Source organism: Mustela nigripes, chromosome 2 (genome assembly GCF_022355385.1).
Source record: "Mustela nigripes isolate SB6536 chromosome 2, MUSNIG.SB6536, whole genome shotgun sequence".
In the NCBI taxonomy this organism is placed as follows: domain Eukaryota; kingdom Metazoa; phylum Chordata; class Mammalia; order Carnivora; family Mustelidae; genus Mustela; species Mustela nigripes.
In genome coordinates this window covers 212687873-212912572 of record NC_081558.1, presented here as the reverse complement: position 1 = coordinate 212912572, position 224700 = coordinate 212687873, and the positions used below count along the sequence as shown (strand labels likewise).

Here is a 224700-nt window from a genome sequence, read left to right as displayed (position 1 = left end):
TTTTTTTTTTTTTTTTTTTTTTTTTTTTTTTTTTTTTTTGGTCCCTAAATGAGGGAACTTGCTTGTTCTTATCCACCTTATAGTTATGTAGATTTAAAAAGTCACCAAATAAGCCTCTTTCTTTTGGGGCTGAAGAATGTCTGTTAGTTTCAATCTGATCTCTGTTGCCTGTGTTACTTTTTCATCGTCAGTTGCAGTTTTAAGGGACATGCATGGTTCTACCAGGGCATGATTCTGATGTTTGGTGCCTCCGTCCCTACCTTCTCCTGAATGCATCTGTTTCTTCACAGATCATCTTTCTGCCCTGCTGTTGCAAAGGCTGAAAGATAACTTCCACCACTCAAAGACCCCAACGGGGGAGTGTCTTACTTCCAGCTTCTGGTTGGAGCTGGGCTATTGCAGTGGATTCTGCTCATCTCCGCCATGTGGCTTTGCTTTGATTTTCTGTGTTCTTTCCCATTCTAGTCCAACTAGTGGTTTTCTAGAACCCTCTATCCCTGTCCTCTCGTACTGACAAGTAAGTGAAGGTTGTAAGTGGCATTCGGACCCTCAGTCCCTCTTCCCTTTACTTTTCTAGCCATGGATCCCGCTGACTCATTGCCGCCAGCTGCCCCTCCCCTCTGCCTGCAGCTAGCTGGGAGGGTGTCCACACAGGGTACAGGAAGGGCCTGCCTTTCTTGCCATCGCCACCCTGCTGAGGACAGGGGTTTCTCCTGGGACTGCCTCAGCAGTGGACTCTCAGCAAACTCTAGGAAGCCACAACAACAAACGGTCTCAGGTTGAATCTGAACACAGGATTCTGCATCTTTACAATGAACTGGGAATAATGCTGAGCTGTCGGAAATCTCCACATCACCTACGTGAAATACAAGATTTCCCGGTGACTCAAGTCGTTATGTGCAATAGAGATAGATACAGGGACGCCTGGGGGGCTCCGTCGGTGAAGCATCTGCCTTTGGCTCAGGTCAAGATTTCAGGGTCCTGGGATCGAGCCCCACGTTGGGCTCCCTGTTCAGTGGAGAGTCTGCTTCTCCTTCTGTCTGTGCTCCTCCAGCTTGTGTTCTCTCTGTTGAATAAGTAAATAGTATCTTAAAAAAAAAAAAAAGAAAAAGAAATGTGTGAAGGGCACCTGGCTGGCTGTCAGTGGAACATGTAACTCTTAATATTGGGGTCATGAGTTCGAGCCCCACCTTGAGTGTAGAGATTCCTTATATTTATAAATATTATTTATAAGGAATAATTATTTATATTTATATATAAGCTTATATATAAATATATAAGGAATATTGTTTATAAGGAATATATTTATTTATAAATAAATATATAATTTTATAAATTCCTTTAAAATAAATAAATATATAATTTAAATAAATTATTTAGAATAATTTTTAAATTTAAATTAAATTTAAAATAAATAAGTATATAATTGTATAATTCCTTTAAAAAAATGAGTGCAGGATTTGCACCATCTCTGTTTCTTGTTCTGTGAACATTGTCAGGAGGGGAACTGGTGTGGAAGGAGTGAAATCATGTGCCTGCTGCATTTATTTGTTCTTTTATTAAAAATCTGTCAGGAGGGGCACCCGGGCAGCTCTTTTGGTTGAGCATCAGCTTCAGCTCAGGCCGTGATCCCACAGTCCTGGGATTGTGTCCGCATTAGGTTCCCTGCTCCAGCGGAGCCTGCTTCTCCCTCTACCTCTGCCTATCTCTCACTCTGTCTCTTGCGAATGAATAAACAAAATCTTAAAAAAAAATCTGTCAGGAACATTGAAAATGAAGGCTGGGTATTTTTTTTTTTTCAAAGGAAGATCTAAACTTATCAAACAAAATGTTCCCCTGAATGTCAGCCACGGGCGATTGTGTGTGAGGATTCTCCAGCGTGGGATGGTCATCTGTCCTTCCCCTTCCGTCTGGGGTCTGAGGGGAGGCTGAGTGTGGGCCAGTTTGTGGAACCCTCCTTGAACATCTGTGCCAGTTTGGCTGTGGCTGGAGGAAGGGCTGGAAAACGAAGTGGGTTCCGTGCCAGTGGCATGGTGCCCCATGTTTTCCCAGGAGCAACTCTTTCCAGAGGGATTTCTCACGAAACCTCTGTGTTTCAGACATGTTTATGGGACCACTGAATCTTAGAATTGGAAGAACTTGAGGTCATGTCTGCCATAAATTCATGAATTTACCACTACCCAGCAGCGTTGTTAATGTGAATGCATCATCCCAGGTTGGAATCAGTCACTCATTGGTGGGGTTTGGAGAAGCAGAATGCGACCTGGTGCCTTAGGTCTTTTTGCTGGAAGTTGAGGTAGCTGGGTTCATGGAGTGCCGTCTCTCTCAATATATCTTGATGCACATTTGCTGAGAGAAACCTCTCATGCCTTCCTTTGGAGATCTTCAGGGAGATTCCTGGTGCTCTGAGTTGTGGCATTTTTAGAATCCTTTGGTGACAAGGAAGTTTCAGAAATCAAAGGCGAACTATATTTGAAATGAGAGTCACTTCTGTTAACTGAGCAGCATGTTGGGCTGTGTTTCCTCAAGGGGGCCCTTACTGTATTAATGAGGGCAGGGGGACAGGCTCCTGGGACTACTGTGATGGCTGATTGTATGTAGCAACTTGACTGGGTCACAGGGTGTCCAGATACATGGTCAGACATGACTTTGGGTCTGTGAGGGTTCCTAAATGAAAGGAACATTTGAGTCGGTAGATTGAGTAAAGTGTGCTGCTCTCATAATGAGGGTGGGCCTCATCCTATCAGTGGAAGGCCTGAATAGAACAACAAGCTCGACCCTTCAGTGAGTAAGAGGAAACTTCTCCGTCTTGACTGCCATAAGCTCGGACGTGAATCTTTCTTGGCCTTCAGACTTTAATTGAGACATCAACTTCTTTTGGGTTTCGAGGTTGTCAACTTTTAGGCTGGAACTTTGTGCTGCTGGCTCTCCTGGTTTGCCAGGTTGCTGACTGCAGATCTTAGGACTTCTTGGTCTCCATAACTGTGTGAGCCCATTTCTTATTACCCGCATGCATGTGCACTCAGCCTGGGTCTCTGGAAGAGCCTGACGAACACATCTCTTCAAGGCTGGACGTTTCCTGAGCAGACTTAAGCTCACATCTTTCTGGACTCTCCTCCACTGCCATCCAATTCAGCAGACATTGATTGACCACCTCAGACATTGATGGTCCCACCTCAGTTTGTTTTCATCACAAACCTTTGCTTTCTAAGTCCCAGTTCAAATTTATGCCCAACTGTTATTAGATGGAAATAGCTCAGTGCCTTCATAACCAATCATTCATCCATTCACTGAATACCGTTGGTGCCCACTATGTGCCAGGCGTCATGCCACACACAGGAGCCGTGTGCGTGTGGCCATGATGCTCAAGCCAGTGGTGAGCTGTTGCTAGCTCTTTCCAGCTCATGAGAGCTGGCTGCAGGTACATCTTTGTAGGTACAAATCCCCTTGCTCGGCAGAGATGTAATCTCTGCCTTAGTAAATACACAAATATGCTTGATGATATATCTGTCACTTCTGACATGTGTTTATTCATCAATGGCAGAAGGGCTGGACCACCTCAGTGCTTCCCACCAGAGAGAAAGCCTGTCCAATGACATCTCAGTGGTGGCTGGAGGCTGGCCACGGTGAGATCCCTTGCACTATGGAAACTGGGAGTCGCTACAAACTGGGGCTTTTTTTTCAAAGAAAGAACGCTTTCCCAGAACAGCGCTGCCTTAATCTTCCATCCTAATAATCAGCCATCGTTTGGCACAGGAGTTATTATTTCATATTGTATTTAATATATATATATATATATATATATATATATATATATATATATATTTCCTTATCTGGCTTTCTACATGCTGGGTGCTTTACAGACCTTGCCTTGGTGTTTCTGCAGTGACCTCCGAGGTGGTTGCTGTTCACAAGGAAACCCAGGCTTGGGGACGTCATGAGCATCACCGAGGTCGATGAGCAGTATCTATTGGAGCCAGAGTTGGAACCTGTTGTGCCTTCAGGGCCCAGAACCTGTCTTTTGAACAGGGGCCTTCCCCACACATGGTGCCTTCACCTAAGGCAACAGGAACCAGGACACTCGGAGGCTCTGTGACAAGTCCATTGGGATGTTTTGCTCAGATCATCCTTATATTCAGCCAGATAGTCTAGCACCTCTCGATTTTATCTGCATGACTGGCATTTTGTCCATTGATGAGGTGGTGGCAGGTGTGTGGGGAGTACTGATGCTGCCAGCTAAACTCTATGAGTTGCTTTAGTGATAAAATTGAGTGCATACACACGGTTTCTTGGGTCTCTCAGCTTCTGGTTGTGCTGGGGAATTCCAGGTGTGGAAATCCCCTTGCTGGGCAGAGATGTAATCTCTGCCTTAGTAAATACACAAATATGCTTGCTGATATGTCTGCTTATTCATCAATGGCAGAAGGGCTGGACCACCTCAGTGCCCCCCACCAGAGAGAAAGCCTGTCCCGGAAATCTTAGCAACCTGGAGGACCAGATGAGTGCCTTTGGCTAGGCTGATTCCCCAAACCAAGAGACCCTCTGTTGATGACAAGCTGAGCATACTCTGTGTTTTCTCTCCAACTTTCTGGTTGGCCTTTCTTCCCCAGAGTGCATGTCTTACATAAGGAGCGACATGGAAGGGAACAATCCTGGGCTAGGGCTCAACGATGTCGTTCCTCATGGACCCAGAACCCTTCCTAGCTGCCGCTATGCCACCTTCGTAGGTGGTTTCATCCATGTGACTCCAAGATGGCTGCCCACCTGCAGCCTCTCATCTGATTTTGATGCAAGAAGGAGGATGTCCCCAAGGACAAGCAAAGCTTCTTTTGGAGGCTGACACTTTCCCAGAAATCCAGAGTAGATGCCTGCCTACATCTTCTTGGCCAATACTCCCATGTTTATATGCCACGTCTCTCTGTGGACCCAGAGAATGGGTCAGATTTGCTTCTTCTACATACAAGTTGTGCTGTATTACTTTGGGGAGAAGGGAAGGTGCTAGAAAGGAAGCTGGGACTTGGGCTCTGAGTGTAGGCATTTCTAACTGCTCCTCTTCCACTGCTTCTAAAACCAGAGGGAAGAAAAAGCCTCAGGGATTTTCTGAGGGAGAGTTCACTCCGTTTCCTCATCTCTCTGATGAGCAGACTGGGATGATCTCCAAAGTCCCGAGCGCCTCTGAAGCCCATGGTTCTGTGTTTCTAAAACAGCTTGACTCAGAGGGCGGAACACCAGTGATGAAGATACCAGGGTTCGGAGTTGACCTTGTGTCCTGAGGAAGATTGCTCCGCGGGGCTGAGCGAGGGCTGGCCATGTCGGTGAACCCAAGCCTGTTGCTTGGGGTCCCCAAGATGGGGTGCCCATCTTGGTATAACTTTCCTCTGCTTTTGGGGAGCCAACTGCACATATAGAGTCCTTTCTTTGCCATTTTGATGAGCAGGGAGGTAGCAGCTTCAGGGTGCTTTCTCCCTCTCACTGGTTCAGCCAGGACAGCTGTCTGTCCGCTCTTGTGGCTGTTGACAGGACTGGACTGGAGAAGGAGAACAAAGTGATCCTCGCGTGCTGCTCTGCACAGTGAACAGGAGGAGAACCGGTCTACGGGTGTACTACCTGCTGGCGTTTGCTGATGTCAAAGCTTTGGGGACAGTGCTCCTTGGGGGAGGATTCTGTCATTCTCAGGAAAGCAACAAGGAAGCCACAGCAAATTGGGAAGGAAGGAAGGAGACTTGTGCTTTTCATTGTTGTGGAATGTGGCCACGTGGCATGCTTTGCTGAGTGGCTCCCAAGCGATGAATTAATGCAGCAGCTCTGATGAGAGCAAGACCATCGGATTTCCTATTCTAGTCACTGCATCAGCAAGAGACAGAAAAGCAGTTGCTTACACTAATTTTTATTTTGGAAACTAAATCTGACCAAAGGCCAGTGCCTTTTTCTTAAACCCATGGCAGTTAGATGACTTGGTTTCATTTGAGTTTACTAAACAGTCTTAGGTAAGGTGATTGGTGTCCAGGGCTCTCCTGGACGGACACATCCAGACAGGGTTCCTGTGACACCAGTCTTACCGTGTGCTTGAAGGGCTGTTGATGAGACAGAGGTGGTGTTTATGCGGCTAAGAGCCAGCAAACAAAGGAGGATGAATTAGGACTTCCAGGGCTGACCAATCAGCATGTTCTTAAAGGTTACCTGCTGCCTAGAAATGTCCCCAAAATTAACTATCAATAGATGCTATGTTTCCTTTCCTCATCTGTTTATTCATGAGGATTTAAATAATTCGATTAAAATGGAAGATGAAAAAAGGCAAAGACCATTTTCACAAGGGACAAACAGGGCTTAGTAAGTGCAGATGCTCTTAGTGAAAATGGAATCTTCCCATTACACATCATTTTAGCCTTTAAAAAAAAGCAGACATATCACATGGGGCACCTGGGTGGCTCGGTTGGTTAAGCGTCTGTCTTTGGCTCAGTTCATGATCTCAGGGTCCTGGGATTGGTCCTGGGATGGAGCCCTGCATCAGGCTCCCTGCTTGATCAGGACTCTACTTCTCCCTCTGCCTCTCCCCTCCCCACGCTTGTGGTCTCTCTCTTTCTCAAATAAAGAAAATTTTTAATTAAAAAATAAAAAATAGGCATATTACAGAGAAGCCATCATATATAATGATGTAAACTAGAAAATATTTTTAAACCAAATAAAATATCAAATTTTTACTAATATGCTTTAATCAGAAAGCTACTGCTATTATTTTATTTCTAAAAAAAGAAAAGGAATCCAGATCGATCACATTTGCATAAAACTATTTTTGAGGAAGCTTTTCAGATCCTATTTAAATAGTATTTTAAACTTTTCCAAGCATTTTATGACTATAATTTTGTAAAATGGGATTCTTGGTGTGCAAGACATCGCTGGGGCTTCAGGACATCTCGTATGTTCTTTCCTTGGCTGGCTTTTGCTAAAGTGCTGGAAATGTCACCCACATTCTTCCTCCTATTTATGAACTAGAGTACATATAACTTCCTTGAGAAAAATGATTTAAAATGTCTCTGACTAAATTTAGTTTATTTAAAAATCAAAGCCATTAACATTTTGACTCAGGAAAAGAGGAACAGCATAGAATCTGTTTTTTTTTTTTTTTTTTTTTTCCCTGCCTAGCACGGTTTCATACACCTGGAAATAAAAGCGCCCCCTCCCCCTTCTGTTTTGTCTTAAACTTTCATCATCCAGTTGACAGACATCTGTTACTTGCTTGTCACGTGCTGGACCCTGTCCTGGGTGCTGGGGATGTAGCAGTGAGCAAAGCAGACTGAGGTTCCTACCCTTGGCAGCTCCCATTCCCCTCTGGGGAGTAGAGGAGAAAGTCAAACAATAGAAAAAACTGGAAATGCCCCACCGAGGGGGAAGCAAGTGCTAAGGAGAAGAATAAAGCCAGGTCAGTGGATGGAGAATGTTGGGGATGAGATTCTTATGGCGTAAGTGAGATTCTTATGGCGTCTTATGATAGGGGTGCCCTTTTTGAGGAAGTCTGTGGAAGGTGAGGGAAGGTACCAGCTATCTGGGGGAAGAAGATTCCAGACGGAGGGAGCAACCTGTGCCTCTCAAATTTGCAGAGCAGTGAGGAGCCAGTGCGGGCAGAGGGGAGATGAGGTCGGGGAACTGGGGGGCCCATCCCAAAGGCACAAAGGGGGCTGATGGGCCACTGGGGGAACAGGGTCAAATCTGGTTGTTAATCGATGTGAGGTGGGAGACCGGGAGCGAGGGCTTTGAGCGGCCGCAGGGACGTGAGAGCCTGGATGTTTTCACGAGGTCAGGGTGCTTGCAGCGGGGACAGTGCGGTCCAGGGCTAGGGCAGGGCTGCAGGACGCCATGAGGGGGTGGTCCTGTGAGATGGGATTGTGGCCTGGAGCGGGGAGGCTGCCCTCGGAGTGCGGGGTGGCAGGGTACCCAGTGTTCTGGATGGGTGTGCAATCCAAGGATGAAGCCGGTGCTTTGGGGGTGAGTACCGTCCCTGACCTTGGGGGGGGGAGACCAGGGAGGAGGAGGCGCTGCAGTGGGGGACAGTGATGAAGAATCTCTTTCACTTGAGTGCCCTTGTCCTGGAGCTCCCCTCCTTCCTGTGAAAGAAGCACTTTACTGCCTCATCACCTGCATCTCCTTGGCATCCTCCAGGCTGTGGGCTCGCCACCGAAGAGCAGAGGCCGGGGGTCGCCATGTACCCTCTTGTGTGGTCCCTGGAAGGCAGTGTCATTCTTGGGGTTTCCTTTCTCACCCCACAGAACAGGACGACTGCTCTGATCTTGTGTTTATTGTCCCCAAGCGCTGGTAGAGTTGTGGTTCCGTGCCCGTGGCTTTGGCACGCACTGTGTTTTCAGGGAAACTTGGAGGAACACAGCCCCCCGTTCCACAAGTGCTGGCTGCCCACACCAGGTGTGCAGAGGGACAAGCTAGGGGCAGGGGGCTGGGTGCACCTGGGCGGGGGCGGGTGCTGAGGGCTGCCACCGCACAGACGCAAGTGTGGCCGTGAGCTGACAATAGCTGCCAAGATGTGCCCTTGACCGCTTTATGGTCCGAGCTGGGGTATGACTTTCAGGAATCCCGGAGCACCTCCCTTCCTGTTCCTTCCTGGGAAGCACTGCCTTTGGGGGTGGAGGAAACCCATCTTAGCTTCTCCCATGTCCGTCGTAAAAGCACCATGAACTGACTCACCCTTGGTCCCCTCTTTGTGGCCGCCCTTCTGTCCCCACATGGGACAGTTCCTAGAAGAGCGGCAGGTGCGCCAAAATAACTTTGAGTTTTCGAGTGGCTTTTTGTTCCTTTAATTCTGTGTATTTGACATACACGGAAGCCCCATCCCCCAAAAAACAAGAGCAATCGATGTGCTCACCAGCCTGATTTAAGAGATGGTGATGCTGAGCTATGTATTTTTTCAGGTTCTTTTGAAAGAAATACAACTCACAAATGGAGTGGATGATTCATTTGTAACCCTTTCCAGACCTATCGCTTGTTCTTCCCACTCAGTCTCCAGAAACGGGTGTCTTCTTCCTCCTCACGTGTCTGGGCTTTCTGCATACATGTGTCGCACACAGCACACACCTCCGTGTGTGCACTGCAGAGATGCTGTGAGATGTTTTTACACAAGTACGCCTGTGATACCACACATATCCTTCTGCCGTTTGCTTTCCCCTGGACGTGATGTTTTGAGAGTTAGCCATATGGATACATGCAGACCTGTTCATATACTGACTTTTATGATGATTCAGTTCCATTTCATAATTTTTTTTGACTCATAATCTTTTTGATGACTTTTTGCCTAAAGTCTTTTTTTGAGATGTCTTCTTGTTACTTCTAATTCTGTTCTGCTATGGTGGAGAAGGTGCTGGGTGTATTTGAATATCCATTCTTTGGCTTTTATGGGCTATTTCTTTGGGACCTACATAGTCAGTTTTTAGAAATCTTCCAGGTGGGCATGAAAAGCGCATATTTTTTTTCTGTTTGGTGCAGGATTCTTTGAATGCCTGTTAGATCTAGTTGGGTCAGTGTATCTTCTCTAATCTGTATGTAATGGACCCATTCAATACGTTTTTTTGGTTGGTTTATTTGTGTTTTCTTTTCTTTCTTTCTTTTTTTTCAAGTTCTGTCTTTATCATTATGTAGATGTGTCTCTCTTGACTACCCTCACTGATATCTTGGGTGGATTCAGAAGCTTTCCAGTCTCCTGCAAAGTTGAAAGGTTGGGTCTAGTCTAATTAAAAACTCTTACATGATTTCACCCTCCCTCCCTCCCTGTGGGACTTGGAGGGAAGGAGAGATTGGTTCCATTATTCGTTCCCCCCTTCATTCCAGCCATCTTGCAAGTGTTGGGTGAAATCCCCAAATGAGAATATTTACGTTTGATTAGTGAGTTTTGTCTGGATAAAATATATTTATAATACAATTCCAGGATTTATTTGTATTTACTATTGTTCATTTATTCTGTGCTTTTCTGTTTTTACTTCTAAAGACTGCGTATACTTCTAAACGATGTTGTCAGGTCCTTTATCCTGCCACCACCCCCCACTTATAGGTTTTGGAAGACACACATCCTACTTTTAGTCATTTTGGGCTCCTGCTACCATGCTGGGGCTCTTCTTCACCCTTCGAAGTGGAGAGTCAAGGCCTCTGTCTCTCTTCTTTCCACACAGTCCCAGACTCTTGACTCCCAGCCCTGCTTCCGTCAGCCCCCTCCCTGCCACCGCACGCTGTTACTCCTGCTTTGTTTTAAAATCCTCCCCCAGGGGCACCTGGGTGGCTCAGTAGGTTAAGTGTCTGTGTTCAGGTCAGGTCATGATCTCAGCGTCCTGGGGTTGAGCCCCGCCTCGAGCAGGGAGCCAGCTTCTGTCTCTCCCTCTGCTGCTCCTCCTGCTTGCCCTCTCCCTCTCCATCTCTCTCTCTCTCTCTCTGACAAATAGATAAACAAAATCTTAGAAAAAAACAAATAAAATCATCCAACTATCAATCACCGTGATCATCATTTTAATTATATCAACGTTTCTCTGGATCTCTCAACCGCTAACTGAGTTTCTTTGTTGATCTTTGGTTCTTGGAATATATATTTTTTTCTTTTTTCTTCCGGGCTTAATTTCCATATTACTGCAGACCTATGTTGGTAGTTCCTTAATTAAAGATCTGTGAGCGGTAAAATCTGTCTTTGGTCTTCACCTCCGCATTTCTTCCATTTACCCTCCCTCTTGAATGATCATTTTGCGGGACCGAACTCTAGGTGTCTGGTTCTCACCCTTCCGTGCTTTGAAGGAGTTACTGTATTGCCTTCTGGCATCTCTCGTTGCTGCAGAGAAACTTGTACCCTTTACACCAGCTCCTTTGTAGCTTTTCTATACTTTGGCCACTCTTTTTTTTTTTTAAGATTTATTTACTTATTTTATATATAGAGTGCAACAAAGAGAGAAAGTGCCTGCAGAAGTTGAGGGAGGGCAGAGGGAGAGAATCTCAAACAGACTTCCCACTGATCGTAGACTCCATCCCACTCTCGTGAGATCATGACCTGAGCTGAAATGAGTTGGATGCTTAACTGATCGAGCGACCCAGGCCCCCCATGTCCTCTGGCCACTTTTAATGCTTGATCTTTCATGTTTTGTTACAATAGGGCCAAATGGGGATGGATTTGATTATATTTATTTTACCCATGACTCTTTAAAAAATTTTAAAATTTATTCTGCAGTCACATTTCTTTCTTCTAATTTGGTTATGAATTCTCCCTAAGTATCTCTTTTGAATATTTTTTAATCCCCTGTTTTCATTACTTATTCACCATGGAAATCCTAACAGGCTTGACAACAATTTCAAGCTTCCATGCCCCTTAACATATGTCTCACTCTCTGTACTTCTTTCTTTCTAGGAAGTTCACTGATTCTTCTCATCATTTGTGAATAATTAATTCTTAAAGTTGTCTAATACATTTTTTATTTCTGGAAATGTCTTTGTGTCTTCAATTATTTCAATTCTTATTCAATTATTTTGGTTATATTGTCTTCAGTCATTATTTCTCTGCCTATTACTCATTTATACTGTGCTGTTTTTCATCAAAAAGTAATTCTTGAAAAAGTCATTTTAAACTTATTTTATGGACTTTTTTAGTTTGATTTTTTATCCACAGTGTTTGGGGGACCTTGTCCTTTTTGCATCTGTCACATCTACTACTATTCTATTCATTTTAGTTTCTACATCTACTCATTTTAGTTTCTTCTTTGTGTCCTGTGTAGTCTTTGCTTGTGATCTCATCTTCAGTGGGGGTTAGTTTTTCTTTGTAATTTCACTGTACCCTAAAATGTGAAAATGTGAAAATGTCCCTACAAAGTAGGTTTTTTATTTACTCCTGCCAGAGCCCTAGGAGTTTTGATCATTATGGGTCAGTCTATCTGTCTGCCGTTCTGTCTTTCTGTCTCTATCTATCTATTCATCTATCCATCCATCATCATCTTTGTTGGTATGTACTATACAGATAACAGAAATGAGTTCTCACAGATAACTTTTTTTCTTCCTGCATCTGGCATTAGGCACACAATAAACTTTTTTCCTAGGGAGGGTTCTAATTCCTGCTCTACTGCTTCCTCTGGGTCTTAGCTGTGTCCTTTGTTCCTACTTGGGCCAAAGAACCCCACCCAAAGTCCTGAAGATCTATATTTGTCACCCAAATTCCTATGCATTACTGTGACTTCAGCAAACACTTAACCACTCTTGGTTTAATTTCTGTCTGATTCTGGATCTTGAGAATTTCTTTCTCTTTTAGCTATTATATATATTCTTTTTCTGGTTGATGGGTGTTGGTGGTTATCTTTTCCATAACATTTCAATGTGTTTATTATGGAAATAGGGCTTAACAGTCTCAGGTGAGTCTGCCATGTGATGGCCTATGGTTACTTTTCAGGAAGAGTATTTATTATACTTCAGTTAAGTCCAGGGACAGAAGAGACATTCAGTAAGAAAAATCAATTTTAAAAATCTTGCTGAGGTTGCCTGGGTGGCTCAGTGGGTTAAGCCTTTGCCTTCAGCTTAGGTCATGATCTCAGGGTCCTGGGATCGAGCCCCACATCAGGCTTCCTGCTCAGCAGGGAGCCTGCTTCCCCCTCTCTCTCCCTGCTGCTCTGCCTACTTGTGAATTCTCTCTCTGTCAAATAAATAAAATCTTTAAAAAAAAATCTTGTTGGATCATGGGGAGGCATACTGTACCACTCAAAGATGACTTTCTTTTCTTTTATTTTTTTCTGAGAGAGAGAGAGAGAGCACACACACGAGAGAGTGAGTTTGAGTCCAGGTGCAGGGCAGAGGGAGAGGGAGAGAAAGAATTTCAAGCAGAACTGTGCTGAGCATGGAGCCTGATGCAAGACTTTCTCTCACACTCTGAGATCATGACCTGGTCGGAATCCAGAGTCAGGTGCTTGGCTGACTGGGCTACACAGGTGCCACAAAGATGATTTTTTAAAATATAATTTGTTGCTGGTGTTGAAAGCATTGGGATTGTATAGATAGTTTTTGATGGCTTAAAAAGTTGACAGAAGTGGGGAGGAAGACAATAAAAATCACGTCATTCATTTGGTGGGGAAAACTGAGGATTCAGCAAGAGATTAAACTTGCCACTATGTGCAGAAGGAAATTGGAAGGGAGGACAGATGGAGGAAATGATTTCATGGAGTAAGCATTAAATGTTTATTTACTACTACTACTACTACTATTATTGTAAGAACAGTTAATATAAGATCTATCCTCTTAAAAATTTCTCACTAGTTAACTGTAGGTACAATGGGAAGATTGTTTTAAGGGGAACCAAAGCAAAATCTTTAGTGAGATTTGGGGAAGAAGAGGTAAGATCTTCTGTAATAAGTACACTCTCCCAGTTAACATTTCAGACTCGCAATAAGAGAGCAAATTGTTTGTGAATCTTGTAGTGGCACGAGGCTAATAGAAATTGCATGAGCATTTTAAAATCACTCCCATTCAAGCTTACTCTATCAGGGAATGGTCTTTGAATGTTGGCTGGACTGTTCTTCAGAACTCAATATGAATTGGATTATGCGGATTGGATTATACTTAGGATACAATACATAATACTCAATGCAGAAATGATGAAAGTGATAAGAGAGCTAATGTTTATTTGTATATTTTTGTAAAGACATTCTCTAGGGGCATGTGTGTGCTTTGATAGGGAATGTGTGTGCTTTGATAGGGAATTTTTATTTTTTTGTCTCTGAATCTGCTCATTATAGTAAAATATATTTACTTAAAACTTCTTTTAACTTAAAAGATTATTAAGTAGGAATATTAAAAAGAAATTAAAAAAATTTTGCATGGGACTTTTATACCACCTGTATACAGCTCCTTCCATTTTGCATTTCATATCATCTTTGTGTATTGTCCTTGCTGTAATCCTGTTGTATATAATATTTTGCATTTCCTCTTATTTATTTTATAACAAATATTTGCAGGTATCTGATGAAATGTGCATAGTTTTGCAGATATTTTAGAAAGGATGCATGAGAGTAGTAAAATTATAAAAGGGAAGAAACGGGATTGTTAATTAGTTCTGTTACTTTGGACATTAAATAAGACATTAAATAAGGACAGTAAATAATAAGACATTAAAAAGGAAAATAAAAACACCTACTCTGTAATTTTATAGCATTTTAGCAAATGAAAGATTTTGACACCAACCACCCCCCCAAAAAAAAAAACAAAAACAAAGGGTATAAAGTTGATCTTTGAACAACACAGGTTTGAACTGAACCACTTGGATGTGGATTTTTTTGGATACAGTACAGGACTGTAAATGCATTTTTTTCTTCCTTACAATTTTCTTAATAACATTTTCTTTTCTCTAGCTTCCTTTACTGTGAGAAGACAGTACATACTACATATCATGTGCAGAATGTGTGCTGATCAGCTGTTCATGTTAGTGTTAAGGCCGACAATAGGCTATTATTATCAGTTAAGTTTTGGGGAGTCAGCCGGTATGCATGGGCCTTGACAGTGCCAAGAATGGGTGCCCCAATCCCTGTGTTGTTCAAGGGTCCACTGTAATCTCAGAAGAAAGGAAAAGACTTTGAATCACTTTAATTTAGCTTCAAGAATAAAACGACTGTTTCTTCACTTTTCCCTTCACTTCTCCAAGGATGACCAAAAACTTTATCAAAGACACTTTGTCTTTCTCCATGTGCATTTTTGTCGAAGGAGGATTTGATCTGGACTTGTTTCAGATCTCCTCTGGCCCAGAGACCCTCTCAAAGAAAAGTTCGTTAGGAGAATAATAACGTGGGTTGAAGGTGGAACATTTCTGAGCTAGCTGAGTTCGATGTCAGCAAGCATTCTTAGTGCCGACATTACACAAGATCATGCTGGCCTGTGCTGTGCTTCTATCTGCTATAGGTCTGAATGCACCCTGCCCTGATGGACGGACGGATAGATGGATGACAGATGCTGGGGTTATGCTGTCATCCCCACCATGGCTAGGGGAGCCTGTTCTTAGGAAAGGCAGGAAGCTTTTTCGTGACTTTTTGATGTGGTTTACCTTTCACTTCTCAGGAGAAAATTTGTAACAATGGGCATCATACTTTTATTGAGGACTTTCCCCAGATCCTAGAGTTCAGAAGTAAAAGCCTCCTGGGTTTCATTCAGGAAACTTCCAGCTGCTTAAAGGAGAGGCACATGAAGCATTGGACATGGTTAGGTTTTCAGAGTTGTTCTCCGAAAGGGCTTGAGTAACAGAAGGAAAAACCACCAAGCCCACACGTGACTGTGTGACAGAGCATGACTTTCATGAGGTTGCTGCTCTGGGCTGCTGTTTACAGAACGTGGGAATGTTTGTACAGATAAGGGTGGGTTTCATGATGATAAATACGTCAGGGGCTGCTTTTCCTGTCCTCACCACCTCCTCCTCATTTAAATCAATATTTATCAAGAAACATTTGATTTTCCAATATCTTATGTTTGCACAGATGTTTTGGTTTCTTTATTAAAAGTTCCTTCACATTTGCAAGGGAAGTGTCAAAAGTTAAAAATGTAAATTAAATCAAGAAGCGGGAGGTTGATGCCAAGTGCAAAGAACAGGATAAAAAGCGTTCAGGAAGACAATGGAAGTGGCTCAGAGGTCCTTCAAAGCCTTCACAAGTTCCAAACGTTCTTCATAAAATAACTTCCTGTCTACAAAGTGCTTGTTAAGCTTTGACTTGTGTGCATTTCGATTTATGTCTATGAATTTATTTTAAACTTGCTTCTCTTATGACTCTGGGCACAAACTGTAATCCCGCTCCTTAAAAGTGGTGACAGAACGTTTGCACACAGCCGTGTGAAGGTCATGTTCACAGCAGAGTGCATGCGGAACACGTCAAGGGAATGAGAAGTGTGGGAGTTAAGTTATCCGAGAATTAAAGTGAGGGAAATTTCTTTTATATGAGAATAACGTTTACTTGTGATTCTAATCCCCACCCTGTACCTACCCTGATTTCTCTTGTTAGTTTGTAGAAATCAAGGCTCAGATATCTATCTATCTATCTATCTACCCATCCATCCACCCATCCACCCATATATCTGTCCATCTATCCATTCATCTGTCTCCTTCCTTCCTTCCTTCTTTCCTTCCTTCCTTCCTTTCCTCCTATCTATCCATCCATCCAACCATCTATCTACCCGTCCATGCATCCATCCATCCATCCATCTGTGTATATCTGTGCATCTGTCTATTTTTTTTTTCCTATTGAGCATGGCTGTTACAATCATATGGCATTGGATTGCTTCACAGGGTAGCTTAGTACATTGTCCCTGTACTTTAAGGGCTTTGCCTTGATTTTCTTTAGGTTTGACAGAAGTGTAGCCATTTCTAGAACACAGTGTTTCACAGCTGAGCCTTCAGTTGGGACCCCCGTCATTGGTGATAGTTGAATATTAGGTTGGGTCCTTACCTGGTATGATTATTGTGTTTTGGGCTCTGTCATCTGAGTTGGTAGGAGTTGCGGGGGTGGGGTGGGGGTCCTTCTGACTAGTCCAGTGGTTCTCTGAGTCCTGTGACATCTGTCAGTCCCAAGAGTGAAAGCTGGTGGGCCCTCTGTCCAGTGGGCGAAGTGATGGTCTGGCTGGCACTGTTTCCCTGTAAACTCAATCACAATAACTACAGAGGAACAAACAAACAAACAAAAACCCAGCTAATTATGACAACTGTGAAAATCTTGGAGCCAGAGATTCTCAAGTGGGGTTAGATACATGGACAGATTGAAACGCTGGGCCTGCCTTTACTTTGCAATGAGCAACATCAGAGTTTAGAAATGGCCAGAAGTCTCAAATTGATAATCTTGGCTCAGCTCTAGAGCACACTCTGTATTAGTTAGTGGTTGTCAAAAAAAAAAAAAAAAAAATCAAAACATAAAGAAACAAAACAAGGAAAAACCAAAAACCTCTTGGCATATTTCAGCCAGAAATATCCCTTAGTTGTTTAAATTCTACTTCACCTGGTTCAATGATTTTATCCTATTTAAGATTTCTTCTTATTGAATTTCTTGGACAAACACAAGGAGCCACCTGTTTACCCTTCACTCATGTTGAGGAGGAGAGGTGGTTGATATGACTGAGGAAATCCTGCAGGCCTGGCAGGAGAGGGGCAGCCACGTATGGTGGGGGTCCCACTGTGCCCCTTCATTGCACTTTGGGGGGCTGCTACTTATGACATAGGTGGGGTCCCTGGGACACCACACTGGAGCTGAGTCTTGTCCTTCAGGAAACACTTTCTGTCTCACTTACCCTACCCTGTAAGAAAATGAGAATCCAGCTACGAATTTCAAATGTCTATACAGCTGAACATTTCTTCCAGTCCCTGGTCACAGGTAAGCCCTTCCGACTCGGATGTTCTCAGAACTGCCTTGATACCTGGCCATTCTCCCTGCCAGGTCTTCTTGCTAATTACCTTGGCAGTCCCAGGATCTTTGAGCCAAAGCCTGGGCAGTGTGGGGTGGGAGTGGAGGAGTAGGTTTGGTGCCATCCCAGTCACTGGCTGTTCTTTGTCTTCAAGTTCATCCATCTGATCCTTCTCACTCTTGCAGATGTCTTTGTTCTCTCTTTGAGGTGGGACCCTCTTCTCAGTGCTTTGGCCTTTTCTTGCTTTCCCATCTCTTGTGAGAGATCAGGCACTCTCTTGCTAACTCTTGGTGGTCCAGACACTTGGCTATTTCTGCTCGGCTTTGTTGGCTAGCCCTCTACCGTGTGTATTAGAAACTGGTGTCCCTATTGGTTGAATGAATGGGACCCAGTTGGGTGCAGTGAAGCATGCAGCTTTGTTTCCCACACTTACTGCTCAAGTCTGAGACTCTTTCCCACCCCAGATCCAAGTCTTGTCAGGCGCCAGACTTTCTCCATCACTTCCAGATACTCATTAACAGTCCAATTTTTAAGTACTGAGAAGTTCAGACAAATCTACCAAATAAAAGTCCCTTTCTCATTCATTTTCCAGTTCGTGAAAAGATCCTCTGCATCTTGAGCTTGTCTCAGACCTGGAAGAGGCCCATGGCTCCCTGGCTCCCAGCTGGTTCCAGTTCTTCCTCCATTCCCTCTTCTGCTTCTCCTTCCCCACAAACCTTTGCCTCTGGCTTCCCAGGGTGGGAGCAGGATGAGAGAGGACAGTGAGGGGGACTGCTTAAAGACTGATTGCAGTTGAGGTCCCAGCCTTGGCTCTCTTTCATGCGATGTTGGTGTTGGGACGTCAGGGCTCCTGAAGGAACCTCTCACTCCATCTCTCTGTGGCAGTATGGTGCCCTCTGTGTTTATCACTCTGTCCCCAGATTCTTCACCCATGGTACACATCCAGCCTCTTCTCTCAAGGTTCCCTTGCCCTCAGAAGCCCATCAGCCTTCCATGGGCCCCATGGCATGAGAGGACACGCAGGGCATCTTGCCTCACCATGGGTGGTAGCTCTGCACACTCCCAGCATGGTCCTTCCTACTTACCTGCTCTCAGGGAGCTCCAGGCCACCTGTCTGAGAGGTTCTTCCCCTGGGGATCAGCCACCAGTCCCTGTGTCCCAGCAGCTTGCCTTGAATGGTTCTTCTGAAGCTCCTTCACTGGTTTGAGCTCAGCGTGTGTCCATGCTCATGCATTTCCCCATCCGAGCCCCCATCCCCCTCCCCTGACAATGCTCTTCCTGGAGAAGTGCCAGGTCCCTGATCTCTTCCATGGTCCCCTTTGTGTTCCCTTCCAGAGTCACACGGGGATCTGTGAGATCTGTGTGCCCTTCTCTTCCCCACCCTTCCTGTTAGTAGATGGTGTCAGGGGAGTATTTCCAGCACACAGAGACCAGCAAATCCAATAAACCAGCCCCCTCCCTGCCCTGAGTCCAGGTTTTAGGAAGGCCCCCCCTCCCTCCTATGCATAGGGGAGCATCAGTCTCCCATCCTAGCTGTTCATGAAGGCTCTGGATCCCCTGGATACAAGAGGTCACTGTAACTTCATGTCAAGGGAGCCTGATGACCCCGGTCTGCTGGGATGGACCTCAACATCGTGAGGATCGCATGCCTGTCCATTCTTACTCATTATGTCATACTGAGAACAATGGCTAGATTCCTTCTAACTCTAAATTAGTCGGTTTTATTATTCTGAGTTTTACCTTACAGTTTTAGTAATTTACTCTGTCTCTATAGAGTTTGCCCCATTGGCTCGGGTTCCCCTCAAGAATGGAGGCCTGTGTTCTCTCTGAGGCTGAGAGTGTCGCTGGAAGATGCCTCTGTTGTCAGCACTTTTTGGTGTCCGCTGATGATGCCACCTGCCCAAGGCCATGCCTCTTTCCCCGGGGCAGCCCATGATTAAGTCATCATAGGAATATCAGCTTCGCAGGGAGAACCAGGTCTGATAGGTTAGATTTGAATGTATGTCAGTAGATCTGTATCATCTGTATCAATGTATCTCTAGTTTAATGAGGTTTACTTAGAAGAATTGGCCCACAGAACTGTGGGGCTGACACATATGAAATCGGTGGGATGGGCCAGCAGGCTGAGTACTTAAGCAAGAGAAAATATTCCAGTCTTGAGTCTGACATCTGCTAGGCAGACTGGCAGACCGGACACTCAGGATTTTTATGTTGCAGCCTGGGGGTAAGATTCTTTCCTTCTTGAGAAACCTCAGTCTGTTCTCTTAAGGGTTTCAAGTGATTGGATGAGGCCCACCAATAGGGAAAGTGACCTGCTTCACTTAGAAGTCAATCAATTGTAGATGAGAACCACGCCTACAAAAATGTCATCACAACGGGGTGCCTGGGTGGCTCAGTCACTTAGATCATGATCCCAGGGAGTCACTTAGGTCATGATCCCAGAGTCTAGCTCAGGGGGAAGTCTCTTTCTCCCTCTCCCCCTGCTCTTGTCCTGGTCTCTCTCTCTTTCTAAGGAATAAGTAAGATCTTAAAAAAGATAAAGTCACAACAACACCTAGACTAGTGTTGGACATCGGAGCCTCACATAGAACTCATCACACAGCAGGAGTTAGAGTCCTGGCCCCTTGGCCTTATATCCCAGCTCTGAGTGGTCAGCCCAGCTCCAGTGGGCACCCTGGGGTCATCTGAGGCTGTTCTGAGGGCTTGGTCTTGGTTCACCTCTCCCCATGCCCAGCCCTGCTGACTCTGCCTGCGTCCATGCTTGTTGATTGCCCTGCCTGCTTCTCTCCAGCTCAGGTTCCACTTCCCTGGGAACCCATCGCACAATGCCAGCTAATTTGCAAACTCCGGCCACGGCAGTGGACCGTTGTTTCCTGAGCTGCCTTTGCTACCATGGGTGTGTAATTCACCCTCATTGTAATTCACACTCACCTTTGAATGACCTTTAATAGCAAGGAGTGTGATGCCAGTGGACCAAGTATTTAAATTGCACAAATAATCCCCCCCAAACTTGTATTAAGTTCTTTTCCATAAACCATTTGACAACTAAAATTAGTTAATGTTAACTGTACTTGCTATGTTCCAAGAACCCCTCAAAGCTCTTAATTATTTATTCATTATAACTTTTATTATTTTTTATTAATTTTTTAAAAAAGATTTTAATTATTTATTTGCCAGAGAGAGATCACAAGTAGGCAGAGAGGCAGACGGGGGGGCGGGGGGGAAGCAGGCTCCCCACTGAGCAGAGACCCTGGGATCATGACCTGAGCCAAAGGCAGAGGCTTTAACCCACTGAGCCACCCAGGCACCCCTAATTTTTTATTTTTTTTAAATTAACATATCATGTATTATTAGCCCCAGGGGTACAGGTATGTGAACTGCCAGGTTTACACACTTTACAGCACTCACCATAGACATACCTTCCCCAGTGTCCATAACTCAACCACCTTCAAAGCTCTTTAAATGGCTTATTTAGTCCTCACAGCAGACTTGGAAGGTAGATATTGCTGTTGTATCTGTTTTATAGATGTGCAGCTGGAGGCACAGAGAGGTTAGCTAACTTGCCCAGGGTCAAACAGCTTGTCTTCTCATGAAGATGGTATGAGTGTGAGGGGGGAGGTATAGAAATAGGGCAGCTGAGCTCGCCTCCCATATCTGAGAATTGGCATCTGCTCAAATTCCCCGTGGAAGTGTCTCGAGGCTTTTTGCTTTGGGAGAATGCCTTTTGTGTGTGGAGATGCAGCCTGGCATGATAGGATTTCTGGGTTTGCCCACGCCGCGTCTGAAACTCCAGTGTGGGGGACACCTGCTGGGAGGGTGCCTGAAGTCCACATTCCTGAACTTTCAGGAAGGCCGTGTGGGCAGGACGAGATTTTTGGAAGTTAAACCAGAGAAGGGATTCCTGAAACTTAGCAGTTCAGAGGTAGCTGGTGAACTAAGTCATTCTTGGGAGAAACTAGGAGACATTAAAGGAAAGACTAGCTTGTGTACCCCTCGGAGTAGATTTTTGGCCTCGGGACTGAAAAATTCGATTTACTGGGTAATCAGTCCAACGGTAATGTTGTTCGGCTCTTTTAGGGAAACCCTTCCTACTTTTCTGGGTTTTGACCGTCAAAGAAGATTATGGAGCTTGAGAGAAGGTCTGCAGTGGAAATGATGCACAGAAAGTTTTGGGGAGGTTTGGCTCCTGCCCGTCTTCTCTGGGGGTGACCAGGGTGTGACATACCCCGCCCCCCGCACCTCCCACCCAGGAGACAGCACGGCTCATGGTGTAACAGAGCTGGGTTTGAATCCTTGGTGATGGGTCTCTCACCAGCTCTGGGATCTTTGCCACCAAGTGTCCCCCTGTGCACCCTTTATCCACGAGGACGGTGTTAATTCGTTCTATCAGGATTATGCCCTCTCTCATGTCTGTAAGAAGTCTGTCTCCCTTTAGACTCTCCGGGAGTGAGACACACTCCATGGAACATTTTCATCCTACAAAACCCCAAGAACCAGTTTTTGCATGGGGTGATCAGTTAATTCCTACTGAACAACCCATTAATAGTGGAATGCATGGAAAATCCCATATGGACGGCATGCCCATCAGCAAAGCAGGAAGTATGTTCTAAACCCTGTGCCAGCGAAGGGCATTTGTGGCAAGGCTCAGGACTTCTTTTTTAAAATACGTAGGAGGATTAAAAAAATTACTTCCAAATTGGGTCCAGTACAAATAAGGTGATCTTTATGCAATGCTCTTAAACTCGTTGGAAGTCGGGGGGATGGAAAAACTGGGTTCAGAACTCCTGCTGGTGAGACACCCATCACCAGTGTGCCAAATTGTTTGAACAAAGCCGGTGGGCACAAAACTACTTTCATGGTGAGTTCAAGGCTCTTTGGAATTCCTCATCTCTTACTCTATTAATGTACTTGGTTGTCATTTTGGTTCTCTTATGGGTTGCCTTGCCACTCAGGAATTTAGCATTTTTTTTTTGTTGTTGTTGTTTATAACATTGGGATGTTAATATAATATCAATAAATTTAACTGAGAATTAGTGATTTTCATATACACCCTCAAAACAATTAGGTATTATTAACAGTGTTTTGATTTTTCTGCCCAGTGCTATTAATTTAAAAATATGCAATGGATCTCACTGTTTGCAAAGATAATATCAATGCATTTGTCGTCTTTAAGATTTGATCTTGTGATTGCATTAAGACAAAATTCACTGTGAGAGTCAGGTTTGTTTCTCAAACAGACTTTGGGATTCTGTTCCCCTCGATGCATGTTGTTAGATGAACTTTCTTAGAAATACATGGTGTTCCTTTAACCTGTGGCCTGCTTGTCAGTTGTCTGCTTTATGAAATGACCAAATATTTATGTTTTTCCAGTTGAACTTGGGGAAAAAAAAAAAAAAAACCTCTGGCAAATGTGTTTCCTTTAACAGAAGGCTCAGTGTAAAGGGGGAGAGAAGAGGTATTTATAGCTGTTTTCTCTCTCTTGATGTCACCCGCCTTTCAAATGGAGCCTGTTTTCCTTCAAATGTTGCATTTTTACGGGGACCTCAAGGCAGATCATGGTCCCCAGACCTAGAGGCCATGGTGCTGTTTTGCTGCTGTGTGTTTGGTTTTGGTGGAAACTGGCAGCTGTACCTTCCACTCTGAGGTCAGCTCGATGCTTTCCTGTGCGAAGGGCCAGGCGGAGAACGGGAGAAGCGTCCTTCCCTCGAGAGCAGCAGGGGCTTTGCAGGGTCCGGTGTGTATGGGCACACTGATGTGTCCATTCATTCTGTTCTCCCCAAGACGACAGAATGGGAAAGTAACACTGTGGCCGGAGGACGATTTAGGGTCGCCAAGGACAAAAGACTGACCCTAAAGCACAAAATGAAATGAAAGCAAGCAACAGCCAAACCAGACGCAAGCAATCTTATAAGAAGCATACAGTTGTGGCCATTGTGAGGCTCAGACACAGTTCATGGAGACCCTTGCTATTTTTTTCCCAGCAAAACTGCTCCTGTTTATCTTGGCAACATTTCTTTATGATGGAGAGCAAAAGGAGACCCTTCTGGGGATTCTCTAAGATCCCAAGAACAGCCTTCCTGAGTTCTAAGTCCAGGCAGAAAACATCCTGGGGATTCCCCAGTGGAAGCATACACCTGCGCGTGTTCACAGTGTCAGCCTGAAGGGAGCCAACAATAAACAGCATGCATTCTGGGCTCCTCACAGGCTTCTGGAAGCAGAGAGCCGATGTGGAAGCAATTCAGAGCACCCAGACCTCTCCTTTTTTTCTGGGTTTTGAATTCCATCTCCCTAGTGTTTGCACCTCCCATAAGCAACTCTTTCGTTGCAGAAACTCAGTTGCTGGGAGAGCAGCCTGGACAGCTTGCCTCTGCCTTCACCCCTGCTTTCTCTAAAGTAGCCTCAGGCTCCTTTGCCTCCTGGCTCCTGGGGCACAGGTGGGCAAGGGTCAGCCTCTGCGGGCTTGCTAGAGGGATCGTGCCTATCTCTGTCCGGCTCTGCGTGTAGGGACGGCTGTTGGATCCTTGAGGGGGGCGTGGTGGTAACACTTGCTCCACAGAAATTTCCACATGCTTCCTATCAGTTTCCCTGGGAGCCGGTGGTCACCCAGGTAACAGTACGCCACTCCTTTTGTGGCAGTGGAGTTCCGCCCACCCGCCAGAGCTGGCCTCACTGATGTGCTGTTGGATCCGGCCTTTCCTCTGTCTCTCCCAGTGTGGACCGTCCTTGGTTCTTCTGTCTCTAGAATCTCTATGTCACCTACTCCACCAACCAGTTCCCTCCATCCTACATTGCTCACCAAATACCATCTTTGCTATCATTAGCAGATGAGAACAGCAAGCAAAGTGGATTGTAGATTTCTTGAGGGCAATACTTGTGCCCCATTACATCCCTAACTGCTAGCAATTTTGGAAGCACAGTAGATCCACAAGTGTTGAGTGGGTGAGTGCACCACTGCTTTTTCTTCAAACTTCTCTCCCTTTCTCTCTCTGGGCTGCTCAACAGCTCTTAAGAATAACTTGCGTTGGGGGTATCTGGTTGGCTCAGTCAGTTAAGTGTACAGCTCTTGATTTTGGCTCAGGTCGTGATCTCAGGGTCTTGGAATTGAGCCCCACATTGGGCTCTGCTCAGTGCGGAGTCAGCTTGGGATTCTCTGTTCTTCTGCTCACACTCTCTCTTTAAAAACAAACAAAAAAAAGGCTGCCTTGACGTCCACGCACCCTCTCAACCGTCCTTTGGAGATGGGTTTTCTTGACCATTCAGCTGCAGCGCTGTTAGAGGTCCCCAAGAGTTTCTGACTTGCAGGATCCCATGCCTGTTCTCCATGCTTGTGGTTGGCTGAATGAGCTTTTCATGCTTATTCATCCCTCTGCCGATCAGATGCTGCGAACTATTCCTGTCTTACTGGATATCCTTCTTTAGATTCCATGCTATGGGTCGTTTCTAGATTTCTAATTCTCTTGTTTCCCCGCTGTGCTCTTGGCTGTTTCATTTTCTCCTTCAGTGTCCCCCCGTAATCGTATTCTGTAGCGGCGGGGGTCAGACAGGCAGTGGACCCTTGACATGTATCACTGTTCTCTTCCAGCTCCACTTCTCCCTCTGGACTCTGAACGCAGGGGCAGAGCCCAGCCCTAGTCATTGCCAAGCTCAGCGGATGGCGCATGCCGGGGGCTTGGTCCGTGGCATGCTGGGCAGGCGGATGAATGACGGATGCACAGTTGAATGAACACATGGGTTTGAAGGGCAGATCGAGGTTAGATCACAGAGGGAGACAAATACCCGTGGAACTTCTGAATTATAGAGACCAGTCAGACATTTCTGAGCTCACACTCTGTGCCGTAAGTGGACACAGAGACGAAAACACACTCTCCCTACTACACCTGTTCACCTTCGTACCTTTGCTCACCTGTCTCCTCCACCTTGCCTGCTCTTTGCCCCATTCCTACCTATTGAATGCTAAGCACCCATCCCATACTAACTCCCCCAGAAATACATTGCTATTCCATGGCGCCAGATAGAAGGGCCTTCCTTTTGCCCTCCCTGAGGACTCTCCCCCCATTCTGCTTCCAATCAGTCATTTAACTAAAAGTATTGTCCCTCCATCAAACGCTCTGTTTGAGAGCGTGCCCCACCCCATCTCCAGTGCTAGACACTCAATACATGTACAGATTGTGGTGGGTCACTCATCTTGATAATAGTTATTTATTCTCTAAGTCTTACAAATAGTGTTTACATAGAGGGATTTATGGGTTGTGCTAATTTCCAGTGATCATTTTATTTTATTTATTATTATTATTTTTCAAACATTTTTCTTGCTTTGTTTTTAAAGATTTTATTTATTTTTTAAAGGTTTTATTTATTTATTTGACAGAGAGATCACAAGTAGGCAGAGAGACAGGCAGAGAGAAAGGGGGAAGCAGGCTCCCTGCTGAGCAGAGAGCCCGATGCGGGGCTCAATCCCAGGACCCTGAGATCATGACCTGAGCTGAAGGCAGATGTTTAACCACCTGAGCCCCACCCCCCACCAGTGCCCTGGATCATGTTATTTTAAAGTTAGACCTGTGGAGCATATTCAGCATGCCTGCTTGAGCTGGATGCAGATGGTAAGAGAGCTGAAAGTGACTCTTTGATTCATAGGTATTGTAGTTTTCTGCCTCCAGGGTTGGGTAATTGCACTTTCCTCACCCCATGGTAGAAACCCAGAAGATCTCCTTCATTTACTCCTAGACATCCACAGTGTTTCAGTTTTGTGCTCAGCCTACCTCCCTTGGTGGACCTGAGATGTCTGTCCCAGCTCTAACTGTCACACAGAGAGACCAATATCCTATGACCTTTCACCAGCAACCAAGAGACTTCTCCCGCAAGTCCTTGAGCTCATTTCTCCCTGTGTCGAATTGCCCATCCCTAAACCAACCAGCCAGTGGCAAGAGGAAGGAGTCCACAGTGACAGAGTTTATCCTCAAAATGGTCATGATGGAATAGAGGCTGTACACCCAAATGAAGTTGGGGTTCCTTCTGTAGAGGACAAAGGGCCCCAAGTGTGCGGGTTACGAATGAACAAACTGTCTCCTCCATGGCCGTGCTCACCAGGACCACGGAGATGACTGCAGCCCTTCTGTCCCTGGCATCTGTCCCTCCATTTCTTCTCATGCAAGGCTGCTGTCCACCCATTATCCAGGCTCTTTTTGGTCATGGGGGCAGCTCTTCTGGGCTTTGAGTGGTGCCTCTTCCCAGGAACCCACCTCCTCTATGAAGCACATACTGTTGCAAACACAAGGTGGCCAAGAAAATCTATGTGTGGGGAGTGTCTCCTTGTTCAGTGCTTTTGGGAAACAAGAAGATCACACTGCTCAGAACATAGCATCTGTCCACCTGGCACAGCCTTACGCACCGCCTTCCGCCTCTTACGCACCGCCTTCCGCCTCTTACGCACGGCTTGCGGATGAGCAAACTGAGGCTGCTGGCTCAGCGCTAGCTGGAAGCCCCCAGCCCAGGGGCCTTTCTGCTGCTCCAGGGCTGCTTTGGCAAATGAAGCTTGCTGTTCGGGTGCTCAGCCAAGTTTGGCTTTACTCATTGCCAGTGGCCACTTTCTAACCACCACAGAGAGTCTCGTTCCCTGACTGGGAAGGACACGGAGCCTCACTGAATCTGAGGGTGGCATGAACTAGGGTCCTTGACCGTGGTAGGCTTTGGGGGAGGGCGGGTCCTTATGTGGCTCTTGTGGCTCTTTGATCTCTGCTTTTCGGCAGGACCAGGGGCTCTTGGGCAGGGGTAAGCAGTATGCTCTCAAACCAGAGTTCTCAAATGCCTGTATTTTTTGAGTTCTTAAAGTCTGGTTTGCATAATTTTCTGACTTTCTTGCTTTGATCGGGCCAGCTGTTACCTCACGCGGCTGGTAGCGTGCCGTTCCCTGGCAAAGCTGCTCTCCCCGAACTTCGTGACATTTTTTTGGATCCTTTGTGGCTTCTCAGCTGTGTTATGGATAATTTATGTTGTCAGATAAGTGCCCTCTGGATAAATGAAATATTAATAACGCCATAATGCTAATTTAAAAATACCCATTGCACATATTTAATAGAATCTTCTCTGGGCTTTACTCTTGTCTTTAAATCAGGTCCAGCAATATTCGGCCATAAATCAAGTTATTCTTTCGGCATGTAGAAATTTTGGCACCCCAGTATATTCCAGGATGACATAGGATAGTAAATCTTAGCCCATGCTTTTAAAACTCATACCCTTTTCAGCAACTGGAAACTAAATATGATTTTAACCACTTGCCCATGGAGAGCATTTAACCAAGTGATTATCAATATTACCTTTTGGATTTTGAGAAAAGGAAATTTGGGAGTACCTTTATTAACTCAAGGTCTGTGAAGCCAGGACAAGTGTAATCGAATTCATTGTTACCTGCCAACAATCCCGTCCCTGAATTAAGGAGGCAAGCGCTGCTCCATAAGGGTTGGGCGGGGAGGTGGGCAGAAATCACACATTGCTGTCCGGGAAATGCTTTGAAATATGTCCAGGGATAGAAAACCATCATTGCTGAGTTCAAGATGAATTTTCTTCGTTCTGAAAATTAGGAAAATACCCAGAAGAAAATAATAGAGAAAAGTAAGAGTCCCTTGGAATTCACATTGGAAACTCAAAGTCTGCTTCTTTTAGCGATTTCACACGCTTCCCGAGAGCTTCCCCCTTCTCTTTCTACCATCCTGCTGTCTTTCAGCCATCTAGCTTTTTTTTTTTCTTTTTTTAAACAACATCAACATCGTATTATATATGTGGTTTTGGATCTTCATATTTTCGCAAGAGTTTATATTTTCCATATCACAACAAACACTTGGTGGGGATGTTGGGCCACTGGATGAACTGTCCCAAATCACAGGCCCAAAGACTTGGCTGGTGTCCTGAGCGGAGTGGGGGCGTCAGCGGGACTGCGGAAACGTTTAGAAATAATACTGCCCGTGGCAAATATTGATTTTTGATGCAATACTTAAGACGTTTTCTAGTTTGAAAATATTTTCAACCGAAACAGTTGCCATTTGCAATTTGTCATTTTGTGAGGATTCTGTTAGATGTAATATTTTGGGATTGGATACTTTACTTGGAAAGTTGCATCAGCACAGAAATTCCCGTTATCTCCAAAAAGAGATCAGATTTTAGAGCTGTGGTGACAAGCATATTCTAAGGAAGACTTTTTTCTCTTTGCCCTCTGTCTTTTATTTCAGTTTTCTCGTGTTCTAACGTTTTTAAAAATATGGGTCCTCCTCAGCATCTACAAATGAAAAGGGTGTTTCTTTCCTGGAACTAAAATAACTGTTTAATTACAGTTCTCAGGATGTTTAATAAACCCTGTGACTTTTTGTTCTGAGCAGACAAAAGTGCTGAAAGAATGATCTGGGGAAGCCATCATTACGAAGGCTGGGGTCTGTAAGGAAAGGAAAACATTTTCAAAATATTTTCTTTGCAAAAGTATATGTCTGCTTCGCTATTGCCAGCTCAGGATTGGCCTTTGTTTCTCTCCTCATTTTTGCTTCAAGACACTTAGCTTCCCTGGAGGAATGTTGCCACTCCCATCTCCCCACCTCACCCCTGTTCTTAAGGGGAGGATTTTAAGTTCATTCTCATTTTATTTTTTTTTTTAAAGATTTTATTTATTTATATTTGACAGAGAGAAATCACAAGTAGATGGAGAGGCAGGCAGAGAGAGAGAGAGGGAAGCAGGCTCCCTGCTGAGCAGAGAGCCCGATGCGGGACTCGATCCCAGGACCCTGAGATCATGACCTGAGCCGAAGGCAGCGGCTTAACCCACTGAGCCACCCAGGCACCCTCATTCTCATTTTAGAATAGTGTTGAAGGAATAGGTTTTGTCACTAAACCTACTGTTGATCCTTGGTGTTAATTTTTTTGGATAAAAACCCCAAGGTTTAATCTATTGAAAAATTTTTTCAGGTTGTTCCAAGATCTTTGAAGACCCAAGAAAAGCAGTGTTGACTGAAAGCAAGACCAATGACTCGCAGAGAAAAAAGATGGTGGGGCCAAGGGCAATTAAAGGTAAAACAAAATCCCAGATAACCCTACCTCTCCTGGTCAAAAATTAAAAAAAAAAAAAAAAGAAAGAAAGAAAAAAGAAAAACAAATATATAAGTATTTGGTATCTTGGATATGGCATTATTTGTGTTCCAAACCTCTAAGACCTTTGGTGGGAGATGGGTTGGGGATGGGTGAAATAGGTGGTGAGGATTCAAGAGTACACTTACTGTGGTGAAAAAACAAAACCAGAAACCAAACAAAAACCAAAGGCCTTTCCTTGGACCATTTGGTATATGTTGAGGGATTGTGTTGGTTCCACTGATTATCTTCATTAAGTAAGATGCCTCACGTCCGGCTCTGCCTGCCAGCCCCTGACACTGACATAGGGGAGTGGTGATTATGTCACTGCTTTACAAGTTTTGACCTTATCACCCCTCTTTCTCTGCTGTCTCCTAATCTTGCCTGCTTCTTCCAGAAGGACGGGAGGCCAAGGGCAGTGTCTACAGAGACCTATCCTTTATGATATTTACATTTTCTTGTCATATTACTAAGTTCGGTTTGCATTGTTTTATAGTTATTTCACCTGAATTTAGTAGAAGCTTCTTCTCAAAAGGCAGACACAGGGAATGTGTCTCTGCATTCATTAATTTTGAAAAAAAAAAAAAAGAAAAGGTGGAATATTTTAGCCTTTTATCTAAAAATATGCCCCTTAGCTGTTGGGAACTATCAGGCTTCTCTCAGAAAAACGTTTTAGGAGTTGGGAGAGGTTATGGTGGGGCCTATATCACACTCACTGAGGCCATAGAACTTAAAACAAATATCTCCTTTGCCAAAATGAAGCCAGGAATGGTTAGTAGATGGGACAGCAATACTGGGACATTCCTTGAATAAAGTTAGTGTCTGGTAGGAAAAAGTGCAAATAAATTGGGTGTGACTCCTAAGACACACCTTTCCCCCATCCCACCCTACAAATCAGGGCTAATAATCTTTGTCAGTTGAAATACTATGCACAACCTTTCAATAAATGTGTATTAGTTTTCCAGGGTGGCTATAACAAAGTTCTGCAGACTGGGTGCTCAGATGTCACAAACAGATTCACAGTTCTGGAAGCTGGATGTCTGAGGGCAAGGTGTGGACAGAGTTGGTTCAAGGCCATGAGAGAGAGGCTGTCCCAGGCCTCTCTCCTTGAGTTCCGATGGCCATCTTCTTCCTGTGTCTTTGTGTCTTCTGTCCTCTAAGTGAAGAAGAGCTCCATTCATTAGATTAATGTCCACCCTGTGACCTTACTGTAATTCAATAACTTCTCTAAAGACCCTGTGCCCTGTAAGGAATGTTTTCTGAGCTACTGGGGGTTAGGACCCCCAATCCATGAAGGGTTGGGGGATCGATGCACTTCAACCCTTTGTAATAAGTATTTGTAGTTATTTGGAGAGATAAGCCATATCCTTTTGAGGAAGCTCTCTTTCATCTCTGTAGATAAATGTGAAGGTGCATTTGGTTGACTCTTCCTCTTTCTACTGATCTCTCTTGCTTACTTCTGGTATGTAGGCACCAGGGCTAGAATGAGGGTCAGCCTGAGAGAGAGTGCTTCCTTAAATCATGGGCCCTGGGTGGGTGTCTCAATTGCTTTCCCCTCCTCCCATTCCCTTTAGGGGGAAGGGTGCTCATGCTCTTGGCAGGAATTAGACCTGTTACCTTCTTATGGTAAGCTGAGGCTTTGCTGGTAGAAGGCTGTTTTGCTTCGTCTGTATTCACCAGGAGCAAATATGCCTGATGACCACCAGCTCGTGTGATGAATGGATTTGTTATCGTGGGTTTGCTTAGAGCCATTTTGCCTGAAATGTTTCTACTTACTAAAAACTAGTTAGCTTAAAATTAAAAATCCAGTTTTTCCAGTGTGTCAGCTGTGCACCTACCTTGGGCTTTGGTCACATTCCCATGCTGCTTGAGATATGGAAACTGGGTTCCCAGAGACGAAAGAGGAATCCTCTGGATCTCAAGACGTGGGCTCAGGACTTCCAGAACATTCCTTCTGCTGCCTTGCTGGGAGGGTACAAGCTTCAGCTCTTGGTTTGAGCAGCAGCATGTGAAGGAAGCAGGGAAGGAGGGATTGTGTGGGATGAGCTGCCCTATGGGGACACAAAAACATTTAGAATGAACAGTCTGCTCTTAGCATGAGGTCTTACAGTGGGGATCTTGAGGATGGGCCTCTGTCAGGCTGAATGGCTGTTGGAACAGAGCGTTTTCCTGGGGTGACTCCTGCTGTCCTGAGGAGATGGTCTTGGGGGAGTCAGAGGTTCCTGGGTCAGAGGAGCAAGGCACCTTTGGCCAGACTCCCATTCTCTTCCAGCCTCTGTTCTCACCAGTATAACAAGACTGTGGGTCCCCTTCAATGGAGGCCCAATTCAATTCTAAGGCTGTACTTTATTCCTTTTGCATCTTTAGCAACTACTATCCCAAAAAGGACTTGCCTTAGGCTTAGATAGAAACACTGGATACATTCTAAGATCGTGAAAATTGGCTGAAGTAAAGAGTATCGCCTAAATTTCCATGTTTGTTGTCTCTTTGTCCAGCCAAGCTCCCCCAGATCTGGAGAGAAGTCCATGGAGCCCTTTTGGGAGACAGACCATAAGCATGCAGACCTGGAGGTGGGGGCTTCCTGGGAGAAGCCCATCTGTGCTGGGAGTGGATGTGTTTGTGCCTGGAGAGGGTTGGAAAGGCAGAACACAGATGCCTTCAGGTTGCCATGACTGCTTTATTTATTCCCTGGAATAACGTGGTCAGCTGTAGACTTGAGAGCTTTCATGAGTATCATCTTAGCGGACTGTCGATTTTTATTTCACAGTTCATTCCTGCTAAGAGTCGTAGGCCAGTTTTACAAGGAAGAAAATAAAGCCAAACAAAAATGGCAGTTGGGAACCAATAGTGATGGCACCTGAAAACATACATTGAAAGGCAGGTTTTCAGTGCCAGGAAGCAATGTCTGGCTAAGATGTACAGAGAACCAAAGCCTGGGCAGAAAATGGTTCCTGGAGCTGGGAGCCCTGGGTGAGGGTCCCCAGGATGGGTGAGGTCCCCATAGGCCAGAAGGGTGGCCAAAAAGGGAGGGAGTGTGAAGCGGGTGGTGGAAAAGTGTGGGGAAGAAATACTCCAGCCCTTTCTCCTCCTGCACCCTGATCTGCAGATGGTGTCACACTGACTGAACGTGATGGGGGCCAGAGGGCAAGGGAGCCCTGCCAAGGTAGCCCATGGGGGTCAGCTCCAGGGGTATGGGACAGGGAAGGGGGCTGTGGAGAGTGGCCCTGGGGATGAGGAGGGGCAGACAGACAGTAGCCAAAACACTGGTTTATAATCCAAGTAAAGGAATGTATTGATCCCTAGAGTATTAAATTCGTTTAAATTTAAAATAATTTTTAAAATGAACTAACATGACATGCCTGGGTGGCTCGGTGGGTTGAGCATCTGCCTTCGGCTCAGTTCATGATCCCAGGGTCCTGGATCGAGTCCCGTCTCGGGCTCCCTGCTTGTCCCTTTCTCTCACTCAGCTGCTCCACCTGCTTGTGTTCTCTCTCTCTCAAAATAAATAAATAAAATCTTAAAAAAATACAATGAACTAATGTATCTTCAAAATACAGGGTGAACGGGTGCTTGGGTGGCTCAGTGGATTAAACTTCTATCTTCAGCTCAGGTCATGATCTCAGGGTCCTGGGATCTCTGCTTGGCGGGGAGCCTGCTTCCTTCTCTCTCTCTCTCTGCCTGCCTCTCTGCCTACTTGTGATCTCTGTCTGTGAAATAAATAAAATCTTAAAAAAAAAATACAGGGTGAAACCTGTTCATTACATCAACTTGAAGTGTCTTAGGAGCCTTGGAGTCAGGCCAGTCGGACCTGAATCCTGGCTCTGTTGCTTATTAACCAGGTGATCCTGAAAGACCAGCCCCAGGTCTCCCTGTCCCTGGCTGGATCTGGGTGCTGACTCCCAGTGGTGGTCAGGAGTAAAGGAGGACTTGCCTGTGAGCCTTGGTCCAGGGACAGCACTTGGGTGCGTCACGAACAGCGGTGGTTTATAGTAAGAGCTCCATCGTGAAGCTTAAAACATGTGTGGATGGCATGAGTTTTGGTGGGACTCCAAGCCTAGTTCTCTCAAGAACCTAGAAAAGGTCTCATTTTCAGTTTTATTTCTTCCTTGACACAATCACTCACAGACGCTGCCCACAGGAAATGACGTGTATGAGCTGCCCGTGATGTGGGTTTGTTTGGGTTTGTCCGGCCGGTGTTTGATGGGGGCTCTAAGTAAGTGACATTCCCGACAGAAGACACGGGTCTTCTAGCAGCTCCATTTGCACGCCTGAAAGGTGCTTGTGGGCAAACACGTCGAGATCTGTGCAAAGCTGGGGTTCTTTTCCCCTTGGCATATTGTGTGGGGTCCTCAGGGAAAACAAAACTCAGAAATGTGGTTGTTGATTGTCCCCTTTTGTCTCCCAGCTGTCTCTGGTTCTGAGCGGACGGTGACTGAGCTGATCTGCTGAAGGACATGGTTCAGACTGTCCCAGACCCAGCAGCTCATATCAAGGTAGGTCTCCCCATGGTGGGGCAGCCGCCCTAGCCTCCTGCTCATCTGCCTGCCCTCAGATCAGTGACTGCGGGGGGGGCGGGGAGGTGGCAGCCACCCTCCGCCATGGGCTACATTCGGCCTGCCACCTTTTTTATACCCCCATAAGCTAAGGTGACTGGTTTCACAATATGACATGGTCAAAAAAATTGGAAGAATAATATTTCATAAACGTGTAACTGGTATGAAATTTGGATTTCATTGTCCACAAAGAAAGTTGTGCTGGGACACAGCCATACTCCCTCATTTCCACACCATCTATGGCTGCTTTCGTGTTCTGATGTGACCAAGACCCTGTGGCCCACAAACCTGATGATATCTACTGTCTGGCCTGTCACTCAGGACTCCTGACTGACTCCTGACCTAACGTGCAAGCCACATTCAGGGATGTATGTGGCTTGCACGTTAAGGATTCCTCCAGGTTCTGCCTGAGTTCCACCCCCTTTGTGCTTGCTTGGGGTTACCTTGGGTTACCTGGGAAGGTGCTGAGGCCGAGTACTCGTGGTTTCCCCGGACATGCCTGCATCTCAGCAGCTGTCCCGCATACCCGTACCAGCTGCTCTCCCGGGGCAGCTCCTGGGACCTCTGGAGGTGTGGCAATGGGGAAGTAAGACTTGAGCCACCAAGAGTCCCCAAGAGGAGGCTGACCCGTTTGCACCCACACTATAATACCTGCGAGTATAGCCAAGGAGGGAAGTGAAATGGTACTTTCAATAACTTGACCCAGATCAAAGTTACAGGAAACATTGGGGTTTGAGCCACATTACCCAGAGAGGCTGTCTACACCACTGCTAGTTAGTTCAGCTGTCTACACGTGCCCAAAACATTCACTACTTCACCAGTTCTACACATTCCCTATATAAATTCATTTTCCCTAAGTGACCTGGTTGGTTTTACTAATCTCTATTCTTGACCTAAAACATTTATTGAAAACAGACAATGGCTTATAATCGAAAAGCTAAATACAATTTTATAAAAATGATACGATTTTTTTTGGCTAAAATGTAGAATGCCCTCCCAGATCACACACACTCACATGCATACATGCACCCACATGCATTTTAAAAGCAGTACATTGGGGAGTGTTCTGTACTATGTGGAATTCACATTCATACACAAAAATGGGTTCAGAGGTGATGAGTTCAGCGCATTCCTTAAGCTTTGTGGGTGTTTCCAAAGTGTCAGAAAGATGGGAGACCCATAGAGTGTTGAGGGCTCTGGATGTCTTGGTCAGGGACACTACAGTGGGATTCCTGTGTGATGTTTCACTGGGGTTGCGGCGGTTCTGTCTACAAACTGCCAAGTGGGAAATCTCTTGAGGATGTGATAAGGTTTCTCTCCCTGGAGCATGTTTGGCAAGTGTGTCCATGCTACACAGGGGTGAGAGTGGGGAAGACTTTTTGCTGCAGAATGTAAATAACATCTCGCAGAGAAGGTGATAGAATAAGTTATCTCCTATACTTGGTGGTATGAAGATCAACAACCGAAATTCATTTTGACTGGCATTTTATTTGTAGCCAACCAGGAGGAAAAGATGAAGTCAGCAAGGAATCATTACAGATCTTTAAAAGTGAATTTATCAAGGGCCAACAGTCTTCCGTAAACCTGAGAAACACGATCTCTGAGAATGTGTTCAGTGGCAATGTCCCGATTTGATCTCAGGACGGAGCTGTATTTTCAGCTCTGATGTATCTTGTTATCCTCGTGGTGGTTAAGTGTAAATGAATGATAATGAGAAATGGTAACCCAGAAAGCTTTTTAAAAAACAAATTTCAACTCAAATGGCTTCTGTGTCTTTGGAAGATGAACTGGCCATTTGGAGGTGTAGTTACGAACAACGGGTGTTGACTCCGAGGTGGAGAAGATGATATTAGAGATGTTTGTGTCCTTTGTAAATATATCCAATTCCACCTGCTGGAATTTGAATAAATACTCTTGGACTTTTTTTTTTTTTTTTTTGATAAATGAAATTCAAGTCCTTGACAACAAAGTTAGAAAAATAGATGGCCTTCCACCTTTTCCTTAAAATACCTGATTTGGGAAATTTACACAGTAAAATTTTGTGTATTGAGAAGATTCTGGTTCGGGGTTGAGTGCAGCTTTTCTTTCTGGGAGGGGGAGTTCTTATAAATGGTGTCTGGCCGGTTCCACTGGATGTGCTGATGTAAGTATTGGAAGATTTTGTCTTTGGCGCATTGCTACCGAACATTTTTTTTCACCTGAAAAGGACATGAATTCTTCACAGGAGTCACTTCACGTGGCAGGTGGTAGGGAGACAGATTTTTATGTGTGCTTCACACGCGTGTCCAGAGGCTTATCTGGAGGGAAGCACTGTTCCTTTGGTATTTAAGAAATTTATTCTGCGTGATTTACTGTAGTTCTCTTCTGCCAGAACAAATTGCTTTTACCCTTTTATATGTTTAAGGAGCTAGAAATAATAATAAAGGGAAAGGATGGTAAGTAACTGTGAAATATAAACCATTCTTGATTTAAATAGTGTAACTGTGGGGGCGATTCATTTGTGAAGAAAATGAGCAGGACTTTAAAAGAACTTAACTTATTCTCTCTTGGTGATAATACTAAGTCACTCAGCACATTTTAATTTGGCTTTCTTGACTGGCCCTTGGCTGGTCCTTTCTTATAATAAAAATTATACTTACACGTTCCAGAAGCATGATCCTAGCATTTTAGGTGCATGTGGCCATGCTTCTGTTCTGCGGAGGGAGGGCGCCCATCTCGGCCAAAGATGGACCCTTGCTATCGTCCCCAGTAGGGAAAAGGACTTGTGGATTCATTTTCTTAGGATTCAAACTTTTGGTCATTAATTCTCATTCTGATAAAGAAATTTCTAACTTCCATTATTGCAGGTCCTCTCAAGAGTTCCATCTTCTTGGTATTTTCCTTTACTAACATTTGATGAAGAGGGTTAATGTATTAGTCAAATTTATAGCTTTAAAGAGACTCCTGATCAGCACATTTTTCAGTAGTTCTTTTCGCCATTCACCAGCCATTTGCACAGAGGCTGTATGTTTGGGAACTGACTGAGCAAAGACTGGACCGAGGGCAACAGTGGGAATGTGAGTTTCACTCATGGGTTCACCGGCTGTGTAATCTGGAGATGCGGGTCACAAAAACCTTCCGGGTCATACGTCCTAGTTCATGCTGTGGATCAGAGCAAGGGCTCTGAGGTCTTAAGTCTTCATTCAAATCCTGTTTCATCACTAACTGACTTTGGGCAGGTTCCTCAATCTCTGTGCCTGGTTTTTCTCTTGTCTGAAATGCAGGCATCTACTTTGTGGGGTCAGTGCAAATATTCAGTGAGGTACTACTACACAGTGGGTGCTGGATTGTCCTGAGCTAGTCCTCTGGTATTCTGTAAAGTGAGGGTAGCATCCACCTTAAAGATACAGTGTTGCAGTGCTGCTAATACAATGAAGCAGCCTGCGCACATCTGGCAAAATACTGAGTTGAGCAAAAAAATAAAAAATGACAACATGCACTCTTTGGCACCATGCTTTTCACGTATGCACTTCCTAAACAACGTCATATAATTTTCATGCATATGCACATACTTAAAACTCAGTGACCACAGCAGCGCAGATGGTTGCATGTGTGGGACATGTGGGCTAGTTGCTTTGAGAAGGGGCTGAGGGATAAGGGAAGACATAATAATATACAGATAAAACAGGTTTCTAGCACAGAGATTTGGATGTGGCACCCAGGGCCCTCTCCCACTCTGGTGTGAGTGTAGATCAGTATAACCACTTTGGTATCCATGGAGTGTTACCTCGTGAAGCTCAAGATGGCCCCAGCTGTGCTCCAGCCGCCCCACCCCTGGGCACACCCCCTGTTGCCCTTGGATCCCCGGAGATGGACCTTAGCAAAACTGAACAGTCCAGATGCCCACCAGGAGAATGGATAAATAAACAGCATTCCCGACCTATAACGGGAGTCTGCCCAGCAATGAAAATCAGCAAGTGTCCACCTCTGTCTGTGTATTAATGTGGGTGATTCTCAGGGTCAGGTGGAAAAACAAGTCACAGGAGAAAGAACACAACACATTTGCGCATATAAAGATCAAAAAGGGGCAGAACTGAAAGAAACATTATGTTTTCAGAGAAACATATATGCGTTGAAAAGGAAAAAAGCTGTATCGAGTCCATACCTGAGGAGAGGACCTACCTTGTCGGGGAGGGGAAAGCTTCTGGAAGGGGCTTCTGAGGTCCTGGTCTTGCCTGTTGTGAGCTGAGGAGTGCATAGAAAGGTTTGCAAGAGTGATACTTAAAATTAAAAAAAAAAAAATTAGGATGTAAAGAAGGGTAAAAGAAAAGGAAAGGAAGGTGGAGCTGGGTAGCTCGAGGTGAAATCATGCTTCGGAAGATACTTTCTAATTGTAAACCACTCTGCACTCCAGCAAATCGTTTCATTGGAGATCACTTGGTCCAGTGCTGCTCTAAGACAGAAGGCGGGAGCCTGCGCTGGTCAAGGGACATCTGGGTGGCGGGTGGTGATGAGAGCTGAGTCTGCGCTGGGGCTGAGCATGAGCTTCTCAGGGAGGCTCTGGCCACTTCTGAGTTGAGTGAGTCCCCTTGCCTTCAGCACTGAGAGGGACTCACCCCATTTACCCAAGCCTTCCATGTGCCCCTAGCTGGGTTAGGGGTGGGTGGAGGAATAGGAGACTACAAAGATGTAACACCTGCCATCCAGGTGCAAGTCACACGTCGCCAGACACCTGGGATACAGCACTGCACGCCGCTGGGAGGGACCCAGGGCTAGGGGCTGGGCAGGTATCTAAGGGAAACTGCCTGACCTGCTCCCCTGGCTCACCCGTCGTCCTCAGGCATCCCGCCTTGTCCCACTCACAACACCTGTGCCTGCTTGTGCTCACCTGTCCCACTGTTTCTGCCCACGGACTGCCTGGTGGCCTCGGGTCCTCCTGGGGATCACACTTTCTTGTAGAGGAAGCATGTGGGTGATTCTGAGCATGTTCCAGGGTTTGCTGGGTCACAGGGGGCAGCTCTGGGGCCATGATGCCTGGAAATGTCTGGAATCTGTCGCTCCACTGCCACACAGACCCTCTGTCCTCCAGAGGATGATGGACAGGCTCAGTTCTGTGGTCCACTTCTAGCTAGTCTAGCTTCTATCCCCCACCCCAAGGCTTTGTGTGAAGATCAGTCATGGGCAGCGGAGCGTGGACTAAACAAGGTCTCTGCCCAGGTTTCCTGTTGCTTCTGCCTGTGAAGGACTGAAAAGTTGGCAAACTTGGGGTTTGTTTCTAATTGTGTTTCTTCCCCCTTCTTTTACTTTCAGCCTTTGTAAGTTTTGCTTATTTTTAAAGTGCATTTGGGTCGGATAGTCTGGGTGGAAAACTTGGCTTTACTTATTGATTGCTTCAGTTTCCTCAACTGTAAAGGGAGCTGAATAAAGTACCTGCCTTGTAGATTCCTGAGGATTAAATCAGTGGACGTTAGTATATTTAAACCATTCAGAGTGGTACCTGGCACTTGCTACGCACTTATTATTTCTCTTACACATTATTATTAATATATTTGATGTTATTAGTACCCCATTAGTTAAAATATTAATATTAACATGTTATATATTATAAATATATTAATATATGTTATATGTTGTGTTTTGTTACATTTATATATTATAGTAGTTACAGAATGCTTTACCATATTAATAAGATACTATTACTAATATATTATTAACATTAATAGTAATATATTGATGTAAGATATCAATATGTTAATATATTATTAGTATTATTAATGTAACAATATATTCTTATATTAATTATGGCAGTTGTATAACATACTGTTATAGTATTAATATATAAAATTCTATATTTGCATACTATTGCATAATAGCAGTAGAAGGGAAGAAGGAAGGAGAGAGAATATTCAGGAGAGAAATGGAGAGATGTAAGGTCAGGACTTGCCAAAAAGCGAATTGTTGAACTGACTTCGTTCGCATGTGATTTTGTGGATGTGACGTTAAATGCTTCTACACATAAGCTCTGTTTGTGTGTCATGGAAGATCTTAGAAGAGTTTTAGGAAGTAGCTAGCGTTGTGTGTGGTGGGCCACTGGGAAGCTGGAGAACCAGCATGTGAGTGGGATTCTTAAAGGAACACAGAGCAGGTGCATGAATGTCCCACCCTGCCTCCCGAGTGGGGTATTGGTAGATTTCTCTGGCTGGTGGGGATGTATTCCATCCCCGGGGAGAAGCGTGGAGCTCATTACTTAACCCCCACCTGGATGTCAAAAGACCCATTGAGTCGCAAACATTTCATACCTATTTGCAAACCTGATTTATAGTAACTGCTTTGTAGGAGGGTAGGAAGTTTATTCTTTTGAAGGCATACTAAGCAGAGACCTTGTTCTCCCTTAGAGTCTGTTATTGTGAAGATGATGTAAGCCTTTGATACATTGTTTTTCCTCCCTCTCAATAAATCAGCTTTGATCAGATTCCAGTGGTGTTCACACATCCCTTCAAGCCTGATGACTTGGTGGCTGTTTATAGCCATACTTCTCTTTCTGTGGGATAGTGGCACTTAATTAAACATACAAGAGCAGATCTGCCAAAATTTCTCTAATGCATGTGTACTATTTTGAAAGAAAATAATAATGCTTAAAGATATCCAGACATCTGATATGGCAAAAACAGTGGAGACTTCTGCCTGCAGATACCTTTTTTTTTTTTTTTTTTTTTTTTTCTGCTTGCAGATTCCTTATGTGGGCTTTTCTGTCTCTTCAGTGGGTTCCTGTGCCCCTCAGGGTGGATTTCCATCACCCACTTCTGGGGGCTGTGCTTAGGAGAGTGCACTGGGGTTCAGTGGTGTGCTCCCCTGGGCATGCTGCACGGTGCCCTGGAAACTGATGTCTCGCCGTTGTGAGATTCAGAGCCAACCTTCAGGGAGGACACCAGCTTTCAGGAGGTGTAGGCAGGGTTGGAGGAGAGTCAGGTCACTTTCCGGGAGTAAGGTTAGAGGCTGTATGCAGTTGGCCTCGAGTCCTTCTGGGGCAGCTAGAGAGTACTGGGTGAGCAGGCAGGTTCTGAAGCCAGACTTGATGATCTCAGGCATAACCTTTGCTGACTGACCTTGGGCAACCTCCTGAGCTCCTGGGAGCTGCAGTTCTCTGTCAGTGAAGCAAGGACAATGGCATCACTTCCTAGGCTTGTAGGAGGACCAGGGAGGTGATTCATGGGAGGGCCTAAGGACGGTGTCTAGTAAGTAGCAGTCGTTACTGTTGTTATCATCATGGAAGCATTTTTGTGAATTTCATCCTCTTCCCCTTTTTTTCGTGGTGGCTGCTTCTTCCAGGGCTCCAGCCTTAAAATTTAAGGCATCTCTTTAAGTTTTCTCTTTCTTTTACTTTTCTGACCAGAGTGTCCTGGTCAGAAAGAACTATGTGTGCAAAGTCGTTAGGAAAGAACTTGCCTGGCGTGTTGAAGGAACAGCAAGGAGACTGGGGGCTGGTGTGGAGTGAGAGTAGAGCTGTTGGCTGTGGGCCTGGGGAGGCTGTGGCAAAGCCATATGTGTCAGCTCTGGTATGCAAAGGGAAAGACTCTTAAATGTCCTGCACTTGGGGGCTGGGGATCACTGGAGGGTTTGAAGCAAAATGGGTGATACAATCTGATTGAATCATACATTCTGAGTTAAAGAATTGCATTTAAGATTGGGTCACTAGATGAGGTCACCCTGGGACCCAGATCCAGAAGAGCCTTAGAGATGGGCTTTGAGTCCCTCCAACATGCAGAGGTTGGGGTGAGGAGGAGGAATCTATGCCAGGCTGAGAGCCAGGCTGAGAGCCCGAGCCAGTGGGTAGAAGGTAAAGGTGAGGACCATCAGCTTTGAGAGCTTGGGAGTTATGGGCAGCCTTGGCAACAGTGATCTGCCAGGAGGGTCCAAATGTCCCCTCAGAGTGGGGCAAACGTAAAAGGGAAGAAACCTGCAATAGATTCTTGTGGGCTGCTCTTCTCACAGTTAGGATTTAGAAGGTATCGTGCTCTTCTCACCAAATTGTATAGGTTATATTTTAGTGAGATTAACTCTGAGCTATGCTGTATTTGTCATACAGATTGTTTCTACATTTATTCTGATTTTTGATATTTGTGATCACACCCATGAGATAAACATTTTTACTTGCTTTCACCTACTGATACTTTTCTTAACTATCTGTCCCTTAGCTTTCAAATGTAGGCTGTTCTTGTTTGATTTTTTCTTTCTTTCTTTTCTTGAGATAGAAAAAGTGCAACTGGCAGATGGTAGGGAGAGAGAGAGAAACATAAGCAGCTCCACACTCAGTGTCATGCAGGGCCCTGAGATCATGACCTGAGCCAAAATCGGGAGTTGGACACTCAACCGACTGAGCCACCCAGGTGCCCCGTGATGTTTTTCTTTTGTTTACTCCTGTGTATTTCCCAGTTTTCCATATGACTCATTTAATAAGAAGAGAAGGAAATCTATTTCCTTTTAAGAGTCACCAGCAAAGGAGTTCAGTGTTCACAGAAGACACGCAGCACTGGATTTCAGCATCAAAGCTGGGTTCTTCCATCTGGAGTTCTTCATTCCGTGCAGAATGAACCCAGCATTGCTTTGCAGGAGCTTTTCCCTCCTAGTACTCCCTGAAGGGACCCTGAAGGGTAAATCATCCAAATATTTGACAAGGAACATGGGCACGCCAATCAGGATGTGGCACAGACCAACCAGAAGAGGCCAAGTTTGGAAACGCCTGGCGTCTCTGTCCAAGAGCTTATAGGTGTCTGCCCAGCGCCCACTTAGCTGTGAACTGAATTGTTTGCCCTATGCTCTTCTGGCCTCTTGTTTTTGTCTTTCTACCCTCCAAATCTCAACATCTGGTTCCTTGCCATTTGGGGAGAGGTGGGGATAGTTATCATATAATGATAGCTATGTGCTCTTTATCTCTGCTTGCTGGATTATATATGACTCAAGTGTTCACCTGGCTCTTGTGCTTAGTAGATACTTAGCATGTCTGTGTTGATCAGATTAAGTAGCCATGGTCCCAATGAAATGAGAATGATCCAGGGATTGTGTTCGATTCTGGGACAGAGCGCCCCCTTTGGGACTCACCTACTCTTAACACTTCTCTACCCTTTGTAGGTATGATTGTAACCACAGCACTCATGCAGCTGAGACAATGTGTTCTCAAGGGCAGTGTGTCCTAACTCTTATGTATGTATAGTTTTAGAGGAGTTTTAGGTTCCCAGGAAAACTGAGCAGAAAGTGCAGATCTCCGCTCTGCCCACTGTCCCCCAGACCCACAGCTTCTCCATTATCAGTATCTTATACCGGAGTAGTACGTTTGTTAACAGTGGATGAGCTCACATTGACACACCGTTGTCACCTGAAGTCCTCAGTTTATATTAGGGTTCACTCTTTGTGTTGCATGTTCTATGGGTTTAGGTTAATGGACAATGGTAGGTATCATGTCATAAGATACTGAAGTATCATAGCGAATAGTTTCATCGTCCTAAAAATCCTTGTACTCTGTCTGTTCATTGCTCCCTGCCACTGCCTAGCCCCACCTGAGCCCCTGACCACCACTGATCTTTCAACTGTTCCCATAGTTCTGTAGTTTTCAGGATGTCATAAAGTTGGAATTATACAGTATGTAGTGTTTTCAGATGGGCTTCTTTCACATAATAATAGACATTTAAGGTTCCTCCAGGTCTTTTCATAGCTTGATAGTTCATCTTAATTTTTTTGTGAATCATGGAACTCTAAGAATTTGTTAAATGTTACATATTTTCTCCCCAGCATAAGTGCATGTGCACATGTGTTCCTGCACACACACACACACACACACACACACACACACACACACTCTTCCACGCTCCCAGGCCTCCTGCGGCGGTCAGCAGCCCTGCACACCTGTCCCCAGAGTCCCAGGGATCCCAGATCAGGAATGCTGTACTAGCAATGGAAACCCCTGGAGGCAGTTCATGAAGTTGAAAATAAATCTTTATTTGCACTTATTTATTCTGCCAGAAAAGTTTGGCATCTTAAAGTCAGAGGATGATAGAGCTTCTTTGAACAAAAGTTGTTCTGAAACACATTCTTGGTCTAATTTCAGTTCAGATGACAGATCTTCGTTCCGCAGTTTTGTGTTCTAGAGCAGGGTTTCTCAGGCTTCCCTGGGCAGATGTGTCACCTGGGGCCCCGGCTGGGCCTTGACATGAAGAGCATGAAGAGGTCCCAGGTGCTGCGGGGACTGCTGGCCTGAGGACCTACCATTTTACAGGGAAGGCTCTGAAGCCCTGGTTTTTCAGATCATAGGTCACGACCTGCTTGTGGAAGTGAGTCAAGGCCAGGATTAACAAAAGGAAATGGAATGGAATAACATGGAAACTCTTAGCATGTGGTGCCTGCAGAAAGCAATGTGTTATTTGAGAAAGCTTACAATCTAGTTCTACAGGTGCGTGTGTATAGAGTGGGTTGTGATCTATCATATATGATTTCTTACTCTGGATACATTTGGAAGACACCCCTCAGGTTTTCTGTGAAGTAAGAAATGAGGGGGGAAGCACCATAGTGGTTTCACCCTAAAAAATAGTGTGTTTGCATGCATAAAATTGCACATGTGTCTCCATGGATTTTTGCTGCTCTGATTCTGGTATCCAGATGTTGGGCTTTATCCCAAAGCAGGAACTGTAAATAGCAAAGAAAGGTTTTTTTTGTTATTTTGTTTTGTTTTTAATTTTAAAGATCAAATTCCAAGGTTGAATTAAAATTCTTGCTGTGTATTGCTTAATGGAGAGTACATGTTAATTCTGAGAATGTACTTTAAAAAAGTAAACAAATTTAATTGCAGTGTGGCTATTAATTTTTTACTGATTCTTTGTGGACTTTCTGGAAAGTACTGTTCATTTGCATTACGCATTCACTGCTAATATGCCACTAGTATCAATATCCAAAAATAAACAATAACACCAATTTATAAGGACCTCCAAATTAGTCTCATAAAATTTTACAGTAGTGGTAGTAGTGAGCCAACTGAATTTGAGGCTGACAAAAATATAAAACTCTAACCATGTGATTCTTATGTCCTTTGTTTTAAACCTCAAGTTTAAAATGCTTTTATGCTTAAGTTTAATCATCCCTAATCAAAAGTGTATGCCTAAAGGTACAGTCAAAAACAAGTCACATTTTTCATGACTTATGTTGTTTGAAAAAACTCCATTCAAATACTTGCTTTCTGTTATTGTTCGGGAGAAAAAAAAAAGTTATGTAAATTGACCTCATGCCTTGCACATTGCAAAACGGAACTGGAGCCTTCAGGTTAGCCTACCTGGGTGGGTTTCCTATTTGGCTGTCAGGAGAGGTTGTCTCGGAAGAATTACACATAAATAGACAATATTAGCAATGAACAAAGACATCGGGAAAGAAAGCAGACCGAAAGAGAGAAGATACTTTTATCTTATGAATAATTTAAACGGTATGCTGCTGCTCGTATACTTAGTCTGTAGGAATGGAAATTTCATATATATCCAATTATCTAATAAAAATAGGACCTATTACTTGATTTCTCAGAACTGAATTTAAAAAACAACAGCAACAACAAAAACTCACAAAATCAGGTGCTGTAACACAGCTGGTAGAGAAATGTGGCTGTGGATAAGGAAAAATAACAGGAGGGGTTTTTTTGGTTTGGCTTTTTATTAAGATATAATTGACATTTAATGTTGTATAAGTTTAAGGTTTGCAACATGAAAATGATTAACAGGATAGAGTTAGTTAATATGGCCCTCCTTTTTTTTTTTTTTTTTTTTTTTTTTTTTTTTAGAGATAGAGAGAGAGTTCAGGCAGAGGAAGAGAGAGAGAGAGAGAATCTTAAGCAGTCTCCATGCCCAGCATGAAGCCAGAGTGGAGCTCAATCTCAGAACCCTGAGATCATGATCTGAGCCAAAATCAAGAATCAGAAGCTTAACCGACTGAGCCACACAAGTGACCCTAATTATTTTATTTATTTTTTATGGGAAGACCTTTTATGTCCTACTCACTTAGCAACTTTCAAGTATTTCAACATATTTCAAGATATAGTATTGGTGACTATAATCACTGTGCTGTGCATTATATCCCAGAATTACTCATCTTCTAACTGGAAGTTTGTACCCTTTGATCAGGATCTCCGTATTTTCCCACCCCAGCCCCTAGTGAAAGCCATGCTGCTCTCTGTCTATGAGTTTGGTTTCTTAAGATTCACTTGTGGTGAGATCACACAATATTTATCTTCCTCTGACTGATTTTTTCAATTAGCATAATGCCTTCACAGGTTTTTATTTTAAACACATTTTATAATATTAAAAAGTATATGTCTTAGAAAACCTTTTGATTGATATTAATACATGATATCAATCAATCAAAGGATTTAAGTACTATTATTTTTGCATCAAGTAAAACTACTCAGATTTGCCTGAAAATCGAAAAGTAACATGTTATATACAACCCTAATTATTTTTTGTCATAATGACAATAATGTTTCAACCATAAGTTCACTCAGTGAGGATTAAAATGTGTGATCCTTCCAACAGTGTAGGAGGGTTAATGCAAGCTGGTGCAGCCACTCTGGAAAACAGCATGGAGGTTCCTCAAAATGTTGAAAATAGAACTGCCCTATGACCCAGCAATTGCACTATTGGGTATTTACCCTAAAGATACAAATGTAGTGATCCAAAGGGGCACATGCACCCGAATGTTTATAGCAGCAATGTCCACAATAGCCAAACTATGGAAAGAACCTAGATGTCCATCAACAGATGAATGGATCAAGAAGATGTGGTATATATACACAATGGAATACTATGCAGCCATCAAAAGAAATGAAATCTTGCCATTTGCAACAACGTGGATGGAACTAGAGTGTATCATGCTTCGCGAAATAAGTCAAGCAGAGAAAGACAACTATCATATGATCTCCCTGATATGAGGAAGTGGTGATACAACATGGAGGCTTAAGTGGGTAGAAGAAGAATAAATGAAACAAGATGGGATTGGGAGGGAGACAAACCATAAGTGACTCTTAATCTCACAAAACAAACTGAGGGTTGCCGGGGGCAGGGGTTTTGGGAGAAGGGGGTGGGATTATGGACATTGGGGAGGGTATGTGATTTGGTGAGTGCTGTGAAGTGTGTAAACCTGGTGATTCACAGACCTGTACCCCTGGGGATAAAAATATATGTTTATCAAAAATAAAAAATTTAAAAAAAATGTGTGATCCTTGCTTATGGCCTTTAAAATGGCCAAATGACATCATGGATAAAAGGAATAATAGGAAACTTTATTTTCTGGAAAGCCGATTTTTGGGGGGCATGGAAATGCACTTCCCCCAGTATCAGTTTTAGGCGCACTGTGTTAGTTGAGCTCGCTGGGAAGCAGATGTTGAGACAGAATCAAGAATGCAAGAAGTTTATTAGAGGGTACGGGGTGGGGGTATGCCTGTGAACAATAAAATGAGGATGGAGTAGGTTTGGACAAGGAGAGCCTCAGCCCAGACACAGATTGGACAGTTTGACCAATGCCGCAGGGACCCCTGGAACAGAGGTTGCCTTTGGAGGGGTCCTGCACTGGGCAGAAATGGCCAGGCTCTCAGCCCCCTACTGTGTTCAGTTATTGGCTCAGGGCTGTCTGGGATGGGGCAGAGCAGGAGCTGAGGACAGCTGCAGGCTGCTCAGGTGAATACTGGGTTCTTTGTTGAGGGGAGAACTAAGAGGCATCACTCCATGACTGCTCCGGGCATCTGCAGAAGAATGGGATGTAGCTAGCACCTCTGAAAAGTCTGCACAGTTATCATTTGCTTGACATTGTTACTCCATCGTTACCATCTGCAGGATTATCTGCTGGTCAGTAATAGATGCATATTGTTCACAATATCTATGTGATCATCCCAACACAGAACAGCCTCTTGTCCCTAGCACTTGGACTGGGGCACTTGGGTGTCACAGAGTTCCACCATTACCCAGTGCCACCATGATGGAAAGCTAGAATGCTTCAAAAAAAAAAAAAAAATCAATGATTACTTTAAAAAATACTTTCAGAGAGTACTAACTCTATTGTTTGAATGTTTCTTGGCCTTAAACCTCCAGACAAAGCATTTTTTTACTCCATTTATGATATCTTCTGCCTCTTCTGTTATTCAGGGTTGACATTAAATTTCTCTAAGGCCTTTGGTTAATTCTGTTATTGGTTATTCAGATTCCGAGTTTAAACACCCAAATCATGTTGGGCACGGCATCAACCTTGCCCCACCCGCACGCCACTAGCATCTGAGTCCAGTATGTGTGCTTTATTCTTGTCTGCCTTCGGCCTAGGTTGTGCCATTGTCTTAAGCACTTGAAAGAAAGGGGATCCAAGGGGAGGCAATCTATTTCCTACCAAGTACTGTGCTAGAAAGCAGGAAGGTCCCTGGACGTGTCACCAGAAGGCAGCTCTTCTTCCCACCGTGTTCCTGCTTTAACCTCCTAGTTCTACCAGATTAGGGAAATTTTTTTGACCAGAAAAAACAACTGGGGGAGGGTGCTCACATGGGTTTTCTTGTTCTACACGTGCTGTTTCCACACCAAGCCACCTTCCAGGCTTCCCAAATCAGCAGGGGGTGTGGCTTCGGTGCTGTGTGGAGTTTTCTGTCCCTTGTGGGCACTGACAGATGGCCTTCATACTGTAGTGTTTCTTCTGTTTGCCTTGTGGACCCAAAAGAGACTGAATCTCGATCTTTCTTCTCTCTCCCGGGTCTCTGATATTTTCTTTATGTTCTGATTATACAGTTGATAACATTAACATTATTTTATGTGTTTCCCTCCATCTTGAGGAAAGACTGTACATTTCTAACTTTTTTCTGTGTTGATGATTAAACTGTTTACAAATATTGCCCTCATAACTTCCTTTCTTTTAAAAGTACCTTGAGGAGCGCCTGGGTGGCTCAGTGGGTTAAAACCTCTGCCTTTGGCTCAGGTCATGATCCCAGAGTCCTGGGATTGAGCCCCGCATCCGGGGGGGGGGGGTCTCTGCTCAGCAGGGAGCCTGCTTCCTCCTCTCTCTCTGCCTGCTTCTCTGCCTACTTGTGATCTCCATCTCTCAAATAAATAAATAAAATCTAAAAAAAAAAAAAAAAAAGTACCATGAAGCCTTTGTCTTATAGCTTTACCCCTCATCTTGCGCTGTAATCTTAGTTACCTCTGTGTGTGGTAAGTGTATCTGTGAGGCTTCTCTTGTTAATGTTTGGCTCACTAAAAAGCCGCTTCCTTTACTGACATATCATTGAAAATAAAGTAATTCTTAAGAATGATTTATCCCAGACTGTAGGAATGCTGTGGTGACGTTAAACACTGTTCTATCTTGTATTTCCATGCTGTTTGAGGATTTGGAGACTGGTGGAAAACTATCCCTTGTTTGAGGCACACTTACAGCAATTTTTGCCTTTGGACAAGAAGTTTTGGAATGCCTTTGGAGAAATAGAATGCCTAATAGGACCTCAGTAGAAGCGATTAAGACTTATTCCATCTTGAAGATTGAAATTTAAAAGTGTTACCAGTATGGTTTTTACAAATCATTGTGCTCATTGATTACAGTGTCAACATATACAAATGTAGCAATTTTTTTTTTTTTTTTTTTAATGAGCTGGACCAGCAAGTGCATACCTGTTTAGAGGAAATATTCCTCTTTAGAGGAAATACTCTCTCTCTCTTTATTAGAGATTTTGTTTATTTATTTGAGAGAAAGAGTGTGGGGCAGGCAGTGGGGCAGAAAGAGAGGGAGAAGCAGACTCCCCACTGATCAGGAAGCCTGATGTGGGACTGGAGCCCAGGACCCTGAGTTCATGCCCTGAGCCAAAGGCAGATGCTTAACCCACTGAGTCACCGAGATACCCCTCTTCCACTCTCAAATGATATCTCAGGTCATCCATAGTGTTATGTTCCTTATAATGGTTAGTTAATACACAATTTTATTTTTGGATATCGAGAAGTTCATTTAATTTTTAAACTTCAATCTTCCAGACAATTTAAGGTTTCTTGCCTCCATTGATTCTGACCTGTTTTGTCTTGAGAAACCCTGTGTGGAAGAAGGGTGTGGACTGTGCCCCCTCTCCCACCTTACTTGTCCACTCCTGCTTGACTCCTCCTGTACCCTTGAGACGCGTGGTGACCTGAGTTCTGCAGTCCAACTTTGGGACAACTCTAACCATGTTCTCCTTCAGTGGTCTGGTACCTCTCTTTAGAATGATGGTCCCTGCTGAACATCTGACACCAGAACCTTAAGTCCCACCAGGAACGTAATACCCTGCTATAATTAAAAGGGGGAAAAATCATTAAATGAAATATAAAATGCCAGTTGCCAACAGTGCATGTCAAATAAAATAGTTCCAAATCATATATAGTTTTTAGAAATGTTGTTGGCTTGCTGACACATAAGGAAAAACTTTGTATTTCTCCCCATTCTCAGTTAATTCTTTATCTTTAGGAACAAAGAAGAAAGGTTAAATATGCAGGTGGTGCTAGGGTACAGATCCTTATGGGACAAGCCCTTCAAAAGACATACCTTGAGGGGCACCTGGGTGGCTCAGTGGGTTAAAGCCTCTGCTTTCGGCTCAAGTCATGATCTCAGGGTCCTGGGATCGAGTCCCGCATCAGGCTCTCTCCTCAGCAGGGAGCCTGCTTCCTCCTCTCTCTGCCTCCCTCTCTGCCTGCTTGGAATCTCTGTCTGTCAAATAAATTAAAAAAAAAATACCTAGAATATTCTAAGAGTCTTCTGAAGAATCTAGGGGAATTGTCCACAACACATGGTCTTCCCCAGGGGGTGATCATTTACTCTCCACCTTTAAGAGCTTCACATCTAAATGATCACGGTGTTGTTTTCTTTGGTTAAAGTCCCCAAACTTCTAAGTTGTTTAACATTTAACCATTTAAAAAAAATTAGCTTTTTCTCAAGCACTATATATTGGGTCATTGACCCTCACAGATCTTTAAAACCCCCAGTGAGGCCCTGTAAGTCTGGGGGATGTTCCCTAATAGTATGTGGCACAGAGCCTTGGCAATCCACTGAAAATCCCACCGTGGAGCAGCACTGTCTGCGAGACCCAGCGGTGGTTATGTAACTTTACAGATCTTTATGTACTGGATTTTAGAACTTCATTCTAAAACAGCATATTGCACTATTGAAATTCAATATGGAAATATTTCTCTTGGCTTTAAATAAAGTTTGCAGCAATGCATATGTTAGCAACTAAAAATAGAGGAAGTTCCACATTTCTCATTTTTCCATAGTTATTGGGGGTGATGTCTCCCCCACTTCAGGGAATGTGCTGCATGATATCACTGGGGCCAGAACACAGAAGCATTGAGGACTTTCTCCTGATGCGAACCTGTTGTTTTGGGTAGTTGAATCCACGTGCTTTGCGTGTGTCCAAGTGAAAAGTCTCCAAAGCACGGGAAGACATGGGAAGACCCGGTGCCTTTTATGTGATGATCACTCCACCTGGAAGATGCCACTTTTCCACTGTGTAACTTCAGATTGCTGGGCTAGGTTTGGCCAGGGGTGCCGGGCACGAGTGAGGACCGACTCAGGGTTCATCAGGGAAGGCTAACAGGTCCCACAGACCCGGCAGTTCCTGCAGCCCAGCAAGTAACAGTGTGTTTCTCACTCCGGTCATTGCGAGGGTTCCTGGTGTGTTGGGGGGAGCTCTCTTTCTTGTAAGCAGTGGTTCAGGAACACAGCCGCCTTTCCTCTCAGCCTCTTTTCTTCTCTGTGATCCCTGGAAGACTTTCCATTCAACCACTTGGTGGGAAAGAGAATGGGGGATTCCTCCTGGCTGGTGATTCACATGTCCCATTGGTCAGAATTCAATCACATGATCGCATCTGGCTGTAGAGGAGGCTGGGAAATGTAGTTTATCTGGGCACCTGGGATGAAGGGGACTTTGGCAGATGTTTAGCCAGTGTCTGTGGAACCCACAAAGTGTTGTGGAAGCGTGGTTGGATCATAGCAGAGCTGTAGGTCCATCATTTCACATTCTTTTTTTTTTTTCCTATGTTGAATATATATATATGTATATATACATATATATATACATATACTATATATAGTATATATATATAGTATAGGGATGGGCATTAGGAAGGGCATGAGATATAATGAGCACTGGGTGTTGTATATATATATATATATATATATATAGTATATGTATATATATATAGTTGCTCAGTTAGCCACTATAAAATACATCATTAGTTTTTAATGTGGTGTTCAATGATCCATTAGTTGCATAGAACATCCACTGCTCATCACAACACGTGCGCTCCTTAATACCTATCATTTCACATTCTTGCCTTCTTATGTGACTCTCTTTTCTTTTCTTCTTCTCTTTCTCTTTCTCCAACTGCAAAATAATATATATTTTTTTTTCATTTTCTCTCATGTCAGCATGCTATATGTTGTATGCCATTGTGGGGTTTATAAATATGATATACAGTCCACTACATATTGTCAGCCATAAGACCTTGCTGCGCATGAGGAACACACCCTGTTTCATCACTAACCCAATTCCAAATATCTTGGCAAGAACAAACCCATAACCACATACATGGGAAGCTGGATGCCAAATCAGAACTTCTGAGGTCAAGAAGATCGCAGAAAATCCATGTCTCTTCATTTAACCCTGTGAACTGACTCTGAAGTGATTCGGGACAGACTCAGCCAGTGGAGTTGGGAAATTCCCTGTGAGTCATTCCTTACACGCTTCCTTCTTCCAACACCCAAGCTCATACTCTGGCTCGAAGAAATTGCAGGAAGAAATTCTACAAATAGGCACACTGCCCACAGACAAGCGCAGTCACCTCTGAGGAATATTGTTCCTGGTGGTTGTCAGCTGAGTTGAAACAAGATATAAGTCATCATTGATTCATTTCCTGGGCACTAGAAATAATTGGATTAATTGACATCATTCTTACACTCAAGAAATGTCCGGGAAAGGAGGGAACTCCACAGGAGATGGACAGCCAGATGCCGTGGGAAGCTCTGCCTGGGTATTCCGTTCCCCAGATATGCACTTGTTTCTGGGAGGCTGAGCCCAGGAGCAGGTCCTTCTCATAAGACTTGCCCAAGAACTCTCTGTGGGGGCTGAGGGCTGGAGACTAGACCAGGTTGTTCCTTAGAGCCACTTCTGGCTCTTGTACTGTATTTCTTTGGATGGAGACACAGTGAGTTGGAGGAAAAATACCTTGGGCCAAAGGAGAGCCATTAAACACTATATATGAAAAATTAAAAAAAAATTAAAAATAAGGTTAAATAAAAGAGGGAGACAAACCGTAAGAGGCCCTTAGTCATAGGAAACAAACAGGGTTGCTGGAGGGGAGGTGTGGGGGATGGGAAAACTAGGTGATGGGCATTAAGGAGGGCATGTGATGTAATGAGCACTGGGGGTTGTAAGCCACTGATGAATCACTCACTTCTACCTCTGAAACTAATAATATGTTATATGTTAATTAATTGAATTTAAATTTAAAAAGGAGAAATGCATTCTCTTAGGGATGTGGTCACTGAAAAATGAGCTCAGGTCACAATATTGGGATTGTGGCAATTGTATATTTTGTAGTAAGCAATGCCTGATGTCGTGTTACAGGAGCATACACCTGTGCCAGGAAAGCTATACTAAGGCAAGACAAAAGGAAGCATGGGTCAGCCATAGTTGCACAGTGTATGGCTCTGTGGTGGACAGAAAAATAAATAGAACATGATTCCTGTCATTGGAGCACTTCTGTGTGAGTAGGGAAGGTCAGGCAGAGCATAAAAAGTTCTAATATAAGAGATACAGTAACAAAAAATAATCACAAATTTTATGGGATTTTAAGGGAGGTTGCCACTCATCTTGGGTAAAAGAAAGGCTTTAAAACAAAGGGACAGGCTGTGGGACACGGAAGATGGAGGAGGGCAATGGCACTAAAGCATTACATGCAGGAGAGAGCCACCTTGGAAACCCACTGGGTTCAAGGCACGAGAATAAGGGAGTTAAAGATTACTGAAGGCTGGGCCTAGAGGCTTGGAGGTGGGGGGTGTCCTTTCTCTGGGTAAGAAGTTTTCTGAGGAAGCGGTGGAGTTGGAGAGAAGGCAGAAGGCTGGAGAAGTTTGGAGAACTTGGTTTCTGACCTGTGGCTCGAGAGGTGAGTAATGATGTCCAGCAAGGGGGGTGGGAACTGGAGCCTGGGAGACACTGAGGAGTTGGAGGGTTTTGAAGACCATGGAGCAAGGGGAGGGTCTCACTCTTGGCAGTGAATGTGGTTCCATTATGCCACACCTTTCAGTAGCGTTCTCTAGAAGCCATCTTGGAGGGTTTTGAAGACCATGGAGCAAGGGGAGGGTCTCACTCTTGGCAGTGAATGTGGTTCCATTATGCCACACCTTTCAGTAGCGTTCTCTAGAAGCCATCTTGCCATCTGGCAAAACGGCTGAGTGTTGAGTGATCTTTTGAGAAATATGGTGGCAAAGGCTGGGACTGTATTATGCTTGCCTTGGTGTCTGAAGATTGTAGCACATGAGTGGCTCAACTAGCTTTTGTTGAAACAAGGGAAAGTGAGATATTGAATGTTCACCAAATGTGGCATCAAGAGATGGTTTAGATTATGTGTTTTAGGATAGAAGAAAGTTCTCTTGCACCTAGAACATATCCGTTGCAGAAAGAAAGATGGACAGATGGACAGAAAGAAAGATGCAGAAAGGTCAAGACAGTGGATGGAAAAACATGCTAGAAAAATGTAGTGTCTGCATCCAGGGCACCGACAGAGGGTTACATTTGGAAACGTGCAAGCAAGCTGTTTCTGTCAAGAGAAAGGGGGAAGACTATGGGTGAATCTACAGAGAAACCTCAAAAGTGAGAAGTCACTGTGAAAGAATGTACATTTTGTGGTTTCAGTCTTCTTGATGTGATCGAGAACAAGGTCGTCCTCTGTGAGTAAGGTCGGAGAATTTGGGGCGAGAAGCAAGAAAATACCAGGTCTTTAACAGGTGTTCTGGGTATTACATAGAAAGTGAATTAGAAATGAATACAAAAAAAAAAAAAAAAGTTCAGGAGTAGAAGCAGATTCCAAAGGAGCTTAAAGAATTCCAGGTTTGTGGCAGACCCGACCAGTACCATTGCATGGCATGATTTCTCCAGCAATGTTTCCTCTTGGGGTTGGGTGGGTGGAGAAAGGGGAATTGAGGGGTGGCCAGGTTTCAGGTCGGTAAGGAGATGAGAGGTTTCAGGGTACCAGGAGGAGGATAATAAGCTGCCCGTTTGGAGATCAGTGAGGATGATTTGATGAAGGATCTGGAAAAACAGAGACTAGTCCAGGAAGAGGAGCCTTCACGAGGATGCAGGGAGTTTCAGATGGAGGAGATGGGAAGGTGGAGGGAAGCTGTGGCTACTGGAGTAGTTGCCCTTAGAGAGCTTTTTACCCTCTGTAGGTCCAATCCCACATGGACTGTGTACCTTACTTAATCATTCTCAGCGTGTTGGCTGGCTCATCATGAGTGTTTCTGTGTTTTCTGGAAAAAGATACTCTGAGAAAGGAAATGTAAAACCCTGTCTCTTCTGCCTTGTCAGACCACATCAGGAGCGTCACGTTCTGTTCCAGACATTTCTTTTAACTGTTTTCTCCTGGTGGCTACATCCTGGATCCTGGGGATCCAAAATGTGGGCACTTCTCTGCCATTGGCTTTCTGGTCCAGACCCCCATTATCCCATGCACGATCCTGACTCTGTTTCCCTTACCACCCTCCCTTCTTCTGCTCTGACCTTTCTTGGGTCTGCTTTCTGCAGGCCATCAGAGTGAACTGTTAAAGCGGTAAGTGAGAGCACGCCACTCCACTGTTGCAAACCTTCTAGTGCTTTCTGCCTCACTGACAGTGTAGACTTGGGTCTTCCCAGTGGCTCATGAGGCCCTACAAAGTCTGACCCCATTACTTCTTCAATCTCATCTCCTACTGCCTAATACTTTCTTTCCTTTACTTCACCCACGTAGGCTTTCTTGGTGTTTCTCAAGCATTTCAGGCATGTTGCTACCCCAGGGCCTTTGCAGTTGTTGTTTTGTATCTGGAATGTTCTGTCCAATATTTCTGTGGCTTATTCCTTCACTTCCTTCAGGTCTTCATCGCCTTTCTAGTAAGGCCTTCCATGACCACCCTATCTAGCAAATGCCCCCTCTAACTTCACTCTTGCTTGCCTTCACAATTTTATGTCACCTTCTCACATCCTATTCATGTTACTACTACTGCTACTGCTGTTACTACTTCTCTTCCTCCTCCTCCTCTTCCTTCACAGTGTGTCTCCTCCAATGGCAAGGCAGGTTCTCAAGGACAGAACTTCTCATTTGTTGTTTGTAGCTGCCTGCTCACTTCACATGACAGTTCCTGGCACAGTGCATGCTCAATGATGGTGGAAAAAGGCATGTTGAATGGCCTGACTATCAAAGTCACATATGCCCACTGCAGAATTTTGAGAAAACCCAGAAGAGCAGAAGAAAATAGAAGTAGTCCATAATTTTATCTATAAATACTTTCCACTAATATTTTCTTATAGAATCTTTTTTTTTTTTCAACATACACATTCAGATCTGATGCGTCCATATGGATTTCGGTAATTAGAATGGGGTTGCAGGAGTGTGACCAGGAGGATAAAGATCTGAGATCACAGCATCTGGAGGATGTTTTGAGGGATGTTTGGCCCAGAGATGAGAAGGTTTTGGGGACCATGATAAATGTTTTAGGTATTATGGCATCTAAGATAAGTTATATCTATTCTGCATAGATCTAGATGAGGGCAGAACCTGCATTAATGGGGAAAGTTACAGAATGGGTGCTTTCAGCTCCATAGAAAGACCAGTTGTTTCCAACTGGCCACCCACCAGTGGAACTAAATTTTAAAAGACAGAACTTTCCATCACTGAGTGTTCAAATAGAAATTCTGTGGCCATGTTAGGTATGTTCTAGCTTTCATCTGAAGACATGCAGGTAGTAAAAACACACTTAAAAAACTTCTAACAGTTTAAAACTGGTAACAGTAAATTTGCTAGCAGTAATAAGACATTTCATATATTTCTGTGGATACTTTTAAAAAAAAATTAAATAGCCTTCTTATTTCTTATGTAGCCATGACTTGTATGGAATACTTATTTACTGTTATTGTTTTTTTTTCCCCTTTTCCTGTTTTATCATATCACTGATACTCCCAGGTTAAGTGTCACATTCTTTCGGAAGAATGTGGATTAGTCATGCATAAGATAGATCGGACTAGTAGTTCATTTTCTCTTAACAAATGATTTCTCTATTTTTAGAAGTACGATACTCCAGACACATCAGGAACACATTAAGCTACATAATAACTAAGATTTTAAAGCCATGTTTTGAAGACCCTCTAAGCCCAGTTGGTATAAACACAGTGAAGCCTGTCACGGAGATGATGTCACTTGTCCTGTAAACATCTTTAGCCTTTGGAGAATCATAGCAGATCTATCAGTGGAATTCATAAACAAGCCATTAGAAAATACATACAGAGAAAAGTCAGTAATTTGAGTAATTTATGCTGAAGAACCTCAGGGCATCTTGGTAGATATATAGATGAAGTGATAGAAATACCAGGGTGTAGTATTTTTTACTTTAAATCTATTGATATTTTCAGATGATCTATTTTTAAGAAGAGTGACATGAATTCTACTTGAATTGCACAAGTTCTGATGTTAAATACACTACAGATTATATATTTAATTCGGTCTGTGTTTTAAATTAGTTTGAAGTAAAACTTTTTTGGGGGGGGGAATAAATTTGATGGTGTTTGAACCCCAGTCATTTGCAAATAAATTTTAAAATTGCTTGAGGTTCTATTTAAGCCTGACTCACTGCCTTAAAATTCATGTTATGATTGCTTTTTCAGATCATGTCAGTGATTAGTGTTAACCCTGTAAGGCATACTTTATTCTCAAGCAAGTGGCAATATATGGCATAAAATGAGGCCTCCCGTTATTATAAATACAGTATAATTAAGTGCATTATAGTAATGTAAGGTGAAACAGGAGACAGTGCCTTTTTGTAGCCAGAGCTATGTAGGCAACCTAACTTCATGCTCTGGATTTATTTGGATTACCAAAATGATTGAGAGGATTTTTACTCAGGTCATTGTGTTTGGGTAATCTGGACTTTTCTTCAAATTCGATTTGAATGAAGCGTCTTAAACAGAAACATATGGGCATGTGAAAGCCAGCATCAGAACTCTTACAAGGCAATAAAAAGAGTAATAAGAATTTATAATTGGATGACATCTTTCATCCAGATGGTTTCAACAGCACTCGGCAACCTTGTACAGAAAGGCAAGACAGGCACACAATGCCCGCTCTCCCCTGGCCTTGTGGTCTGCTCCAGAAAGGCGAAGGAAGCTCCATAGAAAGGTTACCACGTCCAGGTAGGTGAGGCATCAAGTGTACCAACTCCACACTCCTGGTCCCCTCCAGGCAGTGCTAACTAACTCTGTGCTGTCTTCAGGAGCTCAGATGCACTGGGGATGTGGGGCTTTGGTGTGGCCCTTGGGTCCTGGCCCTTTTCAGGCACCTTCCTGAGTTTGCCATTGAGGCAGCCTCCCTTGTCTTCAGCACCGTGTCTCCTCATCAGAACTGGGAAGTCGGACAGTAAGTTGACATGAGGCCAATATTTTTGGAGGCAAAAGGAACAGTTTTACACTCAGGAGAAAACCCTACTTCCCAGGAAGGATCGGGTTTAGATAACAAGGAACCTGCCTTGGAAAGATCCGGAAGGCAGGCTCTGGTGCCTACACGTATGTTGCTGCCTGAGGGGATGATTAGTCTGACGAGGATCAAAGAGCCTGACCTCGGGCTGTTCCCCGCCCTGTGGAGGGGATGTCGTTCCTCGGTAGGGTCCTCGTCAGTGTCTTCTGTCGCATCGTAGGTGAATCAGCCCATGTTAGAATTTTGAGAGTTCTTAAATGGTCCACTCACCATGGACTTGCACTTTATTAATAATTTTATTTAAATTTTAACATAAAGTTAAAACTGGGCAACCCATAGTGCCCAAAACAGTGACTCCTTAGGGGGCACGGGGTTTTCTGTAGGGGTGATGAGAATGGATTGGAGCTCGATAGAGGTGGTGGTCGTGGTCGCGCAATGCTGCGAAGATGCTCAATGCTGCTCCTTGTTCACTTTAAAAGGATTTATTTCCATGTTTTGTGAATTTCACCTCTGTTCAAAAATGGCAATAGAAAACTATTTTTGAATGATGCTAAAAAAATCATGAGGTAGAGGTGCTGGTTTTGCACGTCAGACCTGAAGTGGAAGAGGAACAAGACGCTGATCTGACCCGGGGTTAGTGCACCTGCGGCCTCCCGGATGGGGTGTGGCCCTCCCGGCACGGGGCTGCCCTGCCCGCATGCGCCCTGGAGCGCGGGAGAGGGAACGGAGGCCGAGCCTTCAGTCGCCAGGAGTCTACTCTAAAAGACCTCTTCAAAACACATGGTCATGATTTCAAAAGTCTCAAGTTAACTTTTGGGGACCTAATCATTGATTTTTTCCATCCTTCCACGTTCAAATGTAACTCAAGGGGCCCCGCGTGGCTCATTCGGTGGGACGTCTGATTCCTGGCTTCTGTTCAGGTCCTGATCTCCCGGTGGTGGGGTCAACCCCGTTTCAGGCTCTGCGCTCAGGGTGGAGTTCGCTCCACATCTTTCTCTCTCCCTCTGTCCCTCTGCCTGTTCTCTCTCTCTCTTTCAAATAAATAAATAAAATCTTTAAAAAAAAAAAACCCTCAAAAATCCTATGCATCAGTCTAGAGCAGCATTGTCTAATAGAAACAGAAATAAAATTTGTGTTTGTATTTTCTAGCAGCCACATGAAAAAGAGTAAAAGTTAAAGAAAAAAACAGGTGAAATTAGTTCTAATCACGTGTGTATTTTAAATACTTTCTTTAAATTCTGCCTCAGTCTCTTCATGGAGAGTCCAAGAGACTCAACAAGGAATCCTTTCAACCCGTGATAAATATAAAAATTATGATGAGATACTTCAATTTTTTTTTTTTAAATCCAGTGTGTTTTTTTACACATAAGGTGTATCTCAATTTGGACTAGCTGCCTTTAAACTGCTTTGTTGTTGCAGGTAGCTAGACCATCAGGACAGGACCAGTCTCAAAGTTACCATTTTTGTTGCATTTTCTGTGGGCTCAGGAGATGCTCAGTGCCTTAAATTGTAGGTGGAGAATGAGGACCACCACACTGCACATTTGTGTAGAGTCTCTTCCTGTGGTTAAAATGTCTTTCCAAATAGGTCATCTCCTGACCTACGCTGTCATGGTACGATCAAAGAAGACTTACACCTTTGCATTTTAGAGGTGGTAGTCGTGGTGAGAAATCTGAGATCCTGAGAATGTAAGCAAGCTCATTTATTCCTGCCTAAGAAATCTTCTCTGCCATTCCAGTTGTCTAGTGGTCCTGTGTAGACTAGGCAGTCTCTGGTCTTGGGGTCATAGACCCCCAAGACCCCAAATCTTGGTCATAGATTTTGCATCTATGACAGGAGCCCAGTGTCATTTCCCAGAATAGAAGATGAATCTCTGAGAAGTCAAGTGGCTGTGTTGGTGGGCACATGTGGGTCAAGAGCAAAGCTTGAACAAGAGTCACACTGAGCTCTTTGACTTTGGTTTACAAGCAGGATTCCAGCCCACCTCCTGCCTCCCAGGGTCCCCGCCAGGATGCGTCTCTGCCAGCCATGTGGCTTAGATCAAAGGGCTGGGGCACATTGTGAAATGGCTTGAGTCCACTGAAACCAAGACCACTGACTGGGTTCACTACCTTGGCCACATAGTCCCAGGGCAAGCTCTGACCAGACACCAATTCCAGAAATCTGGATTGCCGCCTGCCAGTGCCTCTCCCACTGCAGTTCAGTGGGAAACAGGTGGTGACTGGACTTGACCCCTTGGTCACTTTGGATACTCCTTTGTCTCATGGTCTGGATGCTGTGAAGGAAGGAGGGCCAGCTACACCCAGGGATACTTGAGAACACATTTAATTCTATTTCTCTCTCACAGCACAAAATTCGGAGATTTTGTCAGCAAAAAATGTGCCTATTAAATTTATCTCTTGTTAAGACTTCACTTATAAAAAGAAATTACAAGGTTGAGATAACATCATCCAAATCAGTTCTGGGTGTTTTTTGTTTGTTTGTTTGTTTGTTTGTTTTAAGATTTTATTTATTTATTTGACAGACAGAGGTCACAAGTAGGCAGAGAGGCAGACAGAGAGAGAGAGAGGGAAGCAGGCTCCCCGCTGAGCAGAGAGCCTGATGCGGGACTCGATCCCAGGACCCTGAGATCATGACCTGAGCCGAAGGCAGCGGCTTAACCACTGAGCCACCCAGGCCCCCAGTTCTGGGTGTTTTTGAATACAGATCGGCCATGGCTGGTTGCGCATTTTTTCATGTAGCACTTCGAAAGATGAGTACTGATGAGAGCCTCATCGCCCCATCTGCTCGTACCTCCTTCCACCCACCGTGCTGGGAGTCAGGATCTGAACATCCAGAGGCCTGGCCTGTTGCATCCAAGTGCAGATCTGGAAATGGGCTCATGAGTGGTTCTTTCACAGAGACGCACAAAATCCTAGGGAGTGCAGAAGAGCAGGTGACATGGCAGGGGAAGCTTCATCTAAGAGGTGAGGCCAGGGGCGTGTACAAGGACGAAGAGGTGTTCTCCCGGTTGGTCCGAAGAAGGAAGGGTATTTTAGACCCAGGACAGAATGGCTGCTCTGGAAACCATGATTATTTCCATGTGAGCTGCTTCCCCAAATGGCACCCCTTTGCTTGCTGTTCTCTCACAGTGTTTCCAGGTCAGTCCCACTGTATGACTCTGGTGGTTCTCTGAGCCATGGCATGGAAGTTAGGGTTGTTTGGAGACAACTTCACCATCTACGTGCAGAGTCTGGTTTTAGGGCTGATTTAACAGGAGGGCATTTAACCACAACCTACCGGAAATCCCCATGGGAGCTCCATCCCCAAGGGTGTGGAGGGAGCTGATGGCTCACCACTCACGTGATGCTTGCCATCAGAGAGGGTAACCTAGCATGGGGACCTCAAGGCAGGGCAGAGAGCAAAGAGGAATGAGATGGGCTTTTGCACATCTCCAGAAAAAGATAGTTCTGATTACTTATTACTTATTACTTAGTGGTTGAAGATGTGGGTTTCATATGAAGTTCCTTCACCTCAGAAGTCCCATAACATTTTATCTGTATCTCTCTTCTGAAAAGTGTGCTGGTGCCAACATTAAGCACATTAACTTGTAAATGCAAGTGGATTTATAGGGGCAACATGGCAGAATATTTGAAAATGTGGCAGTGAACATTTTTTTCTTTAAATTACCAGTATTTCTATCCCTCCAAGGTCTTGAAGTGTGGGGTTCACCCTGATTCATCTTCTGGGTTGCCCAGCTTGTAGGTATACCCACTGTGAGGCCCTGTAAAAACCTGTTGTAGGAAGGAATGAAGGAGGAACTGGGGAAAGGTGCTTTGAAAATCATGAAATAGTCACCAGTGGAAGATAGCATTTTTTGGGGGTATCAGATACTAAAAAAACTTTGATTTTTAATTTCATTTTCATTTTTAATTATAAAATGCACACAACATAAAATTGGTCATCTTAACCATTTTATATTTTTATTTTTTTTTAAAGATTTTATTTATTTATTTGACAGACAGAGATCACAAGTAGGCAGAGAGACAGGCAGAGAGAGAGACAGAGAGAGAGAAGGAAGCAGGCTTCCTGCGGAGCAGAGAGCCCGATGCGGGGCTCGATCCCAGGACCCTGAGATCATGACCCTAGCCGAAGGCAGCAGCCCAAACCACTGAGCCACCCAGGCGCCCCAACATCTTAACCATTTTAAATGTGGAGTTCAGGGATGTTCAGTATATTTACATTGTTGCACAATCTCCAGAACTTTCTTGTCTTGTAAAGCTGACCAACAAGTTCCTGTTCCCTCCATTGCCTGCCCTTGGGGACCACCATTGTGCATTCTGTCTCTGGGAATTGGACTCTTAAGGGACCTCATAGAAGTCAAATTGTGCAGTGTTTGTCTTTTTGTGTCTGGCTTATTTTCCTCAGGATCGTGTCTTGAGAACTCACTTCCACGTCGTAACAGGTGTCAGAATTCTTCCCTTTCTAAGGCGGAATAATATTCCACCGTATTTGGTTTTCCCATGCATCTGTTGGTGGACACTTAAGTTGGTTTCATATTTCACCATTGTGAAGAGTGGTGTTATGAACTTGAGTATACAAATATCTTTTCACAGCCTGCTTCCAATTCTCTGGGGTATAGACCTTGCAGCAGAATGATCGGATCACGTTTTTAGGTTCTTGAGGAATCTTCACACTATTTTCCAAAGCAGCTGCATCATTTTGCAAATCTTACCAACAACGCATGAGGGTTCAAATTCCTCCACATCCTCCCCAGCGCTCCTGTTCTGTTTTGTTTTTATAGTAGCCTCACTTTCGGTGAGAGGCACAAGACTTTTTTTTTTTTTTTTTTTTTTATGGATTGATGAATGAAACTACTTACTGCAACTTGCTCATCTTTGATCGGTCCATGCCTTTTAGGAAATCCTTCTTCAAAGCAGACTATATTCAGACATCAGAGGCCTCTTATGTGTGACTTTTGGGAGCTGAATCAGGCATTGTTTTGCAAAACCACTTCGATGAAGCATCCAACATGACCCCTTCTCTCAAATATTAAAAGAAAAATAGTAGGCATTGTTTTTTACTTTTTAAAAAGTACAGATTGATCGCTGTCAGTGATGACTTGTGGCCCATACAGAAGTTAGGATTAGTAGGTCGATCTTTGCAGGATGGTAGGCAGACCATGATGATCAGAACGGACCTTGATGGTTTTGTCTGCGGTGGGAAATCCTTGAATGAAGGAGCTGTCCAGCAGGAGAGAGGAGTGTTATAAAGGGTTTATTTGCACAGAATGTACTATGACTCTTGGTTGTGGTACAAGTAGAAGGGACGTGTTCGGGGTGTGTGTGTGTGTGTGTATGCAGACATACATGTACATGCACATGTGTGTTTTGGGAGAACTGTTTCTCATGTAGGAAAAAATGGCTCTGTTTACTAGTGAAACTCCCCTTGCTTACTGCATGAGAAAAAAAATAAATATTTGCTGTAGGTGGGTCATTTTAAGACTGTGGATACTGTGACATCACCTAGCAGAGTTAAATATCAGTTTAGCAGCTGGTACGAAAGGGGTTTGCAATAAGTTATGAGGCTCTGAAAGTTTCTAAGTGAGCGTACGCCCTTCATGGCATGATATGAAGACTTTCGTTTAGCCTAAGTGTTTGTTTTAATGAGGTATTTCTGTGTAGCACACACAAATGAAAAACACATGATGTACCCCAGGCAAGAGAGAAGCAATAACTCTGCAGATTTTTGAAGAAGACTAGTCATACCACAGGCTACCATTATAACAGAAAAAATAACAAAAATTTTAATACGGTTGTCTGGCCAAATGTATTAATTTAAACTGAATGCCTTTTAAAAAATATTATAGCTGTGAGGCAGGACGTTCCATTGGCAAGCATCTTCAAAACCTTCATTTTAGAGGATTCACTGAAAAGGATTGAAGTGCAGCAGCCCTTGCTGGTACGTGCGTTTGGAAGAACCATTGAAAAGTCTTTGATCATTTATGGGAGGCTTCTTTGGGTCTGACACAGAAATGCTAAAATAAGAAAAAATGCATTTTTCAATGGGGTGACTCTTTTGTATTTACGTAAGAGCATGGCTGGTTTACTGATCGCAGAAATGCACTGGCAAATTCCACAGTAAGGACATCTGCTTGTGTGTTCCAGGTGCGCTGTCCTGTTACTCTGGCCACTTGGTGCCTTGGGTCCAAATTACGGAGTCAGATTTCTGTTTCTTTTGTTAGGACATGTTTTTAGAAAAAGGTGATCTGTAACCTGGTGTGGACATTAGCTTTGTGTTCTAGTAATTCTCTTCTGAAAGATGTCCATTTATATATATATATCTTTTGATGGAGGAATCGGAAGTCTCAAAGTGCTCTAATTCATGTTAATTCACCAGGCATTTTGCTGACTTCCCAGGTCAGGGAGCACAGAGACGAAAAAGAGATGATGCCCTCAGGAAGCTCCATGGCTCACTAAGGAGCTTACTTTGACCCAAAGTCTCTAAAGTCAGGTGGGAACCATTAGAGCATTGGGAGGTGTGTGGGGTCAATTGATATAATTTTATTGCTTGATTTCTTTATGTTTCTTTTGAGTCGACCTCCCCTGTAAATCACCAGTGAGGGCAGTAGGGCGGCAGGTGACTTCTGCTGTCCTTAGTGACCTTCCATTTCCACGTGTGGAGCTGGAGGTTGCTGAGAGAGTGTGTGAAAGCAATGTCATTGTCAAAGCTTTGTTCTCTTCAGAATATCCAAGGTGCCCGGGGATGGTCTGTTCTCAATGTTAAACATATCCAGGCCAGGGACTGAAATCAGAAATCTTTGCATGTAGCATTTCTTCTTATGGAAGGTCTGCTGTAGCTCCAGCCTTTCCCATAAAGCTCTCTCTCTTGAATCCTCCAGAGAGAGCCCAAACTAGAGAGTTTCCAAACTAGAAGTGCTTCCGGTAAGGGCGTGGTGTGAGGTGGGACAGGTTCTTTGAGTTTTCTGAATTAACCTTTAAAAGACACTTCAGAAATTATTTGCTAGCCATTAAAATGGAAAACCATAAATACATTTCCCCCCTAAAATAAACTCTCTATCTCTAGATATGGGTCTTTAGGATGTGAAGGAATTTTGATATTTTTGTTTTCTGTAGCTCGAAGTCAGCAATGAGCACCTTTGACTTGTATCTAGCGTGTATCTTGTCGAAACTTCCAATGTGCACTCCATTATCATGCGTTGTCCCTCTGTGCCTGTGAATAATGGAAGAAAGGCCCTCCCGCGCTGTGATTTCACACGGTCTAAACAAGAATTTATTTTTCTTTTATTCTCCAAGTGCTATTCTAAAAGCGACCAAGAAAATACAAAGTATTGGCTCTTATACCAACACAATTTAACTTTGTATTGAGAAGCAAAAGAGGAATGGCATATTATTTTTCTCCTTTCTGTAAATTTTCCTTTCTTGAACTGACCTGAATTGTCTACACGGTGGTTTCCGTTGAAAGAAAGACTTTGTGAAGCTTTTGCTGGACTGGGTTCTGTTGAACACTCTGCATTTGGGTTCTGTCTGACTGTGTCTCCCGGAGCTCGCCCAGCCGTAATGCGTAATTGGAAACATGCACATTCGCAGCAGCGCTTGACTCTGAAGAATGGTACGGACATTTTTCCCAGCTTTGTTCTTTCTTATTTTGTCCCTGTGCCATGATTTTTTAAATTGAATTCAAATTTGCAGCTTTTAAAAGAAAACCACAAGAACATGATTTTTAATCTCTTGAGATTTGTTTGCCCCTGTTCTACATAAAAAATAGCAATTGCCTTAATATATCCAAGCCAGGCTTATAAAACAATTAAAGTTTGCATTTATTTATTCATTTAGGTCTTTAAAAAATATCCTTTACCAGTTAAGGAAGAACAGGTCCTATAATAGCCAAGAAGAGTTTTTCCCTCTGGCGAGTCCAAGGGGTAAGGGTAGCTATAGACAGGGACCCTTCTTCAAAGTGTCAAGGAAGGGTCAATCCCTGTTTTAAGCAGTAATTTTAGCCTTCAGCCAGATTCCAGTCTTGTGAAAAGAAAAGAAAAAAGGTTGTGGAAAAACCATGTCACCACATGGTGAGTGATGTCACCTGATGGGGAAGTTACCTAGAGGAGATGAAGAATCTTATGGCTTATTTGATTTGTGAACTGTTTCTGATTATCCCAGTTGAGGGAAGGTCACTTTGAATAATGATGCCTTGACATCCCATCCATGGGGAGTCTACACTACTGGCCACCAGATGTGTAGGGCAGGCGCTTCAAGCTTTCCAATGGTCCCGTGTGCTGTATGTGTTCAGATCCTGCTCTCAGGGTTCATCCTTGGCCAAGAGAGGCCACCTGAAGCCCCCTCTCTGCCCACCACCCTGGTAAGGAAAGGTCTTGTGTATGATGATTTGTAATTAATATTCATGTCTGTGGGCCCAGTCTTTGTTCTTTAGCATGAATGTTGGGCGTGGGCTTCAGTTCAGCTGCTGCCCAAGTACAGATCCTTTTGAGCAAGAATTAAATATTTTGAGCATTTTATGAGAAGGGAATTTTTATGTTTAGATATAACTACAAAACCCTGGATTGTAAGGACTTGGAAGATTGTTTGCTTTTGTGGATCTTTACGTTTTCAGATTTCCTTTGGAAGCTTGCAAACAATAAAATGAATCCCATTGAAGTCAAACTCACTATTTAGAAAGAGCCTGCTTTCCTGCCTTCTGTCATTGTCATTGGAAATGGCCATTTACCAGTCGAACACGTAACTGTCCATGTATCAGAGATTCAGGGAAACGGTTTTTCCTCCTCTCCAGGAGACCAAGCATCGAGAGAAATTTAGGGCTATCCCTACCTGGACTGCACCCGACTGACAAATTTCCTCTCCAGAATCCTGACAGAAGCTGACATGGCCTTTCCTTGACTCTTTCTTTCCCTGGGGGAACTTTCTGGCCTTTCTAACATGTTCACCTCTTGATCTTATTCCCTGCAGAACTACTATAACCCAAAGGATGAGGAAATCCCTTTTCCAAATGGAAACTTTCAGATAGATAAGGACAATACCCTCATGGCCCTCCCTGCTAGTCCTCCTTATCTTTTCCAAGATGGTTCCCTGGTTTTCTCACTCTTCTTTCCCATGGTTTTATTTCCTGTACCAGCCTAGCTCTTCTCCCATGGGTGTATTCCCATCACTTTGAAAAATGCTGGCCTTTCATTCTGTGCTGGGCAGCCTACAACTAAACGTGAACAGGGTATTTCAGGTTGGAGCTCAGCAGCAGAGGGCAATGTCTGACGCTGGAGGGGCTCCCTGTGAGTCATTTGCAGTGGGGAACAGGAGCCCAGTGACCCCTATTCTGGCCTGGTGTCTTCTTACCTGTAGGAGAAGAGCCTTATTGGAGAATTCCACTACTTTTGTATGTGTGTGATCACGTTAAGTAATATTTGCTCCTATAAAAAAGTGTCAGTAAACCACAAAAAATAGACACAATGAAGTTAAAGAACAGTCTGGATTCATACCCTTGAGAAATAACAATAATGAACATGCCACTCAATATGAAAGCAGTACGTATAATACAGGACCTGTATGTGGAAAATTGCATCTATGTGGGTTTTCATGTTTAGAGAAAGGGATAAAAGGCTGCATACCAAAATGTTAATGATGATTTGACTTTTTAAAAAGTTTTTATTTATTTATTTAATTGCTACACACAACATGGGTTTCACACTCACAACCCAGTGATCCAGAGCCATGCGCCCCTTCTCCTGAACCAGCCGGGTGCTCCTGATTTGACTTTGTATAAGACGACTGTGGTACATATCTATCCTCTGCATGTCTTTGTATTTTTGCATCTGTATCTGTCTAAATCAAGATTACTAAAGGGGGCCTAATGTGGTGGTATATATCTTGACAGAAGGAATAAAGACATACATCAGTCCATTAGGTATTTGGTACTGACTTAATACTCTGTTAATCCTCATAGAGCTTCTGAGAAGACAGTTGATCACTCACCTCCCTCTCCTAAGGCTCCCCCTCCCCTAGTACTACCCGCCTTAGTAATGGGATAACTATTCACCCAGCTGTTTAGGTTTAAAATCTTGGCATCCTGGTTTCCTCCTCTTTACCTCACATCCAATCCATCCACAAGTTCTGTAGGCTCTACACTTATCCCAGAGTGTCCAATCCAGATTACTGCCACTAGCACTTAATTCACACCATCAGATCATCCTCTTGGGTACTAAAATAACTCTTCTCTCATCCCTCTCCTTCCACTCTTGGTCACCTATTGTCTCTTCTTCCAGCAGAAGTCAGAGTGTTATCCTCCACATACAAATCAAGTGATACCACTAACCAGAAAAATCATTATTGCACACTTTCCTCAGCAATCTTAATAACATCCAAGCTCCTTCTGATGTTCTCAAGTCCCTACATGATCTGGCCTGTCTCCCAGAGCCACTAACTCACTCTGCTTCAACCACACTGGCTCTTGCTGGTTCTATAATATTCCATGCTCCTTCCCACCTCAGGGCCCTTTATGCTCAGTTTCCATTGCCCAGAACATTCTCCCTCATACATCATTATGACTTACTCCTTCACATTCCTCTGCTCTCTGCTCAAGAGTCATTCTGGAGGTTGCTGCCTTGACCACACCATCCAAAAAGAGCCATCTCTCACCACTTTGGCTATTTTAAGTTTTTCCTATGGATCTTCATCTGGTATCACATTGTAAATTTACTATAGACTTTTTTATTATTGTCGTATGTTTCTCACATTGGAATTTAAGTGTCATGGGGGTAGGTTTTGTCTTACTCATGGCTGTATTTCTAGTACTTAGAACAGTCCCTGGCATGTGGTATTCATTTAATAAACAAATGGTTTTGGAGACAATGAATGAATGAATCCAGGTAGCCTTGGGATGTGGAATGTTTCAGGCAAAAATCTTAGTCCATGCTCACACATAGTCCTTTTAAGGAGAAGGGCCTCCTATGGGCCACAACTCTAGAGTTGATGACTTCACTATTACTTGAAGTATGATCAAAATAATTTGTAGTCGTGATTCCCTTCTTGTCAGTGTGAACCCTGGAGATACATTTTAGAAGAACAAGGAGGCCTTTTGATCTTCACCATTGTGCTTTCATCTATGACACTGATATTACATCTAGTGACTGTTTCTCACTTAAATCTTCTCTGGGGGCAGCATTATACACTTGGTGTCCGATTATGTACCCGAAATGCATAGTGGGTGATAAGGTCAAGGTATGTAAGAGCCACGTAAGTACCGTACGCAACTTTCCATGGTATGGTAGTTTTCCTTTGCGTTCTTGTCTTTGATGTGCATCCCTGAGCCCATGGGTTGTGGCCAAACTGTAGCCACATTCTAGCTCTGAGCACTGAAAGAAATGGCAGTCAGGTTCCTGGTTTGGTCTATCTTGCCAGGGATGCAAGAACACCATGCTAAAGTCAGTGACCCCATTAATGGAGCTGTGAGGAGGTGTGGCATCAGGGTAGATGAAATCATGCTGTGGGAGCAGATGAACTCTAAATCCTAGTGGCCTAACCTAATAAGCATTTGTTTCATGTGCTACCACATGATCCCTCAGGCACCTGCACTGATGGAAGTTCTGCCATCTTAGGATACCGTCCTGTCAGCAGCTGGCTTCTGGGGTCATCTTAGCAGGGAATGATGAGCAGATAGAACTCATATCTGTACTATATGATCCTGGGGACATCTGTGACACCCTTCACTTCTGGTTTATGAGAAGATAGGCCAGAGCTTATCATGTGGTCCCACATCACTGCAATGTTGGGAAGGTCCAATGTGTCCAGAAAATCACTGAGAAATACATTAAGTTTAAAAACTTTTTAAAAAGGTAATAGTGATAAGTAAATATATAAACACTAAGAAATTTATTAAGCTTTATTAAAGCCTTTGAAGTAACAAATAAATAGCTTTCCAAAAGTTTCCTAAGAAATTTATTAAAAATTTTAAGCAGAGTGAATTTCTTAATAATTTCCTTCAAGTAGCTCATTTTCTAAACAGACAAATACACAGAAAACACTTGGGCAACTGAAGATTTTATTGCTCCTTCCTAACTAAGATCCAAATGTCATAGATGCTGGCTTGTCTGTAGCAGAGGATGAACAAGGGAGTTTAATTGTGACTGATTCATGCCTCTGTGTAAGTGACATATGATTAATTATACTAAATCTGAGAATGACCCTGGAAATATTTTTTTTTTCAATTCAGAATTTTTAAACCATGTTCTAATTGATTAACCCCAAATCTTATAAAAATTGCTCAACTTTACCCCTAGAAATTACCTCCATAGGACAGATTGAAAACATGCTACTAAAAAGTTGGCTCCTGAGAACTAAGTTTCAAATTCATCCATCTGTTGGATCAAAACTTAACACTAGATTTTCCCTCAGTGAACTCTATACGAGGATGTCTCAGTTAAATGTCTAGCCTCAAGACTAGATAGGCTTTGGGATGAATTACTGTACCATTAGCTACTGCTAGATTACTGGGTGATTTACACATGATTGTGTATCTGAGAACAATTTATAACTTATAATTTAATTTATAATTACAATTTATAATCTGTAAGCTTGAAAATACAGCTTGAGGTACAAATTTGGCACCGGGACACTTTTAGAACATTTGTATCCTTCGAGTTAGTAGTATTTCTAGATATTTACCCCTGACTAAATAATTGGGCAAGTTTAAGCAGAACTGTGTTCTGCTTAATTATTATTGGAATATCAAACACTTTTTATTTAATACATGCACCGTCCTGAGCACTGCTCTTGGCCCAGGGCTAAAGCTGCCCAGATGGTTCAGATCCCTTTCCACTGAGAGCTGTCAGTCCCGCAGGGGAGGCAGCTCCCAGGGTAATTAAGTAGAATGCATGGAAGGTGTTGAATGAGATGAGGAGAAATTGAGCAGAGAAGAACAGGGGATGCAGGAAAGAGGGAAATGGGGTTTTTCATGAAGTGGTAGCAAGCCTGCAGAGAAGGCACCATCTGAGCAAACTCTTGTAGAAGGTGAGGGCCAACCCCAAATCTGAAAGAGTGGGAGAAGATGCATTCCCAGCACAAGGAACAAGGACAAAGGTGCAGAGGTAGCCTTGGGCCAAGCATGTGGGAGGAACCAATAAGGAATGATCCCTGACCCAGCCATTCAAGGGAGTCTTGGGCAGCCATTAAAATAACGATATAAACTTCTATCTATCCACATGGAAAGATAGCCATAATGTAATTAGCAAAAAAAAAAAAAAAAAAAAAAAAAAAGGCAGATTTTGATATGACGTACCTAGAAAATCCCATTATTTTTGGCAAAAAAAATTTTACACACCACTATTTGTCAAACGTACACTTGGAAACCTATCTGAAAGGAAATAACTCAAAAGGCTGACAATGATTTCCTTATTTCCTTTAGACCTGAAGAGCTTGCTATGAATTTTAATCAGAATGCAGACTTGGTATTCAAAGACCATTCTATTATTAATGCTAATATCCTGGTACTGTAAATGCAGCTGAATATTTTAGCCAAATCTTGCCAGGAAGGATAGTCACATATAAATTATTCTAAACAATAAACAGTCATTTTTGAAAAAGTTTGCTACAGTTTCCTAGAGTACATAATACCAAACAACCTGTTTTGGTTTGAATTACATCCCCATGAAATTCGCACATTGGAGCCTAACCCCGTCAGTGCATCAGAATGTGACCTCATTTAGAAATAGGGTCACTGCATATGTAATTAAGTTAAGATGAGGTCATACGGGAGCAGGGTGGGTCCTAGTTCAGTAGGACTGGTGTCTGTATCTAAAGGGAAAATCGTGAGACCGACGGATAGATACACGCACATAGGCATGCACAACACAAGGATCATGCCACGTGAAGGTAAAGATGGAAATCCAGGTGATGCATCTATAAACTAAGGAACACCAGAAGTTGTCAGCAACCCCCGAAGCCGGGAGAGGGGCTTGGAGCAGATTCTCCTTCCAGCCCTCTGGAGGGACCAGCCCTGCTCACTGCCTGCTCAGACTTTGGCTCTAGGACTGTGAGACATTCCTGTTGTTAGATCACCTGTCTGGGCTCCTAGGGCAGCCCCAGAAAACTAATCCATGGCCCTTCTGGAAGTGAATCACTTAGTAATCGAGAGACTACATGGGGCCTAACTCCTTGACCTGCCAAAGAAAATTCTGTAAAATCACACATTATTGCAGTCACATTAAGGTTTTATCAGGGTGCCTGTTGAGTCACCTTTGACCTCAAGGCTTTTTTGGGCAAGACCATTCACATCATATTCAGATGGTCTTTAACAGATCTGCTGTCCATGGTAGGTTCCTCCTCTCCTTGGCGCCTCTCCTAGAGAAGTGGGGGTGGGGCTCCATTCATGAGGAGTAGAAGCAGGAAAGGCCGTGGGTCCCCTTTCAGTCAGGCACATCAGAGTGCCCTCTTCAGACATTCGTTGTGATCACAGTCCTGTTTGTCATCACCGGCCGCCAACATGCTGGCTGGGAAGTTGATATTCGAAGGAATGAGTGGGGATCATTTAGCCCGTCATCCCTCAGCATTCATTGAGCATTACCCTTGTACCAAAGCAGGGAGTTACCTTTGACAAGGGTTTCCAACCAGGAGCAAACGTTAAATAAACATGGTTCCCTGGCCTGGCTCAGAAGTTCTGATTCCAGAGACCTGGGGAGGGGCCTGAGCACTTCACTTGCTGATCAAATGCTGGCCTTCCAGAACCACCCCAGACTCCTGTCCCTAGGCCAGGTGGAAATATCTTCCCATGGGTTCAGTTTAATATGGCGACCTTGACTTTCACCACATGCTAGGGTGCTATAGGCCCTGTGTCTGTAGTTACAGGGGACTTTGCTCACTGTGATGCTCCCTCTCTCTTCTGGAAAATGACTCTCAGATCTAAGCAAGGAGATCAGTTAACTCTATTACTGTAAACTGGTGGACTTCTGGTAGATGGTGAAATTTCCCTAAGTCATTGTCTAGTAAGATGCTCAGAACGAGGATTTGTCTCAATTATTACAGCGACACTCAGAATACTTCAGATAATTTTCCAATTCTTTATACATACACACACACACACACACACATATGTGTATATATATTTGCTGCTTGACTTTGTGTTTTCATGTGTCTTAATAACATTAATATACTCATGCTTTTAAAAAAAAAAGTAACATTTCTAGTACAGAGTTAATAACAATAGACCTTTTAGTAAATGCAGTTAGTAAAGAGAGACATTAAACCCTCTTTGGACCCATCACACAGGAAGTAATATCTATTGATGTTTTTAGGTGTTAGGTGCCTTTTAGTTAATATGTTGAATTATTTTAATTAAGTTATACACCTCACATGTGAAATAACAAATTTGTTTTTTTTTAAAATATTTTATTTATTTATTTGACAGAGTGAGAGAGAGATCACAAGTAGGCAGAGCAGCAGGTGGGGGGGAGAAGCAGGCTCCCTGCTGAGCAGAGAGCCCGATGCGGGGCTCAATCCCAGGACCCTGAGATCATGACCTGAGCCGAAGGCAGAGGCTTAACCCACTGAGCCACCCAGGCGCCCCAACAAATTTGTTTAAAAAATTAAAACAAAAATGATTTAAACAACTAAAATTAAAAGTGGTTCCCTTGGAATTTTATTAATTGCTCTGTTTGTCAGTATAATTATGAGCATCTTATTCTGCTGTGATGTAGTCTCTGGTGACACCGTGAAGACTACCCATATATTCTTACAATCTTGCTCTGGCTTTTTAAGGTAGTTTCCAGTTTTTTTTGCCATCCCAGACAGAATTGCAACATTATGGTAGATACATCTAATTTATTTGGCATAACATTTTACAAATGGACTTCAGTGAGGGAGAGACGTGTGGAGGTGGTTATAGTTCTTTCTTATTTGCCTCTGGCTTGGGATTCCTACTTGCAGGGAATTTGGTCCATTCATGGGTTATGCTACTTCCATGAGCCAAAGAGAACTCTTTTTCCTTGTGTTCCCCCACACTGGATGTGTAACGGGGCATATCAGTGAACCTCTCAGTCCTCTTCTTCAGGAATCTTCTTGCAATCCACCTGTCTTTGAGCTCACACCCCCACACTAGAGTTTACCATTTTCCCCACGGCAGTCAAAACAGGGTTATGTTCAAGAAATGGAGTCTGGGTGTATCTCTGTTGATTTTATGCCTTAAGGGCAAAACGAGCTAGATGTTTGGTTCAACCCTCTCTAGCTGGCTCCTCTGGTTGCTAGTGTACCTACCTTTTCATTCCCACAGACCCATATCTCAACCAAAGATGTAATCACTGGAAGGACAGGTGAAAGCTTGCTTTCTCTTCTTTTTTGCCAGTTCTTGTGAGCACATGGTGGTATGCAGGCATCCCTTTTCCCACGGATATAGTTAATGCCTCTGCTCCCCTGTGAAAAGCTGGTATGGCTGAAGTCAGTGAAGTAGCAACAGTTAAGAGTCAAAGTCAGCGGGATCTCGAGGATGGAATGCTGGGAGGGAATGGGGTCGCAAGATGGCTCACAATCGGCCCCTTTATCCTGGTCCAGGGACAGAGGGCTGCAGGGAGCATTGAGGGAAAGCACTGAGGACAGGGCTGCTCTCGTTTGGATCATATTTCAGAGAAGTGCTAGGGTTCCTCCAGCTGAGCTGTCTGGCAGGCATTTGGATGCATAGATCCAAATCAGAGGAGGGTCAGAGCTTGGACAGCCATGGAAGGCAGCAGTCTAGGAGGCAGGGACCACCAGAAGCATGAACGTGGCCTTTCCCGGAGAACCTAGGCAGAGAGCTGAGAGCATGAATGTAGGAGGCCAGGTGGTGGAACAGGTGCCGAGAAGGAGATGTGAGTGGGGTCACCTTCACTGCCCATAACCTTCACCCACATCACACCAGCAGGGATGGCTCCTGAGAGTCTTCTTGGGTCATCTTTACTCATTTTCTTGGAATATCTGAAATAAATTTCCCCTTTAGTTTTAAAAATTAAGTTCTGACCTTTTGTTATAATTACAAGTGCTACTGACTCAGCCTCAACCTCCACTCCTTCAGATGGTGTCTTCATGTGGAAAGCAGCATTCATCCTTTCTACGATGATGGATCCTTAATTTAAGAATTTTGGTCTCATTGTTTGGAGTTAGCATGAGCTCTTGTGTTTTGCACCAGTTCTGTATTTTCTTTAGGAAGGATTTTTATTCATTCATTCATTCATTCATTCATTCATTACTTGGTTCAGTTAGCCACTGTGTAGCACATTGTTAGTTTTTGATGTAGTGTTCAATGATTCATTAGTTTCAGACAGAAGAGGCTGAAGTTATTTCCAGAAGTGCTGAGGTTGACATCTCTCCTTAAGGACTTGTATTTCCAAAATAATGGACACTGTTTTTGGCTCTGGAGTTCCTTGCTTTCAGGGGCTTCCTCAGCCAAGTGGTTCCTCTCATGGAAGAAAAAGCAACCTCGTATCATCCCTCCTTACCTTGGAGTTTCTAATAACAGAACGTTTGTTATCAAGGATATTTTGCTTCTTATATTTTATTTTATTTTTAAAAATTTTTAATTTAATTTTGTTTTGTTTAAATTCAATAATTTATTGAATTTACCTAAGTTCAGTAAGTCAACATATCATCATTCGTTAGTCTCAGATGGAGTGTGCAATGATTTATCAGTTGTGTATAGCGCCCAGTACTCATCATGACGCCTCTTATATTTTAGACATGAAAGGATATTTGAGAAATGCCCCGCAGTGGAGCCGGTGGGTGCAAGGGAGCAGCAGCTCTGTTCAGGCACTGTCCGTTGGAGTGGCCGAGGCTGTGGGATTTGGGTGCAGGTAGCTCGTTCAGCTTTGCATCTGTTCTGTTTCACCCTTTGAAATGGCTGGCAAAGAGTCACATCTATGAAGACCTTGACTTTCTTCCCAGAGAGCAATGGTTGCCCTTCCTTGTCCAGGGTCAACGAGGTGCTGCCACTTTGTGACATATTTGAATTTATTCTTTGTTTATAGAAATTCAAGCCAGAAAGACTCATAGTTTTGGCAGTTGATTAAAGCCACTTAAGTTAGATTCTTGACACTGTAATTAAATGTGAGCACAAATCAAATAACGCATTCCATACTCCTTCCAGTGGGAAGGGCTCAGGAGCCGGCCGAGCGTCGCTGTCTAGTTTGGGTGAGGTCTCTGGGATTCCAGAGAAAGCTTTGACTTGTAAATGGTTGGATTGAACGGTGCCTTCCAAAATACAACTTTTAGAGGTATGAACTAACAAAATAAATGAAAGAAAATTGGATTAATTTTAATAATTCTGCTGCTTTGATTCCAAATCCTTGAACACCTACAAAAACAAAGTGCCTCTTAAAAGGGCAGCCTTGCCTTTGGATACTGGAACTCTCTGTTTCTGTTTATGAGCGGGAGGAGCCAGATGTGTATTTTTAGATGGATGAAGGCATCCAGAGGAGAGTGAAGGTACCTGAGAAGCCTTTCCAGAGTGCTGGTGGAGATCACTGGGCGTCTTAGAGCCTCCAGAGTGAATTCCTTTCAAATTATGTTTTTGAAAGCAGACTTAGGCCCCTTCTGCTATTGATTGTTTTCATATGAAATAACATTGAAATCTAGTAGCAAACGGGCTAGATGGAGATGAGTATTCCACATGGGTAGATGGGATGTTATTGAGAATTAGAGTAGTGAATGGTGAGAGGATCAGACCCAGGACAGGAACCAGGAGTGGAGGTTCAGAAGGGCAGAGGGGATGACCGCCTGTTTCCTGCTCAGAGAGAGTTTGTTGCAAATCTGCCTCTACGTTCTGCCCTCAGATAAAGGACTTAGCCTGTCTAAGCCTCAGTGGATTCGTCTGAAAGTAGGAAGAATTGTGCACAATCCGTGGAATTCTGGCAAGAGAGAACTCAGGTGAATATAAAACATCTACGGTGATTCCCGGCATATGATAAATTAGTGGCATATATCATTATTATGTGGAAAAGTGAAGGTATTTTCTTAGAAATATTTCTCCTGAGTATTTTGGGGGGAGATGTCAGTGACAGATGCTCATTAGAGTTAGAGTGTTTAGTATAGTATAGTATAGTATAGTATAGTGTTTAGTATAAATTAGAATGTTTAGTATTAACACAGACTTGGTGTCAGAGAAGACGCATCAACAATAACACTACTGTTTTGACTCTATGAAAAGGTACAGGTTCAACATAATGGACAATGTTATCTGTGATGGACAATGGAGGATTGGATCATTTACTGAAAAAGACCGAGGGCCCAGGCAGGAGCTACTTAGAAAACACAAGCAAGATAAAAACATTAGTCCATATTATTTTTAGCATCCCCCCCCCACCTCCTATGTGTGTTTTTTAAAGAACTCTATAGGCCATGTTTCAGCGCTGGAACCTCGAAGCGTGTGATCCAATGGCATTTAATGAAATGATTTTGAGTGGAAAACCGGTCTCACCAGGACACAAAGCCTCCTTTGATAAAACATTTTGCGGAGCCAAAGTTGCTCCCACGTAAGAAATAGCTCATATGGAACAACTCATTTCTTCCCCAAACATATTTTATGTCCAAGAGAAATAGTTCAGTAGAGCTTATACCTTCTTTTTCTGTTGGGTTATTTCCCTCATATCGTATCTGAACAGACTGTCAGGAGGAGATCGCTCAGGTTTCTCCTGAAAAGTCACACGAGAATAACAGCTGTCTTTGGGATTGGCTTAGGAAATACTGAAATAAACAAGAATTTTCTTATTCCTTTGTCTGGTCTGAAACTGATTGATGAGACAGGACCTTTATCGAACTTTGATAAATACCTGGGAAATACTTGATCGAAGTTTCGCCTTCAAATAGTGAAGCCACATGTAGATAATTGCTGGATTACAACGAGGTATTTTGACGTGCTTGATCCACACCATAAACTGATAATTAAGAATAGTGAGTGTTTTAACATTGTTAGCAGAACAGTTATGGCCAAATCCATTTTTTTTAACTTTCAGATCGCTTTTATTGATTGTAACTTTACATGATCATTTGTCATATTAGAGGTAAGAGAATACAGTTCATGTATGGATTTTTAATTTATGACATCTTCTTCTTTCTATACCAATATAATCCATCTTTTCAAATGTTAGTAAATCAAGACAAAACCTTTTATTAGTAAATTTATAGATATAATAAGAAAAAGGAAACCCAAAATGCTGTTTTGTCAAGACCATTACTTTAGAAGTAAATCTCTGCTTGCATTTTAGAAAAAGTACAAATCTTGTTTCATATATTTTAATTTAATTAACTATGTTTGGCCAAAATTTATATAGGAAACAGGCCACACTTATACCTCTTCTTAAAAGCAAACTTTTTCTCCCCCCCCCCCCCTCAGCTCATTCATGGAGAGGAGACCACGGATGAAACATTATTAATGCTACTCTAGGTATAGATTTAAGTAGTTTTCTTTAAGAGAAAACTCTCTGTTTTTATATGGTACTATCTGTAATTATTGTACAGAACCCAAATTATCACCCTTTACACTGAGAACTTGAGCTGACCAGAGGCCTAATTATTACCTTCATCTAGAGATATCAGAGTTTCATTCATGTGGTATTTTTAGTACTCAAACCACAAATTGCAAATATTTCATCAGGAGTATCACAAGTAAGGGTGTCAGGATCTGCATAGACTTACCTGAGCAAACTTACGATGATTATAATTACCAAATGACGTCCATTCACTTGGGAGCTCCAAGAAGGCCAACTGCTACCTGCTCAGAGGCCCTCTGTCATCCTTATGCCTAATTTGGGCTGTAAATTCCTGCATTTCTCAAGTTGCTTCCTATTTTATTTCAGTTTCCAAAATGTAAAACTTGAATTGTGGTTTCCTAAAAGCACATCCAGTGATATCATTTGTGTGTTTTTTTCTCTCACTCGGACTCACACACCGTGATGCTCCATACTGTATTTATACGGACAATACCGTTCCTGAGAATCCTGAATGTTGTTCCGAATTTAAATTCCACATTTTGTCTTTCCGTGAGTTTTCTTTTTTATGAGCGTCTCTTGTCCCAGAGTACCTTTTTATTTCCTTTCGAGGTCGCATCCTCATAGTGTTTCAGGATGTGAAATGTGGACTTAGAAACACACTGCTTCCAAGCCAAGTCCCGATCTCAACTCTGTCTTTAGAATCATCTCCCCCAGGTCACGGGCTGCAACTTTGGGCGAGCTACTTCTCTGTGCTTCCATACGCTCAGCTATAAAATCTGGCTCATAACAGACCTACCTACTGAGGTTGTGGTGATTGACCCAGGGCTTGGCCCCACATAGAGCAGCTGCCCTTGGAGCCATTGAAGTTTGCCTGAGAAAACATGCCAAGGGTGCTGGCTGGTCTCTAAATCTTGGACCACAAATCTACAGCGGGCACTCCCGCCACCACCGCCGAGCCCTGCCCTGCCCTGAGGTAATAGGCTGCCTCTTCTTTTTTCTGTTCAGCTTCTAAGTGATAGAGAAGCTGCGACCCAGCTTAGATCACCTCTTCTTTGTTGTCTGACTCACCTCTCCCCTGCTAAAAAAGGAGATCCCAGCACCTGGCTTCACAACCACTTGCCTTTCAATGATTCCCACAGTCTTCACTCCCTGTTGGGAACCCTGTCCGATCAGGTATCTCCTGTTGGGTCCCTCGTGATCTGCCCTCCCTCTGCTTGAAGTTTCCAAGTGTCTCCCTTTTCCGGAAAGTGCAAACACTGCCCGGTTGCTAAGGCCAGACATACAACAAAACAACGACCGGGGACCACAACTCATGTCTGATTTTCTTTCCTTTACTCTCTACCCGCAGTGTGGTTATCGGGGCCGACGATCTTTCCTCCAGCAGCTCCTGGTTCCTCGTCCCTTACCGGCCGGTACAGCGGTATCTTAGCGGGGTTCTCCCAGCTTCCTTCTCTGCTCCTGGACCAAACGTTGCTCCTCTGAGTCGGATCAGACAGTCTCCATTTGTTCTCAAGCCGCAGTGGCTTCCTGCCACACTGGGGATAAGTCCAAAGCCCTCAGTGCGATCTGGCTTTTGCCCACCTTGCAGAGGCAGGATGAAATTACTCGGCCCTGGCTTGCGGTGCTCCCGTCCTAGGTCTGTTTCTCTGACGTGCCAAGCTTCTGCCTGGCTCGGGAACAGCGAACCAGCCGGGCCCTCACTCGGAGGGCTCACGGTCCTCGGCGTCTATACAAGCCTGGGATTTGTGGTCTGGGTTTTATATGAACACCACCTCCTGGGTGAGGACCCTCGTCAGGGAGGGGGGCGGGTCGTGAGAAGTATTATTTGCGATGCTCCCTACTCCCTCTGACCTGGAGAAAGTGGAACTGACACTTGACTGCAAGGCAAAATGGCCCTTTCTCTGCTGCCAGATCCCGCGTTTCCTGTGGCTGCCTGTGAAAGTTTTCGGCATGTCAAAGTCTAATCTGCTGGCCTGAAAAGAAAATGTAGCTCTGAGGCTTTCTCTTTTCCTCCTTCCTTTCCGCTCCCTCCCTCTCTTCTCTCCCCCCCCTCCTCCCTTCAAGGTGGGGGCGGGGCGTATTATGTAAAAGGTAATTTACACAAAATGCTTTCTGTGACCCGATCTGAGCTTCTCTTGTTTGGAAGCCGATCAGATGGCAAAGTGTTTCTCGATTGCTCCTTTTTCCCGGATATTTATATGCTCCCCGGACAACCAGATACAGTGTTATATGGGAGAACCAGAGAACGCATGCCTAACACCTAATATCTCAGGGTTATGCACACCTTTTGATTAATCTTTTAAAATTTTAAAACATAACCCACAGAGGAAAGTACTCAAAAAACACATGTAGACCATGATGAGTTATAATACAGGAACAGACCCACCTGGCCGCTCCCCTCTCCTTACTCCTCCCTCTAAAGGTCAATATTATCTTAAATTTTTGATCATTGCTTCTTGGCCGTTCTTTCTGCGTGCTCATCTAAATGTGCACACCTGCTCACTGACAGTGCAGCTTTGCCTCCTTTCTGATCTTTGCCTAAGAGGAATCGTGCCGCGTACTCTTCTGTGGATGGCCGGCTCCGCTCACCATCGTGTTTGTGAGGTTGATCTGTCATGTTGTGTGCAGCGCTCGTTTCTTCGTTTCCGTGGCCGTGGAGTACCCAGGATATAAATGTGCTGCCCTTGACGACTCGTGCGTCTCCTGGCAGGAGAGTGCCCAGCATTGTGCTATGACAGATAATGTTGCGGAGCACATGCCTGGACATGTCTTTTTCATGCACGTATGCATACATTTCACTGTACATTTATTAAATAGTGGAATTGCAAAGTCTTTAATGATTGAGACGTGCTGGATTTTCTCCCTTTGCTTCTACAGTCTGTTCTTCATCCTTCTCTGCCCTGCCTCTTGCCCTGGAGTTTTGACGTCTGTGAACTACATCCCATGGGCTTCCCTGTCTTCTGTCTTCTACTGAGTCCAGCTATTGGGAAACGTTAGGAGGAAATCAGAGGGTTGCAGGAGACAGAGTTCAGGTGTTCAACTTTCTCCCTTTGGCCAGGGGTTGGCAGTGGCCCCTTCCCTCTGGGAAAACCATAGCTCTATAGTTCCAGCTGCAGCTTGTGTCTGCTTCTAGGGTCCGAGAGCGCCTTCTTCCTTGCCAGGTGTAGCCTGGGGAATCATGATGGCTTCCCCTTTGCACTAACCCTCAGGACTTTGTCACCCTCTAGCTCTTCCTAAATTCTCCTCTGACCTTTGTAAGTTCTTTTGTGAAACTCTTTCTAGTTACCTCTTTGAATAGAATGTTTTCTCTAAGAACCCTGACTCATATCCTCTAAACCCCAGGTGCAAGTGCAAATTCTTATCACTCCATATCTTTGCCAAAAAATGTTCTGTCTGCTTCATTTTAGACATTCTGTTGTATATGTTCTGTTATTTCATTGTGGTTTTAATTTATATTTACTGGATTAATAATGACGTGGAAGACATGTTCATATATTCAGTGGGCATTTGGAGCTTCTCCCGTGAATGACTGCTCAGTTTTCTTCCCTGTGTTTTCACTGGGTTGTGTGTATTCTTATTGATTTACAGGCATTTTTTATATATTCTGGATACGAATAGTAGGTTTGATGGGTGAAGAATATCATCTCTCACTCCATTGCATGCTTTTTACTTCTCTCAGTAGTGTCTATTAATGAAAAGAATTTCTCAATTTTTTAAATTATTAATGAAGTTCAATTTATCAGTCTTGCCCTTTATAGTTAGTGATTTTATCTCTTACTTATAAAATATTCCCTATCCCGAAGTCATGAAGCTATCCTTTTATAGTATGTTGTAGAAACTTTGTCTTGCTTCACATTTATAATTAGCCTGGAATTGATTTTTGACTTTTGATTGACAGATTTTGATGGTATGAGTTCATTGTTGTTTTTTTCTATATGGATATCCTGTTTCTCCAGTATGATTTTCTAGAGATTCCTTCCTTCCTTCATGGCTCTGCATGCCACCTTTGTCATGAACAGTATGTTCATATGGGTGTAAATCCATCTCTGGGCTATCTTTTTTTCCTGTTGTCTTGTTTCTTCAGGCTGGCATGAATATCACTCTGACCTAATTTCTGTGCTTTTGTGATGATGTTGGGTAGAACAAGTTCTCCCACCTCACCCTTCTTTAAGAGCATCTATTCTATTATTGACCCAGTGCATTTCTACCTAAATTTTGGAATCACTTTGTCAAGTTCTACAAAAATCTAGTAGCAATTTTGAATGGCTGCACAATGAATCTCTTGCTCAGTCTGAAGAGAACTGACATCTTTACAGGATTAAGTCTTTAAATCTATGAATATGTTATAGTTATCCACTTATTTAATGAATCTTTCAATTATATTTTGTAGTCCTCTGTGTGGAGGTCCGGCACATCTTGTGCCAAATTTATTCCTATATTTTAAGATATTTTTGATGCTAAGGAAAGTACTATCATTTAAAATTATGTTTTCTATTAATACTGATATATAAAAATAAAATTGGGTTTTCTGTATTGACCTATGGCTAGCAAACGTCCCAGACTTATTAATTCTAATGATGTATTTCTAAATTCCCTTGGATTTTCTAGGTAAAAAAACTATATCATCTGCAAAGTTAAGCTTTTATCTGTTTTTCCCCTAATCTCTTGGCATTTTACTTCATTTTCTTACTATATGTGCTGATTGGGACCTGCAGGACAATTTGTGGCAGATGTGGTGACAGTGAGCCTTTTTGCCTTTTCTCCCAAGATTAAATTTCAGTTTTTTATCATTAAGTATGTGGCTTACTGAGAGGTTTCATAGATGCCATTTATGAGATTGACAAAGTTCTCATTTATTTCTAATTTACTAAGAATTTTTATCACAAATCGACACTGAATTTTATTAAATGCTTTTTCTTCATTTATTTGAGATTATCATATTTTCTTTCTTCTTTACTATCTAAATTTGATAATTTACATTGCTTGAAATAATCTTACATTCTTAGAATAAACTCAAGTTCATCATAATATATATTATTCTATTTCATATACCATTGCATTTGGTTTTCTAAGATTTTGTTCAGTTTATTTTGCATCTGCTTTTATGTGTGAGATCAGCCTATACTTTTTTTTCTCATAATGTCTTAGTCACATTTTGAGTCAAGATTTTCCTTTTTTCTGTTATCTAGCACAATTCATATAATACTGGTGTTAGTTCTTTAAATGTATGTTGCAATTTGCTGTTAAGTCAGTCTGGCCCTGGAATGTTCCTTTTTCATTTTTCTGGTTATCTTTTAGAAAGGTTTTAGATGACTTAATGTCTTTATTAATTATAGGAGTTCAGATTTTGCGTTTTTTTCTTTGGCGGTTTTGGTAAATTATATTCTCCAAAGATTCTATCTATTTAAACTAGCCTTTCACATCTATCGATAGGAAATTTTTTATAATATTCTTCTATAATCCTTCTAATGTCTATAAGATCTGTAGTAAGGGCTCCTTTTTCATTCTTGACTTAGGCTATTTTTATTTTCACCCTTTTCCCCTTAATACTCATCAAGGGCTTACAAATAACTAAGCTTTCCAAAGATTTGACTTTGTTAATGTCCTCCCATATCCTCCACTGTATGGCCATTCTCTATTTTTTTCTTTTAATTTTATTCATATCTTTATTATGTTCTTCCTATTTTCTTTGGGTTTTTCTAACTTTTTCAGATTAATACTTTGCCTCTTTCCTGTGAGGTATTGGTCACAGAAATAGTAACATAATTTTCTGATCTATCTCATATTTACCTTTTTATCTGCAGACCAAACCTGGTTCAAGTGAGAATTAAGATACATATAATTTCTACAAGGATCTCTTTCTGTTATGTCATAAAATATGTTCAAATCAAAAGCATTTTATGTCATATGTCCTTTGGATTATATTTGTGAGTCCTCATTGCCCAAACGAGTCAACAATAAATTTCAGTCTGTAGATGGCAAGATATTTCCTCACTCTGACACATTGTCTCAGAATAATCATAGACTAGTTTCTTTGTACCTTTCATGTTGAACCAAATCATTTACCTGAGTTTTAAAATTTTATTCCTAAAAGATTTCACCACTTTCTCCCTACCATCTGAATATGTGCTAATTCCATGGGACCCAATTAAAATTTCATTTTCCTCAAGAAGTTTTTATTAACAAGTCTTATTATTTTACTAGCTTTCCCAACTCAGGGCTTGAACTCATGACCCTGGGATCAAGACCTGAGCTGAGATCAAGAGCTGGATGTTTAATTGAGTGAGCTACGAAGGTGCCCTATGTTTGGTAATTTTTTGGGCTTAGTATACCTTGAACATTTGTATGAATATATGTGGTAAATTTAGATTTGACTCATTCTTCTTAATACTGTGTAATATGTTTATCTAATCTCCGATTGATAGGTATTCAACTTATTCTTACTTTTTTTACTATTACTAAAGAGTGCTAGGGTGAATATTCTCATACCCATGTCTTTGTTTATTGAGAGTATTCCTAAAGGTGGATTTCCAGGATAGAAATTGCTGAGTGATAGGGTAAAATATTTTCTGATAAGATCTTAATCTGCATTTGTAATATACATGAACAAGAGTGTTCTTTCTTTCACACCCTTACCAGTGCTGCCAAATTGAAACTTTTTCATTCTTGTCATATGGATAGACTCAAAATATTATTCCTTATTTTGATTTTCTTTAATTTCTTTTAATATTCATAGGATAGTTTATAAATGGTGAGTTCTTGTGATAGTGACTTGCTTTTATCCAAATTCTACATTTTTAACCTGGTTGCCCTTCTTTTGCCTCTAGGAAATTCCAATCTATTCTTTGAATTGATGAGTTCAGTTTTGTTTTTTAAAATATTCTACAGGCAAGTCAGATCATACAGTACTTGTCTTTCTCTGTCTGACTTATTTCACTTAACATAAGATCTTCAAGGTCCATGCATGTTGTTGCAAATTGTAAGGATTTCCTTATTTTTTATGGCTGAGTAATGTTTCACTGTCTCTATACATCACCTTTTCTTTACCCATTCATCTGTCCATGGACTCAGGTTATTTCCATGTCTTGGCTATTGTGAATAACACTGCGGCTGACATGGTGGGAAGGTGTAGTTATCTTTTCAAGAGAGTGATTTCATTTCCTTGAGTTAAACACCCAGAAGTGAGGACTGCTGGATCATACTCTAGGCCATTTTCAAATTTTTTGAGGAGCTTCCACACTGTTTACTGGAGTGGTTGTGTCAACTCACATTTTCATCCACTATGCACCGGGGTTTCCTTTTTCCACATCTGCACCAGTACTTTTATTCTTTCTTTTTGATAGTAGGCGTCCAAACAGGTGTGAGGTGATATCTCACTCTGGTTTTGCATGTCCCTGATGATGAGTGATGTTGAGCACTTTTCCAAGGTTTTTTGTTTGTTTGTTTTGTTTTTACATTGTGTCTATTGGGACGGCCAGTACACACTCTTGTATGAGCATCAGTTGTCTGTTACGTAATGTTTTTGGATCAATACATCTCGTCCCATAATACGCTTTCCAGTTGGCTGACAGTCCTCCATTAATACACAGACTAAATTATATTGCGAAGATGATCAAACTGAATTGCTTTGTTCCACTGTTTCTCAACAAGTATGATTTTTGCCTCTATCCTCAAGGATATTTAGCAATGAGTGAAGGCGGATTTTGTTGTTATAATGGGGGTTAGGGGAAGTGCCATTGGCATCTAGCGGCAGAGAGGAGGGATGTTAGCAAATATCCTTCAAAGCACCGAACAGCCCCCTCCCCCAACAAAGAATTATCCAGCCCCAAATGTTGACAGTGCTGAGGCTGAGAATCCCCACAGACTGTCCAAATAACATTTTAGTGCCTTCATGATTTGTTCTTTCATAAGTGGACTCTATCTCATCTATTCTAAGGCACATGTTTATTGTCAAAAATTGGGATTTGTCTTATAACTGTTAGATAAGAAAGCATTGTGATTAATTTTGTTGGGCTGAATTATTTTTTCTTTCCTTGTGATACCTTAGATTGTGAATGACCTCTGTTGTCCACTATCTCCCATCGATGAAATATGGTCATATGATTATGTCTTATCATTTTCTAGCTATATCTATGCATCAATCTAATTTCAGTGGAAGATGAGGAAGTCCTGTGTCCATAACGATGTAATTGCTGTATTGATAGGTGTTAAAAATCAATCAATGTCTAGCCTTGCATCTATACTCATTCCACCTTGTGTCTGCTTTGAGGCAAAAAAAAACAATATTCAGTGTCTGAAACAATTTTGTATTTGATTTTATGTTAAAAGAGTTCCCCTTGGATTTAGCAAGTAGGCATAGTATTGATAGAATGTTCAAATTTAGTGCGGCATGATTGATTTCTTCATTTGGGGGGTTATGAATCATTTCTGGATCTGTTGATTTTTCTCCTTTGCGTACATTCATTACTTTTAAATACAGGAACAAGGTTGGAAATCAAAACGGTTTCTGTGTTAGGGAAACATTTCAGATTGCTGGATTTCCCTTGAAACCTCTGTTTTCTCACTTATAAACAGTTTAATAATTCACTTAACTCTGCACTTCCTGGTTCTTGGGAAAAGTTCACAAAAGGAACATCGAATTTTCAGCGTAAATTCTCTCCTTTTAGATGCTGTTTTGTTAAAGGCGATGAGCACCTACACTGGAACAGGGTCAGCTCACAGCTGCACAACTGAGTGGGGACAGCGTTTATTCCTGGCTCCCTCTGGAGAAAATCTGTATGTGTTCAGAGGGAAATGGATTTTAATGCGTACTGTCAATTCTTTTTTGCACTTGTAAGTGAGAAAAAAATTAGAAAGTTAAGGGGTGGCAGTTTTGAGTTATTAAGAATGGTCTGGATTAGCCTCAACTTCCATGGGTCAGCACAAGGTGGCCGCTGATGCTTCCCATCTGCTTTTGGTTTCTAGTCACTAACAAAGAAGCACAAGGTATGTATAGCCCCATTGTTCGCGGTTTCCCTGCTTTTTTAAAGACAAAGAACCCCCCCTCCCAAGGTACTGTAATACTTCTAACTCCAATTTACAGATTAGGCAAAAACCTCTCAGGTTAGGGGTCACTTCAGGCAGTTGAAAAATGTCTTTGTGAACTTCCCAGTTTTCTGGCTGTTCAAGTAAATAATACAATAAAGAGAGCTCCCCTGTGCCAGAATTCCATAAAACGAGCGGCATGCGAGACACATTAATGGTTTCCATTCCTGCTGAAAACGGCTTCCAGTAATGGGGAACCCAGTATCTCCGATCCGAGTGTCTCAGCTTCTGGGAGGTGAGGTCCAGGTGTCGGGCTGGCTGGGATCAGGAAAGCAGAGCTTCATCCACAAGAATTCCTATGGAGTTTAAAAGCAAGAGGACTTACCTTCTTTTAAGAAGCCTCACGGATGCTGGGGTGAATTCTATAGGGACAGCTGTTTTCCTCACGCTCTATCTGGGGGGCAGAAGCACCCTGGACTGAAATTCTGGGAGCCGGAGCCCCAGTGTGTGTCTCTGAGCATCTCCCCTCTGCCTGTGGGGAGCTCCAGGGCAGCGGGTGGCCAGGCCCACCATGTGGCCTTCCAGATGGCTCTCATTATGGCCAGAAGCGACCGATGGGAGCCCCCGTGGCATCCTGGGAGCCAGAGAGATTGCCCAGGGGACAGAGCCCCTGGTTTCTAGGAGCTAATGTTTCAAGAGAAATCATAACACCTTCCAAACACTGGGGCTTTTCTTTTTAGTAACTCGGACTAAGGAACCCTCTCCCTCCGCTTCTCATTTACCGGCCCTATGTCTGTGGGAGTCACGGAGGGGGAAATGAATGCTTTCCCATGTCTCCTTGGGAAATTAACCTAAGGTTAATGGGCGGAGATGCTTCTAGAAACTGGGAATGGGGCACCAGCAGGAGGAAGGCTGAGGCAGGGATGGAGGAGGAAACTCACAGTGGGGTGGTGGGGGGGTCCTACTTTCCTACTTGGGGGGCTCAGATGACCCTGACATACAGGTACCTGTAATGAGCAGAGGAAGGGGGAGGAAGAGGGAGGGAAGAGCTCTCCATATTTGCCTCTGAAGTCCTTTCTCTTCAATCAAATGTTGTCATTTTGACATCTTTTCCCCCCAACTGAAATGTGCTCTTTGGTGTGTGTTTGGCTCAAGACGGCTTCTCTTCTTTTCCATATCTTTAGCACCTGATGCAACACTCAGCATAATGCTGGGAAAGACGGATGAATGGATGAGCGAACACACAGAAAGATATTTGCTGTAACAATGTTGCAAAAGTCTTTCTGAGTAAGGAAACGTCTCAGGGTGTTCCAGTCACCTTTCACTGCATAACTGATCACTCTAGAACTTGGTGGCTTAAAATCACAAGGACATTTTATTATTTATGTTCCTCCTGGTTGGAGGGCTTGGCTGGGATGAGACAGGCTTTTTCTCTCAGGGTCTCTCAGATGGTTGCAGTCAAGGGGTGGCCAGGAGCTGGATCCATCTGCAAGTTCTCCCCACTGACCCCCTGAGGCTGATGCTGGCTGTTGGTGGGACTCAGGACTGGAATGCCTACAGGCAGCCTCTCCATGAGTCTCGGGCTTTCTCTCAATATGGTGGCTGCGTTGTAAGAGTGGCTGTTGCCAAGAAAATGAGATGGAAGTTGTATGGTTTCTACAGGAAGCTTGGAAGGCACATAGCTGGACTTATGCTGTAGTGACAGGTCTTCTCAGCTTCGAAGAGTGAAGACATGAACCCCACCTTTTGATGGGAACAAAGTCAATGTCACTTTTTTAGATGGGCACATACGATGGGAAATCTTGTTGGGCTGTCTGGAAACGCGGTCACTGTGGGTGATACAGCCAATGCCTAGAAATGCAATGGATCTGTCGTTCTGATGGTTTTCAGTCATTGCATGTGGGGCCAACCCAATCACTGAAATAGTTCAGCTGGAAATAATTTTAGTCAGAGGTACTTTGGAAGATTGCAAGGGCTATGCAGCATAAAAAGGGGAGCTATTATTTAACTTGAAATTCAGATAAACTGCTTGTAAATATATTATGATGCAGGCAAAATAGAGGGCATACACTCCTTCATTTGCTTATGTATTTATTCAGTATTTTTTTTTTTTTAATTGACTATCTCTCCCTGCCAGGTAGTGTTAGCTCAGTTATTGAGAAGGAGAGCTCATACCATGCGGAGCTGGAAGGTCTCTTAGAGACCATTTGTCTTCTTCACTTCCCATGGCTTGATCTGGGGAAATTGCTTGAGAAAGTCACTCGTAAAGTTACCCAGGTCTTGTGGTCTGGCCCCCTGGGGGATCGTGCGTGGTGGAGGGACAGCCAGCCAGCCTGTCTCTCAGCACCTGCCACTCTCTTCATCATCATCTGTCTGCCTTCATCATTACCGTTCCCTGCTGCACGTGTGCTCATGTGTGTGTGTGGCTTTCACCTTAACTTGGAATGAAATCTCCCCAGACACTGGTCAGCAAGCAGTTGAAAACCAGATGCGGCACATTCTGGGGAGGACGGAGGAAGGAGACTGTGGTGTGGCCGAGGCCATGCCTCATCAGATGGTCCACGGAGGACCTGGGCCTGTCTCAAGGCCTCTCCCCGCTGGAAGTACATCCTTCATTCATCCTGGTGGAGTCTCAAGTTCAAGTCAGACTTTGAACCTTTGCGGGTCTCTACGGGGCTGCCCACTGGCGCGGCCAGTCCTCTCCTGGGCGCTGCTGGGCTCTGTTGTCACGCTTCATTGGCTCATTCACTCGGCAAATGCTTGCCCAGGGCCAGCACAGTGCCAGAGCCCCGGGGGATCGGCGGGGGGTGGGGGGGGGGGGCTGCTGCTCCTAGTCTGTGGGGGACTGGATGGACGGCACCGAGCAGTACGGTCAGTGCACACGCCTTCCTCCCTTGAACAAACCTGCATCACCAGTTGATCCGCCGATGGAAAACTGGCACAGGTGGTCCGTGGCTTCTTGGCTCACTGAGCAGATGAGGAGGAGGCTGGGCTGAGGCCTTGCCCCCCCCCCCCGAGCCAAGGCCCCTGTGAGCGGGCGCTGCACTGGACTCCTGCCCTCGGAGGACCACACCGAGCTGCCTCCCCAGCAGGTTTGCGTCCACCGGCCTCGTTGACCCAGATGTTAACTGGGCACGGCCATTCCTCAGTGTCCACCTGAGCCGCTTCCTGTGGGCAAGGAGCAGCGTGCGTGGCCGCTCTGCCCAGCCTGGAGTTGCGCTTCTCTTCAGCCTGTGCCTCGCAGTGAGGCTGGGCGGGGACCCCCTGTCCCCCATGACCATTTCCCACATGTCGTCCCCTCCACTCTGCGTCATGTGTGCGGAAAGGTGAAGTTTGTTCCCCTTTAAAAATCGCAGACTAACACATGAAACACGGCCTGAGTTGTCCGTCCGGAGAGTGCACTGAAAACGAATCTCTGCTCTACTGGCAGACGCAAAGGAGAATCTGTCACCAGCCGTAGTTACTGTGGCCTCCTCGGAGTGCAGAGCCTCACCCCCACGCGGCCCGGCCTCCAGACCGCCCGGAGCACAAACAACTGTCACCCACTGACCTCGCTCTTCTTCGATGTAAGAACCAAAGCAGAAGGGGAAAACAGGAAAAACTAGAGATATTTTAAAGCACAAGTGAAGGGGCACCTGGGTAGCTCAGCGGATTAAGGGTCTGACTGTTGGTTTCCACTCAGGGTATGACCTCAGGGTTGTGAGATCGAGCCCCATGTTGGGCTCCGTGCTGGGCATGGAGCCTGCTTGGGATTCTCTCTCTCTCTCTCCTTCGGTCCCTTCCCCCCTCTAAAAAGATAAAGAACAAGTGAGGACAAAAAGAGGAAACTTGCAAAATCAGTTAATTTTTTTTGCAAACATTTCCAAGGCACTGTGTTTTGCATTAAGTGTTTAGCGTTTAGATGACCTAAAAGTCAGTGTAATCACATTAATAAGATTATTTTCAAGAAAACCCCCTTGCTTAAGGTTTACTTTATTTAATAAATATTTTTATATATTTTAACATTTTATATCATTTTCATAAGTGATGCCCCGCAAACCTATAACGAAAAAAAAAAAAATCAAAGGTACTATAAGTACCTCTCACATATTACAGTGTGATCTACATCCTTCTCACAATTCCCATCTCTGGAAAGTATCGTGTAAGATCTGAGTTTAGGCAAGGTGCTAGCATGATACCAGCATTGACTGCACAGAAAACAAATGCACTCAAAATTGACCTATTAATTTGATGGGACTTTCATGGGGAATCTAATGAACCATCTAGAATTATTGGGAAATAGAATGTTTTTTATAGTTTGGGATTACTGGTCATGCTGCAGGAACAACTCTATAGTTTCCATGACCAAATCTCACCCAGAAGAGTGATGCCATTTGTTGTAGGTATGTATCTGTTTAGTTTCTCTTTCCTCCTTATCCAGGTCTGTTTCCTTAGGTGTTACTGATGAACAGTGTAAATTTCCCCCAAACGTTTTCTCCGTTATGAATGTCGGGTTTTAATTTGGATGAATAAAATGAGATGACTATGTAGGATAATGACACCAATTCAAAAAGAGCCAAGTAAAGCATTAGTCATACCCATCGTCCCTCTCAGGGCCTTTTAAAGGGACATTTAGCACCCTCTAGTGACAGCAGTTCAAGCAGCTCAAAGTTAAGTCCCTGCAAGGCTTCTGGTTTCCAGCTAGCAAGCAAACAAAGCAGTGAAGTTCTTTGGCCAATAGGTGATTGCTTCCTAAAAATCGTGAGGCAGGATTATTTTAAAGGATATTTTATTATTATTAATGAATTTGTTGTTATTTATTATTATTTTAAAGGATAAATTAGCATCCACCAGGCAAAACCCAGCTTGTCTTCTGGCTTATCATTGATGTAGAAAGAACACTTTCATTTGTCCCCCGATACTGTAGTCTTCCCCCAAAATACATGCTGAGATTTGCCTTGGCATCCAGTAAAGACAATGAATGAACCTACATCATGTTTGGTTCAGTGCATTTAAACAGACTAAACACATTTCTGTAAAGCTCACCTGGAAGAGGACTGGCTGCGTCCGTTTGAACGTCCGGCTGTATCTGCAAGGGGAAGGAGCCTCCACGTCACTTTGCAGGGAGAGGACACAGGGCAGAGAGGGGGGGTGCCATGCCCGGTGGGTAAATGCAGGGGTGGGTGCAGGGCACGGAGGAGAGGGTGTAGTGCAGCTGCTTTTGCACACACTTGCCTGCAAGTGTAGGCGTACAACTCCCTTCAGTCGGTAGGTTGCCTGCTTCACACTCTTGCAAACGTAAACGCATTATTTATGACAAATGTTCTGTTCCTTGGCTTCGTTTCTGATTCCATTTGTGATATAAATAAATTAGCAAATATGGAAACATATTAAGCGATATAGAAAGAAACGCCACCTGAATCTGACTCAAAGCAGACTTTATAAAAGCAGGGAGAGCAATTGTCTAACGCAGGCGCCTCTGTAAATTTCCATTATGCGGGGGAGAGGGGGATGCATTCTTGTGCAACTTATCTTTCTTTAAAAAATAGCATATAGTTTCTTTACAAAATAATTTATGAATATGAATATCAAGACAAAAATAAAGGCTGAATACTAGTACCTAATAAGTGAGACTTATAGACTTAATAAGTGTAACTGAAAGTTACACTTTCAGGTTATGTATTTTTTCTAAGTGTAACTAGATCAAAATCTAAGTTAATTTAAACAGCCCAAAATAACTTCTCAGGGTGGCCAGGGTGATTGCTGAGGAAGTCAGTGGGACATAGTAGTAGAGATCTGAGCAGGGGCAGAGGAGCATGTCTGCCTCTGGGTTGGAGGACCCCATTCTTTTGTGTCCCCTCCAGTTGCATGGTATGGGGGCTGGACTGCCCTGTGGGTAGACCATGCTCAAGGTGACCAGTGCAATCTAAAGACTGTGACATCTCTACTTATCTCTACCCAGTTGTGTGGATGAAGATGTTGAGATGCATTGAATGGTTCACACATTGTATGTGGGATCATGATCATTGAAGCAGGAAATTTAAGTTCCTTTAAACTATTGTACAAATTAATTGTTCTTAGGATTTTCTTTCTCTTTTTTTTTCTTTTCTTTTTAGTCCTGAATAATAAACGGACATACTTAAGGTTCCTAATGGTGGTTTTAAGACTCCTGCATTTTTAGAGACATAAGGAATTAGGGAAGAGCAGAGTTGTCCGAATTCGAGAACATATCTGATGCTTATGAAATGGTGCTCATCGAAGTCATTGCTCCCTTGGCTCCTGTAGAACTGAACTGACACATGCTTCACAATTAAGGAAATTGCAACTTGGTGTTGAGAAGTTGAGGATTTAGTATGTGATAAGAATTTCCCCGGTTTAGATGAGTTCAAATCACCCAAGATGCTGAAGAATATATTAACCACTCAGGGAAGGTGTTGAAACAATAGTTAATTAAATTGTAATTGGATTATTTCTCCACACACACACATACACACACACACACACACACACACACACACACACACACACACACAGAGTCTTACCCAGTGGAGTGAAACTGTACTCACAAAGTATGCTTTGAATGGAAAAACGATCTGTAACTGGCATGTAACGAGTGACCTTGGGGGCTAAGCGCGCCTATGCTGCCTGTGTTCTCAGGCGAATCCTCCAATTGACACAGACGGAAAATTTCCACGGAGGGATGTAGTTTTCCAATGCGGGGGCAGCTCCAGATGCTGGATCCTTGTCTATAATCTTAGGCATGTCCCTGGCAAGAATCCTTGGGACATCCTTCTCACAGCGCTTTCATGAATAATCCAAACATTATGCATTTTAAGATTCATGTGTCATTTTAGGGACAATATGGAGCACTTTGTCCTATTGTTCGACCCTTCAAAAGTTTGCATTTCATGGGTTGCTTCCAGGCTCTGCAGTTTTATGTGGGTGGAATGTAAGTAAACAAACACAGACTTCCTGAATGCTGGGACACTCAGTGGCTGGACAGAGCCCTGTCATCCTGGCTTCGTCCTGTCATGAAAAAGACACTTTATGGATCCCCACGGGATGGGTTAATGTTGGGTAGATGGCCGTGACAAAACACCCGAGTGTCTTCTGGGTTTCGTCACTGGAATTAATTAAAAAAAAAAAAAAAAGAACCACTCTCTTCTTTGTGTAGACATTTAACAAGGAGCCTGAGTTTGGGTACACACACACAGAGCCTGAGAGGTGCAGGTGTTGCAAGCTGCGGGTTACACAGATTGTTATAAAAACATAGCACATTACATGTTCCTCATAGAGCTTTTACATTAAACTTCAATTTCAATTTACTGTAAATGTTGGGAAATCTAGGTGAACCAAAGGAGGAGGAGGGAGAACAAACAAGAAAAGGAAGCTTCTCTACCATTAGTCCATAGTATGGAGCCTCTTAGTATTTCTGTCTTGCCTTTTTCCTTTTAGAAAATGGGTCTGTGATATAAGTCTCCTTTATCATTGGGTTCTTAATGTACTGGGTGTAGTCTTATAACAATTTTCCATATCACTGAGTATAGACCTACATACTCTTCCTGCAATGTTTTCAATGATAAAGAGCATCTCAGTGAATGGATATTTAAGAAAGGGATCAATCATTCAGGAGCAAACCTTCTTTTGTGTCTCCAGTTAAAATTGGGGTTCATTATGTCTTTGCTGTGCTCCTACATCATTTTTAGAACAATATTGCCCTCATCCAAAGTGTCTCAACTCTTGGCCTTCCTCAGTGTACCCCACCCTAGAGAAGTTCCTAACAGAATGAGGGTGAGAATTTGCAGACTCTTTAGAAAATGGGAAGACAGGGTTTTAAGGCCCGTAAATGACAGGGTCCCTTTTATCGTTACAGTAAATATAGGGTTCATTTTATAGGATTTCCTTTTTTTTCATTTGAACCAAAACAGGAATAGGTTTACAAAGGGTTTTCCTAAAGTTGTGGGTAATAGGTCCACGATAGGTAAGTAAAAAAGGAAATGCAGAATTTAGTCATGGGCTCTGATGTCCACAGACCCTGGGGAGCCATACTGGTCCAGCATGGTGTTTACTGCATTCCAGGGAGGGTGGAGAAGGACCCTGTTCTGTAAGCTTATGACAGAATAGCCCCCAGGCAGTACCCCACTGCTAGACTGCCCTTGACATGGGTCTGCCTGGTTACCTGAAGGGTGGCCTTCTCCCAGGACGGGGATGTCTGGTCAGAAGGTCCCAGTCCTTAGGCTGGTGAGTCACCTGGTGCTGAGGCCAGTTGTAGATACAGAGTTGAGGTAGGGGGTGAAGGGGAGGATAAACTGGTATCTTTATGTTTGGTTGATTCCCCAGGATAATGCTTGTCTTAGGAAATGGTTTCTGTACTACTATATTCTAATGAATAACTATGCCTTATACTATGAATAGCCCAAGTTTAAAAAATAACTTTGCATTAAATATTCAGAGAATAGCGGACTTGGAAGCTATGCTGTCATTCTAGATATCAGGGATTACTGTCTTTAAAGATGCTAAGAATCAATTGAACATCTTGTTGTTAGAAAGGAGGAAGATGTGAATTTCTAAACATTTGTGGCAAGAATTATAACTCCTGAATGATCTAATAAAGACTACTTTCTAGATTTGTGTGGATTTTTCAAAATTCAACACAAATGAAATTTATGGATAGAATCATCAGGAAATAGATAAAATAGTAGTGTTTGGTTTTCTGTTTCTAAGTATCCAAGCAAAGAAATTAGTCTCTGCTAAAACAATATCTCCGTTAATTAAAGACTAAAGGGTATATGTGAGTATACACATATCGGCATTATACATATAAATATTAGAGAGAAAAAGAGAGAGAGGAAGCAAAGCCAATCATGCGAATTACCAGCAGTGGGAGTCACTGGGTGAAGGACACTAAGAGTCCTTCATGTTATCTTGTTTCTGTACATTGGGAATTTATTTCTGCATAAAGAGTTAAGAGATTTCACTGTTTACAGAGCTGAAGTAAGCAGTAACCAAGGAATTAAAAGCTCCGTGAGGACTGAGATCTCTGAGGGTAGATGGGGCGGGACGGGGGTAGGCGGGGACCCAGGAAACTGGGGGGGGGGGGTAGGATCAGGCAACACTTTGTCCAGGGCTCTTTTGTTAGCAAAGTGGTCATCCTGGTTCAGGCTGTTCCTTGGGGAAGCCACAGGAGCGCTGCTCACTGGGGTACTGCGGTGAACCTTGAAAGCCGGTGCTCCTCGGGACAGCCGCAATCCCGGTGGAGCCGAGTGCGTTTTTCTCAGCACTCCTGAATCCTTGTGGACGCTGCCCAGATAAAACATCTCAGTACTTTGAAATGTTCAGGGAAACAAAATTTTAATCAGCCTGCCATCTCATTCATTGTTCAGAGATGAAAAGAGGGGAAATCAACCCCCCTCCAAGTGTAGATGCCGAGAACTTGAAGGTTCTGATTTTGACCCAGAACAGGATTTCTTTTATTTTCTCTTTCCCCTTTGTTGTCTTTCTTTGTTTCTTGGTTTGTCTCTGTCTCCCTCCTCCTCCTCCTTCTATCCTAACACAAGGGGGTGAGTCAGGGGACCATGAAAGGTGCGGGAACACAGATTCATTTGCAGGACTCAGTGCCTGCCTGAGGTCTGAGTGAAATCCGTTCTCCGGCCCGTCCAATCCCTGGACCCGAGTGTTGCGGAATGACTCAGGCTTTGGTCTCTCCTGTTCTGCGGGGTCCCCTCTGGGGACCACACCTCTTCCCCGGTCCCACTTTCGTGTAGCGAGATTCAAAGCAAAATGTTGTTTCTTCTAGAGAACAAGTAATTTCCTGAAAATGAGTAATTAAAGGCCTGAAGTCCTCTAAGGAATGTCCAGGCCTCCATTAGCCGTATTTCCTTGAGTGGAAAACAAATGTATGGCCCTGAACTGGCAGCTCAGATTTTCAAACACTTAATGAGGTCTTCACGGGGCATCTGTGCAGAGCCAGACCCTCTCTCGGGGTCTGTGGTCTGCGGCACGGACGTTTCTCAGAGCGGGACCAGCTCGCTCACCTTATAAACGACCTTATGTACGACCATTGGTCGTATAATTTCACTTATTTGGGTTTTACTTATGTATCTATTTATTTTTAGTTCTTTGGATTTTAAATCCATGTTTAAACATGAGGATTTGATGGGGTTATATCTCCCTTCACTTGACTCGCTTACCTTGTCGGTTCTCGAGTCTTGCTGTTTTCAGCAGGTTTCTTGTGAAACAAGTAAAAATCGCCTGTGTTTGGAAAGAGAAAATGAAACTTCTGGAAGACTCACGTGAGATGTTGAATAAAAGGAGGCCGTTAAAAGTCCGCAAGCGAATGTATTATTCCATTAATGAGAAATAAGTTCTACCCGCAGAGTTTCCTTTTGGGAGAAAGGGACAGGAGTGTGTGGGCAGGAGGGGCTCAAGTCCTGTGTCCCAGTCCTGGGGCAGGTCCAAGGCGCTGGGGGCCCCGAAGGCCTGGCACCTGGCTGTAGAGGGCCCTCCGCGCCTCATTCTGAGGTGCTCACAGCCTGTGTGAAGCCATGCGGAGTCCCGCCACATCTGCATCCTGCCCGGGGCAGCGTGTCACACGGCGGCGGCACACCAAGTCACACCTGCTGCGGCAGTCTTGTCCCAGGCAATTGATGCCTTTTTTTTTTAATTAAAAAAAAAAAAATCTCCTGGCTGCATATCATCAAGAAAAACAACATTGTTTTCAGGGTCCCTTATCTCTCCACTCCCAAATATCCTGTTTCTTCGGGCTGGGCCGCCAGGACCAATAGAAACCTCTTCCTGCCATTGGCTGACTTCATTTCCCAGACTTAGCACAATCTCATCCGCTCTAAACAACCTCATCAAAACTACTTTCTGGTCAGAGAGAAGCAATAATTATTATTAACATTTATTAACGATCAATAAACGTGATTGCATTATGGCCAGCACTATTAAGGTAAGGAAAGGGTTCCTTTTCGTTTGACAAAATCTTGTGCTTGTTACTCTTTTCTTTGGTTTCCTTTATCAAGGCAGATAAGTCAGGATTGGGCAACACCCCCACTACCACAATAGAGGACAACAAGATTTCCTCTGCACTGCCTAGTAAATTTCCTTTTTCCTACTCCAACCATCCGCAAGGCTTAAAAACTTCAAACTCAGAAAAAAATTGGGGTTTCTAAATTCACTGTTGAGGGCCGTGGATGACTTTTGCAAAGGCTTTTTGGAGCGCGTCTGAATTTTCGTATTCTTTAACGATCCCTAGCGGTGCGCGGATGTGTGATCTGCTGGAAGGCAATGGACTCGGAGAGGTTGGAGGGTAGGGTCGGAGAAAAAGATGGGCTGGTAAATGTTGAACTTCTGGATGCTCTTGAATGACTCCTTAGCCTCAGGGGTGCCAGCCAGCCCCGGTGGAAATGAAGAGATACCTGGCAAGTGGCGGCTGGTCACAGGACACACCAGTGTTGACTTGGTTTTCGGATCCTTCATGCTGAGAGTGGAGTGGTCTCATAACTCAAATGGTGGTAACTCGGTGTGTTGGGTGACATGTTTATCTTTAATAAAATACTACTCCTCTGTGCGCTGTGAGTATACGTTCTTGCCCGTCTTGGTTGGTTTGTGGGAATAGGAGAGCAGTGGCAGACCGCTCTGGGGTGTGGGTTCTGATGTGTTTTTCTTGCAAATGTCTCTAGTAGATAGCATAGAGAAATTAATGGGGAGATGAATCCACCTGCCTGGGAGCCTAAACATGGCCTAATTCCTGTAAGCCAAGCCGGTCGGATAGTTAGTGCAAGGCTGCAGAATGGCGTCTGGGAAGTGTGGGCTGTTAAAATATTTTTCAAGGCCACCTTGCCTTGGTGACATTTGTAGAAAGGAGAAAAATCAGCAGCGAACACATAACTGAAAGGAAAAAAAAGAAAGCTCTGATAGTTGTGTGTCTTTCGTTTTGCTGCATAGGTAGGCGGGAGGTATTCGGTTGTGTTTTCGTCAAGGGTCTTGGTTAATTTGAAAGCTCATGTGTATGGAAGTTTGGCCCGGAATTGGGCCAAAGCATTTTCAAAAGCCCTCCTTGGTTTGACATCTGAAAGGTTTGTATTAGAGGGTATGACGAATGCCCACCGCATGAACTGTGTCTTAGAAGTTTTGTTCAACTTTTACTTCTCTTTATTTTTCGTGGAACGTTCAGTAATATACATGAAACAATCATGCATCAAAGACTAACCTTACAGAGGTGGTTTTTTCTGTGGGCTTCAAGGATTGGAGTCTGTTGACATGTAACTATCACAGGAAAAGAATTTTAAAATTGGAGGTTGACGTGCCTCTCTTTCAACTTGATGAGCAGAAATTATTTGATTTTATAGTGCAAAATGTTACCCTTTTTATTCCTGTTTTCACTCCTAATTGTGTTCATATTTCATAACAATTAAATCAGATATTCTTTGTGAATTTTGAATACAATTGTGTGTTTCCAAAAAAAAAAAAAGTCAGTGTATTGAAGGACACTGAAGTAACAGCCTGTCCTTTGGCCTGGGGGGGGGGGGGTCTGGTTTGTGAAACATATGAATGTGTAATACTGTTTCATTTGAAGCATACGTTTCTGAAGATATGAAATATGAAGTTATTTTAAAGCTAGAGTGTTCTGTGATTCTAGAATAAATTTTGGGTCATAGTTGATACTTGTCCAGGATACTATGTTTGCCTTAACATTTGATGGCACTGGTTATGTGTGTTCTGTATGTATCTCAGGTGAACTTTAAAATGACTTCAAGTGGATTCTTTTTAATCCTCTGGTTAAGTAAAATAGTCCCTCTTTATAGGTAACTTCCTTTAAGACATGATCTGTTGGGCTTCCTGGGTAAAGTAATGAGATGATTTTACAGACTTGTTTATAGGGTGGAAAAAGAGGGCCTAAGTCTGTTGACTGCAGTTTTAATTATGTGAGTGCAAAGCTCAAATGAGCATAGGGAGAATTATGGCTGTCCATTAGAATTAGGAAACAGTCTGTCATACAGGCAATTTCTAGTCTCAAATGCACTCTGTTGTTGTTATTTCGGTAAATAAATTAATTAGTCGATTAAGCATCAGAGGCACTGACTTTGGTACTCCCCATTGGAGTGGGCTTTTTTTTTCTGCATTAATATTTATAATACATCGTAAAGCTAGTGCCTTACTATGGAAGTTGGGTGTGTTTATCCCGTCTCAGTGACTCTCGTCATCATTTTCTCTTGGTGCTTGGAACTGGGGACAGAAAGTTTCCGTTGAAAGAAGTTAAGGAATTTGGGGGCCTTATCTGGGAGTGCCCATTAATCTCTAAGAGTCCATGGATTTTAAGATCAGATTATAAGAGTTCTCGTAAAAACACGTAAGCCTCAAGGGTGATGTCCCCATAGGTAGTTCATGGATCAGTTTTGTTATTTCCATCTGCTTTTTGCTTTTTCCATCATCTGACAATACTGAGGGGTGCTTAATACTCCGTCTCCCTCCTACTGCATGGGACAGCACAGTGCTGCTTCCAGGCTCCAAGGAGCTAGTTATTAGTCTAGGGACTTTCGTTATGCTTCGGTTAGGACTTTTAATCCAATCTCACAGACAGTTCCCTGACCCTTTCATTATGCCCTGGATCACTTGGCAAGTCTAATGAAGCCTATGATCCCATCTCGGGATAAATGCTTTTAAATGCATATAATGTAATACTTATAATGATAAAGCAAGGGAATTCTGTCCAAGTACAATGCAACTCTTGGACTCCTCCGGTGGCCCGTGAATCCCATGTTACAACTCCTGATCCTAGAGTTTCAAGATCCTTAGTCTTTAAAATGAGAATGTGGGGATTTTCCGTTATCAGGGAGATCTGACATTGAACGACAAGGAGAGAGCAGAACCAGTGGGAAGCATCTTGGGAAACAGACAGGATGTGGAAAGTTACAAGGCTGGATGAGGGAGCATACTATTACTGTTTCAATTAGTTGTTTAAAGAAACTACTTTGATTTAACGGAGGTTGGAGGGTTTGATGATGATTGAAACATGGTGTTAATTTAAAAACGTATTGCCTATGTTATATGTTTCACGCTTTGTACATAGCACGCACTCTGAATATTTGCCATCATGTGTGAAGGAAAAGTTAGTAAAAAGCTCAGGGTTATATGAAAGAAAGTTCATCTCCTAGGGTTTTGGTGGATGTGATTAATGAGTTGAATAGCTCTAGGCACGAGATTTTTATCAGCCCATTTGCTTATGTGGAATGAGAATTGTCTCAACCCTCGTAACTTTGGCAGGGTTCGGGGGGTAGGGGTGCTCAGTGGCAATGGAAGGAATGTCAGATATAAAATGCTGCTGTCTTGCTATGTAAAAGTCATGTCCCCAGAGCAGGCCCTGATCTCTGTCCTTGCCTGAGAATGGGAGTCCAGGCTATTACCTTAAAGGCTTGCTGCTTTCTTTCTTGGGCAGTTCCCGATACCATTCCCCCCCCCCCGCCCCCCCCATGCAACACGTGTCTCCCTAGCTCCCTGAGTGTTTGTGCACCTGTGCACTCAGGGTCCTGACTCAGTGACCACAGAAGGGAGAATAGGGAACAGTGACATTTTTGGATTCTTTTTCCATTAAACACTCTTATTCAGGATTGTACTCCACTCAGAGAATATTCTGAAAGCCTGAATCATTTCTGAATTATCTACATTTTCTTTAAAGTGATTATCTCATTATTATTATTATTACTTTGAAAAATAGTCCTTTATTAAACACACACACACACACACATTTATGCTTATTTAGGTCTCTTGAAAAGCATACCTAAAAATAAGAAAATAAAACAACCGTTGTCAACACCTTCAGGAAAATATTACTTCTGTGTTTAGAACTTTAGAGTAAGATTCCTTCTAGAAGTATTGACTCAAAGCAGAAAACTCCACCGTGACATCCCAATAACTTGGCAGATCTACTGATTTAATGGCTGATTCAGAAGAGAATTGCTATACAGGAGGCCATGGGAAAGCCCGGACTAGGAGTTTCTCTGAGGTCTAAGCCTTCTGAGAAGAGTGACAGAGGCAGTCTCCAGGCCCTCCTGTTTGGTGGCTTCTCTTTGGGGCAAGGAAACACCTCAGGTGCCCCAGGACCCACCTCACTCCTTTTGTCCCAACAGGGTGGAGGACAGCTTGTCTCTGCCCTGGGCATTCTGTAGCATGGCCGCTGGGTCTTCGTTTCTTACATCCGGTGACGGCTAGACGTACCTGCATTTTGAGCCTGGCTAGTCACGTGACCCTGTGGGACTTCACCTGTCTGACCTCGGTTTCCTCCCCTGTGATATGGGATTCTAATGGCTATCCTGTTTTGTGTGGGTAGGAGGTGAAGTCTGTAGAGCCTCTGGTATGTTTTGCAGACACGGCAGATGCCATTGGACCATCCCAATGGATTGAGCCTTTCCTTGTCCTGCTTCGGTGTTGAAGCCCCGAGACATACAGTCTCTCTTCCAGTGCTTTTCAAAAAGAACAGGGTCACTTCTGCGTGTCAGTACCATGGTCTCCCACTGAGAGCAGGTCACACCTGTGTCTGGGAGGCACCAAGCTACAGGAGGAGGAGTTTATGGGGGTCCTTGGGTTAAGGTACAGCAAGGCAGGTACCAAACACACAGACAAGTAAAGCATGCTGGGGGTGCGACGGGTCAGAAGATTGATTTAGCTCTGCTGGGAGGGCAGAGGCTGCTGCTTTGTTGAAGGTGGGCAGGCGGCCTGCGGTCTATCTTGCTCCTGATTAGGGCAAGAATAGGAATCTTGGAATATCGCCACTGTTCTGTTTCCTCGTTAATTTTGAAAAATACATCTTGTTGTTTTGCACACATGGTAGTAATAAAACATCCTCATCATAGAGAAAATGAAAAAAAAAAATCACTACAAAGTTGATATAGGTTGCTCTTGATCCCAAGCAGCCAGGGAAAATTATGAACAAATTTGGTGTGTGTCTTCCTACTATATGTTTCTGTCTTTTTATCCACCTGACGGTCCATCTACTTTTTCTCAATTAATGTTGTTTTAGATGAATTTCCGCATGTCACTAGACATTTTCCACAAGCAGAATCTTTAGGCTTCATTATATTCCATCTAAAATAAGTATTATCATTTATGTAACCAATATCCTGTTACAGCAAATAATATTGCTTTCGATTTTTCAGTACTTGCATTGCAATATATTCTCTAACTCTTTTTTTAATTCGTTTTGTTACTATTAGTGCTTACAAAAGACATTGTTTGGTCAATGCACATACATATATATTTTTTAAAGATTTTATTTATTTATTTGATAGCAGAGATCACAAGCAGGCAGAGAGGCAGGCAGAGAGAGAGGGGGAAGCAGGTTCCCTGCTGAGCAGGGAGCTCGATGTGGGACTCGATCCCAGGATCCTGAGATCATGACCTGAGCCGAAGGCAGAGGCTTTAACCCATTGAGCCACCCAGGTGCCCTGGCATACGTATTTTTAAAATCATATTTTTAACTGGCAAATTGAAGTATTTGCCAATTAAAAAAAAATTGCCACTTGACTCTTCGGAAGGACTGTACCAGTCCCCACCTCGAGCCACGAAGGAAGTCAGTTGTGTGCACTCAAGACAACTGTGCTCATTTTACCCTCTAAATCTTCGCCATTCTGACAAGCAAAACCGGCATCTCACTTTTATTTGTGTTTCCTTATTTATAGTCTTTCAATCCCTTTTTTTTTTTCGTGAACCTATTTCAACCGGTGGCCACTGTGACCTCCAGATCTATTTCTTATTCATGCCTTCGTTCTGTTTGATCCAACTTATTTCCCACACATTCCTCTGAGGCATGTTTTCTAAGTCTAAGATCATTCTTCATTCTGTCCGTTGTCTCACGCTTCATTGTCTCTTGTCAGCACATACTCCCGGCTCTCCTTGTGTTTGTGAGTGTGGATATGCTGTGAATACTTCTCATATACAGACCTACGCGAGCCTTGAACTCGAGCTTACGGATGGTCTAGCCACCTCTTTTGTGTCCTCAACAGCAACCGGCAAAGGATAGGGGCTCCATGGATATATGTTAAAATTTAAACTATTTTTTGTTAATCTTTTTAAAATTAAAATCCTTTGAACTCATAAAGAGAAAATTAAGCTGTCAGAGTAATTAATCATTATTGTAGATTTTAAATAGAAGTTGTATTTCTTTATAGAGGTACTTCTCCTAGTTAAATAAAAATCAATTATATGGAACTAAATGGATGTTTGAAAGAGTTTAGAGGAACATTTTTAAGAGGTAGCCGTTATATCTTGAGTTCCTAATCCAAATTAACATCATCCTCATAACTACATAAAGGCCATGCTCTGGGTTAGGCGCTCACACTATCTCAAATGATACGCATGCCCCCTAGATACTGTTGCTTTTTGTGCACAGGAGGATAGAGGATTAGAGAGGCTGAGGACCTTGCTTAGGTAACGCAAATCCATTTGTCTCCCTCAATTTATCATCCTATGATCTCTTTGTCCTGCTCTTTGCCCTCACCTCAAGTATTAAATAGGCTGAGTAGAAAAAAATGATGTATCAAAAGGTATAGTGAAACATTAAGTAACTGAATAATGACAGTTATTATAACTGGCTAATTTTGTTGCTACTCTTGTGTGAAAAACTCCATAGGCAACCATTATTCTACTTTTGGTGACTAATCATGATAAAATGCCAGAAAATTTGAGAGCTAAGACTCCAGCACCCATCTGTATTTGCTCGGTGACACGAATTCTTTCCCATATTTGGCAATATCCAAGGGGCAGTGGTTCCAGATTCCAAATCAGCTGCTGATTTAAATTTCCTCAACCCAAGTATCCACTTCCTTGCTCTCGCCTTGGCTTCAGTCACGAAAATGCAGCCCCGTTTTCCATCAGGCCTTACGAGTCTTTCAGCGGCGCGCTCGTGGGATTCAACGCTGGGGAGAACGGTAACCTTCTGTTGTGCACAGATACGTGTTGAGACACGTAGAAAAGAAATGCCAAAGGCAAGCAGAATTATTTATTTTTAAAGCCACATCATAATCCAGTCATAACACGGACGTCAGGGCTGCTACTTCCCATGCCTCTGTTCAAGACAATGCATGTCACGTCCCGGAGAACGTAGTCAAGCACGTTTATAACGTATCAGGCAAAGAAGCCGCACTCTTGCATTTCACAGAGCCACCTTTAAATCATCCCACCGTGGTGATTGAACAGCTGGTCTTCCCCTTATAAAACTACAGAAGAGCAGATTGATTTTTTTGTTTGTTTGTTTTGCTTTTCTCCCCTGGACCCAGAGTCTGTCCTGGAGAGAAAACTCCCCCTACCCTGGTAAGCACGTTCCTGCAGGGCTGGTAGCAAGTTGAGCATGCCATCCCCTTTGGGTCCCGCTGGGCCCTGTACTGAGTGGCACTTTGCAACTTAACCGTAGGCATGGGATGCTCACCTTTGAGAAAGAGGAAACTGTTGAAACAACACTTCAGAATTTGTCAACACAATTAGTTTGTGTCTCAATTTGAGGCAGATTTCCCAAGACGTTGCTCCAAGTTAAAAAAAAAAAAAAAAAAAAAAAAAAAAAAGCATGTGTGGTTTCATATTGCCAAGCGTTTCTTGGACCCGTGTTGAATGTGGGCATTCCTTGGTGTTCCAAAGGGCCACGGAAGCTGGAGGTGACGTAGCGCAAGCACAGCCTGTGTTTATCTCACACCCAGGGGGACACTGATACCCTGATATCCTCTGTGTCTTCACAGAGTCCTTAAAATAGCCTCTGTGGGGGAAGGATTGGTCTTATCTGGCTTGCAGGGGAAGGGCGGGGAGGCGGGGGAGGGGCTGGCCTGGGACAAGGTGGCGGGAGCTTGATGATACCGGAGCTGGCAGGTGAATTCACCTCTGCAGGGTCTTAGCACCTCCTGGGGTTGGTGGGGGGTGGGGGGGAGTGATGGAAAAGGTCTTCCTGCTTTTCACCCTTGACAGGCACTTGACCTCACCATATCTGGGTTTTTCCGTCTGTGAAAGGGGAATAACAATAGTCCCCTCCTCCAGAGATCAACCGGAAGTTTCTGAGTGCATATGAAGTACTTAATAAGCATTAGCTAATTTTACTATTCACTCAAGTCAGATCAATTTTTCTCCTAGGGCTAGAATCAGAAAATCCACAAAAGCTTTTTTTGCCCCCTTCTCAATTTCCGCAACAGTTTGTGAATAGAGGGATTTTTTTTTTTTTCAAGTAGCCATTTTTCCTCTAACATGTTCTTTTTCCTTTATTATGAAGTAAAAACTCTTACAAGACAGTGAGTTCTCTGTTCCTCGGGGCTTTATTGGCCCTGAGGGTGACTGGCAGCCGAGTTCTGTTCACAGCCTCTGCTGGAGAAGACCCTCGAAGCTTGGTCGCTCCCTGCTCCGCTCTGCTTCTCACCTTCTCCTCTCTCCCTCTTTGCCACAGCGCACAATCCAGTGGGAGGCTCAAAACCATAAGCGACAACAGCCACGAAGAGGAAGGACCCATCTGACCCTCGAGGGTGCTCAGAGGTCCCTCTAGGACCTGCCCCCTTTCACATCACACAGGGTCTCCCAGATTCTGCAGGACCTCTCTCCTTTCAGGGATCTGGGATGGGTCAGGCTCGCAGGCCTTCAGTCTGGGATAAAGGCGTACTGGGAAGACTGGTCAGGAGCTTCCTCTTTGCCTGGTAAATGTTGTCAAAACTCCTAGCTGTACATTGACATTAGAGTTCTATCTTTTACTTCACTGCATGTGAACTTTTAGAATCAGAAGTGCATGTAGAATCCCATGTGAACTAGTATTGTCCAAGGTCAAATACGCATGACTTTATGAATTATCTGACTCGGGAATTATGCATCCCACCCGTGAGAGTTCATACGGGTAGTCTTGTTGACTTTACCTTTGAACCAGAGACCATAAGCTCCAGTAAGCCTGTGCTAAGCTTTAGAGGAGGAATGAAATTTACTTCCCCAGAGAAGCATCCTTGTGAGGAAAAACACCATTTGTACCTTCTGTCCTTTAAAAGCCATTCCTATTGACTCACGTCTATGGGAAGCACAATTGTACCGCAAAGAGTTTTGATAAGAGGCTGCTTATGAAATAAGCACACATATATTTTGGTGAAGCCTTGTTCTTTGGAGATGGAAAACAGCTTTTTTTAGATCACATGTTTACTGCTTTGGTAAACAGTAAAATGCTGCTGCAGCAATTGCCTTGAGGATAAAGGGTTTGTAGACAGATACTTCCTGCGCTCACTTCCTACGCAGATAGCCAGGCCAGTCAGAGGCGCACCGCAGCAGGAAGGGCTCCCACTGGAAACTTCCCCCGCGCATGTGTGGCCCACCATTCACTATCTCCTCTCCAAGGGGAATAGACCTGTTGCTACAGATCTTCTGGCAGGGTCCTCTGTCGCAGAGCAGTGGAAAATCCAGTGTCTCTAAGGTCATGGCTTGCCATCCTTGCTCTTGTCTGCTTGCTGGTTGTCACAGACAGTCGTGTCTGTGAGTAAGAGGGGTGTCCTGGACGCCCCTCAGTCTCCTGTGAATCACTGTGATTGATGCATGAGTCTGCCTTTGTCGTTGGGAGAAAATAAGCCTCTTGGAGATTCAAGTGCAGTCCCCCCCCCCCCCCCTTCCCCCGGGGTTATTTAGAGTGAAGGTCATGTTAGATTTTGCTTTCTCCAGGCAAGCAGAGATCTCTGGATTTGGGTACAAAAATCTCAGTACACAGATTGTTCTCTGTGCTGATTTTACACCGGCTATTAAGTTCCAATGAATGCATTGTTTGGGTCCTTTGAACCAAAGCACATAAAACCACAACACACAAACACTGAACAATGGGGCATCATCAATTATCCATCTACAGGATGTGTCCTTACCGACTGGCCCTTTTGTAAGGGAAAATAATATACCAAGTCAACAAACAGTAACACTTCACAATAAACTAAACAAAATAAACAGCACCTGAAAACCACTCAAGTCAAGCACTGGCAGAACTCCAAAGACTCATGTTTACATACTCCAAACACGGAAACCTCCGCCCGCATCTCCTACGGGTCCTGAAAATAATCAGAAAACCGAGCTGCCTTTAGTTGCTGGGTCACATCATGGCAGAGCACCTCCTTTGATGATCAGAAGGCGCCTGGGATCCTTGCTTTGCAAAGTCAAGAGCACAGTGTCTGGTAGGGCTCCTTTTCCCATACCTAGTCCACAGGTGTTGATGGCTGCCTGTGGGGAGGCGGATTGTACTTGACCCCGAGAAGCTGCCAGACATGGTTAGAGGTAGTCCTGTCTCTTAAAGAGGCTAATGCATGAGTGTATCCTGATGATTTTATGTACAGTCACTCAGGACACAGCTTTAGGTTGCATTCACATGGAATTGCCCAAAGAGGTATTCTCATTTGTTGATGTACTTTTGCCTGTGTTTTTGGAAGACACTAAAATCTTAGAATCCTCCTGTGGGAGTGAAGACTGCTTTCCTCCCTTGGACCTTGACTGTGCAGGTTTGTTAGGTTTTGCCCAAACTCCCAGAGGCATCGCCCAACATGCCTCCTTCCAGAGGCTACCTTCTGCTACCTCTGTTTTGTTGCCAACTGACCTCTCTGATCTCCTGAGTCTACGTTGGTTTGAGTGCCCTTGGAATCCTGCTTCTGGGGTGCTGGTGTACAGCAGATAGACTTGACTTTGATGCAGGATAGAGAAACACCCCTAATGGCCTCCTCCCTGAAAATCCCCACTGCTTGACTGGTCTTTGTGGTTGGCTTTGTTTTGTCTTATTTTCTTCAGTCAGGAGTGGATACACGTTCCATATATCCGTTGAATGGCATATTGTTCAAACAACAGCAGCAATAATAAAACCTTTGTTCTTTTCCCTCATTCCAGAAACAATTGTTATAGGATTTAGAAAATAAGCATTTAGAAAAGGAAATTAAAATAATTGATATTATACCATGAAGGGCCTAGGAAGACGGCACTTTTTGGATTTTTTTTTTCGTCTTTTGTCCATGCACAGAGACATATTCTTTAGAAAGAATAATAACATTTGAGAAATTAAACTCACTTTAAGAATTCTTTTCTACTCACTTCCCTTTTTCCAGGATGGAAAAGAAAAGAGGAGTAAGGGCTGAATTTCTTGTGATTCCCTTTAGAGGTTAAGGCCCCATATTCTGTCTTGTGGGGCAGAACCAGCCTGCCTGGGGCAGGTCTTAGCTCCCCCACATCCTGGCAAGGTGACTTCACTTTCCCGTGCTTTCATCTGCTCATCTGTAGAACAGAATGAGGAATGAGAATAGGGCCTGCATCCTGGTCATACACGCATTGGCCCACATGCCATCATGTGCAAACAGTGTTCGCTGTTGGGAACTCTTTGGTGACTCACCCTAGTCTTATTCCTGGTATTTAATTTACTCTTTTACCTTCATTGCTTTTTCTGAAGTAATCCATCCTGGACTATGTTTATTTCAGTGTTTGACCTTTGAAAGGTATCCTCCAATGTTTTGGATATTTGTCTAAAGAGACATTGACCTATTTCATCCAAAGAGATGAGGATCATTCCCTATATATCATTTGCTTCTTTCTCAGGCTCTTTCTTTGAGGGGACTCCATTATAGAGTCCCCACTGGGGGTCCATTCAATGGTTCAAGCAACACGGGACTTACAATTTTAGCTGCTGAACTCAGCTGCATTTTCATGAGCCCAGAAAACCAACAATTTTGAGGATCCATAGAAAAACCAAGGTGGAGGACGGTGAGGTGTTCACTGTCACCTGCCTTGCCTTTTCTATCAATGAATGAATGCATCCCTGAAATGGGCAGTCACCATTGGTCTCTGGAGGGGCCCTAGAGTGGAAGTCAAGTGCTGGTTTGAGCCAGACTCTATAGCTGGTACATTCTTTAGAGGAGGATGGAGGAAGCATCTACTGAATTCTCATATTGCCAAGTAATGGCCATGATTAAGGCTCTGTGGAATTTCCTTGAAGACCAGAGACTCTCCAAACACTGATGGTTAGAAGTCAGGATTCTGTGTCTTAACGTTACATGGCTGGCATCACGTCATCTTTTGTTCCTGATGAACATGCCTAGTGAGCGGCAGACCTTCCTTAGATGTCTACTAAGACATCTAGGTGATAAATGTATGACCGGGAGCAGTAATTAGTGCAGTGGCACTTTGCTCACATGCTGTGCAGAATTCATTCATTTAATTCATTGAGCAATTATTGACTTCTTATTATCTGCACAGCATTGTGTTAGATGCCCCAGGGGTTATGAGGAAAGTTGTGCTTTTCAATCAGAAGACAGTGTCTTGAATGCCCCCATGTTACCTGTGAATGCCTAATGTTAGACATAAGCATGTGTGTCCTAAAGAACCTGCCCATGTTAGGGAAGGCGGGATGATCACGGGCTGTCAGAATTTGTGATTGGAATGTTTATGAGGGTGCACCCAACAAGGGCGTATCTCTCTGCCAGGCCACGTGGGAGATGCTGTCCACTGAAAACTAGAAGCAGAAATACAGCTCTGAGAGCCTATGTTCTGTTCCACAACACCTGTTGGGATGGGGCAAAACCAAGCAATGCTTTCACTTTTGCCAAGTGGCAATACCTACCAGTGTTCGCATGTCCAAGGTTTGCCTTGGGTCATGCCCGTGTTCAGCTGTTACAGTCCATGATGAAGAATTCACAACTCTACAGAAATGCAGTGTAGTGTCTAATGCACTATGGTGGGCACTGTTTGTTTCTCTTTTTTTGTGACTGTAGCCACTCCTTTGAAATTTCAGGGAAGCTGCAACTTAATTTCTTAAAACATATGCTGGTATCCGATGTACTGGTCCACACCGAGGGCTTCCATTATCACTGGTGAATCAGGTGGCCCTTACTCTATGGTAATTACTATGTAAATGAAATCAGCATATGATAATTATTATGTAAATGACATCTGCCATGGGTATGATGTAGTGGGACATCTTCATAAATAACTAAGTTCTTTGTATTCAGTTATAGAACAATCTGTTTTATAATAAAGATGAACTTTAATAGCAGTTAACAACCAGCTTATCTAAGCCAGATAATAAAACTGGATTTCCTATTGAAATTTTAAGTTTACCAAACATATGATTTAACTTAGAGAGCTTTGCTGGTTAAGGCATTCTAGGTAAGCCAAAGAAAATGTGATCTTTCACAAAACCTAATGCATTCTGTTTTGTTGGTAAGATTTTTTATTTTTCTCTGAACTGTTTTTCAATGTAATGATTTACAAAGTTGGTTCACCACTTATCCTGCGCCTAGCACAGTGCCTGGCATGTGATGTGGTTCTCTGCAAATGTTTGCTGAATGAACAAAAACATGAACACGTGACCAAATCGGTATAGAAATCATTTCCTAGGGCGCCTGGGTGGCTCAGTGGGTTAAGCCGCTGCCTTCAGCTCAGGTCATGATCACAGGGTCCTGGGATCGAGCCCCGAATCGGGCTCTCTGCTCAGCAGGGAGCCTGCTTCCTCCTCTCTCTCTGCCTGCCTCTCTGCCTGCTTGTGATCTCTGTCTGTCAAATGAATAAATAAAATCTTTAAAAAAAAAAAAAGAAAGAAAGAAATCATTCCCTAAATGGAACATGTCTTCAGCAGCAATATGTGAATAAAAGAAATCTGACTTGGTTCCTCTGCAATGTAGTTTTTAAGTTTTAAAACTGCAATGCAGTTTTAAACTGCAATCTAGTTTTTAAGGAGTCTAAGAAAAGATAAACAAACAAACAAACAAAAAACCAACCAACCAAACAACAACAACAACAACAAAAAACCCACAACTTTTATTTCGGAGTCCAAAAGTTAGAGGAAATTTAGATTGACCATGGAGGGTCCAGTGTTTCTCAACCCAATTATACTTCAGATCTTTACATTCCTAATTGTTCTTAGGATAATTGAAAGGAATTCTTTTTTATTTTTTTTTTTAACGATTTTACTATTTATTTGACAGACAGAGATCACAAGTAGGCAGAGAGGCCGGCAGAGAGAGAGAGGAGGAAGCAGGCTTTCTGCTGAACAAAGAGCCTGATGTGGGGCTCGATCCCAGGACCCTGAGATCATGACCAGAGCCAAAGGCAGAGGCTTTAACCCAGTGAGCCACCCAGGCATCCCGAAAGGAATTCTTAAGAGAACTAAGATTTTGTTGGGGGAGAGAATATACATGAAACAATCATAATTTGCCTAATGTGCCCACAAATGTTGGCTGGAAAAATACTAAAAAAAATAACTTTTAATTTCTATTAGCTTTTTTTTTTAACTTTTAAAATTATTTTCAGACAAACAAAATTTTGAGACATTTAAAGATCTTTGTGAAGACAACTTCCCACATGATAATGACTTTCATTAGAATGTGAACCAGACATTTATTCCTCCAGTGCTATAAGCAGGAAAGTTCCTAAACACAAGAACCTGGGCATTGTCAGACAAAGGGGTTGATATAGAAAGTTTGTCAAGTTTAGCATTATTCTGAAAACTTTAGGCTTTCTGGTTGCTGCAACCAGAGATTTACCTAATTCTTGGCATAAACTCAAGCACTTTTGGAACGTGGGCTAATTCTCTTAGGCAAACATTGGGCCCTATCATGCCCCCAGGTGGTAAATATTTTGTTGCAAACAGGGTCCACAGGTAGTGAATTAGATTCCTGGGGCCGTCGTACTAAATAACCAGATGGCTTTTTGGAACTGGATGGCTTACCACAGCAGAAATATATTCTCTTGCAGCTTAGGAAGCGGGAAGTCCAAAATCAAGGTGCCCGCTGCGTCACGTGTTTCTGCAGACTGTGAGGGAGAGCGGGTCCCTCGGCTCTCCCAGCTTCCGCTGGCCGCCTGCAGTCCTCGGCTTGTCACCGCATCCCCTGAACCCTGCCTCTGTCCTCCCATGCCCTCTCCACATGTCTGGATGTTCAGTCCTCTCTGGTCCCTTCCGGGGGAGCTCTTGTTGGATGTAGGGTCTGCCTTCCTCTAGCATGATCATCCCCCAATCCTTGCCCTAATTACTTCTGCAGAGACCCTACTTCCAAATAAGCTCACATCCGGGTGGACATGGAAGGTGTGTGTGGGGGGGGCGGTGTGGAGGTGCGCAATTCAGGGCCTCGAGGTCGGCAGCTTCTCTCGGGCTTTGGAAGATGATCCTCACGGCCGCGTGCAGATCCCGGGACGCCGGCAGGATGCTCGCATGTAAGTACCATTCGGGAATCTGCGAACGCGGTCGGTTTCCCAGGGAAGCACGTCCAGCGGGGCGGCACGCGTGTGAAATCCACGCGAGGATCCACATCACAAATCACTGTAAGCAGGCGTCCCCCTGCCGCTGTCTCCGCTTCACAAGATACTGGGTGTGATGCTGTGGTTTTTCCTTATCTCACAGCTTTACTTGGTGGATGTCAAGAAGCACAGGGAGGTTGGGGCCCCCGCAGGGCTCGTCAGTGTCATGGGGGGCGGGGCTGGCTTTGCCGGCAGCCGATCACCCTCCCCATCCACCCAGTGTAGACTCATGGGTGAGTGGCTGTTTACGTCTTACTTTAAAAAAAAAAAAAAAAAAAAAAGTGATTCCTGTGGCTTTTTTCACAAAAGTCCTCAGGCTGAACCTCTACGGCCCTCAGACTAAGCTCATAAGGTAGCATCGTGTCCTGTGTTATTGTCAGGCCCCAGGGTTTCATTTCTGTCTTCTGGCTTTGATAGCTGCCAGTGTCACATCTTGTGACATGAATCAGTCGCTCAACAAAGAGGTGAACTTCATCTCAGCCCTGACCGTGAAGGCTCCGCAAGGTTTTCTTGGGAGAGACATGCAAATTCAAATCAAGGGCCGGGTAGGAGCTCTCATTATGTTGTTTGTGTGTGCCCTTGTCGACTTGGAGGGCACACGGTGGTCCCTCCTGGATGAAACTTTGGCCAGCCCGTCGCCACCTTGCCTGCGGCTGAGACATGGGAAAGCTCCCAGGGCGACTGCGAGAACCAGTCCTATGGAACGCTCTGCTTGCATCTTATGTGGCTGCAGGCCGGAGGTGGTGGAAAGCCCTGTGAGGCAGGGGTCAGTCCCTCGGGGTGTCCTTCACGACTCCTGCCCAAGGGTGGCGGGAAGGGCAGTGGAGCACGCGGAGCACGGTCCCCGGCCGTGTCCCTGGGAGTGTGTCCCCAGGGCAGTAATGCTGCCCACAGAGGGCTTGTACTTCTCCCATGCTCCTGTCTCCTTCTGTCCCTAGAGGCCTGCATGAGTGAGACAGGCGGTAGAAGCCCAGCCCCGCTGTGTACATACCCAGCCCCGAGGCCTCGAATGTCAAGACTTACCCACTGGAAAAAGAAACGGGGTTCAAGGGATAAGATGAAATCGAACGTTAGCCTGGAGTATTGTGAGAGCCGACTCTGGCCATCGTGAAGCCTGGATTGAAACCTTGGGAGAGAGAAATTTTAGAACACACTAAGGGAATGTTCTCATTCCCCCCTTTAATTATTTGTTTATTTTTTAGAATCTGAGGGGAGGCCCACGAGCAGACAGGCTGGTTTTGTAGCACGACTGTCCTCCACATCACTCTGTATGTGTGCTCACGTGTTCTTGCTCTCCTGTTCTGTGGGGTGTTTTAGGTACCCGCCTCGGTCTGTGGTCCCCTCTAAGGCACAGGGGCCTAATCCTTTATCTGTCTGTTGTTAAGACCATGTCCACAAACACAAGCCAGTGGCCCCATATGAAAGAATGCTCCAGAGGCCCCTGGGTGACCCAATCATTTGAGCATCCGACTCTTGGTTGCAGCTCTGGTCATGATCTCAAGGTCGTGAGATGGAACCCTGCGTCACGCTCCGTGCTTAATAAGGACTCTGCTTAAGACTCTGTCTCCCTCTCCCTCTGCTCCTCCCCCTGTTTCTCATGCTCTCTCTCTCTGTGTGTCAAGTAAATAAAGAAATAAATCTTTAAAGAGTGCCGCAGAAAGCTTCTGCCTGAGTGGTAAGTTAAGTGACGTCAGGGGTTTCTTCTCAGTGTTGTGAAAGGTATTTTCACAGGAGAATCCCTTAACCAGGCGTTGTTGTACGCGGCCTCCTTGGTTAGCCCAGTTGGTTACAGCGTGTGCTGATAAAGGCAAGATCACAGGTTTGCTCTCCATGAAAGCTAATAACTTCTCAGAGATTAAAAAAAAAAAAGAAATCTCCTTTCTGTGACCACAAGATGCATTTACTCATGTGGTGGCCTGCATGGTTGGAAGAGAGGAACCCCATGCAAGTGAGGGGTCAGCTCTGTGCAAATGTCCCTACTGTTGGACAAAAGAAAAAGAAGGAGAAAAAACCCCGCTCAAGCTGTGTTGCTGTTAGCAGACATGTGTTCATGCCTGAAAGCAACTGAGCCCAACTCCCCTAAAACTAGCAATTTTCTTTTAAAACTGCCCTGGGTGACTTTTCACGCTAACCATCTCCAGGGGCTCCCGCTGAGGTCCGGGTTACCTGAGTCCGGAGCAGAGCCGTGACCCACCTCTCCCCCGGCCTTTGTCATGGGCGCACATCTGCAGCAAGAAGCCGTTTACGTGGAATTCAAATCTGGTTGTTTAGTCTACAAGGAGGAGGGGAAGATTCTGTCTCTTTAATGTTTATAACGGTTGGACAGAGCTTGTCGGGTGAAGGTTAATTGCTCTCCGGTTGAAGCAGTTGTGTGCCCAGATGGGTTATCAGAGCCGAACACTCGTTACAAGATTAATCTCATTTCCGACAAGACTTCCCTTTCCTTCAACTGATTTTCGCCCAGCCATTGGAGCTGTCATCAGCCGTTAAAAGAAGGGCGGATTACTCTGGGATATGAATGTGGTATGCAGGGAAACAATGCCGAGCGCTGTCATATCTCAGGGAACATCTTTAGGAGGACACATCGCAGGGGTGTTACGGAGGCTCGGGCTCATAAACAGCCAGGACAATCGGACCACTTAAACCCACACTCCCGCGACAAAGCCCAAGGCAAAAGCAATTGCCTCCCTCTGGCCGGGACCCTGCTCTTGGAACAGAGACTCACCCCATAGAGGGTTTGTCCCCTGTTGAAGATTTTTTAAAAAAATTGTCTTCTGAGCAGATCTTCTTTCTGAGGGCCCTCGACCTAAGCAGTGGGGAGTTTTGGTTGCTGCATCCACACTGAGTTTCTGTGGCAGCAGGAACCTGCACGGAGGCTGCTTCGTTTCATTCCTGTGCCCATTTTAGGCTTCGGTTTAATTTCGGAGAGCTCGTCCCATATTTGCCTAAAGATAGTAGGGAGATTTTTCTTTATTTGATGACAGGCAGCTTCATGTCTATGGTTTGTCTCAAGAAATCCTTCCAGGAGCATGGCAGACGAGTAGTACCATATGATCTCTTTGGGATTTGGCACGTGGGAATCAACTCATTCATTTATTTACTAATGACGTGTTGGACACCCACGGTGACCGTTGGTGCAGGGGCGTGTGAAGCAGGATAGATGGCCTCAGGCAGTGCTCTCGATCCAGGGATGTGAGGTGTGACAGGCAAATAGGACACAGTGGGATAGTGATGAGAGAATCTATCGGCAGTAAGAAGTGTGGGAGATACACAGGGTGGGAACGGGTACCGGGGCTCCAGTGTAGATAAGGTGACTGGGGAAGGCTGTCAGGCAAAGACAGAAAGGAAATGCGAGAACCGGGGTTGCATATCCCATGGGAGAAAGCCATGCACTGAGCAGAACAGCAAGGGCAAAGGCCCTGAGGCAGAGACAGGCTTGGGAGGCTGAGAACAGCAACTGTACTTGTGTGGTCTGTGGGGAGAGGTGCTGAATACACAAGAGGCATCGTGGCCTCCTGTTACCTAATTCCTCAGAGGCAACAGTGTGAAGAACCTCCTCGCTAACAAAGAGTTCATCTGTGTCAGGTGGGGTCAGGTGCAACCTCCCATGAGGTGTGACAGGACTGGTGAATGCCTTGGCCATGCGGTACCGGTGAAAGGGAGAAGGATGCCCTTTTCAGGGGCCTAGAGTTAAAACCGTCAACTAGTAAGGTGGCCGTCCCTCCTTCTCCTATCTTATGTGTTATGTATTGTCTCTGTCCACGGACGGGGCTAGTTTCCCGCATCCTCCAATCTCCCATGTCTCAAAACCGCTCTGCAGCCACTTCAGTCCCAGGCCATTTGGTGTGGTGTGCTCAGTGGTTGGACACCCCCTTTGGAAGCAGGCAGCTGGGTTAGGATGCTGGGGCTTCCTCACAATATGCTCTAGGCAACTCAGTCAATTTGCGAAGGCTCCGTTTCCCCATCCCTACAGTGGGTGTGTGAGTGTCTCCTCCTTTGTGAGGCCGGTGCATGGGTCTCACGCATGAGTTCACACAGGCACTTAGGGAGCCTGCGATGCTGTGATCATGTTGTCTACAGTGGTTATTGTCACGAAGTCCTATGGTGTTCATAATGTTTCTTTTACCTAGACTCATCCATCTCCCTGAGGTTAAATTATCATTAAGCCTGGAGATATATTTTTTTTTTTTTTTTGGTTAGAGACTTATTACATGTTCTCCAAATAAAACTGAGTAAGCTAAGTTTTCCATTTCCCTGTTCTTCTGCTCCGTCCTGCTCAGCGTCATTCAGCTGCGCATGTGTCCCCACGCTGTTACAGTCGGGTTATCCCTGTTCTCTCTGTGGCACCTCTCGCTGCATGACTTACCCCACAGCTGGAGGCCTGCGCCTCCCACCCTGCTTCACCCATCCTTCCCACCCCCCATTCTGGCCCCTTTCACTCTGCTTCTTTACATGGAAAAAAAAGACAGTCACCACCTTCTACACAGACAGGACTGTCTTACTTTTTCTGTGCCCTTGTAAGAACAGGTGTTTTATCTCATGACCTGATGAGATTTTTTTAAACCCCCCAAGATGCCCATGGTCTTCGGGGCAAAAAGCTGAAAAGGAGAAGAGAGGCAGGATGAGAGTTGGAATCAGTGGTGTAGAATCTGTCCTGGGTCTTGGATGGATGGTGGCATTGAGTGCAGAGCACAGCTCCCACCTGGGGACCCAGCAAGGCTCTGAGACCCTAGAGTACCTGCGGTTAGAAGACCTTATAGCCCAAGACGCCAGGCCAGTGTGCAGACAATGGGACATCTGAACACCTGGGAAGATGGCGCCCAATGGGTTCTCATTTCTTAGCTTTCCTCTGGAGACACTCACTGCTGCCCAGAAGTGTCCTTCTAAGGAATACACAAGGCATGTGGGCTTTGGGGACCATCAGTTTGAGAGAAGTGACAGGGAATTCTCAGGCATGGCCATTTTTGTCAGTGGATTCCGGGACCAACAATGGGGCTTGCCTCTCGCAGTGACTCAGTGGGTGACTCACACATCGGCATGAATTACCCTCCCACATTTCCCTGCTTATGGGAAGGAAACACGCCTTAAATACAGATTTGCTCGTGAGTAGACTTCTAGCCATTCTTCTGTAGCCTCCCCCCACTCTGATGCCATCCGAGAAAGAGACATTAGGCTCATTTACCCAACTTCCTTCTTTGAGGTTACATATCTCTCTGTCTCTGTCTCATCTATTTGTTTTTAAAATTTATACCCGTTTAGTTCCAAACTCACCCACTTCACATAAGTAGAGTTTAAGTGAACTTTAAAATATTGGCGATTTCATGTCTTTAAATACAGCTTCATTTCATAAAATGACGGCATCCCCAAACTCCGTCTTTCCTGTGATCCCCCACCTGGACTGTTTTCTCTGTGGCCCCAAAGTTAAAGGATATTTCTTCCTGGGTATTTGTAAACTGTTTTTGATTTCTGACACTCCCAAATATGAGTCAGTTTCTCATACGTCAAGCCAAGATTAAGTTTGAATCAATCCTATTTCGTCACTCACTGGTATCTAAAATAAATGTTTCCTTGTTAAAGCGTTTTTCAAAAAAAGAGAGAGAGAGAGAATGGTTTTATAGAGAGAATTGAATGTAGGATCATGTTAATATAAAAAAGATGGGGGAGCTCAGCCTCCCAAAGAACAATGTAAAGCTAAATAAGTCAAATGAAGGAGTTTATACTAAAGATGAATGATTTCATCGAGCCTTCACCTGCCTGGACTGAGTGTGGTTGACAGTAAAGCAGGTTTGGAGGGATTGGAAATCAAATTTAGGAAGACGTTCGCAGGGGCTCGGTTCAGTACAGAGTGTACAGTGTCTACGCAATGTTCTCAGTTATGGGATCTGAGTCACAGATGTACTTTCAAGAGGTAATTAGCAGGTCCCTACTCAACTTGAGCAGCCCAGGGAGTTACCAAAGGGAGAAGATTCATCTTCCTGGCTGTCAGGCTTCAGGCTCAGAAATGCCTGCAGAAATGCAATTAAAACTTCTAGATCAGGATCTTGGTCCTTCTCCACTGAGAAAGTCCAGGCCCTTCTCTCCTGCCCCGGGCGAGAGAACCAGCTGTGTTCTCCAGGCCAGACACCTGCTCCTGGAGCCAGCTCATGCTCTTGGTTCATGAGCACGTTACCTCCCTTCTGTGGATCACAACTTTGGTGTGATGTTCTCCTGCAGGAAAACATTTTCTGGGTCCCCATCACATTAACAAATGTCTGACTGCTCAGTGTGCAGGTGAGGTCATCTGATTCTCAGATCAGGGACACTCTGTGACCCTGGCAGCCCACCGGGATTCCCCAGTATGGTGGGCACTTTCTGCCTTGCTCATGTGTGCTCACAAAGCCCTTCTAATCCTCTAAGCCTAGCAGCCGGCTCACTTCTATGTGAGGCTGCTTGCTTTCTACACTGAATTCCTGCCTAAGAATGTGCTTGGAGGAAGGGTTTGTGACGGTAGGGTAGTTCTAATGGCACTGTTACAGAGGAATGGGGATGCAGAGGTAGGAATTGCAGCCCTGGTCATTATACCCACTGGCTATGGCAGAGTGGAGCTCATCTTTCCTGGGAAGGGTCTGGAGTAGAAGATGGGGACTCCATTTGGTTTTGCTACTCTGGTTCTTAAAAACGACACATGACCTAGGTTCTAGTGAGATCTGTCCAGCCATTTTTATGAGCAGAGGCACAGTGAGGCCACCACTGTCCAAAGGCACTCCTCTTAGCCCCATTTGGGGACCCAGTCTGAGGTTGAGACTTCTTCATTCTCAGGAAGCATGTCTTGCAATCTGTTCCCATGTTCATCTCCTGTAATGAGCCTGGTACCACTTATTCTGTGCAGAGAACACAAGGAAAACCTGTAATTGGCCATGACTGTGGGATGTGATCCATGCATAGGACCAAATCTTGAATATAGTTACTGGGGGAAGAAAGGCCACCCGAACACGGCACATAGCTCCCCCTCCCCCAATCCTTTCTACTTCGCTTCAAGACTTTTTTTTTTTTTTTTTTGAAATAACTTTAAGTTTATGGAAGAGTTGTAAAGATAGCACAGAGAGTTCCCACATCCCTTTACCTAGTTTCCCCTTGTGTTATTGTCTTTCATAATAGGGTACCTTTGTCAAAGCTGAGAAATTGACGTTGATACAGTGTTACCGTCCAGGAGTCAGGAAGCACGGCTCACGCACCAAATCCAGCTCAGAGCTTTTTCTTTGTATATAAGGTTTTATTGGAATTCAGCCACACCCACTGACTTATGAGTAGTTTTTTTCTTTTAAGATTTTATTTATTGGGGCACTGGGTGGCTCAGTGGGTTAAAGCCTCTGCCTTCAGCTCAGGTCATGATCTCAGGGTCCTGGGATCCAACCCCACATCGGGCTCTCTGCTCAGTGGGGAGCCTGCTTCCTCCTCTCTCTGTCTATGTGTGATCTGTCAAATAAATAAATAAAATTTTTATTTGATAGAGATCACAAGTAGGCACAGAGGCAGGCAGAGAGAGAGGGGGAAGCAGGCTCCCCGCTGAGCAGAGAGCCCGATGTCGGGCTCGATCCCAGGACCCTGAGATCATGACCTGAGCCGAAGGCAGAGGCTTTAACCCACGGAGCCACCCAGGCGCCTCTTACGTGTCGTCTTTTACCGCTTTCGCACTGAGGTTTCAAAGGAGACAACATGGCCAACAAAGCCAAAAATATTTACCACTCGTTTTTCATAGAAAACAGTGCTACCTCCTCCTTTTATTTTTTATTTTTTTTTTAAGATTTTATGTATTTATTTGACAGACAGAGATCACGGGTAGGCAGAAAGGCAGGCAGAGAGACAGAGAGGGAAGCAGGATCCCCGCTGAGCAGAGAGCCCGATGCGGGCCTCGATCCCAGGACCCCGAGATCATGACCTGAGCTGAAGGCAGAGGCTTGAACCCGCTGAGCCACCCAAGCGTCCCTACCTCCTCCTTTAAAAGCAACTACACACTTGATTGAAATCCCCTCGGTTTTCCACTGATGTCCTTTTTCTGAAACAGGATGCCACATTGCATTCGCTTCCTCCGCTCCGGGACAGTGCCCTGTTCTTCCTTGTCTTTCATGACCCTGATGGCTGTGAAAAGCACTGCTCAGACGTGTTCTAGAATGTGCCTAACTTGGGGTTTGTCCCAGGTAGGCAGAGCTTGTAGGCACTTTGGAAAACACCTAGGAGTTGATGTGCCCATCTCACCGCGTCCAGTCATGTGGATACGTGATGTCAGTCTGCCTTCCTGCTGGTGATGTTGACCTGAATCATTGGCAGAGGTTGTGTCTGCTGGTTTTCTCCACCAGAACGTTACTGCTTTTCCTCTTGCTATACCTCATTCTTTGTCTGTCCCATTAACTGAAGTTGGTTACTAAGTGTAGCCCGTACTCACCGGGAATTAAGCTCCATCTCCAGAAGGGGAAGTATCAAAGATTGTGGGGGCTGCGTATGTGTATCAGCATAACAACTTATGTTGCCGGAGATTCTTGGAGGGTGTTCAAATGCTGTTTCTCCTTAAAGTGCTGGCTGCTGGTTGTCCCTGCGTCTCCCCTCCAGCCGTTCGGACTGCGGGCTTCTGATGCTGATGTTCTTTTCCCCCATTCCCTCTACACTTATTACTTGGGAACTTTCCCTCGAGAAGAGTTGTGTCTTCTCCCCGTTTAGCTACTTGATTCCATTATTTGCCCACATCAGGAGAGGTACTTGGATCTTTAGTTCGCACTGTGGGTTGCGAGCCAATACTCCTGGGGTTTATTTTGTGATGTACCTTTTCCAGCTCTGACGGCTGCACCGGGAGCTCTCTCTCAGGTTGGTGTCTGCGTGCTTTTGATGAGTCTCTGACTTTTTGTTTTGTTTTGTTTTTTTCTCTCTCTCTCTTTCTCTTATGTTTTTTAAACACTTCCTCCGTTTGATTTTTAAGTACGTTTTTGGTAGACCATTCTGTATTCTGACAACAGCCCATGCTTCAAAGCCCCAGCTCAGAAGGAAGTTGACCTAGAGCAGGTCTGCAGGTCCTGGGCAGCCTGTCCTTGGAGGCTGCTGCCCTGCCTCACGCCAGCTATGCAAGTTCAAGTGTGCAGATGGGGCTACAAAGCTCATTTCCTTTGGGACTTGCTGGGGCTCCTCAAAATGGGAAAACAGGAGAGGTGAGCTCTGTGGACATCTAGACACGGCCGACAAGCTTAGCCTTGCAGGTCTGAGCACAGAGTTGGCCCACGTACGGCTACTTCCTCCTGAGATCATGAGGGGGGAAGCTGCGTTCGTGGCTTCTTTCCTCCCCCTGGCATTGCAGTTTAGGACTGTCTTTCTCAAAAGGCTTGCTTTCTTTCCTTTCCCTCCTGACTCTCAGAGCTCCATTTCCCCATCCCGGGCCTCGGGCTCTCTGAGGAGTACTGCACTGGGTGCTGAGCTCTGTGGTGGCAGCAGACTCGAGCCCCTTATATGGAAGTCTCACCCAATGTGTCTCTATGGGACGGTCTGGAGTTAGAAGTTACAAGTAACAGACTCACAGTCGAACTTTGGGAACACAACCCATATCTTTCTAACCGACCATCCTAAAATCTACTCTAGGTCTATACATGGGTGTTAAAAGATCACATAAGGCAGTAATCGAAAGGTGTTCATGAAACTGTCAAGTGCTCAGCTCATAGTCCAGTAAATGACTCTGCATAATGGCTAATCTAATATCACTTCAGGGAGCACCAGGACACCATCTGTTATATGAGGACTTAAGGGAGACTGTCAGAGTGTGTCAGCCACAGGCCATACCGCGCAGGACTAATGCACACCCGTAAGACTGGACTAGGAGCTAGGCAAGGTCAAGTTGCCTCGGTGCCGTGGCAAACCTGCGGGAAGTGATGCTGGGTTTCTCTGTGTCCCCGGCCCTGGGCCACCTCAGCTCTCTGGTTTATTGATTTATTAGAGCTCATTTCGCTGTTGTAGATGCCAGTGAGTGATATATAAACACTAGAGACTTTTAAAAAATTATGTTAATTTGTAGGAAGACCATAATGAGATTATGGAGTTCAGTGATGAAACCAGGTCCATAGTTCTGTCACTTGGTTTAAATATTAAACTGAGGAAAAAGAAGAAAGCTGGCAGGATAATGACCACACCATGGTTCTCAGATAGAGGCAGCTGTCTCTTGCCTGTCACGTGGGAGGGTGCTTGGGGAACATGTTGCCATGATCCTGGAGGGGGGCTCTGGCCATCCCGCGGACCAAGCCAGGGATGCCTTAAATGTGCGAAGAAGACCCTCCTCCCAGAAGTCTACCAGTTCCTCCTGCTGAGAATGGCTACGTCTGTAGAGCTCATGAGGGAATGATGAGTTATTAGAATAATAAAAAAAGACCGATGTCTCATTCTTCTGAACATATTCAATGACCCTGAACATTTATGTTTTTCCTTAGCCCACTTCACCAAGGAAATTTGCCACACTTCCTAGTGAACATCAAACCTAATCAAAGATCCTAGGCAGATAATCAAATTACTCAGTGACCAAACTGTAATTAGCTTTCTGCAAGTGATAAAAATGAGTTTAGCCTCCTTGCTTAATGGATTTAATCCCCCTCTTTGCTGAATTGAACGATAAGATCAAAAGTCCAAGAATTCACTGGCCAAAAAATGTTAATATTTTCAAAGTCCCATCTGTTGGTGGTAAATAAACCTGTTGTGGAAAATAAGGATCGGCCCTGGGAAAGCGAACCCCTTTCGTATTTTTTCAGGATCTCAAAAGCCCCTCAGAACTAACAGGCTCCTGACAGAGCCTTCCTGGAAACCCAGCCCCTTTCGTCTCATCCTCTCTGGTGGCCTCTGGTGTGTCCTGAACATGAGCCCACCCAATCCCGTGCTCAACTGATTCTTCTACAAATAGTACAGTAATGTTAACAGACATTTAGAAACAGATATAAAGAGAATATGATGGTGCCAATTTTGACTGTACTTCTGATATTCCTCTTTCTAGAGCTGGATTATTTTCACTTGGCTCCTGGTACGGGGCTACGTTGATGAAAGAGCATGACAGATGTAATTATAAGATGTAAAATGTTGAGGAGAAGAGATGTCACTGTACACGGAGGCCAGGGTTTCCTCTTTCTGTCTCCTCAGCTCTGCAGTGTGTAGATGTCCAGTATGTATTTATTAAGGTAGAGGCTCTCATGGCAAGAAAAGATACACAGGAAACCCTTACAAGTAAATGATTTTTAAAATTGTATTAATGGAAATGATTTTGAAAACAAACAAACAAACAAACAAACAAACACCTATGACTTTGTTTAGTAGATTAGTTAATGCTGCAAACCAGGACACAGAATCCCTAATATTCCTTCATTTCTCCCACATCACTCTGTACAAGTTAGCTTACTTTCACGAACTTCAGTTCAGCATAAGTAACAACCACAGGGGCACCCGGTGGCTCAGTCGGTGAAGCGTCTGCCTTTAGGCTCAGGTCGTGATCCTGGGGTCCTTGAGATCAAGCCCCACGTCAGGCTCTCCCCTCAGCAGGGAGCCTGCTTCTCCCTCTCACCTCTTTCTGCACTCTCTCTCTCGCTTTCTCTCAAATAAATAAGTAAATCTTATCTTCAAAAAAAATAACAAGAGCATCAGCAGTACTAATGGTGAATACTAGAGTACTTACTCTCTGCCCAACACTGTAGTAGTCATTGTTTTCTAGAGCAGGTAAGACAGATGGGGGCCACTGCTGTCCGCATGCCACAGACACCGTCTCTGTAGCTCTGTGTTGTTAAGTCATGAAGCAAGGCTGCACTAAGTGAATGCGTTTAGTGACTGAAGACCCAAAGGTGAATCAGAGATGTCTCTGCCCTCCAGGAGCTCACAGTTTAATGGCCTGAGACAGGCAGAGAAACCAGGAGATGCAACAAAGTCGTACATGTATTGTAAACATCCATCTGCAACACAAAAGTTAGTCTCACAAAGACTAATTCCAAGGGAAATCATTGTAACACTGTGGCAGGTGTTAGTACTTGTAGTGTGTAAAGATCATTATTATTAAGTCCAAGTGAGTTTGGGTGCGTAAACATACTCTATGCAGCACAACAGGGGGGAATATGAGGGGTTATAATTCCTACTCCAACATCCCCTCATTAATGTTGACAATAAGCCCGTACATTTATTTCCTTTCTAAAGGAAAAGCAAGTCATGCTTACGAGCTGCCTGGAAATTTAGTTTCATGTGCCTCAGTTTGTTCAAACCTACGTATGAGAAGTCACTTATATCATCAAACTCATTTCTTACCAATTAATATTGCCTAAAAGAAAAGGAAATATTTCACAATATTTCCTAAAAGGGAAGAAAGAAAATTGCTCAAAGCGATAAATACAATGATTCTGGGGGAAAGCAGAATGCTGATAATTATATCCATATGTACTCAGTGACTTTTCCGAGAAGCCTGGATCTTCCTGAAGCTTTTGAGCCCAGCTCCCATGTATCACATTCATGAGCTTCGGTGGCTGAATTTTTATGAAATGACATCCAGAGAGAGGGGAATATTTTTATGATAATGACGTACAATTAACAGGTAGATGGAACTCTGGGGTCCTCTTGTGAGAGGACCTGAAGTTGTGTCCCAGTGCATAGCCTAGAATCACGAGTCAATAAATGTTTGGTAAGTGAATTGATGAGTTCATAGATGGGGGGGACTTAATATGAAATGTAAGTGTGGCCAGAGTCTGAAGATGAGGTTGAACATTGGCACGCGTTTCTTGGCTTCTGTGACTGAAACCGTTCTTAGAAATGCGTCTGTGGTGGAAACTGGCAGGGGGACCCCCCCAGTGATCCCTTCAGTTCCATGGGGACCTCGGGTTTGCGTTCTAGTTCCAGTCACATTTTCAGAGCGAGCACACCGCTTTTTTGGCTGAGAGCGCATGTTTATTTGGGGTGACTTCATGGGGTGTTAGGTGAACTGAAGACTCCCCCCCCCCCCCTGCCCAAACTCCTCTTGGGTGGCAGTTGCCAAAAGGGAATTCAGAATGTTCCATTCCTGCCTCTATCATGACATTCCTTTTTAATGTCATTAACTGCACTCATGAGGGCATCCGGAGCTCCAAATTCACCCCGACAGTCCTTGTCGAGGCAGAGATCTTTAGGAACTGAGGCTGGCGCTAAAGGAATTTGGGAAATCTTTGTTTGTCTCAAGTGTGATTTATTTTTTAAGATTTTTATTTATTTATTTGACAGAGAGAGATCACAAGTAGGCAGAGAGGCAGGCAGAGAGAGAGAGAGAGAGAGGGAAGCAGGCTCCCTGCTGAGCAGAGAGCCCGATGTGGGGCTCAGTCCCAGGACCCTGGGATCATGACCTGAGCTGAAGGCAGAGGCTTAACCCACTGAGCCACCCAGACACCCCTCAAGTGTGATTTCTGTTGTTAGAGAAGAATTGAGCTCCCAGGGTCTATCCCACATTTACCTCGGTTTTCCGCTCCACATTCGAAAAAGCACACAATTTTCCCTTTGCGTCCAGCTTCACCAAAGCTCAGCAGGGCCCTATTGCAGCCCAGGAGGAGAGAGTAAGAAGCTAGGCAGCACCATGCCTGTCGGGAGATAAGAATTATTGATTGACCGGGTCGTGAGGAAGGTGCAGATCTGCATGGAACACAGATCTCACTTCCCTGGCTCTCCACCACAGGCCTTTTCCTGGAAGCACTGATAAGTCACCATGCGGACTGAGGGGAGTTTCACATTTCCCCCCATTGGCTGATGGCCAGTGACTGCTTTAAGAAGGCAGGAAGCTGGAGAGAGCAAGACAAAGGCTTGAGTGACTCCTAGAGTGGGTAACGGGCCACAGCCTGAATGACCCTAAGTTGGGTGTGCACGGAGCCCATGTGCGTGGATGCCACATGGGTCACACACAGGACAACGCACACTGCTACTGTGCTTGTGCATTTTGCTAATTTGGCTCACTTCTCCCTCCTATGCCAGAAAAGTATACACTTTGTTTTGGTATGCAGTTTTCCTTGGAATTAACCAGCAAACGGTATGCCTTGTATATGTCCTGCTTTTCTGTTGTTTGGGCACTGAGAAAGAAGCACGAATTCTTGGAAACCCTAAAGTCAAGATGCAAATTAGCAGATCCCTCTCTGGCCTCAGATGCTTTGAATCTGGCAATCTGATGAAAACACATTGGCAATCTAAAGACCCTTTGCAGCAGGCCTGCTAGGTGTCCCACAGACTTCCTCCTGACCTCCCTCCTCGCCGCCTCTTCCATCCCCACCAACACACCTGCCTCCACGGCTCCCAATTTGCTAGCATCATGCACTTGCTGCTTGAAAATGTGTTTCTGATTTCAGATTTCAGTATCTGACTCCTTCTTGAGAAACCATATAATGTATGGAAGTCTTGGGGTCAGGTAGGTGGGAAGAGACTGGTTTAGGGGCAACAGGGCAAGATATCAGCTCATTCCCTCTTCTGAACATACATGGTCCCTTGGAAACATTGATAGCACAGGCTTTGACATTGATGTGCCTCTTGCTTATGGCCTTTGTGGGGTGCTGGATCTCTCTCTGAAATTCAAGGGGCCTCATCATCCAGAGAAGGAGCAGGGTCCTTAGCTCAGTGACTAGAACTGCAAGAACCAGATCCTGATTTTCAGCAGCATGCATACATGTTTTCTGAATTAGTAAAAGAGGAAGATCTTCCTGGAAAGTCAAATGGTGTCAGTCATCCCTTGCTAAGTTAACCTGCCTCTTCCAGTTGATCAGGAATTACTTTCATTGCTCAGATCACTGGCAAGTGAATGCAAGAGTACTCATTAAGATTAGCAAGCTCAAGACCTGTCTTTGCAACAGGACTTCAGGGTTTCTAGGGGCAGGACACACTGGGAAGTGGGACTTTATTCCGGGGCCGTGGGGAGACACAGTGTAATGATTCTTCCTGTAAAGGAGCCCTTGCTTTTCAGTGTACACATGACCTCGTGATTTGTTGGGAGTTGTCCCACCTTCAGAAGAGACCATAGTCTCAAACCACTGAAATTAACTGTTTGTGAAGTTGGCTAATGCAAGTCGTGGCTCAGATATGAGCTGATTCTCCATAGACTGTGTGCCTGCTTGGGTTGTCAGTGCCATTTTAGCATATGGGGAATTGCCTGTCTTTAGATAGAATTTTCCAAACTAGGCTTTCTTTAAATTGCTGAAATTTTTTTTTTTTTTTTTTTTTTTTTTTTGCTTCCAGTGTATATGCCCTCCCCTTAGGGAAGGGTCTTCCAGGATTGTGAGTCCATGAGAGGCTAATGCAGAACAAACGAATTACATTCTAAAATTAATCTAAATCATAACCAGGTCTGTGACTCACCTAAATAGGAGGGATATAATCTCAAACTAGATGAGGTGATCATATCGTGGTTGGAAAGGCTGTGAGACAGTGGTGACCAGGATGGAGAGATCACGGACACATGGAAGTAAGAAGCCCATGTTTTGTGCAGAATGAAAGACAGACTCTGGATGGAGCATCCAGGGCCCTCTGAAATGAGACTAGCCTGTGGATCCAATCTGAGCTTTCTGCCCACCCAGCATCTCCCTGGGCCCTCTCCAGCTCGCAGGCAGTGGTCCTACTTCCATGCTTTATGTTACAAGTTCCCCACCTGAAAATGGTCCTCGCCATCTCAACTAGTCCAGTCCCTCCATTCTTCAGGGTCAATGAACACCAATTCCTTCTCCCATTCTCCTTCCCATCTTCCTCCACCATGAAAGCAGTCCACAGAGAAGCATTACATTTAGCTCCCACATACTGCAAATGTGCATGACAGATAATCCCCGCAAGAGTTCCTTGTGGAGGCACTTTTCCAGGCACTGGTGAAAAAATCACCGAAAGAAGGAAACCCTTGCTCTCACAAAGCCTGCAGTCCCCTGGTCCTGACGAATCTGCTCTTCTTGTCTCTCGGGTATTTTATCCCTCTACTCAAGTGATTCCAGACTGTCTAGAACAATCTGTTTGGAGGACAATCCAGCTTTCTGTCAGCACCACCCGTGCCTGCCAGGTTGTTTTGGTGGTAGTGGGTGTCCTACTAGTGGTTATTTGAATTGAATGCCATAGAGAACCTGTTTTTATTGTTTTATTTTATCTTATTTTTTACTTTATCTTATTTTATTGAGAATCTGTTTTAAAATGAGACATGATGTACAAAATTTAGCAAGGAAATAAACAGGGATGCTCTTCCAAAGTCAGAGGAGTTTAGAACTTAAAGTATCCTGGTCATTAATGGTCCTTAGCCCTAATTGGAGAGCGCCACTTCCCAATCCACAGATGCCCCAAGGGCACCAAGATGGACATGCTAGAGGACAGGCAGGGCATCTGTGCCTGAGTTCTGCAGGCCCATGGCCCTGGGGCCACTTTCTCAAGTTGGCTCGGCCCCAGAACCACGGCCAGCTTGGCCGTGGGTAAGGTGGTTTGTAGCCTCTGCTCATTTCCTGCTGGTCCATGGTTCCTCAACAGACGTCTACCCATTTTGCCAAAAGACACAGTGTTTTCCAGAAGTCTCAGCTGGAAACAGATGTGGGTAGGTAGTTTGTCGCTAGGAAGGGAGGGTCGGCCTGCTTCTTTAGCACACTCTGTCCAGCGTTGGAGAATCTGGGGCCCAGCGCTCCACAGTTGGGGTACAGGAAAATGCCAGTCTGCCCGACTCTTGGTTTCTCCAGTGCGTAAGTTCCAAATGTAACACATCACTAAGTGCTGTCTTCAGAGACTCAAGATTGGCTTTTTTTTTTTTTTTAAATAAAAATAAGAAGTCCCTTTTGTTAACGTATGGGAATGACCAATAGGCAGTGGCTTCTTCTTCTTCTTCTTCTTCTTCTTCTGGCAGTATTTAGCCACTAAAAATATTTCCTTCATAGAGCACATTATTGCCGTTAAGACTGTGGGTTACTTCAGAGAAGATGGGCTGTGTCCCAGCCCGTTCAGATCCCTGCAGCAGTGGTTCCCAAACTTGGGGCTTCAGGACTCCATTACACCACTAAAAATAACTGATGTTGCTGAGAAGCCATTGTTTATAAGGATTCTATCTACTGATATTTACTGAATTAGAAACAAAAACCAAGGTGTTTCTGAGACATTTATTTATGAATTTACTTAAAAATAAGAGTAACAGACTCATTATGTGTTAATGTAAAGAACACATTCCTGTGAAAAATAACTATATTTCCCAAAAACGTACTTAGTGAAACGAGCGGCATTGTTCTGTGTTTTCGCAAATCTCTTTAATGTCTGGCTTAGTAGAAGACAGCTGGATGCTGTATCTGCTTGTGTGTTCGGTCTTCTCTGCTATCACGGGGCCCGTAGTCTCTGGAAAACGTCATTGCCCTAGTGTGAGAGGCTCAGAATGGAAACGGCAGATAACATCTTCGTGTATCACGATAAAAGCGTGGGGCAACAGATTCCTTGGAAGGGTGCTGGGACCCCAGGAGGTTCCTGGAACACACTTTGAGAACCACTGACCTATAGTGCTGAGTCTGATACTTCACACTGTGCTAGGCATGTGGGGACCACCATGAAGCAAATGGACGTATTCTCTTCTCTCCGGGAACTTCTAGCCTGCTGCACGCTGAACTGTACCCCCACATTCACATGTTAGAGTCCTGATCCCCAGACCTCAGAACATGACCTTATTCAGACAGCCAGTCTTCAGAGAGGTTATCAGGGAGAGATGAAGTCATCAGGTGGCCCCGATCCTATATGGCCAGTGTCCTTATAAAGAGGGGAACGGGCAGTTGTCCCCTCTGTGAAGCCGCAGGGAGAAGACAGCCATGTACAAGCCAAGGGGAGAGGCCGGGAGCAGATCCCTCCCTCACAGCCCTGGGAAGAAACCAACACTGTCGGTACTTTGACTTTGGACTTCTATTCTCCAGAGCTGTGAGAGAAGAAATTTCTGTTGTCTAAAGAAATCTGGGGTCCTCCATTTTGAAGCCTTAGGAAATGAGTATGCAGACAATGCACTGAATTTTGACCTGGGATTTAGACTCCTTAGCAAGAGGGGTATCTCCTTGATCAACGAGGAGGCTCGTTCCACTGATAAAGCTCTGAGAATTCAGGGTTCTTGACAGGCAAGCACGGTAGAAACCATTCTTCTGAATGCCTCTGCCCTAAAGCAATTTTATCCTTTTGTTTCAAGAGGCAATAGCTGTTCCTCCGAATCCCTTCTTTGGCGGGATGCTTTTCAGGGGTGTGAGGCGAGGAGAATGGAAGTGAGACCTGTCGCCTGCCACTCACTGTCTAGAGCTGTTAACACCCGCACACCCCATACAGTCTGTCCCCGGGGTTAGCTCTGACTTGAGGACGGGAGAGAACTTTGGTGATGCTGTTCATTTTGACTGTCCGTGGTGGGTTTCCCCAAGGGCTGCCCTTTATAGGGGGGAAGCCTCAATGAGGTATTTCCTATATGTGCAAAATTACACAGAAGTGGTCATGGTCACATACCGGCTATCTGAATGAAAAGCACGCATTCTAACTTCCCGGAGCTTCTGTACGTCATGATGCTTGAAGTTCCCATTGCATTGGGGGCAAAGGGTGGCTATCATGTCTTGTTAGTGTGGCTCTTGGTGTCCGCACGGCACGCACAACACATGCATTATGACCACATTTAGTTTTAAAAATAATACAACTTAAAAGATAGGACGGATTTTCTTTGCAGAACACTTACAAGGTGAAAACTCTTAGTGCATCTCAGGAAAGAAGACATTTTCCTGGTTCCCCTCCACTCTCAGGATGCCAGGTCCTACCCACGGCTCTGCCCAGCCTCAGCCTCCCCGGGAACCCCTCCTCCTCAGCCAGTAGTCACACTCTCCCTCCGCATGATAGCACTTCCTGCCAGGCTGCTCCTGATCCCCGGCCCACCTCAAACCCCAACGCCCTCCTCTGATTTTGGCTTTGCTGCCTCCGTGACCCGGGAGTCTCACTTCCTGAGAGTCCACCGGGATCCCTCTCTCATTTCTTAAGTTTGCTCAGGCCTCATCTTCCCCACGAGAACCTCGCTGACCACTCTATTAAAAACAGTGGTCTGTCCCTCCTTCTGGCTCTCCTCATTCTGCTCTGCCTGTTCCAACGTTTCAGATCCTTTACCACATTTTAACCCAGTTCCCAGAACTTCTTGTGAGTGCAGTTCACCTTAGTAATCTTGTCTGTTGGGATCTGGGCTCCGTAGCTCGGAGATGGGGCTTGGATTCTGTATGTACAACAGGGTCCCAGGGGATGTTGATGTGTTGGTCCCAGCACTGGACTTTGAATAGCGTGGTTCTTACTCACTCTACAAATACGTTATTATTTATTTTGAATTTTATTTTATTTTAAAGATGTTATATATTTGAGAGAGAGAGCAAGAGAGCATAAGCAGGGAAGAGGCACAGAGGTAGAGAGAGAAGCAGACTTCCTGGGGAGCAGACAGCCTGATGCAGGGCTTGAACCCAGGACCCTCAGGATCACGACCAGAGCCGAAGGCAGATGATTGACCAGATAAGCCACCCAAGCACCCCTTTAATTTGAATTTTAAGGTTTCTCTATTGCCTGCACTTGAATGGGTAATGAAGGGAAAGCTGGACGTAGAGATTTGATGTCCCTACAGAGACCTCATTCATTACCTGTAGGGCAGCATCTGTGCTGACTGCAGGCTTGGAGGAGAATTCCTTAAACAGTTGTCACATACTTAAGTAGGGATGCTTGTGTTTGGTCACCCCCACCTGCCAAGAGGCACATGGACACACATATACTCTTTTGCTTGGAAGCAACATTGAAGGCATGAACAGGAGTGAAAATCCAGTGAGATTTTAGTTAGTGAGACCCCCGCACAAGGCTGAGTTCGGTGGGAGTGCGTTGGGATTGGGATTGGGACTGTGATTGTGATTGTGGGCATCAGCGTCAGCTGCGTTAGGAACAAGCCAGCCTTGGATGTCAGGGCCCGTGGGAGCCTGTCTTGACCGGGACTTGAGAGGGGTGCCAGTCTGCTTGCTTTTACGTCTGGAGCTCGTGGCTTAAGACTCAACAGGGGCAGACGTGGCTTTGTAACTCACAGCTACATGGAGCTGCATTTGTCATTTTAATTTTTAAATTAAAGTGCCTGTGCTTACAGTCATGACCAGTTCAAGTCTATTGGGTTAGCAGACAGGGAAGGCAGATTGTCTTTTCTTCTATGTAAGTCGCCCTCTTTAAGTAGAAAGAGCCACGTGTGACAGATGCATAGGCTCGTTCTACAAAACACGTGGGTGAGTAACAGCAAACCCCACCCCTCCGACAGGAGCCAGCTCTGCACGGGCCACAGGGCTTAGCAGGCAGAGCCCACCCCTCACCCACCGAGCAGGTATCTTTGTGCAGCGTGGGCCTGTACCTCTGGAGACGTCTTCTCTCACATGGAAACATGGGTACACATGGCCATGTGTGGTTCTGCTTTCTCCATGTTTCTCCATGAGTGCTCAGTGCAGTAAGTAAATAGGACCCAAATGAGGAGGCAATCCAAAAGCCAAGGTTTAGATCCTTTGGTAGACCTCATTAAAATTTTTAGGCCGCCTGCTGGTCTGCAATGTTTTAAAGAGTGACTTTGACTTCCTAAGTAGACCAATTCACAGAGGTGCTCAAGCTAGGTTCTAAGAGAGCACTGTTAGTTATGATATATGTAAGCGTCGGTTGAAATTGTTGGATGGGTTTACAGTGAAAAATGCAAATGTATTAGGTTTTGAGATCAACGCTCTCAGAGTCGTAAAAGTCAAGTCTTGTTGGCAACTAGCTTGTTGGTGCATGAAAAGTGTCCCCGTGACAGCGTACTCCCTGGTGCTTGATGCTACACCACGGGAGAAGAATGAGCTCAGCCCAGAGCACGGACAAAGGTTACGATACCCTAGCTACTTGGTCTCCTTCCTGGGCAGCAACATGGACAGATTTATGTTCTGGAAAATCTTCTGCAAAGCACAGGCTTCACCTCTCGGCCCCAGGGAGGACGGCGTCATCACTCACGGGGCCGAAGCAGGAGTCTGGCAGGGAAGGAACCCTCACGGTGGGTGAGCGCTCGGCTCCGTCCACAGCGGGAGTCGGTGTCTAAGAGAGAGAAAGTGTCCGTGTCCGACTCTGCTTTATTTGGTAGGCAGTCAGTGCCAATGATTATTCGGGGATGGGGATGGAAGGGAAAGCAAGGAGGTCTTTGGACCTCGTGAGTGTTGGGGGCGCCCACGTGTGCTCATACTTGTGTTTCCTCCCTCACCTGATCGCCCGGCTTCTGCAGACTTTGGTCAGTGGAACCGCACTTTACTATCACTGCTGGGCTTTCTGTGCCATGCCGCGCTGGAGATTAGGTCCTAACCACACCCGAAGGCAAGAAATGAGCTCTCAGGGTCTTGCCTACCTTCTCATAGTGAACAAGGAAGAGGATCTCCATAGAACACGGGAAATCACGATCCGGGACAGCTTGGACAGAGCCTGGAGTTAACCTCAAAGACGAACTTGTGAAACCTTTTGGGCACCCGCAGCACAGGGGGGTAGACTCCTGGCCCTGCCCATGGCTCCCTCACAGCCACGTCTCCACCTCTGCTCAGAGACAGAGAACGGGGGCTTGCAGTTTGGACCTGGCAGGAAGAGTATGTCACTCAATAAGTAAAATGGATTTTATTTTGGTGCAAGTAGGGACCTTAGGAAAGCTCAGGAGAGCAGATTCTGGAGATAAGGAGTTGCAGCCGAGGCCTGCGCAGTGCGAGGGAGCAGCTGCATCTGGAACCAGCGACCCCGTGCTCTTGCTGGCATTTTTACACCCTCACGCGCCCCTCCTGACCCGGGCATGTCGAATCTGCCCTCACACACCCATCTGGGAGGAACTGCCTCCATTTTGTTTTTAAAGTAAAAGCTGCTGTGCTGCTCCCTTTCACAGGGAGTTGGATTGGGAGTTTGAAAGCACGAGAGAGAAGCCTGATGAAAAGAGCGGAGCCAGCAATGGTGTGGGCGGAGGCAGGGACATCTGCTGCTCCTAGCTTGCTCTTGCCAGGGTTTCCCATTGTGCCAGAACTTTCTCATGAATAAAATTCTTGGAATTTTATCGAAAACAATGAATCCATGTGTCAGAGATTCATGGATGAGACCAATTCCAGATGTCCAGGGCACTGTATTTTTAGCAGACACATGTGTGTTTTGAAAAGGCCAAGCCTAGAGCTGCCTGTTTTTCATGGAGCTCCTTCTGAAGATCAGATGATTGAGATGCCGTCCCGCCCTTTGTGTTCAGAAATGGACTGTTCCAACAAACGAAAAATGTGAAAGACTGTGGGCCTGGGGTGCTGTTCTGAGGATCCCCTGCGCCTCTTGAAGCCTGAATTGCCTGCATTCCAACCTGGTGAATAAACTTCAAAAATGAGGATAGCGTGGTCCCATGAGTTTCTCAGCCAAGCTGCTGTAGAAACATGGCCTTGTATATGTTTATTAAAGACCTTTGAGTTTTTAGGGAAAGTTAAAATAGAGAGCATCAGGGATCCCACATGTTGGAAGAGAAGACATTTTTGGGAGCTAAAGGGATATCAACTGTGTGCCATGGGCTAGTCTAGGGAAAAGAGAGGAATTATGTTCTAAGAACATGGTATCTCCATCCATCCATCCATCCATCATCCATCCATCCATCCATCCATCTAGCTGTCCATCCATCCATCCATCCATGATTCATCCATGATCCATCCATCTATCCATCCAGCTGTCCATGCATCATCCATCAACCATCCATTCATCTGTCCACCATCTGTCATCCATCCACCCATCCATCAATCCATCCATCCATTTAGTCATTTAGAGAACACCAACAGCATGTCAAGGGATGTACCAGTAGTTGAAGTTACAGTTTTGCCCAGAGGATCCACATCCTTTCTCACATGAAACTTACATTTAATTGATATCGAACAAACTCATGTAGAATTGCAACCTAAGCCCTACAAGCACTGATCAGGAACTACAATAAAAGCAGAGGTGCTCGTTTATTCTCTGGCCCATGTGAAATAAAGGTACTTGGCTTTTAAATGTAGTACGTACAAAGATAAGTGACTGCACGTAAGAGAGTTATACTTTCCTGGCATCTGGCTTCCTCGAACAGCATGATGAGAAATGGGTAGTTCAAACCACTACTTGAACCACGTGGAGAATTTAGGTCCGGTGCATCAACTTCTATCATAATGTGATAATAACTGAAATACAACATTAAGGTTTAAAAAACCTTTTCATATGCTGGCTTATTCGATCCATTTAACATCCCTGGGTGGGAGCTGGGCAGCTGTTATCAACACTGTCTTTGTTGTTGAAAAAATTGAGACTCCCTCAAGGGTAAAGCAGCTCTCTTTGCATTTGAATAAGCAAGTATGCAGTATCTCCAGTGCACATGGGAGGACCTTACAGGGCTGGGACCAGAATCTGCATCTCCCAACAAGCTCCCAGCAAGCTCCTTTTGGGACCTGGAACAGAAAGAGGTCCCCAAAGCTCCTGAGGTGGCACAGAGAGCAAGGGCAGAATCCGGCTTCAAACTCGGGTCTTCTGACCCCAGATCCAATACCCCTATGCTCTACCTTGTTGTTTCCTACTTTGTAGTCATCTCTATGCTCATCCTATATTTGGTTATAAAAAGTGAAAAGAGGGGCACCTGGGTGGCTCAGTTGGTTAAGCATCCGACTTTTGATTTCAGCTCAGGTCATAATCTCATGGGTCTTAGGATAGAGCCTCACATCAGGCTTCACGCTCAGTGGAGAGTCTGCTTCTCTCCTTCTCTCCCCCTGCCCCTCCTCTCTCTCTCTCTCAAATAAATAATCTTTAAAAAATATATTTAAAAAGTGAAAAGAAGATGTGCTCATCTCAAATGAATTTCTTAAAAATAAAAACTGGATAAAAACAAGATGGGGGCTTTTGAACAATGATCTCTGAGTGTTCTCTGATGGCAGTGATTTGGAAAACAAAACCACACGTGGACCGCCAGCCAGCCACACATGAGGCCAAGGGCTCCCGAGGGTCTATGGGGGGCAGTAGTTGCATTGTTTGCCTTACAAACAGGATGCTTCCACACATGTTTTCACACTTTTTGTTCATCTCTAAAGAAGGAAAGGAGCCTGTGGGGGGAGAAGAAATACATTTCTTTGCAGGAGAACAAAGAAGCTATGAACATCACTTATGTGTTGTTTTTTTAGTTAGTTTTTTTTTTTAAACCATTTTATTGAGGTCTGATTGAGCACAAAAAGTGGTACGTATTTAATGCATACAACTGAATGATTCGGAGGTGAGTATCCACCCATGAAGCCACCACCACAATCCAGGCCGCAAACACATGCATCACCTCAACAAGTTTCCTTCCTCCCTCGTGATTCATCTCTTGCTGTGTGCGTGATAAGAACGCTTCACATAGGATGCACCCTTGTAGCCAGTGTTCAAGTCAAGAGCGCGGTGTGCTTCGTGCCAGCCCCAGGCTGCATGGTTGGTCTCTGGGACACACACTCCTCTTGCACATCAGAAGCTGTGCACCCTTTCATTGCTGGGAGAAAGAGTTTCCTTCACTCTCCTTCCAAAGGCTAGAGAGGGCATCTGTGCCTCACCAAGCCAGTAAACAGAAGTCGTTTTAAAATTATGTTTGCTGGCTTTCTAATTGCTCAAGGTGCATTAAAATCCCATTTCGTTGTGTGAGACAGAACTACTCTTTCTTGGAAATGTTTCTGTAAGGCCCTAGGCTTCCACAGTATTTCCAGGATGACTTGCTCCCCAATGAATGCTTCCTCTTTGGTTTAGAATTCTTATTTTCCAGGAAGCCTTATTTTATTTGTATGTTCCTCACTACGTAGAGTCCCCAGTTTAGGCCTACCCAGATTTAAGATAAGACCCTGTTCTGGTCATGTGCTCCATGAGCGTGACTATGGACGTATTACCACGGACATAGCCCATGGGTTCCTGGTCACTGGCTGCAAAACCCAATGATCTCCTAAGAATGGATCTTTTGTTGTGATGGGATAGACATTTTTAGACCCCACTTAATGCTTTATGTCGGAGCTGTAGTAGGATTTCTTGACTTTAAGGGTTACTAGAAACATCCCCAAACATGTGGCGTTGAGAAGCTCTTTTGATGCTAGTGACATAGGCACAAAGGATCCTGCCTTCAAAGTGTTTCTATTTTAATAAATCCAGGAGTTGGGGGAGAAGTAGGTGAACAGAGAGAATTCTAGGGGCCACCTCGGCCTGCCCAGAGCCAAGGAGACACCCAGTCAGTTCAGACCAGAGAAACTGGACAGGAAGTCATCAGGGGGTCTGTCTGCATCTCTGTTTTCCAAAGGGATATACTGAATTGAGGGAAAGGACCTTCTAGGATGAGAAAGGAAAACATGAGGAAAGATGGAAAGGAGGGAATTTAAGTTCTCTGCATGATTATAGGCAACATGTGTCCCAGTGAGTGTGCCAGAAGATGGGGAATGTGTGAAGGTCCTCTCAAGGGCTCTATGAGTAAAGATGATGATAGGTAGATGGATAGATGTATTGTAGACAGAGAGGTGGGCATCTGTCTGTGTGAGTCAGGGTGTATCCGCACATCTGGATGTGTCTCCTGATCTCTGCTCCAGTCCCGTGTCCCGTTCTCCTAGCGCAGAGCTAGTGTTGTGTGTTATCATCTTGTCTGAGACTGCAACACTACCATATTGGAGAAATACGCTCTTTAAATGGACTTCATTTGCCTACGTGCATTTTTTCCTTTGAGGCTACTCCAAGATTTTTTTATATTTTTTGAAGGACTGAAATAGCAACGTGTTAAATGAGAAAAACGTGACACAAAGCTAGATGCTGCATTCAATCTATGATTTTAATGTTTCCCGCATTGAAGAGTTAAAAAGAAAAGAATACCAAGAAAGGGCAACAGTGATTCACGCCCAGTTGACAAGTCCTGTGTGACTTAACCTTTGTTTTTGTTTTGTTTTGTTTTTTCTTTTTCTTTTCTTTTGTGTGTGTGTGTGTGTTGTAATGAAAAGACACACTGGCCAGATGAAGTTTCTTATTACATGAGATGTTGGCTGTATCTGAATGCAAAAACACACACGTTTAGAATAAAACTCCTGAGCAGTTGATATGTGGTTTTTGGATGAATGGGGGGGGGGGGGTGAAGGGGGTCTTCTCTAGGTGCATGTTCTGTTCTGTTTGTGTTGCTTTTTTCTCTCCCAAATGTGAGTTGGAGGTGACTTTCCAGAAGCATCCATTGCATGGGGTCTGGCTCGAAGACAGTCTATAAACCACTGAGCTTCAGACAACCTAATAAATTGTTTCCCAATATTATTAGGTCTGCAGGCATCTATTTACGGCCACCAGTGGCACGGGCTCTAGCATATATATAAGTGGTATTCCCATTTGCCGTATTTTTCTCATGTATTATTCGTGGAGAGAAGTCAGGTGTCCACCCATGGTGAACACATCCCCATACGTGACCATCAGTTTGAGTCTGAATAATCTGATTGACCAAAGAAAAGAACAGCCTTGTTGCCTAGGTAAGAAATACTGAAACGTATCCGGGGCCTAATATCTGCATAGCTTTTAAGTTCATGGGTGAGTCTGTTGGCCTTACAGGATTCATTTCCATCTTCTGCTGGTACCTCAATTCCATCCTAAATCCTGGGATTCAGGGCATTTATTATATTTATTTTATATTTATATATATATTTATATTATTATATTTATTATATATCACCTTTTCCCACTTCTTCCTTCTACAGCCTTTCTTTCTAGATGGTTCCATCTCTTCTCTATGATAACAGCTCTGCTCTTCCATGGCCCTGAAAAGACCAAGTCAGGAAGATCTCTTTCCTTCTCAGAAGGTCCAGGCAGGGGTGAGGGTGAAGCCTTAGGGAGGGATGCCATGCAGAGCCCCAGACCCAGCTTCTATCTGGTCTGCACGTTTGACGTCACTCTTCTCAGTCCCGCTTTCCAGCAGTGACGATGACTCTATCGGACTGTTGTCAGAACCAAATGACCGTATTTTTAGATTTAAGATGCCACTGGTTATAAAATGAACCATGATTTCATCTGGCACCCACAAGGAAGCCCATAAACAATGGCAAACCATCGACTATAAGATGCATCCAGATTTCAGAGCTGGGAAACTGTGAAAAATGGTGTATCATCAAGTCAGTGCATAGACTTTCAAAAGATACGCATGCAAAGTGCTTCATTAACAGGACAACCTGAGTATTCTGTGATGGACCAGCTGTTTGTGAGTCCAGAGAAAGTGGGTGAAAGATCTCTTACTCATGGCAGGGGGTGGGGTTATTCCCCTTGGCTCTGCATGCGACAAGTTTAAGGAAGTTTTGTGTTGGGCCATAATGGGCTTCTCAGCCCAGGGGAAGCGGCAGGCTCCTGATTTCAGATGACACGGACTTGCTGAAGTGGACGCTGTGTTGTGACAACGAGGACTTCTTTAAGAATGTTTTCTAAAGCGTGACCCTCATCTTACTCAGCGGACTCGTTCCATTTAGTTTTTCTGCTTGTTTTTCCTAACGATTGGAGGCACATGACACTTGAAGCTGGAAATGGGTTTGGGAATCCAGTTCCGTCGACACTGAGTTCTGGCTGTCTTCTGAATTTTTGAAAACCATGGAAGGACCATGTCCCTCTGTGGCCTTCAGCTGGCTTCAGCTGGGAAAGAGAGCTGATTGTTCTGAAACTCGCTTCCACGCCAAGCCAGGATTTCAGGGAAATCTAAGCACATTAGGTTTTCTGGATTTGCAATATAGTAATTTTAACCATGGGGGACCATGAATTAGAAGCAAATAGGAGCTCAGACCCTATTTCCTAACTCTTTTACTTGAAATATAGGAGGCTTTCACAAATATCCATCTGCTTCAGGAAGGAATTTATCTGCTTCAGGATCCCTGACGTCTTTTGCCGAAAATATCAGTGCACTTACAAAGTGCATTTGACTTTTTATTACTGTCTTTTTAAATCTCCGTGTTTGGATCCTTTGCTGTACCCACATCTAGTTCCTTGAAAATAAATTAAATTCTAGTCTAACACTATGAAATATCATCTAGTTGAGAACTCCTCCACTTTCTGGAACTATCTGTTGACAGTTGTCCCATGACCAAGATCCAAAGGAATGGTCCTTGTATGTTACTGGTGTTTTCAGTATTCATATGAAATAATAAACACACTAGCACTAACATAGTAGCCCCTTTAGTTTGGGGGCAATTTGCTTAGAATTTATGTGTGTCTCAAGTTCATAAAAAATGACCTTGGTAGGCTGCCACTTGCCACATCAGACTATCCCAACTTTCCAGGAGCTACAGAGAAAACACCCCCCACCCCCCAACACACACACACTAGCACACACCAATCTAAAGTTCAGGTCTTTTTATAGTAACATAGAGGCAAGCATATTAAATTATGATGCCACGTTTCTGCCAGGTTTTGACTTTTTTTTTTTTTTCTTGAGTTCTTTGCTATAAAGTATCCAAAGCCAGCTCCCCAGTCGTGCACCTGGCCGAAGGTTCTGAGATCATAATCTATACATGTTAACTAAGGCATCTGCCAACACCCTGGCAGGTAGGCGCGTAGGTAGGTGAGGTGGCCACGGACCAGGAGGGAAGGCAGGCGGCAGGCAGGGAAGCAGGGACAGCTTCCGTCCCCTTGTCGAGCTGGAGTTGAGGGATTCATGTGTTCCTGGTTACCAGCCTGTGTTCAGAGCTCCGTTCTGGTTTTAATCCTACTGGGCGAGATCCTCTCCCTCTTTGAAGTCCCAGAGCTGCGGAGGAGGGAGAATCCTATGCAATAGCCTTTGTCATTCATATAGAACCAAAGGGATGATGAAGCCCTTGCCTCATAATGTGACTGAGTCTAATGGATGAAAAAACAGATGCTGCCCATCTATGGCGTTTGCTGCTTGTGTCCTGCTGACGAGCAGCAGTTAGTTCTAGTGATTATCCTGTTGAAGCAGGTCTTGGAAAATGACCCTCAGGCCTCTTTTTGCTCCCCGAATTGTTAAAATGTGCCACATGGGTGTGTGTGTGTGTGTGTGTGTGTGTGTGTGTGAGAGAGAGAGAGAGAGAGAGAGAGAGACTGATTTTGAATGTTCCCTTCTCCTGACCTGTACCTTAATTCTAGGTGTTCAGCATTCTTGATTGGTTATAATCACTCTGGAACGTGCTTTTTTTTTTTTTTTTTTTTTAAATAATTGCTTCATCTTTCCAGAATGTGGGTTTTATTTCACTCTTCTTGTTTATCCTGAAAATCCCTCACTTTGTGATCTCTTTCTCCTCTAGTGAACAAAAGCAACCTTGGACATTCTGGATCACATCAACTTTCTCATTTTTTTATGCAATGTGAACTTTGAGGAGAATTTTAAGCTGTGAAGAAAAGATGTGTATCTCCCTTATCTTTAGCTTTGCACGTTCCCCACCCCCAAATCGATCTCAATTAACTTTGATTTCTTTCTGTAGAAAACCATGTGCTGAAATAATGTTTTGCCAGATGTGAGAATGGGTTCCTCCCCCCGTCCAAACTCACACTGGAGCCTTGTCTGAGTTCTACAACTTCGGTCCACTTTTTCAGCCTCATGCTCCATTAATCTGGTCATTGGAAAGGTTTGCAAGAGGACCCAGCTTTACCTAGGAAGTCTGCTAATATTCTGACATTGAGACTCTTCCTGTTGGGAAAATCTTTTTCTTTTTCACTTGTAATTTAAAACTGACGCTAACCGTTACACCTCACCTATTTCTGACAAGTTCTGAGATAAATCGCACATTTATTCATATTTCTCTTCACGGGCAAGCCGGTGCTAGCATGACGTAGTGTGTTATTCCCCTTGGAGCCGGGCTGGGAGTCTGCGGGACCAGGCGGGAGCGTGCGTGGGGGGTGGCTGTCAGCCTTGTCTGCTGTTCTGAGCGTGCGAAACCTTTCTGTGCCTCGCCGCTATGGGAAGGGAGATTGCGTTCGGCAAGCGTTCTGTAAGAAGTTTTGGTTTATGTCTTTATTAAAGACACTCACCTACAGTAAGTCCCTGCAATGATACTGATTTCCCTTCTACACCCATGTCTGGAAGTTGAGATGCCTCAGATTCCTTCCCTCCCCTTGTGACCAGGCGGAGAGCCACGTCTTCCCGTTGCCCTGAAGCCTCCGGTGCCCATTGCTACACACTGAGCCTCGGGCTGCTGCCTCATATGGCTGTTGTCTGTGGTTGCTGTGTTGGTTTTGCCCTGTATTCAAAGTTACCTTTTTAAAAAAAAATTCTTTTTTTCGGTCCTTGTGTCTGGTTCTGGCTGGCTGGCTGGCACAACCTGTCCTTCTGCATGTTTTGTGTTACTGTTTCAACAGCCAGTGTCTCAAGTGTTCCACACTGTGATTCGAGGGATTTTTAAGAAGTTGGGGGTGGTGGGGTGTTACGTACCCACAGGCACCTGGCCCCCACTCTGGGGGCCAGAGCCGGGTTTGTGCCTTGTGGTTCTTCCTACTCGCGGATTCCTAGAGCCGTGCATCTGACAATGAAGTTCACGCACTTGTGAAGTTAGTCCTTGGCTGGGTGGGGGACCGAGTAGCAGAGGACACACTGGGTTCAGACAGGTGGTCTGTGAAGTGGCATGCGTTTCCTAAGGATCCTGCTACTTCTGGGTAAGGAGGGAGGTCTGTATCTTAGAAAAGCCACTTTGTAAATCTCTGTGACTAAAGGGGAGCATCCTTATTTCTTAAAATATCAACTTGAAGAAGGAGGGAGTGTTAATGTAATGATGCCCCAAACCAAGAAATGTAAGAAGGACATCTCATAGGCTGAGGGGTGGATGATAAAACACCAGTTCGACGGGTCCCTCGTTTCACAGCTCCCTTCAAGGTGAGTTCTGGACCTTTCTGGATCTCACATTTCCTCATTTGGCATCAAAATAGTCCTCTCGGCATCAAAATTTCCATTTTAGTTTTTTAAAGTATGACCTGAGTAGCTCTTGTTTCTTGCCAGTTCGTAGCTGTACTAAGGATGCTAGAGGGCTAAAATAAAACTGAGCTTTCAGACGGATTTTTTTTTTTTTTCCTGTGATAGAGACCAAAATTGGGTCATCTTATAGTCCTTCGGCTACACTGGACGATCATTCAAGTCACTGAGATTTCCGAATCTGATTTGCCTTTGCTGATTTGGCCATAGAATATGTACGTGTAGCCATGAGCTAGTCACTTGTGGGACTTCAAGCCCCAGAAGAATTCATGACCCAACAAGGAGGAATCCCTGATTTTTTTTCACCCCATCATGCGAAGGACCAAAGATATGAACAGAAAATAAAGGAGAAGAAGAGCTAGTCAGGGATCCAGATATTTTAAACATCCTGGTATTTGGAGGCATCTGGATCATTCACAGCTTTCTTTTCTTTTTTTTTTTTCTTTTTTGCTGGTTCATTTACTATCCAGATGTTTGCCATCATGGAAGCACTGCTTGAAACTCTGTTTCAGCTAATAACTTCGAAGTGGAAAAATTCTTATCTTTGTACGTTTGTCCTCCGGGGCTCCACGTCCCCTTACTCTTTTCTAAGTGCGTCTTCTTTAAAATCGCCTGGGCATGTGGCAATTTTGCCAGATGCTTAGGTGTTACCCGTCCCATTTCTTTTTTTAATCTTCATGACCATTCTGTACACTGTCCGCTTGAATTATAGATTGCATTTGTCAAATAATGACACATGCAATTGGATGTCTTCTAAGACCTTTGAAATCCAACTTCCTTGAGTTGAGATTAAAGTGGGTATTATCTACGCTGCTGCAGTCAAACTGGGGATGCTCTGAGACCCGCAGGAAAGTTTTCTGGGCTGGCCGGTTCCAACAGTTAGAGAGAAGAAAACCAGCTACTTTTTTTCTTCTCAGACGTAGACCTGGATACCATGAAAGTTCCCTAAACTGTGGCCCCCGGTTAGAAATGACTCTAAAGTCAGCATCTCTTTGAACCATGACTGTCCTTCAGCGTGTCCTGAATGTGTGTTTCTTTGGGCATTCAGGAAGCATTATCGGTTGTGAGCGAGGACCAGTCTTTGTTTGAGTGTGCCTACGGGACGCCACACCTGGCTAAGACGGACATGACCGCATCCTCCTCCGGCGACTATGGACAGACATCCAAGATGAGCCCACGTGTCCCTCAGCAGGACTGGCTGTCTCAACCCCCAGCCAGGGTCACCATCAAGATGGAATGTAACCCTAACCAGGTGAACGGCTCAAGGTAAGGAGGCCCCTGGCTCCTGTTCTCCCGGACTTCAGTTTTCCCAATCCCTTGAGAATGCCAAATGGAAATTAGCTACGCTCCTCCAAAGACAGTCTCAGAAAGCGAGGCCATGGAACGCTAACATGGGGCGATGCTGAGAAAATGTGTTCTCCAGTGGTTTGCGTTGTGGGTAGAGGTTGTAAAACCGGTAGTATATTTACGGAGAACTCTCTTTGAAGATGCGGTGTTCAATTCTGTTTCCCAGGCACGAAGGCTCTGTGGGGGGGGGGGGGGGGGGGGCGTGACCACATATGGCAGAATTCATCTCTGAGGTTTTTATTGCCTGGAAAATAATGCTGTCTTGTATTTTTATGGGGGGAGAGTGTCCGCTAATGGCCAGGCAGTGCAGCCCAAGTCCAAACCATATGACTTGGCTAATGGCTCGACTTCATGTGGCTACCGTCCCCTCCCTCCTCGGTCCCCTTCATTTAACACACCACGCTGTTTCTTCTCGTCTTTTTTTATGCTTAAAACCCTGCTCTGATGGCGTGCGTAAGTATTAACTTTCCTGCGTTTGTCAAGATACCGCCGCTGTCACCCGGAGTGTATCAAATGTGGAATAGTCCTTGACACTCGAAAGCATTTCATCAGCTGTAGGTTTGAAAAGTAAAGTTTATTTCAATTATGATATAATACTCCAGATATATATTATTTAGAAAGAATATAAAATCTCAGGACAAAAAAAAAAAAAGACATTTTTTTTTTTAAGATGTATTTATTCATTTTAGAGAGACAGAGAAAGGAATCCTGAGCAGGGTGTGGGGAGGGGAAAAGGGAAAGAGAGAATCTCAAGTTAACTTCCCGCTGAGGGCAGAGCCCAAGGTGGAGCTCAATCCCAGGACCCTAGATCATGACCTGAGCCAAAATCAAGAGTCGGATGCATAATCGACTGAGCCACCCGGGCGCCTCAGGATAATGTTTTTTAGATGTTGCACAGTCTGATGTGGGAGTCATAAGAAGCACTCCCATTTGCTAATGCTGAATTAGGCACAAAGCCCTTTTATATCTAGTGAACTGTCAGTCTTGCAAGCAGCCCTGGGAAGAATGCTCCTCTCCATTCAATGGAAGAGGAAACTGAGGCTCAGGAATTTTCTGGCTAACTGGAGATCACAGCTTAAAGCCACTGGGTTCCAACCAGGGGTATTTGACTCCACCCCCCAGTGTATTTTCCACTCTGTTTCAACTCTAATAGGCTCCTTTTGCTACATACATATCTAACTCTAAATGTGCTTTCTGTAACTGTCATGTTTTATAAGCTCCGAAAACCATTGCGTCAACTTGCAGTTGACGAAGGTGACAAGTCACGGTCCCTTAGTGGGGATGTTGAGGTGAGGCTGACGTGCCAAACAGGGAGGCAGCAGATGTCAGGGCCTTCCCCGGCCCCAAGAAGTGAAACCTGTGCCCTCGGTGCATCTGGCCGCTCTGGAAAACGGCAGCGGTACCTCTGGTGTTGAATCTTGCTATGAGGCCCGTCCTTTTAAATGGGATTCAAGCCGAGGCAGGCCAGCAAGGCAGTACTTCCCAGAGTCCTGAGAAGGTGGAAGGACCTCGGTATAAAAGCTTTCCAAGGGTCCAGAGTAGCCGAGTCCTGGCCAGTTGATGGTTTCGTGTCCATATTTCACAGGTAAATCTGTGCATCCCATAGAACGTTTCCACGGCTTGTTAACTGGTCATCGTGCTGTGAGCTAGTTACAGGGAATACATCAGTGTGTGTGTGTGTGTGTGTGTGTGTGTGTGTGTGTGTGTGTGTTAGGGGGACCTTGCGTGTGGGAGAGAGCAGGAGAGAACACTTTGGACAAAGGGCGCTGAGGTGATTTCCACTGGGTCATGAGCAGAGTGAGCTGGACCCCGGCCCTTGTTTCCAGAGGCCGGCCTCCCGCCAGCTCTAGGAACTGCTAACCTGCACTTACCAGCCTCAGAGGCAGACAGAGCAAGGAGATGAGGAAACAAAACCTTCTCCTGTTTCCATGTGGCTCTTCCTGAATCTAACAGGACATGTAAATAGGAGAAGACTCCTGTCTTGCAGGAGACGTGGACACCATTTCCTTTGAGGTGGGCTTGTGCTTCCCCTCGGGATGGGAACATTGAGCCTGGCCCACGGGCTGGGTCCCCAAGAAGGATGGGGCTCCCAGGAAGCTTCTCCCACATTCGCCAGCCTGGCTGATGGGGACAGGCCCATTGGTGGTTCCTCTCAGGTGCAGAGGTGGGTCTCTCTCCTGGGAAATGTGATCAGTTTTGGAGGAACCGATGAGTTTTCTTGTGAGGCGACAATGGAAACTTTGCTGCCTTTCTCTCTTAGGCCCTCCCCAAATCCTAGGATTGTTCCAAATGTTCCCATCACAGGAGTTTTAAAGAGAGTCCCAGATTTTGAAGAAAACCATGATTGTTCTGGTGGTGGACACTGAGGGAAGTCAGCCTTGTAATCCTGGTCTTCCTCCCCTATCCGAAGTGGTATGTTTGGCAGGTGCCGTCCATGAAGAGAGCATGGCTGATTCCATCTACCTTTGATCAAGAGCCATATGTTTCCTTGAAGGAAAATGGCAGATCTGGTGTGAAATGGGCAGGGAGGGGCTCCAGGAACCCCGAGGCTTTGTAGAGTTTAGCTCTGATCCAGAGATCAGCTGGTCACCAGTGTCATCGTTACCCGTCCCCACGATACAGGAGGTGACATCCATGGATCCTCTCAATAGTAGAGACAAATATACTGCCCAGCCTTGCCAGAGCTCCATGTGTCTGCTGGAGTTGTGTGGGCCTGACCTGGTGCATTGAGTTCCAGGGAAACAATGGATAGTCTAGACGCTTGTTTTAAGGAATTGGCTCTTTCAGTTTTATGGACTGTCACATCTGAGATCTGCAAGACAGGCTGGTAGGCTGAAAACTGAGGCAGAAATTGAGGCTACAGTCTTTCTCTTCCTTAGGCAGAACTCAGTGTTTGCTCTTTAGACCTTCAACGGATTGGATGAGGCCCACCCACCTTACTAAGGATGATTGCATTTATTTAATGTCAGTGGGTGATAGACATTAACAGCCTCTGTGCAATATCCTCACAGCAATGCCTTGGTTAGTGTTGGATTAGTCACTGGGTGTGATGCCCTGGCCAGGTGGACACAGGAAACTTGGCCATACCTGGTGCTCCCAGACATTGTGCAGGTCAGTGGTTGGTAGAGCCATTCCTTTCGGACCTCCAAACCAAGTTTCCCCTGGGTTGATCATTTCCTTGTCACTAAGGGACTCAGCCTGGCTGGATGTGAAGTTGTAGAGGGGGTGGTACATCTGATCTGTGGTTCACTGGGATCTAGGAGAATACCAAGAGGTGGGTGGCCAGGCTGAGTCTGCTCTTCAGGGCATGGAAGGCTGCCTGAAGGGTATGGGGGAAGGGAATACTCAAAATCCATCAGTGTAGCTAAGGCTTGTTCCCTCTAGAGGCCCGACTAGCAGATAGAAGATGGCTGTGGCTCAGACCTGCAGGGTTTGCTGACTCACTGCGTGATACTTACACACATCAGTTCCAGCTCCAGACAAGAGGCCCTGGACTTGCATTCACTCTGCTTTCATTCTGGAGACCTTGACTGGGCACCTGACTGAACCAGCCCTACCTGAATTGTCAGGGGCAGAGGCAGAGTCATGGAGACAGAGGTCCTATCCTGCAGGCTTCATGGCAGAGACACTGTGGGGGAAGGCATGAGCCCCAGGGACAAGGGTGTAACACTCCATCTCCCAGCATTTTGCAGAGACAGCTGCCACCTTCCCACCAGCTCTCCTGACCTGGAAGCCTCGGGCCAGGTGTACCAGGGAGTTAGAGACAGAAGCAAGAAGAGAGGGCTACCTCCTGGCCCCCAGCTCAGCATTCTCTTCTAACTGTCCTTGCTGAGAGCTTCCATGTGGTGGACTTTTATGCGGCACATACACCTCTTAGAGTCAAGTTCAAGGAGAATTCACCCAAGTAAAAAACTGGGCTTTGGCTGCAATACGTAAGCTGTTCCCTTTGCAGCCCCTCGTTGCTCTTCCTCACTGCAAAGATCCCCCAGGACAGGAGCACTCTGTAGCTTGGGTCTTGTCAAGACCCAAGTCTTGAACCTGACCCAGCTCCTTCTGCATAGAGTACCACCCTTGGGAATGGTCCTGTCTGTCCCTATCCATCGATTACCCATAGGAGGAAAAGACCAAGTGCTTTGGGAGGAGGGAGGAACTTCATTCCTCCCCGAACGATGGAATTCTGCAAAACCTCAGCCCTTATGTGCTCACAAGCTCCTGAAATGAAATACAAGTGGTGAAATGCGATCTGTTGCCGTTATAATAGCGCTCTATAAAAAATAATAAAAGGAAAACAAGAGAGAAAGGAACCACTGCTTTGTGAGCCAACAGGGAAGTAATTGCGGGTTTGGCTTGGCTGCTGCTGTACCAGAGCACAGGGTTCTTACAGACACTAATCTCATTGGATGCTGTGTAGACACAGGACATCATTTCCCAGCCTCAGTAGTCCAAGAACACCCCACCTTCCCCCTTCCTTCACTCCAGCCTTACGTGCTAGAAGCCCCCACGTGTTCACACAGCAGAGAAGTGTCCGTGCACAGTCAGAGGGCCCTGCGGGTGGGTGGAGGGGGCTCGCTGCTCACCTGGCCTCTGAGTGAGTCCCCTGCTGATGGCCTTCATTTGCTGTGACATTGCTAAGCTGAAGCCACTGTAGACAGGAAAGACAGGCTAAGAAATCTCTCTCTCTCACACACACACACACACACACACACACACACACACACACACATGCACACACACATACGCACACGTGTCCACAACAAAATTGCCTTTCATGAGCAGGTAAGTAGCACTGTATGCAGAACAGCTGTTTTAGGGGATCTGAGTGTCTCTGACTCAGAGTCAGCTGGATCTCAGGCATGATGCATGGGGTATCTCCTGCATCCTTCCACAGGCAATGAAAATCCCATGCAGGCCCACCTGGAATTTCATCACAGCTGGAACATAGAGAATCTGCGTGCCATGCTGTGGATCTTGCCCCAGTCCCGTTCCCAGACCACCTGGGGTCATTAACTTCTCACCTGAGGCAGTTAGGGGCGGGTTCCCCGGCTTGGGGACTCTCCAAGTCAAGCCCCAGGATCCACAGCTTAAGCACCAGCTGGGAGCTGTTAGACGGGCGGATCCTTGGGGCTAACCCGCACCTGCTGAATCAGACAAGACTCTGGGAGGGAGCCCAGCACTCTGTGTTTTAATGAGCCCTCTGGGGATTCCCATGCTCACGGGACTGAGAACCACTGCTCTGTTACAGGATCCAGAGAGATGAAAACTGAGTGGCCCGGAGAGTGAAGGGTCTGGGAGAAAACAGTGCACGGAGGACGGTCTGCTCCCTGGCCGAGGAGCGCCTCCCCCACCTCACACCGTAGCGGGGTTTTGCCTGGCTGACCCTGTGCAGGGGAAGACTGGGTCTCGCCCCTCTGTGTGGTTTGGGAAGAAGTTTCGCTGGATGGGTAATTCCAGCCTAGCACCAGGTAGCCAGGGCTTTTAACATAGTATTTAATAAGCGTGCCACCTGGGGTTTAGTAACGATGACAGGAAAGGAAGTCACCTGATTGGTCCATCTTGGCCTCAGACCTATTGGTTACGCATGTAGCCATTCATCCATCCAACAAGTATTTATTGAGTGCCTACTGTGTACAGTCCCTGTTGTATGTACTTGACATAGAGTCATAAAACTCACAAAAAGTTTGCCCTGCTCTATTCACTTTCTGGTGGGGAAGATGGCCGCCGATTCAGATAATTAATTAAAACATGGAGCCGATTAGATCATGGTAAATGTGAAGGAGAAAAATAAAGCAAGAAAGGGGGTCGCTGCTGTCGGTAGGATGGCCTGAGAGCATTACCTCTAAGAAAACGACATTTGAGGAAAGTGCCAAAGGTAGTAAGGGAGAATGCCCCCTGGTTAAAAAGCAGACTATTCCAGGAAAAAAGTAGTATTAAATGCAAAGGCCCTGAGGTCAGCCTGAAGCATTAGGGGACAACTGTGACTGACATTTAGTGACCAAAGGCACAAACAGGCACTGAGGTCAAGTGACGGTGGGCTTCACTCTGAGTGAGTCGGGGGGCTGCAGGCGAGGCTGGGGTTTGATGTTATTTGGATTTAGCAGGGTCTCCCTGAATCCTGTGTTGAAGCTTAAAGCTGTGAGGAGGCCTCTGCAGGAATTAGGGTAAGGGATGCTGGGGCCTGGGTGAGTGTGGTAGGGTCGGCACGTGGGGGAGAGGTGATGGCATTCTGGATGTATTTTGAAGGTAGAACTGATGTGCTTTGCTGATGGCTCGGACTACGCAGTGAGAAAGAGGGAAGTGGGGATGAACCCAGGGTTTGGGGACATACCCCAAATGAGGTGTGGACAACCACACTGTGAATCCTCCTGAGTTAGAGCCTGGGCCCCTCTAAGTAGCAGTCTACATGTTGGGGCCACGCACCGAGCGCGCGTAAACACCAGGCCAAAAGGGAGGGGCTCTTGCCTCCTTGCCCGAGTCCAGTGGATCTTAATTCATGAAACTGGTAGTTGCCGACCACAGTGATTGCGCCTCAGGAGACATTTGGCAGTGTCTGCAGACATTACTGATTGCCACGACCGGAGGGTGTTCCTGGGAACTCACGGCTGCAGGCCAGAGACGCTGCTCAGCATCCTACAGTATACCAGAGAGGATCCCCCTTCTTCCACCTCTAAAAGAATGGTCTGGCCCCGCATGTCAGTAGTATCAAAACTGAGAAAACCTGCCTTACATTAACATTTAACTAGTGTTTGCATCATGCATTGTGTTAGCTGCTATGAAGACACTTAACGAGAAGCTCATGGGGGCGCCTGGGTGGCTCAGTGGGTTAAAGCCTCTGCCTTCGGCTCAGGTTATGGTCTCAGGGTCCTGGGATCGAGCGCCACATTGGGCTCCCTGCTTAGCGGGGAGCCTGCTTCCCCTCCCCCTCGGCCTGCCCCTCTGCCTACTTGTGATCTCTGTCTGTCCAACAAATAAATAAAATCTTTAAACAAAAAAAGAGAGAGAGAAGCTCATGGTCCATCAAAGGTCAGGAAGCTCCTGTGGGATCGAGTGACAAGTCCAGAACCAAGGGATGTTCAAGGCCCAGCCGTGGCAGGCATCAGGGTGTGGCCCAGTCCTCCTGGGCAGGAAGGAAAGTGTCCAAGACAGCAGCATTCATCAATATCTCCACATCGCACCGTGATTTATTCATAGATTTTAATACACAGTACATCTTCCAATTTCTTCACTAAATCTATGAAATGGCATTATGATTCTACCCTTTTTTCCCCAATGAAAACCATTGAGTTTCCAAACGTTTTCATAACTTGCTCATGTCCACCTGCCACAGACCTGGGACACCAGGCCCGGCTCCTCTCCCCTGCCTCAGGCCGCTTCCTTCAGCCACAGAGCACAGCTTCCTCCATGGGACAGACGAGCTCACCCTGCTTTCGCTTGTCTCAGAGGCATGACATCTGAACCCTGACCATTTGACACATTTAGAGACCATTTACTTGCCTCTCATTTGAATCTATTACAGCCGGTCAGTGTACCTGCCCTCGCCTTCAGGTTACCTTGGTCAGATGTCTCCAAATAAAACTGCTTGTTAAAAACTGTCAGCACGATGAAGAGACTTGCCTTCCAAGCCCATCAGTGGCTCTCAGGAAATACGCACTGGGGTGACATTAAGAATAAAAACGTTCTCAAGGTTAGGATGGGGATGGTTCCGGGCCCTGGGTGTCGTCTGTGTTGAGCTGTGCCCAGCAGCTCCCTACAGAATGGACTATCGGCTGAAGATCCTTTGATGCTACCTTCCCTCATTTCCTGTGCAACACCCAATATTTGATACTTGAACATGGTTTTCTTGGACTCTTCTCTCTCCATGCCTTTCTACTTTGACTCTGGAGATTTGACTTAATGTGTATTTTCCTACAATTTCTATAAGGCTTTCATGTATCATGTCAGGACAGTGAAATCCACAGCGACAATCGCATTTGCTCCTTTCTGCCTCAGCGTTCTCTGAATCAGACTGGCATACAAGTTGCTTCCTAATTAAGCTTGGCCATCTTCCAAGGTGTGGGTGGCACAGTGCTGGAGACGTGCAAGCTAGTGAATTTTCCGAACGGTGATAGTGAGGTCAGTTAGTAATAGCTTGTCCTACTCATAACAGACCTTGAGTCTTTACCGATGTCAGTTCATTGGGCTGCAAAAATGAGACAGACTGAGAGCCTCACTCAGGGAAGAGTCAGGAGGGAGACAAAGACTTTGCCCCTGCTTCTCTATCTGGGGCAGACCTCTCCTCAACTCCTCTCCTCTGCAGCCACTCATCGCTGTCTTTGCCATCTCTTGGGATGTCAAGTGGATGGGCGCCATTTTGTAAAGCAAGAGAGCCTGAGAGTCTGGCTCCCCATTATGACACATGAGAATCCCATGGGCTCACTGTGGGTATTGGCAGAGGGACATGGGGCCTTCTCTGGCATTTTCTGTCTTTTTTTTTTTTAAGATTTTATTTATTTATTTGACAGAGAGAAATCACAAGTAGATGGAGAGGCAGGCAGAGAGAGAGGAAGGGAAGCAGGCTCCCTGCTGAGCAGAGAGCCCAACGCCGGACTCGATCCCAGGACCCTGAGACCATGACCTGAGCCGAAGGCAGCGGCTCAACCCACTGAGCCACCCAGGCGCCCCGGCATTTTCTGTCTTGAACATGAAATCATTTTGGTCAACCAGAATTTACATAGCCTGTTATGAAAATAAAAAACTGAAGCACCTTGGTGGCTATTGGGGTTAAATCTTTCCTCTCTGAGAAATGAAAGTGTTTTAAGTGAAAAAAAAAAAAAAAAAAAAAAAGACAACTCCCAAGGTAGAAAATATGCCACATATCATCCTGAGCATGCAACTAGAGATATTACTCTATAGAATATTTTATTTCCAAATGATGAATCCCAAAAGGATGCAATTCTCCCCATATTTGAAGATCTCACCGATACCCATTTTCAGCTGTAAAAAGAAATTAAAAACTTCAATAATGAAACTCAGGGAAACTTCAGACCCCTTTCAGGGACAAAGAACTAACTGTTGGTGTGTTGGTGGTGACTTTTAATTAACCGAGTCTTCAGCTGCTCTGGAGAAGGGGAAGGGGACTGGACTGGAGGGAAGAGCCTGGGATTCCAGGTGTAAGAGAGCGTATTTAGTAAGGGTAAAAATAACACACAGCTGCGAAGACAAACATCTACAGTTTCAGTCTGAGCAGGGAGCCCTCCATGAATCACTGCTGAGCCCCACCCGCTGCTCAGGCCATGGGGTCTGAAGCAGCTTTTCCACTGCTTCTGATTCAGAAATAAAACAGACCCACAAATTACCCCGGCACTCTCCAGACAATCCCCTCCTTGTCTGGGGTCCTGAAAATACCTTTTGTGGTGACTTACCTCAATTCACGCTATGAAACTCGATTAGGAGTTTGTTCGGTCGATTAGGTCTAAGTATGTGCTTTTAGGGTTCTTAGGAAGAAAACCACCTGAGAAGGTGGTTTTTGGTTTGAGACAGGCAGGGAATGCGTGCCCGGGGCCAGCCTCCCACGGAGGGCCCTCTCTCGGAACTCCTCTTTGGGTCAGTTTTAGGGCAGAGCCGCCAGAGAAAACCTTCATATTTCTCTTAAGGAGCTTCATCACCCAATAAACTAAAAAGAACATTCGGGAAGATGGTGACATTCTAGTAAAAGGTGATGAACTGAAGACTGCCTGAGAGTAACGTCAGCTTGCTTATCCACATAACAGCTGGGGGGATGGAGAATGTGGTCTTCAAGGGCAAACGTAGGTCGACTCAGGGAGAGGGGCTTCCTTCACTCAAATGCAGACACCAGGAGAACAGCGATGCCGGGGTATCCCTAGCACCTGGCGCAAGGCCTGCAGACTTGCACCATAAATACTGGTTAGAGGAGTGAATGAATCGAGAAGACCCATGGCTGGGGAGAATCTAGGGAGTGTGGGTTTATCCAAAGGAGCTATGGCCCAGCAAAGGGCTTAGGCTGCACATAGCCAGCAAGGATTTGTATTTGGGGAAGATCAATCTGGAAGTAAAGCCCGTGGTGGAGAGCAAGGCAGTGACAGTCGTCTCCTAAAGGCAAAAGGAATTCAGGGATAAGAAGGATGGTTCTTGAAGAAAATAGATAGATTCTATTTTATAGAATCGATAAAATAGGTAGATTGTGGGTTTGTCTCTATCCACTTCTAGAAGTATACTGATGTTCCAGATTTGATTTTGACTTGCCTTGGACTTTTACTAAGACCCCAGTTAACCGTGAGTGGAGGCTAAGTGTTGTGAAGTAAGGGAGAATCACAGATTTAATGGGGCTAGTGAGCTCAGGGTTGTCGCCTGGGGCTGTGTTTGGTGACATTCTTGGATAAATGAGGTCCATTCACACAGCACAGATGACAGTGCAGGGCTGAGGCTCCATCCTGGTCAAGCTAATGCCCACATCTGTGCCATTCACTGTGGGCTCTTTCCATGATGGAATCTCCCCTGCTGTAAGTAGTCTCTGATGGGAGAAAACCAATGTCAGATGCCACATTTATTTTGTTTTTCAAAAACAAAGACCCGACTTTAATTTCCCAGTACATTTTCACAGGTGCATTACCCTTTTAAAAAATAAGGCATTATGTATAGCAACAGCTAAATGAAGCTTTTGTCTCTGGCTGCATTCCACTTGACCTTAAAACCTTAGACCCACTCTTTTCCCGATGGGCCAGCTTCGGTGCTGGTTGTTCCTCAGTTCTTGGGGCCACATTCTGGATCAGATTCCTTCCTGCTGTGCCTCTTAGCATGGGGACCTCTCATTGGATTTCCTGCCACGCTCACTGGTGTAAGCCCATCGTCTCTGCAGAGACCTCAAGGAAGTCTTGTGGGGGGCAGCACTTGATATTCAGCTGGAAATTGAGATGATCAACATTTTTTTAAAAACTAGACTAATCAAAATTCATACATACGTCCACATCAACACACCATCTTTGGCTTCTCCCTGGAGACCTTGTCTTTGTTTGCATGTGGCCGCTCCTGTACAGCTCACATCTGTGAATCTCCCCATAACTGCCTTCGGGGCCACTCCCAGGATATCCTTCTGAAAATACTCAACAGTAACGAAACAGAGTTTTCTGAGGGTCTGTTCAGTTATGTCTCCCATCCAGGAGACATGACTTACAGATCACATAGGGCCTTGCTATGTGAGGTCCTAGAGTGTGTGGCAAAGTACTTGGACTCAGGACCCCAACAGCCTAGGTTCAAATCAAGTATGGTCTATAAATATTTGTCTGCAGTGCCTTAGGCATTCTCGGAGGTCAATATGAGTTTAAAACACAGAAATAGAAGATTGTGGAAACTGGCATCTATAGCCTTCTCTCTCTCAAGATCTCTCTCTTTGTTATTTTCATTATTCTTGATATCCCTTCCCTGATCTCCTGGGGTGGCCAATTCTTTGCGGCGTGTCAAGAAATGGCAAGTTTGGAGGACTAGCTGAGCATGTGTAGTCTCTTGATTTCTGTAACCAAAGCAGCAGAGATCTGTGTGCTTGGAGCACTCTGTTTTGTCACCAGCCCCCCTGCTGCTGTGTGGAATGCTCTGGATCTGTGATCAGATCTTGGGAAGGCTATTGCTTGCGATATCACCCAGTTCTCTTCAGGAGAAGCCATGAGAGAAACCTCAGTTCTCTTCAGGAGAAGCCATGAGAGAAACCTCTGCTTCTGTGGAATAATGGAAACCACATCAATTAATCCCCTGGATTTAACCATATTAGACACCTCCTGTGAAGTGAGTATTTGTCTGAAGTATTTGTCCTTTGTGACTGGCTTATGTCACTCAGCATAATGTCTGTCCTTAAGCTTCGTGCACCCTCAGAAATTGCAGGATTTCCGTCTTTTAGAGAAGACTTGCATTCCACTGTGGTATACACCACATTTTCTTTGTCCATTCACCCACGGTGGACAGTTAAGTTGTTTCTGCACCTTGACCATTGTGAATAGTGCTGTAATGAACGTAGGAGTGCAAGTATCTCTTTGAGATTTGGATTCCCATTCTTTCAGATAAATACGTGTAAATGAGACCGCTGGGTCATATGGTTGTCTTTTCTAAAGACTTTCAAGGAGCCTCCAGTCTCTGTCCCATTGCAGCCATGCCATTGTGCAGCCACACCAACAGCGTGCAAGGGCTCCAGTTTCTCTACATCCTAGCCAACATTTATGATTTTTTGTTTTTTGTGCTAGCCATCCTGACAGATGTGGGGTGATCTCTCATTATAATTTTGCTTTGCATAATAATTTCCGTATGCCCCCAAAAGAAAGAGTCATTGAGAGAAATAACCTGAGTGATGCTTATTTGCAAAAAAGAAATTCACCCCCCCCCCCCGAAATAAGATACATCTTGCATTCACCAAATTAATTGCCCATTTAGCAAGCATCTAATGAATTGTCTCAGAACTTTCTCAGAAACTGCTGGAAAACATATGCAAGTACTAAGAATACAATATTAAAAGGGATGTGCTTTGCTATGTGCATTTCAAAAACACTGCACTGAAGGCCCAAATCCTTATCACGGTGGAGTACAGACCACATGACCCTCTCTCCCAGGCAGGGCTTGCTGCCAATGGAATACCAACCAGACTGTTCCTGGGAAGCTTCTCCCTACTGACTTGCAAACCTCAGAATGCCCAGCGTCTGTGCAGTTGCAGGGCTGTAAGCCAGGAGGTGGATTTCCACAGCCTGGGGCTTTCCTCATCACACCTGGGCCACGAACTGAACATCTTTTTATTGGGAGACTTTTAAATAGACACTTGTTTTCTGAATCATGTTAAGTTTTTTTGCGTGTGTGTGTGTGGTTTTTTTTTTTTTTTTTCTTAAATAAATTGGTGTCTAAATAGATGCCTCAGGGGAAAAAAAATTTTTTTTTCTACTCCAGGAATTGTCTCTACCCCTTGCTTAGGTTTTTTAGACATGTCCTGGTGTGTCCCACATCTGTTGTACCGGGTAATGAATGGAGGCTACAACACCATTAGAAATGGTGGGGACGCCTGGGGGGCTTAATCGGTGAAGCATGTGCATTCAGCTTGGGTCATCATCTCAGGGTCCTGGGATGGAGCCCCCCTTCGGGCTCCCTGTTCAGTGGGGAGTCTGCTTCTCCCTCTTTCTCTCTGATGCTCCCTCTGTTTGTGCAACTCTCTTGTCAAATAACATCTTCAAAAAAAAAAAAAAAAAGCAATTGTGCATGTGGGACAATGCATGCCTTAAGCCAGAGTAACACATGGGCAGGGAAGTCTCGATACCTTTCTGAAATTAAGCCCTATTTTACCTTGGAAGGACAGCATCTTCCTTTTCGTTGGTGGAGGGGTTCTGTGCAGGAGCTAAAAGCGTGGACAGGTGAGGCTGTCCAGCTTCAAGTCTTAGTTCTGACCCCTCCTGGCTCTGGGGTCTGAACAAGCCCCTTCTCTTTTGTGTACTCAGGTCCCACCTGAGATTCTGCTCCTCACTGGGCTTTTAAAATTCCCAAGAGAATAAACAAGGGGACATAGCTGAGAAGCAAGAACAGCACACCCGGGGCCCCGGGGCCTTGATTACCTGCTTGAGACTAGCATGTCGGAGGCCTGTGGGGTGACACTCTCCCTTCTCTGGGACTGGAGTTCCCTTAGAGTTTTTACAAAAACTACTTGACATGATCAAGGACACAATTCCATTGTATCTTCCTCCGAAGCTAAAACAGAGTACGATGTTCTGAAGGAGCAGCTTCTGAAAATTGGATCTGGGGGCACCCATGTGGCCTTTTTTTTTTTTTTTTTTAAACAATGAAAGCTGAATGGGAAGGCTAACCTGTCTTGCTGGAGAATAGAGGATTTATGGTGCCTGGTATACAGCAGGCACTCAATTAAAGTGGTCTGAACAGATGAGCAGAGGAGGGAACCTGCAGTGCTCACCTAGACCTTTTCGTTGTAGCTGGAGTCATGTTCTTCCGCTGAGCAGCATCTAAAGCGTTTTCCTGAAAGAACCGAATCTTTTAGACTCTGTCCTCTAGTCCCTAGTAACTCCTCTCCTTGAGGCAAATAGAGCGAAACATGCACCCTCCACTCAACGGATGGAATTTTCCAAAGGGACAGGAAATGAAGTCTCAAGTGAAGACATTCCAGTAGTGATATTAGGATGGCGCTTCTAGAGATAAGTGTTTGAAGCCAGGAAAAGTAGCATCAGCAGGAAATAATGCATGTGTAGGCCACAGTGGAAATATAGAGAATCCACACCATGGGAACTCAGACTGTTTTTGTTTTTAAATTTCCTTCATGTTAGCACAGCTGTGGGGATGCCATGAAGCAGGACCATGTATTTCCAGAAACCTTGATTTTTCAGATTTCTGAAGATGCTGAATGAACCCTTCCCAGGGCACTGTCCCTCCAGCTGACCTTTCTGTCCCCATCTTTGGCTCTCAAATGAACTCCATCCCCCCCACCCCTGGCCCCATCCCACCCGAGAGTGCTCTTCTGCCTCCAGTGGTTTTGGCCTTCTCAAATTTGAAGGTCAGGTCCATGCCAGGCTCATAATTTCATGATTCCTCCAGTTGGCTGCAGAGCTCCAGCTAGTGAGGTGTGGTAAAGTTGAAGAAAAGCTCATTGGAGTAGAGCCCACAACCTCAAGGCCTTAGACACTGGGAGGGAAATCCAATATCCAACGACAATTTGGAGATTCCCAAAAGCAAGAAAGTCCTCTGTTGGGTAGAACCTGAGAGGCAATTTCCAGAAATCCACCTTAGAAGATGTAACCCAATTGTCAAGGCCCCTTGGATACAGTGATCTTGAGTTGACGATCTGTGGGTTCACCTTCTAATCAACATCGATGTATTTTCCTGTTTTCTGGTTAAGTTGGATTTTCCATTTGGGGTTTCCCTATTAAATATTTCATCATATCTTATAACCTTCAAATCTCACTAGCTAGAATTATTTGTCAAAAAAAAAAAAAAAAAGGCAGGTTTGTCTTTATTCAGATGACTGTGACTGCCTTAGTAAGAGCAGCTCTGTGAACAGTTCCTGGTTGCCATCCTGACCCCTTTCTGCATGCTCAGAGCTGGCTTCGCACATCTCAGCCTCAGGGCTGCTGAGTCCTGTCTCCCAGCTCCTCCCAGGGCACCAGTCCTGCTTCCTTTTCTGCTTTGCCTGCCCGCACCTCAGCTGGGGACACAGCAAGCCTTCAAAGCTCCCAAGATTGGCTGTAGGGATTTGAAATTGGACACAAGGATTTCGTTCTGAGGTTTGCAAGAGGGATGTCATTCTAGGATAAGCCTGGCAGAACATCTTCCAAGCTGGGGTTACCTCCGAGCATCTGTGTACCCAGCCTGTTTCAAGTCACAGAGAGAGGCAATGGCAGTTCGCTCGTCCCTGCAAGTGTTTCCAAACAGCTGTCACCAGGGGAGTTTTGACATGACAGTTTCAGAAGGAGCTGGTTTAAGAAACAGAAGCCAGGTGTTAGCTCTACTTCCCCTGTGCCCGCCCCGTCTTTCCACCAAGCACAGGCACCATATTAACACAGCTCCAGCTGCCAGAACAAAACAACGCAGCCTGGGGGCGCTTACCCAACAGGAACTAATTAATTTATTTCTCACAGGTCTGGTGGCTGGAAGTCAAAACCAACGTGTTGGCAGGGTTGGGGCCTGAGGAGTGCTCTCTCCTTGGGCTGTGGACGGCCACCTTCATGGTATATCTATCCTCAGAGGCAGAGACAGAGAGGGAGAGTCCTCTGGTCTCTTTTGCTTCTTGTAAGGACACTAATCCCATCATGGGGGCCTCATCTTCATGACCTCAGGGGGACCCTCATTGCCTCCCAAAGGCCTCCCTTCCAAATACCATTACATTGGGTGTCAGGGCTTGAAAAAAAGAGTTCTTGGTGGGGGGGACACGGTCATTCAGCCCGGAGCAGACACCATATGTGCCCTCTGACACCTCTGTCTTCCTTCATCAGCCTCCCCACCTGGTCCTTCCTTGCTTCTCTCTGCGTATCACAAGAAGGCTGGGAGGCAGGCTTCTTGGTGGCAGCAATAATGGAAGGATTTATCGTCTTCCCCTTCAGGAACTCCCCGGATGAATGCAGCATGGCAAAAGGCGGGAAGATGGTGGGCAGCCCAGACACCGTGGGCATGAATTATGGCAGCTACGTGGAGGAGAAGCACATGCCGCCCCCAAACATGACTACGAACGAGCGCAGAGTCATCGTCCCAGCAGGTCAGAGGCTCATACTTCACTCTGCTCAGTCTGCAAACTGCCCCTTTCCAGAGCCCCATTCTGCTTTCTCTTGCTGCCTCTGGCTTCCATCACCCTCACTGGTCTAAAGGAATTATTGTACATGGAAGCCAGCAGGAGTCTGGCCACCTTGGGTGAGCTGTCCACTGATGTGTGTGCGTGTGTGTGTGTGTGTGTGTGTGAGAGAGAGAGAGAGAGGGAGAGAGAGAGAGAGAGAGAGAGAAAGAGAGAGAGAGAGAATGGAAATCCATGAAAAGTGGCCTCTCAAGGGAAGAATTGCCCTTTCTCTGAGATTATTTGGTGTTAGGTATTTTTTTTTTTTAATGAAGTGTTTTTCTTACTAGATGGTAAGCTTTTGAAAAGAAAATCTTATCTGGCAAAATAAAAAGCTGGGAGCAGTGTATTGCTTGTTTGCAAAGTCCAAATTCCAGCTATCCCTGGCCTACAATGCAGATTCCGAGAACCGGAGTAATTCTTTGCCACAGAGGTAATTCTAAACTCCAACCAAAGCAATAGCTCTGAATTTGAGGAGAATGACGGGAACTTACTTGTTGAGCAAAAACTGAAGAGAAATCGGAGAAATGGCTTACATATAGCTCCTCAGAGGAAATATGCCACATAAACCCCAAAATACCAGGACTACAGTGACAACTTCATGAGTCCTTAGTTGATGTCAGGATTTTGGTAAGCAGTTTGGAGACACCATCTCAGGAAATCCTGGGAAATAAGAATCCCTATCTTGATTTCCCTGATAAAGAAAATGGAGTTCCCAGAGGTCAACTAACTTTTCCCAGGGCCTACCATTAATAAGAGATACAGTTAGAGTTCAGAAAGACCTTCCTGGTGACTTTGTTCTCTTCCCGGAGGTGCTGGATTCAGTCTTGATTCCTGATACAGCCCCTGTGGGCTCCCCTCTGTCACTCCTTGTGGCCAGCCATCTGGTCATCTTCTGGCTCTGCCTCAGGGGCCTGGACATACTGTCCCTTCAGCCTGAAACCCCTGATTCCGGGTAGTTCCATCCTTCATCCGGGCTTGGTGCAAATGTCTCCTCAGAGAGGACTTTCCGGAGCACCCCCCCCCCCTAGAGCCATTCCTGAATCCACCCATGAACCCCAGCCCCCACCTGCCGTGTTTGTCTTTGCAGTGTTCCCTCTCTTCTGTCATTCTGCTGCACATCCTGGTGACCCTTTGCTTCTTCCCTCCATACAGCCTCAGCCCCGCAAAGGCCCAACGTTCATGGCCAAGCTCAGGGCCGACATGCAGGAGGTACTCAAAGAGCATTAACTGAGGGGGGATTGGATGAAAGGATACGTGTGTGTGTGTGTGTGTGGGGGTGTGTGTGTGTGTGTGTGTGTGGGTGAGGGTGAGGGTTGCCCAAACTTGACTAAGCCTTGCTCCAGGGGTCACCCAAATTCATCTGTGTAAAGTGTGATGGCGAACGGGCTCCAGTCCCCTCCATGGTGTGATTCCCACTCCGCTGCCCCTTAGTCTGTGTTCAGTCACGTTCATGGACTTCTGTCGCCTTCCACATAGACCACCGTGCACGGAGAGTGTGGCTGAACATCCGGCTTGGGCTCATGGCCTGAGTGTTATTGCAGGATTGTCACTGGCAGGGTGGGGGTAGGTGGTGGTCTTCAGTAAACTGCATGGGGGTGACTTGGTGTGGTTGATAGGAAGGGCATTGCTCTTGGGGTTCTCTCTCATCTTGAGGCATTTTGTGAGACTTTTACTGAGGACAGCAAAGGTGAAGGCTCATGTGCACCTGATGACAGGGACAAAACAGGTTTTGATGTTGACTGAAAGGCAGTTGATTTTCATATGGAAGCCCTGTATTTGGTTTGTCACCATAGCGGAGCTACTTACCAGAAACCCATGACTTGCTTCTGGGTCATAAAAGGTACTTCCTGCTGATGGGGAAAATTATGGAGCAAGTGTCCGAGGCACGCACCCTGGCTGTGCGGTTCCTAAAAAAAGGCTGAGGGAGCATGGATGGATGTTCCTGGGGAGGAATGGAAGAGAGGGATGCTGTTACCTCAGATGCTGTATGGATATGAGCAGGTTGAGGGAGGAACCCAAAGGGTGCCCACCCATACCTGCCTCTCCCTTAGCCTTGTCTCTTAAGAGTGTCATTTCTGCAGTTCAGGCAAAACAATGTTTTTCATTTTTTAAGACAGGACAACCAGTCTGAGGAGAGTCTTGTCTTTGTTCCTCATAGAATCACAGACCCTGGAGGTAATGCGTGGTGACTCTCACCCTGTTTACTCCTGAGGTCATATTTCTCTCCTGTGGTCAATGTGCTTTGAAGTCATCAGTATCATTTCCAACAGGGACAGACTTGAGGCTTTCTACCTTAAGTAAAATGTTGAGAAAACAAAGAGATATTTATATCTCAGTTTAATCAAGTCAGAGCTTCCGCCATTCCTGATATTGTACAGTAGGTACTCATTAAACATCAGTTGGGTGGGTGGAACGGTGGTCATGCAGATTGGCTCACACTTAAGGTTTTGTGTAAAGGCTGGTTTCATCCCCTGAAGAAAGTTCTCTTTCAGCTGTTCCCTCACTTGGTTGCTTCACGCCCATGCAGGCAGTTAGTCAGTTAGTAGTGTTTGTAAGAGAGTTGGCTGTGGCTGGTTTTGCAAGTTGTGAGTCTTTCAGTTATTGGCCAAGCTTCACGTGTGTGTGCTCATACAGAGGCACACAGATGAACACACACCACACACACACCCATTCACCCACACCCATCCACCCACCTGCCACACACACACACACACACACACACACGGCTACATTGCACAATCCAGATAATTCCCCAATGGGGCCATGAGATTGCAAGCCCTGGGGACAGCTCTTTCAGCTGCTGGATCTGTACCTTTAGCCCTAGCTCCAGGACCCAGGACCCAGGTACCTCCTGCAGGCACATCTTGGCCAGAGAGTACTCTACACACACAGATGGAATTCTCCAAACCTGGTTCCACCTGGCCCATAGAGTTCCTACTAGTTAAACACATCGATGAATACTCAGAAGTGCTAATCACAAAGATAGCTGAAAAAATTATTTATATCTAAGCATCTGCTTTTAAAATGCAGACCTTTAAATCTTGCACAGTTGCAAAAGGTGGGTGTCATTTGGTTCCAGGGCGCCAGCAGGCAGTGAGAAGGGGATGCCTCATTCAGTACATGATTAAGCATTCAAGGATCAAAAGAAAAGTAATATGGAAAGATGGCCCATCTATGCATTCTGAGTCTGGAGGAAAATGTATTCTTTGGTTTGTTGTAGGAGAGGAGCAGAGAAGTCATAAGAAAAACGTTCAATCAGTGAGACCAGCAGCCTTTCCAGAAAGCCCTGGTTTATGCCTATTGTCCTGGAAAAATTGTAGATTGTGCCTCCCCCTCTCAAAGTTCACTGGTTGGACAACAAATCACATTTGTACTTTTTTATTTACCTGTCTGTCTATTTGGTATACATCTGTATGTCTAAGTCTACATCTCATGGGATTGGGATTTTCCTGACATGGTTGTAGATCAGAATGTCATTAAGTGGAATCGGTCTTATAAGGAGCTAAACACGTGTGGCCTGGTGAAATGGCATTTTGTTGGTTGGCTCAACTGGATTTGGATGTCGACTGAAAAATGTTTCTCCATATATGATCAGAACCACTTGCATCAGGGGGAACTTGTGATTTGAAAGGGTATACTTCTAATCCAATCTTAATCTGGATGTGGGGAGGGTCGAGGATCCCACATTGTTGACACACTTTCCAGGTGATTCCATGCATACTACGGCTTGAGATGCTCTAATCTAAATAGAAGGCACCAAATAAATTTTACACGAATACACCTTATCCATTTTACCAATGCAAGCTGGGTTACTTTTAGAAGTGGGAGTGGCCAGGAAGATAGGAAATAGCCAACAATTTCACATTGATGTCCCAAATAATTTAAAAAATGAAGAGTCACCCATTTGGTGGGAAGGAATTTTGTCTTCCTAAAGCTTCTCCTTGAGGATGTATTTTTGGGACCTATCATTGGTAGCACACTAATGTGACATGATGTGACAAATATACTCAAATAAAAAAGAAAAATAAAATAAAATCAATAGAACAGAATAAGATAAAATAAAATAAAATATGCAGAGACCATGCATCAAGGCATCCACAGGAAAACCCAGGACAGTTAAAGGCATAGAAGGCAGTGTGAGAGTGGCTCTCCAGGCTCCATTCTGACAGTCTGGACTAAGCAAAGTGTGAGGCCAGTAGGCACTGGGCTGCATTCCTATCAACAGCCAAGAGGACTTGGGCACGATGTAAGCATCTGACTTCCGGGTGTTCCGACATCTGCCTCGCATCAATCTGTGAGCAGAGATCACTGTTGAGAGACAGATGGTCTCCACTGCACTGTGAGGCTGGTATTCTGAAGCACCTCGGTTTCACAATATCTCATGAAGCATCTGCCATCAGGGATGCTGTCCCTTTGGGCACCAGCTGTAGCTCTGGCAGTCCCTGTAGCTTTTTCCATATTGACAATGCTCTTGGTGATGTGCTAACCAACAGGGCTAACAAAGAGGAAGGCATAGTCTTCAACCACTTTTTTTAAAAGTTGCAAAATGCTGACCAAAATGCAATAGGACATCGGGTTTTAGCAGCTTACATCATTTTGAAAGTTTTTTTTTTTTCTTTGCTCTATTTTTATTCCCTAAAATGGGTACAAAAGTGTTGGGCTTTTCAAATGTTTCTACTTTTTTCCCCTCTTTTTTAAAAATTTAAATTCAGTTAATTAACATAGCGTATATTTTTAGTTTCAGAGGTAATTGAATGATTCTTCAGTCAAACATTTCTACTTTTATTTTCTAAAAATCCACCTTGAGCATGAGCGGTCCTGGCAATCAGAAGTCTCAGAGATAAAGAGTTGCCACACTCGCTTGTTTGCTTCATTCATTCACTTACTCACTCATGCACACACTCATTCATTCATTCATTCATTCACTGAGTGTTACTGTGTTTCAGTCACCAGGAATAAAAGTTCTTATATGATTTAAGACGCCCTATTCCTACTCCCACAACACCCATGGCTGGAATTCCTGGTATTGTGTCTTCTTCAGACCCTCCTCACTGGGCCCCTTCACAATTCATGAGCAACTCAGTGAAGACTTGCTACTCTTAGGCCCATCACAGAGGAATTACCCAGAGCCGGTCAGAAATAGATTAGACCCATCCACATGAAGTCAGTAGCTCCTGACCAAAGAGTGTGGGATTGAGAGCTCAAATGACTGATTCAGACAAATGTTTCAAAATATCGGATGAAATAGATGACAATAAACATGCCAGGTCAAGAGATACTTCCTTGGTATCATTTATGATATGATTCCCAAATACTTTTGCACCTGCCGCCATTTCTCTCTGCCACATCCTGCCCACCCCATGCCCTCAGCCCTCTTTTCTCTGCTCACAAATCCTTCTTCAGGGCAAACTCCCCTGTCTAGGAAGCCAACATTGATCTTTTGGCAACATAATTGCTTCTCATAAGACATCTTACTAATTCTTTTATTACCATGCTTTATTTCATTTCACATTATATTCTAGAATACATTCCATTCTTACTTAAATACACATATACTATTTAGTCCCACAGAGAATTTGAGATGCCTTGTGAACGAGACTACTGATAAACATGCAAACCAAACTACTGATCAAAAAGAAATTAGGAATCAGTCCTGAAGAAATTAAAAACATTAATGGAAAACCAAAATCACATGAGAGAAGAATGCAGCCATTTTGGCCACATTTGACCACAAGCTTGGCCAAGATATTGTAGCCATGCTTCCAGTATGGCTGTTAGCTTCCTGGCAGCCAAAATAAAAAGTCATGTGGGGACATAATCCTTGTTTTTGCAAGGAAGTTTCACGGGGAAGGTGATGTTTTCCTCAATTCTGAACCCTACATGTAGGATCCCTGGACTTTCCCTTGGGGTCCACCGAGGCTGTAGAGATGACTGTCATTCTGACATGATTATAGAGCTCCATTTCACCAGTGTGTTTCTTGTGAATATCCTTTATAAACAGAGTGAATTACATTAGAGAACGGCTTTATGCAGACAGAAGCCATATCCCCGATGTGAGTCTTTGCTGGTTTGGCTTACTGTAAAGTCAAGATTTTGAGTTCTTGGAGTGACACAAGGCTCATATGGCCTTCTCATGATTCTACCTACATATCTCCAAGCTGGGCTTTGACAGCAGATGAACAACAAGTGATAGAAGAGTATACTTACTGCCCAAGCTCAGATGGTAAACCTATTATGTTTGAATCTATTGTATTAGAGTTAGTTATTTATGAACCTGTCTATTCTATTAGATTGCAAGTTGGAGAATATGTCTTTTGAATTCTTAATGACCAGACGAGGCAGCAGGAAGCTTGTGGCCTGTGTGCAGAGGTCAGTCAATGTGCACTTACTGAGTTAATGGTAATCCAGATTTAGTTAGCAAGAATTGTGGAGTCACAGGAGTTGGAGGTACGAGACTCTTGATGATCTTAGTTCAATTCTGTATTAGTCAGGATTCTTCAGAGAAACAGAACCAATCTCTCTATCTCTCTTTCCCCATTTATTTATATATTATGAGGAATTAGCCCATGTGATTATGGAGGTTGAGAAATCCCACAGCCCACAGTCTGCTGTCTACAAACTGGGAACCCAAGACAGCCAATGGTGTAGATTTCAGTCTGAGTCTTAAAGCGTGAAAACCAGAGACCTGAACACAGGAGATGGATGTCCCAGCTCAAAAGCCAGGCAAAGGGAGAAAATCCTTCCCTTCTTTCTCTACTTTTTTTTTCCCCCCATTCAGGTCCCTGGTGGGTTAGTTGATGTAACCCACCCACACAGGGCAGGGCAGACTGCTCTACTCAGTTGTCCAATTCAAATGCTGATTTCTTTTGGAAACACCCTTACAGACACACGCAGAAATAATGTTTAACTAAATGTCTGGACGTCCTATGACCCAGTCAGGCTGACATAGTAAACCATCACAAACCTCTTCTTTTACACATGAGAACATGGAGCCCTGGAAGGAAGGGACATGCCTCTCCCAGGGGTGCTTGCACAGGTAGGTAAGACCAGAGCATGAGTTCATGTCTACCTACAGAACTTGTTGGTAAGACAACATGTCTTCATTTTACTTCATCATACCACTAAACGCTCCCAAGCATCTCTCACACTATGTCTACATCATGGAGTGTGCTTCTGTAAGTTTCTGTTTAAATTGCTTCTGTGCACCAAATCAAGCAACCAGACAACAAACCAGCTAAAGCTGAAATCCTAAAGTCAAAATGAATTACATTCCTAAGCGATAAGCTGAATAGTGATTGAGGAAAGTGCCCTGGGGTTTTATGTGTGACTGAAACCAAAAACAAAGAAAGATTGTAGAGTTTCCATCTGTTGAGTGCACACTATTGTCAGGTACTGGGCCATCCACTTTATAGAAAAAGTATTATCTCATTGAAATCCCACAAGCACCTTATGGTGTAGATATTATTTATTATTCTTACTTTATGGATAAAGAAACTAAAACTAGAGAAGCCAAGATCATGGCTCAGGATGTCCCAGCCAATAATTTAGGAAATCCAGGATTCGAGCCCAGTTCTGTCTGACTCCAGTGTCCGAGTTCTTGTTCCAGTGTTACCCTATCAAAATTAACCAGGGAGAAATACAAGGACACAAAATGGTGGGAAGCAGTTGCTAAATTGTTCAGAGATCCTGAAATGGGTTTTTCAAAGGAGATGAGAGGAAGAAAGAAAGAAAGACAGACTCGAAGAGATGTTCAAAATAGAGTATCGTGTTGCTCAGCACGTAAATGTTACATTTCTGGGATGAGATTGAAAATAGCTTAGATTTAGCATGAGTGGCTGGATGGATGTTAATGAATATAGAAAAAAATTAGATAGATGAATTGGGTCAGTTTATTTCATGTTTAAGTTACCCATGGGACACCTACCCACAAGGCAGTCTGGGGGTCATGTAGAGCTTAGGGTTAAGAGTCATTTATCAGGGGTTACCACACCTAGATCCCAAACTCTGCCATCTTTTAGCTCTGGGATCTGGAAAGTCATTTAATTTTGGAGTTCTTTGGCCTGCAGCTGCACCAAAATAAGGAGGATGGTAATGCTTACCTTGTATGACACTGTACAGGTTAAATAAGAAAATACATGTGGAGTGCATAAACAATGCCAAGGACATAGTAAGACCTTCAAAAACTGTAGCTTTTCTTTTCACATTCCGGTCAAGCATTTGGGAGAAATCCCTAGACTCAAAGAGGGAGATCTGTAGACATACGCATATGGTGTGGTTGAATTGTGGCTCCACAAAAAGGTACATTGAAGCCTTAACTCCTAGTGCTTGAGGACTTGACTTCATTTGGAAATAGAGTATTTATAGAGTGCATCAAGTCAAGAGGAGGTCATGAGGGTTCATCTAATAAAATGAGTGGCGTCCTTAGAAAAAGGGAAACTTTGGACACAGACACAGAGAAAGGAAGAAGGTCTTCTAATAATGGAGGCAGAGATTGAACTGGTGCGATTGTAGGCCAAGGAGTACCAAGGATGGCTGACTGCCACCAGAAAGGAGAGGAGTCAAGGGAAGTATTCTACCCACAGCCCTGGAAGGATCAGGGCTCCACTGAGGCTTGCTCTCAGATTGCTGACCTCCACAAGCCTCAGACAACCTATTTCTGTTGTTTTAAGTCATTTAGCTTGTGGTATGCTGTTACGGCCATGCTTGGAAACTAATATGGTATGCATGTTATAACTAGACATGAGTGTAGACAGGAAGTCCAGGGAGATCTATGAAATGAGGACCATGAACAAAACTCTGAGGACACCAACATCTAAAGAGGTGCAAAGAGAAGCCAAGCAGGGAGAAACTTTAAAGTGGGACAGGTCATTGCATGTAAGACATCATGAACATAAGCTGTGTTGTCATGGTACAACCAAGGAGATGCACCAGGGGAAAGAAATGAAGGAAAATAAAATCCAAAAGCTAGATAATCTGCTCTAGAAGAGTTGAGAATGACTCCATCTAGTGAAATAGTTTGGTATGTCGGAATGTCAAAAATATGTTAAGATCCCAGCAAAAATAATTTAATCATGTATTTTTTGAATAGAATACTTAAATTGTTGAATCTCAAGCAGGCTGAGGACAGGCATATTTTCTTGTAATGTCTGGCTCTTTTGTAGGGTATTGCATGACTAATATGTACAATTAATTTTTTTGACAGTTGATTAAGTAATAAGTGCATGAAACAGAGCATCGCATAAGCTTGGTTGACCACATGCACTGGAAATGGGGAAGTTTTAAAGTAAATAGGTAAAAAATATGCTGAGAAGACTCTTGGTCCTAGTAAAATGTTGAGCTTAAAAGGAACTTAAGGCATTCCTCTTGCAGAGCCCCTGGAAATGTAGCATGGAGTCTGACACCCTTTGATATGTCTAGCTGTGGGAAGAAAGTTAGTGAGTTCCTTAGTGACTCAAAACAAGGGAGGAACTGAGAACAGAGTATATTCTCCCTCCTGTTGTCACCTCCTTGACACAGGTGGCATGGATGGGGGGTGGATACTAGTGTCTATAATACACAGATTTGGGTTTTAAAGGGGAAAGAGATGAGGTCTTGATCTTGCACAAAGCATGGAGTTGGACCTGATCTCTTCCTATGAACACATGCACATAACTGTGTTTCTCACAGCAACCCCAGGCTGAGAAATTAAGCATCGTAAAGTGGTCATGGGCTGAGGACAACCTCAGACACCTGGTAGAAGGACATAGTAGATCTTCCTGGATAGACTGGTCTTCAGTCTAAACTTTATAGAGTTCCTGCATATAAGGTTCCCTAAAGATGACTCTGTAACTCCAAATTACAAAAACAGAAAGAAACAATCTACCTAGACCAAGATTCAGCAGAAACAACACACAATATGATTAAGACCTCAAGAGTATTAGATAATTGAAGCATGGGATTGGGAATATAAGGAAAGTAGATTTAAAAGTGGTTAAACACACAACAGAAGGAACCAGAAAGAGAGAAGCAAGACATTATGGAAAAGAATAGATAATTTTGAAGAAGAAGCAGTAGAACTCCTAGAACTACAGAAAAGGATTCAAAAGTATCAGGAACTCAAAAGATGGGTTAAACAGTTGACTTGAAAAAGCTGAAGAGTGAATTAAGGACAGTAGACTTGGAATTGTTTTCAGGGTGCAGGACAGTGACAAAGAGATGGAGTATGAGTGAAGGTCAAGGATAAGGGGCTGGTGATAATGTGCCATGTAGATCTAACAGAAGTTCCAGAAAGGAGGGAATCAAGAGAATGTGCAAGAAGAAATATTCAAAAAGATAAAATCCTACTTTTCAAAATTGATGAATAAGACCATTTTCCAAATACAGGAAGCATCGGACAGAGAAAGAAAATTAAGAATAAGTCCACAGTAACCACATTCTGGCAAGACCACAGAACACTAAAGACAAAGTACTTAAGAACCAGCAAAGCAAAAAGACTATCTAGAAACATGACAGTTATAGGGACAGCAAGCTTCTCAACAATGACATGGAACACTGAAGGCAAGAGAAGAAAATCTTCAGTGAGCTTGGAGAAACTGACACAATTCTAGCTCTCTTCTGGGCTCTTAACTTTTTTTTTTTTTTTTTTCCTTGTCACAGACTCATTCAGTTGCTTGGTGAAACCAATGTGTCCTTTAAAATAAACTTCAGGGGGATGTGATGAAAAACTTCGTTATGAGTGCATTGCAATCCATTCTGTAAATTATGGGGGAAGTAGATGTTTTCAAACAAAGGGTCAGAGTTGTTGCTAACAGACCCTCACTTCAGGAAACCATGAAAGATTTAATAAACAAAGAAAATGGATCCTAGAAGAAAGGAGTGAGGTAAGAAGGAAATGGGAGCAGTAAAAATGGTTGATAATAAGAATAGATCTCAAGAGAAATGGCTAGAGTAAGAACCATAGCCTCCTAAGGAGGGAACATAACAATAGGGTAAAATAAAAACCTTGGATAATATCGTATAAGATGAAGGATGGGTGATAAGCGCTTCCAAATTCCTTGCTTTCTTTGGGAAAAGGATATATTTGGTGATTAAATTTGGATTTTGTTTAAAGATTAACAAGTAAAGAAATAGATCTAGAATGTTAAATAGCTAAACCAGTAAAGAAAGGGAAAAAAAAGAAATGAAAAATAGATCAATTTAGTAGGACACTTGGAAAGGACGAACACAGAACATACAAAGCAAGGCAAATAAACACAACAAGGTGGCAGAAATCAGATCAGTAACAATATATGTAAGTAGGCCAAAGTTGTGGTTAAAGATGGAGCAGTAGACTAGATCTAAAAAAAAAACAAAAAAATACTCGAAAGTCAATTAAGCACTGCTCACAAAAACACTGTAAAGAATGACAGCAAGCAGATGGAGTAAGATGTACTCGTCAAATTCTAATCAAAACAAACCTGACAACAGTGGAAAGAGAAATCAGGAAGCACGATTAGAGGTAACTGAGGGTTAATACACAATAAAAAAGGTTCCATTCATGAAAACTATATGACAGTGATGAATTTGTATGTACATAATAACATAGCCCCAAAATACATAAAGGATTGTAAGGAGAAAAAGGCAAATCCACTTTAGGTGAGAGATTTCAATTTGCCTTTGTCGGTAGTTGATAGATCAATGACCTAAAAATCAAGTGTAAGTCGCCAATTTTGATCCAATGGTTATTTGTAGAAACCTGCACCTGACAGAGAATAGGCACTCTTTTGAAACTCTCAAGGGGCATTTGCAGAAACTGACCATACAGGAGGCCACCAAAAAAGAAGAAAACTAGTATAAAAGAAAATCAGTCTCATATGGACCTCATTCACTAATTCACCAAGTCCAAAAAGTTAGAAATCAATAACTATCCAAATGATAATTGAACCTCATCTATAAATTAGGAATTAAAAGTTTCAGAAACAGCCTTGAGTATAGGCTTTTTGAGTTCAGATTTCAGTTTGTGGTCGAGGGAAGCCCAAAGTGAAGCCAGTTCTCTCTGCTGAACCTGATTTGTAAATGTAAAGTCTTTCCTTGCAAGGAGACAAAATGTTAAATCTTATTTTTGCAGGCTTTTGAGTATCTTGGACAGCAGATTGGCAGACTTGCCCAGGGCCTGGTTTTATAAACAAAGACTTCATAGGGTTGTGATATGGCTTAGAGGTACATTTTCTACTGGTATTTTTTTCTTAAACAAGAGTGATTTTTTGATCTGGAAGACAATATTTTACGGGGATACTGTTCAAGAAAAGTGGCACTTGGGCTGATATTCTCACCGGTTTGACTCTTGCTTAACCTGACTTCAATTCATTACTCTGGGGTGTGTGTGGGGGGTGTCTCTGAAACAGGATGTTTGCCTGCATGAAGTATTCTGTTTCGTGAAGATTCCTTATGTCTTTGGCAATGCAATGACCTTTTGCCTGATTTAAATATCTACTTAATACTTTCCTGGCAGCAGTGGGATGCTACTAGGTCAGAAAACAGTTTCAGGGAAATGTAAAAATAATTCCAACCCTCCACCCACGCACTGCTTGCCACCCCCACCCCAATGGTAATTTCAACGGTGCAACTCTTGAATTCTCAGCTTTGCTTTTATTATTTTTCTTTTCATTTCAACTTTATTGAAACAACCTTCATAAAACTTGTGGCTATTAACCATGGAATCAAAGATACAAGGAAGAGGCTTCAGAGACAGATGACTTCTTTTTCCCTTTTCCCTTGGACTTCAGGGGTTTACCATTTTGATGTCCATGAAATGTGGACTAATGACACAGCTGTTTTCCAAACAATTGGCCTGGAGGCTGAATACAAAACAACTTATCTTCAACGGTTTGTGATTCATCTGACAGAAGCACCTCCAAAAGCTTCTCAAAAATAAAGTGTAAATCAGACTTTTGTGTTTAGAGGAAGAGGCTGGCCCTGTGATAGGAGATTGTTTATTTCATCTCCACGGACTTTGCCGTGCGAGATCCACTGTATGGACGCATTATTTCTTGGCGATGTTATGGTTGGCAGAGTGCTTTCACATACATTATCTCATTTACTTTTCTAGTCCCCTAACATTTTACTTAATTACCTACAGAAAAAGAAAACAAGTTCCAGAAAGTTTAAGGTTTATATCTAGTAAGTGGTTGTATCAGAACCCAAATATTGGTATTCTGGCTCCCAATAAAGCCTTTTATTTTACCACCAAGTTTGCTGTGCTTGATGTAATTGTAATTTGATTCCTCAGACATTTTTAGTGACTCTGAAATCCCTGGATTGTAAAGTCCAGGCTTCTTAGCAAGGTATTTAAGGCTCCCCAACTTTCGCCTCCATCCTTCTATGTCTGTGTGTTCCCTCTCCACCGCTCTACTCCAGCCACACCTGATTTCTTCCTTCTCCCTCAGCACCACAGAGGTTTCACGCCTCAGTGGGTATGAAGCTGGGCTCCTGCTGTTTGCCTAAACTAAAGGGCTTCTCCATGCTCCTTTCACCCAAATTCTGTCAAATACTTTTCCTTGACGCAGGCTCGAGCCGAGCCCTTCCGGTGAAAACTTTACCCTTTTCCTTGGCATCTCTCTCTTTCCTGGCCACCTCTGAATCTCCCAGAGTATTTGTGTATACAGTAAATTCTCAGCAATTCTTACTTGAGTCAAAGGAATCTTAGTCCTTCTCCTATGGGAGTCATTCTTTAGGTCCTTGAAAGCAATCCATCATGAGATCTGCTGGGTCCTGAGTCACACTGCTCTCTGGGGGCTGAAGATATGGGATGGCATGCCTTTAACATAGCCAAAGGTGGTGCTTGGCTGGGGTTCATTCTGTGGCCCTGTCTCCTTTCTCCTTCCCGTGCATAGTTAGGGGTCGGGGAAGGAGGTGAGCTCTGTTGAATCTTGTGGGACCTTGTGAGCCCCCTTCTGCGATGGCAGCATGGGACAGAAGAAGAAGACTTTGCTGACATACGATGGGCCATGGAGGAGACTGGAGAGACTCTACTGGGCTCTCTGTGGAGTTGAAGGGAGAGCTAGGACTCAGCTGGGACTCAACACTGACCTGAACTCCACAAAACGCTACCTATGGCTGTAGCATCTGTGCTGGGCCCAGGTACTGGGGATTGTGAGGCTTACTCTGATCCTGTCATTGGTGCGGCTCCAGAGGGTCCTTAGAAGTGCTTAGCTCTCAGGAACATTGAGGACAGACACCCAAAGGAGGTGGTAAGCAAAAGTGAAGGGGATAAGAAAGGGCTAATCCCACAAGCAACGGATGGTGTTTGGGGACAGGCATGGGGTGTTGATTCAGGAGAGGGCAGGCAGTTGTGTGTGGCTGTAGGATGAGGGGATGGGGACTGGTTGGGAATGACACCTATGAAGACAGTGGGGTCTGGCAAACTCGGGGTCCTGTGCTTCATGTGGGGGAGATTGGGCTTGTCTCTCGAAAAGTATTCTCTGTTATGACATCTCCAGAGTAGGTCCAGAATAATGGCACCCCATGGACAGGTCAGAAAGGAACATCCTTCTTTACTGTATCATATCTTCTTTATCATATGGACATCATTTGTTTTTCATATTTTTTGCTTATAGGGTGGGGATCCCTATAGGGTGGGGATGTAGAGATCCATTCCCAAAAAGATAACAGGAGTAACACAACTTCAAGTAACTTTATCCTTTTCAAATGAAGCAATCCCCATTAATAAACCACATAAGAAAGAGATTAAAATTTTATCCCCTTGAAAATTTTATAAAAATACTTACACACACACACACACACACAAACATATATATATATATATATATATATATATATATATATATATAATTTAAATTTAATTAGCCAACATATAGTACATCATTAGTTTCAGAGATAGTGTTCAATAATTTGTCAGTTGTGTATAACACCCAGGGCTCATCACATCATGTACCCTCCTTGTGTGTGTGTGTGTGTGTGTGTGTGTGTGTGTGTGTGTATGTATTTAAACCCTTTGTAAGATCTTGTTTGGATTTTGAAATGGAGCAGAATACATTTTTATAAACAATTTTTAGCCTAAGTACTACATTTTTTGGAGAGAAAAACAGGAAATACAGTTTAGTGAAATTTTAGTGATAAAGAAAAAAATCTAAAAATCTCCATCATCTTCTCTCCAGAGATGACAGCTGACCTCTTATTGCCGGGCCCTCCAAAATTCTTTCCATGGATATATTTACATTTCTTAGCAAAGTTTAATTATGCTTCAATAATGTTTTCAAACTTTTAAATTTAATCCACTTTGAGCATTTTTTCCTATCAATATATTCAATGGTATAATTTTAGTTTCCAAGTATCACAGGAACATCCCTAAATGTGCTACAACATAACTAGTTCTCTTTGGTTGGACATTTAGGGTGTTTCCAATGTTATGCTATTATAAACACCACTACAAAGAACATCCTTGAAAATAAATCATTGCGCACATCCTCTATTATTTCCTTACGATAAATTTCTAGAAGTGGAATTTTTAGTTCAGAAACGAAGCACACGTCTTTTTGGAAAGACGTTTCAAATGTATTGCTGAATTGTTCATTGGAAAGGAGGCAGGAATTTATAGTTATTCCAGCAGTACAGGAGAATGGCTGTTTCACCAACCCAAAGCAAGAATGTTTGTAATAAGAACAATGCAGGTCAGGAATTGGTCCCTGGGGTCTTGCCCATGAGTCCCTAAAAGGAAAATTGAATGAGCCGTGACAGCCCTGGGCTTAGCAAAGGAAACCAATTAGTAGCACACCAAGGGACCAAAGAAACTTCTTTTTTTGGCTGTCTTCCTAATATGTCATTTTACCATTTGAACATGAAGCCCATGACTTTCGGGAAGATGTTTATATATCATTTTTAGAATATCTAGTTCAACCATTAAGAGAAGAAAATGCATTCCAAGAATGAACTGATTTCTAGGAGGTAGGTACCAGCTCCCCTTCCCCACCAAAAAAATAGTCCTTCTACATTGTTAAAGGCCAAGACAAAACAAAATCATGAAAGGTTTGGCTGATGGTGGTGGGGTTTAAGAAAAATGACCTGGGGAGCATGGCAGATAAGAGGATCCTCTGTCTGAGAGGCCATGATTGTCCTCCACACAGAACCAAGGGGCATGAAGGCTTGAATTGGGGATGATTAAATATGATCTGTATCTGTATAATGAGGAATTATGACAGGTTGTGAGAAAAAGAACCATCTGGAGTTTTGACCATTTTATCCCCCAAGGTCAAATCCTGACCCAATGGCAAACAGCCATCTGAACTCAATGGTGAACAAGTTAACCGTCCGTGTACACACTCCATTTTCACAGACTAGCAAAGCGTTCCGTATGTTTGAATTACACAGGAATGTGCGCACCTTCCTGTCAACATGGCCATTTCAGGTTTTGCAGATGGCACAGAACCAGCACTCTCCTTGGTTTCCAGATTATATACACTGATTGCTTGTTGAGAGTGTGAGTGTCACAAAATCAGTGGACATCCCATCCTAACCAGAAAAACTGAACCGGTACATTCGCTACACCTCAACAATTCTACATCTAGGTCCTCTTTTCAGGCCAGCACTGCCCCATGCTTGCAAGTGTGTCATCTGAGGATCTGATGAAAATGCAGGTCTGGAGTGGCACCTGAGATTCTGCATTTCAAAGCAGGTCCCAGATGATGTCGATGCTGCAAGATCCCAGGACCACACTTGGAGCAGTGAGGCCTTGGGGGATGGTCTAAACTTGCCTGCACATAAGAATTACCTGAGGAGCTTTTAATAGTTCCGATCTCCCAGGATGAGACCAGGCTCAGCTCTTCCCTCTCCATGTGATCCCAGTGTAGACTCAGTGTGCACCAAAGCAGATGCCTTCACATGTGCATGGGGAGATGGACACTCAGATGTTCACTGGTCAGTAAATTGGGGGCCCAAGAGCTGCTTACCTGATTGAATAGTCCTACATTGATGAACTTAGACACATTTTGAAAACTCAGATATCATTCATGTTAAGTTTAAAAGCACAGACAGTACACATAGTTGATATGGCAACAGTATTCAAATGCACATAGGAATGATGACTGTATTAAGTTCAGAATGGTGGTTTTTTCTGGAGTGTTCAGGAGGGGAGAGCAAGGAGATGGCTTCCATTGGATTTGAAGTTATTTCTTTCAATTAAAATAGATATGAAGAGAGAGAGACAGAAGAGGGGAGACGGAAGGAAAAAGGAAGGAAGGGAGGGAAGAGGTGAGAACTCTGGTGGCGTGACTCTCTGGCTGTTTCTCACTATAACTGCTATTTACTTTTGCAAACTTGAAATATCTTCCAATAGCACACATGTCCCATTCTTGGGTAGCCTGAAACATCAGTAAGATGAAACAAGGTTCTAGAGCTATTCGCTATGAAGTGGTTTGAAAGGATGACTTACCTTACACCAAATTCTCACTCATTATGATTAGAGCATCTTGGCATGCCCGATCTCTAAAGGGCCTGTCCAGAGAACGAAGGTCAAGGCTCTCCTCTTACATGTAAAACAGATCTAGAAAGGAGAAGCAGTCTCTGGAGGTTACAGAAAGTTGAGAGACCCTGGGGTTTAAACTCTGGGCTCCTGGGGCACTTGGGTGGCTCAGTGGGTTAAAGCTTCTACCTCCGGCTCAGGTTGTGGTCTCAGGGTCTTGGGATGGAGCCCTGAGTCGGACTCTCTGCTCAGTAGGGAGCCTGCTTCCTCCTCTCTCTCTGCCTGTCAAATAAATAAATAAAATCTTAAAAAAAATAAATAAATAAACTCTGAACTCCTACTTCCTGCCTGGGTGTCTCCCGTCTACCAGCATTTGTGGGTCTTAAATATCCCTCCACCAAGAGTGTCCATGTGGAACAGTCCCTGGTGTATTTCCATCAAGGATTGCCTGCTCTGTCTCCTCAAGGCTGTGCCCTGTGGGACCCCCACCCAGACCCCCCCCCAAACACATAGCAGTAGAACGTGATGACATTGCCAACATGTTGTGAGGTGTAAATTCCCCCAGGCTGTCCCCTCCCCTGAAGGTGCCAGGTAGGTGCAAAACCAAATTTTCTGAGGGAAAAGCAAGGAACTGACAGCTCTCAGAAATACTAGCTCATTGGAGGTGCTGGGGTTTTGGTTTACCTCCACTCTATTAACAATTTTATGGCTATTTTTTCCAGTATTTTGTACAAATACATTTTTTTGTGTGTGACAGTAAACATTTTCCTGATTTGTGTCTTGAAGTTTTTATTTTCATATAAAGATGCCCCTGGTTTAATAAGGAAAAAATGTTGCCATATTTTTTTTTCATTTTTAAATCAATAAATAAGAGTGAAAAAAGTGGAAAAAAATAAATAATTAAAAAAAAACAACAACCTGTCCCCATATTAAACTTCAGATTTTCCAAACAACCAGAGGGACAATGGTGTGAATAATCCTAGAATTCCAGAACAATTCAATTTAAAGGCAATGATCACTGCATGTGAGTCAGTTGGCGTTTTTGTTTTTTGTGTTTTTTTTTTTTTTGTCTTTCCCCCACATCACCTTCTTTTGACAGGTCACTGAGCTGAGCTGGAGGCTGTTCTTCTGAAACAGTGGGAAAAGGGGCTGTTCTGGAAATCTGCAGCTGCTGGGGATCCCACCTGGGAGGTAGCTCTGCCCTAGAAATACGTCTTCGGGAGTTGATCCATTATGTTCCATCCCCTTCCAGACCCTACGCTGTGGAGTACGGACCACGTCCGGCAGTGGCTGGAGTGGGCAGTGAAGGAATATGGCCTCCCAGACGTCGACATCTTGCTGTTCCAGAACATTGATGGGAAGGAACTGTGCAAGATGACCAAGGACGACTTCCAGAGGCTCACCCCGAGCTACAATGCTGACATCCTTCTCTCGCACCTGCACTACCTCAGAGAGAGTAAGATGGTCCCCGCTTGGGGCCGAGATCACTGGCGTGCTGGTTCTGGCGAGCCTGAGCCAAGAGAGTTCACAACAGTCTGTGAACAGCTTCTCCCTGCCCTCACCCATTCTCATTTAGGGTCTGAGACCACCAACTGCTTACAAGGCCATGATGTAGGTGAACATGGTGAGAAGCAGCCAGTGATTTTCCCAGAAGCCAAAAATTCATGTTAGCCTTCAGCTCTCTCCACCACTGTCCCCTCCATTGAGCAGATCACGTGGCAAAGGGAACCAAAGCTTTATCTGGTCACACGTGATTGAACCTTCATGGTGCCCCACACTGAAACAGAAACAGAAAGGCTCCTACCACATGGGAATTATGGGGTTTATCCTCCCTAAAGCTAAACCAAGTCCCCTACCGATCCCACCTGCACACAAAAGGAGGGAAGTTTCCATTTGGGATCATGAGATGTGGCTTCACCTGACAGAATGGGAATGGCATCTTGGCGATTAAGGGCATGAATTCACCAAGTTTGCTGCATGCTTTAATTTGTCAGACGTCAAGCATGGTTAGCAGGAGACGGAGGTGGTGCGGTAGCGGGGCGGTGTGAACTCTGGTGTAAATGCTTTGCCTGGCATCCTGATCACTTACTCCCTGAATGGAATATGGGCCCACCTAGGGTTTAACACGCTAACCAGCAGCAGGGCCATGGAGAGATTTCCAAGCATCCCCGGATATGAGGGCGGGAGTGGGGACGTGTTTTTCTTCCTTCTTTCTTATTTTTTTAAAGGAAGGTAATTCTCTCTCTCTCTCTCTTTCTCTCTCTCTCTCTCTCTTTTTTTTTTTTTTTCATTTTGATGTTGCTTCTGTTTTGTTTTGTAGCTCCTCTTCCACATTTGACTTCAGATGATGTTGATAAAGCCTTACAAAACTCTCCACGGTTAATGCATGCTAGAAACACAGGTAATGCTGGCCCTGCCCCTTGCCCACAGGACGAACGCAGGCTCTTGTCCACAGGCTGCATGCTTTCAAGATGGCAGGCGAGATGGGCAGCTCATCAGGCAGGCAGAACCCAGGAGGCTCTTGCGGGAGGTACCAGAGCCTACAGGCAGGGGGCGCCCTCTGGTTTCTGAGCACTGCCCATTCCCTAGGACGATCAAAGGATTTGAGATGTGCAGAATTAGCCTTTAGCCATAGCCTTAGCTCAAGTTTGCTGGATTATAATCTGCTGCTATTATTCCCCAAATACATGCTGTGCCGACTATAGAGACTAAAAGCATGTTTGATATGAGGGGACCCTTAGTATTCTTTTCTTCTTTTTTTTTCGTTATTTATTCTTCAAGGAATGTGTACTAGGACAAGCAGAAGTTTTATTTTTCCCATTTAGGAAACGTTTTAGGATATTTAACTTGTCTTGACTTTAGTCTTATTGCACAGACTTCGGACATTTGCAAAAGGCAGTAGTAGAAAGAAAAGCTCATGTGTTACTTTTGGTGAACTTTTGTTGAACGGGAAGCTATAATAATTTTGGAGGATATGAAATTAGTGGCTAACCCAATCCCTGCTATTCTATCTCTAACCACAGATTCTGCATTCTCTTTGTGTATTGCCTGAGCCTGATAGACTTTAACAGGATGCTTTGTCCCGGCTAACCTTCCCCTCCACCCCCACCTCCCCTTATAGTAGAAGCTGGCTTTCTGCAGATGAATGTGCTCTTGGCTGGCTTCCGTTGTCTCCCTCTTGATAAAGACCAGTGTAGAAGCATGGCCACAGGCTGCTTACCCCACTGTACCAGCCTGTGGGGACCCTCTGCCACCACCCAGGCTAGGGGAAAAACCTGCATGTTCTGGCAAGGTGTGGGTCACTGGCTTGTAAGCAAAGAAGCCAGTTCATGGCCAGCCTCACGTGGAGGTACAGCCGTGTTCCAACCATTCGCCAGTTTACTTTAAAATGTGTCTTGTGTGTGAGTCTAGGTCTGAGTGTTACAATGAAATTGCTGCTTAATCTTGGTCCTCAACATTCAGAACATTGTGCTTTTAATGTGAAGTAAGAAAAAAAAAATGCTTCGAGTCAGTCTTGTGCTTTTTCAACGGAGGTTACACACATCAGCCTATTAATGACCTTGTGGCCAGAAATAACAAATAACTTAGACAAAGTAATTTCCTTCTTTTAGGAAACACCTTTGAGCTATACACACTTTCTGATAATTTTGCAGTTGTTTTAAAAAATGCATAACACTGAGGGAAAGTTTCAAGAAGGCTCTGTTTTCCTTACTTTCGTGACTGTGAAACATTGAACAATCGAAGAAAAGGACAGCCAATTCCAAATGGACCAGACTACAGAAAGGGAATTTTTTTCTGCTAACGACAGGGGCATTGATTGAGAGAGAGATGGGGAAGCATGCATTTGAATAGAGATGGGGAATCATTTTTAATAAGATCCATATAGTCTTTGACAACATATTTATAATCTTTTGGTATGACTTTCCAAGGGCTCTGTCAAATGTTTTGTGGATTTTTTATGCAATTTAAAAATAAAAATACGCACCACAGAATTTTTTTTTTTTTTTAAATAAAATGAGATTGCTGGCGGGGGAGGAGGACGCACAGATGGGCTTTAGCAAGAAGCCGTAAGATCAAAACACGAGACACTTTATTACAAATGGGGCACAGGACAGCTTGACACCCACTTCTGTAGTCAGAATCAGTTTCTGCCCCTTGTGTCTGTCCCTTCCTCCCCAAAGTCTGGAACAGCCGGCTCGAGGGGGACGCCTTCCTTTGGTGTCATAGGGCAAAGTCGATTTGGCACGGTTGCTGAGATCAACAACCACAACAGACCTTCACATGTTTTGTCTTTCCTTTTGTCTGCAGGGGGTGCAGCTTTTATATTCCCAAATACTTCAGTATATCCTGAAGCCACGCAAAGAATTACAACTAGGCCAGGTACGAAAACCCCCCTGTGTGATCTGTTCCTTGAAAGACATCCCAGGATGGCCCGTGAGATCCGTGACCTAAGTCACGTGAGTCAGAGGGAGCGGATCCTGGGTCTTGAAGAGAGTCCTGAGCAGTCTCATTCTTCCTCTGTGGATTAGGAGCCTAAATTCGGTCAGATCCTCTCATTCAAAGATCACACCAAACGTCCTTGACTGCAGAATTCAAAGCAGATCAGCCCCTTCACGAGATACTTTAAAAGACAGATGGGCAAAGATGGTCCTCAGATATCTGGCAGTAAGGAGTCCCTCTGCTTTCCGGGTCATGGAAGGACTTCTGTCCTTGGGGAAGCACACGAAGCACGAGGCATGCCCTTAGCGCTAGGCATGGATCCCCATATGTCACAGGAGCCCGTCCTTCAGGGCAGAAGCATGTAAGAGATAAAATTTACATCAGACTCTTACTTTATGTCTTTCATGAGGATTTCTGTAGGTAATTGATTTACATATCATTCATGAAAAAATAAGTATTATCCAAGGCTTAGTAGTGACAAGCACACTGTTACATTCTGGGGGTCAGACTTCAGAAAGCATCCTGTCTTCAGAAACCTGGGCTCTTTACTCCACAGATGTCCGGGGAGTGCCTCCTGTGTGCTGGCCACAGAGGTAGAAATGACCCAGCTCACAAGCTCACGTGCATGTTTTGCCCAAACTTCTCAATGTTTCAGTAGAGTCACCTAGAGCCAGAGATGGACTCACACACATGAGGGCTAGCATCATGGAGCCAGAGACAGACACGCACACATGAGCTTCTTCTAATGGCAGAGACTGTAGGAGCAGCAGGGCTTGCAAAGGTACCTCCCGTAGAAGGAAAAGGATGCTCTGCAGGGAGGGGCCACATGCCAGTGGAGGACTAGATGTTTGCAGATGGACAAGTAGAGGGAGCACGTGCATAGCGTAGACCTCTGTCCCTTCACTGGGACTTGCAATGATAACATGGTGATTCAGGACAGCAGGCTGGTTTTTCCATAGCCGTTCATGGATCTGAGACTCATGTCTTCCTAGACCCAAGCTGTCACTCTTTGACCTCTGGCTCACATCCAGGCTGCACAAGACTCGTTTTGAATATATCCAGGGCACTAAGCTTAGCACTACCGTGTCTTTCCAGTGAGAAAGACTGGGGACCAGTGAGCTACGAAGCTTCTCGGAGTCTCTCCTACCCCAACACTGCCCTGTTACCACCTTAGTGCCATCAGGCTGCTGATTATCTTTTTCTCAAACCTCGGAGGAGGGCTTTGTTGCTCTTCTCCTGGGGAACACTTGGAAAGGCTTGGCCAGAGTGCTTGGTTATCTCTGTCCTGGTAGAGACTTCCCAGGCCATTTAAGTGAGGACAAGACCCTGGGTCTAGAGTGAACTAGACCATGAAGAGCCCCACCATTTACCTCTAATAAATGCATCCTTGGGAAAATGGAAGTGTAGGGAAATCACAATGGTTTTGTGAGCATTTAAAAAACATTTCCATCCAAACTTAAAAAAAATAGAAGCTTTCTAAAATGAGGGTTCGGGGCTTGTTTGCTTGCTTCCTTGTTTGCTTGAAGCTGCCTTGTAGGTGCCCCTGACTGAGGTGCAAAATCCAGGGATTGTGAGCTAGTTGGAGATCTGTCAAAAGATCACAACACTGGCCAAGTCCACTGGTGCAGCCCAACGGTCAGACCAGCTAGCTGGTTGCTCATTGCTACAAAGGACAGTGTATCCTTTTTGTATTTTACGATATAGTATATTTGGAAGATACGGCCTCCCAGGTATATAGAGAAGGGGAGGCTGGGAGGTGATGGCGGGGACACCCCTCTATGCTTTGTCAGGGGGAGGACAGGCAGCAAAGTCAGATGCACCTTGCATATCTGATAAGGCTCTGCCTTGGGGCCATGGTCCATGACCTGGAAGAGATCACAGCTCCGTATCTCCGTACCAGTAAAGTAGGTTTCTGAGACTCAGTTTCTATCAAAAGTATCTGTCTGGATGACTGCTACTGTGAATGCCAGGGGAGATACACACATATTGGGATATGACTATAAAGAGTTTGAATCAGACCCAACACTGTTTGCTGAAAGGCAGATTCAGGGGTTTAACCTTGGAGAAGAGAGTGACTTCTCTACTAGGCGGAGGCAGGGCTCGACCTTGAACGAATGCACACATGGATGTTTCACTGCTTTGTTCATGCCTCTCCCTTCTCTTCCCAGGCTTGCTCCTATTTGCTTTGTCCAAACGTTCCTGATTCAAAATGCACCCTCTTTCATCATCCCGTTGCTCAGTTAACATGTAGAGCCTTTTCTCCCCTACTCTTATAAAGTGTTAGCACAGAGGTGTATCATTTTACGTTCTATTTTCATGGTCATAATTACATGGTGTTTCATGTTTCTTGAGTTGTGTCAGAACTACCAGAAGCCCTTTCTCCACCTCTATTGTAAGTACCCTTGTAAGTACCCTCCTTCCTTGCTGAACACATGCCTTTTGGAGCCATGGCCCCTTGGGGTCTCAAGTGACGTAAAAGAGACAGGTCCGACTCCTCAAACCATGCATCCTGGTTTTTGACCTCGTGATGTGTCACCCCACCTGGCGTCTTATGGGCAGTTTATAGGAAAGCTCTGGTGTCTGCCGACAGGGACATTGTGAAATCCCGTCTGTCCTCTTCCATCCGCACACAGTCCACATATCATGACATGCATCTAGGATGTGCTCAAAAGAGACTGGAGGGCTGAACCAGCAAATGCAGCCTTGACTTTGACTTTTCAGCTGGTGATATTCAGGGGTTTCTCAGGTTCTTAAATGATTCGTGGTTGGAGTTCACAACTTGGTGACGTTTGGTGTCACCAGTCGAGTGGAAAAACAATGCAGCTAATGTACATTCTCCTACATCAGGTGCTATGCAAAGCCTATATCCCAGCTCATAGCTAAAAATGTACTCTTTGTGTTCTCCCTGGCTAGACCTACCAGACCAACCTACACAGCTAGGAGGCAAAGGAATACAAGATGTTCCCAGATCTCCATGTCTTTGATAGAGGATTTTAGAAGCCCTGGAGGATGGTCTGGAGGAAAACAAGGGAGAGTGACTTAATCACATTAGGGTTGACTCCAAAACTTCCTGCCATTGAATAGGGGTTTATTGGCTGGTGCTGGGCAATAGCTGGCTGCCTTTCTGTCTTCTCATTAGCTTCTAGATTCATTGACAGCAGGCAGATCTCATCCTTCCCTCCCTCCCCCAGCCCAGCTAGGGCCCTTCAGCTCTGCTTTGCAAACATGGCATGGATCCTGCAGAATGCAGACGAGCTCTCCTGTGGTCCAAGTTCTGGTCCATTAAAAATAAAGTAGGCGGGTGGACGTCCTGAGGGCTAGTGGATGTTCATCTTTAAGCTTGATGAAAACAGAATACAAAACTTGGTGGACTTAACCCTGTAGGAAGGAGAGTAGAATATACATGTTTTCTTGACTCAGTGATGCCCAGGGAAGGGAGTGGGTGTGGAGGAGCAGAAACTGATCCCAGCTCCCAAGAGATAAATCAAGGTGCTGGTATGGAGGAACCCAATGCCGGTCAAACTCCGTATTTTCAGTTTTGTGCTTTTTAATCTGGATCATGGCATAAAACACACTTCTTTGGTAACTCTAAGCTGCTCCCAAACACTTTTTTATAAATTTTGGTTTCTAAATACACAGCCTGTTACAGAAAAGATAACAGACCCAATGCCAGAAAGCAGCCTTCTCTGACACGGGACCTTCTGCCAAGTGTATGAGTTAATTACCTCAAAGATCACACAGTTCAAGAGAGATGGAGAATGTGTTGAACCGAATGCCAAAAATTAAATGTAAAATCTGTTCTTAGTAGAAGTTCTGTGTCCTAATGTTAGTAAGGGACACATGGCAAATGCTCGTGGAGTCCTAATTTCTCAAGCAGCCCAAGAGGAGAGCTGCCCAGCAGCAGCCATGCTGCGGGGTGGTGTGGCTGGAGGGGTCCCTGCCGTGGCCTCCTGTCCCAGTGTGGCTCCATTCAGTCCTGCCCAGTGTCCCCTCCCACAGGAGGGAGGCTCAATGCCACAGCGCGTGAGCGGTAGCTGATAAGGAAGCACAGGACCAGAATTTCATGAACGAAAACAAAAGCCTACTTATCTTCCATGGCAATATGTTTATGAACATGTTAATCATCGTTCATATAAACATCACAAATTCTTGGCTAAAAATCAGACTTGGTGTTATTTAGGTCCTGACTTATTTTCAAGGGAGGATGGAACATGGTTATATATCCTAAGAAGGATTTATAAAAAAAGGGTTTCAAAATATTTTTCTCTTGGTAGTTGGGTGTTTAATTTTTTCCAGTCACAATTTCATGAGCAACGCTTTTATGTTCAGGGTGGGACGAGACCAGCCTGCTGACATTTGCTGTTCATTCTCTTGCATTCCCTCCAGTGAAAAAGACCCAAAGTAGAGCTCTTTGCACGCTTCTGTTCCCTTGTACTGACACACTCAGATAGTAGTTCTGAGATCCCTATCTGTAGGAACACAGATTCCCGCCTAGAAACAAGTACTGGAAATTGTCTAGAACATGTTTGCTCAAACACATTCAGTGTGTTCCCAGGTCACCTGGGATCTTGTCAAAATGCAGATTCTGATTCAGTAGCTCTGGACTGAGATTCTGCCTTTCTCCCAAGCTCCCAGATGTTCCCAACATTGCTGGCTTGCGGATCACACTTTGAGATCTAGGATCTAGAACATGTTTCGGTATTGTCTTGCTTTTTCATTTGGTCAGCAGAAGCCCCTTGTCAAGATGTGCCTGTCACCTCCTGAGTTCACCTCAATGCTGTTATAGTAGACTTAACTATACATAGCAGACTATATATAGACTTGACTCTAGTAGACAAGTAGACTGGTCTCCTTCTGAGACGTTCTGACACTGAAACCCTGGCTGACCAGTTTTTTAAAGACAAAATGCAATAAATGCAATTGGACAAGGGTCTGTGTACAAAGGGCTCCCAGAGACTTAAGTTGAAATTCAGTTGTAAATTGATAGCAGCTGCAGATTTAATTCCCATGTGCAATCCCAGCACCAGAAAAGTGAGACTCTGAGGAGCTGAGTGGGAAAAGATTCTGGTCCAAACTGCAAAAATGCCAGCAGAGAAGGAGGGGTGAGCAATAGCAGTTTAAAAAAAAAAAATCATCTTACTTAACCAGCGCTATAGAGGGTAGGATTTCAGAGACCACACTGGTCGAGTTGCTTGTAGCCAGACAGACCAAATAAATTAAGGCAACTCTGGGTTGAATTTCACGTTGCATTTCAGTGGTATTCTCTTAGGGATCTGAAAATAAGGAGAGATGCATCTTTAGCAACGCAGTCAAACTTTTTGAAGATGGGCTCACCAGATTACCAATCTAAAATAGGGCCAACTCATCTGTTTAAAGAGAGGCTTTAAACTCATTGACTTGCCCTGCCCTCTGAGTGGGATTTTGTAGCAATATCCAGGTGTGCTGAAGTATCTGACTATGGCCTTCAGTTGGCTCAGAATGACACATGGCATTGAACTGAGTCCCCATCAATCCAAGAAGACATAGTTTTCAAGTGGATCTCTAATGGGATTTTGTGTAGAAATCACTTCATGTATGCACAGTTAGTAAGAATATGCATGGTAATGTTCTGGAGTATATTTTCGAAAGAACCTTGAAATGACTTAAAATCTTCATAATCATTAATAGAACTTGTGCTGAGGTTACAGAAGTATAGTTAAATTTGCATTGCGAAGTGCAATGATGATTTAGGAGATAAATGATAATGCATTGGAAATACAAAGAAATTACTGGCTTATGCTTCAGCTTCTTTTTTTTTTTTTTTTTTTAACGTTTAGTTATTTACTTGAGAGAGAGAGAGAGAGCATGAGCAGAGTGAGGGGCAGACAGAGAAGCGGACTCCCCACTGAGCAGGGAGCCCAATGCAGGGCTCCATCCCAGGATTCTGGGATCATGACCTGAGCCAATGACAGACACTCAACTGACTGAGCCACCCAGGCGCCCCTAGGCTTCAGCTCCTATGCTCATTGTTAACATGCAATATTATTTGTCTTGTGATTGATTTCATGCAGTTCTTTTAGAGAAATTCTAATTTCATTTAGAGGAAGAGATATTTACATAGAAAAAGAACAGGACACTTAAGACTGATTTAATATAACTGGGTGAGATTATTAAAGAGAAAATGAGGGGTCACAGAGAGAGGCAGCTGGCCAGTAAGAGGATAAGTGGGCATGCTCGTTTCCAGGGAAGAAGAAGAGAAAGAACATGAGTGTGGTTTGGTGGACTTAGGGGCAGTCCTCGAGCAAGAACTGGTGGACTTACAAATTTGTGAGCCTTGGTCTGCATGAGTCATGAAAATAACAAAGGGGTGAATTCAAGTCAGTTGTAGGTAGAAGCAGGTCCACGTAGATTGTGAGAAACTCAATATGGTCTTGAGCTATGATGATTGTAGGAAGATTTTTTGGAAGACTCAGCAAACTGCAAGAATCTGTCAGAGTTGTCAGATCAGTGGGTGAAAATGTTAGATCAACAGACTAAACAAAATGATAATTTCGAAGCAAACCCCAAACCTAATGGAATATAGGTTTAGTATTTCTATGGATTACTGAATTTCCATCCACAGTATTTATTCTAATAAACACAAAAATTATGGCAATCACAAAAAACACAGAATATATCTATTATAAATTACATTATTGATCTTTTAGTTGATTTGTTTGTCTTTGCAGATTTACCTTATGACCCACCCAGGAGATCAGCCTGGACTAGTCACGGCCACCCCACTCCCCAGTCAAAAGGTACAGTGTTGGCCTAGCTGCTTGAGTCTGCATGTCACAAGGCAGTAGATAACCATTGATGGAACACATAACAATTTCTGCAGCAAATCTATGCTTTTTCAATGCATAGAGTGTTTTTTCCATTGGCAACAAAGTGCAACTGATCTTTAAGTGCAATGATTCTTTCTCTGCTGGGGTTATGCCTACTTCCATACTTCCATAACAAAAAGAAACAAATGATGTAATGTATTTCAACAAGGACAAAGGCAAGTCTCATGAGATGTCTGGGCACAGATTAAATACTGGGTGATTTCCTAATCTTGGCCATGTTTGAAAGTATCTGTAACTTTATTTTCCTGGTGATTTCCCCTTTTCTGTTTCGTTTAGACTATGATTCATTTTAATCTGTTTCTCAAATTCTTTTTTTTTTTTTTCTTTCTGGTTTTGGAAACTGTGTTGTATAAATAATTTTTTAAAGTGCCCTCTCTCTCTCTCTCTCTCTCTCTCTCTCTCTCTCTCTTTGCTATAATTTATACATTTGGTTTCATTAGAAAGGAAATTTCTTGCCATTAAATGCGACTTAGTGTAACAGTAAGACGACATGTTAATAACTAAGATAATTGTTGGAATGGTGCTATAACACCATCAAAGACTTATGGTTTAAACAGAAGTTACAGCTACTCTGTCCTTTGTTTTTGGATTTTCAGCTGCTCAGCCGTCTCCTTCCGCAGTGCCCAAAACCGAAGACCAGCGTCCTCAGCTAGGTATGTTTTCAGTCTTGCTGTCCATCAAAAAAGAAGTAGATTTAGTGCGCGTATTTCTAAAATGTGTCACTTCCTACATGAAATTAATGAGATTTTATCTTCTTTATCATGGCTCCATATATAAAATGGGGACCAAATCATTGGTCTATTCAATGGGGATAGCTTGAGATTTTGCTAAAACATTTCCGAAGTCTATGTAGTGAATACAGAGAAAACATTCTGTTGCACGCAGGCTGCAACTGTCAACTGTGACAGATGAGTTCTCATTTCTCCTTCAGGCCACGTGCTGCATGCTGGCATTTTGCCAGGTCCAGTGTGGAGGGCTTTGGAGGGTCATATTGCCAGTATGCCTAGCAATATGGCCAGCATGGCACCGGGGCCACGTGGGGACATATCTCGTTGGCCCAATTTCTGTCCAGGGACTTAGAGAGCTGGGTGTTGGGAACCCTGAGCCAAACCTGCACTTGGCAGCCAGCTAAGAGGCCCTTAGCAAGAAATTTCTCTCAGGTTCCATGTGACATCCTACTATATAGGAAGTGGTTCTAGGTGACTTTGGTGTATGTGGGGGGTGGGACGGGTACATTCAACTCTGAAATCTGGAAACACAAGTGGGTCAGCATTATGCCGGCAGCAACATGATACCGAGTCATGATGCGGTCTTTGGTCTGGGATTTGACTACTTCCTCTTCTTTTTTTTTTTTTTTCTGTTTTGTTTTGTTTTGTTTTCTGTAGATCCTTATCAGATTCTTGGACCAACAAGTAGCCGCCTTGCAAACCCAGGTGAGATCATGCTGGTGGTTTTGCTCCTAACTAAGTTACCCGTTTGGGCTGTGGCTGTTTTGTAAGATTAACTTGTATTGGTGAGAAATCCCTTCACCTGAACAAAGTTGAGTTTAGATCTCATTGGATTATCTGCCTAAGTGGGAAGAAATGGATCATATTAGGAATTAAGACATTAGCTTCCGCAAAGAACAGTATCAGCTAATGTAAGCTATATCACTTCCCTTGGGTCTCCGACAACAGACATTTATTGCCTCACAGGCTGAAGGCCAGACGTCTAAAGTCCAAGTGTCAAGTGTCAAGTGAGGGCCGAGAAGAATGATCTGTTCCAGATCTCTCTCCTTGGTGTGTAGATAGCTGTCTTTTCTGTGTGTCTCTTTACCTGTCTTCTCTGAGTGTGTGTGTCTGTCTGTGTCCAAATTTTCCTTTATAAGAGCCCCAGTCATATTGGATTAGAACCTACCTTGACGTTACTTCCACTTGGTCACCTCTATAAAGACCCTATTGCCAAATAAGGTCACATTCTGAGATCCTGGAGGTTAGGATTCCAACATAGGCATTTTGGGGGGACACAACCGAACCCATCGCACAAACCAATTAAGTAATATCTTGAAAAGGAGAACCTTAATTTCCACTGTAAGGCTTCAGATCTAGGATCACCATCAATGCACTGCCTGATTTTGAACTTAAAGGCTAGGAGAAAGTGTGCGTTCTTAACTGGCTCCCTTGTGACCCGTACTTGCCAAGGATCGTCACCTGTCATCACATTTCAGTGCCCACCAAACTGTTTTATTTGTTTGTACTCAGATTAAAGCCAGCTGTGCTGGCCTCAGCTTCAGAAATTCACGGCATATGCTTAGTATTCTCAACAGCACATTCAGATGCCAAGATGACACAGGCATATTGCAAGGACAAGCTGGAATGTATATTTCCTAAACACTGAGGCCAAAATCGGATTGGGAATGGAAAAGTCCAGATTCAATCAGCATGCATCCCCGCAAGGGAATCTATATTTTGAGAACATGAAATATCATCATTACTGAGTGTCTGAAGCTTTAACATTCGGTTTTAGGTAACGTTCACTAGTTCAGCAAATGCGTTTAGGCATTTGAACTAAGGGACTGTTTCATTTCCTACTCCACCCTGGGAACTGGACCAGGCACTCGATAATTATTTGTTGAGTAAATGAATGCGGGGAATAAGGAGACACTGTCCTTGACCCTCACAGACCTGACGTTCTGGTGGAGAAATGAACACAGGTGGTTACAACGGAGCCACGGGCTCTGTTCCCTTCAGTGAGCATCCAACTGGTGGCCAAGGTTCCTGGGTCTCTGGCCCCTCCTCGTACCTGTGCTCACGTATGACAGCTCCATAACTGTTCAACTAAAAATGATTACCATGTTTTGAGATGACTGTTATCAGTTGTGCTTCAGGAAGACTGATCCGGCCGTGTTGTTCAGAATAGATTAGAACGAGGAAAGGAATGGAAGCAGAAGCACTCTGGGGATGTTAATAGAATCGTGTGAAATAACAAATACCCCCCACCCTGCGTAATGCCCGGGCAGGCTCTCATGTTGCTGGGGCCGCCAAGTGACAGCCCAGACAGGGTATTGTGTACCTTCTGCAGGAGAGGACTCAGAGATCCAGCAACATTAGGTAACTTCCCCGGAGTCTCACGGCCAGTAAGAAGGGAGGTGAAATTTGAGCCCTGACTGTCATCCAAGTCTGGTTTTATTTTCTCATCCTACGCCGCCCCTGAGTAAGCACGAGGGAGGAAGGAGGGCTTGGAGAAGGAAGGCCAAGAGACTAGAAAGGAAGGATTTCCATCTAGTTCTACGACTGTTCAGACACTGGGAAAACGCCTCGGTGCCTGGCAGGTGGGCAGGTCGGCAGGTCTGCACTGGGGGTGAAGACTGCACATTGTGTCACAAAACCATCCTCCCTGGGCCTGGGGAAGGCGCCAACATCCCCACTCAGGGCTGGAGGATAAAGACTTATTTTACCCCGCTTATAATGAATTAGGCCTTCTCTCCATCTCTCCTTGGGCTGCCTGTCCAGTTGTGTTCATGTGGCCTTCTGACCCCAAACCTGGAATGTCTTTCATCTTCCTGTGAATGAGAATGCCTTTTCCTGTTTGATTCTATTTTCCTATTCTCTGATAAATAAATCCTTTATCACTTAAAATTGCTGCCTTTGCTCTTTGTACAGTGCAAACTCTACTTAATCGTTTTAAATGGAAAGGTGACATCATCGTGCATACGTGGGCAGGATAATGAGAGCATCCCAGTGTCTCTGTCCCAGATACTCATTTGATGTGCATTTGAGGGGCTGTATTTCTCCTGCTGAGAGGTGTGTCCCTGCAGAATTATGTGATGGGTCACATATAAGCCATGCAGCAGCTTTATGTCCCATTAGAACGCTGCACATTTAAGGTAGCTTCTCTAACGAACTGAAGTTGACTTTTCTGTGAACGTGCTTTCTCGGGTGGCTCCCCTGATGCTAACAGGATACTCTTCAGTGGTGGGCAGGAAGCATATCCAGCGTCACGTGCACCTAGACACTGGTGTTAGGGATGTTTTTGCCATCTATCTGGTGATGGGAGTGTCTGGTCTTCCATTGGGGACATCCCAAGCTGCAGGCCCAGGGAAGGGACAACCTGGAGAGGGGTAAGGAGAGTGGAGATGTGTGCAGAAAGCGGGGCCCAAAAGCAATGGTTTGTGCCGTGATTTGGATGTAGGCTTGGAGTCTGGGTTCCAACCCCTGCTGACCTTGGGCGGGATAAGTCACTCTACCTCTCTAGGCTCTAATGTCCTCACCTCCACAATGGGATCTCAGATGATTGGGGGGGGGGGGTTAAAAAGACATATAAATATAAAATGTTCAGAACAGTGCCTGGTGCATAGTAGGCTTTCAGTGACCATCAGTCAGCCCTGAAAATACTCTTTGCTGTTCTTCGTGGCCAAAGGGGGCCAGGGGCGGGGGACTGTGTGCAGGGAAATGTGTGCACAAGATGGGGGGGGCACTTGGCTTCCTTTTGTCATCTTATAGCTCTAGGCAAGGTGTGTGCCTCTCTTTAAACTCTTGATTTTCAGCTCAAACATTCGTGTACTGACTATATCCTTATTGTGGCGCAGCAGGATAGTACCATTACCATCACCCCCATTTTACAGAGGAGGGCACTGAGGCATGGAGAGCTGGGTGAGTTGTCCAAGGTCCTGCATGTGCCAGTGCCAGGAGTCCTCAGAGGCAGTGACGATTCTAAAGTGGTAGCTTGCAGCCACCATACTGCCCTGTCCTCTACCAAGTCCTGCCGGAGCCGCACAGAGCCTGGGGCAAAGTTTTCCCCCTGGGACGCACCTGCTGCCTGGAGCCTAACATGGTGGAGGGGCCAGGCCATGCACAGGGGTTTCTTTGCAGCATAGCCTGCTGCGGTAGAAAGTGGCTCTAATGGGCTACCACCCTGTGCTCATTGGGCACCCCCTGCTCTGCCACTCCATCAGGTGGTGGTCGTGGTGCCCCGCTTTGGGGACACCTCTCCTACCGGACCCACAGCTGCTGAGTCTTTCCCAGCTCTGCTTTTCTCTGTGCTTTGTAAGCATTTTAGATGTTTTGCCCTTTTCTGCTCAGTCAACCCTCTTTGCTACTGTTATTTCTCTTCTTTCCTTTAATTGCTTTAAGAGACCACTTTCCTTCTAGAAATTAAAGGATTGCCTTTCATTCATTCATTCTATTTCAGGCTGCACCCCTCCCCCTTTCATTCCACTGGGCTCTCCTGTGGGAGGACAGCTGAGAGGTCTTTGTTCTTCCCACCAGTCCTGGCTATTTGGTTAATTATCCTAGATAAAACCAAGGCTGTTACCAAGACAGGGCAAGAAAACAGATGTGAAGCGTTTTCCAGAAGGAAGGTGATGGACCAGGGGGGAGGTGGCAGGGCTCTTGGGGGGCAGATCCCAAATGTAAGAGCTTCTCTTTCATTTTCTGTCTTGGCCAGTGAGCAACCCAGACCCCTCTAAGGCTTCCTAAACCTTAGGTATCCTTGTTTTGGATTCCCTGTTGTATGTTCTAAAATGCACCGCTGTCGTGCATCAAATGTTACTGTTTTAATTGCTCTGAAATTTGTGGCCACAAGGATCTCAGTTAACCTAGCACTGGCTGAGTTCTCAGCAGCCACGTGCATCCTTGACAGTTCTTTCACAGTGAGAAAACCTGCCCTATACTGGGAATACAACGGATTTTGTTACGAATATTAAATTTAACAATGAATGAGCTTGACGTTGGGTTGTATTTTGTAACATTTACTTAAACAGGAATTGGTTTTCCATTTTTGCTTTTGTGCTTGGGTTTGGAAGCTGACAAATTTTGTTTAAAGATCTCTGATTGCCATAGACCCTTGAAATGCTCAAAGGCCTGAACCCTGTGTCTTCAGGCTGCTGGGTAAAATGGTCTAGAAAGAAATTGCTCATCTTTGAATTTTCAGCCATGAATTTAGGTCCCTGACTTTTTATTTCTTCAGGAGCAGGAGAGATGGGAAACCAGTTTTGTCCATGGGTTCTCTCCTATACACGTTTACAAAGGAAATGGGCAAGGGACAGATTCTTAAGAGCAATGCCAAGGTTTGAATAAATACCAAGTATTTTTCTGGCTATTTAGGAAGTTCTGTGTATTTATGCAAGATCTGTGGAATTAATCTCTCTGTGGGAGGAGGCTGACAGAGAATATTTATTTTCAGACAACTCTATGTGTTTATGTTGAAGCATAAGTTGGAATGTTAAATAAAAAAATCCAAAAAAAAAAAAAAATCCATGTTTTTCCCTATTCCCAGGTCCGATATGGAATTTTTTTCAAGTAGTAATCCTTTGGTTACAATTTATATACTAAAACCATATGGTTTTCTCATACCATTCTTTGTATTTTTTTTTTTTAAATGCATGTTAATGAGATGTTGGGGGCAACAGAACTTGATTGGGAACAGTTTGACTATGTGGTTCGGAAAAAGCATAGGCTTCCATTTAGATGAACGACAAGCTGTTAATATATTTCAAATGTATTGCAAGACTGAAAATGATAATTTTCCAGAACACATTCAGAAAAGGCTGACCTTTCTCACGACGCTATTGTATGGATGAATTCACAAACATATCCATTTCCATGTAGTCAACGTGGAAACAAGGATTTACGAGTTGGACAGCTTATATAGGGAGCTAAGGAGGGGGGGAGGAATTAGGAAAAAGCAAATTTATAATTGACTTTTGCACAACATCAGTTCCCTGAAGAGTTGCCAGTTAAAATTGCTTTAATCGTTTTATCACATCTATTGATATTTACTGAACGTGTAATAAAGAGTAATCTTTTTGGTATAAGCCCAAGGCAGTGCTGTAGCTGGAGTTTCTGTGGAAAGACCTGCCTCTTATTTGCTTGAAAAGCTTCTCAACTCTGTTCAGCACATCTTAGCTTCTCCCCGTGCTCAATACTGCTGTTGATATTTACATGCTTTTCTCCTGTGGGGAACCGTGAATCATCTTACAGTGGTATAACATGGTGGCTAGAACGACGTGTCCGGATGTCTCTCGGAATTTATTAAAACCTAAAAGCCACATCCACACGTCTCCAATGGGATAAAAAAAATTCTGGCCATGTCCCTCCACCCCCAAACTACATGAGATGTCAGGTGAAGCTGGAGTCTCATTTGGCCCCCAAAAGGCTCGCAGCCACGCACCGTTCTTCTTCAAGAAACTCTCCTGAACACAACTGGTGTCGCAATGCGGGGGCAACACATAGATTTCCGTTACGATGCAGTCGCCTAAGTACTGGAAATAGGTGATCTGGTTTGAAAAAGAGCCAACCTTTTTCTAAACTTCCTCATTCTGAGTGGGTTAATTCTGTTCTAGGAAAAGTTTTGACAGAGTTGCTTTCTGGGTGCCAGCAAAATGTTATGTTAGAAATAACGGTGTTTACTTCCATTCTCTAGGTTTTTCCATAAACTTTTAGAAGTTCATTTCCTAAATCTGACTTTTATTATTTCGCTTGACCTTGCCAATATAAATGGTATTAAGTCATTATTGCCATCGACATAATGGCACTTTTTGCTTCACAAAATAGGAAAAATAAGCCCTTTCACCCCTGAAATGCAAAGTGGACTTGGCTGGTCTTCTAAGGAAGTCAGAAATGGATGGGACCAACCTAAACTTGGCCCCATAGGAATTCTTTGCATTCCGGAAAGGACTCGGATCTGTGGATCCGAGAGTCACCAGGGATCCTGGCCTTGGGTCAGGTTCCCTAGTCACAGGGCTTGGGATAAGGATATACTTGTGGAAGTGATCAGTAAAGTGTGTGTTTCTGGGGGAGAGGCGATGATGAAGTGGAGAGGGCAGGGGTCAGGCTGTGGGGGCTAGTGGCCTTACCCAGAACCTTGCCATGGTCTGATCCCGTGCGGAGATCCGGAATACGAGCAGCTCACACAGTGGGCCCCTCCCTGGGGCAAGGAGATCGGCTTCTCACCCATGGTGTCAGCCTCTCCGTCCGTGGGCTCCCTGGGGTGGGTGAAACAACTCCTGTCCAGCCAAGGGTCGTTTTCTGGAGAAGAGGGAGGAAGGCTGTGGGACGAGAGCTGGGGCCACCCCCAGCAGCTGAGGGATGGGTACATGGGCGGGCTAAGGGATTTACGTGGAACACCACTAGCACCCACTTCTGTCACCGAAGAAACAATGCCTTCTGCTCGGAGCCTGTTCTCACGGGTGTCCTGTTTCCTTTTCCCACCTCGCTAGGGAGTGGACAGATCCAGCTCTGGCAGTTTCTCCTGGAGCTCCTGTCAGACAGCTCAAACTCCAACTGCATCACCTGGGAAGGCACCAATGGGGAATTCAAGATGACCGATCCTGATGAGGTTGCCCGGCGCTGGGGAGAACGGAAAAGCAAACCCAATATGAACTACGATAAACTCAGCCGTGCCCTCCGCTACTACTATGACAAAAATATCATGACCAAAGTCCACGGGAAGCGCTACGCCTACAAGTTTGACTTCCACGGGATCGCCCAGGCCCTACAGCCCCACCCTCCAGAATCCTCTCTGTACAAGTACCCCTCGGACCTCCCTTACATGGGTTCCTATCACGCCCACCCTCAGAAGATGAACTTTGTGGCCCCTCACCCTCCGGCCCTCCCTGTGACATCGTCCAGTTTCTTCGCCACCCCAAACCCTTACTGGAATTCGCCAACTGGAGGTATATACCCCAACACGAGGCTTCCGGCCGGCCACATGCCCTCACATCTGGGCACTTACTACTAGAGCCGGGAGGGAGGCCTTTCCCAACAGCATACGATCACCAAGAAATTGCCACAAACTCTATTGGAGAACGTGAATCAAAAGTGCCTCAAGAGGAGTGAAGTAGCTTGAGTGGCGCTGGGGAAGGAAGCCAGGGAAGAGATCCAAAGACTCTTGGTAGGAGGGAATTACTAGAGTATTTCTACAGGAAGAAAGAGGATGCTACAAATGTAATGTATACAGACATATCATGTGTGGACCAAACCTGTAAAAGACATTGTAAGTAGAAGTATGATGTCACAAGGACAAAGTGCCAAAGAAAGTGTTCTTGAGAAGTGTACAAACTTCCGAGGAGAGTTGGGGTCCTGCTGGTGCCAAGGGGGGATGAGAGTAAAGGGACAGTGGTAACGCAGTCTTGACCTAACACACCAATGGGATGTCATTGTGAGGAAAACTACCTGTATTTAAAAATAGAAACATATCAAAAATAAAAAAGAGAAAGAAAAGAGATTGCGGCCCATGAACCAACGACCACATGGAATCAGCGACACGGGCTGTTTTGGTGGGAAATCAGATTCTTTCCATTGGGTGGAGAGCCACCAGCTCTTGCCAACCCCTGAAGACGACCCAAGGCTGCCAGCTTTATCCCGGACAGTGTTGTGGGGACTGTGAGCCCGGCGGGGCAGCGGGGCTGAGAACGTGTGTGCGGACAGGGAGCCTGCGGGTGTAGATGGAGGGCTCGAGGAGGTGGAAGAGGAGGGAGCGGAGGAGGAGGCGGCGGCCACGGGGCTGGGAGAGACATGCGCTGAGCAGAGAGACTGGACTTAGGACAGTACAGACACTTGGAGAAGCGAATGGAGGAGACTTGTGGGTTCATTGGTCAGTGTTCTACCAAACGCAGTATTAAGAGTCCCGCACAGCGGAGGAAGGGGGAAGCCGTAGGATTCCCGAAACAAAAATATGCATCTCTCCTTTTTTTTTTTTTTTTTTTGTTTGTTTGTTTGTCAAAAGAAAATTTTAACTGGAATTGTCTGATATTTAAAAGAAACATTCGGGACCTCATCGCAATGTGGGGGTTCCGGTCCCCACAGGGTTCAGGTAAGAGCTGGCCTCCTTGGATGTTGCCATCTGCAACCACTGAGGCATTTGGGTTAGGCAGAGGCTCCGGTTTCCCTGTCGAGTCGCGAACGCTGTGCGTTTGTCAGAATGAAGTATACAAGTCAATGTTTTGTTTTGTTTTGTTTTTTTCCTTTTTATATAATAATTATATAACTTATGCATTTATACACTACGAGTTGATCTCGGCCAGCCAAAGATACACGACAAAAGAGACAATCAACGATAGAATGTGGCCTTGACTTTTAACTCTGTATGCTTAATGTTTACAATATGAAGTTATTAGTTCTTAGGATGCAGAATGTATGTAATAAAACAAGCTTGGCCTAGCATGGCAAATCAGATTTACGCAGGAGTCTGCATTTGCACTTTTTTTTTTTTTTTTTAAGCGACTAAACTTGCCTAATAGAGACGTGTGCTGGGTTTTGTGTTAGAATTTTGTTTTGTCCAGGAACTCATGCAAGTGAGAGCCAAGCAAATAGGGGATTAGGTGCCCAGACGGAGCTGGCTTCTCCAGGCCCTTCTTGCTGACATTCTCTTATCCCTAGCCTCTCCTGGAGCAGAGGACCCAAGGTTTCACACTGGAACCTCCATGTTTGTGCCCAGAACGGAAAGAGGCCTCTGAAGCCGGGGCTCTGACAAAGTCCACATAAATGTCTGGTCAGAAACTCTCTCTTAAGTTCTCCTGTGATCCTAATACGTTTGCTGAAGGGCAAACAAGCCACGGCTCTCCGAGCAAACTGTTCTTGTTGGTAAATCCAGCGTCACAGAGAGCCACAACTTCTCGCTCTAAAGAAACGAGGGATAGCATCTAAATTTGCCATGTGGTCTCCCTTTCAGAGGACCTTGCCAGGTCTTTCTGCACCGGGAGGACCTAGGAGTCGCCGTTGGGAATTCACGGGCCTTGAGCCTGACATGTCACCAGACACGGTGTCTATGATCTCGTGTCGATTTCCCTTGACATCTTTTCTCTTCTGTGTGTCACAGGTGCCTCCAACCTTGGCCAAGGTGAAGGCAGTTTGAGCAGGGGATACAAAGCAAGTGAGAGACAGCAACACTGAGCAACTTCTTAGCCTGAGTCAGTTTCTGAATTGGCCCATTTCATAGCTGTTGTGGGGCTTGTTTTGCACTTTGTAATCCTTTTGCTATTAAATCGAGTTGCCAAACCTCTGTGCTATGGATATTTTGGCAGTGGTCCTTCAAGTCAGTAGGATCCGATTACCAAAGCTTCAGACACTCTGCATTACTTGGATTAAAAGAAGGCCAACCATCAATCATTTTGCAGCAGCTTGGGAAGGGTCCATAAAGCGCCTGTATCTCCTTAGGGAGGAAAAAAAAAAAAAAAAGCATAAAAGCTGGCAGCTGGGGTGACCCAAACCTTTCTAATGGAAAAGATCGGTCATCTTTATTTTGCAATGCAAAGTCAAGGACACCTACAGTCTGCATATAAATACAAGTTTACTGGGATAATCACTCAACTCCACTCCTCCAAGATTATATCATGAGCAAAATAATAAAAAGAAGACCTGATTATCATATTCAATCTTAGCAGATGTTTTCAGTTAGGTTCTCCAACACACCCCTCCCCAACCCAGATTATTAGCAAGCTTTATGGCAAGTGTACGCCACAGGGATAATTTTGGATAACATGATAATGCTGTGTTCTCCCAAATAAATACTACTTACATCACATCTCAAAATAACATTAGCTCTCTGCTCCTGTCTCAATCTGACTGCAGAGCATCTTCAGTTCATATCCGTAATCGAATATGAAACTTCTCTCCCTCTGCTTCTCCCGTCTCTGGGTTGGCCTTCATGGACGCTCCCTGTCCCTGTGCAGTATCACTTCTCCTGGCGGGAGCTTTGTCCACGCTTGTCTTCTATGGACTCTGGGGCTTTGTCATTAGTGGGATCCCTGCAATAGCCTTGGTGGCCTCTCTGCTCTTCCCAACTCTCAGGCAAGACTTCGTTTTTGCTCCCACTCTAATGCCTTTGCCAAGTCTCACAAGGTTGATGGCAAAGACGCCTGTCAGGACTAATGCATTCAGAGGAGTCATTGCCTGTCCCACGCACCTGTCACCTGGGAACAAGGGCCCAGAGGGGCCTTGCCCAGGATGGGGGCGTGGCCGAGACCGCCGATGCTCCGGAGGTGGGCGGTGATGGCAAAGAGGGGAAACACCAACAGTCCTGCAGGCCCCCGGGGGCGCCTTTAACTGTGGACACAACACAGCATTTTAAAAAGCCTTGTTTAATTGGTCTCTCATCTCGACACCTGATTACGAGTTCTGGGATGGCTACTCAGAGAAGAAAACAACACTTCGGACTACTCAAAGTTACAGCGATTTCTGTTCCTTCTCTTTATCTTAACCTTGGCTTTCAGAATGGATTAAAATGTTTTCATATCCAATGAGGAAAAGGTTGGGTAAAGAAGTCAAATATTAAAGGGAAATAGGACCTCTTTATTTATCAGAGAGCTGTGGTTCTCAAAGTGGGGTCCCAGGGCCAGTAGCATCAACTTCACTTGGGAATGTAATAGACATGCAGATTCCCAGGCCCCAGCTCAGACCTCCTGAACCAGAAACTCTGTGGGTAGAGCCTTGCCACACATTCTAACAAGCCTTTGGGTGATTCTGATGCATGCTGAGGTCAGAGAACCATTGCAGCGGAGGGAAAGAGAACCCATGTCTCCATGTGCAATGTTCAGTGGGAAATATCAGTCCTGTATAGGTTTTCTTGTGGCCACATGAAAACCCACCATCAGGGAAGCTAGTTGACTCTGGATGTGTCCTCCTGAGTTATGGGCCCTCTGAGGAGCTCTCCTCCCTACTGTTAATTCGTCCCCATGTGTATTAGTTATCTACCACGCAGGAACACATGACCATGAATCCAGCAGTTGGAAGCAATGCACATCTATCATCTCACATTTTCTGTGGGTCAGGGGTCCAGACCCCAGGTAACTGGGTCCTTTGCTCAGGGTCTCACGAGGCTGAAATCAAGGAGTCAGATAGGACAATGATCTCATCTGAGGCTGGGATTCTTTTCCTAGCTCACTGGATGTGGCAGATCTCAGGTCTTGCAATTATAGGGCTGAGGTCTCATTTCCTTACTGGCTGTCACTCTCAACATTTCGAGGCCACTTAGAGTCCTCACTGAATGGCCCTTTCCACAGCAAGGCAGTTGCTTTTTCAAGGCCAGCAGGAGACTCTCTTTCATGTTGAATCTCTTGGACGTTTTTTAAAAAGGATCCCCTGATTAGACCAGGCCCACCCAGAATAACCTCTTTTTAAAAATTAACACAAAATTACCCATCATATTCACAGGTCCTGCTCACACTCCAGTAGAGAGGTTTGGGAAGGGCATGTACACCAGGGGATGGGGATCTTGGGGACCAAATTAGAATTCTGCCTACACACCATGGATATATGGCCTGTCTTCTAACTTGTTTTAAGTACCTCTGGTCAATCAAATATCCTTAAAATTGCCCCGTAGACCAGCCACACCTCAGTAGCCTTGTGTATCTGAAACCATATGCTCCGTGGCTCCCTCTCTCACTGGTAATATGGGCCTCCTTCAGCCTGTCTGATGGTCTTATTCTGACCAATCTGAAAACCTTTATGTTGAAATGTAAGGGCTAATGCTAACTGCTCAACAATATTTACACACTTTTTTAATTCTATCTAAAAAGCAATGCAAGTTATTTCTGTATAGAAGGAAACATGCATACTTTTCTGACTTATACTTTTTATTTTAAACTAATTTTAGAAAGCAAAACAGCTTCATTCATTTTCTCATAAAAGTTTTTCACAAAATATTATTCTGTCGAGGCAAGCCATAATGTTATTTGATTCTGATTTGTGCCAGAACATGTTGAATTACAGACTTATGGAAGAAGCAAGTTAAACGTAAGAACTTTATGAATAAAAGAAATAGAGGAGTTTTTCATGCTCCATAGACACACAGCATTTTTTTCTGAAGAAAACAATACCAAAATGGTAGTCAAATTTCAATCTGGGAGGACTTCATAAAATGATTTTGAGATTTTACAAGGTCATGACTGGCTGAATAAGCATGGCCAAAGAATACTCACTAAAAGCTAACACTCACCTGTAAGGAAGTTTCCAAGGACAGACTCCAGGCCTCTGCTCTTGACCTTACTTATCCACACTTTCCTAGGATGAAGACATCGAAGGTACATTGAAGACAAGCCCAATGGGTTACTTGATGAATAGGTTACACGAGGACATTAGGTTATATGACGAATGCAGGATTCCAAATAGCAGGCTGAAGGAACAGGGCAAATTTAACAAACTTGGTGGAACTCAATGATGTTAGGACCTGCACTATGTCAAAAATACCTGGGATCAGAAGCACATATGAAAAGAAATGCATGGTTTTGTGGGCACGTAGAATAACCAGCGTTTAATGAGCTAAGGGCTGGACACCATACGAAGCACTTCAAATGCATTCTTTCACGACTCCTTCTAATTGCCCTGGTGATATGAATTAAAAGTAAAGCTGCTGACATCCAGATTTGACAATTTGCTTTGTTTACCCAAGGTAAGTAGATGAACTGATACTTGTTCCTATACTATCTGACTCCTAAACCTCTACCCTTAAATCTGTTTTTCCTCACCACTGCCTAAACTTAGGTTGCATTTTTCTAAAATGGAATGTAAAAAAAGGAGTTATTTATTGCATTTTTGAACGGATTCCAATATCATTTCTGGACATAACACTTGCCAAGGGACACAGGCCAGTTAGAGCAAGTCCAGTGGAGAGAGACGAGGGGAATGAAGGAATGCAAGACCATGCCATGGAGGAATGACGGAGGCACGGTTCGGTGGCGCTCATGGGAGCAGGGCTGTATTTATGGCCCATCAATCCAGGACCCAGCATGGTGCACGGCAACATTAGGCTGCCAGTAAATGTCTTCAGCTGTGCGCATGAGTGAACATTCAGAAAGGTAATGTCTGGACCAAAGGTGGACTCAGTGGGGTGCCCACGGGCCAGACTCAAGGAAGAACGCCTTAACGGAGAAGCTGCATCTGGAATGACCAACCTTGGCCCAGGAGTTCCTGGATGCGGGTGTGCTCGCTAGGGACCACGTGACTATTTACCAGATGTTTAGCAACACTGGGTAAGTGGACCACTTAGCTGTTTAGGACTTTTTCACTCCTATGCAATTCGGGTTCTGCCAAGTGATTTAATGTCATATATGCATGTACAGAGATCAGGGAAGAGGGGTCTGAGGCGCAGGACCGCTGGGCAGCCTGCCTCTTGCACGCCCTCCCTTCTAAGGGACGAGTGCAATTGGGAGTCAGAGGTCCTCGAGGTGCTAGAATCCTCCCCTCACTCGCGCCGTGGCTCTGTGTCTTCGGGTTGACTGCAGACCCCCCTGCTCAGAGGTGGAAACACGTCCTGTCTGCCGGGGACGCAGGGCCAGGTGCATGGCCAGAGGCGCCGGCCGGTGGCCGCGCTGAGCTCCCCCTGCACGGGGCCTCCCTGGGAAGGAAGACCCGCCTCCTACAGCACTTTTTCATGAACCAGGCACCGTGCTGGGGTTCGCTGGTCACAGCCTGCTCGGCATTGGACATGGCACGGCTCGAAGCACGTCGGGCTTCCCCGGAGCCTCGGCCCAGCCCCGGACGAACGTTCCCGCCTCTCGAGGCACTGGAGGCCGGCAGCCAAGGCCGGTTGCCTCCTAAGAGCCTAAGGAGGGGTAGGGACAGAAGTTACGCTGTAAGAAAGAATTCGGGGTAGAAGCTATGAAGCTGTCCATTCTCCTGACAGACGGCAAGGATCTTCCAATAAACTGGTGGAAAGTAGCGATGGGAGGAAACGAACCGCTTTCTTTAGAGAAGACAGGCCAAGCAAGAAACATCTACTTCCGGTCTACTTCCGGTCAGGGCAGGTCCCGTCTCTTCCTGTGGGAGCCAGCGGAAGAGGCGGGGCAGAGCAAGAGTAGAGAGGGGCTCCACTCCCTTGCTCCACCGCCAGAAACACGTTTAGTGGAGAATAATTGTTCCCCTTTAACAGTGGTACCAGTCTCAGCTAGGTCAGTAGGACGGTTTTCCTTCGAAGAAATCCCTGCTCTCCTTTTTCTTTTTTTTTTAAGTAGACGCCAGGCCCCCAACAAGGAGTTTGAACTCAGAACCTTGAGATCAAGCTCTAAGATGAAATTAAGAGTTGGAGGCTTAACCCACTGAGCACCGCCCCCCTGCCCCGCCCGGCCAGGCGCCCCTCGTGTCCGCTTATCCGTTGTGCTCCTCTGGCCCAGCGCATCTCGAAGTGGGGCTATGCAGCCGTCACTGGGTTTTATTGTTTTATTTTTAAAAGATTTTATTTATTTATTTGACGAGAAGAGAGAGATCACAAGTAGGCAGAGAGGCAGGCAGAGGGGGAGAGGGAGGCAGGCTCCCTGCTGAGCTGAGAGCCAATGCGGGGCTCGATCCCAGGACCCTGAGATCGTGACCTGAGCCGAGGACAGAGGCTCAGCCCACTGAGCCACCCCGGCGCCCCAGTCACTGGGTTTTAAACCAGTGCTCTCCAGTCCATGCTTACAGCTAATTGCTTTATTCCAGTTAAGTAGAAAACACTGATGCGTTCTATAGCATTCACTCAATTAAAGCTGAGCCCTTGTTAAGATATTTAATTCAATTTCAAATGGCTGTAAAGCAGGAGAAAGGGGATTTGAATGAGACTCTCTGACTCCAGGGCATAGGTACTGCACTGCTCTACCTCTCAGAGAAAGTTGAATGAAGGGGAAGCCTCGTAGGATGGACAACCATCCTAGGACGGGCAAACAAATGATGATTCATGGGATGGTAGAAAGGCAGGTGAAGGAGGGAAAAGCTAGTAGGAGAGGAAGACAAGTGGAAGGAGGCTGAACCGTGAATGTGTGACCTTCAGTTGTGTGTGTGTTGTCCAGGATGACTCTAGCCAGCAAGAGACTGAGCTGGGATTATCTCCAGAGGCTTCATGACAAACCCGCATGAAAGGACCCTGTTCTTCCTACAGAAGATACAGAAAAGTGTTAGAGTTCTTGGCCTTGGAGAGATTACAATCTAGAAGGAAGGAATGGAAAAAAACACGAGTGTTTCAAAGAGGGAGAGGTCCTGCTAAGTGGGCTGATCAGGGAAGTCTTCTTAAAGGAGGTGGTATTTCAGGAAGGGGGAGGTTTTTGATGCATACTCTGTGTTCTAGGCAAGGAGATTTTCTTTTCTTGAGCAAAAGCGTGGAATTAGAAGAAAATTAACCTTCATGAAAGAAACATGCGAGTCATAAAGAAAATGAAACAGAGAAATCAAGGACATTTTGATTTATAAAATAATGAAATGTCGGGGCGTCTGGGTGGCTCAGTGGTTTAAGCCACTGCCTTCGGCTCAGGTCATGATCTCAGGGTCCTGGGATCTGGTCCCGCATCGGGCTCTCTACTCGGCAGAGAGCCTGCTTCCCTCTCTCTCTCTCTGCCTGTCTCTCCATCTACTTGTGATTTCTCTCTGTCAAATAAATAAATAAAATCTTTAAAAAAAATAATGAAATGTCAAATAGGATGTTCATTCTTGTGCATAATGGTGACATCTGAGGTGTGTGTGAGACAGGACATCTCTTGAATCTGTGAGGACCACATTTGAAGAGGCGTGATGCTTATGGGTCTAACCTACTATGGTCTATTGCATGAAGGAGGGTTGAGGCACTAGAGAATAAAAAATGGACTCTGCACACATCTTAAAATATAAGTATTCAAATGATAGGAAGTTTGGGAAAACATTTCTAGGACTTTTTATTTTTTCAAGTGACCCCTATCTTTTCCTTGGACTGAGTTTATATTAACAATTTCTGAAAAATACACCAATATTGAGAGCTTATCTGAAGACTTGAAGTTGGAGTAAGTGAAAGGATATTTGAGGTTATCTCAAATTGTTGTGAGATATGAGAGAAACGTGATAATAGCAAAGCAGTTTCCTGGAAGGACCCTCTCTACCTTGGAAGTAGAAATTCATTAACTCATTCATTTAAAACAAAGATCTAACCTACAAGAGCAGATATGAACTTACTTCCAGCAGACTCAAAAGTAAATGGAACACAAGCCCTACCTTCATAGACTTCAGAGTCTTATGGAATTCATGTCCTCATTTGAAGGTGAAAGAGACTCTAAGAAGCTAATACACTTCTTAATGCATGGGGTGGGGTGCCTGGGTGGCTCCATTGGTTAGGCATCTGATTTCAGCTCAGGTCTTGATCTCAGGTTCATGATCTTAGGTTCCTGAATCCAGCTCCACGCACCCCCCCCCCCCGCAATCCGGGAGTATGCTTCTCTTTCCTTGTGTCCCTTGCCCTGAGCTCATGTTTGCTCTCTCTGTCAAATAATTTTTTAAAAAAATCTTAAAAACAAATAAACAAAAACAAAAAAACATGGGGCAAGAAACAAGTAGAGCCTGACTGAGCACAGCATTGTGATGTTTGCCAGGTGCACTTTCTTTTTTTTTTTTTTTTTTTAAGATTTCATTTATTTATTTGACAGACAGAGATCACAAGTAGGCAGAGAGGCAGGTAGAGAGAGAGAGAGAGAAGGAAGCAGGCTTCCTGCGGAGCAGGGAGCCCGATGCGGGGCTCGATCCCAGGACCCTGAGATCATGACCCGAGCCGAAGGCAGCAGCCCAAACCACTGAGTCACCCAGGCGCCCCGCCAGGTGCACTTTCAACCACTCACTGCTGCAAGAACTCAACTCAGAAACATTATGAAGTTGGGTAGCTGTTTGTTAGTATATTTACACAGGTGCTGACCTTTGGTGGAATGATGCATACCTATTATTATTATTTACTTAGTACAAGTACCTGATATTAACTCTCAGAACCTCATGCTTCCAACACTAGGTCCAGGATGGAGTAGCTGGAGTTGAGTTTATGAAGGTTCTTGAGGGAAGAACTATTGAGAACAACATGTAAGAGATAGGAGTGCTAAGATGGGAGGGAGATCGGGAAGAGTTACCCAAAGAATGGGAGATTATGCTCTGTGGGATTCACAAACAATGCGGACCTGCACTATCATGCATGTTTAGGCCCTGCAAAGTGAAAGGAATTCAGAGATGTGGCTGAATAGAGCCCTTAGGGAGCTGGAGCCCAGTTTTGGGGATTCCATCTCCATCATGGACCTTGCTTGCTTGACACTGAAGCAAGGCTCTCTACAGTTTGGGACAATGAGTGTACACTGAACACAAGAAAACTTTCCATTTCAGGACCTAGAAATGGAGGTGCCCATGGTAATGATGACACGCAAGGATTCAAAGTTCTCACCAACTCCTGGTGGGAACAATTTTGTTTTGATTTTAAAATAATGTAGTTTCTTTCACTAGATTCATATTCATGTATCAATATACTTATTTATACTTATTTCAGTTATTGATAACACGTGGAAAAAACAAGATTTAAGATCAACAAACTTGCTCTAATGAAGCTGTTTCCAACAACTGAAGAATAGACTTTGTTTTCAAACACATATGGGTCATTTATAAAAATCACCATTTGTAGGCTTATTAGGCAAATCTCAGCATGTATAAAGGGTTAAAATCATAAAACACCTTCTCTGACTCAAAGTAATTATGCTACATGTCCATTAAAAAATTTAAGCAGAAAAATTATACTCAAGAAATATAGCAGTATTTTCAAAAAAGATAAAATGGAAGCTAGAAAATATTTATGACATAATAAAATGAAAATATATACCAAAAATTTGTGGAATGTAGTTACAGCAGCACATAGAAGTTTATAGTCTTTAATATTCACATTGGAATAGAAAAGTGGATAAAAATAGTCAACCAGATATCCATTTTTAAAAGTTAGTACAAGAACAGGGGCACCTGGGTAGCTCAGTGGGTTAAAGCCTCTGCCTTCGGCTCAGGTCATGATCCCAAGGTCCTGGGATCGAGCCCCACATTGGGCTCTCTGCTCAGCAGGGAGCCTGCTTCCCGCCCCCACCCCCCCACCGCCTGCCTCTCTGCCTCCTTGTGATCTCTGTCTGTCAAATAAATAAATAAATTTTAAAAAATATATAACAAAACTTCCACAAATCATTAACTATTAAAAAACTGAGAATATAATGTGACTTCTTTAACCTGATAAAGGGTATCTATAGAGGACATCCAACAAATGTAAAACTTAAAGGTTTAAAATTGAAAACATTTTCTTTCATTTTAAGAATAAGAAAGATGCCTACTATTACCATTTCTATTCAAAATAGTTTCAGTGGTTCTCACTGGAATACTAAGACAAGAAAAGGAAAAATTTAAGCATTCGAAAGAAAGTGATGACTATTTCATTATTTACAGAAAATATGGCTGTGGATATAGAAAATCCAAATTAATCCTTAGGTTAAGGTTTTTGAATTTATAAGAGTTTAGAAAAGTTTTTGAAATAAAAATTCAATTGAGTTTCTATATGCTAACACATACACTAGAAAATTAAGCTTAAAATGTATTATTCACAATAACATAAAATACATAATGTCTAAGAATAAATAAAATAAAGGTATACAAGATCTTTATGAAAGAATAATAGAACTTCTTTGAGAGACATCAAAGAAGATTTAAAGAAATAAAGGGAGGATCATGTTCATAGAATTGATGATTCAGTGTTATAAAGATGTCTATTTGCAAAATCACCTAGAAATTCACTGCAATTCCTGTCAAAAACTCCCCAAAGTTCACTGTCTTCAATGATACCTTTGAATGAAAAAGTTCATAATTTTAATACAGAGAATTTTATTTTCAATATTATATTTCTTTCATACTTTGAATATATTTCTTTTATACTTTGTAGTTTTTGTCATTAAATTATTTTGCCCCTCAAGGTCATGAGCATGTTTTCCTGTAATATTTTTGAGAACTTTTATATTTTGCATTTTAAATTTCATTTCTTAACCATATGTTATTGATTTTTATGTGTGGTATTACATGGTGCTCCAGTCTATTTTTTCCCTGATATATGGTTTCCAATTGTTCTAGCTCCATTTATTAAAAGCTCATTCTTTGTGCACTGATCTTTACTATCATTTCTGATTATCTCAGGTATTCATATATGTTGAATTTTTTATGGATTTATCATCTATTCTCTTGGTGGCAGTGAAGACAAACGATACACTGGGAGAAGTTATTTGTGACCCATATAACCTGTGAAGTACTAGTATCCAGAATGTACAGCCATTATAAATCCATAAGGAAAAAAAAAAGTAGATATGTAAAAGAATTGAAAAGGTACTTTTCAAGAGTGGAAACATTGTGGACAATAAATGTATGGATGGTGATCAAGCTCATGGTAATCCAGGATATGTAAATTAAAACCAAAATGGTGTCCCTTTACACCCACCATGTTGGCAAACATTAAAAAGTCTAATCAAAAGCAATAATGGTGATGATGGAAAACAAAGGGAGTGCTCATGCACTGCTAGTAGGAGCGGAGACTGATACAATCTTCTTGGAAAACACTTGGCATTTTTTGGCATTCACTGTAGAACAGATGAAGTGTATACCCAAAATTCTGCTAGAGAAATTCCATAGAAAACCAGGAATCTCCCACAAGCCCACTAAGATACATGAACCACAATGTCGATTACAAGCATGCTTGTAATAATCAAAACTGGCTACAACCCAAGAGTCCATCCACATTAGATTAGATAATTGTGGTATATTTATATAATGGGAATACACATAATGACTAAAACTCACAAACTTAATATTGAGCCAAAGAAGCAAATAACAGGAAAACCTACACAATATGGTTCCATTTATTTAGATTTCAAAAGTAAGCAAAGACAAACAACATATTATTAAGACATCATGTAATGGCATTTAAAAAATATGAATAAAAGCAAGAGACTGAACATTTCAAAGTCAAGACGGTGATTACCTGTGAGCAGGAAGAAAGGAGATGGGGTTTTTTAAAGATCTGACAGTGTTTCATTTCCCATGATGGTGGTGATTTCTTTATTTGCTATGTGAAGTCATTTTAAACACTTATCTGGAAAAAAAAAATCCTTTCATCTGTACATATGATTATCTTCCAGTATAAATGTCGTTCAAATGCTATGGCAAAAAGAGGATAAACACAGACTCGGTTCAATTTCACACCCATTAAGAGCTGGCTTCTGACAGAGCAACATTTAGCAGCCTTGGGGAACATGCTGCATTCTGATTGTTCTCCCAGAGGATGCTGCATTTCCTCTGTGCAGTGGCTCAGAGTTTGCTTTTGCACAATGGGTTTTGGTATTCCCCGGAAGGTTTACTTCCTCTGCCAAATGCTCTCTGTTGGTTAGTTACTGTTGAATGTCTGTGCAGCATTCTGTCTGTCCCTACTGTAAGTCCCCTATGATTGTCCTCCCTTCAAGAGACAGAGCTTACTTAATCCCCCACCCTTTGAGTGTAGGATGGACTCACTAGCCTGCTCCTACTAAACAGAATGTGGTAGAGGTGCCAGGGTGTGACTTCTTAAATGAGGTGATAAAAGGCATTGTGACCTTCTCCTTGCCTTGTCTCTTGGATAGCTCACTATGAGGAGAAGCTGGCTGCCATGCCATGGGGACACCCAAGCACCACTATGAAGACGTCCCAGGGGTGAGGAGTTCCTGCCAATCGCTAATCCTCCAGTCCCAACAAAGTATTCAGATGAGCTTGCTCTTGGCCAACACTTTGCCTGAAATCTCCCAAGAAAACACCCACTAAGCTGCTTCTGAATTCCTGACCCACAGAAGCTGTGAGGTAATAAATGTTCTTTGCCTTACGCCACTATGTGTTGGGGAACTACGTTACACATCAGTAGATAACTGTTTTCAGGATGGCTTTGGTCCCAGCCTGGTAGTATATTGTTTGGGACTTAAAGAGTTGCTTAGGTGCTACAGCCTGGGTTGACCTCAGATCTACAAGGTGATCCCTCTGCTTCTGAAATATCTTTAGCTGACTCTTAACTCATTCCATTGACAAAGTATGTGTTGGTTCTCAGGTGTTCTGAGACTAAATAGTATTACTTAAAAAATATATTTTCTCCCTCACCCTCCGGCCCAATGATAAAGGGACATTATTAACAACCTAGGACTTTGAAATTCTGGGTTTTACACATTGTAGTTGAAATAGTGTGGCTTTAAAACCCCACAGGCAAGCACTGGGTTCTACCGTTGGCTGGCTGTTTGACTCTGGGTATAGCATTATACCCTTGGAAGTTCTCTTTCCTCATCTGTTGGTCAAATAATAATCACTCAGTAAATATATGTCATGTAGGATTCAGTTTGGCTATGAATGAAGAAAAACAATGGCTTACTCAAGGTAGAATTTTGCATCTACTCCATGTCAAAATCCAGAGGTAGATGGTTTAGCACTGGTATGACATTCATGATATCAGGATCTCAGGATATTTTTGTCTTGTTATTCCACCAGGTGTAGTTATTCAAGGACAGATGTGCTGACTCCAAAATATTCATTGAAAAAACAGAAGTTGAACTTGGCCTAAAGACCGGTTAGGGTTCTACCAGACCAATAGCATATAAATGTGTGTGTGTGTATGTGTGTGTGTGTGTGTGTGTGTGTGTGTGTGTGTATTTCAAGGAATCGGTTTCTGTAATTGTGGAATTCAGCTGGGCAGGCCCGAGGTCTGCTGGGCTGGCCAGTTGGCTGGAAACTCTTGCTAAGAATTTCTTCAGTTGTCCTCCTATGGTCCTTCAATTGATTGGATGAGGCCCACCCAGATATTAAGGATAAACCTCTTTTCCTTAAAGTGACCTGATTATAGATATTAACCACACCTACAAAATACCTTCAGAGTGACACTTGAAGTGGTATTTGCATAGCTGCCAAGAGTGACAGTTGCAGGCTTCAAGTCTAGTGAAGATCTATTTCCAACCAGCTGGTCTCTTTCAAAGCTCCATGACAAAGAGCCACAGCTGAGTGCTCAAGGGGGCAAATCAGGTCCCCTCGGCCATATCACAGAAACTTCATCTGCAAGGCCTGCGCCGGGAGCCCTGGTTCGTCAGAGGAGGGACCAGAGCTCCCCAAGCATGAATCTGAGCTGCTGGGACAGGACCAGAGATGAAGTTCTGCCACTCTCATCGCTGTTGCTAGTCTTGCTGGGAGAGGCAAATTTAAAACCTCTTAGGGGTCGGAGTCCCCCTCCTGCAGCCTGATGCCAGGCCCTGATTGTCCTCCAGGTCCTGCCACAGAACAGGTGTCAACAGATGACCCATGCACATGCTTCTGCTTCTGATTCTGTGAATTTTCTCCAATTCTTGCTTTCTAAGAGGCCCAGTGTGTGTGATCAGGCTACGCATCCTCGGTTAACTAGCATCTGCTGCCCAGACAGTGCTAATGAGGAAGGATAAAGAGGACAAGGGATATCCAGAACATGATGAATGTGCTTGCTTCCCACTGATGCACCTTGCAGCAGGGGCTTTGAGGAATGCAGTCATCGCTCTATTAATACCGGGAAAGGGCAAGAGAAGAGATTGGCTTTTGCCAGCAGAGCCTCTACCAACACAAAGGGCTCCTTTGTGCAAATTAGAAGGCACTTGCCCTGGGCAGACAACCTCCTTGGGCAACAATTCACAATGATGTGGCTCTCCCCCCTAGGACATCCCTGAGCCAGAGTGCAAGGCTGGGAGGTGGGAGCATGGGCTCTGAGGTTCCACTCACCCGTGGGAGTGTGCCTTTCTGCTCTACCTAGGCAGCCCGGCCCTGTGTGGCCCTGCCATTGCCACAGAGCCAACTGCCCTCCCTGCTGGCCTAAGTGACAATTGCTGAACATAAACACAGCATGGTCCTTTCAGAAACTGGGACAGACATGGGAGTACATGCTGGAAATCCTCTGTCATGGGTGTATGTCCTGTGCTCCAGTCTAGGGATAGAGCACCAAGTGAAGAATCCGGCATCTTGCCTGTTTGCAGACCAGAAATGCTCTCTCCCATCCAAGAGCATGAAGGGCAATCCTGGAAGGGTTCTGGACTGGAACTTCATGAAGATATGCAAAGGATTTGATGGCAAGATTGCAATCACACTTTTTAAAGAAAGCCTGGTCCAGGGCACTGTGTACTTTATATTTTTGTATGGAATGGGCTGTATGGGCTACAGATGGAGGATGTTCACTTTTCAGTTCCTTCTCAAAAGTGAGCTGTATGGGACTTCTCAACCTGAAACCTTCTTATCAGGCCAAGAGTAGAGCTCACACTTCCCACCAGGTCTGCAAGGCCTTACGTGATTCGCCCTATCTCCTGCCCCAGCTTCGCGGCTCACCTGTCCCTCCACACCTTTCTTCCTCCTCCTCATACCCAGGGCCTCTTCCACAACTAGGCCACCACACTAGTGGGCTCCTCTCCTTCCCCTGGGCACTTGTTTTCCAGGTCTTCACAAAACAGGCTCCCTTGTCCTGTTGCTTTCAAAGAGGCCTCCCAGCACGGTCCGGAGACTCAGGGCTGGTTCTCTGGGCCCTTATCACTGGTGGTGTCTCTTACACACTGGTTTTCCAGCATCACCATCATCCCTGTTGCAACCTTCAGGAAGGAGAGTCCTGGCACTGGGCAGGTGGACTGAGCAAGGATGTTTTGACATGTAGATGATGCAGATTTGGAACGTTCAGGCAGAGACTCTATGCAGAGGTCTTTCTGTCTCAGGTCTTCTGACTTGGTCCTGCTCCATCTCTCCACGGTAGTCCTTCTCTGCCACGGGCAGGCTCAATTTATGTCAGGGCAAGGTAGTTGCCAAAACAAAACTCCAGGCTTCCAGATGCTCCCTCAGCTCCAGTACCATTGATGTATTGGTCCAAAAATTTCTTTGTTGTGGGGGCTGTCCTATGCATCGTAGGATGGTCAGCAACATCCTTGGCCTCTACCCACTAGATGCCAGTAGCACCCTCCTTGGCATGACAGCCAGCACGGTCTCTAAACATATTCCCAAGGAGCCCACGAGAAACAGAGTCACCCCTGGCTGAGACTCCGTGGCTTACATCATGACCTTGTAACCACTCCAAAAGAAAAGGCACTTCTTTTTTTCCAGTAGTTACACAAGGACTAACTGGAATTGAGGCCACGTCCCTGACTTCGGTCACACGCCCACCCCTGACCCTGTCACTCCCTGACTTAGGTCACGTGGTCACCTCTGACCCTGTCACTGCAGCTGAACTTTGGGGATGCACAGACCGGCAAGTCTGAGTCTGTGCCCTAGAATTAGGGTCGGCTTGGTCACATTCAAACCTTTGATGGGTAGGGAGGGGATGTTACCCAAAGGGGAGTGAGAGAACTGCATCCACCAGGGAAGAGTTATTGTGGGGTCTGAAGGAAGCCTCTTCCAGATTGCACTTCACTGTTCCCACACATACAATGGTCTACACTGGGTTTGCTTCATGCCCAGCGATGGAGGCCATCATGCTCTAGCAAAGTGCAGATGCCTTTAGTATTTCAATCCATAGAGGGAAGATCCTTAGCTGGGGCTAATGCAAACTTGCTACATTGCGTAGCAAAATCCCTTGCTTTTATTTTTCCTGGTGAGATGATCCATATCTTCCACCGAATGCCCAAATATATACCGTCACTCTGAGACATTAAAGGCTATTGTTCTAGAAACTTGTTTCAAATCTTTCTTTTAAAAAGATAATTTTTCCCAAAGTCCTCAAAGTGTCTATTCTAATTTTCCCCATTTAATCAGATGAGAAAATTAACAGATCACCTATATATATATTGAACAGCTTTATTGATATGAAAATTACAAATGTAAAATTTATTTCTTTTTTTGAAAATTTTTGGAACTGAAAGACAGTTAACATGCAGTGTTATGCGAGTTTCAGGCGTATGATATACTGATTCTACAACTCTGCATTTCACAGCACTCTTCAGGATGAGTTTCACACCTTCTAATAGCAAATCGAGTACAGACCTAGGAGTCATTGTGCTTTACCAAATAGTGCTCGAAACAAATACCTGAAATCTATTGGTTTGGGCCCATAGCTCACTCATGGGAAACTGACTATGATAATAGTAGAAAATAGAATGACCAATTTACATAAATCCAAGTGTTCTCTGTGAGGGGGGTAAGGAACACCTGTCAGCCAGCCTCCTTCCTGAAAGGCTTCAGAAATCCAGGTGATGAGTGGTTCTAGCAGTAGCAGGCACTCAATCAACAGAATTGTTTGTTTGCTTGATGGATTCATACATTTATGTATTTATTTTAATTTTTTTATATAGAGAAACAGCCCTCTAGTAACTTCCATGAAATGGAAGTCATGGTGGGGTCAGATGCAAACGTGCCACCTGTTTGCATTATGATGCTGAGCTCATGTGGCCCCTTGGTCCTGCTCAGTGATGTCTTTGGTTCCTCTTGGTGAGTGTTTTACACTTGGACACCGCTGGCTTCACAGGGTACGAGGGAGACAGTGTGAGTGGACGAGCATAAAGCCAATGCCTGCCCTTTATGCAGGCAGGTCCTGTTCTGTGCCTCCTCCTCTGAGGAATGGGTCTGGCTAGCTCTTCGCTGGGAAGAGCAGCTTTGCTGTGATTTTCACCATAATCCCTGTGTGTACTCAAGGACTTACACTAAAGAGAGTATAAATAATTTTCTCAAGACTTCTGTGACTTTGGCAATTTTGTCCCTGGATCACACAGTTCACATGGCTTTGTTCCTTCTTTCTTAGCCTCCTGACATAGCTCCGTGTCCCTTTTCTTTCCTCTTTCTTCAACCCTCCTCTCCATCCATTTCCTGGCTCCTCTTCCATACCCCCCAAATTTCCCGGGAAACAGGAGATTCGTGGATATATAGAATTCCTCTCCTACTTAATAATGGCAAGAACAACCAGACATATTTTCCTAATATTTCTAGAGTATTCCAGACACCATGAGAGTGATGGGGCGCCAAGGGACTTGAGGTCCCAGTGAGGTTGAAAGCAGCTCTGAGGGAGTTACTGGATGGAAATGCAGAAGGAGGGCATGTGAGCGGCAACTTTTCTGTCTTAGAAGAATTGCTCTGACTTGGGGGCGGGGGGATCTGGTTCAGGGGAGAAACGGGGACAGAGAGACTGGAGCAGCACAGGGTCCGCGGGCTGATCAACTCTCTGGAGTGCTGGACACAAGTGGAGAGAGCAGCCCTTGGACCAGGACTTGCAGATGGATGCTCTCGCCGGAGCATTGGCAGATAATGAGGACCTTGAAGAGAGGGAAGGTTGACACAGCGGAAGAGGAGTTTTGGGCAAATCTCATGCCTTTCACAGTAAGACAGAAACTCCAGTGACAAAAAGCAGTCTCCCTCCTGGAGAAGCGGGGGTGAGGCTGGCCACACTGATCAAACAGGGTGGACAAGACGAACCCACCTTTAGGTCATAAGAGCGGAAGTGACTAAGCCTAAGTGTTTGAACCAAGACAGAGAAAGGCTGGCCGTCACTGCGGGGAGAGACTTAAATCTTGGGGTCCATGAGAACTAGTCCACCAAGAGTGAATTCATCGAGATGCTGCCAAGCAGCGCAGAGTGACGAGGAAGTAAGTGATGGGAGGGTCAGCTTTCTGGACAGTGAAGGGCCAGCACAGTAGGGACGGCACCCTTCCACCACGCACCTCGCGGTCTCCTCCTGCTCGTCTTTGTGCGCATGCTCCCTCTCCCGAAGGCCCCGCCCATGCAGCCCCCTGCTCAGGGCTCCTTCCCCGCTCCAGGACCCTCTCAGACCTCTCGGCCTTCCACGTTGTAGAGCGCCCCGGTCGACGCTTCAGAACGCTTCTCTTCCTACCTCGGTCTGGATGAGCTCGTGTGATCTCGTGGCTTGAGGTACTATCTGGGTCTGCTGAGGGTGTAAATTCAAATACGTGGCTCCCAAGGTGTACCTCTAGTTAACCCCTTCCATGGCCTCCACTCTCTGCTGGGGTGCGCAAGGACCACCTCACGCTTAGCATGCCCCCAAGCAAAAGCAGGCTCCCTAATCTGCCATGCATCCAAGTCAAGTCCGATGGGTTCTATCTTCAGAAAGTGTGTAGAATCAGTTCAGGTCACATCGCCTTCGCCAACACCTCTGTAGTGCGAGGCCTCAACAGGCTGAGTCCCGGAGAGCTCTGCTGGCAGACAAACACCCCCAAACCAGACAGGCTTTTGACAGCCCCTCTTTCTCTCTCACACTTCATGTGAGCAGCGGTGTTCAGTGCCTGGCCTGGCCCCTCGGCTTGCTAGTTCTAGATCCTGGGTTGAAGAAGGGCGCCTCTCCCCCAGTTTGGGACTTCCATTCTTGCAGAAGAGAAAAGAACCAATCAGGCAATGGCCTTTAAGACGCTTGCTGAGATGTGGCTTCTGCTCACATCCCTGGAGCCAAAGCAGCTCACATGGTCAATGCTCATCATTAGCAGGGTTACGTTAATTTTTGAATAACATGTTCTCGTGATTCAAGCGCTAGGAAATATTAAAAAAAAAAAAAAAAAAACAACCTGGCAGTATAAAATAGCATACAGTGAAAAGCTTCCTTCTCACCCTGTCCTCCACCCTCCGAGGCCACACTCACACTTAATGAATATTCTTCAATTCTTATGTATTTTTTATATAGTTTTTAAAATGAATATACAAAAAAATGAATTTAAGCCTCTATTTTCCTTCACTTTTTCCTGTGAGATTTAGCAGACCATATCCCCTATATTCTGTTGTATGTTTTGCCGTTTCCACTTAAAAATGTACCCCAGAGACATTGCACAATACTTCCATGAACGCTGCCTGGTGTGTTTTCATAGCTGCATGATATTCCAGTGCTCGGACATGTGATATTTTATTTGACTTCTCCACTAGTAAAGGAATTTCTGATTGTTTCCAGCTTCTTCATTATACTAACAACACCGCGATGAGTAGTCTTGGATACATGGGGAGAGCGAGCAGAAGCCAGAGTGCTAAATGGATTCATGTTTCAAAGGAGTACTTTAAAAATATTTAGAGCAATGATTTCAACTCTGGAGGCATAGGACATCACTTCGGAGCATCTAAAAACTAGTGATGCCCTGACCCAGCTTCCAGAAATTCCAATTTCACCCGTCGGAGGTGGGACCCAAGGGTGGGTCCTTTTAGGAGTTTTTTTTTTTTTTTTTTTCCGATGCGTGGAATGGACAGGACAGCCAAGGCTGAGAACCATGAATGTGAGGAAGATGGAGAATGCATGGAAAGGAAAGCGTTTGTGGGGGGACCACTGGAGAGGAAGAAGAGGTTGGGGACAACCGCCTGCTGTGTAGACTTCAGCAAGAAACATGCGTGAAGGGTTTTTACAATGTTTATGTCACACATTTAGTTGAGTTGTGTATTTCGTAGTTCTACCTCCTCCCATGCCCCTTGCCCCCCCCTGCCCCCCGCCCCATTCAAGTGACAAGAAAAGCCCACATTCCTTGTCAAGGGCTGTGGATTCCACTGTTCCTCCTCTGTTCCACGTGTTGCTAAGGAAAGCCTGCCCTCTCCTCAGGTAAACACACAGCTGGCTCATTGGGTCACCATTAGGAGCGCACCCTATCAAAATCCTCATTTTTTGGACAAAGAAGCTGAGACTCAGAGAGGTTAAGAGGCACATCCAAGGTCACACAGCTCAGAAGTGAAAGAGATTCATATCCAGGCTTTGGGGCTGAAGTTTCCTGTCAGATGGGACCGATTTCCTCCCCCGCAGCTGTCAGGATGTCTGTTTTCCTTTATCATTTCTAAATCCTGTCCTTCCTCGGCCTCTCGCAACTTAGTAACTTACTTCACATCAGCTCCCTGCAGGGTCCGCCAGTCTCTGAAGGGTGGGCTGTCATCGCTCGCCTGCAAAGGGAGTTCCCAGCCCCCATCTCACTGGCTTCGGCAGGAAGCACTGCAGCTTGGTGGGCCAGCAGCCTCCCGAGAGGAATGTGGGGTTTGACCTGCCCCGGGACCTTCTGCCATGACCTGGATAAGGGCTGAGCAGGCAGAGAACGTGAATGCAGACCATCAGCCACCCTCCCTGGCTCAGGGCTGAAGAAGCCTAGGCTGTTCCATCACTTCCCCTCCTAGGACTGCCCACCCTCCTCCGTTACTGAGGTTGGGAGAAGAAGAAACTGTTTTAAACCAGGGAAAGATCATGATCAGGCAGCTTGGCCATTAGGGCTCCTCAGTGTAATGTTTCTCCCCCACTCTAGAATAGAGCAAGATCTTGGGGGTGAGGGTGGGGAGTGGGCTGTGGCGATTTGGGATTCAGCCTGTGGGCACACACTTTTCTCTTTTTGAATGTGTGTGTGTGTGTGTGAGTGTGTGTGTTGTCTCTGTGTCTTCATTCATCCCTGTGTACGTGTCTGTGTGTTAATGTGTGTCTGTGTGTCTGTGCGTATCCCTGGTCATGTATGTGTGTGTATCTGTGTGTGTGTCCCCGTTTCTCTGTGTGTGTCTGCATGTATCTGCGTGCGTCCCTATGCCTGTGTGTCTGTGTGTCCATGTGTGTTTTGAGGGCTACAGTGTCAGAGTTCTAATTCCTTTGAAACATGTTTTCAGTTCACATCGATGGGGAGAATTTGGGATCGCTCCCCTCTTTCCTGGAGAAGGCCCCAGGGTAGACCCCTGCTAGAGGTATTTAAGAGCAGGGAGGGCACCTGCCTGAGGGGAGCTCAGCTGCTGGGCTCTGGAGGGCGGGATGAACCTCATCCTGCCACCAGGGGCCGCTGGAGCCGCATGCACCGCTGCTTCTGTCGGGGACCCGAGACCGAGTCTTGCCTGGTTTGCCTTCCTAGCCTGGAACCCTTTATTTTTTTAAGGCATCTCTCATCTCCCTGGAATACAGAGGCCACCTGTTAGGTCATCTTCCAGCACTCCCTAGGCACCAAAACTTTGTTTTATGGCCCTTTAAACTGAGGCCCAGCAGCATTGCATCTGGGAGCAGGAGCCTCAGTTCACTGCTTCAGATTATAAATGTAAATCGAATTTTGATCGCCTCGATGAAAGCACATTCTGCAAGTTTTTAGAAAAAAAAATGTAGCATTGGCCCTGATTTCCAAAGGTTGGATATTATGTGCCACTGGAGATGGCGGGTGTAAGGCTGGAGAGGTGCTGTGCACCTGTCGTGTGGTGGGGGTAGGCAGGAAGTAGAGCGTTAAGTGGGCGCCAGTCACACAAACCCCTCTTAAAGCAGAGAGACACGGGAGTGAGACTGGGCACTCACAGGACTGCCTCCGTTCCCTTCCCCCACGGCCTCCCTCTGGCAGGAACCTGAGACCCATATCCCAGCAGAACCACTGCCTGGCTCTGGCTATCTCCCTGGCCCAGCGCCCAGGACAGGTGCAGCTCCCCACAGCACAGGGCCCAGCTCTGCAGGTGGAGTCAGTGCTGGCCTGGTTCAGGCACCCTTCTCAGAAGCCTACATTACAGGACCCAGCCCTATGGACACTTTCTCCACCTAAGCCCTCCTTGGCTGCCTTCTGCCTCACACAATCCCCATCCTTTCCCTGGCCTCCAGTACACAGCAGCTCCGCTCACCCGGCATGGCCCACGTTCATTGTCAGGGTGCCTGTACCTGCCTGCTCACGGCTTCCTTGCCAAGAGGGAGACACCCGGGAACCCTTGAATTCTCTCTTGTCCCCAGTGGTCCTGTGAAAAACCCTGGGCTTCACAGGATGTAGGGAATATGTATAAAAGAATTCACATCCAAGCTCTTCCCTTGTTTACAGAGACTGTGTCTCTCCTTCTCCCCTTCCCACACGCGCTCTGTGTTCATCCATCCTTATATGAGGTTGGCAAAGGCGGAGGACAGAACCAGGGTCAGGGGGCTTGGCAGTCAGGGCTCAGGGGTGTGCTGTGTGGAATATGCAAAATCCGGAGCGGCCAGTGTGCTGGGTGCAGCCCCCCACTATGAACCTGGGCAGGCCTAGAGAGAGACTTGGGATTAAGCCTATGGGCGCACACTTCTCTTCTTGAATGTCCCTGTGTGTGTGTGTGTGTGTGTGTGTGTGTGCTGTGTCTGTGTGTGCCCAGGTATGTGTTGTGAGTCTCTGTGTGTTTGTTTATCATGAGTCTTTGTGTGTCGTGAGTCTCTGTGTGTGCCTATGTGTGTTGAGAGTCTCTATGTGGCTGTGTGTGTGTGTGTTGTAAGTCTGTGTAGGTGTGTGTGTTGTGAGTCTGTGTGTGCCTGTGTGTGGTGCAGAGTCTCTGTGTGTGTCCACATGTGTGTGTGCGTGTATGTGTGTGTGTGTGTGT

At 44.6% G+C, this 224700-nt stretch overlaps 1 protein-coding gene across 3 annotated transcripts; it reads left to right on the top strand.

The window, feature by feature from the left end:
• The first annotated feature begins 29357 nt into the window (after positions 1-29357).
• On the top strand, positions 29358-201883 carry ERG (ETS transcription factor ERG). 3 transcript variants are annotated; one of them, XM_059392353.1, is made up of 11 exons: positions 29358-29430; positions 33893-33980; positions 146399-146616; positions 162759-162910; positions 181672-181875; positions 182740-182820; positions 184728-184799; positions 191567-191635; positions 192322-192378; positions 193111-193158; positions 199923-201883. In XM_059392353.1, the coding sequence occupies exons 2-11, from the start codon at positions 33942-33944 to the stop codon at positions 200441-200443; spliced, it is 1461 nt and encodes a 486-aa protein (XP_059248336.1). In that variant the 5' UTR covers positions 29358-29430; positions 33893-33941; the 3' UTR covers positions 200444-201883. The 3 variants fall into 3 exon arrangements, with proteins under 3 accessions (XP_059248336.1, XP_059248338.1, XP_059248337.1); XM_059392355.1 differs by lacking the exon at positions 184728-184799 and having other exon boundaries at positions 29359-29430; XM_059392354.1 differs by lacking the exons at positions 29358-29430; positions 33893-33980 and adding an exon at positions 99035-99150.
• Positions 201884-224700: the final 22817 nt, after the last annotated feature.

Excerpts from the sequence above, each read along its gene's own strand:
- ERG (XM_059392353.1), top strand. The coding sequence starts at position 33,942 with ATGGTTCAGACTGTCCCAGACCCAGCAGCTCATATCAAG. Across the intron at positions 33,981-146,398 it reads ACCCAGCAGCTCATATCAAG|GAAGCATTATCGGTTGTGAG; the intron begins GTAGGTCTCCCC and ends TTGGGCATTCAG. Across the intron at positions 182,821-184,727 it reads AATGCATGCTAGAAACACAG|GGGGTGCAGCTTTTATATTC; the intron begins GTAATGCTGGCC and ends TTTTGTCTGCAG.